At 43.3% G+C, this 220,560-nt stretch overlaps 3 protein-coding genes across 4 annotated transcripts; 1 reads left to right on the top strand and 2 right to left on the bottom strand.

The window, feature by feature from the left end:
• Nucleotides 1-2,167: 2,167 nt before the first annotated feature.
• TMEM120A (transmembrane protein 120A) lies at nt 2,168-56,615 on the bottom strand. The gene is made up of 12 exons (XM_068265365.1): nt 56,348-56,615; nt 33,692-33,810; nt 31,480-31,593; nt 23,160-23,219; nt 22,942-23,037; nt 20,354-20,443; nt 19,201-19,266; nt 7,093-7,154; nt 6,913-7,005; nt 5,455-5,519; nt 5,259-5,327; nt 2,168-2,786 (listed from the first exon to the last, which is right to left on the bottom strand). Exons 1-12 carry the CDS (start codon nt 56,417-56,419, stop codon nt 2,673-2,675), a joined length of 1,020 nt encoding a protein of 339 aa, XP_068121466.1. The 5' UTR covers nt 56,420-56,615; the 3' UTR covers nt 2,168-2,672.
• A 2,202-nt stretch (nt 56,616-58,817) lies between these two features.
• Nucleotides 58,818-106,382, bottom strand: STYXL1 (serine/threonine/tyrosine interacting like 1). Of its 2 annotated transcripts, XM_068268665.1 has the most exons (10): nt 106,365-106,382; nt 105,949-106,018; nt 96,565-96,671; nt 96,414-96,475; nt 83,351-83,447; nt 81,626-81,759; nt 76,716-76,861; nt 72,714-72,799; nt 65,943-66,055; nt 58,818-60,207 (listed from the first exon to the last, which is right to left on the bottom strand). In XM_068268665.1, exons 3-10 carry the CDS (start codon nt 96,665-96,667, stop codon nt 60,076-60,078), a joined length of 873 nt encoding a protein of 290 aa, XP_068124766.1. In that variant the 5' UTR covers nt 96,668-96,671; nt 105,949-106,018; nt 106,365-106,382; the 3' UTR covers nt 58,818-60,075. The 2 variants fall into 2 exon arrangements, with proteins under 2 accessions (XP_068124766.1, XP_068124767.1); XM_068268666.1 differs by lacking the exons at nt 105,949-106,018; nt 106,365-106,382 and adding an exon at nt 96,764-96,816.
• A 96-nt stretch (nt 106,383-106,478) lies between these two features.
• On the top strand, nt 106,479-158,116 carry MDH2 (malate dehydrogenase 2). Its single transcript, XM_068268667.1, has 9 exons — nt 106,479-106,626; nt 127,305-127,473; nt 140,725-140,808; nt 140,959-141,068; nt 148,664-148,789; nt 150,259-150,336; nt 150,694-150,793; nt 154,892-155,043; nt 157,711-158,116. Exons 1-9 carry the CDS (start codon nt 106,561-106,563, stop codon nt 157,840-157,842), a joined length of 1,017 nt encoding a protein of 338 aa, XP_068124768.1. The 5' UTR covers nt 106,479-106,560; the 3' UTR covers nt 157,843-158,116.
• Nucleotides 158,117-220,560: the final 62,444 nt, after the last annotated feature.

The following is a 220,560-nucleotide window of genomic DNA, read 5'->3' on the forward strand; positions in this document are numbered from 1 at the left end:
GATTATCACCATGAAAATCAAATTTCAACAGCAACTGGTCTGAGTGTACTGTATTAAGTGATAAAGATGCTAATCCCGTATTCAAAACTTTTTCTGCTGTTATGATTTGGATTTATCACATACTTAAGGAGCACTGGCCCTTTAGTAGTCAGTGCCAAACAGTTGCATGTTGGGGGTCCTTTTTACCTATAATATATTCCTCCTCTTCCATTTATTTCCCTGCCTAGCTGTTTATCTGAAACACGATCCCCTGCTCACTTGCGTTTACAAGCAAGGCTGAGGTGACTCAGCGATTGGAGGAGAAAAGAAAAAAAGTAAAGGGCAGAAATGACATCAGGATTTAGCCTAAACTGTGGGCAAAAGACATGGTTCCCACCAGGAACAGAATTCTCTTAATTTACTATATAAAATGCACTGATCTCAAAATGTGGACAGTACAATACATGTGTTATGTAAGTAGATCAAGTATTTATCTTATACATGTGTTTTTTCCCTAGCATAGTATGGCTAATCCTACTGCTTTAAGTGGGTTCATTGTCATTGTATCCACTGCAGCACACTGCTTCGTACATTTTTCAGACAGCATTTGTTATAATGCATCTTCTGGGCTTAAGACTGAGAATGGCCTTGTTGCAGCTCCGAACCTTAATCTTATAACTGTGGATATGTGGAACAGACCATGTCTCTGTTTTATTGGGGTAATATGTGTATTTTCTGACTCCATGTAAGTTTGAGTAGAGGTTCCTTTAACATTTTTCTGTGCATTTTCCCTGCCTCTTGAGCTCCTCACATGTCATTATTATTAGCTTGATTGAATTAACTACTTCTCTGTTTCCTTCAAAGGGAACATGAGAGTGATATGGAGGTTGCCATAATAATTTCCTTTTAATCATTGGAAGTTGCCTGGCTGTCCCCCTGATCCTGTGTCCCTAATACTTTAACCATAGACTCTGAACAAGCATGCAGATCAGAAGTTTCTGACTGAAGTATTACGAAATTAGCCACATGCTTGTTTCAGGGTTGTGATTCAGACATTACTTCAGCCAAAGAGATCATCAGGACTTGAAAGAAAATATGGTGATAAAGAATTTGAAAAAAATAATAAATAAATATGGCGGCCTCACTATCCTGCTCACCTCAGGTTCACTTTAACCACTTTGCATCCAGACCTTATTCCCACTTATGAACCAGAGCAGTTTTGACAGTTTAGCTATATCCTTATTTAACTACTTGCCAACTGCTCCATGCCAATTGGCGTGAGCAGTGCGGCCGCCCCAAGACCGCTCCACGCCGATTGGCGTGAACGGCCGTCAATGGGGTTAGCAGGAGATCGCGCGAAGGAGCTCCGCCTTCAGTCTCCGAGCAGGACAATCGCCGCTCGGGAGACGGCATAACCGCCGTCTAATTACTTTGTACAGCGCTGCAATCTGTAGCAGCGCTGTACTGGGGACAGCCGTGTGACACGGCTGTCCCCTCTGTCAGTGCAGAAGTGGTCTGCTGTCATAGGCTGAAGCCAATGACAGCCGATCACGCTGATTGGCTGTTGGGGGAAGGGAGGGAGCAGGGATAAAATTATTAACAAAAAACAAAACATTTTATTTAAAAATAAGATAAAGATAGGCTTTCAGTGTATGCCATTTTTCCTTCTATTTTGTTTTCTATGAATTTTAATAGCAAAACAAGGGGAAAAAAAGCTGGAAAAAAAACACATTTCTCAGTTTTACCAAATTCAGTTTAAAAATAAAAAGTGCTACTGTAGATAAAGAACACAAATTTTGTTTGGCTTTTTTTTTTTTACTGCAAAACTTAGATTATGTTCCTGTCACAATTTATGGTGAAGATATTTGATGCTGAAATAATGCCACAGTGTATTTTTCACTATGAACTGAGAAAATACTAGTATTTTTAATGGTAAAAATCAATCTCATTAGCTCAGGAAACATATATTCCCGTTCATCAATTAGTGCTGCATCAGAGCAAGCCCAATCCTGCACAGCACTGCTTCTGCTACAAAACATATATCTACTGACTTGTGGCTTAGATGAAGTCACAGAGGACGTAGATATACTGTAGTGGTGGATAAAGTGGTTAAGCATTGTTGCAACTATTTATTTATTATGCTTTTTTTCATGTTACATTTTAGAGTGGTAAACACAGACACAGCACATAGCTTTTGGGAAAACTTTTATTGTACAATGTCTTTGTACAATTACGATGAGATTTTTTTCACACAGGGACAGTAATTGGGCAGGTGGAACAGGAGTGTATACAAATCCCACAATGATCATAATCTATATTCAAAGAAATGCACCTTTTAAAACCAGACACTATTTACATACAGATGCAATGTAGTATTCAAGTCATTGGTCATGGTCTGTGATGAACATAAATACAATTCCCTTGAAGAACACTTGGATAGGACACTGCTAAATGTGCATATAACACAATCTTACCACAAGACGTGTTTACAAAGGCTGCTGAAATGTATAAGACAATCATGAAGTGCAGTTACACAGCTGATGCTGTACTGACATTCTGAACAGATGTGTCCTCCAGGAAGTCTTGTATGCCATTTTCCCTTATGTGTAAAATGTAAATGGAGTGCTAAATAAGCATAATCCAACTTGTAGCAAGACAGTATAGCAGGAATACACTGCATGTAGTATCACAAGTCATTTGTCTTTATGCTCCTCAGTTTGTTTCTGGAATTTCTGGTGGACGACTCGCAGAGTAGTGAAGAAATTCCCCATAAAGTGTACAAGAAAAGGAAGGCTGCACATAATTACCTACAAATAAAAGTGAGACAATGAGAGACAGTTTTCATTTGTAAAACAGAAAAAAACAAAACAAAACTAGCTACAAGGTATCCATGGATGGCAACAGACCACCAAACAACAGCGTTTACAACTCCTCGCATGTCTGTGTTTTATACACAGGTGTGTTTACCCAAAATCAATTTATCATATCCATCTGAGCTCGGACCCAGCCACAGATTTGCCTCAATGTGACCACTGCTCGTGTCTAAGGCTAGCACGTGCTCAGTGGCGTAGCTAAGGAGCTGTGGGCCCCGATGCAAGTTTTACAATGGGGCCCCCCAAGCACTCTATACATAACAATTGATACAGCACACCAAAATCTGCCAATGGCAACTACAGTGTCAGAGGTGCAAGAAGGGGATGGGGAGCACTTTGTTAATGATTACCACTATTCAAAGTATGTATAGAAGTGATTATTATGAGCACAGGACCAATAGAGAGCTAATACTGTAGTTGAGGAAGGGCCCTTCGGGGCCCCTCTGGCCCAAGGGCCCCGATGCGGTCGCTACCTCTGCAACCCCTATTGCTACGCCCCTGCACGTGCTGGCTACATGTCCCAAGTTACTTTGACTAACACGTGTGTGTGTGTGTGTGTGTCTTAGTGTGTGTGTGTGTGTGTGTGTGTCTTAGTGTGTGTGTGTGTGTCTTAAAATTAACATGAGAATGCAAAAAAATAAATAAAAAGCCTGCATAAAAATAAAAGGTTGTTGGGAAAACAAGAACTTCATTATACAGGTATGGTCCCTGACTTACGAATGACCCGCCGATACGAGCAGCCTGAAAATGAGAAATTTGATTCCGTGGAAGCAAGTCAAAACATTTTTGTACTTTTTTGTTTGTTTTTTTTTTTTTTTTTAAAAAGACCTTTACAAAAAAATCCTTTTTAAACTTGGTATACTACACTATATAGCAAATTCTGGGGGGAGGGGGGGGGGCCTTCTGGGGGAGGAGGGTTGCAGAAATGGCAGGAGAGGGGTCACATAAGAAAAAAAAAAAAAAAGCACCTGGAAAAAAAAGGGCGCAGGGAATGACCATTAGTAAAATACCGCTTAGCGATAATTTGATAATAAAAAATTATCATTAAGATTTACCGATGTTTTACTATGACTAACCTAACCCTGTTCTCATACAGAATCCTTTCCTGGTGGTGCCTAACCCTACGACCCCCCCCCCCCCCCGAACCTAACCCTAAGACCCCCTTGCCCCTGGTGGTGCCTAACCCTAAATCCCCCTCCTAAAGCTGACCCACTTTCTTATATAAAGCTGTGACATGCGACTAAATTTTGGTGCCCGATTAGCGGCAAAAGGGGGCAATCTCTGCAGAGAAGCTTGCGGGGGAAGAAAAGTTGGCTTGTAGATAACTTTTTCTTATGCATAAGCCAATTTTTTTCTCCCACAAGCCTGTCTGTTGGAATTGTCCCTTCTTGCCGCTAATCGGGCGCCTCTTGGTGCTGAAATTTGCCTTCATAGCCGTATATTGCAGCGATTTGCGGCAAAGAGGTAAGATTCGGCGCCCGCTAGCAAACCCTGCCTTGCACCCAAATTTCCCTATTATGCCACAAACTGTGGCTTTTTTATAGGTGCCCATGGCGGCGCTGTTTTTACTGAAAGGGCTCCTGCGCCCTTTTTACCTGCTTCGCACTGAAGGCGCAAGGGAACATAGAGGACACAGAGGGGGACCCTGGAGACAGAGGGGGTACAGGGGACAGAGATGGCACAGTGTTATGACTTAAAAAACGGATTTAGGTTAAAAATGAACCCACATTCCCCATCTCGTTCATTAACCAGGGACTACCTGTAATACTATATACTGCAAGGACAAGAATGAGGTTTCTTACACCTTGAAAAGTATTAAAGGACCACTATCGCAACATTTCTAAAAAAATAAAACTAAAAAAAAGATTTATTCTGGAATGAGTGATAGTAGAAGGGATAGTGAAGAGTTAGTTAAACAATAAATCACCCTGCTGTTTACACATTCACCACAGCCTGAATGTGAGAGCTCTTCTGATGGGACAGCTCCTATCTGCCTGGCTAAGATTATTAGACTGTACTGTGGGCTGCTAATGACATTTCAAGCAGTAAAACGGTCTCCTCCTGTGATTTTAGCCAGGTAGATACTGGTAGGAGCTGTCCTTCGGAAGAGCCGTCTCATTCATGCTGCTGTGATTGTGTAAACAGCAGGGGGATTTAGTTTTTAATTAATTTTTAACCCTTCACTATCCCATCTAGCATTCTTTCCAGAATAAATCGGTTTTAGAAAATGTGCAATAGTGGTCCTTTAAATGTATACATGTCTAGCATACATGTAGAGCATACATGTATAGCATACATACAGGTCTAGCAGTAACTGAGTAAACTGATAGAGAACAGTTGGAGGAAAGGCAGTAAGATGCTAACGGAAAGCTTTAGAATGAAGATGAAGCAGTAAAAGAACATTACCTGCCACTCCTTGCACTCTGGATGCCTTGCTAATTGGAACAGTGTGATAGCATTATAGAGCTGCCAAAACTGAAACACAAAGCATTACACTTTTACAACAGCCCCCCAAAAAAGAGCACTGTCACAAACATAGAACAGTTTAGCTTTTTCTTAATTACTTCCATTCAGAAAAAAAATACCCCATTGCTAATCGTACCTGACCAAAGAAAAGGAACGGCAGAAGGAAAGTCAAACCTCTCCACATCCAGGACTGGAAGCCCTCTGTGAAAACACAAATATCAGCATGACAGTGCACTTAAAGGAGACCACAAACGTTAGGACAACAGTACTTACAATTTTGAAGGGAAAAAGAGGTGAACCAAATATATGGATTGCCCTTTACTTCCTTTCAGAAATGTATTTAAAGTGGTACTCCACTTCTACTGAGACATATGCAATCCCTTCTGTCCAGCTGTTCAGATTGCCATAATTAATGGCAAAAACAATTTTGACTTTCTTCTCTACTCTTTAGTGCATTTAAAATACAGCCACTTCACATTGAGCCTAACAGAAAATAGGAATTGATAGTATTGCCATCACTCAGTTAATGCAAGTGTAGAAAATAGGTAACATACAATACTGTGCAAAAAATTTAGGCTGGTGTAAAAAAATACTGTAAAGTATGAATGCTTTTCGAACAACACTGCTTAACCACTTGAGGACCCACCCTTTACCCCCCCCTTAAGGACCAGCGTTATTTTTTGTGATCTGTGCTGGGTGGGCTCTGCAGCCCCCAGCACAGATCAGCTGGCACACAGAGCGATCAGATCGCCCCCCCTTTTTGCCCCCTATGGGGATGATGTGCAGGGGGGGGTCTGATCGCTCCTCCTGTCTGGCATGTTGCGGGGGGGGGGCACCTCAAAGCCCCCCTCCGCGGCCAAATTCCCCCCTCCCTCTCCTATCTGCTCATCCCCGGTGATCGGGGCTGCACAGGACGCTATCCGTCCTGTGCAGCCAGTGACAGGCTGTCCCCTGTCACATGGCGGCGATGCCCGGCCGCTGATTGGCCGGGGATCGCCGATCTGCCTTACGGCGCTGCTGCGCAGCAGCGCCGTACAATGTAAACAAAGTGGATTATTTCCGCTTGTGTTTACATTTAGCCTGCGAGCCGCGATCGGCGGCCCGCAGGGTATTCACGGAGCCCCCCGCCGTGAATTGACAGGAAGCAGCCGCTCGCGCGAGCGGCTGCTTCCTGATTAATCAGCCTGCAGCTGCCACTTTGCCAACGCGCGGTATGAGTGCGCGGTCGGCAAGTGGTTAAGGGGTCAGAGACCGCTGGTATTGAAGAGGAAATCAGTTTGTTCACCACAAGGCTGGAAAGTGTTACAATACAAATGCAAATGCAAAAATGCAGAATGGTGGCGGTTCCTTCATAGTTTGGGGCTGGGAATTTGGCTAGGTCTAGCTGAGAAACAAACAGTTACGGTACATATACGCTATGTAGGAAGCCAGAAGTGTGCCCCCCCCCCGAAATTTTTGGGGGTGGCAGGAAAGTAGTGAAAGCAACAGAGATATTTTATGTACATTAAATGTGTGTTACATAATTCCAGTGCACTTTTCATTCCATTATTTTCAGAAAAAATGTAGTAGTGAATGAAGAGTTTCTGCTACATACCTACAGTCAAGTCCATGTTATGTCTCTCCCCAAGAGCTCGCAATCTATACAGACAGCCGCTTTGGTAATAGTATTGTAAAAACTGTACAAAACCTGCAGGAGCAAAAACAAGGCATAATATGCTACCATAAACTCAGGAAATGAACACAAAAAAGGGTCTGTTGAGGATGTCCCACTTACTTTGGTACATGGAAAATGAAAGAAATTGGTTTCTGAACATGTGGTACATTAATCCATCTGGCCTGAAAAATAAAAATCCCATTATAGTATGGCAATAGGTTTTCTTTGTATAAAAAGTATATTTAACTAGGTAACGAGAAAAAACAAAAATTGTATTAAAAAGACTCAAACGTAAACCTAAATATCTATAAGCTAATCCCAGATCAGCCCCATAGATACCTCAATCAACTGCTTACTTTAGTAATTCCTCTAGGATAGGGGCAGCTATAGTAGATTTTCTCCTACTGCTTGAGCCAACATTTCTCCCTATAATATGCACTGTGGCTATGCTTAGCACCCCATGCAGTACCCACGCTTCCCATACTACAGATGACGTCACTCTCCCACAGTGCGTGAGGCACAACTTGAAAGTTCCAGGGAAGGTTATGGATGCAGAGCTTCAAATGTAGCCGTTGCCCCTAGTCATGCCTTGCACCTATTACGGTATCTGTAATACGTCTTCTAGGAAGAAGGGAAGAGCATTCTTTCGGCTTAAAGGACGACTATAGCAAAAAGAAAAAGCAAGCAGTTAAAATCTGACAGAACCGATAGGTTTTGGACTAGTGCATCTCCTCATGGGGGATTCACAGGGTTTTCTTTGTTTTCAAAAGCATTCCCTGTACAGCTGTTGCCAAGCCTAACTGCCATTCAGGGAATGCCTTTAAAAACAAAGAACACCCTGAGAATCCCCCATGAGGAGATGGACTAGTCCAAAACCTGTCAGTTCTGTCAGATTTTAACTGCTTAGTTTTTTTTCATTGTAGTGGTCCTTTAACTACTGGAACTTCCATGAGGCACATGAAAGCACTGTTTAGGGCCCAATAAGGAGGTCCTCATTCTACACCTACAGCTAGTGGCTAGAGTCTCCTTTAAATTTTCATTGCTTTCCTGCATTCCCATATAGAAGACATTTATTTAATTCCTGCCCAAAGGGAAAGGGGGAAATCTCTCCAAGAAAAATCTCTCTAATTCTCCAAAGTGGAGACACAAATAAAACAGTTGTGTTTTAACGCCTACATTGGGTGGACTGACTTGCTCACATTACTGATTCCACTGCTTACCCCCCCCCCCCCCCCCCCCCTACAATAGCCATATTTGTGAATTTGCGTTGTTAAGCAGCGATATGCTGTTATACAGAGGAAGAATAGTTCAGGAGAAACAAAAATGTAGGCCACAGTAAGAAATATGGCAAGCTTGTATCTTGCAGCCCAGCTCACAGCACTGAAAAATCAATGTGCTGTGCACAGGGCACATGTTCCGTTAGAGCAGGCTTTCTCAACCAGGGTTCCCTGGAACCCCAGGGTTCCTTGAGTACTCTGCAGGGGTTCCTTGGCATTTTTCCTTATCATAGGGGAAGTGTAATAGAGCACACAATAATAGGTGGTACTGAAACAAGAAGCACTATATTGGGGACTCAGGAGACAGTATAATGAGTCGCAGTGTAATAAGGGGTAGTGAATTAAACAGCCACACATACTTTTAAAGAATATGCCTCCTGCAAAATAAATGCAGGGGTTCCTCGAGATAAAAAAAATTGTTTGGAGGGGTTCCTTGAGATCCAAAAGTTATTTGCAGGGTTCCTACAGGGAGAAAGATTGAGAAAAGCTACTGCATAAGTCCGCTATTGTTCCTAGCCACGTGGCTAATTAATATTCACTGCACAGTAGTGTTGTCCGGATCATGAACCATTAGGATCTTTGATGATCTTTGTGAGTCGAATCATCAGGAAGCATGGTAAGGGAGGATATTACATCACAATTGGCTTCATACAAGACAGACAAACATGGAACCTGCCATGAGCTGTTAGGAGCATCAATCTCTGCAAATGCTATATAAAAATTCTGTGAAATCCAAACGTGGACAGTGAAATGCATATGTAATGTAAGTACAGCCAATGTTTAGCTACTGATATATGTGTTTTTTTTGTCTGAGACCCTATACCTAACAGCTCCTCTTTAATGGTAGGAAGATAAGTGACAAGCACACAAGTAACAGGCAGTAATTAGGTACATAAGGGTCAAGCAGATGTAATTGCCAGAGGGCTTCAAGACTGGAGGAGATGCACTCTATGGCGTCAATTCACCAGAGAGGATTTACTAAGAGAAAAAAGGTAGGTAGTTTATCTCATGAGGTATTTTAACACTCTGGAGTCAATTCACCAGTGTGAGAGGACAGAGAGAAAAATGTTTGATAGCAGGGGATAATGGAGAGATATGCATGAGGAAAGTGTGAGAAAGCAGAGAGTTAGGTCATCGGTATTAATGATTTACATGAGATACTTTTCCTCTCTGTAAGCTTGAAAGTGAAGCATTGTGGGTAGGAGGCGGAGTTTTACCACTACGTGACCAGAGTATTCCCGCCTTTTACTGCCGGATCATATCATAAATCATATCACGAGTGAGTCTGAACTTCTTCACCACCTCTGTCTCAGTAAAATTATCAAGAACTGTTCTCTCACGAAAAATACGAGGGGCGATTAAACAGACCCTCCTCCTGCGCCTTCGTCTCCTCATAATAGAAGCAAGCTCTAAGGCCTAGTGCACACTAGAGCGGTTTGGCTGCGTTTTGTGATCCGCTTGCGGCTGCGGATACGCTTGGGTAATGTATTTCAATGGGCTGGTGCACACCAGAGCGGGAGGCGTTTTGCAGAAACGCATACCATCTGGATTGCGGAGGCGTTTCTGCCTCAATGTTAAGTATAGGAAAAACGCAAACCGCTCTGAAAAACGGCACTTCAGAGCGGTTTGCCAGGCGGTTTTTGTTACAGTAGCTGTTCAGTAACAGCTTTACTGTAACAATACATGAAATCTACTACACCAATAACGCTTCACAAAACTGCAAAATGCTAGCTGAAACGCTACAGAAAAATAAGAAAAAGCGTATCAAAATGTGCTAGCATTTTGCGGATCTGCTAGCGGGTTTTGGTGTGCACCAGGCCTAACAGAGTAAGCTCAAAAGGCTCCATCTTCCACAGCAGCAGCTACTGTGTGAAAACCACGATATCTCCAGGTTCATTCAGGGGATAAAGAGATGAAAAAATAACGAATGGCCACACCCCCTTTCTTCCCTGGTGAATTGTGATTTGGAGAAAAACTAACTACTAACTATCACTTATTTATCTCATACTTATCTCACATTTATCTCTTGCATTTCTCTCTGTCGATATTTTCCCCTATACTTCTGGAGAATTGCTATTTGGAGATATCATAGGAGGTAAATTACCTCCCAAAAGATAAATAGGTTGGTAACCTCTGGTGAATTGACGCCTATGACTCCTACCCTGTAAATTGTGCCCTTTTCTCTGTAGTTAGTATGCCCCCTGTGGGCCCCCTTAATGTCACACTATGTATAGGGCTACCCCAATTGACCCTCCCCTTAATGTACCTCTTGTCCGTTTTCAACTAGTTCTCCTCCTTTATATTTAGTGTCCTTGTGCCTGTTGTTGGCACCACCACTGTGCAATATCCCCATTGTGACCCCCTCTTCTGTATTAAGGGTCTTCATTGTGACTCCCTCCTCCCCTGTACTGTGTATCCACTGTAGCCCCTTCCCCTTTAGTTACTGGCACCACAGCTGCTTTCTGTGGCAGTGTTGTCCCTGTAATTACCCCATTCCTGTGCCCTTTCCCCTCTACTGTCCCTTCTGTGATCCCTCTCCAGTGTCCCAACTATTGGCTCCTTCCACTTTATTATCCCCACTCGGACCTTGTTCTAATCCCTCCTCCCTATATTTATGCTTTATGTTTCCATAGGCCCATGTCCACCCCTGTGCTTCACACTCTGTGCATTTTCATATATTAGCAAACCTCTAAGAGCTGTAATACTTTTAGCCGCAGCAATCTGAAGCAGGGCTGTGTCGGTACTAAAATTATCTGATTCCAACTCCTCAGGTTTATGAAACCACCGACTAACTCCAGGTACCCAAAATTGCTCCATTTCAACTCCACAGCCCTGATCTGAAGTACAGTATACGGACCTGACTTAGTGCTCATCTGAGAACATAATGGATCCTGTAAACATGGCCTGGATTTATTTAAAATGATAAACTATTTTATGGTAAAAGTCAGTCACCTTAGTCATACTGGATTACATCAAAACCCAATTAATGATCAATTCCAGTTTCATTAAAAATGTGTTATAAATGTGTCATTGCTGTTGTAAGTTTTCTAAATTAAAGTTGTTAATCCATCCATTTAAATTTGCAGCCAGCTACAAGTTTATAAAACGAATTAAGCACGTACTTTTTTGGCTTAGAATCTGTACTCTGCTTGCTCCCATAAAAAGGAGGAAAATATCAGTGGTCTATACTGCAATTGTTACTTATTTTCCACAAATGTACAGAGTGACTTGCAGCAACTTTAATAATCCCAATCTCACAGTCTTTGTTGGGATTGTTTCTGGAGTGGCTAAGTGTTTGAATGTAAAGAACTTTAACTTACCTGGGGCCCCCTGGACTTGTACTGTGCCCACAGCATCCTCCTAATCCCCTCTGGCCAGCAGCGACGACCCCCACAAAGCTGGCCTGTTGCCGCCAGTCAGCGGCTACTGCGCATGAGCGGAGCCGGGACCCCCCTGAACCCAGGGTGTGCATGGCTCGGGGCTGCACATGCTACCAACTCCAGAAAGCAGAATTTCCTTTTAAAGCGGACCCAAACCAAACATTTTTTTAATTCAAAATATTTAGTTGCACCACTCTGACACATACAAAGATAAATAAACGCTCCTTCAAGCCTATGAGCATTTCAGTGCATGCTTTTCACCCTTCTCTTTTCAAAACTAGGGTTATACAGGTGGCAGCCATTAGCAATTCCTCCTTTGCTGGACACCACCTACTCCACCAGTTTGCCGGATTCTGTCCCGGCAATATGAAAGGAAGGGAGGGGTTCCCCCAATAAATGTAAAATATTTTATATTTGTCATCATGCAGCAGAAAAAAGGCTGTTATTTATTATTATAATTTAGAAAATAGATTTTTATTTCTGAAATCTTGTATTTTTAATTTGGGTCCACTTTAACCACTTGAGGACCTAGGGCTTTCTACCCCTTAAGGACTGGCCACTTTTTTTCCATTCAGACCACTGCAGCTTTCACGGTTTATTGCTCGCTCATACAACCTACCACCTAAATGAATTTTGGCTCCTTTTCTTGTCACTAATAAAGCTTTCTTTTGGTGCTATTTGATTTCTCCAGCGATTTTTACTTATTATATTCATCAAAAAAGACATGAATTTTGGCAAAAAAATGATTTTTTTTAACTTTCTGTGCTGACATTTTTCAAATAAAGTAAAATTTCTGTATACATGCAGCGCGAAAAATGTGGACAAACATGTTTTTGATAAAAAAAAAACCCCATTCAGTGTATATTTATTGGTTTGGGTAAAAGTTATAGCGTTTACAAACTATGGTGCAAAAAGTGAATTTTCCCATTTTCAAGCATCTATGACTTTTCTGACCCCCTGTCATGTTTCATGAGGGGCTAGAATGCCAGGATAGTATAAATACCCCCCAAATGACCCAATTTTGGAAAGAAGACACCCCAAGGTATTCCGTTAGGTGTATGGTGAGTTCATAGAAGATTTTATTTTTTGTCACAAGTAAGCGGAAAATGACACTTTGTGACAAAAAAAAAAAAAAAAAGTTTCCATTTCTTCTAACTTGCGACAAAAAAAAAATGAAATCTGCCACGGACTCACCATGCCCCTCTCTGAATACCTTGAAGGGTCTACTTTCCAAAATGGGGTCATTTGTGGGGTGTGTTTACTGTCCTGACATTTTGGGGGTGCTAAATTGTAAGCACCCCTGTAAAGCCTAAAGGTGCTCATTGGACTTTGGACCCCTTAGCGCAGTTAGGCTGCAAAAAAAGTGCCACACATGTGGTATTGCCGTACTCAGGAGAAGTAGTATAATGTGTTTTGGGGTGTATTTTTACACATACCCATGCTGGGTGGGAGAAATATCTCTGTAAATGACAATTTGTTAATTTTTTTTACACACAATTGTCCATTTACAGAGATCTTTCTCCCACTCAGCATGGGTATGTGTAAAAATACACCCCAAAACACATTATACTACTTCTCCTGAGTACGGCGATACCACATGTGTGGCACTTTTTTGCACCCTAACTGCGCTAAAGGGCCCAAAGTCCAATGAGTACCTTTAGGATTTCACAGGTCATTTTGAGAAATTTCGTTTCAAGACTACTCCTCACGGTTTAGGGCCCCTAAAATGCCAGGACAGTATAGGAACCCCACAAATGACCCCATTTTAGAAAGAAGACACCCCAAGGTATTCCGTTAGGTGTATGGTGAGTTCATAGAAGATTTTATTTTTTGTCACAAGTCTTGAAACGAAATTTCTCAAAATGACCTGTGAAATCCTAAAGGTACTCATTGGACTTTGGGCCCTTTAGCGCAGTTAGGGTGCAAAAAAGTGCCACACATGTGGTATCGCCGTACTCAGGAGAAGTAGTATAATGTGTTTTGGGGTGTATTTTTACACATACCCATGCTGAGTGGGAGAAAGATCTCTGTAAATGGACAATTGTGTGTAAAAAAAGTTAACAAATTGTCATTTACAGAGATATTTCTCCCACCCAGCATGGGTATGTGTAAAAATACACCCCAAAACACATTATACTACTTCTCCTGAGTACGGCGATACCACATGTGTGGCACTTTTTTGCACCCTAACTGCGCTAAAGGGCCCAAAGTCCAATGAGTACCTTTAGGATTTCACAGGTCATTTTGAGAAATTTCGTTTCAAGACTACTCCTCACGGTTTAGGGCCCCTAAAATGCCAGGACAGTATAGGACCCCACAAATGACCCCATTTTAGAAAGAAGACACCCCAAGGTATTCCGTTAGGTGTATGGTGAGTTCATAGAAGATTTTATTTTTTGTCACAAGTTAGCGGAAAATGACACTTAGCGGAAATTGATTTTAATTGTGTTTTTTCACAAAGTGTCATTTTCCGCTAACTTGTGACAAAAAATAAAATCTTCTATGAACTCGCCATACTACTAACGGAATACCTTGGGGTGTCTTCTTTCTAAAATGGGGTCATTTGTGGGGTTCCTATACTGCCCTGGCATTTTAGGGGCCCTAAACCGTGAGTAGTCTTGAAACGAAATTTCTCAAAATGACCTGTGAAATCCTAAAGGTACTCATTGGACTTTGGGCCCTTTAGCGCAGTTAGGGTGCAAAAAAGTGCCACACATGTGGTATCGCCGTACTCGGGAGAAGTAGTACAATATGTTTTGGGGTGTATTTTTACACATACCCATGCTGGGTGGGAGAAACACCTCTGTAAATGACAATCTTTTGATTTTTTTTTTTACACACAATTGTTCATTTACAGCGGTATTTCTCCCACCCAGCATGGGTATGTGTAAAAATACACCCCAAAACACATTGTACTACTTCTCCCGAGTACGGCGATACCACATGTGTGGCACTTTTTTGCACCCTAACTGCGCTAAAGGGCCCAAAGTCCAATGAGTACCTTTAGGATTTCACAGGTCATATTTGTTTCAAGACTACTCCTCACGGCTTAGGGCCCCTAAAATGCCAGGGCAGTATAGGAACCCCACAAGTGACCCCATTTTAGAAAGAAGACACCCCAAGGTATTCCGTTAGGTGTATGGCGAGTTCATAGAAGATTTTATTTTTTTGTCACAAGTTAGTGAAAAATGAAACTTTGTGAAAAAAAAACAAAAATCAATTTCCGCTTTTGACAAAAAATAAAATCTTCTATGAACTCGTCATACACCTAACAGAATACATTGGGGTGTCTTTTTTCTAAAATGGAGTCCGTTTCTGGGGTTCCTATACCGCCCTGGCATTTTACGGGCCCAAAACCGTGAGTAGTCTGGAAACCAAATGTCTCAAAATGACTGTTCAGGGGTATAAGCATCTGCAAATTTTGATGACAGGTGGTCTATGAGGGGGCGAATTTTGTGGAACCGGTCATATGCAGGGTGGCCTTTTAGATGACAGGTTGTATTGGGCCTGATCTGATGGATAGGAGTGCTAGGGGGGTGACAGGAGGTGATTGATGGGTGTCTCAGGGGATGGTTAGAGGGGAAAATAGATGCAATAAATGCACTGGGTAGGTGATCGGAAGGGGGTCTGAGGGGGATCTGAGGGTTTGGCCGAGTGATCAGGAGCCCACACGGGGCAAATTAGGGCCTGATCTGATGGGTAGGTATGCTAGGGGGTGACAGAAGGTGATTGATGGGTGTCTCAAGGTGTGATTAGAGGGGGGAATAGATGCAAGCAATGCACTGGCGAGGTGATCAGGGCTGGGGCCTGAGGGCATTCTGAGGGTGTGGGCGGGTGATTGAGTGCCCTAGGGGCAGATAGGGGTCTAATCTGATAGGTAGCAGTGACAGGGGGTGATTGATGGGTAATTAGTGGGTGTTTAGGGTAGAGAACAGATATAAACACTGCCCTTGGGAGGTGATCTGACGTCGGATCTGCGGGCAAACTATTGGTGTGGGTGATCAGATTGCCCACAAGGGGCAGGTTAGGGGCTGATTGATGAGTGGCAGTGACAGGGGGTGATTGATGGGTGGCAGTGCCAGGGGGTGATTGATGGGTGGCAGTGCCAGGGGGTGATTGATGGGTGATTGACAGGTGATCAGAGGGTTATTACAGGGAAGAACAGATGTAACTAATGCACTGGCGAATTGATAAGGGGGGGTCTGAGGGCAATCTGAGCGTGTAGGCGGGTGATTGGGTGCCCACAAGGGGCAGATTAGGGTCTGATCTGATGGGTAACAGTGACAGGTGGTGATAGGGGGTGATTGATGGGTAATTAGTGGGTGTTTAGAGGAGAGAATAGGTGTAAACACTGCGTTTGGGTGGTGATCTGATGTCGGATCTGCGGGCGATCTATTGGTGTGGGTGGGTGATCAGGTTGCCCGCAAGGGGCAGGTTAGGGGCTGATTGATGGGTAGCAGTGACAGGGGGTGATTGACGGGTGATTGACAGGTGATCAGGGGGGATAGATGCATACAGTACACAGGGGGGGGGGGGGGGGTCTGGGGAGAATCTGAGGGGTGGGGGGGTGATCAGGAGGGGGCAGTGGGCAGGGGGGGGGGGGGGGAGATAAAAAAAAAATAGCGTTGACAGATAGTGACAGGGAGTGATTGATGGGTGATTAGCGGGGTGATTGGGTGCAAACAGGGGTCTGGGGGGTGGGCAGGGGGGGGGGGTCTGAGGGGTGCTGTGGGCGATCTGGGGCAGGGGGGAGGGGAGAAATCAGTGTGCTTGGGTGCAGACTAGGGTGGCTGCAGCCTGCCCTGGTGGTCCCTCGGACACTGGGACCACCAGGGCAGGAGGCAGCCTGTATAATACACTTTGTAAACATTACAAAGTGTATTATACACTTTGTATGCGGCGATCGCGGGGTTAACATCCCGCCGGCGCTTCCGTATAGCCGGCGGGATGTTGCGGTGGGCGAGCGGTGACAGGCGCCGGCGGAGGATCGCGTCACGGATGACGCGATCGCTCCGCCCATGCCCTTAAATGGACCGCCGCCTCTGTGGGTGAGCCGGTCCTTAAGGGCTCCACTTCCCGGCCGCCTCTGTGCGTTAGGTGGTCGGGAAGTGGTTAAAGGCTATTGAATTAGCAGTTATATACTTGCATGCATTAAGTAACTCTAGCCTGCGACCAGCTAACGCTGATAGGCGGCGCCTGGTCGTTAGTGGTATAGCATGGAAACGGCTGCTCGTACGAGCAGCCTTTCCATGCCAGTTCACGGAGGGCGCCTCCGTGAACAGTGTGCAAGCCGCCGATCGCGGCTCGCACGCGTAAACAAGCGGGGAAGAAATCCCCGCTGTTTACATCATATGGCGCTGCTGCGCAGCAGCCGTATATGGGATGCACTCACCAGAAGCGCGTCTTGGACAATAGCATATCACATACAGTGATATGGAGAGACGGTGCGGTGACGTGCGGGTCTGTTATATCCGCGGTAGGCTCGTATGCACTGCCTGTCAACCTGCTTATATGTGGCAATAAACTTGGAACCTGTTTTTTACATATGGAGATCCTCCTTGGCTGACGTCTATACTGTATGTGATATGCCATTGTCCAAGACGCGCTTCTGGTGAGTGCATTCACATTGGGAGAGAGACTAGTATCCCATATACGGTGGAGGCACTACCCCCAGGAGTGCATGCACGGGGTGCAGAGTGTGATTTTTTTAAAGCAATACTTGGCCCTATGTGCATGTTTTAAATTGTTTCAGGGTTGGAAAGCGCAGTGAATCATTGTCAATTGTGGAGCAAGGTGGAGTGAAACCTTTTTTTGCTGCGATCCCCTGAATGTTTGGTTACTATTGGAGCGCAGTATAATCGTTGTAAATTGCTAATGGTCTCTACTGATCTCCAATCTGGGAGAACTAAGCAAAATGAGGACCTATAAGCGACTGATGCGCTGGAGTTTTATCACACCCAGGTATCCAATTACATTTAGTGAACATAGGCCAGGCCCAAGCTTAGATATGACTGTATCAGTGTTATTAAAGTGACCTTCTCATAAGTGATAGAGCTGAGCTGCCTTTGAGAAGTTGCTAGGTGACTACTGAATGAGTCACTGGACCAAATGAAGCAAAGCGTGTAGTGTGAAATGGTACCTCTTGCCTACATACTGTTGAGAAGCACCACATTCAGCAATATGAATCATTTATCAGCAGATGAACTCCAGTGACTTCTTATGACTCACCAAGCACTGCAGGCAAGTCTGCATCACACAGAACAATTATTTAGACTTCAACTGGTGCTAGAAATGAGTCATCAATACACAAATCAAAGTGAAGTAAAATACCATTGGGCAGGTTGTCATTTTTAAAATCTGAAGTAAAATATCCTTAAAGTGTGCCTGCAGAGGAATGTAAACTGGTACATTAACTATACCCTGGAAAGCTTATGAAGGGCTAACCTAAGTCACCTTGATTTTACCTCTGTATGTATTTATGCTCTGACACAAGCCTTTTATAAAAATACCCAGTCAACCCCACTTTCAGGCAGGAATTTTAACTTTGCACCAGAAGCCAAATGCTTCCCCATCTATCCTCGTCCATACTCTAATGCAGCTCCACCACCCATTTTACCCAGAAGAAAATGGGAAGGTGGCCTGAGAGCCATATTGCTGTATGGGCAATGATGAAAGGGGTAGGGTTCAGATTCCGGGAAAGAAACAACCTTCCTGCCCATTGGATAGAATGCCTGGTTGTTTTTTACACTGGGCTCCTGAATCCAGATAAAAGTAAAGCACTTTAGGAGAGCTTTCTGGGACATAATTAATTCACAAGTTTAAAACACACTTTACATTTACTTTAAAGCCCCTGTTTGGGCACAGATCAAAATGATCATGGAATGGCTGATAAGATCTAAAAATCTCATTTTATAGGGTAAAAATCATAGTGCTCAGGTGTTATTTATTCCATGTAAAATGTGGCTTTGCAGTAAAAAAAAAAAAAAAAATCCTGTCTAAACATTTTGATTAGCTGTAGATGAACTGAGAAAGCTCAATTCAGACTTTGTGACTGCCACCTTAACTGCATCATTACTATTCTTCAGAGTGCAAGTGGGAAAGCACAGAAATAATCTGTGTGAGAAAATTGCAAACTTCAGCATAGACAGTCTGCCATGCAAGAGGTGATCAGTTTCTGGGCTCTTGATCAGCTATTTCACAGGTGATCTATTAGACACTAGCTAATCAAGGAGCTTATAGACCAGGGATGTCCAACTCCACTTCTCAAGGATCGAGGTCCTCACATATTTTTTTTTCGGAACTGCTCAATTTAATTAAAAATTAATGGGACTGAACCAGGAAAGGTGTGCTATATCAAGTAGAACACATTTCATGGTTTTTGTGTCCATCCTAAACACTGACATGGATATGGACTTTTAGGACTAGAGTTGGACATCTCTGTGATAGACAAATAGAAAACAAGCTCTACAACAACTGAGTGCCTACATAGATCTAGGTACTGCACTTAATGAAATTTGACTTTTAAGATTAGATCCATTTAGAAAAAGTGGATGCTGTATATATGAACTCACCAGGTTAGCATCACACCTGAAAGAAAGGTGGACACATAATGGTTCAGGACCCACCAGCCTTTAATTCTGTGAACAGAGAAAACAAGCCAAGCAAAAGTCTAGTCAATGATAGTGTGCAGGTACAGTATTTGTCAAGCTACAAGTTCTTCAATACAGCTAGCCCTTGACACTGTAATTCAATGATTCATTTGCTCAATTGCGCAAACAAAGAAAGACATGTGAAACTGTGCTTGTGAAGGGATCTCGGTGAAATTTGTCTGTAAAAGTGCTACTCAGTAAACTGAAAATGAATAATGTATGTATACGGATACTGTTGGTGAGAAGAAAAAAAAAACAGCTATAAATAGCTTACATTACAAAACTTTTTTTTCTAAAACCACTTAATACAGAACAATGTTCTCTCTCTTGCGCTTAGCCTTGGGTCAGCAGGTCCATTCTATTTCCTGCACTTCTGCTGTAACAATGCTCATTACATTGGTTGTCCATTTTGCCTTGACAGATTCTCTTCTATCAGCAGGGCTGCTGATGGGGAGAGGGATTCCCCCTCCTCACGTCATCTCTTTCAACTAATAAAAGTCCTAATTGTCACTGCTTCACTGACACGTGCAGCTGTGTGCAGACAAGAAAGCACTGCAAATAGGCTTGTAAGGTGGCAGAGACCAAGATAAGAGGGGGATCCGTTCCAAGCAGTAGCCCTGTTGCCTGAGAAAACATGATGAAATACTGATGTTACATTTGTGATGTTTACATTTAATCAAAGAAGCTCAAAGATTCTATTTTGCTACTTTTACAGTAATGAATACAGGGGTAGCAGAATAGAAAAATGTTAGTTACGCTGGTGTTCAAACTAACTGATCATTTTCCATTTCTGTTCAAACTTCATCTACTGGATGATAAGAATCTAGTGACTGTGAATCTTTGAGAAGTTTTAACAGACAACTTAATTCTTATAATTGTATCTAAGAGATACATAAGACTGAAAAAAGTAACATCCAGTGTCCTGGTGATTTATGTGCCTGTCACCACTGGGAACAATGCCCATTATTGCAGAATCACTGCAGAGTGACACAACTGATTCTCTTAAAACCAATGTGTCCATATGCAGGAAACATAATCCTCAGTATACTGACAAGGCAATGAGTGTTTTACTTACCTGGAACCATTGTTTATTAAAATGCTTTCACGGATTGTCAGAGTGCAATAATACCAAACCAGTAAGAAGTTAAAGACCGCGTCACCCACCCTGGAAGATAAAATATATACATGCAGGTTACAATAGGGATAAGTGATTTATGTTCTTATCATACATTCTATGTGCATACTACAGAAATCATACTGACACGTAGGGTTGCAACGGTATGAAATTCCACGGTATGATAACCATCAACAAAAATACCACGGTATGAAGGTATTACGGTATTTAACAATTATTTGGAACTGGGCCCCACCCCCTTACATTAAATAATGTGCCCCCACCCGCCAGTAATAGGTGGCTGCAGCTTAGGTATAGCCAGTGGTAGGTGGCCGCAGCATAGGTATCCAGGGATAGGTGTAGCCAGTGATAGGTGGCCGCAGCATTGGTAGCCAGGGATAGGTGTAGCCAGTGATAGGTGGCCGCAGCATAGGTAGCCAGGGATAGGTGTAGCCAGTAGTAGGTGCTTGCAGCATAGGTAGCCAGGGATAGGTGTAGCCAGTGATAGGTGGCTGCAGAATAGGTATCCAGGGATAGGTGTAGCCAGTGATAGGTGGCCGCAGCATAGGTAGCTAGGGATAGGTGTAGCCAGTGATAGGTGGCCGCAGCATAGGTATCCAGGGATAGGTGGCCGCAGCATAGGTATCCAGGGATAGGTGTAGCCAGTGATAGGTGGCCGCAGCATAGGTATCCAGGGATAGGTGTAGCCAGTGATAGGTGGCCGCAGCATAAGTAGCCAATGATAGGTGGCTGCAGCATAGGTAGCCAGGGATAGGTGTAGCCAGTAGTAGGTGCTTGCAGCATAGGTAGCCAGGGATAGGTATAGCCAGTGATAGGTGGCTGCAGCATAGGTATCCAGGGATAGGAGTAGCCAGTGATAGGTGGCCGCAGCATAGGTAGCCAGGGATAGGTGTAGCCAGTGGTAGGTTGTCGCAGCATAGGTAGCCAGGGATAGGTGTATCCAGAAGTAGGTGGTCGCAGCATAGGTAGCCAGGGATAGGTGTAGCCAGTGGTAGGTGGCCGCAGCATAGGTAGCCAGGGATAGGTGTAGCCAGTAGTAGGTGCTTGCAGCATAGGTAGCCAGGGATAGGTATAGCCAGTGGTAGGTGGTCGCACCATAGGTAGCCAGGGATAGGTGTAGCCAGTGGTAGGTGGCCTCAGCATAGGTAGCCAGGGATAGGTGTAGCCAGTAGTAGGTGCTTGCAGCATAGGTAGCCAGGGATAGGTATAGCCAGTGGTAGGTGGTCGCAGCATAGGTAGCCAGGGATAGGTGTATCCAGAAGTAGGTGGTCGCAGCATAGGTAGCCAGGGATAGGTGTAGCCAGTGGTAGGTGGCCTCAGCATAGGTAGCCAGGGATAGATGTAGCCAGAAGTAGGTGCTTGCAGCATAGGTAGCCAGGGATAGGTATAGCCAGTGGTAGGTGGTCGCAGCATAGGTAGCCAGGGATAGGTATAGCCAGTGGTAGGTGGTCGCAGCATAGGTAGCCAGGGATAGGTGTAGCCAGTGGTAGGTGGCTGCAGCATAGGTAGCCAGGGATAGGTGTAGCCAGAAGTAGGTGGTCGCAGCATAGGTAGCCAGCGATAGGTGTAGCCAGTAGGAGGTGGTCGCAGCATAGGTAGCTAGGAATAGGTGTAGGCAGTAGTAGGTGCTCGCAGCATAGGTAGCCAGGGATAGGTGTAGCCAGTAGTAGGAGAGCGCAGCATAGGTAGCCAGGGATAGGTGTAGCCAGTAGTAGGTGCTTGCAGCATAGGTAGCCAGGGATAGGTGTAGCTAGAATTAGGTGGCCAGCACAAAGAGCCGGAGGGAGGGAGAGGGGACAAATACTCACTTGTCAGCAACCAAGTCCTCACGTGTGTACTGTGCTTCATTCTACTTCCTGTTTGTGCTTGCATCATCTCCTTGTAATAGCACCCAGGGGGCGCTGTTTCAGGGAAATGTGATGAAAGAACAATGAAGCCCAGTACAGCGTGGAAGACGGACCTGGCTGCAAATGAGTATTGCCGCAAGTGAGCGTTTATCCCCACCGCTGTTCGTGTGCCGCCGCTACGTCGCTCTGCCCCCCGGTAGCCCCGCCCACTGAAACGAGATTGTCCACGGTACGATTACCGTGCACAATCATACCGTGGTATATCGTCATACCGGTATACCGCGGCAACCCTACTGACATGTAATGTCCATCTCTACAGGTCACAAGATAACTCTTAAAAAGCTATAAGAATAGAAAGGTAGAAAATAATAGGAAAAAGGGAAGTATAGAAACTATATTGTAAACAGACACCCACTTTGTAATGACGGATTCCTAATAAGGTCCAAGAAAGCATTATTCTAGCTAACTCCATTCCATTTCCACTAATGAGCTTGGACCATATTTTCTAGTACTTTTCATGACCAAACCCATTGGCATTTGGCAAATACTGGAATAAAGGAAGATATACTCTTCAAATAATCTAATATTCATTAAATAAACTTTATCCTGTCTGGCATTACAGTTTACCTTGGATTGAACATCACTGTTGAGATAGATAGATAGATATCAATTATCACTCACCTGGAATTCATAACAAAGCGGCATATGAATGACAGGACCATAAGGATCATGGTGAGGTACAGTTTGAATTTTTCATACTCATCTTTGTAAGCAAACCTTATAAAATAAAGAAAAATGCCACATGAAGCCAGTCACTGCAGGCAATGATATTTCTTGATGGTGATTTAAAAAAAGCAAAGAAATACTGGCAAAGTAAAAACAAAAGGTAGTTTACTCACTTGGCTTGCTTGCTCAAGAGGGTCACATTGACATTTCCCAGCACCAGACTCAGGTATAATCTAGAAGTGAACAATTCAGTTCTGTTATGTGGGCACATGAAATGGCAGAGAGTTCACATTGCTAAAAGTATGGACGGTGTGCTTGTTCCATTACCACAGTTATTACGTGGCCCACAGGCGAAAAATGTTTTAATAATTACCAATACAGTATAATCTCATTATAATAGACTGGTATAGTAAACTCCAGGTCCTTGCCAGTCTCCAATACAACTGTATGGGAGCAGTACCTGGTATAGTAAACATAGAGCTATAGAAATAATAATAATAATAATAATAATAATAATATAGGTTGCAATGATTACCTATCAACCCATGCCAAGTCCCGCCTGTGAACATATCAGAGTCACTCACATTGCAGGAACGATAAAGCTTATCATGATTGGACACATGCCGCCCGCTGGAAGCGAGTGGCTACCTCTCCTCAGTGACTGCTGCAATTTTTAAGGAACCCTGGACACCTGCAATTTGTCCAGCCTGGGATTAAGTGTTACCTGGCTATGCAGCCCCAAATGTAAAAGTGCTTGTACCTCCAATAGGAGGACCAAGTTGCCCGTCAGCCAAAACTCTGTACTGTAGAGGCACATTATGGATGAATAACTGGCTTCTTTGCAGCAGAGAATGTAAAACAGTACATACGGTACTGTTAAATACAACCTGAGACGGGGATAATGCCAGCATTTGTACTTACCTGGGGCTTCCCTCAGCCCCATGAGGTCCGTGGGCTACTTCGCTTTCCTCTCTGGAGACTCTGTTCAATTATAATAGCTCTCGGTATTCTGGCCAGTCGTCGTGCCCCCGCCACGCTCTCCTGCCTGGGAGTGTTCTACGTCTGTTCAGTACTACTGTGCAGGTGCAGAACACTCCCGGGCACGGGAGCATGATGGAAGGTGCGTGCGCAGCTGGGGGCGCCCATGCGCAGAAGAGTGCGGCCGGCCAGAATACCAGGAGCTATTACAATTGAATGGAGTTGCCAGGCAAGACAGTGAGGGAGCCCATGGACCTCATGGGGCTGGAGGAAGTCCCAGGTAAGTACAAATACTATATCAAAATATTGAAGGTATAGGGAGCACAGAGCTGGTGTATAAATGTATGAAATTTAATGGTATCAAAATTCTAGATCACAAATTCAAAAAGCCCAAATAGCTCACGAACAGACAACAATCAAACAACATATACCCTCCCATAAAACCAACTGGAACTACTCACTGTCGGCAACAGCATAGAACCTGGAGTGCACTCCTTTTAAGTCCTAGCATGCATGCAATGCCTATTGCAATGCCCACAGTAAGCTTGTTTCCAGAAAAACGACCAGCAGCAACCAGGCAGGAATAACAGATGTAATGGCATCAACCCGTGTGTATATTTGCAAATATACGCCTCTATATCAAAGTATATACGCTTCTCATTACTGACACTCATGTAGTGTCAAACCTCAACCCCCATTTGACCGCCAGCATGGCCGCTCGTTTTGCCCTTGGGATTGTATGGCGGCGGCCAGGTGAATACAAGCAAAGATGGACCTTTCTCACCACTCCACGACCGTCATGGCGGAACCGTACATCACCTCTACTTTCGTTGCGTGCAGCGTTGCAGAAGGGGGGGGGGGGGGAGGAAGAGATGCGGAGGCACGGGTGAGCCGACCGTAGTCCACTTCCGGGTTGTGTAGGCGTATTACGTTACTCCAAGAGAAGAGACCCAGCACCGTCTTCAAGTGTATTATAAGCTCTTTTATTTATTTAAGGCATCAAAAAGACAAAAAGGGCAAGTCTGTGCGACGTTTCGAGAGGCGACTCCTCTCTTTCTCAAGCTGACAAGCCCTCTGAATACATAAGACACAATCAGCCTTAAATAGTCCTTGCTCCACTAGGGAGCCAATCAAAATGGTCTGGACGCCCTGTCATCAACCAATTAGGTTAAGTTCCTGCTTGCAGGCCCTCCCATCTGGTGGAGGACCTGATGGGGAACTACATCTATTTATACACTCCAATCATTTTAAAATGGCCGCTAGAGGGCCGACCAATGGGGGTAGAGCATGTTCTAAATGGAAAAAACGTCATTCAACCGTCATGCGGAAATCCGCATGTGGTTGCGTTCAATGCGTATGCGTAAAAACGTACGCGTAAAAACCATATTCCAATACTATGACCACGCGGAAATCCGCATTGGATATCCGCATATGGTTAAAATTAATGCGTATGCGTAAAAACGTACAACACGAGAAGTCCACAGCACCACGTCAGTAATGTATAGCTCTTTTATTAAAAGAAATACAAAGAGATAGCCATAACAGCGACAGACGCTGTTTCGGACAAGGTCCTTCCTCAAGCTGTATCAGGCTCTCTCTCTCTTATTTCAGAGAGAGCCTGATACAGCTTGAGGAAGGACCTTGTCCGAAACAGCGTCTGTCGCTGTTATGGCTATCTCTTTGTATTTCTTTTAATAAAAGAGCTATACATTACTGACGTGGTGCTGTGGACTTCTCGTGTTGGAAAAAATGACAAAACTCACGCTAGGTGTCTGGCGGCCACCCACAGCGGTGGCCAGACACCGAACGTCACAATAAAAATAAATATAAACCACATCTCACCCTCCCAGACTGGCGTCCGTCTTAATCGCGGCGGCCAGTCTGGGCTAGCGAGAACAAAATTACCAATTCTGTCCCGACTGGCGTCCATCCCTGGCGGCCACTCGGGAAAGAAACAGGCAAAAAAATCAAAAAATATATGCTTTGAAGGCCAGCCCGGACTGGCGGCCACATATCAGCGGCGGCCAGTCCAGGAGAGCCAACAAATCAACATAGTCAATAAATATATATATTTTTTTCAAAACAAATAATAAATTATGCTATAAACTCCTCTCTTACGTTACGCATTTCGTCACGACACACGTGACTTCGTCTGACAACGCTGCACGCAACGAAAGTAGAGGTGATGTACGGTTCCGCCATGACGGTCGTGGAGTGGTGAGAAAGATCCATCTTTGCTTGTATTCACCTGGCCGCCGCCATACAATCCCAAGGGCAAAACGAGCGGCCATGCTGGTGGTCAAATGGGGGTTGAGGTTTGACATTACATGAGTGTCAGTAATGAGAAGCGTATATACATTGATATAGAGGCGTGTATTTGCAAATATACACACGGGTTGATGCCATTACATCTGTTATTCCTGCCTGGTTGCTGCTGGTCGTTTTTCTGGAAACAAGCTTACTGTGGGCCTAAAGATTAGGCATTGCATGCATGCTAGGACTTAAAAGGAGTGCACTCCAGGTTCTATGCTGTTGCCGACAGTCAGTAGTTCCAGTTGGTTTTATGGGAGGGTATATGTTTGATTGTTGTCTGTTCGTGAGCTATTTGGGCTTTTTGAATTTGTAATCTAGAATTTTGATACCATTAAATTTCATACATTTATACACCAGCTCTGCGCTCCCTATACCTTCAATATTTTGATATCCTTAATTTTATGGGTGAGACGTGCCTATTTGGGTTGATATCCCGTACCCTTTCGTTAATCAATAAGTACAAATACTGCCATTATCTTCATCTCAGGTTCTCTTTCTAAGTGTTCATTTTTGCTATTGAAAAGAAAGTTGTTAAAACAGTTGCTTTAGGTTTGCATTTTCAATAAAATTCAATTAGAAAAGAAAAAAAAAAAATCAAAAAAAGAGACTCCCAATTTATGACCGAATTAAATTCCGTAATACAGTATGCTTTATGTGTTTGAGAATAACATTTTCTTATATACTAAACCACTTTTCCTGGTCCCTTAGAGTTTATTATAAAGCAATTCTACTGTAATATTAATTTAAACAATCATGTAGCCATCAAACACAACCATATACAGACATAGGAATTCAACCACAAGTCATCAGAAACACTGCTGTTCAACATACGATATGTATATATAGTTTTATATATATAAAAAAAAAAAAAAAAATCATTCAGTTACTGGACAACTGTAGCAAGAGGGATATGGAGATTCCATATTGCCTGGCTGTCCTGCTGATCCTCTGCTTTTAACAACCTTTAGCCATAGACCCTAAACAAGCATGGAGCAGATCAGGTGTTTCTGACAGTGTCAGATCTGATCAAGATTAGCTAAATGCTTGTTTCTGGTGTTATTACTACCGAAGTGTAATTTATCAGCAGGGCTGCCAGGACACTGATATTGTTTAAAAGGGGAAAAAATATGGCAGCCTCCATAATCTTCTCACTTCAGTTGTCCTTTAATTAGTTAAACAGAAATCATTCAGTCAATTTGACCAAATTACAGAGTAGAAAAGTGAACATTCTGATTGTTCTGCGTTTATCATAAGCTGCAAAAAGGGACAGCAAAGGCATAAACAAAAGTTGGTAAATAACGTTGAAATCACCCTGCCCAGGCATCAGAACCTGTCACTACCAAACATGACACTATAGGGACCGAATGACAGTGAGCACCAAGAGTAATGCTGTGTTCCCATTTGTGCCGGACCACAAGCGGCCAGCGGGAGCTGATGGTCCGTCATGGTCTGGCTGTAGCCGGGGGCAGATGCGCTCCCCCATATGCTATATGGGGGAACACATGCGCTTGCCTAGATTATTGTGGACTACACAGAAGAGTGGTCCGCTTACATCTGCGGGATGCAGATCCGTTGCAGAGTGACAAGTGTGAGCGTCTCCTGTTTATAAAATAGGAACTGTTCACTGTGGAGCAGCAAACGGACAAGAAATGTCCATTTTTCCGCTCAAGAGGAAACAGAGCCGAATCAGTACCTGAAATACAAAGTAGAAACCGACTAGACTTAAAGAGAACCCGAGGTGGGTTTGAATAATATTATCTGCAAACAGAGGCTGGATCTGCCTATACAGCCCAGCCTCTGTTGCTATCCCAACCCCCCCTAAGGTCCTCCTGCACTCTGCAATCCCTCATAAATCACAGCCATGCTGCTGACAAACAGCTTGTCAGAGCTGGCTGTGTTTATCTCTATAGTGTCAGTCTGCTGCTCTCCCCGCCTCCTGCAGAACTCCGGTCCCCGCCTGCATCCCTTCCCTCCCTGCTGATTGGAGGGAAGGGACGGGGGCAGGAATCGGAGCTATGCAGGAGGCGGTGGAGCAGCTGAGACTGACACTACAGATGTAAACACAGCCTGACAGCACGGCTGTGATTTATGAGGGATTGCAGAGTGCAGGGGGACCTTAGTGGGGTTTGGGATAGCAACAGAGGCTGGGCTGTATAGGCAGATCCATCCTCTATATGCAGACAACATTCTTTAAACACACCTCGGGTTCTCTTTAAGTTTATTCTAATAGTATCAAGTATAACAAGTACTATGAATTGCAAATATATGCCTTTTATTGCTATAAATATTAGCTCATGAATAAATACACGATTTCCCCATTATATCTTCCTCTTTTTCTTGTGTAATAATATATACACACACATATATATATACATACATACATACATATATATACGTACACATACATACACACACACACACACACACACACACACATACATACATACATATACATACATACATACATACATACATACATACATACATATTGGGCCTGGCTGAATTGTAGATATGCCGCCTTTATTATGTGCTCGGTTTGGTCACATCGTCTCATTGCTATTAATATGGCTACTATTTATGGTATTTACTGCTGCTGTATTTAATGGTTATTTTTCAATGAACGGTTTGTATATGCCTATTTTTTTTAAAGGCTGATTTAACAGGGAAAAGAAAAAGAAAAAAAAAAAGAAAAAAATGGTTTCCTCATAAATTGGAGCCAAAGGTGCTACCCATTTAAAACCATATATGCAAGCCACTGCTTTACCACATGCAATCTTTCAATTAGGGAATGCCCATAGGGGTCAATCTAAAACCTAATGCATAAATCATTAAACTGCATCCTGGGAAGTTAAGCCACTATACAGGCTAACCCTGTGGATGTTTGTAAAAGTGCACGTATGTAATAAATACTGATCAGATAGTCCTTAAAGCCATAGCTAAAACTCCATATACTGTAGTTCTTATCTTCCTATATTATCTTGTATCTACAGCACTTTGACTCCCTGATATGTTGCTTGGTACACTTAAAAAAAAAAGTCTTCCATAAGTTCCCAGCAGATGCACTCGTTGGATTGTAAAGCTTTAGATATGCATATGCACTTGTTCCCAGTTTATGCAATAGTCCAGTACTGTCCCTTTATTCATAGGCTGTGTGCAGTGAACTCACATGTTCCTTAAAGGGAACCTAAACTGAGAGGTATATGGATGTTCCCTTTTAAACATTGCCCGTTGCCTGTTGCCTGGCAGTCCTGCTGATCTCTTTGGTTGCAATAGTGGCTGAATCACAAACCTGAAACAAGCATGCAGCTAAACCAGACTTCAGTCAGAGCACCTGATCTGCATGCTTGTTCAGGGGCTGTGGCTGAAAGTATTAGAGACACAGGATCAGCAGGAGAGTCAGACAACTGGTATTATTTTAAAAGGAAAAAACAACATCCTTCTCAGATTAGGTTCCCTTTAATGGGAATCCAGATCCTTGCTGCCACGTCACTAACCCGCCCGCTGGCCATGCGTGGGGCCGCTTGTTCTCCTTTCACCGTTCTCCTGATATTCATGCTGCTCTCTGCTGGCTTATCACTGACCAGGACACGCATTCATAGTACTTGTTAGGGTTGGAGTGTGCGAGAGCACACAATTAAAACATTTTTTTTTAGATTATTCTAATAGTACTTCAAGGCAAAATCAAATGAAGCATACGTGTGGTTGCTATAGGCAGCAATTATTCCACAAGTGTAGTAAATACTGACAATTAAACTCCAGAAGGAAGGAAAAGGAAACCTTCTATATTCTAGTGCAGAAGAAAACTGCAGTCTACAGTAGCCAATCACAATATGTTCAAAATAAGAACAGAAATGCAAGCAGCTCACACTAAACAGACTGACTTATTAAGGGTAAAAGGGTAAGCATACTCAACTATTTATATAGCCACACTGAAATTGTTCACAAGCACAATCATCGCAGGAACCAGAATGCAAATTCCAATAAACAAAAAATAAACACTGGTTCACTAGCAAATAAGTTTTCAACAAGCATACCGCTTGTCTATATATAAGGAAGTGAGTGAGGAAACTCTGCTCAAATCATTCTGGTCCCTTCTATAGATTGTGCTGGAGTGCAGTTACATGAGAAAGAAAAATGCAACTCAGCAGTGTGAAAGATCTCTAACACTTCTAAAATAAAGGCCATCTTTCAAGTCTTCACCCATAAAATAGTAAACAATTAAGTGCTTAACCTATTTTGGTTCCTAGACGTAGAAACTACGTCCAGGAACCATGCGCGCTACCGCGGCCGATCGCGCGCGTGCGTGCACGAGCACTCCCGGCCGCGGATTCGGTAGCCACGGAATCATTGTATTGGGCTATGGTGCCCGATCACTGATTCCTCTCCCCCGCTGAAAAAGCGACAGCTTCTCTCGGAAGCTGTGCTTTTTCTGGCTGTTCCCTCCCCGATGCGTCACTCTAAGCGTGTGTTATGCTTAAAGTGACGTCATAAACAAACTCATGGCCACCATCTTGTGGCCAAAAAGTAATACTACAACTGAAAGTTAAAAAAAATAAAAATTAACACATTTACATTATAAATCTATTGTTGACCTCCCACCCTCCCAAAACTACCCAAATAAAATGTTTACTATAAATAAAAAAAAAAAATAAAAAAAAAACACGTTAGGGTCTAAACTTTTTAAATATCAATGTAAAGATGAAATATTTCTATATTTTTTTTATTTTAAACTTGTAAATAGTGATAGATGCAAAATGGAAAAAATGCACCTTTATTTCCAAATAAAATATTGTCGCCATACATTGTGATAGGGACATAATTTTAACGGTGTAATAACCAGGACATATGGGCAAATGCAATACTTGAGTTTTAATTATGGAGGCATGTATTATTTTAAAACTAGAATGGCTGAAAACTGAGAAATAATGAATGTTTCTATTTTTTTTTTCTTATTCTTCCTGTTAAAATGCATTTACATTAAAGTGGCTCTTAGCAAAATGTACCCCTCAAAGAAAGCCTAATTGGTGGCGGAAAAAACAAGATATAGATCAGTTCATTGTGATAAGTAGTGATAAAGTAAAGTTATAGGCTAATGAATGAGAGGTGAACATTTCTCACGTGAAAACGACGGAACGCGAATGGGTTAAGATATTGAAATACTATTCTGCAAAGCAGGGTGTAGAGATCAGACCATGGTCTTACCCGTTTTTCTTGGGCAGAAAAGACTCCATCTCAAAGAATGTTTTCTCTCGTAGCTTAATGTTTTCTTGCATGTCTCTTACTTGGTGTTCCTCATTTTCTTGGTTGACTTTAACCCTGGATATATTAAAAATTACGTTGAGATACACACGCAATCATATTTAAGTTGCCGACAGCCTTATAGCTAGACATCTCTACTCAACTCCGTCAGAGGAAAGATCAGCTGGGCTGGATTTTGTAGTGGCTTTATTTCCCCAGAGACCTGTCTTGCTCCTCTATGTCCCTCCCCGTCCATAGGAAATGCTATACCTGCCAGGATGAGCAAGCGTTTGCATACAAAGCTCAATTCCTATATTGATTCAGGCAATAACTTTAAACTTTGAAGTTTCTTCTTCAGGCATGTGTCAGGCCAGGTTCACACTGTACAGAAAATGTTCAATTTAGCAGGATTGTTGGATTGACACAGATGCAAACCGATCCATGCAAAAATAGAATACGCTCACATTAGTCCGTTCAAATCAGCCAGACAAAACAGATGCTGATGGCATCAATAGAAACCTAGGCTGGTCACCACATACGTTTTGCCAATTACTCACCTGCCACTGTTTATTAGGTTCCTCTGCCACTGCTGGATCCGCCATTCTGGTTCTCTGCATGCAAAAAGTTCCGGTATATAGAGCCAAGCCCCATCAGATTCCCATTGGTTTGAAACAAACCAATAGGAATCCTCCCTCTCCAGGGAAGATTCTCATTGGTTCACTGAGTAGAGGACCAATAAGAATCCTCCCTGGTGGTTAGGAAAGATTTCCATTGCTCTGTTGCAATCCAATGGGAGCATGATGCTTCTGATGGTGTTCAAATTTGTGTACCGGTGGTTCTTCTGTGCAGAGGACCTGAGTGACAGTACCCACAGTGGTGGAGGACCCAAATGGACAGCAGTAGGTAAAGCGGATGGGTGGTGATGCGAGGGGAACAGAATAAACAATAGAAAGTATGTTAACGACTTGCAGTGCAGCGTATCCGCTGTTACTGCTGTGTTGTGCATCCAGACAGTGTGAACTTGGGCTCAGTAACAGAATGTGGCAATTTATACCAGGTTTGTCCAGAATGTAAAGATAGCCATAAATCTATTGACTTTGTGGCCGATCAGCCACCAGATTCGATAACCAGATTCGCCACTGTCCCCAATGTCAAATGTACCACCCCAGTGCTCGATGCACTATCCTTTACCTGTCCGTGTCTACCGCTTGCCCCAGGCTTCGTCCTCCGTTTGCGACACGTGGTTTCCGGCGTACACATGAACGCATGTATGGACGGAGGATAGAGCCACAGGCAGGTGAAGTATAGTGCACCAGGCACTAGGGGGACAAATTTGACATTAGGGGACAGCGTCGGGCTGGTGAGCCAGCGGATGCGGCATCACAAGGCCAATTTATGATCAATATCAGCATGAAATTGATCAGGAATCGGCCTGCGTGTATGGGCAGCATCTCTAATCAGAGAGAGATTTGTCCCTTGGTCAAATCTGCCAATCATCGCTACCTTATAGTTAATTTTCACTTAATCAGTTAAGGAATCATTTTATTTTAGACGCACTGTATCTTGTGATTGTTTCGCCACATAATCGCCTCCTTTATTTAAGCATTTGTCATATCTTTTTACAAGGATTTTTAGTCTGTTTGTTGTAGTAGCATAACACTCCTCACTTATGGGTTGGCAAAATGGGGGGGGGGGGGCGCTTTGTGTTAATGGTGCTGAACAAACAGTTAACGGTGTTCTGCGGCCATGTGACAAGCAGCAAGAGAAGAAAAGCGATGAGCCTGACAGATGCAAGTTAAATTACACTTAAAGAATACCTTGCATGGCAAATAAAAGCATATGGATGTAAATTTCTGGATGACCCTCGTAAATTATGTGAACACTATACTTAAGTAAGAAAAAGTACAAAGAAAACAGCAAATTCTGAAACTGAGAAACTTGGGACAGGCGGACATTTACCATTGTGTAGCATCACCATTGTAGACATCTGGGAACTGAGGGGACTGATTGCTGCAATTCTGAAAGTGAAATAACATCCCATTCTTGTCTGATAGTTAGAACTATATATACTCACGTGGTACTGCCATGGCTGTTTCTTTTATATATTCACAAATAATAAGCAGGTGCAGACAGCGCCTGCTACTTAGTTTCCAACAGACAAAAAGGTATGACATACTTCTTTAATTCAAATGTAAGGTCTTTTAGCTTCTTCTTCTGTCGTGTAATGGAACCGGAACAGCGTGTCTGCAGCTTGGTTAATTCCTCCAGTTGCTGCCTGTATGATCGATGGGTCTCCTGGCAGATGAAACAAAATTATAAAAAAAAAAAAACACAAAAACACAACAACAACAAAAAAAAAACACAACTTTAACCACTTGAGGACCTAGGGCTTTCTACCCCTTAAAGAGAACCCGAGGTGGGAATTACTTTTACTATTGGGGCACAGAGGCTGGTTGTGCGCACTAAGACCAGCCTCTGTTGCCCCATCGTGTGTCTCCATGTCCCCCCTGCTCGCCGCTATACCCCCCGCATTGCTGGCGACACGCAGCGTGTCGCCAGCTCAATGTTTACCTTGCGCTGTCAGTCAGCGCTGCTCCCCCGCATCGGCGCACCCGCCCGTGTCCCTTCCCTCCCGCTGATAGGAGGGAAGTGACGCGGCGGGTGGCGCCGATGCGGAGGAGGCGGGGGAGCAGCGCTGACTGACAGCGCAAGGTAAACATTGAGCTGGCGACACAGCCAGCAATGCGGGGGGTATAGTGGCGAGCAGGGGGGACATGGAGGCACACGATGGGGCAACAGAGGCTGGTCTTAGTGCGCACAACCAGCCTCTGTGCCCCAATAGTAAAAGTAATTCCCACCTCGGGTTCTCTTTAAGGACCGGCCACTTTTTTTCCATTCAGACCACTGCAGCTTTCACGGTTTATTGCTCGCTCATACAACCTACCACCTAAATGAATTTTGGCTCCTTTTCTTGTCACTAATAAAGCTTTCTTTTGGTGCTATTTGATTGCTCCTGCGATTTTTACTTTTTATTATATTCATCAAAAAAGACATGAATTTTGGCAAAAAAAAGATTTTTTTAACTTTCTGTGCTGACATTTTTCAAATAAAGTAAAATTTCTGTATACATGCAGCGCGAAAAATGTGGACAAACATGTTTTTGATTAAAAAAAACCCATTCAGTGTATATTTATTGGTTTGGGTAAAAGTTATAGCGTTTACAAACTATGGTGCAAAAAGTGAATTTTCTCATTTTCAAGCATCTATGACTTTTCTGACCCCCTGTCATGTTTCATGAGGGGCTAGAATTCCAGGATAGTACAAATACCCCCCAAATTACCCCATTTTGGAAAGAAGACATCCCAAAGTATTCACTGAGAGGCATAGTGAGTTCATAGAAGATACTATTTTTTGTCACAAGTAAGCGGAAAATGACACTTTGTGAGAGAAAAAAAAAAAAAAAAAAAAAAAAAAAGTTTCCATTTCTTCTAACTTGCGACAAAAAAAAAAAATGAAATCTGCCACGGACTCACCATGCCCCTCTCTGAATACCTTGAAGGGTCTACTTTCCAAAATGGGGTCATTTGTGGGGTGTGTTTACTGTCCTGACATTTTGGGGGGTGCTAAATTGTAAGCACCCCTGTAAAGCCTAAAGGTGCTCATTGGACTTTGGACCCCTTAGCGCAGTTAGGCTGCAAAAAAGTGCCACACATGTGGTATTGCCGTACTCAGGAGAAGTAGTATAATGTGTTTTGGGGTGTATTTTTACACATACCCATGCTGGGTGGGAGAAATATCTCTGTAAATGACAATTTGTTAATTTTTTTTTTTTACACACAATTGTCCATTTACAGAGATCTTTCTCCCACTCAGCATGGGTATGTGTAAAAATACACCACAAAACACATTATACTACTTCTCCTGAGTACGGCGATACCACATGTGTGGCACTTTTTTGCACCCTAACTGCGCTAAAGGGCCCAAAGTCCAATGAGTACCTTTAGGATTTCACAGGTCATTTTGAGAAATTTCGTTTCAAGACTACTCCTCACGGTTTAAGGCCCCTAAAATGCCAGGGCAGTATAGGAACCCCACAAATGACCCCATTTTAGAAAGAAGACACCCCAAGGTATTCCGTTAGGAGTATGGTGAGTTCATAGAAGATTTTATTTTTTGTCAAAAGTTAGCGGAAAATGACACTTTGTGAAAAAACACAATTAAAATCAATTTCCGCTAACTTGTGACAAAAAATAAAATCTTCTATGAACTCGCCATACTGTGGCAGTGACAGGGGGTGATTGACGGGTGATTGACAGGTGATGGACAGGTGATCAGGGGGGATAGATGCATACAGTACATGGGGGGGGGTGATCAGGAGGGAGCGGGGGGCAGGGGGGGGGGGATAAAAAAAAAACAGCGTTGACAGATAGTGACAGGGAGTGATTGATGGGTGATTAGGGGGGTGATTGGGTGCAAACAGGGGTCTGGGGGGTGGTCTGATGGGTGCTGTGGGCGATCTGGGGCAGGGGGGGGGGGGGGAAATCAGTGTGCTTGGTGCAGACTAGGGTGGCTGCAGCCTGCCCTGGTGGTCCCTCGGACATTGGGACCACCAGGGCAGGAGGCAGCCTGTATAATACACTTTGTAAACATTACAAAGTGTATTATACACTTTGTATGCGGCGATCGTCGGGTTAACATCCCGCCGGCGCTTCCGTATGGCCGGCGGGATGTTGCGGCGGGTGAGCGGCGCCAGGCGGAGGATCGCGTCACGGATGACGCGATCGCTCCGCCCATGCCCATACAAGGACCGCCGCCAATTGTCAATACGGCGGTCCTTGCGGCGTCCACTTCCCGGCCGCCAATTGTATATACAGCGGTCGGGAAGTGGTTAATGTGAACCATATAGCTGTGTGGGCTGACACGTATGCAATAGTCAATGAACTCAGTTTATACAGCCAGACAGTATTTGAAAGAAACTACTGAGTTAAAGCCCCACTCCAAACACAAATGTAAGTCTACACAGCATGTGCTGCTGTCTCTGTGCAAGCTTCCGGACTGAACTGATCACTGATGATCTGATCAGGCCCCTTCATGCACCACAGACACTACTCCTATGGGCTGGAATTGTCTTCATATGATGTGAATGATGTGATGTGTTGACAGGCAATACAGCAACAAGCGTAGACTTCACAGACACATTGTTTAATAATCATTCATAGCTCTGTACACACTGCTGACTGTGAACGATTACCTGCTGATGTGATGCAATTTTGGCTGTTGTCCAAAATCATGGCGGTCTTCCAAAATGCACAAGAATCGTTAATTACATGTTTTTTTTACCCCGTGTGTATGAGCCTTAAGGTGCATACACACATCAGACCACAGTCTTTGGAAAATGAAAGATCACAGACCAATCTTACCACCCTTCATGTAGTATGAGAGCCATACTCTACACAGTCTTTTCTATGGAGCTGAACTCCACATCAGAAAAAAATCTTTGCAAGATGCTGCACACACAGATGCTGTACAGACACAAAAGATCAGTATCTGCAAAAGATCTGTTCCTGCCAAAAATCCATTCCTGCAAATTGCAATGAAAGTCTATGAGATCTGCAGATCATCATACACACATGATTTAACTGACATTCATCTGCAGATCAAGCAGTCATCTGCAGATCTGAAAATCCATCCTGGTAGATCTGATCTGCAGATGAATGTCAGTTAAATCATGTGTGTATGATGATGTGTGTATGTGGCCTTAGAGCTACAAGAGGACATACTCTGAGTTGGACCTGGAGCTGGGCTTTAAAGGACAACTGTAGTGAGAGGTATGTGGAGGCTGCCATATTTATTTCCTTTTAAACAATACAAATTGTCTGGCAGCCCTGCTGATCTACAGTATATGGCTGCAGTAGTGTCTGAATCACACCAGAAGTAAGCATGCAGCCCATCTTGTCAGATCAGACAATAATGTCAGAAACGACGGCTCTGCATATGCTTGTTTAGGGTCTATGGCTGAAAGTATTGGAGGCAGAGGAGCAGCAAGGCTGCCAGGGAACTGGTATTGCTTAAAAAGAAAATAAATATGGCAGCCTCCATATCCCTCTTCCTACAGTTGTCCTTTAAGTGGTGTTCATCTTATGTTTATGGACATCTTAAAGCCACTCACAGACAGAAGGAAGCAACCTGTCTGCCCTCAGCAGGCATGAAAAAGTATAGTATGCGGGAAATACTTTAGTAATAACAAAAAATATTTTATCTGTGTAACTAGCCACAGAATATTAATGTACACCTGAAGTTAGAGAGATATGCAGGCTGCCATATTTATTTCCTTTTAAAAGGGTACCTAAAGTAAATGTGCCCAATTTAACTTACCTGGGGTTTCTTCTAGACCTCTGCAGTCCTCCTATCCACTCGCTGTTGTCCTGCTCGTCTAACTTTAGCAGATGTGCCCCTCCTTAAGCTGGCCGGTTGAGCCAGTCATGGGCTTCTGTGCATGCACAGCCCCACGCTTTCTAGAGTGCACTCCTGTTTTCATGAATGTTTGGCAGATGCACAGTTGCAATTTTTTTTTTTTTTTTTTACAAACTATGCAGTGTTCTCCCCCCCCAAAAACATTTTTTCCAGCCGGGTGGCATGAAAAAGTAGCCAGGTTGGGCGGAACTGGGGGAATGCAGGGCGGGCGCAACTCTGCTTACAGCATAGGAGAAGGATGAGTAGGCGAGCCAATGACAGCCGAGTGCACCCCAAAATTCGCCAGGTGGAGCACCCAGCTAAAAGAGCCTGGGGAGAACACTGCTACGCATGCAAAAAAATGCTGCCCATCCACGGGGACTCCATGAGGATACTGTGCATGCAGCTTTCAGGAATATATTTTGCCATTGTGTGGGTCAGAAATCTTTCCCCAGCTCTGAGCCAGGCCCTCTGGAAGTTAACAAGGTCTAGTGACTCACCCTTGAGCAGAGTGTATGCCCATGAGAGAACATACCTTTTAGTACCTGACTCCAGGCATTTCTAATCAAATGTGGTAAGAGTATAGATAGGCGATTTACGTGTGATTTTTTTGTGGTCAAAAAGTGCCTAATTTATGTCCAGTAAGGAATCGGGCCCTCTCTAAATCTATCCTTGAATGTGGGATAGTGTGCAAGCAGCTTTCAGAGGAGCACAGCGGCTTAAAGAAGAACAGTGGAACGAATGCAAGGGGCTTGAAGAAACCCCATGCAAGTTAAACTGGCCACCTTTATTTTACTTTAGGTTCCTTTTAAACAATACCAGTTTCCTGGCTGTCCTGCTGATCTCCTGCCTCTAATACTTTTAGTCATAGACCATGAAAAAGCATGCAGATCAGATGTTTCTGACTGGAAATGTATGCTTGTTTCAGGTGTGTGATTCAGATCCTACTGCAGTCAGAGATAAGCAAGACTGCCAGACAACTGGTATTGTTTAAAAGTAAATAAATATGGCAGCCTCCATGTCCCTCTCAGTTCAGTTTCACCTCCCCCAGCACGAATATCTACGTCCCTGCTTTACCTTGCAGGGTCGTAGATACTCCTCCCTTGCTGCCGTACGCTCCTCGGGGCCCCCTGTACGTGCTCCCGCACTTGTTACCGCTGCCGATCGCTAGACAAGAGTTCAATTAATGGGAACACAGTTCCCATTAATTAGATCAATGAAAACAGTTCCCATTCATTGATCTAAGTCCCAGTGTGAATGACCGCGGCCATCTATGAGATGGCACAGTCAATCACAAGAACTGATACCTACACGTCCAAGCATTATTTCCTGTTTGCACTGTAATGCTACGCATAGGGAAGTTATACACGAGGACATCTTGTGGCCAAATAGTAAAATTATATCTACAAACCTTTTTTTTTTTTTTTTTTATTATTATTAAAAAGACTTTTTTTTTTAACATTTGAAATTAACCCTTACCTCCCACACTCCACAATAGTTAACCCCCCAAAAAATGTTGTAAAAAAAAAAATACATAGTTACCGTACTTTAGGGACTGAACTTTTTTAATATCTATGTCAAGAAGGTATACTACTGTTCATTTTCAAACTATGGTAAATAGTTTGTAAATAGTGACGGACGCAAAACTAAAAAAAAAATAAAAAATAAAAAAAAAAAATTGCACCTTTTATTTCCAAATGAAATACTGGCGCCATACATTGTACTAGGGAAATTTTTAAATGTTGCAATAACTGGGACAAACGAGAAAATAAAATACATGGGTTTTAATTACAGCAGCATGTATTATTTTAAAACTATAATGGCCGAACACAGAGAAAATGATTTTTTTTTTCTTATTTTTCCTGTTAAAGGCGCAGTTAGATTAAAATAAGCAAATAGTACCCCTCAAAGAAAGCCTAAATGGTGGCAAAACAAAATATAGATTGCCATTGTGATAAGTAGTAATAAAGTTATAGGCGAATGAATGGAAGAAGCGCTATTGATCTGGTGTTTAAGGGGACAGAAACCTTGGAGGTGAAGTGGTTAAGTGACTACTTCCCCCTGTGTGTGTAGTGATAGCATCCCTCCCTACTTTGAAACGAAGTAAACCAGCAAGGCTTTAGAAGTGAAAGAGATTTAGGAAATTTTTACTTCCTGCTTTGTGCAAAATATTGAACAGTAAAACAAAGACGAAATCTGTAATACCAATCCCCAGGAGTTACACCAGTTGTGGCTATACGTACTAGAGGCAGAGGATCAGCAGGACAGCCAGGCAATGTGCATTACCATATATACTCAAGTATAGGCCGAATTTTTGGGACAGAAAAAAAAAAAAGTCACAAAAGTGGGGGTCTCGGCCTATACTCGAACCACCCATCTCCCACCCCCACCAGAGTGACGCAGCATGGCAAATCTACTTATCCGCGGCTGAGGATTTGCAGAAAATCAAGTGGTACCTGTGAGCTGTGTCCCTCCTCCCGAGCCGCGGATTTGCGCCAAAACAAAGTGGTAAGTGATGGCAGTGGGCTGTGTCCCCCTCCACCAGAGCCGCGCAGCGTTGCGTGTCATATTTACCGTTGCTGATACATGTGATCCGTCACATGCCACCCGCCGATTGTCCCCGCTGGCATATGAAGAGTGATGCCTGCTTCTTACACTCGCTGGCGGCGCTGCCAGGAATCCGCTTTAACTGGTCTGTCGGAGTCTCATTTCAGTGACGCCACTAGATGGCGTCATAACATATGAGACCCTGACAGACCAGTTAAAGTGGACCCAAACTAAAAATACAAGATTTCAGAAATAAAATCTATTTTCTAAATTATAATAATAAATAGACTTTTTTTCAGCTGCAGGATGACAAATATAAAATATTTTACATTTAATGGAGAAACCCCTCCCTTCCTTTCATTTTTCCGGGACAGAAACCGGCAAACTGGTGAGTAGCAGGTGTCTGGCAATGGAGGAATTGCTAATGGCTGCCACCTGTATAATCCTAGTTATAAAAGAGAAGGGTGAAAAGCAGTCACTGAAATGCTCATAGGCTCGGAGGAGTGTTTATTTATCTTTTTATGTGTCAGAGTGGTGCAACTACATATTTTAACTTAAAAAAAAATGTTTGGTTTGGGTCCGCTTTAAAGAGGATTGCTGGCAGCACGTGTAAGAAGCAGACATCGCTCTTCATATGCCAGCGGGGACAATCGGCGGGTGGCATGTGACGGATCACAAGTATCAGCAACGGTAAATATTACACGCAACACTGCGCAGCTCTGGTAGAGGTGGGGAGGGGGGGGGGGGGGGGGGGGGGAGAAACACAGCCCACTGCCATCACTTACCACTTTGTTTTGGCACAAATCCGTGGCTCGGGGTATGACACAGCTCACAGGTACCACTTTGTTTTTCTGCAAATCCTCAGCTGCTGTCAGTAAATTTGAACTGGCACTGTGAGCCAGTACAGTATAAATAGAATTGGAGTGGCAACTTTGTGGTTACATATGTGTAGCCACACACCACTTAAGCTCTTGCTCACAGACCTAGGATATGTTGGACTGCTTATTTTGTGTCTGTGAATTGTTCTGTCATGTGTGCCTGTGTCTGACATAGTGCTAATTACATTTATTGGACCTATGTTTCTCTGCGAGTCACCTCAATATTGTGCTTTAATGGAGGACACAATGATAACACTTGAATGTCCAGTGAAGGTGATTTTTTTTCCAAGTAAAATACAATAGGTCCTGGGTCCCATCTTAATGTTTTGTATTCAGCCACCCAAAATAGTGAGAACACGTCGCATAAAGTCCAGGCAGTGGAGGTTTGGCACAGGCATGGTACCCCATTTCCACAACTCTGGTGCATTTCCACAACTCTGTTGATTTTTGGGGTGACCACACTTGCACTAATATCCTATAGTTGGTTCTGCATCTTCTACTCTCGGCTTATACTCGGGTCAATCGTTTAATCTTTCTTTAAGTGTGTGTGTGTGTGTGTGTGTGGGGGGGGGGGGGGGGGGGGGGGGGGGTCGGCTTATACTCGAGTACATGCAGTAATTAAGAAAATAAACTCTGTAACACAACCCAGCCTGCAATCCTGTATTAATCTGAGACACAGCTATTCGCTTTGAGTCCTATGGGAGAAAAGCGCTTTACAAATGTTATTGTATTGTATTGTATTGTATTGTATTGTATGGTCAACCTCCATATGTTTCTCACTTCAGCCATTTAAGGCAGTTTTCCATGTGAAACATGAAGAACTACAAAGCAGTGGCCTCAGACACATAAAAATGAACACCACAAGGACTGCATAATAAAATCTTGTTAAAATACTTAAATATATCGAGATGATTTGATAATAAGATTTTTTAAAAGGAAAGTGAAAATAAACTTAAGGTGCCATATCTAGTTCTAGTATATAAGCAGAAAAAAAATGCATGTTCTAGTCAGATTTTGCCCAGTATTATGTTTGTTCCTCTATCATCTAAGCCGTTTGATTGTTGGGGGAAAGCAGTGCACATGCTGCCCTGCAAAGTGACATTTGAACAGATTCATCTCTGCCTAAATACTACTGTGCTATATAAAGGCGAGGTGTAAGATGAGACCCATCAGTAGAACAGCACACACAGCCACTAGCTGTGCTACCAGTCCACTGTCAGCTGTACAGCTCTGACTCTAGTGCCCTTTGTGAAGACATTGGGACATATGACAAGTCTTTGCTCAACTAAATGAGAGCTTTATTGAGGGTAAAGGGCACTTATAGAAGAAATAATCTATGCACCAAGTATCCAAAGGTTCCTCCTAATGACTTTTTTTTTCCAAGCACAAAATGAGTCAGCAGTTTCATGATTGAGGAAGTTCTTGCTTCACCCTCTTTGTCCAGGTTGTTAAAGATCAGAAACACCCAGCGATAAAGTCCATGCACAGAGTGCAAAGGTTAGAGCCCAGTTATTAGAACACCACTGAGTTTGGTTTATATAATGAAAGATAAAACAGGAAGGTGTGGGATAATTCATTTATAAAGACTCCATCACACTCTAAGGCTGGACACACATTCAGGGCCCATTCACACTTGAGCGTTTTTCCGGCGATTTCGGCAAAACGCTGAACCGCTAGCGCTTAGGTTAGCGCTAGGGTAATAAAAGTCTATGGACCCATTCTCATTTGGGCAATTTGCGCTGATCGCAGCAAATCGCCCAAAAATGCTAAATGCAAAAGCGTAGCCTGCACCATTTTCAGGTGATTTCCCGGCAATTGCGTTTTAGTGCTATAGAAGCGCAAAAAACGCAATCGCAGAGGAAGGGGGAAAAAAAATTTCGCCAAAAGTGCCAGAGCAAAACGCTAGCTAAATCGCTAGCGTTTTGCAATCAGCAAGCAAGTGTGAATGGGCCCTCAAATATATTTATAGAATGCAAGGGGGGGGGGGGGGGGAGAGGTGTAAGACAGTTTATGAGCCATCACAAAGCCACAAAGATTTTGGTTGTGGCAGGTTATTATGTAATGTAGAAATGGGGGGGGGAGGAAAGAAAAAAAAAAAAAGACACAGAACATTTATATTGGGATTTTCTCCTGGTGGACTCAGAGCGCCAGAGCTGCAGCCACTAGGACACCCTCTATAGGCAGTAGCAGTGTTAGGGAGTCTTGCCCAAGGTCTCCTACTGAATAGGTACTGGCATTGAACAGGAAGAGCGGAGATTCGAACCCAGGTCTCCCACATTTCTGAGTTCGAACCCAGGTCTCTAGAGCCCTAAACCAGTACACGATGCACATTTTCAGCTAATCTAATCATGTTTTTCTGACAGCCTCATCTATTTATGGTGACGGATTAGATATGAAAAATCCGAGGTAGGCCTGGAACACACCAGAGCAGTTTTTCTAAACGTTTTGAGTTTTTAAATCTGTTGCTAATGTTATCCTATGTGTCTGTGCACACTGGAGCAATGAGGGTTTGTAAAAAACCCCATAGCATTACATTGGGAAGAGCTTTTGAAACCTTTCAAAAGCTCTTCCCAATGTAATGCTATGGGTTTTTTTTCACAAAACCTCATTGCTCCAGTGTGCACAGACACATAGGATAACATTAGCAACAGATTTAAAAACTCAAAACGCTCAGAAAAACTCCTTTGGTGTGCACCAGGCCGTAGGCCTCTTTCACATGGGAGGCTGAAGGCAAAGAATTCACCACTTATCAGCTGTTCACAATGCATCACTCGCTTATACGTGACATTATTGTACTTTTTTTTGTACACATAGGCCCAGTGCACACCGAGCGGGTTTTTGGAGCGATCCGCCGGCCGCATCCGCCTGAAAAATGCTTGGCTAATGTATTGCAATGGGATGGCGCACACCGGCGGTTTGAGGTTTTTGCCAAGCCGCAAACGCGCCTCCTGCTGCGCGTTTGCGGTTTGCTAAAAAACATCAAACCGCCGGTGTGCACCACACATTAAAATACAATAGCCAAGCGTTTTCACTGGCTGATGCGGCTGGTGGATCGCATACAAAATCCGCTTGGTGTGCACCCGGCCAAATATCTGCTCTCTGCTCCCAAAACCGCTAGCGTTTTGACGATCTGCTAGCGGTTTTGGTGTGCACTGGGCCATAAACACTGACATATGTGAGGTTACAAACACTGCCATTTGGCTAAAGTTAAAACTGCAGCATAATGCTGCTGTTCGATCCTCCGCTCAATCGTTTTTGATGCTCGATTCTCTTATCTTCCGCTCGCTTTTATCTTTTTCCATTCACTTCTATCAGAAATCGAGCAGAAAAAACGATCGAACGCGAGATCGGATATGTCGGAAATTATCTATCGAACCCGTCTATTTGCTGCAAAAGCGCATTGTGTATTCCCAGCATAAAAGTGCTTGGTGGCAAACAGACTAAAGGCTCAATGGCCCAACAAGCATGCAATTCAGTCTCCTGCTAGGAAGAGGCCTAGGTCTGGAGGAGGGCCAGCTCACTGACCAGCAGAACTTGGAGGAGATAAAGGATTTGTTGGACTACAACACACTCTCTAAATAATATTTTAATATGTTAAAAATGACTTACTGCTTCTTAAAATACCTTACACACTAAAGACATAACCTCTGTAGCTTGGCTAAATGGGTGTTAAAAGGAGCCCAGAGTGACAGTGATATGGAGGCTGTCATTTATTTCCTTGTAAGCAATGCTAGTGGCCTGGCAGTCCTGTTGATCTTCTGGCATACCTAGTGTCTGAGTCAAAACCCTGGAACAAGCATATGGCTAATCCAGTAAAAGGTGAGTCAGCGTACCTGATCTGCATGTGGTTGTTTAGGGTCTATGGCTAAAACGATTAGAGACACAGGTTCAGGAGGCCTGTCAGGCAATGGACATTGTTTAAAAAGGAAAGATGGTAGCCTCCACATACCTCTCACCTCAGATTCCCTTTTCACTATAAAACCACAGTTTAAAGTAAACGTCCAAAAAATTACTAAGTAGATTCTTTTGCGTGACTTCTGGTGTCCATTTGTTCTTCTTGAAGCCAAATACATTGGGTAAACATATACATTATCCCCAAAATATCCACACTATAGAGGAAGCATTCATTCCATACGCCTAAGTGTACATATTGCAATTCATCACTACAAAATGTAGAATTAACATCCCCAGGATGTACCAGGACCACTTGATACCTAGAGCTGTTTTCCACTTACGCTGACCGTTTGTCTCCAATACGCCCATGATGCATCCGAATCCCTGTAGCCGCACCACGTATGGCTATGGGGATATGGACACAATTTTTCACAGACACGAATTGTGAAGCAGCCTATTGATTTCAACAGGCTGGGATTTCGGATCCGTATTTGAGAGAAATCTAGCACGTTCAGCCCTAATGGTAACATTGAGTTGCATTGCTGCTTGTGTTCAGAATAGAGTAAGCTGACAAATTATTGGAGTAAAATAAAATTCTCTAAAATCTGATTGCTTCTTAAAAAAAGAAAGGTAAAACATAAGCGTCCAACCCTGTTTTGCTTTACAAGAGACCACAGCTTTATTGTCCATGTAGATTTTAACTTATTTCCCCCCTAAAGGGTGAAAAGATGTCCTCAAGGTTAAAACAGCAGCTTGATGCTTAGTAATGTGAATGATATGGGCAAGGTATACGACCTCTCCTGGTCTCTCCTTTATCATGTAATGATCCTTCTGACCTAGCAGATTTATACGTGAAAATGAAGCATGATCCTCTCTCCAAGGTTCAAGAGACCTGTTCCAGATGGCTTTACCAGGTAAAGCTCATACTGACTTGTAAGTCTCCATGATTCCACTGGGAAGTTAATCCAGAGAGCTTGTCTGTGCTAACTTGTTCCTTGCCCAGACAGAATGCCTAAAAGCTTCATACAACATACAATAAGAGGCAATCAGAAAGTGAGGGAAAGCAGAGGTGGAAGAACTTCATCACCCCTGAAAATTCTAGAACAATAAAAAGGAAAAAAAAATGTGCCCATCAGGAACAACTTGTAAACTAGGAACACATCACAGGAAATGAGCATCCGTGCCTGCAATCTCAGCCTAAGAAAATGAGATGGTGGTACTAGAGGCTTGGTAGGTGATGTCCGTGAACAAGCCAGTCATAGCAAGTTAACTTTTCTGCACCTAATGTAAACCTCTACTGCCCACCCCCAAGGAAAAGGCAGAAGTATAAAGAACGGTATGTGTGTCCAGTTTTACATGAGACACTTTATGCCAGCATCATGTAATGTGTAAGCAGGAGGGTTTCCTATATTAGGCTTCTGTATAGGCCATGAATACTTAAAATAAGAGATAGCCAAGGAAAGCACCTTAAGGCCTCATTCACACCTAAAAAACGAAAACGCAAAGGTTTTGCGTTCTTTTTTCTCCCCTCCCCACGCTCCATTGTGCACTGTTTTTTTGAAAAAGCACTTTTCTAAGCGCTTTTCCAGAGCGGTTTTGAGATTCACTCACTGACGCACAACAGGAAGTGAACTCTTTGACAAATACAATGTATTTTTTCCTAAAAAACGTGAACACTATCGCTGTATAAAACGGTTTTGTGAGAGTTTAGCACACTTCCTATACCTTCCATTATAGCAAAAACACTTCAAAAATGGTACAGGCACCACTTTGCTGAACGCACAGCACATGAACCGCACTGATATGAACCTTCTCATAGAGATTCATTGCACAAGCGTTTTGTGGGAGATTTTAAAAATCACCTGCGCTTGAAAAAAAAAAAAAGTCTGAAAACACCTCTAGTGTGAACGAGCCCTCAAAATGTCAACAACTTCATGACTGAAGGACTCATACACCCTCAGAATAGAGACACAGGACCTACAAATACTGGAGGGCAGTGGAGGGCCCGTGTGATCCAACTAACATGGACTGGACTCCTTTAACAATGGTCAGATGCCAAAAGATTACAACCCTTACGTGTGTCATATCAGATCATCGATTGCTAAATGGTTAGTGAAGGAGCAATCATGCAATTGTCACCTGTAGCAACTGTATTTCATTTTTTTTTTTAATATTATATCTAGGGAGTCTTGGATTTTTTACAAAAATGTCTTCTCAACGCATGTTCAAAGTTATTGCTATGAAAGTGCAAAAAAAAAAAAACAGCAGTCCAATATTAAAGTGTACTTGTAGGGAAGGGAATGCGGCCATGAACTTTCAGAGGGTCCGGGCAGCAGCAGTGAACCGAAGGAGGATGTTAGAAGCCTCTGGAGGATCCAGAGTCTTCCCTCCACTAAGGCAAGCATCCGACGACTTCTCACAGGTTTAAGATGACGTTTAATCCATTACAGAAAAAAACTAGTGTCAGGGCTGATGTGCGTGATCAGCAGGAGCTCAGCTTTAGCATTTACAAACATAAATGCAGGGTGGAGCATCTTCCTTTAGATTTAGGGAACAAAAAGGAAACTTTCTTTTGAGCTCAAAACCAGGTCTGTCGACACCTGTGCTGCTCACGCACATCAGCCACAACAGCTATCATGAAGCTTTTGTGAAGGTAGTGAACAGATGACATACTACACAGTGAGCAGGACAGCACATATAGACATGAGGACATTTATTGGTAGCCTTACAACCAGGGCTGTATAGTCGGTACAAAAATCTTCCGACTCCAACTCCGACTCCTCAGTTTCTGAAACCACGACTCCGACTCCAACTCCGGGTGCCCAAAATTGCCCCGGCTCCGACTCCTCGACTCCATAGCCCTGCTTACAACTCACTGAAAAAATGCTTAGGGATTGATTCACTAAACCGTGATAACTCATATCACAGCCGTTTTCACACGCATTTTGCATTTGCACACGATCGCGAATTTGCGCACACAATTGCAAATTTTTGTGCAAAAACATAGTTTTGAGCTCAAAAGAATTTGATTTAGATTTTTTTGCGTGAAAACAATATCATTTTCGTGCAAACATTTGCAATTGCACGCGCAAACGCGAAAATGCGTGTGAAAACAGCCATGATATGAGTTATCACGGTTTAGTGAATCAAGCCCTTAGGCCTAATGCACACCAGAGCGGTTCTGCTGCGGTTTGCGATCCGTTTGCGGGTGCGGATCCGCTAGGGTAATGTATTTCAATGGTGTCACAGGAGCCCTTAGTGGTCTGACCGCACTTAGCCTTCTAAACGGTGCCAGCGCACAGATCGTGCGAACTCTGGTCGCAGTCAATGCGCCGGAACCGTTAAGAGATAGTCGCAGACAAACCACGAGGGCGCCTGTGAGATACGGGTGATTACAACTTCACACACTGGTTCAGGGTAGATCTGCCACCACCGCGGTTACCATGGGACCGAGGAGCCCACTGACTGACTAATCCTGCGAATAAAACGGGTAAACACACGATATTCTGTCTAGCCAACAACAAACAAACAGTAGCGTATCTTCAGAGACCCGGGATCAGTTCTGTGTGTGCTGATAAGCAGGGTAGCGGACAGTGAATGACTTGGATAAAGTAGTTTATTCACGCAATATAAATAATTAATATATACAGACAATTATTAAAATCACAATTATTAAGACAGTAATAGCCAGTATGAAATAAAAAGGGAGAAAATACTTATGGTTTGTGGAAATATGTCCTTTTGTGGGAAAATCATAAAGTTCAAGCAAAACGGTTTCAAGTTCTTAAAGCTCTTGGTTTCAATCAAAGTTCAGCAGAATTCTTTGTTCCAGGTTACAGAAGATGCCAATCAAGATGGCCGCTAGCACATGTGTCCTTTGTTTCAGATGGGTCAGCAAAATGGCCACCAGTCCTATGTCCTCTGGCTGGCCGCAGGATGTTCTCAGATGGATGGAATGGGAGGACTCGCAGCCCGCCTGCTGGCCAGGTGCTTTTGATGAAGCTGGTTTGGGGGTGTGGCAATGCCGGCCCCTCTGAGTCACCAACCAATGCCAGTCCATTCCCTCAGAGATTTGAGGGCTAAACTTATGAAATGCTGTAACTCCTGAACCATACACGTTATATTTAGGGGGGGGGGGGGGGGTAACAGCTTCATACTTGGTGGAAAATACAGATTAATATGATATCCGACATGGCTAGTGCAGCAGATCAGGGTCCTGGGTAGATTCATACCTGGGTTGTAGGGGCCCCGGGCCCCTCTCGACTGGTATCAAGAGATCCAGCATGACCCTACGGATCCAATGATACCGCTCTCATAACCACCCTATTTATTGTATTCTGTAAATGGGCAAAAGATTATATAGTACATTCATTTCTTCCTGCTAAGGCTGGAGTCAGCCTGACTGGAGTCCAGCTGTGTCTGCTTCTTGGGATCTCCCTCTATGAAAGGCCCTGTTGGCTCCTTCAATTAACATCTGAATGTGAGATCAGCTTAGACAAACTTTGAGTTTACACCTCTGGCTTAATCAGCAGTCACAGGGCCAGTCTTCCTGCCAGCTGCTAACAGGGGGAAAAAAACTGCCTATTTAAAAAAACAGGAATGTCAGTCTCTAAATCGCTGGCCTGACTACACTCACGGGCAATCGGCGCAATAAACCGATTGCGTTCTCGTTTCTCACGGCTGTTCCGTGACAAATGGGCTGGTGCACACCAGAGCGGGAGGCGTTTTGCAGAAACGCATACTCCCGGGCTGCTGCAGATTTTGGATTGCGGATGCGTTTCTGCCTCAATGTTAAGTATAGGAAAAATGCAAACCGCTCTGAAAAACGGCACTTTAGGAGCGGTTTGCCAGGCGTTTTTTGTTACAGTAGCTGTTCAGTAACAGCTTTACTGTAACAATACAAGAAATCTTTACTTCAGAAATAAGTGATACATCAATCGAATTTCTCGATTTATGTATAATTGTAAAAGATAATAAGTTATGTACTAGGGGATATAGAAAAAGCACGGCCACTAATTCTTTACTACATGCTGACAGCTTCCATTCCAAGAGTGTAACAGAAGCCATACCATATGGCCAGTACCTAAGATTGAAACGTAACAATACCTCTGAGGATGATTTTCAGAAACAAGCTAATGAGCTGACTGATAGATTCAAGAAAAGGGGGTATAATGGAGAACTCTTGAAAAAGGCCAAGGAACGAGCAAACTCACAGGATCGTTGCACGTTGATATCACGCAGTAACAAGGTTAAAACCAGAGATAATAAAATGTCGCTACTCTTTGATTTCTCACCAATGGCCGACCGAGTTAGGAAATCTATCTATAAAAACTGGTCGATCCTTAAACAAGACCAATCTCTGGCCCCATGTATAGGAGATTTGCCGAGAGTCGCTTTTAGAAGGGCACCCACATTGGGAAATATATTGACGAGTAGCGAATTCGTGTCCCCAAGATCTACCACCTGGTTAGATAGAACACTGCCTAAAGGAAATTATCGCTGTGGTCACTGCAGATTCTGCAGACAATTGTTAACACAGAAAATTATTCAAGTTGGAAGAGAGAGAATCAATGTAAAAGATTTTATTACTTGTCAATCAGAGTATGTAGTGTATGTGATGTTTTGCCAGTGTGGAAAATACTACATTGGCCAAACGACTAGACCTATGAAAATCAGGGTACGTGAACACATCGCATCTATCAAAACTGGAAAGGGCTGCACTCGATTTATCAATCACATGAGAGAATTCCACGCCTCAAAGGGCAAAGGAATAAAATTTGCTGGACTAGCTAAAGTAGAGAATCCACGCAGAGGAGGAGATCGCGACAGGTTGCTTTTAAGAAAAGAGACAAAATTAATCTTAAGAACTGAAGCAATGGGCCCCTTGGGGCTGAATGATAAAATAGAAATGGCCAGTACGCTGGATCCATAATATAAACATGCTGTAAATTTAGATGTTGTATCTTAGGATATTAGCTATATAGTGGTGGTACTTTTTCTAGTGTTTTCAGGTGACGGTGGTGTGAATCAATCCCTCTTGGATGTGGCTCTATGCCGTGATGGGTGATGTCGTCCTGTCCTCGCGGTCATAGCGGCGCAATATCCCCTCTCTGAATAAATTCGAGAGGGGTTCTCTTAATTAATAAATTGGACTGCGCCCTGTTGTGCTGCGACCTCGGGCTTGGCATTATACATCTTGGCATTAGCCTGGTTTATAGATTAAGCCCCGCCCCTATTTACGGTTTACACTGCCTAGGTCCATTTATTAGCTTTATGTGTATGTATTTACATACAAGCTTGTATCCCTTAAAGTAATTCTTGCCAGTTTCTGTCCAGGACAGCCACTGAGTTTCCCTATTGGTTTTAACAATTCTTTTTAAATAAGTTCACTATTAACAGTCACTGTCACTTTAAATACAGAATTGAGTTGACACATCCTAATTACTGAAGACTTGGGCGAATGGGACGGTATAGAGAATAATGTCGCTCCACATCTTCTACGACATGTGATACCTACTTTAGGACTATGAGACACATCAAATATACGTCTCTTGTCCTTTTTATGAGGTTTTGATTCATTTCTAACTCCTCATATGTTACATTGGCAACTATTACCCTTATATATGATGCAAGCCCAAATACTGGCTTAGCATCATGGGTAATGTAGTTTTGCCCTGCATGTCCATAGAGACTATCCGGTAGGCGGATGACGTAGCAGCCTTATAACAGGCTGAGAATTATGGGAAATGTAGTCCCTGAGGTGTGCGTCCTATTGGACAATTCGTAGACATTATGTATCTCCGCCCACCCCATTTCGCTGGGTCTGAAGCTCCAATCACAGAGGATACGGCTTTCCGGAAGAGGCGGGGCTTAACCCCGACTTCAACCCGGATCCAGCCGCCCTCTGGTCTTAGGTGGTACGCAGCGTGACCAAGTGTCTGTGTGACACGAAACGGCCGTCGCTCTCCGCCATCCTCACCCGCCACCCACCTCCTCCACCACCATTGCCTATGCAGGGGTCACGTAATCAGAGGCTTTATGCAAGATACCCGGTATGATGGAATGCTTTTGCTGCAAATAAACACACTTATCCAAGGACGGAAGGTGCACGGTTTTTCTTCTCTACCTATCCAACAATACAAGAAATCTACTACATCAAAAACGCTTCACAAAACCGCAAAATGCTAGCTGAAACGCTACAGAAAAATAAGAAAAAGCGTTTCAAAATCTGCTAGCATTTTGCGGATCTGCTAGCAGTTTTTGGTGTGCACCAGGCCTTAGTGTCTCTTGAAAGTTGATGAAAATGAAAAGCAGTGGTCCTGAAAATGAAAAGCAGTGGTCTGCGTATACCTGCATGCAGGCAAAGCAAGTGTGAAAAGAAATAACAGGCTTCATTTTCTAAAGCCTCATACACAGGCTAGACGGTTCTCCGCCAAAGCAGCCAAGTCTGCCATGAATTTAGCATGTGTATGGTGGTCCACAATCATCCCCGATACGTTGGCTAAAAAAAAATGCATGGCGCTGGATCATCTTGGCCAAGAACAATGTTCTCCTCCTTAAGTGACACAAGTGATTTAACAACTTTTGACCCAAGTATAAAATAAATAAATAATAATTTTGCTGCTGGTATATAAAGGATTACAACTCTCATCTGTTTTACTTACACAAGTTTGCTGGAAGGTTAGAAAGTTAACAGTTGTGCAATTTGTTTTTCTATAAATTAGTGTTGGTGCAGCATCTATAGCAAGTGTCTCTGAAAAAAAATAAATCAAAGACAACAGAAGGGGGGTGAGGCCTCCCTAACCTTTCAATAATCCCCACTGTCAGTACAACATGTGAGGGTCACAATATTCTATCACCTAGCAGATTTTTTTTTTTATTTTTTTTTTTGTAATCAAGCCCAGGTTTGCTGATTCACTTGTGATATCCCTGCTGTAAATGCATGGAGCCAGCTTTGTAAACAGGAGATGCCTTAGTATCTGTTTCAAAGTATTGCTTATTCTGCAAGAATCTTTCTCAATGGCCTGCACAATTTTCGGTACCCTGTAATTAGATTACAGTGTTTACTCAAACTATCTGTTTTCTTTAATAAAGTGTTACACATGCCATAGTGCAATAAGCCATTCAGCGTATTTAAAAATGGGAAAATGTCACATGCTGAACACAGACTAGAAAGACAGCAAGAGAGCGTTGTATGACTGCATCACAAAGATAATTATAGACAAGCATGTTAACAGCATAGGTTATAAAATCATCTCCAAGCTTCTTGATGTTCCTGTGACAGCATTTGCAAATATAAAGACGTTTAAAGGTCCATAGGACTGAAGCTAGCCTCCCTGGGTGCTCCCACAAAAAGAACAGAGCAGAAAGATTGGGAAGGGGAGACAGAAAACCAAGGACAACTTCCAAAGACATACAAGCTAAACTCCAAGGTCAACTTTCGCATTATCACACAGTTGCTTTTTGAGTGACAGTGGGCTCGATGGAAGAAGACCCAGGAGGACTCCACTGTTGAAGGAAAACCATGAAAAGCTAGAACATAATTTACTCAAATGCATATAAGCCACAAAGCTTATGTGGCCAAAGGAGACAAAACTGAGTACATGCTTGTTCAGGGTCTACAGCAAAAAGAGGCAGAGGAGCAGCAGGACAACCAGGCAACTGGTATTGTTCTTGCCTTGATCACAGTAGTGTGTTATGTTCCCTGTGACAGCAGAAACGCAATGCAATGGATTGGGAAGCAGAACCACATGTTATGCTAGTGTTGCGTTGGGTACAGTGAAGCATACTGTCAAAAAGTATGCTTCACTTTTACTGTTGGCCCGCAAGATTAGTGGTAATGCACTGCATGCAATGTGTTATGATGCTGTAACCCATTATACAGCAGCGTTCTCTCCGCATTGTGAACATCACATTGCAGTGAGCCATGTTACAAAGCCGCCATTACACCTCACCACAACGCTGTGCTTGTGGCCAAGGAAAGCCAATGTGAAACCCCAGTGCACCATTATGAACAAAAAAAAATATAATAATTTCTGATTACTGTATGCTCTTTTGCTGGTTTGAACAGGCACACGATATCTACTTGTGATCTTAGCACCTGTCTGTGCATAGCCTTAGTTTTGGTAAGATAGTTTTATGTACTTTCGCTTCTGGAATGTTACCTCTTTTGGACGATAGCATTTCATGACTTGCAATTGTATTACTTTTTTGTGGATGCTATTAGAATTGACTTTATATTTTGAGTTTGTAATCTTGAAAACTAGAAGGTTTGATACCTTCTGTTATTTTAAAGTAATGCTGTGCACAAATGACATGTTTAGTTCTGTAAATATTGTATTGTAAGATCTGTGGGTGCAAAAGTACACACTTAAGGCTTGTGCATACTGACATGCAAATATTTGGGAGATGGGAAAACATGCAGCACTATGTTGTGCACTACAGCAGAACAAGTGAGAGAGGACCCATTTAAAACACCAGGTCCATTCTACACTGTCCTCTGCAGCGACTGAGCAAATACAGCCTGAAAGTGGACCTGAACTATTGCACTGGACAGAAGGAAAACATACAGAAATGCACAGTGTATTTACTTAGAGAGTTTTTAGCCTGTCTATTCCCCGTCATCTGTGACAAAGCACAAGTTGTACAGTAATTTGATCACTTAGCTGATTTCAGATCCGTTTGAAATGAATCAGAATCATCTTTATTATCGCCAAGCACACCAAGTGGTGTACCCGGAATTGCTTGTGGTTCACATGGCAAGAGTGAGTCAGGAACATATAACACGTTTGCAAACATAGCGAAGGCAAGCAGGACATACATACATTTAGGCATATTAGTTTCAATTCAGTTAGAGTCCTGGGGGGAGGGGGGGGGGGGGGTCAGGGATTGCTGCTGTGGGAGTCCATGTTTCAGTCAGAGTCTACAGCTGAAAGGGGGGATGCCTGGGGCTAGAGTGTCCCCGGGATGTAGGCCGGGGGTGGGGGGGAGGGGGGGGGGGAAGTTTTGAGTTCAACAAGAGGACTGCTTGGGGGAAGAAGGTGTTCATGCGCCTGGTCTTGGCAGGGATGGATCTGAGACGGCGTCCCAGTGGAAGGGTCTCAAAGTATCGTCTGCCCGGGTGGGAGGGGTAGAGTAAGATTTTGGAGGCTCTTGTCTTCATTCTCATGGAGTAGAGGAGATCTAGCGAGGGCAGTTGGGCGCCAATGATCTTTTCTGCTGTTTTTATCACTCTGTGGTCCATATACTTAATAAAGCATCAGTCCAGAAGCAGCTTGGTGGCTAGAGTCCCTGCAGATCAGGGATACTTGGAATTGGGTTAGGGCCGGCGGGAACTAGCCATCTATGCAGCCCTGGTGCCTTTGGGCATGTGCCTACTGATAAATCTATACCTGGATACTAATACTTCTTGTTGTCCTTTAGGCCCCTGGGATCTGCATAGCACTGGAGGACAGTGGAATTAACATGGTGACAGACAAAACGTATTCAAGAGAATCTTAAGTAAGAGGGATATGGAGGTTGACATGTTTCCCTTTAAACAATACAGATTGCCTGGTTGTCCTGCTGATCCTCTGCTTCTTATACTTCTAACAATAGACAATGAACAAGCACACAAATCAGATTTTCTGACCCAATAGGCAGCATGCTTATTCCAGGTGAGTTATTCAGACACTGCTGCAGCCAAAGAGATCAGCAGGATGCCAGGGAACTGGTATTGCTTAAAAGGAAATAAATAGGGCAGCCTCCATATCTTTTTCACTTCAGATTCAGATTCCATCTAATAAGTATTATCAGAAATCAAGACCCTGTTGCTTGCTCGCTCATACATACGCACGCATTTCATATAGTACGTAATTACACTGTAGTAAAGCCACGTTGCATTACATCCGAATCTTCCCGACCATCACGCTATAAACCCCTGCAATGTTGCTATAGTAACCTACTCCTCTCGCCATATGGAAGAGTCAGACATGGCAGCTCCGCCTATCACTAAGAGCGGGGGCGGAGTCTATGTCACACAGCACACTGTAAAGAAGCTGCACTCACAAACCATGGCTCACCTGGATTTCATTGTAGTGTTGCTGCAGCTCTTCCCATTCCCGCAAGCAGTCGCGGAGACCGGAGGAGGTCATGTTGCCCCGGCTGGGACCGCTCGCTTGTGTTTGTGTGCAGCCCCGCCACACTTCCTGATTGTTTCCCCCGCCAATTGCCTCAGCCTGCCTGACACGCCCACTCTCTGTCAGCTAATCGCTGCGCCCGCAGAGCCTCCCGGAGGGATCACGTGGTGTGGAGACACTGGAGAGTCTCTCCTTGGCTGTCACTTCTGCATTGTGTAGGCGGGCTTACTGGTGCTAAACTGTACGGCAAAGTGGGCGGTGTCTGCTTCGCACACTGCCTTCTGTGCTATCACGTGTTCTATTATTGTTTTCGTGTACTGTGTAATAATATATTGAACGCAAATGCATCAGAGACAGCAGATAACTCGGCTGGTGTGCTGCCTCATTGCCATGTACAGTATGTTTCTTATAGTTCATGAATACCCGCAATAATACGAAAATTAGAAAGCAATAGGGTATTGTATGTTAGTCAATAAATGGTAACATCTTGATTCAAAACTTCTTGGAAATTAGTAACATATAGTTGAGATGAATAGAGTAATCAACGTTATACTAAATCCGTTATTAAAAGTATTACGACAAATAAACTACAATTTAAAATATATAGGTACATGCAAACAAGATCATTTGTAATAAACTCTCAATGATCTTTTCCCCTTATATTGCTGTCAGCTATTTTAATATGGCAGTTTTTTTTGACGGGTTATGGCATACCTCCCAACTTCTTAAAATCAGAAAGAAGAAAACTTAAGCCACAGCCATGCCACACCTCTAACCACACCTCTGACACACTAGTCAGGCATACTATGAAGATTTCATAAGAAAAAAATGTTGTTTTATATATCAAACCAGTTGTGTAGCAATATGGGGTGCAGAGATTGCGACTGCATCGGGGCTCTTGGGCCCGTTTATACGCGCGCTACGGGGCTAATTTCCCACGTAGCATGCACCGCATTACATTTAAAGCAGGCTGTGGAATTATCCTATTTCCTTTAGTGAATCAAGTCCATATAGTAAAGCATACAGTATCATAGTCTTAGATTCAAGGTAGAAGAGTGCGGCACCCAAATTATATGAGAAAGTTGGAATGATCTCACCATGGTGGAGGTGTATGTCCGAGCTGTTGGGTCCAAGCGGTGTGCTCCAGCTGTGTAAGCGAAGGAAGTGATGAGATACAGTTCATGAAAGACTAGAATCGGGCACCATCCGTTTACTTAACATGTTTATTGTAATTCCAACAGGTTCTTTACAGTCAGACTTGTGTGTATGGCTGGTGACCAAGCGTCCGGAGAAATGTGAAATGGCCATTGCTGAACAGCTTTGTGCCCACTACCCACTTCCTTTCCCATGACTGTGGCACAGTGATGCCAGTGAGTTTGGATAGCCACACACACATCTGAGGCTAGGTTCACAGTAGGACGTTGTGGTGCTGCGTTATAAAATGTATTAATGCAATGAAAAGTGTATGCGACATTCACAGTGCAACGTTAGCTTTGCATTGTAACGTTTAGCGTTATGGTAACGCACTTCTGCAGTGTGTTACCTCTAGGCTGCTTTCACAGTGCGACGTTAAAGTCGCACGTTAGAAAAAGTAATAACGCAGACTAACGCACAGCAACACAAAGTATGTGTGACATTCACAGTGCTCACGTTGCGTTGTGTGTAACGTGTAGCAATATTTAGAAAGTGCTGCATGCTGTGCGTTAGAAGCATTATTAGCTGCGTTGGATTGTTTGCACATGCTCAGTAATGTTTTTTGTTTTTTTTAGAAATTGTGACGCATTTCGTTCCATCAGTATGTGACGAAAACGGCGCACCGCGATACACATAACGTACTTTAAAACAACGTCCAACTTCAAAACCCACATGCGTTGCGTTAGGGGCACGTTGTGCGACCATAACATCGCATCAAACGCAACGTCCAAGTGTGAAAGAGCCCTAAATGCACACGTTGCCAGGTACAGTAAAGCATACTTTTCATTGCCTGTATGCTTTACTGTACCTATTGTATGCGACGGTAACGCAGCGTAAACTGCGTTACCAATTTTTTAGTTGTGTTGCATTGTAATGTTGTGTTGCAACCTTACAATGCAACGTCCTACTGTGAACCTAGCCTGTAATGAGCTTGTTAGAATTACAATAAACACGTTTCCTGCAATCGGATGGTACCCGCTTCTTGTTCTTCATGAACAGTACATAGAAACATGCTTTGCTGTAACTGTAATCATGTGCGTCCTCCAGTAAGCGCATAGCATGTTGCTTGTCATTCTGTCAGAATCCACCACACCGCCCCTCTGACATGCAGATGTGAATGTACTATTACAAAATAATTGCATAGGATAAAGTGTGAAAGTGCCCCCCAAATTTTGTTACTTGCTTAAAAAATATTGTAAAGCTAGAATGCTTTCAAAAATAATTTCATGAATCATTTTTATTTATTGCTCTGGAAACTTCACATACAGTGCAGTAAACAGTACTCAGTATTCAAAAGTAAATGAAATTAGTTTTTAGCGGCTTTTAATGGAGAAGCAACTCCCCAAGGTACAATTGAACACAACTGTTCCATGAAGGCCAGTTCTTATAACATTTCTGTCCTATCGATGTGTGTAGAAGGCTTTCTGCCAGGTTATGAGTGGATATTGGTGCTAAACATCTTTCAATCTGGTCTGCCGAATTTCTACTCCATTGCGCCCAGTTTTTGTGGCTGGCCATTGCGTTTCCCAGGCCTCCATCTTGCCGGTTTGTTTGTGCTTCTGCAGAAGATCCGGGACAGCATGTCTGGAAACACCTGTCTGCTGTGAGTCTGTGACAATTCTGTTTGGTAGAGACCTGGCTGATGCAGAATGGCTGTCTTGTTATGATTTCTTTCCATATGGCATAAGGTGTGGAGCTTCCTCCTACCAACCCGTGGTATCACTCTTTCAACATGAATGTCTCTCGACAGTTTTTATTCCCGCTACACTGCTGTTCTGTCTCAGAAAATTGGGTAGATTCAACATATACATTTGAATCGATCTGTTTCACTAAGACATTTCCATGGAACTCCAAGCATTTGTAGAAGGCATAGCACAAATGGATTACCTAAAATTGCATGCTGATAACCCTTGCTTGGGTTATATCGAATTACTTTTTTCTTGTTGCTATGTATATTGTAATAGAGTAGCATGCGCTGCTCCACTTGTGTTATGCTGGGAATACACCATGAGATTTTTTTTGGCAGATAGATGGAAGATAATTTCTGACATGTCCGATCTGATTTTCGATCATTTTTCTGATCGATTTCTCATAGAAGTGAACGGAAATCTATCAGAAAAAAAAACGATTGGAAGAACGATTGGACAGTAAATCTGCTGAAAAATCTCATTGTTTATTCCCAGCATTAGAGCTTTGTGGGCACAGCAATTTTATCTCTGCTTCATGCATCAAGGCAAGTCTGTGTGGAAATAGTAGCTAGGTGTGTATGCACATGACTATGAACTTTGAGTGTGCTGTTCACCAAATGATATAGCATTGGAGTTTTTAAATCATTTGGCGTGACTAGGAAACCATACCTGTCTGTAGAGTTTAATGGGAAGATAATATTTACTAGCATTAAAATACAAAAAAGGCCATTTATCAATGACACACATCATGTCATTTTGAAATAAAATGTTAGCTACCCTTTAAGGCCATCAATACTTGGGATCTGATATATCTGTCATTTGATCTCCCAAAACTGTCTTTTCCCATAGTGATAGCTGTTGCACAAATCCCCTGTTTGGTCTCATGTTGTTTTTGCACTTCAGAACATGGTTCCACGCATCCTGAAAACAGGAAGACATGAAGTCAAAGTCAGGACATGGTCAACTTAAGAAAATACATTTTATATTTGAAAACAATAGTATGTGAATTTTACATTGTAGTATAAAATATTTAAAAGATAAGGACTTTAAGATCTCCTGGGCATACATGGCGGCGGAACGCTGAGACCCGGGCTGCGGCTCATGTTTCCGGGTCTCGGCAGGCCGCTGACATCACTGGAGCGCAGCATGGCGCTCAACCCTCATTGGACAAGCGGAGGACGCGCCGATGTAAACATTAGCCACGTGTGTATTGCATGTCAGCTGAATTGCTGACACCCTGAGATGTTATTGGTTACTTTCAATTCTGTTTGATTTCTAATGGGTTAGTCCTTGTATTTAAGTCAGGTGAGCACCCCCAGTGATCGCCCGTGATAGCATTAGCTTTTGGCTTGTTGCTGGGTATACGCTCACAATCCGTTCTGATTCCTGTTGCCTAGATTGATTCCTGTTGCCGACTCTGTATCCCGACCACGCCTGATTGATTCCTGTTGCCGACCACTGTCTGTATCCTGACTACGCTATTTAATGGATTACCCGTAGCCTGACCTATAGTCACTGACCAGACAAGCCTGACAAGGGCACTTTTAAAGTTTCTGTATACAAAGTTTGAAACGAGCCTGAAGATTAAAAACCATGAGCACAACAATAGTCCCCCCCCATGGTCTCATGATGATTGGCTGGCTGCACAACACTTGCAAAGTGAATAGGAATTGGAGGGGACCTGTATCGCGTCAAGAGCAGGTAAAGTAATGCTCCACTGCTGCTAGCGCTTACCTATGAAAGCACCGCATGTAGAAATGATCAAAATAACGGCTATAGAATATCGGTAATTTTACCGATATTCTATTATCCGCTGTAGTAGAATATCAGTAATTTTACAAATATTTTACTATGTCCTAACCTAACTTATTCTCTCACAGAACCTGCTGGGCGGTGTGGACAAGCTCAGCTCGTCCATCACCGCCGGAGGCTGCCGCTCAGGCCCTGCTGGGCCGATTTTAATGAAATAAAAAGGAGCACACGCAGCCGGCACTTTGCCAGCCGAGTGTGCTACCTGATCGCCGCCACCGTGCAGCGGCGAAAGAGGGTCCCCCCAGCCGCCCGAGCCCAGTGCAGCAGTTCCGGCCAGCGCTAAGGGCTGGATCGGAGGCGGCTGACGTCAGGACGTCGGATGACGTCACTCCGCTCGTCGCCATGGCGACGAGGAAAGCATAACAAGAAGGGCCGCTTATCGCGGCCTTTCTTGTTACTTCTGATCGCCGGAGGCGATCAGAAGTACGTATTCGGAGCGCCCTCTAGTGGGCTTTCATGCAGCCAACTTTCAGTTGGCTGCATGCAATAGTTTTTTTTTTTTTATTAAAAAAAAAACGTCCGGTCGCCAGCCTGGCGATCTTAATAGAACGCCAGGCTGGTTAAAGCCCAAGGCCGGCTTCACACTGTATATTGGCGTCAGCGGTGCGGTGTGGTGACTGCACCGCCAAAAGCAGGCCTTCGGGGAATATTGCGTTATTATGTGGTATTCCGTCTGGCATCCGTCCAAGCAGGATGCCAGCTTGCGGTCACTATGTAATAAATGTTAATAAATGTTATTAACATTTATTGTTATTTTAGGCAGAGTGGTGGACAGAGACGGTGGAAAAATGATTCATTTTCCTAACCCTTAACTCCACTTCGATGCTTAACCTTTAAGACCCCACCATACACCTATCCTTTAACCCTTAAAGAGAACCCGAGGTGTGTTTAAAGAATGTTATCTGCATACAGAGGCTGGATCTGCCTATACAGCCTAGCCTCTGTTGCTATCCCAAACCCCACTAAGGTCCCCCTGCACTCTGCAATCCCTCATAAATCACAGCTGTGCTGTGAGGCTGTATTTACATCTGTAGTGTCAGTCTCAGATGCTCCCCCGCCTCCTGCATAGCTCCGGTCCCTGCCCCCGTCCCTTCCCTCCAATCAGTAGGGAGGGAAGGGATGCAGGCGGGGACTGGAGTTCTGCAGGAGGCGGGGAGAGCAGCAGACTGACACTATAGAGATAAACACAGCTAGCTCTGACAAGCTGTTTGTCAGCAGCGTGGCTGTGATTTATGAGGGATTGCAGAGTGCAGGGGGACCTTAGGGGGGTTTGGGATAGCAACAGAGGCTAGGCTGTATAGGCAGATCCAGCCTCTGTATGCAGATAATATTCTTCAAATCCACCTCGGGTTCTCTTTAAGACCCCTCCCCCACACCTAACCCTTAAGATTCCCCCTACTCCTAACCCTTAGACCCCCTCCCCAGTCTTACCCTTATGGGGCACCCAAATGCCCCCTCAATGCCGATATTTTTATGGGCCCTGCACCGATTAAAATATCAACATTGAGGGTAAATGATTGAGGGTAAACTTGTGATGCCCAGTAAAGCCCTGCGCCCATTGCCACTAATGTAATTTATGTGCTATATAAATCTATCCGCCCATTACCGATTCACTGTGTTCAAATTTAACAGTATGCACCAGCATTGTCCTTATAGCAGATAAATTACATTAGCGGCATACCGGCGCCCAAAAATGCAGCTTGATTGGCCTAACCACCCCTTAGTTTTCCGATTAATAACACAGGTGTATTAGTTGCCTGACGATCCCTACACCCAAATGACCTGATCCGCCCTGTAGAGGATCTTTTTTAAAAGGATTTGTTTCCTACAAGGATTGAGCCTTGGCAAGACAAGTGTCAGTAATGGATTTCTCCTGTAGCATGTTCTGTCAGTTGCAGTGAAACTGCAATTGGGCAGTTCTGACTTATCTGCTTGCATTCGGTTGCGCATTCGCAATAAGTCTCATTGCCATTTGCAATCACTCTGCAGTTCAGAGCAGTTCAGGATGCTGTCATGATTCCTCCTATTGCTTGCTGAAGTTGAACTGCAGCCAGATAGTCCTGGATTTCCTACATGCATGTTGTTGCATAATATTGCATGTATTTGTTATGAGAGTCCTTTTTCACAGTCAGCTAGCAGCTTGTAATCAAGCTAGCTCAGGATTGAGTAATTACCATTCAGCTGTCTGGGAATTTGCATGCCTGCATCCATTGGCTGATGTCCACATAAAAGTCTGCCTCCCATTTCCGATTCCGCCCGACATAGTGTACAACTACTATGTTTGTCGTTGGGTCCATGCTGTGAAAGTTGTTATTGTAAAATTGTATATTGCCTTGCTCTGTATTTTCCTGCCTGCTGGACGTTTGCTGCCCACGCGGGGGTCAGTAAAGTCCACTATTCTGATAGCTTGGATTCTGCCATCACCATGTTGGTGACTGGTAGTATTCCTGCTAGTCTTGTTTCTGGGGACATAACTATAGGCTGCGGTTGCTATTAGTTACGCTTCTTCCTGTTTGTCTTGTTCGTGCCAGTGTGGATGCTTGCTGGGGCAGCGATTAGTCTTGCAAGCATTCTGTCTGCCTTTCTGTTGCCTGTCTTGTTACTTAGCCAGAGGCTCAGGCGGCAGCCGCCCTGGGCAACAGTCAGTCAGTCTGTCTGTCCGTTGATGCAACATGAAGGTCAACAAATTGATTTTGTGCCACCATTTTACGCAATCTGTGAATCAAGTCAATCAAATCAAGGTAAGTAAAAAATAACCAGTTACTGTGATTTTCTGCTTGTAGAATTTGCAAGCCTATGTATGACAGAGGACAACAATCTCATCACCTCATTTTGTCACATTTTTATAATATTACATTCTACTATCCTGGCAAATAATATAATAAACACATGTTTATTTTAAAGAATACAATTTTTCTGATCTTCAAGATGTCATTTTTTTGACTCTTTGAGTTGTCCAGTTAGCAATACAGTATCATACTGGCAATTGGGAAACACACATGCTCTGTATTACACTCTGATAGTAACAGCCTTTATGCCAACATCAAACCACCAATGTTGATTCAGGTAATACCACCATGTGGCCATATTTGGAAAGAGTATCCCAATTGTCTATTAGCTGATGCTTCGTAAAAGCTGTTAGAACATATTAGGTATGGTCTGGTCTTAGTTGTGGTGCAGATATACCAACTCAAACCAACAAACTTTGATTCAGGTAATAACGTTAATGACAACTGCACATAGTTTTCTAGCAAGCTTTCCAAACTTTTCTTTTGATCTAGTACTGTATAATGCCTCAAGAAGAAATGTAGTTTCTCTTTTCAAATATGTCCACAAGGTGGCAGCACACTGCAGAAGTGAATAAATGGTGCTCAAGGAGTCTAACTGTACACGCTGCTTATTGAATATGGCCAATGAGATGCTAAGTATTCCAACTTCTAAATTTGGTAGAAATCTTAATCTCAATTTAGAATAAGTGTTTTATTAACTGAAGTCTGAACTGCATACTCTCGTTGACAATCTCTGCCGCATTCCCATTTAGAATTATTGTAACCCAAAATGAATATTCCTAATCGTTTCAGGTGACTGTTCCTTGTACAGACAGGCTGCTCAGCTATGTTTTGCCTTTTTTAAGAAAAGAAAGTAAGGGATACTCTCCACACCAGGGACACAGACAGCAATAAGAACACTGGGCCTTATTCAATTTTCTTTTTTTCCTAAGTTTTCTCCTAGGTCATATTTTCACATCTTATCAATAAAATGCCTTTTAAGCCGGCAGCAAGCAAGAAAACTACTCTGAATAGATTTGCCAATACGTTTTCACCTACTTTTGTTTGGTACTTTTTCAGTTGCAGAGTTTTCATTTTAAATAGAACATGAAAAATTATCTCCTAGGAGAAAACTTAGGAGAAAAAGTGAATTGAATAAGGGTCACTATTTTTTTTCTATAGCTGGAAAGAATTTCAGCCCATGTGAAGCTCTCATTGATTTCCTTTTCCCTGCTGGGATAATGTCAATTACTTCCTGTCCCTCTTATAGATACCATAAAAGACAGGAAGCAACAAGAAATAAACTGAGGGTAAAAAGACAGCAGTAGCAAATTGAGAGTAGTTATAACCCTTTCCCAGTATAAAACTACCAAATAAGCTATGAGTGGAAGTTTTATGTAATGCAATACTTTGCTGTGGCCAAGGGGACTGAATATCAAGAGACTATTGTGTATTTGGCCCCTTAAAGCCAGTGGGTACCGTTTTAAAAATCAAAGTCAGATACTCACCTAAGGAGAGGGAAGGCTCGGTCCTAATGAGCCTTCCCTCTCCTCTCCCGGTGCCCTCGGTGCTGCGCTGGCTCCCCCGTTCGCGTCCGCCGCCGCAGGGACTTCGGAGGTCTTTGGGAGCACTCGGGCTTCCGAAGACGGGCCGCTCCATACTACGCACGTGCGAGTGCGTCATAAAGGGCGCTCGCGCATGCGTAGTATGGAGCGGCCCATCTTCAGGAGCCCGAGTGCTCCCGAAGGCTTCCGAAACATCCCTTCGGCTGCGGAAGTGGCAGTATTTGACCGAACTGGTCGAATAATGCCACGGGGGATCCTGCGCGGGACCGGGAGAGGAGAGGGAAGGCTCATTAGGACCGAGTCTTCCCTCTCCTTAGGTGAGTATCTGACTTTTTTTTTTTTTTTAAACGGTAAACATTCACTTTAAGGCCCTATTTACACTTAAAGCGTTATGTTGAGTTGCGCCGCTTTGCAATCCATTTGCCAAATGGGATGCAAAACGACGCAAATCAACACAAAGCATTAAGAATAAATAAGGCTAAGTCAGACTTGCCAGCCATCTCCAAATTACCTGTAGTGTACATTTTCTATGATGTATGAGATATGCTAAGACCACGGTACTGCTGCGACTGATTCCCAACTCAGACGAAATGAGAACCGTACAAGCTGGAAGCATGTGACTATCTAAAAGAGAAGGAAACAGCACACATCATTCATTATTGTACCACCTATTCATGATATACATAGACATATAGCCTGATTTAAAGAGACTCTGTAACAACAAAAACCTCCCCTGGGGGGTACTCACCTCGGGTGGGGGAAGCCTCCGGATCCTAATGAGGCTTCCCACGCCGTCCTCTGTCCCACGGGGGTCTCGCCACAGCCCTCCGAACAGCCGGCGACTGTGCCGACTGTCAGTTCAATATTTACCTTTGCTGGCTCCAGCGGGGGCGCTGTGGCGACTTTCGGCACGGAAATAGACGGAAATACCCAATCTCCGTCGGGTCCGCTCTACTGCGCAGGCGCCGGAAACTTGCGCCTGCGCAGTAGAGCAGACCCGACGGCGATCGGGTATTTCCGCCTACTTCGGCGCCGAGAGGCATCAGAGCGCCTGCGCAGGAGCCAGGAAGGTAAATATTGCGTCACGGCTGTACGGAGGGCTACAGCGAGACCCCCGAGGGACGCAGGACGGCGTGGGAAGCCTCATTAGGATCCTGAGGCTTCCCCCACCCGAGGTGAGTACCCCCCAGGGGCCGTTTTGTCGTTACAGTTCCTCTTTAAGGAATTTAAGAAATCAAAGGGGCAGCTATCATTATTGTGAATATGTGCACAGAACAGCAGCTACACAACTTCCAATGCCTAAGGGCCCTTTTCCACCAGCGCGTTTGCGCTGGCTGAATCGCAAAAAAGCAAACCGCTAGCGATTTTACAATCGCTACGGTTTGCTTTTTAACATAGGAATCGCGGTAGGTCATTTCCACTACCGCGATTTGTTTTTGCCAGGAACGCGAACGCGCGGCGGAGCGATATTTGCCGCGATTTTGCTATGCAGTGCATAGCATAGCAAAATCGCGGCCGCGAACGTCGGGGAATCGCCGGTAATTGCGATTCAGCAATCGCTAGCGTTCAGCGTGAACGCTAGCGATTGCTAGTGGAAAAGGGCCCTTAATCATTTTTTTTAGATTTTGCTTTGGTCCAAAAAAAGAAAAACAAAACAAACAAACAAACAAAAAAAACACTGCAAATGTAGGGCGGTGATCCCCTATCCCTTAAAGTGACTTTGTTTCCAAATACTGAGAAGTGAGGCAAACACTCTATAAAAACATTATGCATGTTGTGGTTCCTGTACTGTAGAAAAGCCCCTCATATTGTAACAAGTGGCAACTGCCTGTTTAGATAAACATGGAAAAGACAACTACCAACCCAGTGTGTGGCGTACATACAAAATGGGTGCCGTGCAAATAACCGCTAGTAGAAAATATGTAAAATTACTGATATTCTATTATCGCAAAGTGGTAATTTCAATAGTATAAAATATGTATATTTTACCAATACTTTACTATCACTAAACGAAACCCTACTCTCACACTTACCCTCCCTCTACTGATGCCTAACTCTAACCGAGCCTCCCCCTCCCCCCGATGCCTAACCCTAACCAATATTCCCTCCAATGTCTAACATTGCCTGATGCCCCCACCAATCCCTAACCCTAACCGCACCCCCACCAATGTCTAAACTTACTCCCCACCCCACTGATGCCTAACTCTAACCATCCCCCCACAGTAAACACGCCGTTAACCACATGATGTACACACACAGCAGAAGTTCGGGTGCCCCATAGGAGTATGCTATTTATAGCAGTAGTTTGAATAGTGGGCAGCGCAGGGGATAAAAATCTTCATTAATTGATGATATTAACATGGGCCACTATGGGGGGCCCAAACATCTGCTGCAACTCCAGTGCCACATTTGACCCTATGAACTGCCAGTGTGGAAGAGCCCTAATGCTCCATCATGTCCCTTGAAACTTGCACCTCCAATCTTGGTAAAGATAGTAGGTGATTTAACAATGCCCCGTGGTGTTTGCCATAGTACTAGGTCTTTCTCCCCTGTCATAATGGCCAAGGACTGCTTATATTTGGACTCTGCTGTCGGTGAGCAATCTGTCTAAAAAAAGGTACAATTACATCATGCTGTTTAAATCCCATACAGGATCCTACTGGAAACCATCTCTCTCGGGTGGAGCTGTGTTACAGACAGTGGTGTCTTCTTACTTATGTAAAGACCAACATAAAATAACATCCTTTTTGAAATACTCCTCCACTGTGTGGACCTGTCTAGACAAGGCAAGACACAGAACATTGATATTGCGCTTTTCTCCTAGCAGATTTAAAGCACCAGATCTGCAGCCACTTGCGCTCCATGGGCAACCAGGATCATTAGGGAGCTAGCTGGAGTGCTTATGTTTTGTACTTTGAGTAGCAGGGATACAATACTTCCATGTACTTATAGGATTCTACTATGGGGTTTACCACTTATGAACTACAGGCTGCTATGCATCATGCAGTTAGATATGGACATAAGATGATTATGCTATATACACAATTACTGGCCATACTCTTAATTATAAAAATATTATTATATATTATTATATTTATTATATCATAAAAATAAGTCTCTGCACTCTACTCCATACAAAATCTTAGATAACACTGTTTATTTATCACTAGCTGATATCAATGCCACACAGTTGTAAATGAATGACAGCAACACTCCCTCCTCCCAGGGAATTCAATGGCAGGGTTTATTAGTAAACAAGTTTAAACTAAAAAATTCAGGAGCAGACAGATGTAACAAGAGAGTAGGATATATACATTGTGTTACTAATAAATATTAAAACAAATGAACTGTTTAAAAACAAGAGAGATAGACAAATAAAATGTGTGGGTTTAATGTACAATAGAGCTGTTTACAATAAAGCTATAATGTATGAACATGGATAAATTGTGCATTTTTTCACTTTTTCCCTTATTTTCTTTTTAAAATGCACAGAAAATAAGGTCATTACTTAAAAAAAAAATCAGCCACAAAAAAAGCCCAATTTGTCTTGAAAAAAAACAATGCATAGTTCATTTAGTTGTGATAATTATTGATAAAGTTATTGCCAAAGTAATCAGAGCTGAGCTGAACTGTGAAAATGAACAGGGTAGGGAAGTGGTTAAAGAGTCTGAGTGATTATTAAGGAATGATCAGAAGCTCTTGTGTATAGATACTTTTACAGTACTTTTATCAGAGCCTGAGTGATTATTAACCATTTCTGCCGCCCGGACGTGAAGCTCACGTCCGGGCGGCTGCTCTGCTGCGCTTCGGCACACTCCCGCGCCCCTCGTGTCCCCGTGGTGTCCCCCGGTAGCCCTGGGGTCAGTGAACGGGAACATGGTTCCCGATCACCGATCTCTGTCCGCCGCAGAAAAAACAAAGTGCTCTCACAGGAGGCTTCAGTTCTTCTGCCTGGAAAAATTTCGCATCCCCCTTGTACTTCCGCTTAGCGAGACGTACAAGGAGGGAAAACAAAAATGAAGGTGGCCATCTTGTGGCCAAATAGTAAAACTACATCTACATATTTTTTAGTTACATTACAATTTACACATATAACAACATTAAAAATTAACTGTTTATGTCCCACACCAAAATATTACCCAAATACAATTTTTAATGGAAAAAAAAATTACAAGAAAAAAAAAAAGACATAAATAGTTACCTAAGGGTCTGAACTTTTTAAATATGCATTTGAAGAGGGTATACTACGAACATGTTTTAAATTATAAGCTTGTAAATAGTGATGGACGCAAAATGGAAACAATGCACCTTTATTTCCAAATAAAATATTGGCGCCATACATTGTGATAGGGACAAAATGTAAATGGTATAATAACCGAGACAAATGGGCAAATAAAATACATAGGTTTTAATTATGGTAGCGTGGATTATTTTAAGCTATAATGGCCGAAAACTGAGAAATAATTAATTTTTTCAATTTTTTCTTATTAATCCTGTTAAAATGCATTTATAAATAAATAATTCTTAGCAAAATGTACCACACAAAGAAAGCCTAATTAGTGGCGGAAAAAACAAGATATAGTTCAATACATTGTGATAAGTAGGGATAAAGTTATTAGCGAATGAATGGGAGGTGAAAATTGCTCTGCACAAGGTGAACTATCCTCGTGAGCTGAAATTGTTAAGGAACGATCAGAAGCTCTTGTGTATAGATACTTTTACAGTACTTTTATCAGAGCCTAAGGCCCGGTTCACATTAGCGGTTGTTTGCCAAACGGACCGGATGACCTGACCGGATCCGGACCGGATCCGGATCGGAACCGTACGGTTCTGATCCGGATCCGATCCGGATCCGGTCAGGTTGCATCAGGTGTCCATCAGGATGCGATCCGGATCCGTTTAGCAAAAGTTACGTTAAAAACAAAAAAAATGTTGGGGTCTGGGAGGTCAGCAGAAGGGGGACCTGTGGAATCAGGCCCTCTGCTGTTTAGCACTCACCTCCACCTCCGACATGCTGCCAACATCTCCGGATCCGGATCCAGCTGTGCTGCTCCACTCCAAAATGCTTGCCCATGTGTCCCCATCCAATATCGCCGCAACAATCCCCATAGGAAGTGGGGTAGAACATCCGGATTTCTCAGCCAGTGTGTTGTGCGCTCTCCGGTTCCCATTGGTTTGTATTGGCCGGATGGTGCAGTCCGGCTCCGCCCCGGATACGGCTGCCGGAGGAGCCGGATGAAAAAATAGCGCATGTTGGAACGGAGGCCGGAGTCCGGATCCGGTCCGGCTCCGGTTCGGCAGAACGGACGCATGTGAACGGACGCATAGGCTTTCATTGCTATGCCGTGCGTCCGTTCTGTCCGTTCTGCAAGCGGTGCGGCTCCGGCACGGCGATTCCGGAGGGCCACCGCAAGTGTGAACCGGGCCTTAGTTCCATGGCCAGTTTATGTGTTTCAGATAACTTCATACATGCACAAATAATCCTAGCCATTCTAGCAACATGATTTAAATACTGTACGAGTATAAATTTGGGGGATTTAAACTAGGTTTGGTAAAAAGCTGCTTTAAAATGAATCTCCAAGTTCATTATAAAGCCAGCAGTCCTTCCCCACAATACCAAAACATTCAAGTTTTGCAATACTTCAGAAAAAATAATAATAATATATATATATATATATTTATATATATATATATATATATACATTTTGCTAAGAGCCACTTTACTGTAAATGTATTTTAACAGGAAGAATAAGAAGAAAAACGGAAAAAATTCATTATTTCTCAGTTTTCAGCCATTATACTTTTAAAATAATACATGCCTCCATAATTAAAACTCACGTATTGTATTTGCCCATATGTCCCGGTTATTACACCGTTAAAATTATGTCCCTATCACAATGTATGGCGACAATATTTTATTTGGAAACAAAGGTGCATTTTTTCCGTTTTGCATCTATCACTATTTACAAGTTTAAAATAAAAAAAAAATATAGAAGTATTTCATCTTTACATTGATATTTAAAAAGTTTAGACCCTTAGGTAAATATTTACATGTTTTTTTTTTTTATTGTAATGTTTTTTGTTTTTTTATATTAAACATTTTATTTGGGTAGTTTTGGGAGGGTGGGATGTAAACAAGTGATTTATAATGTAAATGTGTGTTTGAATTTTAGTTTTTTTACTTTTAGTTGTAGTTTTACTTTTTGGCCACAAGATGACGGCCATGGCGGCCATGAGTTTGTTTACATGACGTCACTCTAAGCGTAACACACGCTTAGAGCGACGCATGGGGTACGTTACAGCCAGAAAAAGCGAAGCTTCCGAGAGAAGCTGTCGCTTTTTCAGCGGGGGAGAGGAATCAGTGATCGGGCACCATAGCCCAATTCACTGATTGCCTGGCTAAAGAACCGCGGGCCGGGAGCGCGCGTGTATGCGCGAGATCGGCCGCGGGAGCGCGCGGTAGCGCGCATGGCTCCTGGACGTAGTTTCTACGCCCAGGAACCAAAATAGGATATATATATATATATATATATATATATATATATATATTAAAATCCATAACTTCAGTCTTTGCACTGTGGTAATGCGATAATGACCTGTTTTACCTCTTAAAAGTAGACTCATGGGCTCTGTTCTTTACTACTAGAGAACCATAATAATGGTAGTCCTCCTATTGAGCTCTAGAAACAGGAGGGTGAGTAGAAATCTAGGGGGCAGTAGGAGGAAGAGCCAGTAACATCACTATTTTTTAAATACTGTAATTCCACTTAAGCATATATATCCTGATTAGCTGAAACTGTTTTGTGCACATTTTCATGAAATACAGTTTAAAGGATACCCGAAGTGACATGTGACATGATGAGATAGACATGGGTATGTACAGTGCCTAGCACACAAATAACTATGCTGTGTTCCTTTTTTTCAGTCCTGACTCAGACAGGAAGTGACTACAGTGTAACCCTCACTGATAAGAAATTCCAACTATAAAACACTTTCCTAGCAAATGGCTTCCGAGAGCAGGAAAGAGATAAAAAGGGTCAATAGTTCATAGATTTTAGCTCTGGCATAGTTCAGTTCAATGAATGTGTCATTGAGCAAAAACAATAAAACAGTTAAAAGTTAAAAAGTAGATATAAACATAAAATAAAACTGTGGAATATCTTAAAAAGTCATTTGTAGGAGAAGGAAGATAGTTACAATGGTTTATTTCAATAGTTTATTTTCACTTCGGGTGTCCTTTAAGATCTGCTACAGATAATTATTGTAATGTGGTTGTACTTACCTATAAATGTGCATACACTTGGAAAGAACTGTAGGAGATCTGACTCGCATGTATCTGGTAACGCAATGTGCAACGTTGGCCCAGAACTAAGGATTAAAATATGTCATATTCAAAAATTATTTATATCCAAAGGGTGTAATACATGGTAAAAAAGATTTCTAAGCTTTGGCAATTCGATGTTGCTGTTTTACTCTGACATTACTAGTAAATATCACATGAAATAATTAAAATATTTTTATTTTCTGTAACACCTTTTAGCTTAGGCCTGGGCACACTATTGCACTGTAAAATAACTGGGTCCAACCCAGTACGACCTGACAACCCAGACAGGACTGAGCAACCCACACACAGAACCAGGGTCGTAACAATAGACCCTTCAAGGAATGCAGCCGCAGGGGGGCCCAGAATCATCAGGGGGCCCTGTGGAGGGAGAAGTATATTTTCCTTGTCCTGAGAGACTGACAACTAAGGGCACAGAGAGAAAAAACGTTCTGGTCTCTGTATAATTGTTCTAATGACTGCATCTGCTCAGCCACTGATAACGAATCATACAAAGTTTTGCAAACAAAGATTTGTAGACAGTCCCTATTCAGTGTGCAGTAGGGTCTTGAGTACAGCACCCAGCCCCTAAACTCTCTGCCCCTCCCCAAGTGCTGTTAACTGTAGTGATGCTAGGGAAGTCTGCAGAGCCAGTTTTGCTCTATCAGAGATGGACAGAGTGAGTGTAATAAGCTAAGGCCGGAGAACACTTGTCTGTCGGTTCTCTGTGTTTGTTTTCTGCACACTATGGGCTTGATTCACAAAGCGGTGCTAACTGTTAGCACGCCTGTGAAAACCCCCTTAGCACGTCTAAACAAGCTTTTCGCGCATAAAACTTTACGCGCGCAAAACTTTATGCGCGTAAAACTTTACGCGCGTACTGCACACAGTGCAGGGCGCTCCGCGCGAAGTGCCCATTAAAGCCTATGGAACTTAGCGCGCGTAAAACTCTGCGCGCGTAAAACTTTGCGCGCGCAAAGTTAGCGCGCAATCTGATTGAGAAATCCGGTGCTAACCTACTTAGCACCCTGGTTAGCGCGTCTAAAGACTTTAGACGTGCTAAGTAGGTTAGCACCGCTTTGTGAATCAAGCCCCATGTGTGTCTGTATGTGTGAAAACATGCATGTTTTATCACAGAAACTAATGTAATTGATAGAGAAAATGCTTGGAGTGCTTCACTGCTGTCTGTTTTTATCTGCATGGGGAAAACACATTCAAGTGTGCACTAGCCAATTGAATAACATCAGTTCTCAGTTTACCTGTGTAGAAAGCAAGGAGGGGAAGTGGAGGGGGCCCCATCCAAAGTTTTGCAGGGGGGCCCAGTGATTTCTAGTTGAGCACCCCACACTTCCATCCTTACGACCTCAACCAACCAACCACTGGGTCCAACCCAGACGGTACTGAGCACCCTACACACAGGACACTTCCATCCTTACGACCTCAACAAACTGACCACTGGGTCCAACCCAGACAGGACTGAGCACCCCACACACAGGACACTTCCATCCTTACGACCTCCAACTGACCACTGGGTCCAACCCGGACAGGACTGTAAACCCCTCCCCCACACACACACACACAACACACATCCTTACGACCTCAACCAACTGACCACTGGGTCCAACCCAGACGGGGCTGAGCACCCCACACACAGGACACTTCCATCCTTACGACCTCAACCAACCGACCACTGGGTCCAACCCAGATGGGACTGAGCACCCCACACACAGGACACTTCCATCCTTACGACCTCAACCAACCGACCACTGGGTCCAACCCAGATGGGACTGAGCACCCCACACTCACACTCTCACACACATTGTACTGTACTAGCTTGAAACTTTGTCTTGCAGTCTTGGGAATTTAACCCATACCCTTATGGGAGCAAAACCAGCTCATTGCACCATTTTGGAACTTTATCTTGCAGTCTTGAGAATCAAACCCATGGCCTTATGGTAACAAGACCTGCTTATCAGTCCTATGAGCCACACACTGCTATGCAAGCTGCATTTTTTGTAACACTGAAGGCTTGTTCAAACTGGGCGCTTTGGTAGCGTTTTGCTGATTGCTGGCGATCACCAAAAAACTGTTTTTTCACTGTTCAGGAAAGCGATTTAGGAGTGATTGCGTTTTGTGATTTTACAACATTTAAATGCAATCGAGCCAAAAATGCTGCATGCACCATCAGCAAATCGCTATCATAATCATATGATAATCACTGGCGATCGCTACAGTGTGAACACTATCATTGACTTACATTAGCAGCAGCATTTTGCTAATCGCCAGTGCAAAACGCTGAAAAATCGCCCAGTGTGAATTAGCCCTTAGGCTTGAGATGTTTAGTGTGTAAGGTAACAGACTCTCAAGCATAAGATCCAGAGTTCAAACTTGCACAATGTCAATAACATTATCACAATGTAAGAATTAGGGATTGACCAGGGAGGATTAGGGATAGGAAGCAATAGACCGGTACAGTTCTACAGGTAGGCAACCTGTGTATAAAGGAACTGATGTTAATATCTGATATATATATATATATATATATATATATATATATATATATATATATATATATATATATAGCAAACGGAGGAATTTATCTGTTGCATAGGTTTGTCGGAGAGGTTTGAAAGACTGATCTTTCTAAAGATTCTGTACACATGCAAAAGATCAGTTCCTAAAAAAAGATCAGTTCCTGGAAAGTGCTTTCGTAGTCTACAATATCTGGAAATCTCATACCTTGTTTATCCCCTTAAGGACCACAGGCTTTAAGCCCCCCATTCCCAGTGACTAGGCTATTTTTTTCAAATTAGGGCTCTGCAGCTTTAATGGCTTGCTGCAGAGCCACACATCCATCCACACAAATTAATCTCCCCCCCCCCTTTTTTGCCCACCAACAGAGTAATTCTTCGCATTCCCGCCCAGAATAGCGCCCTCTATGTTGCTATAACATATAGCAACAAAGAGGGCGCTATTGTGGCCGGGAATGCGAAGAATCACTCGCGTTCCCGGCCTGTCAGCTCCTGTCGCCGAAACCGGAAGTGGCTGCCAGGAGCATCTGATGGAGTCGGCGTGGGCACGATACAGCTGCAGGGGGCTGCTGGAAGCCCCAGGTGGGTAAAACTTCTTTTTTTACATTGACTTAAAGTGGACCCAAATTAAAAATACAGGATTTCAGGAATAAAATCTGTTTTCTAAATTATAATAATAAATAAAAGTCTTTTTTTAGCTGCATGATGACAAATATAAAATATTTTACATTTATTGGAGAAACCCCTTCCTTCCTTTCATATTGCCAGGACAGAATCTGGCAAAATGCTGGAGTAGGTGGTGTCCAGCAAATGAGGAATTGCTAATGGCTGCCACCTGTATAGCTTTAGGTATGAAAAGGGAAGGGTGAAAAGGGTGAAAGGTATTAGGGCGGGGCTAATACCCATTGTGCTGCCAAGGATGCATCAGGAAAGGAAAATTAATGTTAGGTAAGTATACAATTTTTCCTTATCCTGTCTATTTTAAGTACTAAGCTCTTGAACAAAATCCAAAGACTATGAGAACCTGTCAGTGACTCACCTCTGATTCTTGAAACCTTCAAGTTCCCGGATCTGCAAATGCCTTCTGGCTCTCGATGAAACCTCTGGGCTTCAAGAGCTGCATATGCATTCTAATCCCAACCCCCCCAGTTAAAAAAAATGTGAGTTTCAAAGCCTGCATAAACCTTTGGTATTGAGATTTGCGTAAGAACACAGACTCGCATGTCAATACATTTCAAGTACACTGTGCATCTTGAGTGCATAGGAAGACTAGTCTGCACATAACCAGGAAGAGGTTTGTCATGTACAAACATTTTCAGGCTCCCAGTACAGCGATACAGGAATGGGGTAAATATCTGTCCCAGGCTGTATCTTGTATTTTAAGAATTAAGAACTTAAGTAATCGTTCTAGTTCAAGATCACTTTAACTTACAAATGCGTAGGCTCTAGCGAAATATTAACTTGAGATTTAATTTTAAGATCCTTCTGAATGTGTCGATCATTGGCTTGGCGACAATCTCCCAAGTACAATAAGCTAGGAATAATTTCAATAGGATGTGGCTGAAAGTCGTCTATTTCCTATAACAATAGAAGGAATAAAAAGAATCTGCAGATTATGCTTTATATGCAGCTACATCGTATTACCAATGGTTACAGTGATACAAACAGTAAATTACAGTAACACTCTAAACAGTACCGATAAATTAGAAATTACCTATGGTGTATGTGGGTGACCGAAACTAAGCATATGATGAAAACAAATATAATCAGGTTACATCTTGATAATATTCAATTATAAAATGATCACTAGTTCCTGAGATGAAGATTAATGAAGTTGAGGTGAAAGTGAAGGTATGGTGAGCTTCACTATTCACTATTGGTCAATGAAACCATCAGTCACAACACAGGATGAACAGGGAGACAGAGAAATTAAAAAATTCACATTACTTAGGCAACCTGCATCCCTGTAACCACTAATCATTTTGTCTTGTAGTTTTCGCTAAATATTGTATTTATGTTCAGGGGCGCCTTTACCGGCTGGCACTACAAGCGGGTGCCTGAAGCGGCATGAAGAAAGGGGGGCGCGCTGCTGCAGGGGGTTAGACTGCGTGCGTGCGGCTGATCGCCGCTATTAAAATCACCTGCAGCTGCGCTTGTCGGCGAACGTGGTTTATTTACACCACGTGGTGCTCTGCCTCTTCTATGCACGCCCCCCCCCGCTGGCCCAGCCAATAGACTTGGTGGAAAGTCCCGCCCACTCCACCTCCTCCAAATCGCCTTGCCGGCCGGCCGGCCGGGCTTGCCCGCTCACCGCCCCTCTCCCTAGCAGCAGCCGCAGTTTGTTTTCTGCGTGGTGCGGCGCTGCCTCTAACTCCGCCCCCCGCCTGAAGGCAGCGTGTAGTGATGGGAATTCCGGCTCTTCCGACCCATCACTAGCAGCGTGACTCTAGTGGCTGGCGCGACGGCGCCGCATGCCTGAGGCTGGGGACAGGGAGATTGCACTATTGTGTGTCGTCTGTGACCCCTGCTGAGCCCCCCCTTGGCCGGCCTTGCATGTGTTCCGCGCTCTATCCCCCTCCCCTCCCCCATCCAAACAAGTGGCTGCATTAGGAGTGCAGTGCTGCTGAGGCAAGTAAGGTAAGCCCATACTAGGCTAAAGTTGTGAACATTGCGGGCCCCCCACCCGGATAGCTACCCACCCACCCACCCGGCTACCTACCTACCTACCCACCCGGCTACCTAACCACTCACCTGGCTACCTACCCACCCGGCTACCTACCCACCCACCAGGCTACCTACCTACCCACCCACCCGGCTACCTACCTACCTACCCACCCGGCTACCTACCTAACCACCCACCCAGCTACCTACCTAACCACCCACCCACCCGGCTACCTACCTATCGGGCTAGTTACCTACCCACCCACCCACCAGGCTACCTACCCACCCGGCTACCCAGCCACCCACCAGGCTACCTACCCACCCGGCTAAACCCACCCACCAGGCTGCCTACCGACCCACCCACCAGGCTACCTACCGGGCTAGTTACCAACCCACCCACCAGGCTACCTAACCACCCACCCACCAGGCTACCTAAGCTACCTACCCACCTGGCTACCTACCCACCAGGCCACCCACCCACCAGGCTACCTACCCACCCACCCACCCGGCTACCTACCCACCCACTAGGCTACCCACCCACCCGGCTACCTACCCACCCAGCTACCCAGCCACCCACCCGGCTACCTACCCACCCGGCTAAGGGCTACCTACCCACCCACCAGGCTGCCTACCTACACACCGACCAGGCTACCTACCTACCCACCAGGCTACCTATCCACCCAACCACCCATGGGAGCTGCGCGCCGGATGGAGGCTGGGACAGGAGGTCTGCTGCTGCAGGTGAGTAAATGGTTTTTTTTTATTTATATTAGCAGGTGTATGTTCTGGGCAGGTCTGCCACATGATTGCATGTATTTTCTGGGCAAATCTGCTACATGATTGCATGTATTTTCTGGGCAAATCTGCCGATATGATTGCATGAATTTTCTGGGCATTTCTGCCGACATGATTGCACGTATTTTCTGGGCAAATCTGCCGATATGATTGCATGAATTTTCTGGGCATATCTGCCGACATGATTGCACGTATTTTCTGGGCATATCTGCCGACATGATTGCACGTATTTTCTGGGCATATCTGCCGACATGATTGCACGTATTTTCTGGGCATATCTGCCGACATGATTGCACGTATTTTCTGGGCATATCTGCCGACATGATTGAATGTATTTTCTGGGCATATCTGCCGACATTATGTGTATTTTCTTGAGAAAACCTGCACAATTATGTGAATTTACTGGGGAAAGGGTCACCAAAACTTGGGCCCACTGTCTTTGCGTTGCATTTTTCAAGGGAACCTGAGGTGAAAATAATATTGAGGCTGCCATATTTCTCTCCTTTTAAGTAATACCAGTTGCCTGGCTGCCGTGCTGGTCCTCTGCCTCTTATTCTTTCAACCATAGACCCTGTACAAGCATGCAGCAGGTCAGGGGTTTCTGACAATATTGTCAGAACTGAGAAGATTAGCTGCATGCTTGTTGCTGGTGTAATTCAGTTTATTACTGCAGCCAAATAGATCAGCAGGACCGCCAGGCAACTAGTATTGTTTAAAAGGAAATAAATATGGCAGCCTCCATATCACTCTCACCCCGGGTTCACTTTAAATTACAGTTAGCTCCGCCCTCATCCGGTCATTGCCATGCCCATTTTTTGCTGCGGCGCTACGCGCTGCAGGTTCTGTCCACACCCATTTTTTGCCACAGCGCGCTTTGCGCGCTGCAGGTCACAAGGGCCCACAATTGCAATTTTGCACAGGGGCCCACTTCTGGCTGTGTCCGCCACTGAATAGTGCTACCCAGTATGCCTCTATTCTGCTCATATCTATCTGCTCATGCATGTCATCAATTCTGACCCTCTACCACCCTTCCTCCCTCCATTCTACTTCTCTTATCTTGTCTCACTTACACTACAAACACACTGTGCTTATTTCCAGAATGGGTTATGAATTGCTAAACTATTATACCATCTGACTATGTCAAACCTTTAATGTCATGATGTACCCACTCCAGTACTATCCTAACAGGCGGTAACATATCTCATAATGTTTGTGAAAAAGTATGCTGGAATCAGGGGCACCTGATCCACAAGGCCATACAGGCGGTCACTTGGAGCGATGTGCGGGGGGCTGGGCCACCCCCCAGCCGGTAAACTGGCTTGTGCCGTCTGATAGACGCAGCACCAGTTCACCAACCGCAGCCCGCAGCTCACCTTCAGCCTGTGGAGTCTTTGGCAGGCAGAACAGGGCAGGCAGCCGCATCACATTTATTTTCATGAGGAGGCACCACAGGGGCGGTGGGGAGCATGTCGGGGTGCCACAGGAAGGGGGGTGGGGGGCACCACAGGTTTTCTCGCCTGGAGTGACAAGATGGCTAGAGGCGCCCCTGTTTATGTTCGAGTGTCATTTTATATTGCCAGGTTTGTAGCAGTTTAATCTGATGCTAGATTTAAGACCAGTACATGCGGCTGATTAAGGTGGCCAATAACAACCACCTCAGACGTTAGCCAGGTCCCTCCGCCAACCCGCACAGCAACAGAGCGCGTCGTCAGCTATATAGCTGACACGCGTCTGTACAGGCTGGTCAGCATTGTCACCCAAGGGGATCAGGTCCTGATCTCGACGTGCAACAGAATAGTATGGACCCTTAACTGCTTGCTGACCAATCCAAGCCGATTGGCGTGAATACGGCGGCAGCCCCAGGATCACTCCACGTTAATTGGCGTGAAGTGCTAGGGGCGGAGATGCGCGCGCATCCCTGCTGCAATGACTGAGCTCCACTCTGTCATCAGCCTCCCAGCTGCGATCACCGCTAGGAGACTGTTAGACGGCGAAACAGCGATCTACGGCAGCACTGTACTGGATCACTGGCCACTGGTGTCACACGGCTGTCCCCCTGAGACACGCAGGATCTGAAGCCTATGACAGCCGATAGCTGTGATTGGCTAGCGGGGGAGGGAGGGCTGGGTTAAAATAAAATAATTTAAAAAATGGGAATATTTATAAAATATATTTATTTATATATATATATATATATATATATATATATATATATATATATATATATATATATATACATACATACATAATAAATAAATAAACATGCTGGCAGGGATCAGAGCCCACCAACAGAAAGCTCTGTTGGAGGGCAGAAAAGGGGGGGGGGGGGCAATCACTTTTGTGCTGAGTTGTACAGCCCTGCAGCAAGGCCTTACAGCTGCAGTGGCCCTATTAGTAAAAAATGGCCTGGTCACTAGGGGGTTTAAGACCACGGTCCACAAGTGATTATGCTGGGTACACACAATGCAATTTCCCGCCAGATCGATGGGTCGATCAATTATTTCCGACATGTCCGATCAGCTCCCGATCGATAAAGCAAATAATTTTGCACACTTAGGAATAGAAAATCGATTGGATTATCGATCGGGAGCCGATTGGACATGCTGGGAAATTGAACCGTGTACCCAGCATTACACATAGAGATTAACAACAATCAGTTCTTGACTAACTCCTTCCTACAGAGAATAAATGCACATTACCATGAACACTCAGCTAGGTTAAGCATTAATGAAAATGTCTGCAGAAAGTGGAAGGGGGGGGGGGGGAATAGAAAGTGAGCATCAGATACTTCCTGCACTGCTTATCTTGGAGAAGCGAAACAGTAATTAGGCTAATGTCTATGGTAGAAAAAAATCTACCATTTATCATTTATTTTGATAAGTTTACCTGAGGCATCCAAAAGACCTTCTGAGACCTAAAGAAATGGTAGTATCCAGAAAATTCCTCATAGCCTCCCTTGAGCACCAGTACAGGGTTATGGCATATCTGCATAATCACTTTCGCACATTCTATGGCTGGTCCTGTGAAGAGGTTTGATTAGCTTGATGGCAAATTATTACAGCCTGAATATAACTAGTGCTATTTTAAACCTCATATTTCTGCCACTGAGTTAACATTAGTGGGAAAAAATAGTTTTGATACCTTCCGTTGAAATGTCCAACTCTATGGGATGGGCCCTTTATGTAGCTATCTGCCCAGATATCAAAGGTAAATATTCACAATGATGATGTTCATGCTGAATGCAGAATGATCACAGGCATGTGAGACTGGTGTTTTTTGGGCTGCCTGCTGCACCCTAAACTATTTTATGAGGCCCTCTGCCTGAGGGTGATCAGGACACAGGACACTTGGAACTGTGTCTCATGCTCCCTGTCAACTTCTTTCAACCAAAAAGATGTCTGCCCTTATGAAATCACAAACCTTTGCCTGTTCTTTTAAAACAGGGTTGGTAAGAGATTATATTACCTATCTATTTTAATTAACATAAATAATGTAACTTAATGACAGTATGTTTGTTTAGGCTGAAGGTCCTCTTTAAGCCTGTCTAATTCTCCCTTTATCTTTGTCTAATCACAAATTGTAATTTCATTTCTCCCCTGTGTCAGGTGACTGCCACGGCAGATGAGCTAATTTGAAAGCACAGGATGTTAACAATAAGTCTGCTTCCATGAAAGTGGGAAGTAAAAACTCTACAAATCTGTTGTAGGATTTGTATCAACTGTTACAAAGAAATGTTTTTCTTTCAAGTTTATTATGCTGTTGCACATCTTCAGATACGTTTCAGTTCAGATACGCAGTAATCCAGATAGTGCCGGACTTGGAATTAATTTATCTGCCGCATGTGAATGTGTTTTGTTTTTTTTGGGGAAGGGTTTTGGTAACATTGGGGGACATTTATGAAGTGTCTGAGACAAAATATTGGTACGTTTTTAGAAATCCATGCAGAACTGTCTCAGGCATAGATATGGATCAATTAATTGTGATAATTAGTGATAAAGTTATTGGCGAATGAATGGGAGGTGAAAATTGCTCTGATGCATAAGGTGAAAAATACCCGCGAGCTGAAATGGTTAAGCACTTCTTAATCTGCGGCAGTTTAGGAATGGATTTGCACTTTTCTTAAAGGAGTTATCAGGCAAAAAGTAATAAAACAAGAGCTACTTACCCGGGGCTTCCTCCAGCCCCAAGCTCCCAGCATGTCCCTCGCCGCAGCTCTCCCCGCAGCCGTTCGCCGCAGCTCCGTCCCGGTCCCCAGCAATGACGTCAGGCCGACCACGTGGAACGGAGCGGACTGCGCAGGCACAGAAATACTGTGCGGGGACCGGGACGGAGCTCCGGCAAACGGCTGCGGGGACAGCTGCGGTGAGGGACATGCTGGGAGCTTGGGGCTGGAGGAAGCCCCGGGTAAGTAGCGCTTATTTTATTACTTTTTGCCTGATAACGCCTTTAACTGTAGTGCAGCTCTAGAAAATCATGCTGAACTACCGCTATTAGTTACGTAGGATTTAAGAAGTTTGTTATTATCAGGCAGAAAAGTTCCCCTGCTTGTTAGAACTGTTTAGAAGAAAAAACTGTCGGTAATGCTTTGATAAATCTGGCCCATTATCTTGCCTTCTCCAAATAAAGAATTGGTGTGGCTGTCATAGACCACACAATACTTCATGCAATCCAACTCTACAGACTCTGGTAATAAAAAGCTGTCTTCATCCTGTGAAAAGTCAGAAAACCAAAACAGTATTACTTAGAACCGTTTTCAGTATTAGAATAATAAATTACAATCTGTGAAGCGGATAAACTATTTTTATTATTATTGTTAGCAGTGGAAGTAGTAGTAATAGGAAATTACATTTTTTATTTGCTTTGATTAAAACATTTAGTGCTGAACTACAGAAGACATCAGGAAAACACCACAGGAATCAAAGGTATGCTAATGTAATGAAGCTTGTTTAGCGTTTATAGAGATATACTGGTTGATGCTCTAACATTACAGTAATACAGCAGGCAGTGCATGGCAATATTATCAATACTACCGCCAGTAGTATACCGCAGCTATGCAATTAACCTGGCCGGCGGCACAAAAATAACACAGGCTTCACTTATTGCACACACCGCAGTACACTACTGGCAGCAGTACCGGTAATGTTGCCATGTGCTGCCTGTGAATGGCAATATTACCATACATAGGCAAATGCAGGGGGGATTACAGCTGCCCAGAATTCCCCCTCAGACCAGGGCCAGTGCAGTGTCTGGGGACAGGCACAAGTTGAGACACCAGAATATCTGCAGGTATCCTGCAGCTCACAGCACTGCCCCCTTTCTCTACCTGCTACAATTGACTTTGGATGGAGCAGTAGCGATGTGTATAAAGCATGGAGCAGCAGTGTGTGTACAGAGCATGGAGCAGCAGCGTGTGTACAGAGCAGGGAGCAGCAGCATGTATACAGAGCATGGAGCAGCAGCGTGTGTACAGAGCATGGAGCAGCAGCGTGTGTACAGAGCATGGAGCAACAGCGTGTGTATAAAGCATGGAGCAGCAGCGTGTGTACAGAGCATGGAGCAGCAGCGTGTGTACAGAGCATGGAGCAGCAGTGTGTGTACAGAGCATGGAGCAACAGCGTGCGTATAGAGCATGGAGCAGCAGTGTGTGTACAGAGCATGGAGCAACAGCGTACGTATAGAGCATGGAGCAGCAGCGTGTGTACAGAGCATGGAGCAGCAGCGTGTGTACAGAGCATCGAGCAGCTCTGGGGAACTTAACAGAACCAGATATGAGCACACGTTAAAGAAAAGTCTAGTGCGCTCTATAGCTTGTAACAATGAGAGTTCAGTTCACATAAGTCACCATCCAGCAGCTTGAATCCATCCAGCTGAATATCCCAAGGATTTCAATCACTTAATCTCCTCATTGGTCAGCCAACACGTCATAGAGAAATAGAAAGAGAAAACATATAGCGTAATCCAGTTGCTACAAAAATCTGCCCTTCACCATTCCAGAGTGAACACACACCACCTTGTGCTGGGACACACTCCCCCCAATGTGCCCGCACTCACTTTAAAAAATAGGATTTCTCCAAGTTGTGTAGACCCCCCAGAGCGGAAACAAATAACAGGATGGCAAACATCTGGATTTTTTCCATGTAGGGGTTGCAAATGTTGTAGAGAAGCTCTTGCTCATTGTTACAAGCTATAGAGCGCACTAGACTTTTCTTTAACGTGTGTTTGAACAATTTACAGTATTGTTTATCCAGCGCGCTCCACGTGCCGATTTTTGTGTTACCCCTTTTTTCCATTAGCGCAGCTTTCTGTATATTCTAATCTTGGTGTATTTTCTGTAAAAACTGCTTGCAGCTATGGATTTGTTTGAAAGTAGAAACAGAAGATTGCATGATATAGATGAGCTGTTTAAAGATACAGCGCCAGGTGTAATTGATTTAGATAGTGATTTTAAATCGCTTCAGAACGTAATGGTAAAAGAACAGCAAACGTGGTGGGATATTGCAACACTTAAAAAATATCACAGGGAAGGAATCATCCCCCAAAAAATCAGGTGGGATATTACCCCTGATGATGGGGAAGATACAGAGGAAAACACTAAAGAATGGGAGGAATATTTCGACAAAAGTGGATTGGGTTTAATTGAACTTCTAATTAAAAGGAAAACAGGAAGAATAGAAAGGCTAGGGACAGAAATTGAGAATATTAGAATTAAAACTGAACCGTATAAGAATACTGAACAATATGTTGCACGAACTAAGAAAATCCAAGAAATTCTGGCAGTTAGTGAAAAGAATATCATAGCGGATAAGCAAAGAAAGTTTGCAAGGGATAGTGATGCCCATAAGAAGAAAATGGCTTACAAGTGGCAACCGATTGTACAAAAAAGGTTGGCTGATAAAGCAAGAAAAAATGGGGATCAGCAAGTGGAGAATATAGTAGGGGCCCCGCCCACCACTACAATACCCAAGGCACCAGTGCAAACAATACAACCTAAAGGGAAGACATCCAGACCTCATGAACAGTTGGTGGGGAGTGGGGATCGAATTAATCCTGGACCATACAGGGGGAGGGGAGGCGGGTTTCAGAATAACGGGTTTTCAATGGAATAGAAGACAAGATCCGCAACCCTACCAACAATACCCCGTCCATACTCAGAATAGATATTCACCACTAACTGATGATAGGAACTTTGGACAACCCCATTTTTTAGCCCCGCGCCCCCGGTATTGGAGAGAAGGATGGGAGGAGGGAGAATACCTGGGGGGGCAACCAAGTACACCAAGAAAAAGAGGTGCAGAAGGGGGAGGAGAGCAGGTAGAAGGGAACAAAAGAAGAAGGCAGTAATAGGAACTGGCATCTTTAATTTGAGTGGGGTTCCCCTGGAGAAACATGAAATAAAATTGTTAGACCGTGGGTTAAAATATGCGCCTAGAAATCATCTGAATAAATTCAATGCCTTTATTGATGTTCACCGCTACACGCGGAAGTTGAACATCAAGAAGTATTTTGTGCAGAATGAGGGTCCCACGAATAGAGCCAATAATATTGGAATTACCCCTAGTGTAACGTTTAGGAATGCATCCACTTTTAACCCACAAGATACATCAGCTTTGAACGCAGTGGAAAACTTTAAGGATCGGGTAATTAATGATCTAAAAAAACTGAATATTAAATCAAAAAAGTCGGATGAACAAGCCATTAATAGCATACTTAAAGAAAAAAGTTTAGTTGTGCGGTCTGCAGACAAAGGGGGGGGGGAGTAGTAGTACTACGTAAAGATCAATATTTTGAGGAGTTGGATAAGCTTATTTTTGATGAAGGAACATATGAGAGATTGTCGGGGGACCCCACTTTAAAATATAAAAGAGAATTGGCCCTTATGTTGGATGAGGGATTGATGATGGGTCTACTTGATAAGAAGACCTGTGACTTTTTGGTGCCATCAGCTCCAAGAATACCTATCATGTACCAACTCCCAAAGGTCCATAAGAACCCCAATAACCCCCCTGGAAGACCTATCCTGAGTGGGGTAGGCTCTATTACCCATAGGGTAGGCCAATTTATAGACAGCCACCTCCAGCCTTTAGTGCCCCAATTGCCTCATGTGCTATTGGATACCAAGCATACCGTGCAACTGTTGGAAGAACTGAGGATTGAGGGTAATATTTTTTTGGCGACCGCAGACGTAGGGTCGTTGTATACTAATATACCTCACGATGATGGTATTGAAGCGGTAAGAGTGTTTTTACAGCGTCTTGGCGATATGCGCGGAGTTCAGATGGAGTTTGTTTTGTCTTTATTGGATTTTTCTCTAAAGCGGAATTATTTTTGGCACAAGCATCAGTTCTTCAGACAGATATACGGCTGTGCGATGGGGGCATCTTATGCTCCTAGCCTAGCAAATATTTATATGGCTCTATGGGAAGAGGAAGCGATTAGGAGAGGGGGGTCTAGGCTGGTGTTTTGGAAAAGGTACATTGATGACCTGCTGATTTTTTGGAGAGGAGATGAGGTGAGTTTTAGAGCCTTTATTGATGAGGTTAATAGCATGAAGGAGAACATCCAACTTACAGCAGAATGTAGTACAGAATCCATACATTTTCTAGATCTTGTGATCATGAGAGAGGGAGAAGGTTTCTCCACCAAATGCTTCTTTAAATCTACAGATCGCAATGCTTATATTGATGTAACAAGCTGCCATCATCCACAATGGCTTGGGGGTGTCCCTAAAGGACAATTTACAAGAATCCGTAGGAATTGTTCAAGCTTGCAAGATTATTATGAGCAGTCAGATGGTCTGAAAACCAAGTTTGTAGAGAAGGGCTATAATGAATCTTGGTTGGAAGAAATCCAAAAAGATGTTGGAGAGAAGGACAGAACTAGTCTACTCCAACCAAAAGGGGAGGAGTTTAGAAATGATAATAAGGCCCTCTCCTTTCTTAGTGATTTTTCGGCTGACTATAAATCAGTCGAAAGAATCTTCCAAAGACACTGGAATATATTGCAGAGTGACTATGTATTGAAAAGTATTTTACCTGATAGACCCAATTTTATTTACCGTCGAGCTCCCACTTTAAAAAATAGGATTTCTCCAAGTTGTGTAGACCCCCCAGAGCGGAAACAAATAACAGGATGGCAAACATCTGGATTTTTTCCATGTAGGGGTTGCAAATGTTGTAGAGAAGCTCTTGCTCATAAAACCAATGAAATTATTTCAACAGCAAGTGGTGGTGTGTTTAAGATCAGGCAGTTTATTAGCTGCGCTACAGCGTTTGTGGTATATGTGATCTGGTGTTATTGCGGCCTACAATACGTGGGCCGCACCACCAGGTCACTAAAGGAAAGAATTAGTGAGCACATTCAAAATATAAAAAAGGGGTTTGAGCAACATAGTGTGTCTCTCCATTTTAAACTTAAACATCAGTGCAATCCAAAGGCAATGCATTTTTGTGCGGTAGAAAAACTAATACCTAACTGGAGGGGGTGCAATAGAGTTAGAGAGCTGTCAAAGAAAGAGACTAGGTGGATTTTTAATTTGGATACGTTTAGTCCAATCGGACTTAATGTTGATTTGGATATTAATTGTTTTATTTCTAATAGCTGATTTGATTATGTGTTGTTGATAATAGTTGAATTTACCATGGATTCCCATCCGACCGAATCATGTGAAACTAAATCAATACTGTTTTTCTGATTGGCGTGACTGCCGTGGCGTTTTGCTGGCGGCCTTTCCGCGGTTTTCTTGCGGTTTTTCCGTAAAGGGAAAAAGGGGGGTTATATGTTTATATGTTTCTAACTGCGGTTTTTATCGTTTCATGCGTGGTGTCCAGCCTATATGGTTGGGTGCTGCACAATCTTTCATTGGTGATTTCTGCCGGATGAGATCCATGCGGAGTTTTGTAATATGACGTTTATTGCTGTGGTTTTTATGGAATTAGAAGTGTATATTTTAATGTTGTATTATATTGATATTGTAGCAGTCCTACTGTCGTTTTTCCATGTCCCCCACGGGTAAGCGCTAACACAGATGGCTGCAGAGGATCTAATTTTAATAATAGGCGGGTTTCAATTAAAAGGGGAGGGTAATTTAGAAGTGAATATAACCTACGGTCTACCTTTGTGACATATGCCCCTGATGAGTCATTTTACATGACGAAATGCATAGGGCGGAGCTATGTCACATGACCGTAAGATCCAGGAAATCACAGGACGCGAGGGTCTGAAGCGGAGCGTGTGTGTGAGCGGCTGCCCGGGACTGCGGTGTACACATGATACAATGCGCTTGTGACCATCTACGCTTGTGAGTGTAACTGGTTTTTTAAACCTTTTTTATTAAATGATTTTACACTATATGGCGCATCTTTGAGTTTTTAGATTGCCTGCATACTGGAGTGATCCCTGCCTTCCCCCATACACGCTATATCCATACCTCCGGATTGATTGGAGGCTAATAGGGTGAGTGCGGGCACATTGGGGGGAGTGTGTCCCAGCACAAGGTGGTGTGTGTTCACTCTGGAATGGTGAAGGGCAGATTTTTGTAGCAACTGGATTACGCTATATGTTTTCTCTTTCTATTTCTCTATGACGTGTTGGCTGACCAATGAGGAGATTAAGTGATTGAAATCCTTGGGATATTCAGCTGGATGGATTTAAGCTGCTGGATGGTGACTTATGTGAACTGAACTCTCATTGTTACAAGCTATAGAGCGCACTAGACTTTTCTTTAACGTGTGTTTGAACAATTTACAGTATTGTTTATCCAGCGCGCTCCACGTGCCGATTTTTGTGTTACCCCTTTTTTCCATTAGCGCAGCTTTCTGTATATTCTAATCTCAGATATGAGCACACCCCTGTGCCCTGCTGTGTGAATGCTTCACTTTCCCCTTTATTAGCAATCTCGGCTTTGCTCATTATTATTTGTATCCAAACTGCTCCTAATCAATCCCACTGTCAGTCGGTCTGACGGGAAATTGCATTATGTGTACCCAGCATGACGTCCTACCATATTATTATACTGTATTGTGCGTGGCTGAGTGAGACCTTTCAGGAATCCCCCCCTTGGAAATCCTGGGTTTGCCCCTGCAGGTTAGTGCATCAACCCCATTGTGATGATTAGAATAGGCAGTGGAAGCAACTTTGAGAGAGATAAAGGAATGAGCACAGCTTACAACTCAGACCTTTACTGTCAATTCATAAACAGACACAGGCTCACTTTAAGCAGTGTTAGTTTACATAGTTACATAGTTACATAGTTATTTTGGTTGAAAAAAGACATACGTCCATCGAGTTCAACCAGTACAAAGTACAACTCCAGCCTGCTCCCTCACATATCCCTGTTGATCCAGAGGAAGGCGAAAAACCCTTACAAGGCATGGTCCAATTAGCCCCAAAAGGGAAAAATTCCTTCCCGACTCCAGATGGCAATCAGATAAAATCCCTGGATCAACATCATTAGGCATAACCTAGTAATTGTAGCCATGGATGTCTTTCAACGCAAGGAAAGCATATAAGCCCCCTTTAAATGCAGGTATAGAGTTTGCCATAACGACTTCCTGTGGCAATGCATTCCACATCTTAATCACTCTTACTGTAAAGAACCCTTTCCTAAATAAATGGCTAAAACGTTTTTCCTCCATGCGCAGATCATGTCCTCTAGTCCTTTGAGAAGGCCTAGGCACAAAAAGCTCATCCACCAAGCTATTATATTGCCCTCTGATGTATTTATACATGTTAATTAGATCTCCTCTAATGCGTCTTTTCTCCACACTAAATAAACCCAGTTTATCTAACCTTTCTTGGTAAGTGAGACCTTCCATCCCACGTATCAATTTTGTTGCTCGTCTCTGCACCTGCTCTAAAACTGCAATATCTTTTTTGTAATGTGGTGCCCAGAACTGAATTCCATATTCCAGATGTGGCCTTACTAGAGAGTTAAACAGGGGCAATATTATGCTAGCATCTCGAGTTTTTATTTCCCTTTTAATGCATCCCAAAATTTTGTTAGCTTTAGCTGCAGCGGCTTGGCATTGAGTACGATTATTTAACTTGTTGTCGATGAGTACTCCTAAGTCCTTCTCCAAGTTTGATGTCCCCAACTGTATCCCATTTATTTTGTATGGTGCTAGACCATTGGTACGACCAAAATGCATGACTTTACATTTTTCAACATTAATTTTTCATCTGCCATGTATGTGCCCATATAGCCATCCTATCCAGATCATGTTGCAATATGACACTATCTTCCTGAGAGTTGATGATTCTGCACAATTTTGTATCATCTGCAAAATAGCAACATTGCTCACTACTGCATCTACTAGGTCATTAATAAATAAATTGAAGAGCACTGGACCCAGTACAGACCCCTGTGGGACCCCACTGCTAACAGTCTCCCATTTTGAGTACGATCCATTGACCACAACTCTTTGTTTTCTGTCCATTAGCCAGTTCCCTATCCATGCACACAGACTCTTCCCCAGTCCTTGCATCCTCAACTTTTGCACCAGACTTTTGTGGGGAACAGTGTCGAAGGCCTTTGCAAAGTCCAAGTATATCACATCTACAGCATTCCCAATATCCATATTAGTGTTCACTACCTCATAAAATCTGAGCATGTTAGTCAAACAGGACCTGTCTTTAGTAAACCCATGTTGATGCTGAGAAATAAGATTATTTTCTACTATGAAGTCATGTATAGTATCTCTTAGTAACCCCTCAAATAGTTTGCATACAACTGATGTTAAGCTTACAGGTCTATAATTTCCTGGATCTGATTTTTGCCCTTCTTAAATAATGGGAAAACGTGGGCTGTACGCCAATCCACTGGGACTCTGCCAGTTGAAAGAGAGTCACAAAAGATAAGATAAAGGTTTATCTATAACTGAACTTAATCCCCTTAGGACCCGAGGATGCATGCCATCCGGGCCAGGTGCCTTGTCTATTTTTAATTTATTTAGTCTTGCCTTCACTTCTTCCTGTGTTAAGTATTTAATATTACAGTTAGAAGATTGGGACTCTTCTGCCTCTGTAATTTGCAACAGTGCTGTTTCCTTTGTGAAGACAGAAGCAAAGAAAGCATTTAATAACTCTACCTTACCTTGGTCATCCACCATTGAGTTCCCACCCTCATCCTTTAGGAGTCCTATACAGTCAACCTTTCTTTTTTTAGAGTTGATGTACTTGTAAAACTTTTTCGGGTTAGATTTGATATCCCTAGCGATTTGATTTTCTTTTTTACAATTTTTATTGCACTCCTTATAATTTCTTAGTGCAGCCTCGGTCCCCTCCTGTTTTAGGACCTTATAGGCATTCTTTTTCCTCTTCATTTTACCCCTAACCTTTCTATTCATCCATAGAGATCTTTTTTTATTCCTAGACATTTTGTTTCCATATGGGATATACATACTACAATATTGATTGAGAATAAGTTTAAAAGCTTGCCATTTCCCTTCAGTGTCCTCCCCTTGTAGTACATTATCCCAGTTCACCAAACTTAGTGCCTGCCTAATTTGATTGAACTTTGCTTTTCTAAAATTCATAGTTTTAGTGGTCCCGCTGCCCCGTGGCCTATCAGTCACCAGATCAAACGTTATCATGTTGTGATCACTATTTCCCAAATGTTCTTGAACCTGCACATTTGATACATTATCTGGTCTATTAGAAATGATCAGATCCAGTAACGCATTCCCCCTGGTTGGTTCCCCGAGTTTAGATATGCTACATATCCTGACATTTTTTTAGGACATTGTTTATTTAATTTGTTTATTGCATAACATGCAAGACGTCGGGTATTTGAGAGGAGTAAGATGATGAAAGGAATAATCTGGAATGCTACTGAGCTGGAATAGTAACAGAGTATTGACCGGTTATTACTGGCTAAATGCTTTACATTTGTCCTTCAGATGTACATTGCTTCAGAAATAGACACTGCACTCACACTATACAGAACTACCAGTATTTGTTCTCTTCCTGACTTTACATATTTCATTTGATTTTAAATATCGGTAACACAAATTTCAATGTTTTTCTACATTAGAATACAACCTAGCCTCTCAACACATGGTACATGTACCCCTGGGGGTACTTGAGATGAGTTTAGGGGGTCCTTGAATTTGCAATAATCAATCTGTTTACAGTACATTTGAGGATTAACGAAATAACTCACACATAACCAGTACACATATTTTAGTTAATTAAAAACAGAGGAATGTTTAAAAAGTATTTATTCACAACTACTTTACTATGAAATAAACAGATGTCAAGGAGTACTTTCAGTTTTATTCACAATAAGGGGCACTCATCCCCCTATTGTGTCCCAAGTGCTTTTAAAGACGTGTGTATCCGTATTGCGCGAGTGCGGACTTGCACATGTACAGTAGGGATCCATTTGTCTTCAGAAGTTCTCGGGCACACAAGTACTTCAGAAGGCTGACCGAGGAGGGCTGGAGACGTATTCAACCTGCAGGCCGAACCAAAGTATGGATCTTTTTTTTTATAAACAAAAGCAATGAGGCTTAATTGAATATAAAATGTATCATGCTACAGTAATTGATTGTTAAAAAAGTAAAGGTGGCCATACATCTATAGATTTCATGATTTGATTATTATTGAAATGGATGAAAATTGGTGCCGCCAAAAGCATGTCCGATTGACGATGCTACCAATTTTCGGGCCAAAATTGGTCCCATGTAATAATCAGACATGCTGGAAAATCTCGGGCTGATATGCTCAATCAGGTGTGCGATGGTAACGGCAAGCGAAAATGGCGAACAATGCATGCAATGGAAACACCCGGCCACTGTCCCCCCTATTGTACATGTAGCCCCTGGTGCCCCTGCATTAATACTTTACCTGTCCGATGTCCGCACTCCTCTTTTTGATTCGCACCCCACTTGGTTGCCAGCATATTGCACTCAGGGCGCACATGCAGTACATGTTACGGGTACACTGACCCTTCCTCGGGTCACCTGAGGAAGGACCAATGTACCCGTCACATCTAGTGTGTGTTCTCAATAAATCACAAACACACGTTTGAAGCCTGTGGAATGCCTTTTTCCTACCGATTGAAGTAAACTGTTTTGCAGGAGTGGTGTACCTGCAGGAACAGAGCACCGGCTATTGCTACCTAACCCAGGTATAGCACGTTATTGAGGTCCAAGGTGGAGTTTGAGTTGCACATGCAGTACACTGGCAACCATGTGGATCGCTAAACTGGAAGAGGAGACCGGACACAGAGGCGGACACCAGACAGGTAAAGAATACATGCAGGGGCACTAGGAGGGTTCAGATACATTAGGAGGGACAGCGGCCATAAAGCGACGAGGCAGCATCACGAGGCCGATTGACAAAAGATTTCATGCTAAAATCGATCAGCGGTTTGCGGCGGCCAACAAATCTCTCTCTGAGCAGATTCGATCAGATAAAGATCAGTCTAATAGTTGATAAGCCACCAAAATCACTTGATGTATGTACCTTTAACCATTTCAGCCCACGGGTATTTGTCACCTTATGGACGCTACTCCTATTCATTCCCCAATAACTTGATCACTACTTATCACAGTGAAATGATCTATACCTTGTTTTTTCTGCCACCAATTAGGCTTTCTTTGGGTGGTAAATTATGCTAAGAATTATTTTATTCTAAATGCATTATAATGGGAATAATAAGAAAAAAAATGAAAAAAATTCATTATTTTTCAGTTTTCAGCCATTACAGTTTTTAAAATAATTTATGCTACCATAATTAAAATCCACACATTTTATTTGGCCATTTGTCCCGGTTATTGCAACGTTAAAATTATACCCCTAGTGTAATGTATGGTGACAATATTTTAATTGGAAATAAAGGTGCATTCTTTCAGTTTTACATCCATCACTAATTTTTAGCCCATTATTTATTAATTATATTCCCTCTTGACATAGATAATAATGTATTTTTATTACCCAAAGTCAGTAGGTATGTTTTACTACCGGCGGAAATCAGCGGCGACTCCATTTACAGAATAAACACTGTTTTTGAACAAAAACAGTGTTTATTCTCAGCGGACATGCTCGGATTGGCACAGGGTCCCCTGCAGCCAATCCCCCCTGCTAGCAGCAGCGCGATCGCGGGCATTTGCCCGCACGATCACCTGCAGACCCCCCAAACTGCAGGGACATGACTAGCGCGTCCCTGCTGCTCTAGCTGCTGCCGCTGTGGACGTGAAGCTCACGTCGGCGCGGCTGAAATGGTTAAGATGTCCATAGATCAGACAATGTATGGGCAGATAGACGAAGAGACAGATCTCTCTCTGATCAAATATGATCGAAGAGAGATCTGTTGCCTGCCCATACACTGCAAGCCGATTCCCAATCGATTACAGCATGAAACCTCTCAGGAATTGGCCTTGTGACACCGCATCTGCCATCCCTGACGCTGTACCAACTAATGTAACGTCTGCCCCATGTAGTATACTTTACCTGTCGGTGTCTGCCACTGGTTCCATGCTCCGTCCTCTGTGGGTGGGTGACGTCACACACCCGCCCACCTATACGTCGGCAACCACTTGGGCTGACCAGACTCCCTAGGCCAGTGATGGCTAACCTTGGCACTCCAGCTGTGTCAAAACTACAAATCCCATCATACCTCTGCCTCCCTGAGTTATGCTTAGAGCTGTCAGAGTATTGCAATCCCTCAAGGGACTTGTATTTCCACCACAGCTGGAGTGCCAAGGTTAGCCATCACTGCCCTAGGCGGACTTATTAGTTGGTGATGGAATTCTTGTGTATAGGGGGGGGGGGGGGGGGGTTGGTGGGATGGGCACTATTCACCTACCTACATGTAGCAGGTTTAAAAAGGGCAAAATGTGACTTTCTTTTGACTGCCAATAAAAAGGATGTCTGAAAAATAAATATATGAACAAGCATCTTGGCTTACATTGATTGTGAGTTTTAATGAAAATCTTTCGAATTTAACAAGTCCCAGCCTAAATGACTAACCTTTCAGCAATGTTCACTATGGTCTAATATGAATTAGATGTGTGATGGATACTTTTGCCACCTAACATCATATCAGCAGGGATGGTCAATGAGAAGTGAATAGTTCTGAGATGATGCAGGATTATACCAATTTTGCACACACCTTGAAAATGGACCAATTAAATCCCACCTTGGCATGATTCAATTGGTCCAAGCTACATAAATAATTTGCATAATCATATATCAACTAGGAATTGTTTGCATTGCATTGACCATCCCTACAGATGAGTTTAATTTAATGACTGTAGGAATGGACCACACCGTGGCATGACAGATGAGCCTTTAACACTGCACATGGACAAGGGGGGTGATACATACATGGGGGGTGATACATACATGGGGGGGGGGGGGGGGGTAGACAACGGCCGGTGGCCTGTCTGTTGTCATGGAATTGAATACTGCCATTGCCCGATTGAAATTTTCCACCATGCCGATTCATACATTAGACTAATTTCAGCTGGAAATCGATCCCTGGAAAAGCTGGAAATCGATCGCAAGATTCATGGGGTGACCATGTTACAGCACGTTTGGCTTCAACGATTGGCTGATTGGCCCACAAAAATCGACGAATGTATGGGCACCCTTAGGCTGTGTTGGATCTGTTGTAGAAAGTTTGCAGTGCAAGCATTAGAATGCTTAGTAAATAACTTTGTTTTTTAAATACCTGCTTCACACTTCTTGCAGTTACAATGTGACTTTCATTATACTCTCGTTTAGAACGGGCATCTACAAGAAATAATGCACAATAATATGTACAGTTAATGTACATCATATCCAGAGGTGATCGCCTCAGTGTAATGTTGTCACATACGTACCCAAAAGACACAGGTAATTTGGTTCAGCAAGTCTAGATAACTTGGCTGATTGGTTCAAGATGTTGTATAATTCAGTTGATGAGCACAGCACCAATTCACTCATGTTCCTGGAACAAAAATTAAAGTGTTAAAGGGAACCTGAATCAAGTAAAATTATTTAAAATAAAGACATACCTGCAAATTAATATTAAATACTTACCTCATTGTAAGTTAATCTTAGAAGCTCGCAATTTTCTTCTAACGTGTCCTTACAATTCCGATTGGATCTAGTGAGAAGTGGAAGCCTTAGGCCTTGTTCCATTATATCAGTTGCTGTCAGTTATACATAGGACAACTACCGGTATAGGATAGGACAACTGATGTGTAAGGTAATATCCATGTTTCCCTATGTCCTAAGTGAGCGATATTACAGCTTAATGGAGTGCTGACCCGTAAGCTTTTACGGGGTCATCACCATTTTAAAATGGAGGACGGAGAATTCCATCAATCACAGTGAACAAACAGGATGCAGGAGAGGAGAAAGAGGTTGATGAGTAGACTACATAGGAGGTAAGTATAACATGTGTATGTTTATTTTGACAGTTCAGCTTAGCTTTAAGTGGTGTCAGTATTACATTAGGTAAACTGCCTGAATGAACAGAGACAGGACAAGAAACATAAAGTTTAGTACATGTCTACAAAGATTAGTGCCATATTAGCCAGCAGGGTATTAGCTGAATTTCTTATTTTATTTTAGGATTTATTCAGCCCCACTTGCAAATGTCATTTGGAGTTGTATTAGCTGTATACATATGTGTATCAGCGCCAAGGAAACAAAGTGGCCGCTGCTGAGAGAAGAACGATGTCCAGAGTTCACAAACAGATAAATTATATATGCTCAGCGCAGAGTCCAAAAACAAAAGACGAGTCTTCAGCAAAGGATAAAAGCAGTCAAATCTCCACCACAATAAATATTGGGTTCACGGCACAGCTCTGCAATCATGGATACCCAAAAAAGGAAAGAGGCTTACCAGCTGGTGACAACCCACATTATAAGGTTGTATCAACGCTTTGGTAGGACATCAGGAAGCAACAGTCTGTCCAGGATCCACCAATTCAGCAATGATTCCTCTCACGAATGGATATCAGTAAACATCATAAAAAACAAACAAACGGCAACTCTAAGTGTAAACCGTTTAATATAGAGTTTTCATAGTAAAAACAGCTTAAAAATAGCTGGGAAGGAGACAGGCGGCACCTTCATACTGTCCTTTACCGCTGACCCATACACGCGTGCAACTTTCTCGGGGTTCCCATTGCATGGGCCCCATATGTAAGTTTTGTTTTTATGCTATTTTTATGCTATTTTTAAGCTGTTTTTACTATGAAAACTCTATATTAAACGGTTTACACTTAGAGTTGCCGTTTGTTTGTTTTTTATGATGTTTACTGATATCCATTCGTGAGAGGAATCATTGCTGAATTGGTGGATCCTGGACAGACTGTTGCTTCCTGATGTCCTACCAAAGCGTTGATACAACCTTATAATGTGGGTTGTCACCAGCTGGTAAGCCTCTTTCCTTTTTTGGGTATCCATGATTGCAGAGCTGTGCCGTGAACCCAATATTTATTGTGGTGGAGATTTGCCTGCTTTTATCCTTTGCTGAAGACTCGTCTTTTGTTTTTGGACTCTGCGCTGAGCATATATAATTTATCTGTATTAGCTGTATAGCTAAAGACTAGACTGAAATGTTCAACTAATATTTTATTGTTATCTTAAAGAATTTTTTTTAATGGTCAACTTCAATAAAATGAATGTGAAGGTATGAAATGGTTTGGTGTGAAATGACCATAACAGCACAATCGACTGAAAATTACTCTCTGTTCAGGTATAGTCAAACTGGGATTTTATTCATGTACTTTAAAGCTACTGGGCACACATTATGAATGTGTTTAACACAAGTACAGTGGTGTGAAAAACTATTTGCCCCCTTCCTGATTTCTTATTCTTTTGCATGTTTGTCACACTTAAATGTTTCTGCTCATCAAAAACCGTTAACTATTAGTCAAAGATAACATAATTGAACACAAAATGCAGTTTTAAATGATGGTTTTTATTATTTATTGAGGAAAAAAAACTCAAAACCTACATGGCCCTGTGTGAAAAAGTGATTGCCCCCCTTGTTAAAAAATAACCTAACTGTGGTTTATCACACCTGAGTTCAATTTCTGTAGTCACCCCCAGGCCTGATTACTGCCACACCTGTTTCAATCAAGAAATCACTTAAATAGGAGCTGACACAGAGAAGTAGACCAAAAGCACCTCAAAAGCTAGACATCATGCCAAAATCCAAAGAAATTCAGGAACAAATGAGAACAAAAGTACTGTAATTGAGATCTATCAGTCTGGTAAAGGTTATAAAGTCATTTCTAAAGCTTTGGGACTCCAGCGAACCACAGTGAGAGCCATTATCCACAAATGGCAAAAACATGGAACAGTGATGAACCTTCCCAAGAGTGGCTGGCCGACCAAAATTACCCCAAGAGCGCAGAGAAAACTCATCCGAGAGGCCACAAAAGACCCCAGGACAACATCTAAAGAACTGCAGGCCTCACTTGCCTCAATTAAGGTCAGTGTTCACAACTCCACCATAAGAAAGAGACTGGGCAAAAACGGCCTGCATGGCAGATATCCAAGGCGCAAACCACTTTTAAGCAAAAAGAACCTTAACCTGCTGAGCGGTCTGGACGAGCTCAGCTCGTCCAACACCGCCAGAGGCTGCCGCTCAGGCCCTGCTGGGCCGATTTTCACCAAATAAAGTGCAGCACACGCAGCCGGCACTTTGCCAGCCGCGTGTGCTGCCTGATCGCCGCTGCAGCGCGGCGATCCGCCGCGTGCAGCGGCGAAAGAGGGTCCCCCCAGCCGCCCGAGCCCAGCGTAGCCGGAACAAACAGTTCCGGCCAGCGCTAAGGGCTGGATCGGAGGCGGCAGACGTCAGGACGTCGGCTGACGTCCATGACGTCACTCCGCTCGTCGCCATGGCGACGAGGGAAGCGAAACACGGAGGGCCGCTCATTGCGGCCTTCCGTGTTATTTCTTGCCGCCGGAGGCGATCAGAAGATCGCCTCCGGAGCGCCCTCTAGTGGGCTTTCATGCAGCCAACTTTCAGTTGGCTGCATGAAATAGTTTTTTTTTTATTAAAAAAAAACCCTCCCGCAGCCACCCTGGCGATTTAATCAGAACGCCAGGGTGGTTAAAGGACTTACGAGGCGAATTTTAGAAAAAATGTTAGTTACCTTATTGCAATATCAGACCTCAGGGCAGACGATCAGTGCTTCCCCTGTCAGTTTCAGGCACTCTGTTATCTAAATCCAGGATTCATTACAGGCCCCGACCCTCTGCAGGGTCGCCTGAACTGATGAGATAAGAATTGCCGCTTTAAACAGCAATGTGAGTTACACTCGTGGCCGCCACATAGCGGCTCCCTCCCCCGCTGTGAGCCGCTGCTAGGAGGGAGCCGCTGCTATAGTAGGCAGCCCTGCTGGTATCATCCATTCACACGCCGCAGCCTCCCTTCCCCGACCCGCCGAGCAGCCAGCACATCTACCCCCTTTTGCGGAGGAATTCTGGACATGCAGTCACTGAAGAAGAGCCGCTGGCTCATATTGAGCAGAGAGTCACTGAGGAGCCGCTGGTGAGCCGGCTCACGTACGAGCGGAGTGCGGATAACAAAGAACCGCTGGTGAATCAGATTCACCAGCGGTTCTTTGTTATCCGCACTCCGCTCGTACGTGAGCCGGCTCACCAGCGGCTCCTCAGTGACTCTCTGCTCAATATGAGCCAGCGGCTCTTCTTCAGTGACCGCATGTCCAGAATTCCTCCGCAAAAGGGGGTAGATGTGCTGGCGGCTCGGCAGGTCGGGGAAGGGAGGCTGCGGCGTGTGAATGGATGATACCGGCAGGGCTGCCTACTATAGCAGCGGCTCCCTCCTAGCAGCGGCTCCCTCCTAGCAGCGGCTCACAGCGGGGGAGGGAGCCGCTATGTGGCGGCCACGAGTGTAACTCACATTGCTGTTTAAAGCGGCAATTCTTATCTCATCAGTTCAGGCGACCCTGCAGAGGGTCGGGGCCTGTAATGAATCCTGGATTTAGATAACAGAGCGCCTGAAACTGACAGGGGAAGCACTGATCGTCTGCCCTGAGGTCTGATATTGCAATAAGGTAACTAACATTTTTTCTAAAATTCGCCTCGTAAGTCCTTTAAGGCTCGTCTCAATTTTGCTAAAAAACATATCAATGATTGCCAAGACTTGTGGGAAAATGCCTTGTGGACCGCCGAGACAAAAGTTGAACTTTTTGGAAGGTGCGTGTCCTGTTAAATCTGCCGTAGAAGTAACACAGCATTTCAGCAAAAGAACATCATACCAACAGTAAAATATGGTGGTGGTAGTGTGATGGTCTGGGGTTGTTTTGCTGCTTCAGGACCTGGAAGGCTTGCTGTGATAGATGGAACCATGAATTCTACTGTCTACCAAAAAATCCTGAAGGAGAATGTCCGGCCATCTGTTCGTCAACTCAAGCTGAAGCGATCTTGGGTGCTGCAGCAGGACAATGACCCAAAAGACACCAGCAAATCCACCTCTGAATGGCTGAAGAAAAACAAAATGAAGACTTTGGAGTGGCCTAGTCAAAGTCCTGACCTGAATCCTATTGAGATGTTGTGGCATGACCTTAAAAAGGCAGTTCATGCTAGAAAACCCTCAAATAAAGCTGAATTACAACAATTCTGCAAAGATGAGTGGGCCAAAATTCCTCCAGAGCGCTGTAAAAGACTTGTTGCAAGTTATCGCAAACGCTTGATTGCAGTTATTGCTGCTAAGGGTGGCCCAACCAGTTATTAGGTTCAGGGGGCAATTTCTTTTTCACACAGGGCCATGTAGGTTTTGAGTTTTATTTCTCACTAAATAATAAAAACCATCAAAGATTTGTATTCCATTTGACAAGCGCAGCCTGTTTGTTTATGCTCTTATACATTTTGAGGAAGTGGGATCCCTTTACAGTTACTGCTGCTGTCTGAATAGGCGCAACATTATATTGATTCCATGTAGGTTTTGAGTTTTTTTTTCTCACTAAATAATAAAAATCATCATTTAAAACTGCATTTTGTGTTCAATTATGTTATCTTTAACTAATGGTTAACGGTTTTTGATGAGCAGAAACATTTAAGTGTGACAAACATGCAAAAGAATAAGAAATCAGGAAGGGGGCAAATAGTTTTTCACACCACTGTATATTACCTAAAAACATCATTTTAGATGTATTTATCACCAAACAAAGCTCATACTGTACACACCAGTGACAGACTTTGCATCCTAGTATGACCTACAATGTCTGTTCGGGAATTCACTGTTTCCTACACATCATTTTGCTGCTAGTAATGGCTGAAGTGATCATCTGTTAAACAGGGGCCTTGCCTGATTGTTAAAGCGGACCCAAACCAAACATTTTTTTAATTCATAATATTTAGTTGCACCACTCTGACACATACAAATATAAATAAACACTCCTTCAAGCCTATGAGCATTTCAGTGCATGCTTTTCACCCTTCTTTTTGCATAACTAGGGTTATACAGGTGGCAGCCATTAGCAATTCCTCCTTTGCTGGACACCATCTACTCCAGCATTTTGCCAGATTCTGTCCCGGCAATTTGAAAGGAAGGGAGGGGTTTCTCCAATAAATGTAAAATATTTTATATTTGTCATCATGCAGCTGAAAAAAGGCTGCTATTTATTATTATAATTTAGAAAATAGGTTTCATTTCTGAAATCTTGTATTTTTAATTTGGGTCCACTTTAAGGTGAAATGTTCGACTCTAGAACAGCGCTGGGCAAACTATGGCCTGCGGGCTAGATACGGCAGCCGTGTGCTGTTACCCCGGCCCACCGACAGGCGGCTGGATTCCTCTCCTTCCCCCCTCCCTCCCTGCAGAGTTGCAAACGGGCAACGGGGGTTGAAACTCACCTCACTCACTGATTCCCGTGTAGTGTCTCCATGGCAACAGGATGTAACATGTTGTAACATCGGATTGTGACAGAGTACTACTCGCTGCCAGCCAGCGTATAATGCGCTGGCACGGTCCCGACGTTACGTCATATGACATTCTGTTGCCATCGAAACGCAACACGGGAATCGCAACTCTGCAGGGAGGGAGGGGTTTGGAATTTAAGGAATGCAGCCAGCGGTCCACAGCATGCGTACCAGGCCGCATAAAGTTTGCCCAGCCCTGGTCTAGATTGTATAGAATGGTTAGTCTTTTATTTAATACATCTATCAGCCCATGTCCAGTTAACACGCTTCTTAATGCGAAAATTGATACATTATCCCAAATGGAAAATAAATTACTTTATAAGTTTGCCTCAGCAGTTACCCATAGGAGCCAAATGGATTTCTAAAAAACTAGTTTGGAACCAAATTGTAGCCAAAATTAACTACATTTGCCAAAATGAATATCCGAGTTGTATCCAGGACAACTTTATTACCTCTTCTAAAATATGGGAACCTTGGCTCATTTCTATGTATAAACACTACAGCAGAGAATTGTATGTGTGCATTAAACACCAAGTTAAAACCTGACAAATCTGGCTTTGCAAATTTAGCCTAATTGGCTAATCAGGAGACATTGCTAACGCAAACATGCATTTGCTTTCGCATACCAAAATGTGCAGGGTCTAAAACGAATACCGCAATGCGGTTGCCCTGCGGGGATTACTTCGTGCTGCATTAGCATTTAGCACTATCCAGGAGTAGAGATGCGAGCGAACCGTTCGCCAGCGAATCTCTATGGGCCTGTTGCCAGCGAATCTCTATGGGCCTGCGCTACTTCCGGGTCGCTATGACCCGGAGTAGTAAGGCTGCGCTGGGCCGGCGGTGCGCGTCTTTGATCGGGTGCCTGTTGCTGGGCACATGAGCGTGACATCACTCATGACGTCACGCACATGCGCAGAAAGTGCCCGGCAACAGGCGCGCGATCAAGGATGCGCAGCGCCGGCCCAGCGCAGCCGTACTACTCCGGGTCATAGCGACCCGGAAGTAGTACAGGGTGAGGGGTTCGCCGACATCTCTATCCAGGAGCGCCACGTGAAGGCTCCCCAATGCCTCCAGTCATTTCTACGTATGGCTTTCATTTACTCCTACGTATCCAGATTTGACACTCTCTGTTTTTTTTTTTTTTTTCCTTTTGGATGCAAAATTTTTTAGAGAATTTGTATGTTCGTGACCTCGTCTATACTTTTCTATCTTCCTGGTTATTTTGTATAATTTTAGGATTGTATTTTCTATATATACTTGCGTATAAGCCTAATTTTTCAGTACAAAAAATGTGCTGAAAAGTTACCCCCTCGACTTATATGCGAATCAGTGGAGCGAATCGGAGTGGCTTATACACGGGTCAGCTTATATGCAAATATATACGGTACTTTGCATATCCTATCATTTACTCAATTGATATTTACTCTTCACTTCAGTACCCCACTGTTATGACTGAAGTGAAGCTTCAACCAGTATGTACTGTTTATCTTCACTTTCAATAAAGATGTTTGATAGGAAATTTAAATATATTATGAAGGGGGTGCCTGATCAGTCCTGAGGTTGGATGTGACAAGGATGGACAGGGGATGGTGGGCTGCAGTCTAGATAAAAAGTACAAAGTAGAATATTAAAGACACAAGAATTAAAAAAGGTTAAACGGAGAAGAAAGATGTGTACAGATGAATATATATTCCAAGTATTTGTATTACACAGACATAGCTGTGTTTAGGCTGGAGGTTTCCTATGACACTGCTCTGTAGGTCTGTCAAAATATCTGCAGATGTGCGATATCCATCCAGTCTGTGGAATGAGGCTCTATTTCCACTTAAGCGGAGAACAGACTTTTTTTTCCGTTCTCTGTTCATTACTAAGTGGCGAGTGAACAGCTCTTATGTTATGCATAGGAGCCATTCACACTTGTCACGCGGGTTCCGTGGCAGTAAGCGGACCGCACTTCTGTGCAGTCCTTAATAATCCCAAGCCAGGGGGATGCGTTCCCCCATAAAGCCTATGGGGAAGAGCATCTGCCCTGGGCTCCAGCCGCATCACTGCATACCATCAGAGTGGACATTATACTGTTCGCTCCCGCTAGCTGCTAGCTGATGTTGTAATTCCTAACACTGCTTTGATAAATAGGTCACGGTGGCTTTGAAACCTCAGCTTCTTAGGGCTTGTTCATACTACAAATTGCAAAAGGCAATCGCAAAAACTCAGCAATTGCAGTTTTCTGGCGTTTTCACTGAGAAATGTGTTAGTGATTTTATGTCCCTCCCTCTACTTTTGACACAACCACAATTGCTCAAAAAATCTGCATGCAAATATGTGTATTTGTGCTTTGGTTGAATCATTTCAGCTCGTGTACACTTTAAAGTGGTATTAAACTCTAAAAAAAACCACTATATTGTGTTAATGAAAGTAATATCTATAAGAACATGCTTTACAATCACTTTTTTCAGTTGTTCAAGTGTAAAACACACTATACTGTACATTTTACACTGGTAATTTTTCCTCTTTTGCAGAAGAGACTGTTATTGTTTGGCATCTGCTGCCACTCTGATGGCCTGTCTGTACTGCAACCATGTGCCTCCCTGACTGTTTAAAGAGCTAGGCACTTTGTTGACAAGTCCACCTAGGTATCCCGCTGACTAGCATGCAACTGACCACTGTGGACTAAACTGCCCTGTGATTCCTCTAGATGGGCCATCCACAGTTCTAGATGCTGTTACAACAAGTGCCTGCTTTTAAGAGAAGATGCAATGGAAGGTGATCAAATACCTTGCCTATGTGCTATCTATACTAGTTTGTATCTTACAACTAACCTGCACTACTTAGCTTAGCTGCAACTGCAATTTGTGTGAGCCAACAATTTCTTGCTTGTTTATTCTGGCTGCTTATGGGCAGTGGAACGTTTGCTGCAGAATATGACATTGCCCCTTTGAGGAGTTGAGTTTCAGTCCATCTCTGTACTTTTGCATCTTTGGAGCTTTTTCCATGTCTGATGTAACCGGTCACTGTCAGGCTAGGGCAGGCAGTGTATGTTTATGTGCGGGATGTGTGGCGGGTTGGCCATCCCTTGTGGTTTTTAATGATGTGTCTGGTTTACTATGTTTTGCATTATTGAAATAAAGCTGTATTTTGTATATAAGAGCTTTTCTGGTAATTGAATACAGTCCTTATACTCCATAATTAGCTCCTTTCACAACCACTGTGTATTCACATCATATTTCAAATGTTACTGATCAGTGCAGATGACCTAGAGTTATAGGTTATGAGCAGACGACCAGGAGGAGGCCAGGTATTATCGTTGTTATTATTACCTGCAGTCCTCGCAGCACACCGAGGGGCTCTGCAGACCGTCCTGAGTTGCTATGGACGCTCTGCTGGTAACTAGGAAAGACGGAGATTGTCCTGTTACTCCTCCTTCTAGCCTTAGCGGACACTGATTGCTGCAGACATATTAGAATGCTAAGTACCACAGACCGCTGTATCCAATAACATTTGCTGTAGTTTTCATCAATACGGTACATTCATTTCGCATTTATTATACAATACAAACATAATAGATATTTTAGAACCGAATCAAGGCATGATTAGGAAACCCATGCGGCCATTTTATCCCGGGCTTCGCCTGCCGGAAAGGTCTAACAAAACGATAAAACCACTACTGTAAACATAATGCTTTATAAGTTCAATAACAATATATGTGGCACATATGCATTATGATAATTCTAACTATCTTCCAAAGCGTCATCGTAGCTCATCGCGCATGTGCAATATTCTCATTTATCTTTCACACGCCAGAGAAAGGTCACGGGTGACGTCAGACGTTGGTATAGACTCCGCCCCTTCGTTCTGTCTGTCTCTGCTGCTGCTGCTGGAGGTCGTTGGAGTCACTGCTGGTCTGTGTGTGCTCGTGCTGCTCCGCTGTCATGTTCTCCCGTCTGGCCAGACCTGCCGCCTCCGGCCTCCTCCGGGGCTTCTCCACCAGTGCCCAGGTACCGCCACAATGCCTGCCTGTGTGCCCGATCTGCCCTATGCATTATCACGCCCTGGTGCCTAGACTTGCTACATTTCTACTTAGGGCCAATAGGAGTGATGCATTTTGAACACGCTGCTCATGTTCTCTGTTATTGCAGCCTGATCAATTTATATCGGTATTGGCAAAGGCAGGGCAGCAGCTAACGTTTGGAGCTAGTCTTATTGTAGGTATAGAATTACGCAAGAACTGGAAGTTGACACTTGCTTAGCAGTGCACAACTAGGTGTACTGAGTTCTACACGTAGAGTTCCTCTCTGTAATGACAAGAACAGGCTGACCTCTAGGCCATCTGCTAAAAAAAAAAAAAAAAAAAAAAAAGAATCTCAGGAGGGTTTATACCCTGTATCACAACGTTAAGGAATGTGGGGATAAGTCAACAGTACTTTTGTTTTGCTTTCTATGTTAACTTCCTTGTAGAGATGCGAAGTTCGGATCTTTTCAATGATCCGGATGATTCGAATCGGATCATTGAAAAGATCCGGATCTTAGATCCGAATTTCGGATCATTTTACTATGGAAGCATTCGGGGGTGAAATGACTAGCAGGACAGGACTTTCCATGCGGTGGACAGAGAAGGGGAGGGGGGTGGACACAGAGAAGGGGAGAAGATGGACAGAGGGCAGGGAGTGGACAGAGAAGGGAAGAGGGACGGGCAGAGAGCAGAAATGTTTCTTTGCACACAATACCCACATGCTGAAATCATATGCTTTACAATTTACATATATTTCACCTATATGTTCATCTGTATACTTTCAATGCAAACGTTGCACAGTGAAAGAAAGCATTCCTCAAAGTATTCCCAGAAGTGAAGTGCAGCTGTTTAGAGCAGTGCAGGAGGATCATATTGTACAGCAATCACAGTGCCTGCCCTGTCTTAGCCCAGCACACTGGCTGCAAAGTTACTGAGCTGTGCCAAAAGTTTCCAATTTGTTCACTGCACAACTACGGAACAGACAGCCTATAATGAGCAGCACATTATAGCCAGTACGTGTGCTCTACACATATCTGGCAGTGGCACCCATGTCCCCTCTCTCTGATCTACCTGTCCCTGCAAGGCTGGCTCCCCTCCAACAGAGCGATCCATCTCTGCTCTGCTTCCAGGACCCCGCTGCCCGCTGAGAGGGGGGTGTGCTGCTCCTGGCCCCACCCCCTTTGCGATCCGAATCACTCATTTTGATGATTTGGATGATTCGACTCACAAAAGAGATTCGGATCAAAGATCCGAATCGTTCATGATCCGGACAACACTACTTCCTTGAGCCCCAGAGGTTTATAACCCCTAGTGAAGTGCGGAATTTTTTACAATTCCGCACTTCACAACTTATTTTTATTTATTGCTTGGCCATACAACTTGGCACCCAAATGACTCTTACCAAATTTCCTTTTTTCAAATAGAGCATTCTTTTGGTGGTATTTGCTGCTGCTATTTTAGTTGTGTTTTTTTTTGTTTTTTTGTTTTTAAATAATACTGACATTTCAGCAAAAAGTTTTTTTTTTTTTGTTTTGTTTGTTTTTTGACTCTTCTCCCCCCCCCCCCCATTTGGCACTACACTATGATACATACGCTACATTATACATACATAGACATGCCTATGGTAGGTATAAGATTGTGTGCCCCTCCAAGAGACGGTTAAGTGAAAAGACTATGTACAGCGTTGCGTAAGATATCAGCACTATATAAACACTTTGTTTTAATTGCAAAAAAAAAAAAAGCCTGCCGGGGCTGATCAGCAGCTGCCTCTATCGTTTGTCAGTGCTTGCTGTGCTACTTTGCTCTACTGGCACTAGCCTTCTTTAGGGCACCAAGCAGGAAACCTCATAGGGAAATTCTGCTAACATGATTGGGCAGACAGCACCCTCTCAAACCTCTAGGTTTCAGATAGGTTGTAGCAAACTATTCGTCCAATCACAACGCTTTGTGCTGGGATAGAAGAACTGTTCCCTATAAGGTTTCCTGCTGGGCCCCCTAAAGTTGACTAGTACTTATTGACCTGGGTCAGTGAAAGTGCAGATTAACAAAGCAAGTGTTCAGGATCTGTTAGACCCAGTTTGTTCACAGCGTGATGCATGAGATGGCATCACGCACATGTGGTGGGGAGTGAGGAGATGCTGGGCATCTAGAGGATCTCTGCGAGGACTGGTGCACACAAACGGTTCTGAAGCGTTTTTTAAAACGCTTGCAGGGGGAAAACCGCTTGGCTAATGAAAGTGAATGGGATGGTGCACACCAGAGCGGGTCGTTTTTTCCACAAACGCAAACTCGGGGGCTGCAGCATTTTTTAGATTTCTGAGGCGTTTCTGCCTCAATGTTAAAGTGTTAAAGTATAGGAAAGTGGAAAATAGGTCTAAAAAAGCTAGATCAGAGCGGTTTTCCAGGTGTTTTTGTTACAGAAGCTGTTCAGTAACAGCTGTACTGTAACAATATTTGTAATCTGCTACACAAAATGCTCCAAAAAAAGGCTAGGCATGTTTAGAAAACCTCTCTAAACATGCCTAGAATCGCTCTGAAATCTGCTTCAAAAACCTCTAGCGTTTTGCGGATCTGCTAGAGGTTTTTTGTGTGCACTGGGCCTTAGACTGGTCCAGCCTTGCTGAAGAGGGGACAAAATTTGTTGCAGTTCATCCCCCACTTTCAATTGGAATTCCATATCGTTGAATAATCCACCTAGGCCTACATGTGTATATCTTACAAGGAGATCTTTCCATATCTAATTGTATGATTTAGTACAGCATAAAATGAATGCTTAGTATAGATACCGTACTGAGGTGGTAAGAAATATGACAGAACCAGCATCCATTTAACTGGGCATATGAAACCTCATGCTCCATGGTCTTGCTATAAGGCTAAAAACAAAGACAGTAGCTCTAAATAAGATACACTTTAAATATTTCAAGGTACAGGAAGCAAGACTGTATGAATATTGGGAGCTAGTATGGTTTGTAATACAGCAAGAAAGTTTCATAGGGAGCAGTTAACAGTTCTCCAATCACCCTCTACAACTTGGAGCGTTCTATTGGGCTGAATAGTGGGGGTGAAAGTATTACTATTCCCTATGTGAAATCTAGAAATCATAGAGGGTGGTGTCTGCACAAGCACATTACTGTACTGCACTTATCTGCAACCATTTGCCTCTCTGTTTGAAGAGCTGGACACTTTGACAAGTCCTCCTAGGTCTCCCGCTGACTAGCACGCGGCTGACCACTTTGGAGAAAACTGTGCCATGATTCCCCTGTATGGGCCATCCACATTACTTGATCCTGTTACAGCAAGTAATTGTGTCAGTGCAGTTTCTTGATGCTGGTGCATCTTATTAGGCGTTGGAAGTGATTTTAATGAAACATTGGTGTTTTTAACCATAAGATTACTTCTTTTGAGTTTTTTCAACTGGGACTTGAAAATCAATCGGCCATGTGACCAGCTTGCTTGATAAGGCGAAAAATTGATTAACCACTTCAGGATTCTGCGTACGCTTAACCAGGGCTGTGGAGTCGGAGTCGGGCAATTTTGGGTGCCTGGAGTCGTAGTCGGGAAAAAATGCACCGACTCCGACTCCTAATGAATTTGTAACTGTAATTAAAATAGAAAATATGATAAAATGTTCTTTCTCAGATAATAGTCATTAAAAATAATGTGTATATATACAGTATATATACAGTAATAGCTGTGCTTAGTCCACAAAAATGAAATAAACCAGTCAAAATTAGTTACTTGTGCTGCTTCAATAAAGCAGTCCCCGTATTTTTAAGGTCAGATATACATATCTGATTGTGACTGTATATATGATGTGTACACAGGAATCTCTTATATATACTAAATAACATCTATGCTGTAAGAATAAAGCCTGATGTGTAGCTGTGTCACTAATAGAGATGGTCAACGAGATGGAAATAATTCTGCATTGATGCTGATTTATGCAAATGTATGCACTCCCTTTGCTGATGAAATCAAATAATGTGATATGTTATTAAAATTTGGTTTGGTGACTACAAATTAAAGGGTAACTGAAACGGATGAAAAGTAAAGTTTTATACATACCTGGGGCTTCCTCCAACCCCCTTCAGGCTAATCAGTCCCTCGCTGTCCTCCACCACCCGGATCTTCTGCTATGAGTCCTGGTAATTCAGCCAGTCAGCGCTGTCCGGCCGCATGCCGCTCCCACAGCCAGGAACATTCTGCACCTGCGCAATAGTGCTGCACAGGTGTAGTATGCTCCTGGCGGCGGAGTGTGTGCATGCGCACTACGCCTGACTGGCTCAAGTACCTGGACTCATAGCAGAAGATCCAGGTGGTGGAGGAGGACATACAGGGACTGATTATCCTGAAGGCGGCTGGAGGAAGCCCCAGGTATGTATAAAACTTTAATTTCATCTGTCTCAGGTTTACTTTGTTACACAGTAGTACTATACTCTACATATGCACTTCCCACAGAGCTGCAGGAATCCACTGAGAATGCTGTCCACATTGAACACAGAGGTGTTGTCTGTTTACAATCTCCTCATTCCCCTGCAGAGTACCTGCACATCATTCTTACATGTACCCACACTTACATTGCCTAGGGCCTGATAGATGTTCTTTGTTCCGGTTTGTACCTTTTACAAGTACTCTTACCAAGGACTAGTTTTAGTCTAAAGGGAATAAATATAGTAGTCTACATATCCTTCTCACTTCAGTTGTCTTGTAAAATTCCTAAGCGTTGGCAGTTAAGAGACGAATTTCATGTTACATACTTTTAATCAACAAAATTGTAATATGCAAATTGTCGGAGTCGGTGGAATCCTAAACTGAGGAGTCGGAGTCGGTGGATTTTTGGACCGACTCCACAGCCCTGCGCTTAACTACGCCCCTGAATCCTGAAGTGGATTGCATGGAAACGGCCGCTCGAATGAGCGGCCGTTCCATGTCAGTTCCCGGAGGGTGTCTCCGTGAACACCCTGCGAGCCGCCGATCGCGGCTCGCAGGGTAAATGTAAACACGCGGGGAAGATCTTCCGCGGTGTTTACATATATACGGCGCTGCTGCGCAGCAGCGCCGTAGAGGAGGTCGGCGATCCCCAGCCTCTGATTGGCCGGGGATCGTGGGCATCTGATAGGCTAAAGCCTATCCTATCCGGCGCAGGACGGCTTTCCGTCCTGCGCCGCACACGGGACGAGAGAGGGAGGGAAGGAGGCAGAGGGAGGACTAGTGCTGCGGAGGGGGGCTTTGAGGAGCCCCCCCCCCCCGCCGCTAGGCACAGCAGCGCGGCGGCGATCAGACCCCCCCCAGCAGGACATCCCCCCCCCCCCCCCCCAGTGGGGAAAAAAGGGGGGGAAGTCTGATCGCCCTGCCTGATTTCTGATCTGTGCTGCGGGCTGAAGAGCCCCCGCAGCACAGATCAGCCAAACCACCCGGAATCCGGAAGTGGTTAAAATAGAGACCAAAGGTTGTTGTGGCTTTTTATTTATTTTTTTATTTCAGTGACTCCTGAAATGTCACGTAGGAAATGGTTGGACTTCTACTAAACAGGTTTTTACAGTGGGCTACAGCAGATAGGGCTGTGGAGTTGGAGTCGAGGAGTTGGAGCAATTTTTGGGTACCTGGAGTTGGGGAAAAAATGCACTGGCTCCGACTCCTAATGAATTTGTAACTGTAATTAAAATAGAAAATATGATAAAATGTTCTATTTCTCAGATAATAGTCATAAATTATATATACAGTAATAGCTGTGCTTAGCCCACAAAAATGAAATAAACCAATCAAAAATAGTTACTTGTGCTGCTTCAATAAAGCAGTCCCCGTAATTTTAAAGTCAGATATACATATCTGATTGTGACTGTACAGTATATATGATGTGTACACAGGAATCTTTATATATACTAAATAACATCTATGCTGTAAGAATAAAGCCTGATGTATAGCTGTGTCACTAATAGAGATGGTCAATGAGATGCAAATAATTCTGCGTTGATGCTGATTTATGCACTCCTTTTGCTCATGAAATCAAATAATTTGATATGTTAACATTTGGTTTGGTGACTTAAGGGTACCTAAGACACATGAAAAGAAAAATTTTATACATACCTGGGGCTTCTTCCAGCCCCCTTCAGGCCAATCAGTCCCTCGCTGTCCTCCACCACCACCTGGATCTTCTACTATGAGTCCCGGTAATTCAACCAGTCAGCGCTGTCTGGCCGTGTGCCGAATCCACAGCCAGAAGCGTTCTGCATCTGCGCAATAGTGCAGCGCAGGTGTAAGTACGTTCCTGGCAGCGAAGTGTGTGCATTCGCACTACGCCCGACTGGCTCAAGTACCTGGACCCATAAAAGAGCCAGGTGGCGGAGGACGACAGCAAGGGACTGATTAGACTGAAGGGGGCTGGAGGAAGCCCCATGTATGTATGTATGTATAAAACTTTCATCTGTCACAGGTCTACTTGAAGTTACACGGTAGTACTATACTCTACATATGCACTCCCCACAGAGCTGCAGGGAATCCACTGAGATTGTTGTGCACATTGAACACCGAGGTGTTGTCTATCACCCATAAACCTGGTTCAGATTGTACATGAAGTGTAATGGAGGAAGAATCCCCTCATTCGCCTGCAGAGTACCTGCACATCACTCTAACATGTACCCACAGCTACATTGCCTAGGGCCTGATAGATGTTTTGTTCTTCTCTGTACCTTCTACAAGTACTCTTACCAAGGACTGGTTTTAGGCCTCGTTCACATCTATGCAACGCAGATGGCCGTGTCATTGGAATGCAACGCGTATGATCGCACGCCATCTGCGCTGTTACCCGCCGCACTGCTGATCCCATCCATTGACTGAATGGGTCAGCTCTGTGCTTGCGGACAGAATGCATGCAACATCATAGTACATCGTATCGCATCGCATTTGATGTGAACGGCAGAAGGGCTGTCTGCCCTTCTGCCATTCTTGCATGTTACCACGTCATATGTGCTTCCAAATGCGCACGGAAGCCCGTATCTCTGGCTGCAATCTCTGCACTGACATAGCGCAGGGGAAATGGTGGCTGCGCTTAAAGAGACTCTGAAGCGAGAATAAATCTCGCTTCAGAGCTCATAGTTAGCAGGGGCATGTGTGCCCCTGCTAAAACGCTGCTATCCCGCGGCTAAACGGGGGTCCCTTCACCCCCAAATTCCCCCCCCCCCTGCAAAATCCACGACCAACTTGGTTGTGGATTTTGCTCCTCCTGGAGGCAGGGCTAACGGCCGCAGCCCTGCCTCCAGTCGCGTCTATCAGCGGCGCATTGCCGCCTCTCCCCGCCCCTCTCAGTGAAGGAAGACAGAGGGGCGGGGGAGAGGCGCGGAGGTACGCGTCTGATAGACGCGCGTGAGGCAGGGCTGCGGCGGTTAGCCCTGCCTCAATGCGGAAGAGATCCCCGCTGCACGGAGGGGATTTGGGGGTGAAGGGACCCCCGTTAAGCCGCGGGATAGCGGCGTTTTAGCATGGGCACACATGCCCCTGCTATCTAAGGTCTGAAGCGAGATTTATTCTCGCTTCACTCTCTTTAAAAGGTGGCCATACACTGGTCGATTTTTTTTTTTTTTTTTGCCATCAGATCGACCAACTGATAGATCCCTCTCTGATCGAATCTGATCAGAGAGGGATCGTATGGCTGCCTTTACTGCAAACAGATTGTGAATAGATTTCACAATCTGTGGAGCTGCTATGAAATTTTGAGCCAGTAATAGGTGGCTGCAGCATAGGTAGCCAGGGATGGATTTAGCCAGTAGTAGATGGCCACAGCATAGGTAGCCAGGCATAAGTGTAGCCAGTAGTAGTTGGCCGCAGCATAGGTAGCCCGGGATGGGTTTAGCCAGTAGTAGGTAGCCGCAGCATAGGTAGCCAGGGATAGGTGTAGCGAGTAGTAGGTGGCCGCAGCATAGGTAGCCAGGGATAGGTGTAGGCAGGATAGGTGGCCGCAGCATAAGTAGCTAGGGATAGGTGTAGCCAGGATAGGTTCCTGCAGCATAGGTAGCCAGGGATAAGTGTAGGCCGGTTAGGTGCCCACAGTATAGAGGGGGTGGGATTGCAGCGGTGGGATACAAATACTCTCTTGCCGGCAGGTCCTGCACGCTGTAGTGGCTTCATTCTTCTTTTTCTTGCGTTTTTATCTCCTTGTAACAGCACCCAGGGGGTGCTGTTTTAGGGAAATGGGACGCAAGAAGAACAGGAAGGACGATGAAGCCAGTACATGTGTGCAGGACCCGCCGGCAAGTGTGTATTTATTTATCCCTGCCGCTGTTCGTGCCCCCGTCGCTACATTGCCCCGCCCCCTGAAAACTGGTAAACCAAGAATTGTTCATGTTATCATACCACCCTGGACTCCGCACTCTCCTTCACTTCCCACATCCAAAACCTCACTAAGGGCCCTTTTCCACTAGCGCGTTTGCGCTAGCTGAATCGCAAAACCGCAAACCGCTAGCGATTTTACAATCGCTACGGTTTGCTTTTTAACATAGGAATCGCGGTAGGTCATTTCCACTACCGCGATTCGTTTTTTACTTGATCGCGATCGCGCCGCGGAGCGACTTTTGCCGCGATTTTGCTATGCAGTGCATAGCATAGCAAAATCGCGGCCGCAAACGTCGGGAAAACGGCGGAATTGCGATTCAGCAATCGCTAGCGTTCAGCGCGAACGCTAGCGACTGCTAGTGGAAAAGGGCCCTAAGTCCTGCAACTTCCACCTTCGTAACATCTGTAAGATTCACCCTTTCCTGACCTCTGCCACCACCAAACTCCTCATCCATGCCCTCATAATTTCCCGCCTTGACTACTGCAATGCCCTGCTGTCTGGTCTCCCTATGACCCGAACAGCCCCACTGCAGTCCATCATGAATGCGGCAGCCAGAATTATCCACTGCTCCCATCGCTCCACCACGGCGGATCCCCTCCTAGAATCCCTCCACTGGCTTCCTATCCAGTCCAGAATCAGATTCAAGATACTGTGTCTGACCTACAAATCTGTCCACAAAACCTGTCCAACCTACATTTCCGATCTTACTCAGAGGTACACACCTAGCCGCTCACTCCGCTCTTCCAATGAACTTCGCCTAACTGCCCCCCGAATCACCCAGTCCCATGCACGCCTCCAGGACTTCTCAAGAGCTGCTCCAACACTATGGAACTCCCTACCTCCACCCATTAGGGCAGCCCCCTCCTTCAACATCTTCAAGAAAGCCCTCAAATCTCACCTTTTCACTCTGGCCTACCACCCCTCACAAGTGCTCTAAACCTACAGCTGAACTCTGGTCCCCTACCATTCGTGTCCTTACCTCTCCCTCTAGATCAGGGGTAGGGAACCTTGGCTCTCCAGCTGTTAAGGGACTACAAGTCCCACAATGCATTGCAGGAGTCTGACAGCCAAAGTCATGATTAATAAAGGCAAATGCATGCTGGGATTTGTAGTTTTATCACAGCTGGAGAGCCAAGGTTCCCTACCCCTGCTCTAGATTGTAAGCCTTTGGGCAGGGTCCTCCTCCTTTTGTGTCCTACCTGATCTTGCACCTCCATTACTGTGCACCCATGCTATGCATCTGAGTAAACCTAACTTGCCTAATCTCCATGCTCCATCCAGTGACTGACTAAGCATTACCTGGTACTCATGCTATGGTGTGTGATCTGGTTTTCTTGTATTCCTGTATTGTCATATTGCTGTATGTCACCCCTAAATATTGTCTGTAACCTAAATTAATGTTCAGCGCTGCGTAATATGTTGGCGCTTTATAAATACAATAAATAATAAATAATAATACCATGCACAATCAAACCGCGGGATCTGCAGCCCTAGCGGGCACATCCCCGCCATTTGCGGTGACCATATGAAAGCAGCAAGTGTGGCGCTGTACAAGTGTGGTAGAAGACAATCCACTCACCAGGATTCATGGAAAGTAGTGACTTAACACGGTCCACATACTCGCCCAGAGAGTTCACCTCCTATGTCCTTGCGGGTGTGTACATCCCTCCTGATGCTGACGTTAAAAATACTCAGCGCGACCTCAGCGACACCATCACGCAGTGGGAGACTTCCTTTCCAGAGTCCCTGTTCATCATTCTGGGCGACTTCAACAAAGCAAGCCTACGTCAAGACTTGCCACGCTACCACCAGCACATAACCTGCCCCACCAGGAATGCAAACATACACGCCCTTAATGGATGCCTACAAGTCCACCTCATGGGCAGTTCTGGGTTCCTCTGATCACTGCAGGGCTGTGGAGTCGGTCCAAAAATCCACCGACTCCGACTCCTCAGTTTAGGATTCCACCGACTCCGACTCCGACTCCACGACTCCGACTCCTCTAATTTGCATATTACAATTTTGTTGATTAAAAGTATGTAACATGAAATTCGTCTCATAACTGCCAACGCTTAGGAATTTTACAAGACAACTGAAGTGAGAAGGATATGTAGACTACTATATTTATTCCCTTTAGACTAAAACTAGTCCTTGGTAAGAGTACTTGTAAAAGGTACAAACCGGAACAAAGAACATCTATCAGGCCCTAGGCAATGTAAGTGTGGGTACATGTAAGAATGATGTGCAGGTACTCTGCAGGGGAATGAGGAGATTGTAAACAGACAACACCTCTGTGTTCAATGTGCACAGCATTTTCAGTGGATTCCCTGCAGCTCTGTGGGGAGTGCATATGTAGAGTATAGTACTACTGTGTAACAAAGTAAACCTGAGACAGATGAAATTAAAGTTTTATACATACCTGGGGTAACCTCCAGCCCCCTTCAGGCTAATCAGTCCCTCGTTGTCCTCCTCCACCACCTGGATCTTCTGCTAGGAGTCCAGGTACTTGAGCCAGTCAGGCGTAGTGCGCATGCACACACTCCGCCGCCAGGAGCATATTACACCTGTGCAGCACTATTGCGCAGGTGCAGAATGTTCCTGGCTGTGGGAGCCGCTGACTGACTGAATTACCGGGACTCATAGCAGAAGATCCGGGTGGTGGAGGACAGTGAGGGACTGATTAGCCTGAAGGGGGCTGAAGGAAGCCCCAGGTATGTATAAAACTTTACTTTTCATCCGTCTCAGTTACCCTTTAATTTGTAGTCACCAAACCAAATTTTAATAACATATCAAATTATTTTATTTCATCAGCAAAGGGAGTGCATACATTTGCATAAATCAGCATCAATGCAGAATTATTTCCATCTTGTTGACCATCTCTATTAGTGACATAGCTACACATCAGGCTTTATTCTTACAGCATAGATGTTATTTAGTATATATAAGAGATTCCTGTGTACACATCATATATACAGTCACAATCAGATATGTATATCTGACCTTAAAAATACGTGGACTGCTTTATTGAAGCAGCACAAGTAACTAATTTTGATTGGTTTATTTCATTTTTGTATACTAAGCACAGCTATTACTGTATATATACTGTATATATACATTATTTTTAATGACTATTATCTGAGAAATAGAACATTTTATCATATTTTCTATTTTAATTAGTTACAAATTCATTAGGAGTCGGAGTCGGTGCATTTTTTCCCGACTCCGACTCCAGGCACCCAAAATTGCCCGACTCCACGACTCCGACTCCGACTCCACAGCCCTGGATCACTGCCTCATCCATCTGGTGCCAACCTATAGAAGGCACCTGGAATCTGCGAAACCAGTCGTGAGGTCTACTAAAGTGTGGTCAAATGAGGCCAAGCTCAATCTCCAGGCCTGTTTTGACTGCACAGACTGGAAGGCCCTGGAAGCACCAGACTTGGATAAGTGGGAGGATGTTGTCTCTTCCTACATCAGCTGCTGTGAGGATTTATCCAACACCTCCCGCCCTCCCCACCTCCGCCTTTGTAAGTACTTAAGCTCATGCTCAGGCCCACTGGGAGTAACCGAGGCCGACACTTAGTATCTGTTGTCTACCCTAAACACGAGGAAGGCCTCTGGCCCTGAGCGTGTCGCCAGCTTGTCTGAAGTCCTGCTCACGTCAGCTATCCCCCATCCTCACCTCTGTCTTTGCCAGGTCTCTCAGTGAAGGGAAGGTCCCTACTTGCTTCAAGAGATCCACCATCCCTGTACTGAAAAAGCAAGGAGGGTCCGACCTGAACAATTTCCGGCCTGTGGCCCTAACATCCATGGTCATGAAGACCTTTGAAAGACTGGTCCTGTCCCTCCTCAAACACACCACACTGGACCGACTGGATCCACTCCAGTTTGCGTACAGAACTAACAGGTCCACCGATGATTCCATCAATATACGCCTAGGGTTTATCACTGATCACCTGGACAGGCTGGACTCGTCTGCCAGAGTCCTCCTGAACTTCAGTTCAGCCTTCAATACAATCTGCCCCCGCGTCCTGCATGACAGTCTCATGGAGCTCAATGTCCACCCAACTCTCCGTCGCTGGATCACAGACTTTCTCTCGAACAGGTCCCAGGTCGTCAAGCTGGGCGATATCTTCTCCAGTCCCAGAGTGACCAACATATGAGCCCCCCAAGGCTGTGTCCTGTCACCATTCCTGTTCTCTCTTTACACCAATAACTGCACATCCACTGTTAACTCCGTCAAAGTCATCAAATTTGCGGACGACACCACGATTGTTGGCCTTTGTCAGTAAGGGCGACGGGCAGGCCTACCAACAGGAGGTAGAAAGAGTTTGCAATTGGTGCAGAGGGAATAGGCTAGTCCTAAACGCAGCCAAAACCGTTGAGCTGGTCATTGACTTCAGAAAGCATGCCACAAACCCACCCCCAATCTATATAGACGGAACTGAAGTCACAAGGGTATCTAGCGTTCGCCTCCTGGGCACAACCATCTCTAATGACTTGGAGGGCAAACACTATCTCAACTCAAAAGAAGGCGCAGCAAAGACTTTTCTTTGTACTCCAACTAAAGAAGTTTGGTATGGCTCAGGAACTTCTGAGATCCTTCTACTCTGCCACCACTGAGTCAGTTCTTTGCTCGTCCATCCTGATCTGGTACGCTAGCTCCTCTGCTAGCGACAGATACAAAATTCAGAGAGTCATCAACTCAGCGGAGAAAATAATTGGGAAACCTCTCCCCCCCCTTAGACCTCATCCACAACACTAGACTACTATGGCCGGAGGTTCCGGTCCATCCTGTCCAAGACCACAAGACGCAGAAACACTTTTTTCCCACGGCCATTAGACTCTTGAACTCTTCCCCCTGTAGCCGTCTACTGACTGTTATCTGACCATGTTTGTTGTTGCCCTTATCACTGTTCTTTGCTAGAGTGTGTAATAGTACTACTGTTTTTTAAGTTCTGTAATGTGTTGCTGACTAGACATGGCCCACACCTCCGATTTTAGGTTTGTGAACCTCCCGTGAAAGTTCGGTTCGCGCAAACTTTCGCAAGCGCAATAGACTTCAAGGGGTAGGCGAACTTTGAAAACTAGAAAAATGTATGCTGGCCACAAAAGTGGTGGAAAAGATGTTTCAAGGGGTCTAACACCTGGAGGGGGGCACGGCGGAGTGGGATACACGCCAAAAGTCCCGGGGAAAAATCCGGATTGGATGCAAAGCAGCATTTTAAGGGCAGAAATCGCATTGGATGCTAAATTGCAGGCCTAAAGTGCTTTAAAACATCTTGCATGTGTATACATCAATCAGGGAGTGTGATTAGAGTACTGCTTCAGAATGACACACCAAACTCACTGTGTAACGCACCACAAACAGCTGTTTGTGTAGTGACAGCTGTGCTGGACTGGTGCTTATTATTATTATTATTATTATTATTATTATTATTATTATTATTATTATTGATTTATAAAGCACCAACATATTCCGTGGCGCTGTACAAAGTAAGAAACAAACATGGGGTACATGATACGGACAATGGTGTATCTTAATATACAAGATACATAATTGGTGACAAAATACAAAAAATGATACAGCATACAGAATACAAAATACAGAAGTGGTAATGACAGTGATTAAAAGTAACATGAGAAAAATGTATAATGATTTCCAAGACACAAAAGGGGGAGAGAGCCCTGCCCTTGCGAGCTTACAATCTAAAGGAAATGGAGGGGAAACCAGAGGGGTAGTATACGATAAAATATATAAAGGCAGTGTGTTTTAGGATACCTAGTAGGAGTGCAATTTGGTCTTAGGACAAAGGGAAGTGGCTTAAGGTAGCGCATATGCTTGTTGGAACAAATTCATTTTTAGAGAGTGTTTAAAAGTAACAAAGGTTGGCTGGTGACGGATGTGTTGTGGGAGGGCATTCCAGAGAAGGGGTGAAGCACGTGCAAAATCTTGTAAGTGTGAATGTGAGGAGGTGATTCTAGAGGACAACAGAATATTGTGTGCAGATCTGAGATTGCGATTGGGTTTGTATCTGGAAATTAGTGAGGATATGTATCGGGGAGAGAGATTGTGGAGAGCTTTGTAGGTTAGGGTTAGGAGTTTGAACTGGATCCTCTGGTTAATTGGCAGCCAGTGAAGACCTTGACAGACAGGGTCAGTAGAGGAAGATCGAGAAGAAAGATGAATGAGACGAGCAGCTGAGTTCAGTACCGACTGGAGCGGGGCCAGTTTGTTAGAAGGTAATCCACAAAGTAGTATGTTGCAGTAGTCCAGACGAGAAATTATAAGAGCATGTATTAACATTTTGGTTGTGTCTTGAGTGAGAAAGGGAGGGATGTGAGATATATTTTTGAGTTGGAGATGGCAGGAGCTGGTTATGGAGTTAAGATGAGGAATAAAAGAGAGTCGAATATTGCCCCCAAGCACCATGCTTTGGGAACTGAAGTTATGGGAGTGTTGTTAACATTTATAGTTACTTCAGGCAGAGAGGTGGCCAGAGACGGTGGAAAAATGTATTAGTTCTGTTTTACTCATTAAGTTTTAGGAATTGAGAGGACATGAAGGAGGATATAGCAGACAAGCAGTCAAGAACACGTTTGAGGAGGGAGTTAAGGTCTGGGGCAGAGAGGTACAGTTGTGTATTGTCTGCATACAGGTGGTATTGAAACCCGAATGAGTTGATTAAGTCCCCATGACCGTGCATGTAGATGGAAAAGAGGGGACCAAGGACCGAGCCTTGAGGACCCCCGACAGACAAAGCATTAGGAAAAGAGATCTGATCTGACTAGGAGACTGAAGGACCTTCCAGAGAGGTAGGAAGATAACCATGTGAGAGCGAGGCCCTTTATTCCTACATTTGAAAGCATTTGTAAGAGTAAGGTGTGGTCGACCGTATCGAATGCTGATGACAGATCAAAAAGGGTGCGTATGGAAAATTGACCTTTGGATTTAGCTGTAAGCAGGTCATTGGCCACTTTGGTAAGGGCCGTTTCCGTGGAGTGGTTAGAGCGGAAGCCAGACTGGAACTGATCAAGTAGGGAGTTGGCTGATGATTAATGGCTTAATTCTGCATGAATATGGTGTTCAATTAGTTTGGATGCAAATGGGAGAAGTGAGACTGGGCAGTAGTTGGCGAGTGTGGTAGGATCTAGAGATGGTTTTTTAAGTAGTGGTGTCACAACAGCCTTTTTGAGTGGCGACGGAAAGATGCCAGTGGAGAGGGACAGGTTAAATAGCGATGTTGGTGCAGGCATGAGAGATAAGGATACCTGCAGAATGAAATGGGAGGGAATAGGATCCAAAGAACAAGTGGTTAGATTAGCTTTGGATATTATAGAGCGAGAATGTTCAGAGAGTGGAGAGAAGGCAGTTAGAGAGCAGTCAATGAGAGGTGTGGAGGTGGGATTTGAGGGCTGCGTGGATAATTCACTTCTGATTTCAGGGCTGTGGAGTCGGTACAAAAATCTTCCGACTCCTCAGTTTCTGAAACTCCGACTCCGGGTGCCCAAAATTGCCCCGACTCCAACTCCGACTCCACAGCCCTATCTGATTGTGTCAATTTTATCAGTGAAGTATGTTGCAAATTCTTCAGCTGATAAGCAAGATGGAGGGGTATGGAGAACTGAGTTGAAGGTGCTGAACAAGCATTTTGGATTGTGTAAATGGGCAGATATTAGGGAGGAAAAATGGGACTGTTTTGCCACAGCGAGTGCGTTTCTAAAGTTGTTCAAGGCTATTTTATATGAGATGAAGTCCTCACTTGTGTTACTTTTCCTCCAACGCCTTTCCGCTGCTCTAGAGCATCTTTTTAACTGTTTAGAGTGCAGACCATGGCGGGTTTCAAGCCCATATGGTTGCCGGGCTGTGGTAGCTCAATGATAGAACAGTGACTGTCCAGCTGATCAAATTTGGTCTGTCCACAATGAAGCAACGACCTTATTATCTTTGGTGTGCCACCCACCCCCCCCCCCCCCCGAGACACTCGTATAGCTGGCGGTCATTGCTTAATTGTGATGCGCAAGCCCCTTCAATGCGGCAAGGTAATGCTCACGAAGGGGAATGGGCCTTCTGTTTTGTTGTTGCAGCTGCTGTGCAGCCAGAAAAATTAGGCAGGCATGTACACGCAAAAGAAAAAATTATAGCGGCCGCTGCTAAATTCAGGAATCCGCCTGGAGTCCTGGACCCTGTTGGTGGTGGCGGAGAAGGCAGTCAAGCGGCCTGCAGGCAGAGATGCTGTGTGGGGAGCGACTTAGTCTTGGGGCAGGCAGCCAGTCACACGGTGTGCAGGCAGAGATGCTGTGTGTGAGGACTGGCTTAGTCTTCGGGCAATAGCCCTCCGGGATCCATGCCTCATTCATTTTGATAATGGTGAGGTACTGAACACTTTTATGACTTAGGTGACTTCTCTTCTCGGTGACAATGCCTCCCAGCTGTGCTGAAGGTCCCTTTTTGACAGGACACTTGAGGCAGGGCAAGACAGAAGTTGGATGGCAAATTGGGACAGCTCTGGCAACCGGTCAAGCCTGCGCACCCAGTAGTCCAAGGGTTCATCGCTGCTCAGTGTCTACATCCACACTTAAGGCCAGGTATTCGGCTACCTGCTGGTCCAGGCGTTGGTGGAGGGTGGATCCGGAAGCACTAAGGTGAGACGTTGAACTAAAGAATGTCCGCTTGTCCGACATCGCCATGAGATCGCTAGAGCGTCCAGTCCTTGCCTGCGTGGACATGGGAGAAGGATTACTGGCAGGTGGTACCTTTATTGTATTGTGCTGTGACATCACCCTTAAACTCATTGTAAAGCATAGCTGCCAGCTTGTTCTGCATGTGCTGCATCCTTTCTGCCTTCTGGTGAGTTGGTAACATGTCTGCCACTTTGTGCCTATACCGAGGGTCTAGTAGCATGGCCACCCAGTACAGCTCATTCCCCTTGAGTTTTTTTTATACGGGGTCCCTTAACAGGCTGGACAGCATGAAAGACGCCATCTGCACAAAGCTTCTTCTGAGCACTGTACTTCGGGCCAGGGCCGCACGAAATCACATCAACTCGACCTCACACAGACCTGCTGGGTGGCCTTCCTCTGGGTCTGCCTCTACCTCTGCCTGTCTTTTCCGTTGTGTCCGTATCGGGGGGGGGGGTGAAGTGAAAGGTATCCACTGACTGACTAATACAATGTGCAATTAACAGGTATGCACGGAATGGTATATCACTGTATGTACTGTGAACAGGTAGGTAGGTACAGTGGAGGAAATAATTATTTGACCCCCTCACTGATTTTGTAAGTTTGTCCAATGACAAAAATAAAAAAGTCTCAGAACAGTATCATTTCAATGGTAGGTTTATTTTAACAGTGGCAGATAGCACATCAAAAGGAAAATCGAAAAAATAACCTTAAATAAAAGATAGCAACTGATTTGCATTTCATTGAGTGAAATAAGTTTTTGAACCCCTACCAACCATTAAGAGTTCTGGCTCCCACAGAGTGGTTAGACACTTCTACTCAATTAGTCACCCTCATTAAGGACACCCGTCATAACTAGTCACCTGTATAAAAGACACCTGTCCACAGAATCAATCAAGCAGACTCCAAACTCTCCAACATGGAAAAGACCAAAGAGCTGTCCAAGGATGTCAGAGACAAAATTGTAGACCTGCACAAGGCTGGAATGGGCTACAAAACCATTAGCAAGAAGCTGGGAGAGAAGGTGACAACTGTTGGTGCGATTGTTCGAAAATGGAAGGAGCACAAAATTACCATCAATCGACCTCGCTCTGGGGCTCCACGCAAGATCTCACCTCGTGGGGTGTCAATGGTTCTGAGAAAGGTGAAAAAGCATCCTGGAGTTAGTGAATGACCTCAAATTAGCAGAGACCACAGTCACCAAGAAAACCATTGGAAACACATTACACCGCAATGGATTAAAATCCTGCAGGGCTCGCAAGGTCCTCCTGCTCAAGAAGGCACATGTGCAGGCCCGTCTGAAGTTCGTCAATAAACACCTGAATGATTCTGTGAGTGACTGGGAGAAGGTGCTGTGGTCTGAGACCAAAATAGAGCTCTTTGGCAATAACTCAACTCGCTGTGTTTGGAGGAAGAAAAATGCTGCCTATGACCCCCAAAACACCGTCCCCACCGTCAAGCATGGGGGTGGAAACATTTTGCTTTGGGGGTGTTTTTCTGCTAAGGGCACAGGACAACTTAATCGCATTAACGGGAAAATGGACGGAGCCATGTATCGTGAAATCCTGAATGACAACCTCCTTCCCTCTGCCAGGAAACCGAAAATGGGTCGTGGATGGGTGTTCCAGCACGACAATGACCCAAAACATACAGCAAAGGCAACAAAGGAGTGGCTCAAGAAGAAGCACATTAAGGTCATGGATTGGCCTAGTCAGTCTCCGGACCTTAATCCAATAGAAAACCTATGGAGGGAGCTCAAGCTCAGAGTTGCACAGAGACAGCCCCGAAAACTTAGGGATTTAGAGATGATCTGCAAAGAGGAGTGGACCAACATTCCTCCTAAAATGTGTGCAAACTTGGTCATCAATTACAAGAAACGTTTGACCTCTGTGCTTGCAAACAAGGGTTTTTCCACTAAGTATTAAGTCTTTTATTGTTAGAGGGTTCAAAAACTTATTTCACTCAATGAAATGCAAATCAGTTGCTATCTTTTATTTAAGGTTATTTTTTCGAATTTTTTTTTTTTTTTATCTGCCACTGTTAAAATAAACCTACCATTGCAATGATACTGTTCTGAGACTTTTCATTTCTTTGTCATTGGACAAACTTACAAAATCAGTGAGTGGTCAAATAATTATTTCCTCCACTGTATATGCAGTAAAGGGTGTTACAATGTGCACCTGTCACACACACACAGGTATCGGACAGGCACAGTGACACTGCGTGCTCTCAACTAGCGTAGGTAGGTGGATGCACTGCGAACAGGTAGGTAGGTATATGCAGTACTGGGTATTACAATGTGCACCTGTCACACACACAGGTAGTCACTGAATGTGCTGGGTGAAAGAGGCGTGTTTGCGCTACCCCTCTGATAGTCTTTGAGACAGGGATAGCTAAACAATCCAAGCAAGCTTTGTATACAACAACCAGTCAATGCTGGTAAGATACATCGCTTGTTATGATTGGCTGGCTGTTGTGCAGGATCTTCTCAAAAAATTAGCATATTGTGATAAAGTTCATTATTTTGTGTAATGTACTGATAAGCATTAGACTTTCATATTTTTTAGATTCTTTACACACAACTGAAGTAGTTCAAGCCTTTTTATTATTTTAATATTGATGATTTTGGCATACAGCTCATGAAAACCCAAATGTCCGATCTCAAAAAATTAGCATATTTCATCCGACCAAATAAAAAAAGTGTTTTTTTTTTTTTTTTAAAGTCAACTTTCAAATAATATTTAGTTATGCACTCAATACTTGGTCGGGAATCCTTTTGCAGAAATGACTGCTTCAATGTGGCGTGGCATGGAGGCAATCAGCCTGTGGCACTGCTCAGGTGTTATGGAGGCCCAGGATGCTTCTATAGCGGCCTTAAGCTCTTCCAGAGTGTTGGATCTTGCGTCTCAACTTTCTCTTCACAATATCCTACAGAGTCTCTATGGTATTCAGGTCAGGAGAGCTGGCAGGCCAATTGAGCACAGTAATACCATGGTAAGTAAAGCAATAATAAAAAGGCTTGAACTACTTCAGTTGTGTGTAAAGAATCTAAAAAATATGAAAGTCTAATGTTTATCAGTACATTACACCAAAATAATGAACTTTATCACAATATGCTAATTTTTTGAGAAGATCCTGTATACTGGGTACCACATGCAGTACAGCACCAGTATCTGTACCTGTTTATACAGTATAGCACCGGCACATACAGTACAGTATACAGTTGTCCAACAGTCAAGTGGGGGGGGGGGGGGGGGGGGTAGTCTTATACGGCGAGTATATCCCTTCAAAACCCTTTAACTTGGCAACTGAGCATTACTGACACGAGACCTGGTGTAATAGCAAGCCAGAAGCTTTTCAAAAAGCTTTTTCAAAATTGTAAAAAAAAATTAGTGGGTTTATAGATAATGACATTTGATGCTGTCTTCCGCATCTGCCAGTAGTGAAGATTACCTACAGGCTCATTGTGGAGTAGTATCCATCAGTCTTCGAAATGTTCACATGGTTCACAATTTCTGCTATTGAAATGTGAAATTGACTGGGCATAAAGTAATCATTTTATTTTACAAACCTTTGTACTAGTCTTTTTCAGTACATGGTCTTCTAGTTCCAATGACCAGCTAAATGTAACCATTAGGTTTTTATTTCCTCAGAAAAATGCCAATGTGGCAGTGCTGGGAGCGGCTGGCGGTATTGGGCAACCTCTTTCTCTCCTTCTGAAGAACAGCCCTTTAATCAGCAACCTTTCCCTGTATGATATTGCTCACACACCCGGCGTAGCTGCAGATCTGAGCCACATTGAGACCAGAGCCAAAGTTACAGGTAAGAAAACTACATGGTAAACGTTTTAACTTTTTTTTAAGGTATTGGTCATTTTTCTTTTTCTGTCAACCAGTGTTCAGTTTTTATCTGTAGTTTATGGTTACAGCCCATTTGTTCTGCTATCTTTTACACTTATACTTTTTGTTTTAAAGCCAAGGGCATAGTTTTGCAACGTAACATGTTTGCAGGTAATGCACTTCAGGAGATTAGCAGTGAAGTTCATGTGTTCGCTTCAGACAATCAATCGCGCACAAAAGCTACTTCTATGCCTATACGCAAAGTGGAACACCCCTGCTTTTCTATGCAGTTTTCCATTACAATAAGGCTCAGTTCCCATTTGGGTTGGACCATCGGAGCGCACCATGTAATGTCCGCTCTAATCTTCCGGCTGTAACCCAGGGCAGATGTGTTACGAAGAGAGGCTGGCTAAAATTTTTGTATGTTTTTTTTTCTCCAAGTGTTTGTCTTTGTAAAGAATTACTGAAATACCAAGAATCCCCCATGTGAGATGTATTGGTCCAAAACCTTGGATGATCTTTTGCGGAGAGGTAGTTTGGAGGTTCCCCTGAAAATGTGGGATGTATAGGAGGTATAAATGCGGAGATACTGGAGGTGATTCTTTAAAGTTCATACTGAGCATGTGTGTTGCTCAGTGAGTCAGGGCTGTGCGACACTGCCGAGCATTTTTTCTACCGGTTTTCTTTTAAAAGACAAAAATGGATCAAGAAGCTTTCAGCGGTGTGCCGCTGCCCTAAGGAAGCCATAGGGCAGCACAATCAGACATTAGACTAGCACAGATCACTGCTGTCTACAGAGCCATTTTCTTTGGCTCCTGATCACTGTGAGCCAATCAGTTATCGGGAAGTGGAAAAAGGGCTCTGGTCCTTAAAGGGAACACAAGGTGTGAGGCTGCCAAATTTATTTTCTTTTGAACAATACCAGTTGCCTGGCAGTCCTACTGATCCTATGTCTCTAGGAGCCTGTACACACTGCTGTGCCTCATCCTGAACAAGCATGCAGCAGATAGGTACGCTGACTTAGCTGACTTGGGTTTTACTGGATTGGGCATATGCTTGTTTCAGGGTTTTGGCTTAGACACTACTTATGCCAGAAGATCAACAGGGCTGCCAGGCAACTGGCATTGTTTACAAGAAAATAAATCTGGCAGCCTCCATATCCCTTTTTGGTTATTTAGCAATGGTATTCTATATCTCAACATGCCACAACAGTTTCTTGCAATATAGTAAATCCTCAAATCTTTATTTGCACAAAATACTAAAATCGTTACTCTTTGAAAAGGTTAAAACAATTCAGTCGATCAGTAAATCATGAAAATTGCAATAATAGTATAAAGAACATATTTAGTGAAATCTTTGAGGTCAATCAAAGAATTAACTCAGAGTAGATGAGCCAATACTTTTCTAGGAAACTACACTAGTTCATTTTGGGTCATAGCCCTTCATCAGGCCTTGGTATTAAAAAGATATTAATCTTTCCTTAAAGTGAACCTCCGGACTAAAATTCTACTCAGCAGAACTGAAAAGGCTTGGGGTTTAACAGTTTTACAGCATCCGAGCTTTGTTTTTCTTACCAAAGCCTCATTTTTAGCTAAGCTCCACCAATCAAAGAAAACTGCCTGGGCTTTTTCCACCTGATGCTGTGCAAAGCATGATGGGATTTATGATCACGTTGCCTAGCAACTGGGAGGGGTGATCAGCACACAGGACAGTTGGAACTGTCTCATGCTCCCTGTCGCCTCCTTTCAACCAAAAAGATGGATGCCCTCATAAAATCAAACATTTGCCTGTTCTTTTAAAACAGGGTGGGTAAGAGATTATATTACCTATCTATTTTAATTAACATAACTAATGTAACCTAATGACAGTATGTTTGTTTAGGCTGAAGTTCCTCTTTAAAGGAAACCAAAGATTGTGTAAAGTGTGTTTTTTTTTTATTTATTTATTAATTTTTTATACATATACATACCTGGGGGTTCCTCCAGCCCCATCTGTACGGATCGCTCCCACGTCACCATCCTCAGTCTTCTCCCTCTTCGGTACCGGGTTCCGTAACTTCCTCCAGTCGCGGCCAGTCTGATGCAAGTGAAGTGCACTATTTACATATCTCTCCAGTAGCCACTGGAGTGATACGTAGAGGGTGCACTTCTCTTGTACCGAAGAGGGAGATTGCTTCAGTACCAGGAGGACGGCAGCATGGGAGCAATCCATGCGAATGGGGCTGGAGGATGCCCCAGATATGTATGAAACTTTTAGTTTAAGTCAGCTCTGGTACACTTTAAACAGACAAAAAAAATATATAAATATCCTCCCAAAGAAAAAAAAAAAGCAAAAAGGTAAAAATAACAATGGAAAATCTGAACCAACCAAACGTAATCCAATACCATCAGTGAGGCACAACAGGAAGCAATGATGCGTCCAGCGTAGGGAGCGTCCACATCCCTCGCTCCCCGGGTTCCTTTTGAAGGGACCAGAGCCTGTGGTCCAGAATCGGTTATGGTTTGCTGGGAGAAGAGCCTGTGTTCAGAATCGGTTCAGGTTTGTTTGCTGGGAGGAAATGTTTGTAGGCCTTGCCAGGATCTTAAAGAGGAACTGTCACGAAAATCTTAACACTTAAAACACATAAATAAGAAGTACATTTCTCCCAGAGTAAAATGAGCCATAAATGACTTTTCTCCTATTTTTTTTTTTTTTTTTAACAATTTTCAAAAAAAGAGAAAAAGCAACAAAACATACGAAACACCACATTTCTCTCAATCACACACAGGTGTGAGACAGAAGTTCGTACACACTGGATACAACAATCCTGCCCCCCCATGCAGATCAAAGCAAGTATACATAGTGGGATAACATAGTGAAATGCAACAGGTATATTAGGTTTCCAAATCTGTTATACATTCAGTAACTATGAAAGAACAGAATTTTTAGGTATACAATTTTATACATCTCCTATAGGAAATAGACAGCACTAGTGGGATATATAGTATATTAAGTGGTTTCTTTTAGATTTGACCCAATCATTCCAAATCTTTTCAAATGTTGCACTACACCCTCTAGCTATGTAAGGAGCCTTATACAAGTGAACTGAACTATTGACTAGTTTTTTCCAATATTGTAAACCAGGTAGTTCAGTATTTTTCCATTGCAGAACAATAGCTTTCCGATAGTAAAATGGGAGTATGCCTATCAGGGCTGTTTGATGTCTGGTCCTGGCCAATCCCTCTTTGAGACCAAGTACACACCAGGTAGGATGTGGAGAGATCTTAATTTTGGTTATTGTAGTGATTAAGTCACAAACTAGCTGCCACATTGGGAGCAGTTAGGGCAGTGCTAAAAAATATGATCGAAATTTGCCGGGGGGGGGGGGATTATTGCATCCCCAGCACAAATTAGTTTTAGAGGGATCCATCTTGGCCAACCTAACTGGTGTGAAATAGGCTTTGTGCATAATCTTAAATTGGATTTATCACGCGTTGAAATAAGATGCACAAATGGCTTAATCCACATATTCTACCAATCCTCATCGTCTAGTTCTGGAAGGAGATCAAGCCACTTATTTTTAAAAACTGTTCCGTGTGGTTCCGTGACCAGGATGATATCTTGGTATATAGCAAAGAGAGCTTTGACCAAGTCATCTTTATTCAGAATATTTCAGAGGATATTATTCTGGCCGGATCCTTCCCAAATTGCGTATTGAATGCATGTCGTAATTGAAGGTATCTAAAGAAATAATGGTTGGGTAACGGGAGATTTTCTTTAAGGTAATCAAAAGTAACCAGGGAACCTGCTTGAACTATATGGGTAATGTTCGTGATACCCTTAGAGATCCATATAATTGGGTCTGGTATAGTGTAAAATTCGTTAAGTATTGGGTTGTTTCAGAGAGTGGTATGTGCTGATAGTTTGTTTTGGGCAGGGGAATTCCAGTTTTGCACGGTTTCCCGGGTCATAATGACAACCTTCATTGAGATAGTTAATGGATACGGGGCTTTACCTCCTCTGTACAATAACTGGGATAGTGCCTCAAACGAGCTAAGATGTGCCACTTCTAACACCATAGCAGCATTAGAATTACCCTGTCTCAGCCACCAATAGGCTGTGACCAGTTGACTTGCTAGGGAATATTTCAATAAATGTGGAAAGGCTAGCCCACCTTCTGTCCATGGTCTTTGCAGTGTTTTAATATTAAGTCTCTGTGTTTTATTATACCATACAAAGCTTACTAGTATATAATTTAATTGTATAAACGTTTATGGACCCATATCGGACAGTTCCTGAAAATATATAAATACTTGGGAAGCAGTTTCATCTTAACTAGATTGATACGCCCAGCAAGTGAGAGAGGTAGGTTCTCTTTTTTTTTCTCCTAGGTTTGTCACAGAAGGTAGTAGAAATCTGACATTACCGACAGGTTTTGGGCTAGTTCATCTCTCCATTGGGAATTCTCAGCATAGCCTTTATTCTTTGCAAAGACATTCCCTGAAAAAGATTTATACAGAGATGCTGGCCAGACTCCCTGCTCGCTGCACACTATTTTGCCAGTTGGACGGAGCAACTGCCATTCACTAAGTGCTTTTAAAAATAAAGAAAACCCTGAGAACCCCCCTATGTGAAGATGAGCTAGTCCAAAATCTGTCAGTAATGGCAATTTCTACTACTTACTGTAAGTGACAGCAACATAGGAGCAAAGTAATTTATGGCTCATTTTACACTGGGAGATATGTACTTCTTATTTGTATGTGTGTTTTGTTTTTTTTTGGTTTTTTTTAAGATTTACATGACCGTTGCTCTTTAACTGAGTGAAGGCTTTTGTAATTTAGCTAAATGGTGGCGTACAGCCACAAGTACTTGAAATTAGAACTTCTTCTAACTTTTGAAATCTTTTCTGTTCTGTGTAATGAAGGAACCTTAAGTGAGAGGAATGTGGGGGCTGTCACCTTTATCTTGTGTGTTTTTTTTTTTTTTTTTTGCCACATCCAGCTTCTTAAAATGTACCGGAGATAAATGAGTGCAAAACATTAATACTTACATGGGGCTTTCTTCAGGCTGTGGGCTCCCTTGCTGTCTCTCTGGGGCTCCCTGGTCGTCCGCTAGCCATCCTAGTACTTGATCAGTTGCACTTTGTCGTGCATGCATGGCCCTGAGCATTCTGCACCTGTGCAGTAGTACTGCACTGGTGCAGAACGCTCCTGGCTATGAGAGCACGACAATGAACAATGGATTGCAACTGACCCGAAGTACTTGGACAACTAGAGCGGCCCGGAGAGACTGCGAGGCAGCCCACTGCCTGAAGGGGGCTTGTGGGAGCACAAGGGAAGTATAAATGTTTTGCATCAATTTGTCTCAGGTTTCCTTTAACGAAAGATAAATTGTGTGTTTATTGATAGGTTCCAATATCTCATCAGAAAAATTATTTTAGCTCAACCTCTCATTTTTATCAAATTTTATTTTTTTATGATTCTTTTTGCTGGGGTGTCATGCAGAGTTACTTGGCTTTTAATATGTCGGCTAGCACTGTGCAGTGGAAACTGGCGTCAGGTAACAGGGGCCAGCGGAGCTGCGGCGTGGGACATAGCGGCTGCCAGGGACTGGAGAAAGCCCCAGGTAAGTAGTACTATGGGTAGCAGGAGTTGTTTGACGACTCCTTTAGGCTAGTCTGATCAGGTCCCAGCAGAAACTGTCACTTGTATACCTTATGCTGGGAATACACGGGTCGATTCTGGTGCTCGATTCTGTGCCCGATCGTTTTGGCAGCTCGATTCTCTTATCTGCCGCTCGTTTTTCTTTCTTTTTTTATGTACAGTATTTTAATTAGGTTTTAAAACAGTACAACAATGCATTGAAAAAGCTTGTGGGAGTAGATATAGTTTGAGAAAAACAATCAAAATGCAAGGCGAGGAGAATCGAAAAAAAAATGAGCCTTGAGTAATTTGAGGATTATTCCCAACCAGTTTAACCACTTGCCGACTGCCCACAGCCGATCGGCGGCAAGGGCTGGGCCCAAACGACCGCAATACGCCCATTAGCGGCGGCGGGCGTGGTTATGCGGCGATTGCGTCATTCGTGACACGATCAGCCGCTGGCGACAGGCTCCGCCCCCTTGCGCTGTAACCCGCCGGCCGTTCTGAAGCGCCGGCGGGTTAGTAGCTCCCAGATCGCCGCACAGCAAGCATATAATATGCTTTGTAATGTATACAAATCGTATTATACAGGCTGCCTCCTGCCCTGGTGGTCCCAGTGATCGAGGTACCACTAGGGCAGGCTGCAGCCACCCTAGTCTGCACCCAAGCTCACTGATCTCCCCCCCCCCCCTTACTTCTGATCGCCCACAGCACCCCTCAGACCCCCCCCCCTTGCCCACCCCTCAGACCCCTGTTTGCACCCAATCACCCCCCTATCACCCATCAATCACTCCCTGTCACTATCTGTCAGCGCTGTTTTTTTTTTTTTAAGTTAGTCCCTAAACTGCCCCCTGGGGGCTCCTGATCACCCCCCCCCCCACACTCTCAGATCCTCCCAAGACCCCCCCCCCCCTGTGTACTGTATACATGTATCCTCCCCTGTAATCACCTGTCATTCACCCATCAATCACCCCGTCACTGCTACCAATCAGATCAGACCCCTGCCCCTAGGGCACCCAATCACCCGCCCACACCCTCAGAACGCCCTCAGACCCCAGCCCTGATCACCTCACCAGTGCATTGCTTGCATCTATTCCCCCCTCTAATCACACCTTGAGACGCCCATCAATCACCACCTGTCACCGCCTAGCACACCTACCTATCAGATCAGGCCCTAACTTGCCCCGTGTGGGCTCCTGATCACTCGGCTAAACCCTCAGACCCCCATTAATCACCTCCTGTCATCCCCCCCCCCAGCACTCCTATCCATCAGATCAGGCCCAATACAACCTGTCATCTAAGAGGCCACCCTACTTATAACCGGTTCCACAAAATTCGCCCCCTCATAGACCACCTGTCATCAAAATTTGTACAACAACAAATCATAACATTTGTAAAGCGCTTTTCTCCCGTGGGACTCAAAGCGCATAAGCATGGCTCAGACCACCGTGGTACAGAGGAAGACATTTTTATAAATCTGGAAATGCCAGGCTAAACAGGTGGCTTTTCAGTCTGGATTTGAATAGCTCCAGGGATGGTGCTGTCTTTACTGGGTGTGGTAGGGAGTTCCAGAGAGTAGGGGCAGCATGGCAGAAGGCTCTATCTCCAGATTTTTTGAGGTGCACTCTGGGAGTGACCAAGTTTACAGAACTTGCTGATCTGAGGTTGTGAGAGGTGTGGTGCAGCTTCAGCAAGTCCTTCATGTATCCAGGGCCTAGACTGTGCACGGATTTGAATGTCAGCAGTCCAATCTTGAAGAGTATTCTCCATTCTACTGGTAGCCAGTGCAGTGAGCGAAGGATCGGTGTAATATGACAGTGGCGAGGCTGGTTTGTTAGCAATCTGGCAGCAGAATTCTGCACTAATTGCAGGCGACGCAGGTCCTTTTTGGGGAGGCCAACATGAAGGGCATTGCAGTAGTCCAGACGTGATGTGATGAAGGCGTGGACTAGGGTTGGAAGATCCTCTTGTAGATGCTTGTACCCCTGAACAGTCATTTTGAGGCATTTGGTTTCCAAACTACTCACGGTTTTGGGCCCCTAAAATGCCAAGGCAGTATAGGAACCCCACAAGTGACCCCATTTTAGAGAGAAGACACACCAAAGTATTCCGTTAGGTGTATAACTAGTTCATAGATTTTATTTTTTGTCACAAGTTAGCGAAAATTGATTTTTATTTTTTATTTTGTTCACAAAGTGTCAATTTCTGCTAACTTGTGACAAAAAAAATAAAATCTGAGCTCACCATACACCTAACGGAGTACCTTGGTGTGTCTTCTTCCTAAAATGGGGTTCCTATACTGCCCTGGCATTTTAGGGGCCCTAAACCGTGAGGAGTAGTCTAGAAACCAAATGCCTCAAAATGACCTGTGAATAGGACGTTAGGCCCCTTAGCGCACCTAGGCTGCAAATAAGTGTCACACGTGGTATCACCATACTCAGGAGAAGTAGTATAATGTGTTTTGGGGTGTATTTTTTACACATACCCGTACACACACACACATACGTGTGTGTGTGTGTGTGTGTGTGTGTGTGTGTGTGTGTGTGTGTGTGTGTGTAAGTGTGTGTAAAAAAAAAAAAAAAAAAAAAAATCAAAAAAAAATAATTGTCATTTACAGAGATATTTCTCCCACCCAGCATGGGTATATGTAAAAATACACCCCAAAACACATTTATACTACTTCTCCTGAGTACGGCGGTACCACGTGTGGCACTCCCCCCCCCCCCCCCCCCCCCCCCCCCAGTGCGCTAAGGGGCTCAAGTCCAATAAGTACCTTTTTAGGATTTCACGCGTCATTTTGAGACATTTGGTTTCAAGACACCTCCTCACGGTTTAGGGCCCCTAAAATGCCAGAGCAGTATAGGAACCCCACAAATGACCCCATTTTAGAAAGAAGACACCCCAAGGTACTCCGTTAGGAGTATGGTGAGTTCATAGAAGATTTTATTTTTTGTCACAAGTTAGCAGAAAATGACACTTTGTGAAAAAAACACACAAAATCAATTTCCGCTAACTTATGACATATAATATCTTCTATGAACTCACCATACTCCTAACGGAGTACCTTGGGGTGTCTTTCTAAAATGGGGTCATTTGTGGGGTTCCTATACCACACTGGCATTTTAGGGGCCCTAAACGGTGAGGAGTAGTCTTGAAACCAAATCTCTCAATGACGTGCGAAATCCTAAAGGTACTCATTGGACTTTAGGCACCTTAGCACAGTTAGGGTGCAAAAAAGTGCCACACACGTGGTATCGCCGTACTCAGGAGAAGTAGTATAATGTGTTTTGCGGTGTATCTTTACACATATCCATGCTGAGTGGGAGAAATATCTCTGTAAATGGACAATTGTGTGTGTAAAAAAATAAATAAAAAAAAAAGTTGTCATTTACAGAGCTATTTCTCCCACCCAACATGGGTATGTGTAAAAATACACCCCAAAACGCATTATCCTACTTCTCCTGAGTACGGTAATACCACGTGTGGCACTTTTTTGCAGCCCAACTGCGCTAAGGGGTTCAAAATCCAATGAGCACCTTTAGGCTTTACAGGGGTGCTTACAATTGGGCACCCCCAAAATGCCAGGACAGTAAAAACACCCCACAAATGACCCCATTTTGAAAAGTAGACAATTCAAGGTATTCAGAGAGGAGCATAGTGAGTCCGTGGCAGATTTCATTTTTTTTTTGTCGCAAGTTAGAAGAAATGGAAACTTTTTTTTTTTTTTTCCTGTCACAAAGTGTCATTTTCCGCTAACTTGTGACAAAAAATAAAATCTTCAATGAACTCACCATGCCTCTCACTGAATACTTTGGGATGTCTTCTTTCCAAAATGGGGTCATTTGGGGGGTATTTGTACTATCCTGGAATTTTAGCACCTCATGAAACATGACAGGTGCTCAGAAAAGTCAGAGAAAAAATGGGAAAATTCACTTTTGGCACCATAGTTTGTAAACGCTATAACTTTTACCCAATCCAATAAATATACACTGAATGTTTTTGGTTTTTTTTTTTGTTTTTATCAGACATGTAGCACAATAAATTTGGACAAAAATGTATAAAGAAATGTTACTTTATTTGAAAAATATCAGCACAAAGTAAAAAACACTCCTTTTTTTGACAAAATTCATGTCTTTTTTTTGATGAATATAATAAAAACACAAACTCGCAGCAGCAATCAAATAGCACCAAGTGAAAGCTGTATTAGTGACAAGCAAAGGAGGTAAATTCATTTAGATAGTAGGTTGTATGACTGAGCAATAAACCATGAAAGCTGCAGTGGTCTGAATGGAGAAAAAGGCTCTGGTCCTTAAGGGGCGAAAAGACTGTGGTCCTTAAGTGGTTAATATGGTAATTGGTCTGTATTGAGAATGACGGAGAAGAGGGCACACTAATGCTGGTTAGAGAGGAAAGAGGTGACCAGTCTGTCATTCCCATAATTGTGATGTGATTGTAGAGGGGGTTGAGAATTAATAGTTGCAGGGGCAAAGCAATCTGCCTACGACTTAATTTAGAGGGAGGAGGGGGAGATTTGAGAATTCAGATATCTCAGTGTGCTTCCTTGATGGGCATAAACCTGCATTTAATGGGTTTAATAATAAAACTGGTTGGGGAATCCTGAGTTTACTATTGGTATACAAGGGAACTAGAACCAAGTATACAACTCTAAAAGATTAAAGCATTTATGCACTATAAATGAGTAACAAGTAATTGCCTCTTTTTTTTTTTCCTTTTTTTTTTTTTTCACTTCAATGGTGAATAGAGCTGCAAAACGATTGAACGGTGATCAGACATGTCGGAAATTATCTATCGAGCCATCAGAATCGAGCCGTGTATTTCAAGCATAATTATTTCAAGCAGAAGAAAAAGCATAGTTTTGTGTGCTGCTTGGCACAGTACCTACACGGCTATCTCATGTCACCTCAGTATTCTTTTAATTTGTAATGGCGCTTTGCATACACAGAAAAGTATTTGGAGAAAAGCAAAAATGGTTTAGAATTGTCCAAAATACAGTTAAAGGACCAGTAGTATGCTTGATTGAACTTGGCTCAATGGCTCAATCCTGGACCAGGAGAGCTGGTGCCGGTGCTACTCCTCCAAGCAGGTACTCCACCCCTGCTCCACACAGTGATACTTGAATATAATAGGAGGCACTCCACAGGCTGGAACTTGCGTTCAGTTTATTGCATGTCGATACACACTACATGTTTCGGGCTCCGCCCTTCATCAGGTGTAACTGGCTACCACCTCCACCTACAATTTATACTGCTGACCCCTCCTCTTAAGGGTGGGTCAGACTCACCACGTGAATATACTAGTTTCAAGTATATACTATTAACATTCAATAATTCCCTGTTGCTTCACAGGTTCTAAACAGTCACAATACATATGGGATTAATGCTATACAGTGTTCTCCCCAGAAATTTTTTCCAGCCGGGTGGCATGAAAAAGTAGCCGGGTGGGGCGCAACAGGGCGAATGCAGGGCCGTGTAAGCTCTGCTGACAGCATAGGAGGAGGAAACGAGCCGATATCAGCCGGGTGCTTACCAAAATTAGCCGGATAGAGGCCTGGGGAAAACACTGAGCCTCCATATGACTCTTGCTTTAATGCTAGGTACAGAGATGCTAGGTGAGATTTTCTGCCCGATTTACTGTCAGAACGATTATTTCCAACATGTCCGATCTGCTTTCTGATCAAATGCCGAGCATTTTCTGATCGATTTCCGTTCACTTCAATAGGAAATCGATCGGAAAATGCTCGAAAATCGATCAGAAAGCAGATTGATCATGTTGGAAATAATGGATCTGACAGTAAATCAGCCAGAAAATCTCATAGTGTGTACACAGCATTAGATATGCACCATCTGTCTTAAAGTGAACCTGCCAAGTCAAAACCAGGAAAACCGGCTGTTTGGTTGTTTTTAATGTGCTATTACAGTGCTTTTTGTTTGCGTTTGAAAAAAACTGAACAAAAATAGGCTTGATTTGCAGTACACAAATCCGGTTCACAGTGCAGGTGAAACAGACATCATATTGTTATACGTATTGGGCATTATTAATGGTTCCGATCAACCACTATTGTTCCGTCAATGTTTTTGGGGTTGGTTCCTCTACCAATCATCTGCTTGGTAAGGTTTTCATTTGTGGACCCCATTGTTGTGGAACCACAAGGCTCAGCATGTCCTACAGATTTAACTGAGAAGCTGCAAATTCACACATAGGTATGAACTGTTTTTTTTTTTTTTTTTAGAAAATGCAAAGCTCAGCATGGTCTGAAAGGACATGCTGGCCCCTTGAGATTCCAGAGATTAGTGTATCCTAAGGGTTAAAAAAGAGGGGGTGGGAATACACTTCAGGACAGAGCTTTATGTGTGCAAGCTGACCTAAGGTCACAGCTTTTTTTTGCCTGTACCTATCAGATCAGACTGCTTTTTTTCCCCTTCAGCGCTGCTGTCTGTGTGCTCTGTTCTCTGGGCAGCCAGGACATCCCGCTCTCTGCAGCTAGTGGAGATCTGCTCCGTGCGTCTGACACCCGGGGAGGAAGTGAGTGATTACCTGCACTCCCCTCTTCAAGTGGTGTAATTCAGAGATAGGAAAGTTAGTACTGCACGTAAATGTACAACAATTGTACGGTGGGGAGGGAGAGAGACAAGTGACACAGCCGTGAGGGGGAAAGGAGTCACTAAATACCCGGATTACAAAGCCAGATGGGCTGTAGTTTGCCCAGCTCTGCTTTAGTCACAGGCTCCAGCATCCCTTCACGATCGTGCAGGCAGAGACTGCTTGTTCCTGGAGGAGGAGCACTATGCAGTCAGCAGCATGGTCCCGCCTATTGCCATGCTGAGGCAAGGAGTGTACGAGCCCGCCAGAAAGCGCGAGATCTCGTACGTAGAGGAGCTGTGCTTGCTGGGCAATCTGCTACAGAGGAGTCAGCGCTGAGTGCAGAGAACAGCGCTGGCTTTTGTAATATGCAAAATAGCAGCCGGGCGGGGCCTTAATTCACCCGGGCGGCGCGCCCACTTAATTGATCCTGGGGAGAACACTGCTATATGAGAAAAGTACTGCATGAAAAATAATAAAAAAAAGTCAAACAGAACAGTCTCTTGCACAGGACACTACCCTTCAGGGTCTACCCTGGATAATCTGATGAAAAGCTGCGCTCGCAGCATGTCAATTCAATTGTTACCATAAATATGATGTATTTTACATACAGTTACTTGTCAATTTCATGAAGTACGACCGCACAGATCATTTCCTGCAGGGAAAAAAAAATCATAAAAAGCATTTGAAGTTCACCTGTTCATTCAGGCCTCTCGGAGACAGTCTAATAATTTGATCCATCTAATTTCCTTTTGGAGCAATAGTCGTTCCCTACAGTTAAAGGACCACTATCCTTACAAATTGCAAAATGTAAAATACTAGTGTATGCATCCTGTCTCCGTCACTAAGTTGTTGTTTTTTGTAGTAAAAACTGACAAGCTGTGGACTGGTTTATCCTTGAATTTGATAAAGTGCTGCTGCTGCCACCTGCAGCCCTGCCCTGTTGCCGGTTTCAGTTATTATATTATCTAGACACCGTCACTTGCTACTAAATCGTTTTTCACTTTCCACAGGATGGATCGGCCCCGAGCAGCTACCAGAAGCCTTGAGAGGAGCTCAGGTTGTAGTTATCCCTGCTGGTGTTCCAAGAAAACCTGGTATGTTCTGTGCTGTTTTTGTATTGTAATTTCTAATAGTTACCTTATCTGAAAAGTATAATCCATATTTTGTCTGCATTTATGTTTGTGTTGTTTCATTGGATTGGTGGCCTAATACCTTTTTATTCTTTTTACCCACATTGATACAAGGAATGACCCGTGATGATCTGTTTAATACAAATGCATCTATTGTTGCCACACTGACTGAAGCCTGCGCAAAACACTGCCCAGAAGCCATGATCTGCATTATTGCTAATCCAGTGAGTACATTATTAAATTGCCATAGTGTGCCCTGTAAGGCTGGCCATACACTTGCAGCTGTTTGTTAGATCAGGAAAACTATTTATCTTCTTGTCTTTATTGTCCATTTACCTGTCCTATCACTTGCACCATTAACATTGATATGTCCTTATGTTTTAAAGAGTTTCCATATATTTAATGTTTATACCGAATCTAACCTATTAAAACATTGTATAGTGTATGGCCACCTTTTTGACTGTTATCTCATTATTTTATGTATTCATTGCAGTAAAGCTGGTAAGATATCCAGATTCAAGTAGAAATTTGCAAATTTGCTGTGACGTTTACTGAGCTATGTAGGGGTGTCACAGAAAATGGTATGCCTAGGAAAGATTTAAGATATTTTCCCGAACAATGGCTGAACAAAGAAGGGGGAAAAACAGTCATATATGTTGTGGTTTTCTGTCTTCTTATTGATAATATGCTTACATTCTGTCCTGTCCAGATGATTGGGAACGACATTTACAAGACCAAGGTGGTATTTGTCTTCATTAAAGCGGATCCGAGATGAAAAACTAACTAACAAGTAGCTTGTCTATATATCTTATCTAAAATTTAGATAACCGCTTCAACAGTTAATTTCTTCCTGTGATACAAAGAGGGCAGACATGTTTTGCTTGTCTCATTACACAGGCAAGCTGATAGCATCTCCAACCCTCAGGTCAGCCTGTGATAAATTCACTCCCCCTCCTCCCTCCTCCCCTCTGCCTCTGAAATCTCTGGCTAGTGACTTCCTCCTCCTGCCAAGACTGAGCTCACATAAGCCCTTGCTACATGGCTCTAAGAGTGCCAAGGCACAAAAGGAGCTGTGGGCGAGGCTTGTTTAGTTTATAGGGAATTGGAGTATTAAAACAAAGTATTTGGTTTGAGGAATGCCCTATAAACTATATGAAAGGAACCAGTCTATGCAATGTGTAAAAGTTTTTATCTCGGATGCACTTTAAACCCATATACAACTTAAAAAACAAGGTGGTAGAGGTTTCATTTTGTTCAGGATAAAATTGCTGTCCATGACTTGTTGAACCCCTGCAACTCCCAGATAAAGGATTAGACTTTTATATTTAGTGCAGTGTTCTCATTATGCAATTATGCCAATTGCCAAACGATGCCATGCGGTTGCATTTACTTGTGGCCATCAGCCTGGTGGCTGAACGTGCATAAATGTGCATTAGATGTGAATGCAAATTAATCCAGTTTATGGTTGTTGAAATGTAGGTAAAGGAGCACCTAATGCATCCCAGTAATGAACAGTGTGTGCCTAGACCTGCACCCTGGTACTAAGGGGGTCACAGTCCAGCAAATTCTACAAAGGGTCAGCATCACATTTATAGTACAGATGTCTCTCCTACTTTGTTAAAGCACCTCATGGTCCTGGCTGTCATGCATTTATGACACTATTTATGTGGTGCTGACACTTAGTTGTCCTTTAACCACTTGCCGACCGCCTACTTCATATTGGCGGCGGCAAAGTGGCAGCCCCAGGACCATGTAACGCAGATTGGCGTCAGGTCCTGGGGCACTCTCTGGCCGGGGATCGCGCGCTGGGATGCGCGCGCATCCGCCGGCAATAGGCTCCGCCCACCCGCGACGTCAACCCGCCGGCCAATCGGAAGCGCCGGCGGGTTGTTAACCCGACGATCGCCGGATAGGAAGCGTATAATACGCTTTGTAATGTTTACAAAGTGTATTATACAGGCTGCCTCCTGCCCTGGTGGTCCCAGTGTCCGAGGGACCACCAGGGCAGGCTGCAGCCACCCTAGTCTGCACCCAAACACACTGATCTGCCCCCCCCTGCCCCCTGATCGCCCACAGTACCCCTCAGACCCCCCCCCTGCCCACCTCCCAGACCACCGTTTGCACACAATCACCCCCCTAATCACCCATCAATCACTCCCTGTCACTATCTGTCAACGCTATTTTTTTTTTTTTTTAGTCCCTAAACTGCCCCCTGCTCCCTCCTGATCACCCCCCCCCCCCACCCCTCAGATTCTCCCCAGACCCCCCCCCCCCCCTGTGTACTGTATGCATCTATCCCCCCTGATCACCTGTCAATCACCCGTCAATCACCCCCTGTCACTGCCACCCATCAATCAGCCCCTAACCTGCCCCTTGCGGGCAATCTGATCACCCACCCACACCAATAGATCGCCCGCAGATCCGACATCAGATCACCTCCCAAATCCATTGTTTACATCTATTCTCTCCTCTAAACACCCACTAATTACCCATCAATCACCCATCAATCACCCCCTATCACCACCTGTCACTGTTACCCATCAGATTAGACCCTTGCGGGCACCCAATCACCCGCCCACACGCTCAGATTGCCCTCAGACCCCCGCCTTATCAATTCGCCAGTGCAATATTTACATCTGTTATTCCCTGTAATAACCCACTGATCACCTGTCAATCACCCCCTGTCATTGCCACCCATCAATCACCCCCTGTCACTGCCACCCATCAATCAGCCCCTAACCTGCCCCTTGCGGGCAATCTGATCACCCACCCACACCAATAGATCGCCCGCAGATCCGACATCAGATCACCTCCCAAGTGCAGTGTTTACATCTCTTCTCTCCTCTAAACACCCACTAATTACCCATCAATCACCCCCTATCACCACCTGTCACTGTTACCCATCAGATTAGACCCTAATCTGCCCCTTGCGGGCACCCAATCACCCGCCCACACCTCAGAACGCCCTCAGACCCCAGCCCTGATCACCTCGCTAGTGCATTGCTTGCATCTTTTTCCCCCCTCTAATCACACCTTGAGACACCCATAAATCACCTCCTGTCACCCCCTAGCACACCTACCCATCAGATCAGGCCCTAATTTGCCCCGTGTGGGCTCCTGATCACTCGGCCAAACCCTCAGATCCCCCTCAGACCCCCTTCCGATCACCTCCCCAGTGCATTGATTGCATCTATTTTCCCCTCTAACCGCCCCCTGAGACACCCATCAATCACCTCCTGTCACCCCCCTAGCACTCCTATCCATCAGATCAGGCCCAATACATCCTGTCATCTAAGAGGCCACCCTGCTTATGACCGTTTCCACAAAATTTGCCCCCTCATAGACCACCTGTCATCAAAATTTGCAGATGCTTATACCCCTGAACAGTCATTTTGAGAAATTTGGTTTCCAGACTACTCACAGTTTTGGGCCCATAAAATGCCAGGGCAGTATTGGAACCCCACAAATGACCCCATTCTAGAAAGATGACACCCCAAGGTATTCTGTTAGGTGTATGATGAGTTCATAGAAGATTTTATTTTTTGTCAAAAGTTAGCGGAAATTGGATTTTTATTTTTTTCACAAAGTGTCATTTTTCACTAACTTGTGACAAAAAATAAAATCTTCTATGAACTCACCATACCCCTAACGGAATACCTTGGGGTGTCTTCTTTCTAAAATGGGGTCACTTGTGGGGTTCCTATACTGCCCTGGCATTTTAGGGGCCCTAAACCGTGGGGAGTAGTCTAGAAAACAAATGCCTCAAAATGACCTGTGAATAGGACGTTGGGCCCCTTAGCGCACCTAGGCTGCAAAAAAGTGTCACACATGTAGGATCGCCATACTCAGGAGAAGTAGTATAATGTGTTTTGTGGTGTATTTTTACACATACCCATGCTGGGTGGGAGAAATCTCTCTGTAAATGGACAATTGTGTGTAAAAAAAAAAAATAAAAAATGTCATTTACAGAGATATTTCTCCCACCCAGCATGGTTATATGTAAAAATACACCACAAAACACATTATACTACTACTTCTGAGTACAGCGATACCACATGTGTGACACTTTTTTGCAGCCTAACTGTGCTAAGGGGCCCAAAGTCCAATGAGTACCTTTAGGATTTCACAGGTCATTTTGAGACATTTGGGTTCAAGACTACTCCTCACGGTTTAGGGCCCCTAAAATGCCAGGGCAGTATTGGAACCCCACAAATGACCCCATTCTAGAAAGATGACACCCCAAGGTATTCTGTTAGGTGTATGATGAGTTCATAGAAGATTTAATTTTTTGTCAAAAGTTAGCGGAAATTGGATTTTTATAGTTTTTTTTCACAAAGTGTCATTTTTCACTAACTTGTGACAAAAAATAAAATCTTCTATGAACTCACCATACCCCTAACGGAATACCTTGGGGTGTCTTCTTTCTAAAATGGGGTCACTTGTGGGGTTCCTATACTGCCCTGGCATTTTAGGGGCCCTAAACCGTGCGGAGTAGTCTAGAATCCAAATGCCTTAAAATGACCTGTGAATAGGACGTTAGGCCCCTTAGTAGGCCTGAACGATTTATCGTTTTTGTATCGAAATCGCGATCACGGAAGTGACGATTCCGTGATCGCCAAAGTGTCGATTTTTGCCGATATTTGCTGCACTGCGCCCCCTTGCTGTACAGTAGCAGCAGCGCAGCATGTACAAATGTCTGTGTACAAAAAGCGGCGGCTCTCACTCTCCGCGGCAGCTCAGTATCTCTATACTTCTACGTAGTTAGTGCCACCTTCTTCTCTTCCTCCTCCTGTCATCAGCAGACACAGCAGCGGCAGGCTCTTGCTCTCTGTCACTCCTCCTAGCTTCATCGTCAGCTCAGCTGGGCGGGCGGCAGACTCCGCCCACAGTCTCTCGCTCGCTCCTTCTGTGAAGCTGATATAGGCACTCAAACTATTTGCTACACTGATTGTTTAAAGGTGTGCAGACCACAGCGAGACAAAAGCTATTGTCTGGGCTGACTTTTCCTCCGCATTACAAAGCAGCTCAGCGTGTAGCAGAGAAGGAATTCCCTCCCTCCCCCTCCCCTTTTCAGAAGTTGTCAGGAAGCACAGGAGAGAGCACGTGGATCTATCTGCACAGCGTGGGGAGATGGAGCTGTAGGCAAGACTGAAGTGCGTGACTGTTTGTGTCTTTCAGTCAGTGTGTGTGGATAAGTATGTGTGTGCATTTCAATGTGTGCTGCTGTGTGTGTGTATCAGTGAGTGGTGCAAGATGAAGTTTGTGTATTAGTGAGTGTGGATAACTGTGTATCATTGAGTGCTGCAAGATGAAGTGTGTGTGTATCAGTGAGTGCTGCGAGATGAAGTGTGTGTGTATCAGTGAGTGCTGCAAGATGAAGCGTGTGTATTAGTGAGTGTGGATAACTGTGTATCAGTGAGTGCTCTGAGATGGAGAATTAAATGTGTGTGTTTGTATCAGCGTAACACCCCTCCCACCCCCACTGCTTACCTTTACCATACCTACCCCATACCTAATATTAATTGTCCCCACCGCCTCTGTGACATGACTCATACCCCCCCATAATAAGTGCTGCAAGGGGAAACAAGGGATAGGCGACATGATAATCTCCCCGCCGCCCCTCGTTGACTCTCGCCTTGGTCTGGTTGGGCTAAAGCTTGATTTGAATAAAATCGTGAATCGAATCGAAATCGCAATTTCTGACAGAAATCGTGCAATTCAATCTTTTCCTAAAATCGTTCAGGCCTACCCCTTAGCGCACCTAGGTTGCAAAAAAGTGTCACACGTGGTATCGCCGTACTCAGAAGAAGTAGTATAATGTGTTTTGAGGTGTATTTTTATACATACCCATGCTGGGTGGGAGAAATCTCTCTGGAAATGGACAATTGTGTGTAAAAAAAAAATCAAATGTCATTTACAGAGATATTTCTCCCACCTAGCATCTGTATGTGTAAAAATACACCCCAAAACACATTATACTACTTCTCCTGAGTACGGCGGTACCACATGTGTGGCACTTTTTTGCACCCTAAGTGCGCTAAGGGGCCCAAAGTCCAATGAGTACCTTTAGGATTTCACAGGTCATTTTGCGACATTTGGTTTCAAGACTACTCCTCACGGTTTAGGGCCCCTAAAATGCCAGGGCAGTATAGGAACCCCACAAATGACCCCATTTTAGAAAGAAGACACCCCAAGGTATTCCGTTAGGAGTATGGAGTTCATAGAAGATTTTATTTTTGTCATAAGTTAGCGGAAAATGACACTTAGCGGAAAAGGATTTTAATTGTTTTTTTTCACAAACTTGTGACAAAAAAAAAAAATCTTCTATGAACTCACCATACTCCTAATGGAATACCTTGGGGTGTCTTCTTTCTAAAATGGGGTAATTTGTGGGATTCCTATACTGTCCTGGCATTTTAGGGGCCCTAAACCGTGAGGAGCAGTCTTGAAACGAAATTTCTCAAAATGACCTGTGAAATCCTAAAGGTACTCATTGGACTTTGGGCCCCTTAGCGCAGTTAGGGTGCAAAAAAGTGCCACACATGTGGTATCGCCGTACTCAGGAGAAGTAGTATAATGTGTTTTGGGGTGTATTTTTCCACATACCCATGCTGAGTGGGAGAAATATCTCTATAAATTGACAATTGTGTGTAAAAAAAAAAATAAAAAAATTGTCATTTACGGTGATATTTCTCCCACCCAGCATGGGTATGTGTAAAAATACACCCCAAAACACATTATACTACTTCTCCTGAGTACGGCAATACCACATGTGTGGCACTTTTTTGCAGCCTAACTGCGCTAAGGGGTCCAAAGTCCAATGAGCATCTTTAGGCTTTACAGGGGTGCTTACAATTAGGCACCCCTCAAAATGCCAGGACAGTGAACACACCCCACAATCGACCCCATTTTGGAAAGTAGACACTTCAAGGTATTCAGAGAGGAGCATAGTGAGTCCGTGGCAGATTTCATTTTTTTTTTGTCGCAAGTTAGAAGAAATGGAAACTTTTTTTTTTTTTTTTTTTTTTCCTGTCACAAAGTGTCATTTTCCGCTAACTTGTGACAAAAAATAAAATCTTCAATGAACTCACCATGCCTCTCACTGAATACTTTGGGATGTCTTCTTTCCAAAATGGGGTCATTTGGGGGGTATTTGTACTATCCTGGAATTTTAGTCCCTCATGAAACCTGACAGGTGCGCAGAAAAGTCAGAGATGCTTGAAAATGGGAAAATTCACTTTTTGCACCATAGTTTGTAAACGCTATAACTTTTACCCAATCCAATAAATATACACTGAATGGGTTTTTTTTATCAAAGACATGTAGCAGAATAACTTTCGCGCTCAAATGTATAGGAAATTTTACTTTATTTGAAAAATGTCAGCACAGAAAGTTAAAGTCATTTTTTTGACAAAATTCATGTCTTTTTTGATGAAAATAATAAAAAGTAAAACTCGCAGCAGCAATCAAATAGCACCAAAAGAAAGCTGTATTAGTGACGAGAAAAGGAGGTAAAATTCATTTAGGTGGTAGGTTGTATGACTGAGCAATAAACCGTGAAAGCTGCAGTGGTCCGAATGGAAAAAAAGGCTCTGGTCCTTAAGGGGTTTTATGACTGCAGTCCTTAAGTGGTTAAGGGAAATTTTTTTTTTTATTTTTTTTTTTTTTTTTTTAGCATAAACCTGACAAAAAGCAGTAATCTCCAAGAATAGTTGTTCCATAACTGCAGTGTTATGTACTGTAAACCGAATGGGTTTAGCAAATGTTTAATTTTTCCAGTTTGAAAAATGGAAATCTTAAGTGTCTTATCTCTTAACAGGTAAATTCAACTATTCCAATCACTTCTGAAATTTTTAAGAAACATGGTGTTTACAACCCTAACCGCATTTTTGGTGTTACTACCTTGGACATTGTACGAGCCAACACATTTGTAGCAGAGCTGAAGGTAAGTGCAGACCATGATATACTCTTTAGGTTAAACAATACGCCTGTGAAGTCTTAAACCTCATACACACGCATGACTAAAGTCAGCTGAGGTGGCCAATAATGACCGCCTCAACCAAGTCAGACGTGTACAATAGCCACTGACCGCCACTCCCCCACCCGTCGCGTGACGTCACACGCCTCCCCATCATCACTCCACAGTCCTCCCGCCCTGCATAGCTATGAACGTGTTGCCAGCTACACAGGCTGCCCAGCGATGTCGCCCAGGGGCCCTGTTCCTCAACAGGCAACATTAGTCAAAGGTGTGTACGTACCTTTAGGTGCTTTACAGAAGAAACACCTTAGTAAAAACAGACCTGAATAACTCAGTTGTGTAATTTTTTTTGTGATGCCCTTTTTTAAAGCTGTATAGTTCAGAAAACACGAACAATAGCAGCAAACCCCAAGTTCAACCACAGAGATTTTCTGTCACCAGGGAGTAAACCAGCATACACCTGGATCCACCAAGGGTGTAAAACAGTCATACAGCAAAGAAAGGATAGCTGGGTCTCCACCTGGATTTGTGCAAATGGCTTATGTGTTTATTTCCACAATAGCAATGAAACACCTTGTTGTTTAGTTCAGAAAACACACCTTGAAGACTGCAAACCTTGTGCACCATTAAACCTTTGTCTGCAATGCCCAGTGTGAGGGACCAGCTTCAAGTGGGGCTCAGACTGTGTTACAGACTTGCTCAGGCACAATATCTCGCAAATGGTGCTTTGTGACAAAAAGGGGAAAAAACAAAACAGTGCAGCAAAACAAAATGGTCCTTACTTGGAGATGGCAACCAGTGTAGCACACAGTGCACAGAAACGTTCTCCAGAATACTGCTAGCGTTCCTAGCTCCAGAAAGTTCCAATCAGCAGACTGCTCCTCCTGACCCACTGTCAGTCTGTCTCCTCTCTCTCCATCTGCACGCTAGTCTGCTGACTATTTAACTGTTTTAACACCCCAAAACGTCACCCCTTCTTAGTGGTCTAATTTTTTTTTTTTTTTCTTCAGGCATTATACAGAACTGGATCAGAACTGTATTGTTCTGACCCAGTTCTGTAACATGCCTGAAGAAACATTTCAAAAGCTTGCAATAAACAATGTACAGTTAGCCATTAAAGGTATCACCAGAATAATTTGTTGGTGATGTCTGCATTTCTGCTCCTCAACTAACACCAAGCCATACTTCACTTGCAGCACTGTAGGGTTGCAATATTATTATTACAACCGCTGTGCAAGGCAGGTGTAGACTTCCTCAATGTAAATAGATGCCTAAATAGAACAATTTTATTATATTTGCCCATAACTGATTCTGTGTAAACTCCCTTCACTTGTTTGCAAGTTGGCTTGCAAGTTTTTCCCTCTGTTTGTAATACTAGATGTATGAGAAGTTTGCATCAAACTGCTACTCAGTATAGTCTTCCGCTTTATTTTTAGGCTCTTGATCCAGCTCGTGTGAATATTCCTGTGGTTGGAGGACATGCTGGCAAAACTATCATACCATTGATTTCTCAGGTACTTAAATTACTTAACTTAACATTCTCTCACCACTAAGGTTTGTGCAGTTTACCCTTTCTTTAGAATACCTGCTACTTGCTGGTCTCTCGCTTGCCTGCAGGGAAATATTGCATGAGACTGCCAGGCATGAGGAGACCTAGGGCAAGACTCCCTAACACTGCTACTGCGTACAGAGCCAGTCCTAGTAGCCGCAGCTCTGCCGCCAGGAGAAAAGCGCAATATAAATGTTCTGGGTCTACTGTACAGTTGGACTCGCTGTGAACATGATGGCTGAAAGTTTTGTGCAAGTGGAACTTGTGTTCTGTGCAGTTTAGACATGAAGTATACATTTTTAAAACAGAACTTTCTTTTCAGAGCACCCCAAAAGTAGAATTCCCTCAAGACCATCTTGAAGCCCTTACTGTCAGAATTCAAGACGCTGGGACAGAAGTGGTTAAAGCTAAAGCAGGAGCTGGTAAGTATTATATCCTGGTATAAACTGGACTGATCAGCCAGTACATTTAAAACCACCTACCTAACCTTGCCTAGGTCTCCCTTTTGTGCCATTCAGACATGGACCCAGCAAGTACTCTGAAGGTGTCCTGTGGTATCTGACACTATCTTTTAGCAGCTGATCCTTTAGACCAGCCTTTCTCAACCTTGTTACCCTGGAGGAACCCTGGAAATAACCTTTGGATCTCGAACCCCTGCAAACAATTTTTTGATCCCGAGGAACCCCTGCATATATTTTTTTAGGAGGCATGGTCTTTAAAAGGCATGGCTGTTTATCTTTCTACCCCCTATTACACTGCCACTCATACTCTCTACTTATCCTAGTGCTTTTTATTCATGTGCTCATTATTATTCTGACCCTTATTAGTACCCCCTAATATAATGTGCTTCATTATACTCCCCCCCCCCCCCCCCCCCTCCCCCCCACAAAGGGGAGAAAATGCCAAGGAACCCCTGCAGAGTACTCAAGGAGCCCTGGGGTTCCAGGGAACACTGGTTGAGTTTCTTTGCATTAGCTTATTTATATATGGGTTTTGTATGTTTGCAGTTGGTTTTTTCCATGCATTTTTTTTCTGCTTTTTAATCTGCTTGTTTAAGAAAAATACATTACTAGATCCATTTTTGCGAAAGCACGTCTTTGCGGCTCCATAGGATAAAATGCATAATGGAAAAGGGAAATTGCTGTTTTTTGTTTTGCACATGAAATAGTTTTGCAAATTGCACACAAATGTGATTTTTGTGCAGCCCATAGACTTACATTATATGCAGTTTTGCATGCGCTTCTAATAAGTACGCAGCCCAGGGCCGGCTCTAGCGTGGGGCGAGAGGGGACGAGGCCTCCTCAAATGTCCTGCCCCCTCAACTGGCACAGCCCAGTCCGTTCTTTTGCCCTCATAAATCAGCTGTCCATTTTTTCTGCCTGTATTTAGAGGATGCTGTCCATCCAAACAGCATGTCCTCCCTCCCTTCCCCACTCCTCCAGGGCTCCAATCAGATTAAAAGATCGTCCGGCGAGTCCTCCCTTTCAGTTTTCCCACCTCCCTTCCTCAGGTATCCTCCAATCAAAGATCGCCTGGCACCTCTCTCCTGGAAATAAGAGGCAGCTGGGCCAACCTGCTATGTCGTGAACACCACATGGGGAGAGAGATTGAGAAAAAGCAGAAAAGGGGTCATGCATGGTGCAGCCAGCCAGAATTCCCCCTGTGATTCCTGGACCTAGCGTCCAGTGTCCTCTTTCCTCCGTACATTTAATGAGTGCGCCTCACTCCAGTCACTCCGAGAGTCATCCCAAGCAGCTCTGTCCGCATCACTGACAGTCAGGAATTAGTGTTCTGGCCCCAGCAGCTGTGACCTGGTTCTATAACCTAAATCTCCCAGGCATTGGCACGGCAGCACATGTCCCGCAGAGAGATGCTGGGAAGACTGCTCTGCAGGAGGGGAGACCACACACAGTGTACACAGGCAGCAGAAGCCAGCAAGTGAGTCACGCTGTCACGGAGTTTAATGTCACAGAGAATCTCCAGCACTTAGAAATGTTAAATGTGTAGGGACTCTGGGAAAACAAGTCATATACTTTCATATGTAGAAGAAATGCTCTCCCATAGAACCTTCCCTGTCCTCTCTCAGTGGAATTGTTCGTGCTGTACCTTATTCAAATTTGCCACCTCTGGAAACCCTCCTGACCACAAATGCTTCCGAAGACGGGCGTTACAATTCTTTTCTTGTGCAAGATTGCCACATTACGATTGTTTTATGGTGAATCATTACTGTTACGATTTATATTATGGGGAAAGATTGCCGCATTATGATTATTTTGTGGTGAAACACTGCTGCACTGCTTGCATTTCATGTGTCAGAGGTAATGATTCTTGCATTTCATGTGAACAACCAAGAACAGAATCTGGCCCTGCAAAAACCGCACCACCAAATATGTAGGAAAATTCAAAAAGCCTTTATTACTCCATATGAGCAAATAAAACCATAAAAACATAGCACAATGAAATGGCCCTCAGTGAACAGTCTCAATGGTGTAATACATATATGTAAAAATACATGGGTCAAAAAAAATAATGGCACAGACCATGAGCTGGTAAGAGGAGAAAAGTGAAGGGTGGAAAAGAAATGGCAGAATAAGGAGACGTGCACATGGACACCCTGTAGAATTGGTCAGCTAACAGGGTGAAGTAGGTGTACCTGGCAAGGAGCCCTGTGCAGAGAGTGATATGTGTGCACAATGAAGAGGTGGATGGGACGGTGAAAGCCCAAAGTAAGGAACACCGTGCAGTGAAAATGGGTGAGAGGAGCTTACCAGCGCAGGACTGGACGGGAGGGCGTCCGTGCAACAAGCCATACATGGCTCATTGCACGGACGCCCTCCCATTATTATTTTTGACCCATGTATTTTTACATGTATGTATTACACCATTGAGACTGTTCATTGAGGGCCATTTCATTGTGCTATGTTTTTATGGTTTTATTTGCGTATATGGAGTAATAAAGGCTTTTTGTATTTTCCTACATATTTGGTTTTTGCAGGGCCAGATTCTGTTCTTGGTTGTTCACATATATTTTGTTTGGCCTTTCTGCACACCTCAGTGATAATACTACATTAGTGATCCTATTTATATTCATTATTATCTCTGCTGATGGTGCTTGTCCAATTGTTGCGAGGTTCTAGCATTTCATGTGTCGGAGATAACGGTTGTTGCATTTTATGTGTTGGAGGTAAAGGTTCTTGCATTGCCGCCCCACTTTTATGCGTTACATTAGTTAGCCCCACCCGCATGATGGCATGACCACACCCATTTTTCATTGCGATTACTACAAAAAAAATGTGCTCGAACATGATGCCCCCTTCACATTTCTGCCCCTTTATATGTGCCTTTCTAGAACAGGCCTTGACTCGGCCTTAATGCAATCTTTTAGTAACACACTACCTAAACTAAGCACAGTAACATATAGCACTCTTGCTGTGCATAGTCCGTGCTGCCTCTTTGCTGAGCTCTTGACTTAGTTTTAAAGGTGACCATTGACTTGGTTATCAGAGCTTGACCTGGATGTAGTGGACTTCTCTGTCCACACTGTCACTTTTGCCTACTTTCCCTTTATCAGCCTGTTCAGGCTGAGTGGATACTGCACTGTATACTAATGTTTCAGCAAATGTAGTTAAGTTTATAATTTGCTGACAGTCACTGTACAGTCGTAACACTTGCCGTGAACGGACTGGTGTGGGGAGAGTGGGCAGAGAGGGTCACTAAATCCATAAGAGCTGAGATTTTAGTGATGCGACACAATCCTTCATAATTTAGTTAATGTTCTGCTTAACAGAACCTGTCAGTAATTCATGTTCATGTGAGTAGCATATTCTGTCCTATGGACAGGGTAAGGTTGTGGAAGAAGAGGCCTATGGAGGACTACAAAGCAATCAGTCATCAGAAGAAAATAAACATAGCTGGCTGCTGCAGATCTCGCTTAACATTTAAAAAAAAAAAAAAAAAGTTAAGGTCTAAAAGCTCATGAAAATATTGTACTGCTTTTAGACACTAAAATCCCACAAAAATACCGCCAGAGAAGTTTAGGCCAAGTTCAGTGGCAGAAAAAAAATGGTCCTTTCTCGGATCCTAATGGAACGTATCTGTTATCCTATACATCCGTTCAGTGGTTTATTAGGACGTATCTGTTCCTCATGATCTGCTGAACGGACCGCAAATTTTGTTCAGCAATTTTTCTGGACCGCTGAGCGCTGCGGAATGGAAACGGAAACACTACATTGGGGGCAATGAGAAGCCAGAATGTTTATTCACACTAGTGAAGATACGGACCGTTCTATCCAGCAAAATTCACTTTGGTGATGGGGTCTGGGGGGACGTGGGGAGATGGAAGCAGCTGAACAACGGAGTGAAAACTGATCCGATTGACCGGTAATCTGATCAGGTTTCACGATGCGTTTGCCCCTTAATTGCCAGTGTGAATCGGGCCTAATGCATAATAAAACTATTCAGCTCCAGGGACTGTTGTCAAACTGCATATGGGAATTTATCTCTGCTGTGTTTCTTTGCAGGTTCTGCAACGTTGTCTATGGCCTATGCTGGAGCACGTTTTGTCTTCTCTCTGCTGGATGCTATGAATGGCAAGGAGGGTGTCATTGAATGTTCCTTTGTCAGGTCTGAAGAGACAGACTGCACATACTTTTCAACTCCTCTTCTGCTGGGGGTATGTTGATCCTAAAGTGATATTCCAGTGCTGTAGAGCACTTTACTTACTAAATCTGTTTAGCATCCACTCAAGTTTTTCAAAGTGGTAATGGCAAAAATTATGCACTTGTAATATCTCTAATTGGGGCCTTAAAAATGCCAGTTTTGGGCGTCTGAAAGTTGCTGTCTAATTTTTGAAAAATTCTGGTTATACCCTGGCCAGATGGACTGAGCCGAACGGTCATCTCTTTCCGCAACAGAAGCCTTGTGTAACTAGCAGTACATAATGATACATGCAGCTGTGTTGCATTTAGGACTAATGCAACCATTTTGTGAGGCAGCTAAACTAACAATTTTACTTGCAAGACAGTGATATTTATGCTAATGCTGCAGTTCCAACTTCTACCTTTAGAGTCTCATTTACATAATTTCAACTGCTTAGGTGCCATGGTGTCCTTTTTTATTTTAATTTTTTTTTTTTTTGTTTAAGTGAGACTTTTTACTAATAGTGAAATTTTACTTTAAATGTTTGCAAGACTTCTTATTTTACACTTCATGCATTGCAAGGATCAAAGGGACCCTGAACAGTAAATTAAAATGAAGTCGGTACTTACCTGGTGCTTCCTCCAGCCCACTGTAGGCCGTGAGGTCCCCCGGCGTCCTCCTGGCTCCTCTCCTGGTCCCGCCTGCGACTTCATTACCGGCGACACCCTAGCCGAGTGTTGGCCCAACACTTCCTGAACAGTGACACTCCACTTCATCACGGCGGCTGGCATGACAATTCTGTGCATGCACGGTTCAGAGTTAGAAACCGGGCATGTGCAGGACTTTCACCCCAGGCACTGTGATAACGCGCAGCATCACCGTTCAGGAAGTGTTGGGCCGACACTCTGCTCTGGTGTCGCCGGTAATGAAGTCGCAGGCGAGACCAGGAGAGGAGCCAGGAGGACGCTGGGGGACCTCGCGGCCTACAGTGGGCTGGAGGAAGCACCAGGAAAGTACCGACTTCATTTTTATCTACTGCTCAGGGTCCCTTTTAAAGAGACTCTGAAGCGAGAATAAATCTCGCTTCAGAGCTCATAGTTAGCAGGGGCACGTGTGCCCCTGCTAAACCGCCGCAATAGTGCCGCTAAACAGGGGTCCCTTGACCCCCAAACCCCCCACTGCGACACTTGGTCGCAGACTTGGTCGCTCCTGGAGGCAGGGCTAACGGCTGCAGCCCTGCCTCCAGTCGCGTCTGTCAGCGGCGCATCGCCGCCTCTCCCAGTGAAGGAAGACTGGGAGGGGCGGAGGTACGCGCTGACAGACGCGCGTGGGGCAGGGCTGCGGCGGTTAGCCCTGCCCCAACCAGGAAGCGCTCCCCCGCATTACGGAGGGGATTTGGGGGATCAGGGACCCCCGTTAAGCCGCAGGATAGCGGCGGTTTAGCAGGGGCACACATGCCCCTGCTAACTCTGAGGTCTGAAGCGAGATTTATTCTCGCTTCAGACTCTCTTTAATGGCAAATGTTCTTTAATATTCGTTTTTAAAGTCTACCTGGGGTGACGTGGTGAGATACATGTGTATGTATTGTTTCTGCCTGAAAGAGTTAACATTTCAGTATTCAACTGACAGTTGGGACCAGTCAACATAAAACTGGGATATCTCAAGTCATTGAGGGTAGATAGGATTGTTTATCTCATCAGTTTTTTTTCACCTCTGGCTCTCATTAAACATAGCCATTCAAAAGCTCTGTACACATGGTAGCTGAAACTCGACTGAGGTGGTTGAAAACTACCCCGTCGAATCTAGCACATGTACGGCAGCACCGACTCTGCTCGATCAGCAATCCATCCTGGCAGATCCCTTCTGCCAAGAGCATTGGCTCCCCCCTATAGAACAGAACATGGTTGCTCGCTCGCAAGCATTAGTCTCAGCCCAAACACCCCCCCCCCCCCCCCTTTGAATTGAACACGCGGGGCATGTCTGCACAGCCTTGATTGTATGTACGGCCTGTACATACAATCAAGGCTGTGCAGATATGCCCCGCATGACATGCCCGCATTAAACAGTAAGGGTACATACACACATGCAGTTTTACCATTTCCATATAATGTGACACTTGCTTACCCAAGCTATTCATAGTATTCAAATCTGGCCTACATGCAAATGGAAAAATTGTCCAGAGATTGGCTAATCAAAATTGGATGTGTACGCACTCTTATGCTTAGTACACACAACGAAATTTTTCTTTAGATTGATGGTCAAATCTAATTATTTTTGACAGGTCGGATCTGATTCCTGATCACTTCTATAATCCTTCAATCAGAAAAACTATCAGGAATCAGATTGAATCTGTCAGAAATAATTGATTCAACTTCCAATGTGACGGAAAATTGCATTGTGCGTACTAAGCATTAGCTGCCAGTCTCTGAATTGGTGCCAGTGCTAAATATGAGTAACAACCAGTCAGATAATTTACTCATGCCGAAAGATGGGTAGTAGTGGATGGGCCTTTTATCTTCTGGTAGATTTTTTTTTTTTTTTAGATAGATATATAGTTCTCTATCTATCAAATAAAGCACATTTTCATGTTGATATCAGCAATGATTTTTCTCTTACAGAATCTATTGAAACAAATGGAATGAATTAGGATTGTGCCACAGAAATGATCCTTTTTTTACTCATTTTTTTTTTCCCCTAACAGAAAAATGGTATTGAAAAGAACCTTGGTTTGGGGAAACTGTCTCCGTTTGAAGAGAAACTGGTAGCAGAGGCTATGAATGAGCTCAAGGGTTCTATTAAGAAGGGAGAGGAATTTGCAAAGAACTTCAAGTGAATGTATTGTCCAAACCAGAAGTTGACGTCCTTAACTTATTGAAGACCAGTGACACTTTAAAAAAAGAGTTCCACGTCATATGCTGTGAAGAGGTCTGTCATGCAAGTGTTGGCAGTCTCTCCTAAATATCTGCAGTAGCAAAGACATCCTCATGGCATATACAGTGGAAGTTCAAGAACGGCACTTACATCTAACACTTGAACCAGCAAAAAGCAGATACTGTGTATTCGATACTGTCGACTTGAAAATTAAACCAATGGCTTTTCTTTCTAAAGTGTCTGACTATTTTTTTTGTTCTGTTCATGCTTTTAGAATAAGAGTTGATGCTATTGTGTCCGTTTCATTACAAATATTAATCTGTGTCAGAGTTCTGTTCAGAAAAAAACCTGGACATTGCATTTAGTCACTGCAATGGACACCAGGCAGAATGGACATATCTGAATACACCGACATGTCTGTTCCAGCAAGCTCATGGTGAACCAGAACTCCTAGGAGTGTGTAAGGTGCTAAAAAGGACCAAAAAGCCCTCTTACTGAAATGCTACAGTATGTAAAACAGAATTTTGCCGCCTTGAAACTGAAGGCATTCGTTCTGAACTGGGATATACAAGAGAAAAGAGAGCTGATGGCGGTCTGGATATTAAATGAGCTACAATTCACACATACATAGTGCAAAAAATTATCAATTTTATTCATGGATGAATTCCAGTGAGATAAAAATATATAAAAACAATGATTAAAATCTCCCTTGAAGAACTGAATGTAATCAGTAACCTCCGCTTCAGAAATGTACATCAAATGTCAAAGCAAAATGCATAATAACACTTCCAGGTAAGGCTGCAGAAATCAAAATAAATAACAGCTCTGTGCAGTATTGTTACATAAGACGTACTTTAGATCGCAAAAAATACAAAGTGGGAATATTCAAAAAATCTCAAACAATTCAAAAAGTTTCAAGTGCAATAAGGTGTGTGCATATGCACTCCTGTATATAATCACATGGGAATGCATATACACACACTATCAGATGTGCAAAATTGCATAAGAAATAGTCCCATGAAGTGGTAGTGTGAACGAGGAATAAGATGTTGAGCTGACTTACCGGGGTAGAGCGAAGCAACAACACCACTGGGATTTTTGGTCCTTGTTAGCCCTTTACACACTGCTCAGCAAGCTCATGGTGAACCAGAACTTCTAGGAATCTGTTAAGTGTTTCAAGTCCTACCCCATAGAGCCATATTAATCCATTCCATACACTGATGAGGATCAATCCGAAACTGTATCCATGTTGAGTTATTGTGGCTCTGTAATAAGCTGGCACATCATTGCATGCCAGCAGTTCTGGAGGGGAGTTCAGCTATCAAGGACAGCAAAGGGATGGTTTGCATATTCAGCAGAGATGCACCGTGGGACACCTCATTTGCTCACTCCAACCTGATAAATTCCAAATACCTTCAGTTTTTAAAGAGTAACTGTTATTAATAAATGGAAATGGTGAATTGATTTTGGATTTTATGCCTAACTAAAAAGGCTGCTAATTGGGCAGTTAAAAAGTCCATAATCAATCTTACCTTTTTTTTTTTTTTTTTTTTGCCTAGATGGGGATTGATATCCATGTCCCCCAGCTCTTACTTCGTACATCAGCCACAGAGGGGAGTTGCAGTGCATGCCAGGGTTGTTTTCTTTTCCTCTCTGATTGGCCACATTCGTGTGCATCACCCTCCTCCCCACAGGATGAAGCTAATCCTGATGTAATTTCCTCCCGTGCTTCCCTATAGCATCCCCCCTCCTCCCCGCAGAATTACAGAGCACAGAGGAGAGAGATAAAGGCAATGCACACGGATTCACCAACGTATATATTTGACAGAGTTGGTAACCGAACCCTAGAAAGCACACATGGGAGTCTGGTACCTTAAAGAGAATCTGTATTGTTAAAATAGCACAAAAGTAAACATACCAGTGCGTTAGGGGACATCTCCTATTACCCTCTGTCACAATTTCGCCACTCCCCGCCGCATTAAAAGTAGTCAAACAGTTTTAAAAAGTTTGTTTATAAACAAACAAAATGGCCACCAAAACGGGAAGTAGATTGATGTACAATATGTCCACACATAGAAAATACATCCATACACAAGCAGGCTGTATACAGCTTTCCTTTTGAATCTCAAAAGATCATTTGTGTGTTTACCTTCTGTCCCCTTCTTCTCTCATGCACTGAGCATTACAGGCTTCCTGCAGACAGCTCTGCCTGTGCCTGTGTTTGTAATTCCTCAGTATGTGTCAGCCAGCTACTTTCACAGCCTAAAGGTGCCCATACACTCGTCAGATTGGCAGCAGACAGATAAGAAATGCATCTGATGATCTATCTGATGCGTTTTTAGAACATTTTTTACCAGGATAGAATTCCAACAGATTTCAGTTTGAAATCTGTTGAAATTCGATCTGATGGCATTTTTTTGCCATCAGATTTCCATTAAGGCCAATGCAAACTGATAAGCAATCTCATCAGATCGACCTAAATTTTCCACCCTGCTAGTTCGATGGAAATCCATCGAAATCGATCGAAATCGGCCGTCGATCGGTCGATCGGCCAACCGATTTGCGATCGATCGATCGATCGATCGACCGCGATCGATCGATCGTCCAGAAAATCGGCTGAGTGTATGGGCTGCTTAACAGAGGAAGGTTTTTATCCAGCTCTCTTCTATCAATGATAAGATAGCAGAGAAGCTGCTGGCTTATGTAAATAAAACACACACTGGAGTGTGCATAGAGGAACAGACCAGCACGGAAGAGTTGGCAGCCTTCCAGACACAGGCCGACAAGTCTGACGGGAAAGATACATTGATTTATTACAGAGACCGTGATAGTACAAAGTGCTGCAGTGAGCCAGAACAGATTAGAATAGGTTTAGGAACTTGTAGGATGGTAGAAAAAAATGTTGTAACTTTTGTTACAGAGTCACTTTAAGCGTTGAGCCACTTTCAAGACCAACGTATATACTCTCTGCACTACCACTGGCGGTAGTGCAAAGTATAGATAGGAACTCCATGATGAGGTGAGTCTGTGTGCGCTGCCTTTATGATTCTCCACTGCACTCTATAATGCTGCGGGGAGGAGGGGGCATGCCAAAGGGGAGTAAGGGAGGAAATGACATCAGGATTGGCTTCATCCTGTGGTAGCCAAGATAGCCACTGCCTAGGAACAGAATTCTCTTATTTACTATATAAATTTCACAGAAATCAAAACATGGACAATACAATAAATCTGTTATGGTATAGTATGGCTATCAGTTGTAAAAAGGCTAAATTCTGTTTTACAAAGGATGGGAGATGTGACCATATGCCTTACTGCAAGTTAACATTTATTTGCCAAAATTATTCAATCTGTTATGGTGCCCATACATGGTACAATAAAAATGTTTGATTTCCCTTTTTATTTGACCAAAACTATCAAATAAAAAAAAAGATTTTCGACTTTCTTTTCCAATAAAAATCTGATTCGACATGTTGAGAAAAAACTTTAGTTTTTTTTTATTAGATAATTTTGTTTGATTCAATTAAAGAAAAAATTGTACCATGTGTGGGCACCGTTGGGCTGTATGTATGTATATATGTATGCATGCATGCCAGTTGTATGACATGTGCCTTCAGGGTAAGTCTGATGCTAATGCTTATTTATAGGGATTATCGATGATGGGCAAATACTACTGTTTCTTTAAATATTTATGCAAATACATGCAGCTTAAGAATAGACCAATCAAATTAAACCTGGCTGGGACTTAATTGGTCCATTTTCAAGCTGCATAGATCTGAATGAAAATGTACATTTGCATAAACCCAGGAGTATTTACATGTCATTTATCATCTCTACCTATTTATGAAAGTTCATAACTGTACCAGGAATCTTACTAGGCATTTTTCAAGTGCAATGAATTGTTGATAGTTCACACTGCACGCTTTTCCAGCCGCGTTTTGGGAACGTGTGCAGGAGGCTGACATGCACGACATCAGACACTGCATAGAGTGCACTGTCTGATGTTCACATTGCATGCGTTCCGGAACAGTGCGGTCCGGGAACGCATGCTGCACGCAATTTTCCAAAAACACGCGGCTGTCCCATTCAATGAATGGGATCAGCCACGCAATGCATACAAACGCAGATGGCGTGCGTTCGTAGGCGTTGTGTTCTGAATGCACACCTGTCTGCGTTTAATGTGAACGGGACCTTAGTCTTGATACAGTACACAGACTCGGTACTAATAATCAGTGCAGGTATCTCCAAGGCCATTTAAATCTTGTCGCACTCAAAGCTCTTGGGAGGCAGCCACTAGATGGCACTCAGTAGGCAATAGCAGTGTTGGGGAGGACTCTTTACTGAATAGCTGCTGACTAAGGGGTGGTGCACACCAGAGCGGTTCTGAAGCGTTGCAGGGGGGAGACCGCTTGGCTAATGAAAGTGAATGGGATGGTGCACACCAGAGCGGGTCGTTTTATCCACAAATGCAAACTTGGGGGCTGCAGCATTTTTCAGACTTCTCAGGCGTTTCTGCCTGCCTCAATGTTAAAGTATAGAAAAGTGGAAAACCGCTCTGAAAAACGCTATATCAGAGCGGTTTTCCAGGAGGAGAAAACTGGTAAAGTGTTTTCTTTGAGCTTTCAGGGCTGCTTTACCCAGTTCTCACATGTTCCGCATCTATGGAGGAAATATTCTGGAAAACATCTTGCATACAAAAAACATGCAGTACAGTACAATTTCCAAAACAAAAGCTAAAATGCCAAACTTGCAGCTATAGAGAAACAATTTAACATTCAATTACAAACTTTTGCAACCTGCTGAGTAAAAATCAGGGGCATATTTAAAATTATTTAAATATACCCCTAAGCTTTACATATGGCCTCCACCTCCCCTACAGCCAAAACCTCTTCTCTCCAAATTGGTACTAAGAAATGTAAAGTGTACCAAAGCTGATAGACATGCTTATGGAGCTGGAGGAAGTCCCTGGGTAGATCTTTATTCTTTCTATTCTGAGTCCCTCGCTGTTGTCCCGCGGTCTGCCTTTCATCCTCAATCAGCACCGGTAACTGGTTCAGTCGGGATCTTCTGCCCCGGGTAAGTATCAATTCTTTTTTTCTAACAGCTCTGGTTTTCTAGTTGTCAATCGTTTAGGAGACGAAGTAGCTCAGGAGGAGCACCACCCAAAGTGAAATCTGTGTGCCACGGTCTGCGTCCCCGTGTCCCTTGGACACGGGGCCTTTTAACCTTTCTCAAAGAAAAGTTCCCCTCAACCCCAAAATTGTATACACTCCCTAAAATACATAAATGTTTGTTAAATCCTCTCGGTCGACCGATTGTGGCCGGAGTAGGTTCTGTTCTAGTGCCCCTGGCCAAATTCCTTGATTCCATATTACAACCTTTAGTTCAGTCTATTCCATCTTATCTAAAAGACACCTCCATGTTCTTGAGCAAGTTGCAAGAGATTAGGTTACCTATGGAGGAGATCTTCTTGGTTACTTTGGATGTTGAGAGTATCTACATCTCCATCCCACATGATGGGGGTGTAGAGGCAGTGGATTGGTTCCTCATGACGAGGACTGATTTGTTTAGTACTCGGACCTTTTGCTTGTCCCTCCTACAGATTGTATTGAAATGCAACTATTTTGAATTCAAGGGTCAGTTTTACATACAGCGCTGTGGGACGGCGATGGGTTCTAACGTGGCCCCCTCCTATGCTAACTTGTACATGGGCCTCTATGAAGAGGCCTTTGTTTACAACAATGCTCTATTCCACCGGCACGCTTTGTGCTGGTGGCGTTTTATTGATGATAAATTTTGCATATGGAGGGGGCCACGGGAGACCCTTTTGGAGTTCATTGCACAGTTGCATGGTTGTTGTCCATACATACGGCTGACTTCTCACTGTGATAGTAAAACTATATCCTTCTTAGACACCCAGGTCATTAGGGGGGAAGGGGGGACTCTCATATCTGATTTGTATAGTAAGGAAACAGATAGTAATTCAGTGTTACACTATGGGAGCTTTCATTCTGTGAAAACCAAAGAGAGTATTCCCCTGAGTCAGTTTGAAAGGATAGACAGAATAGTGAGTAACGAATCTGACCGAGTATTGAGGAGAGAAGAGATGTCTGAGAGGTTTCGGAGAAGGGGTTATCCACCCCATGCCTTGTTGCCCCGTGTGAGTAGAAGGAAAAAGAGTCCGATTGGCCCTCGCATGCCGTTCGTGTCGACCTTCAGTGCCTGCAGTGATATTGTATCACGGATGATCCGCAGGCACTGGCGGGTCCTCACGGATGGCTTTCCGCATGTTCCGGAATTTTGCCATCCACCTATGATGGCCTTCAAAACGGCCCCAACCATACGTGACAAGGTGACACCGAAGAGGCGGCCACGTCCTGATGGTGGACGGGTGGGCATGTTTCCCTGTTTAGGGTGTCACGTGTGGTATGGTGATGAAGGGTAACAAGTTTACCCACCCTTCGCGTGGTAATTCATTCAATCTTGATCGTCTATATACATGCGACTCGAGTTTTGTGGTCTACATGCTCAAGTGCCCATGTGGCCTTGCGTATGTAGGGATGACAACACAACGCCTTAAAGATCAGATTTCGTCGCATAAGTCGGCGATACGACATAAAACACAGGGCCTGTCGGTCTCCGAACACTTTTTAGCTCTCCGACACTCTGTATCTCAATTAAAGGTTATGGTCATTGACTCAGTCCCGCCGGATTGGAGGGGTGGAAATAGAGAGACAGAGTTATGTAGAAAGGAGGCGTCCTGGATCAGGCGGCTCGGTACTCTTGAACCGGGAGGCCTGAACTGGGAATATGACCTGGGGTTTTGTATCCATTTACGCTGACTGCTTGTCCTAGGACCAGTGTCCCCTTTTTTGCCCACTACTTTTTTATCTTACCCTGTATATGTATGATATATTTTGTATTGGATGAAAAGCCTAATTGCTTTTTATTACTGTTGTTTTTAGATTTCCCTGGACGGAGGTTCGACTGACCTGTATTGGGTGAAGTATAAGGCCATCTGTCTGTCTCTATGTTTATTTTTCAGGCTGGATGTTCCCTGTTTAATGTGAGTGTGGCCGCAGGGAGGATAGCAATATTTTGTTGCACATTTATTTCTATTTTTTTTTTGCTTAATATCACTGCTAGTTGCATGTGCGACTCATGCTTATGTTTGGATTTGCTTGCCTCCCTGTGTCTACACGTATACAGTATAGGGATACATTACAGCAGTTTCAGCGTGTTTCACCGTTTATTTGGTTGCTAGGGCGACTTATGGAGTTTCGCGACGTCACTTCCGGTTTGCCGACAGGAAGTCGGCTGTTGGAACACAAGTGGTTACGGGGCAGGATGCCTCTTTGCACACTGCAGTTCCATTGGTCCATCTGGATGGATGGAGGAGGAATTGGCATGCGCATTTGACGTCACTAGGACGCATGGGAACGGCGCACAGCAGAGATGTTTGTTCATAGAGACGGCATACAGGTAAATGGTTTTATACTTACAAGTTTATACCTTTACTTGTTCCCCATCAGGTCCGCCGGTAACCCCGCCCATTAGAACACCGATTGGTGTTTTTACTGGGGGAGGGATATTTAAGGACTGAGCACGGGTGTGTGTGTTATGGCTATTGCAATTTGATAAAGGGCTAGGTCCGAAACCGCGTCTGTCATTGTGTTGCCACTTTGCTATATGCAATAAAAGAGCTTGAATACTGATTCACTTGAGTGGTGCCGGTCTCTGTGGAGAAATCGTTTAGTAGAAACACTTTTTTACCATCGATATGTCTGTTACATAAATGCATTGACAATATATAAGTACTTCCAGACACACCAACAAAGAAACATTTCAACTAACTGGCAAGATATGACAGTAGTACAGTAACATAGTGTCATGATCGGTGTCAGCACGCAGAGAGAATCTGATTATTGGCGATCTGCAGTATCACCGATAGTCCAATATATTGCTAACCTCTGGACACCAGCAAAAGAACACAGTAAAGACAATAATATATCAGAAAGTGTGTAAATGTCCACCACACGGCAATTCCTCAGAGGTGTGGTTACCTCTGAATGGGAACCCCGTGAGTGAGATCCTCTAACCAGGCAGAGTGAGGAATCTCGACCCCCAGCAGTAAGCGTCTGCTTGGGGCAGGCATCTCGGAGAGGCAAGCCTCAGAGATAACCCTCCCGTGGGAGACGTTCCACTGAAGGGAGAAAGGTCAGACAGGCGAGCGTTCGGCAACAGAGATGACTGCGGCAGTACAGGAGCGGAAGGCAGAAGAGTAATCGGTAAACAGGCAGAGGTTGGCAACAAGGATCAGATAGGCAAAGGTTACAAGATCAGCAAGAGATAGAGTAGTCAGGGATAGCAAAAGTCAAAACACAGATCAATATACAACAATATTCCTAAGCTAAGATGTGAAATCCTTAGTATCAACACCAGGGAACTGCACTAAGGTCTGAGCGCTAACACAGAATGTATTCACGACAGCAGACAGTGAGCAAATGACATCTGTGGGCTTAAATGCAGAAGCCCTGTTCCACTAGCCCGCCCAGGGGGCTGGAACCAAGGTCAGCCTGTGATTGGTTGGCTGAGGTCAGCTGATCACCGGATCAGCTGACCCGTCTACGGAGAAGGTAAATGTCCTGCCGCCTCGCGCGCATAACCCTCTGCCTCTGCACATCAGTGAGGCCAGGTCCCCGGTCAGCGCACGCTCGCGCACGGAAGTCCGCCGGCTGGATTGCGGAGCCCGCCGCCATATCGTCAAGCGCGGCGGCGACTGCCCTGCTCTGTGCCGGCAGCTCCGTATGCGAGTCGGAAGCCGCCAGCTGGGAAGCGGAGGCCGCCGACATGCTGCCCTGCGCGGCGGCGGCCCCGCTATTCCTCACACATAGCACACATAGCATACACAGTTCTAGACTTGGGATCCCATGTCTCTGTTCTTCACCAAGAGACCCTCATTCCTAATCCGCTATATCCAGTGGTATTATCCTTTCTTTTGTAACCCTTGCATTTTTGCAGTTCTGTCATCACATTTTCCAGAGGGTTTTTTAAAATGTTCACCTATTGAAATTCTCACATGTTCCGCATCTATGGAGGAAATATTCTGGAAAACATCTTGCATACAAAAAACAGCATGCAGTACACTACAATTTCCAAAACAAAAACTAAAATGCTAAACTTGCAGCTATAGAGAAACAATCAGGGGCATATTTAAAATTATTTAAATATAGCCCTAAGCTTTACATATGGCCTCCACCTCCCCCACAGGCAAAACCTCGTCTCTCCAAATTGGTACTAAGAAATGTAAAGTGTACCAAAGCTGTTAGAATACAAAGAATAAAGATCTACCCAGGGGCTTCCATAACCACGTCTGAGTCCCTCGCTGTCATTGTGCCGTCTGCCTTTCATCCTCAATCAGCACCGGTAACTGGTTCAGTCGGGATCTTCTGCCCTGGGTAAGTATCAATTCTTTTTTTCTAACAGCTCTGGTTTTCTAGTTGTCAATCATTTAGGAGAAACACTTTTTACCATTGATATGTCTGTTACATAAATGCAATACAACAAAGAAACATTTCAACTAACTGGCAAGATATGACAATAGTACAGTAACATAGCATTTAAACATCTAAACATTAGTCTAGAATGCTTCCAATATCTGTATTAACAAAAAAAAAAAAGGTTACTCACATATTGGGCCAATTATCCATCCCAAATTGAGTCCATACATGATATATAGCTTTAGACTTTGGATCCCATGCCTCTGTTCTTCACCAAGAGATCCTCATTCCTTATCCGCTATATCCAGTGGTATTATCCTTTCTTTTGTAACCCTTGCATTTTTGCAGTTCTGTCATCACATTTTCCAGAGGGTTTTTTAAAATGTTCACCTATTGAAATTCTCACATCTTCCGCATCTATGGAGGAAATATTCTGGAAAACATCTTGCATACAAAAAAACAACATGCAGTACATTACAATTTCCAAAACAAAAGCTAAAATGCTAAACTTGCAGCTATAGAGAAACAATTTAACATTCAATTACAAACGGTTGCAACCTGCAGAGTAAATATCAGGGGCATATTTAAAATTATTTAAATATACCCCTAAGCCTTACATATGGCCTCCACCTCCCCTACAGCCAAAACCTCGTCTCTCCAAATTGGTACTAAGAAATGTAAAGTGTACCAAAGCTGTTAGAATACAAAGAATAAAGATCTACCCAGGGGCTTCCTCCAGCTCCATAAGCATGTCTGAGTCCCTCGCTGTCGTCCTGCGGTCTGCCTTTCATCCTCAATCAGCACCGCTAACTGGTTCAGTCGGGATCTTCTGCCCCGGGTAAGTATCAATTCTTTTTTTTCTAACAGCTCTGGTTTTCTAGTTGTCAATCGTTTAGGAGAAACACTTTTTACCATTGATATGTCTGTTACATAAATGCATTGACAATATATAAGTACCTCCAGACACACCAACAAAGAAACATTTCAACTAACTGGCAAGATATGACAGTAGTACAGTAACATAACATTTAAACATCTAAACATTAGTCAAGAATGCTTCCAATATCTGTATTAACAAAAAAAAAAAGGTTACTCACATATTGGGCCAATTATCCATCCCAAATTGACTCTATACATGATACATAGCTCTAGACTTGGGATCCCATGTCTCTGTTCTTCACCGAGAGATCCTCATTCCTAATCCGCTATATCCAGTGGTATTATCCTTTCTTTTGTAACACTTGCATTTTTGCAGTGCTGTCATCAAATTTTCCAGAAGGGTTTTTTAAAATGTTCACCTATTGAAATTCTCACATCTTCCGCATCTATGGAGGAAATATTCTGGAAAACATCTTGCATACAAAAAAACAACACGCAGTACACTACAATTTCCAAAACAAAAGCTAAAATGCTAAACTTGCAGCTATAGAGAAACAATTTAACATTCAATTACAAACGGTTGCAACCTGCAGAGTAAATATCAGGGGCATATTTAAAATTATTTAACTATACCCCTAAGCCTTACATATGGCCTCCACCTCCCCTACAGCCAAAACCTCGTCTCTCCAAATTGGTACTAAGAAATGTAAAGTGTACCAAAGCTGTTAGAATACAAAGAATAAAGATCTACCCAGGGGCTTCCTCCAGCTCCATAAGCATGTCTGAGTCCCTCGCTGTCGTCCTGCGGTCTGCCTTTCATCCTCAATCAGCACCGGTAACTAGTTCAGTCGGGATTTTCTGCCCCGGGTAAGTATCAATTCTTTTTTTCTAACAGCTCTGGTTTTCTAGTTGTCAATCGTTTAGGAGAAACACTTTTTACCATTGATATGTCTGTTACATAAATGCATTGACAATATATAAGTACCTCCAGACACACCAACAAAGAAACATTTCAACTAACTGGCAAGATATGACAGTAGTACAGTAACATAACATTTAAACATCTAAACATTAGTCAAGAATGCTCCCAATATCTGTATTAACAAAAAAAAGGTTACTCACATATTGGACCAATTATACATCCCAAATTGACTCCGTACATGATACATAGCTCTAGACTTGGGATCCCATGTCCCTGTTCTTCACCGAGAGATCCTCATTTCATATCCGCTATATCCAGTGGTATTATCCTTTCTTTTGTAACCCTTGCATTTTTGCAGTGCTGTCATCACATTTTCCAGAAGGGTTTTTTAAAATGTTCACATGTTCCGCATCTATGGAGGAAATATTCTGGAAAACATCTTGCATACAAAAAACAACATGCAGTACACTACAATTTCCAAAACAAAAGCTAATATGCTAAACTTGCAGCTATAGAGAAAAAATGTAACATTCAATTACAAACGGTTGCAACCTGCAGAGTAAAAATCAGGGGCATATTTAAAATTATTTAAATATACCCCTAAGCTTTACATATGGCCTCCACCTCCCCTACAGCCAAAACCTCTTCTCTCCAAATTGGTACTAAGAAATGTAAAGTGTACCAAAGCTGTTAGAATACAAAGAATAAAGATCTACCCAGGGGCTTCCTCCAGCTCCATAAGCATGTCTGAGTCCCTCGCTGTCGTCCCGCGGTCTGCCTTTCATCCTCAATCTGCACCGCTAACTGGTTCAGTCGGGATCTTCTGCCCCGGGTAAGTATCAATTCTTTTTTTCTAATAGCTCTGGTTTTCTAGTTGTCAATCGTTTAGGAGAAACACTTTTTACCATTGATATGTCTGTTACATAAATGCATTGACAATATATAAGTACCTCCAGACACACCAACAAAGAAACATTTCAACTAACTGGCAAGATATGACAGTAGTACAGTAACATAGCATTTAAACATCTAAACATTAGTCTAGAATGCTTCCAATATCTGTATTAAAAAAAAAAAAAAAAGGTTACTCACACATTGGGCCAATTATCCATCCCAAATTGACTCCGTACATGATACATAGCTCTAGACTTGGGATCCCATGTCTCTGTTCTTCACCGAGAGATCCTCATTCCTAATCCGCTATATCCAGTGGTATTATCCTTTCTTTTGAAACACTTGCATTTTTGCAGTGCTGTCATCACATTTTCCAGAAGGGTTTTTTAAAATGTTCACCTATTGAAATTCTCACATCTTCCGCATCTATGGAGGAAATAATCTGGAAAACATCTTGCATACAAAAAACAACATGCAGTACACTACAATTTCCAAAACAAAAGCTAAAATGCTAAACTTGCAGCTATAGAGAAAAAGATGTAACATTCAATTACAAACGGTTGCAACCTGCAGAGTAAAAATCGGGGGCATTTTTTAAATGATTTAAATATACCCCTAAGCCTTACATATGGCCTCCACCTCCCCTACAGCCAAAACCCCGTCTCTCCAAATTGGTACTAAGAAATGTAAAGTGTACCAAAGCTGTTAGAATACAAAGAATAAAGATCTACCCAGGGGCTTCCTGCTGCTCCATAAGCACGTCTGAGTCCCTCGCTGTCGTCCCGCAGTGTGCCTTTCATCCTCATTCAGCACCAGTAACTGGTTCAGTCGGGATTTTCTGTCCCCGGGTAAGTATCAATTCTTTTTTTTTTCTAACAGCTCTGGTTTTCTGGTTGTCAACCGTTTAGGAGAAACACTTTTTGCTATCGATATGTCTGTTACATAAATGCATTGACAATATATAAGTACTTCCAGACACACCAACAAAGAAATATTTCAACTAACTGGCAAGATATGACAGTAGTACAGTAACATAGCATTTTAAACATCTAAACATTAGTCTAGAATGCGTCCAATATCTGTATTAACAAAAAAAAAAAGGTTACTCACATATTGGGCCAATTATCCATCCCAAATTGACTCTATACATGATACATAGCTCTAGACTTGGGATCCCATGTCTCTGTTCTTCACCGAGAGATCCTCATTCCTAATCCGCTATATCCAGTGGTATTATCCTTTCTTTTGTAACACTTGCATTTTTGCAGTGCTGTCATCAAATTTTCCAGAAGGGTTTTTTAAAATGTTCACCTATTGAAATTCTCACATCTTCCGCATCTATGGAGGAAATATTCTGGAAAACATCTTGCATACAAAAAAACAACATGCAGTACACTACAATTTCCAAAACAAAAGCTAAAATGCTAAACTTGCAGCTATAGAGAAACAATTTAACATTCAATTACAAACGGATGCAACCTGCAGAGTAAATATCAGGGGCATATTTAAAATTATTTAAATATACCCCTAAGCCTTACATATGGCCTCCACCTCCCCTACAGCCAAAACCTCGTCTCTCCAAATTGGTACTAAGAAATGTAAAGTGTACCAAAGCTGTTAGAATACAAAGAATAAAGATCTACCCAGGGGCTTCCTCCAGCTCCATAAGCATGTCTGAGTCCCTCGCTGTTGTCCCGCAGTCTGCCTATCATCCTCAATCAGCACCAGTAACTGGTTCAGTCAGGATTTTCTGCCCCGGGTAAGTATCAATTCTTTTTTTTTCTAACAGCTCTGGTTTTCTGGTTGTCAACCGTTTAGGAGAAACACTTTTTACTATCGATATGTCTGTTACATAAATGCATTGACAATATATAAGTACTTCCAGACACACCAACAAAGAAATATTTCAACTAACTGGCAAGATATGACAGTAGTACAGTAACATAGCATTTTAAACATCTAAACATTAGTCTAGAATGCTTCCAATATCTGTATTAACAAAAAAAAAAAGGTTACTCACATATTAAGCCAATTATCCATCCCAAATTGACTCCGTACATGATATATAGCTCTAGACTTGGGATCACATGTCTCTGTTCTTCACCGAGAGATCCTCATTCCTAATCTGCTATATCCAGTGGTATTATCCTTTCTGTTGTAACACTTGCATTTTTGCAGTGCTGTCATCACATTTTCCAGAAGGGTTTTTTAAAATGTTCACATGTTCCGCATCTATGGAGGAAATATTCTGGAAAACATCTTGCATACAAAAAACAACATGCAGTACACTACAATTTCCAAAACAAAAGCTAATATGCTAAACTTGCAGCTATAGAGAAAAAATGTAACATTCAATTACAAACGGTTGCAACCTGCAGAGTAAAAATCAGGGGCATATTTCAAATTATTTAAATATACCCCTAAGCTTTACATATGGCCTCCACCTCCCCTACAGCCAAAACCTCTTCGCTCCAAATTGGTACTAAGAAATGTAAAGTGTACCAAAGCTGTTAGAATACAAAGAATAAAGATCTACCCAGGGGCTTCCTCCAGCTCCATAAGCATGTCTGAGTCCCTCGCTGTCATCCCGCGGTCTGCCTTTCATCCTCAATCAGCACCGCTAACTGGTTCAGTCGGGATCTTCTGCCCCGGGTAAGTATCAATTCTTTTTTTCTAACAGCTCTGGTTTTCTAGTTGTCAATCGTTTAGGAGAAACACTTTTTACCATTGATATGTCTGTTACATAAATGCATTGACAATATATAAGTACCTCCAGACACACCAACAAAGAAACATTTCAACTAACTGGCAAGATATGACAGTAGTACAGTAACATAGCATTTAAACATCTAAACATTAGTCTAGAATGCTTCCAATATCTGTATTAAAAAAAAAAAAAAAAGGTTACTCACACATTGGGCCAATTATCCATCCCAAATTGACTCCGTACATGATACATAGCTCTAGACTTGGGATCCCATGTCTCTGTTCTTCACCGAGAGATCCTCATTCCTAATCCGCTATATCCAGTGGTATTATCCTTTCTTTTGAAACACTTGCATTTTTGCAGTGCTGTCATCACATTTTCCAGAAGGGTTTTTTAAAATGTTCACCTATTGAAATTCTCACATCTTCCGCATCTATGGAGGAAATAATCTGGAAAACATCTTGCATACAAAAAACAACATGCAGTACACTACAATTTCCAAAACAAAAGCTAAAATGCTAAACTTGCAGCTATAGAGAAAAAGATGTAACATTCAATTACAAACGGTTGCAACCTGCAGAGTAAAAATCGGGGGCATATTTTAAATGATTTAAATATACCCCTAAGCCTTACATATGGCCTCCACCTCCCCTACAGCCAAAACCCCGTCTCTCCAAATTGGTACTAAGAAATGTAAAGTGTACCAAAGCTGTTAGAATACAAAGAATAAAGATCTACCCAGGGGCTTCCTGCTGCTCCATAAGCACGTCTGAGTCCCTCGCTGTCGTCCCGCAGTGTGCCTTTCATCCTCATTCAGCACCAGTAACTGGTTCAGTCGGGATTTTCTGTCCCCGGGTAAGTATCAATTCTTTTTTTTTTCTAACAGCTCTGGTTTTCTGGTTGTCAACCGTTTAGGAGAAACACTTTTTGCTATCGATATGTCTGTTACATAAATGCATTGACAATATATAAGTACTTCCAGACACACCAACAAAGAAATATTTCAACTAACTGGCAAGATATGACAGTAGTACAGTAACATAGCATTTTAAACATCTAAACATTAGTCTAGAATGCGTCCAATATCTGTATTAACAAAAAAAAAAAGGTTACTCACATATTGGGCCAATTATCCATCCCAAATTGACTCTATACATGATACATAGCTCTAGACTTGGGATCCCATGTCTCTGTTCTTCACCGAGAGATCCTCATTCCTAATCCGCTATATCCAGTGGTATTATCCTTTCTTTTGTAACACTTGCATTTTTGCAGTGCTGTCATCAAATTTTCCAGAAGGGTTTTTTAAAATGTTCACCTATTGAAATTCTCACATCTTCCGCATCTATGGAGGAAATATTCTGGAAAACATCTTGCATACAAAAAAACAACATGCAGTACACTACAATTTCCAAAACAAAAGCTAAAATGCTAAACTTGCAGCTATAGAGAAACAATTTAACATTCAATTACAAACGGATGCAACCTGCAGAGTAAATATCAGGGGCATATTTAAAATTATTTAAATATACCCCTAAGCCTTACATATGGCCTCCACCTCCCCTACAGCCAAAACCTCGTCTCTCCAAATTGGTACTAAGAAATGTAAAGTGTACCAAAGCTGTTAGAATACAAAGAATAAAGATCTACCCAGGGGCTTCCTCCAGCTCCATAAGCATGTCTGAGTCCCTCGCTGTTGTCCCGCAGTCTGCCTATCATCCTCAATCAGCACCAGTAACTGGTTCAGTCAGGATTTTCTGCCCCGGGTAAGTATCAATTCTTTTTTTTTCTAACAGCTCTGGTTTTCTGGTTGTCAACCGTTTAGGAGAAACACTTTTTACTATCGATATGTCTGTTACATAAATGCATTGACAATATATAAGTACTTCCAGACACACCAACAAAGAAATATTTCAACTAACTGGCAAGATATGACAGTAGTACAGTAACATAGCATTTTAAACATCTAAACATTAGTCTAGAATGCTTCCAATATCTGTATTAACAAAAAAAAAAAGGTTACTCACATATTAAGCCAATTATCCATCCCAAATTGACTCCGTACATGATATATAGCTCTAGACTTGGGATCACATGTCTCTGTTCTTCACCGAGAGATCCTCATTCCTAATCTGCTATATCCAGTGGTATTATCCTTTCTGTTGTAACACTTGCATTTTTGCAGTGCTGTCATCACATTTTCCAGAAGGGTTTTTTAAAATGTTCACATGTTCCGCATCTATGGAGGAAATATTCTGGAAAACATCTTGCATACAAAAAACAACATGCAGTACACTACAATTTCCAAAACAAAAGCTAATATGCTAAACTTGCAGCTATAGAGAAAAAATGTAACATTCAATTACAAACGGTTGCAACCTGCAGAGTAAAAATCAGGGGCATATTTCAAATTATTTAAATATACCCCTAAGCTTTACATATGGCCTCCACCTCCCCTACAGCCAAAACCTCTTCGCTCCAAATTGGTACTAAGAAATGTAAAGTGTACCAAAGCTGTTAGAATACAAAGAATAAAGATCTACCCAGGGGCTTCCTCCAGCTCCATAAGCATGTCTGAGTCCCTCGCTGTCATCCCGCGGTCTGCCTTTCATCCTCAATCAGCACCGCTAACTGGTTCAGTCGGGATCTTCTGCCCCGGGTAAGTATCAATTCTTTTTTTCTAACAGCTCTGGTTTTCTAGTTGTCAATCGTTTAGGAGAAACACTTTTTACCATTGATATGTCTGTTACATAAATGCATTGACAATATATAAGTACCTCCAGACACACCAACAAAGAAACATTTCAACTAACTGGCAAGATATGACAGTAGTACAGTAACATAGCATTTAAACATCTAAACATTAGTCTAGAATGCTTCCAATATCTGTATTAAAAAAAAAAAAAGATTACTCACACATTGGGCCAATTATCCATCCCAAATTGACTCCGTACATGATACATAGCTCTAGACTTGGGATCCCATGTCTCTGTTCTTCACCGAGAGATCCTCATTCCTAATCCGCTATATCCAGTGGTATTATCCTTTCTTTTGAAACACTTGCATTTTTGCAGTGCTGTCATCACATTTTCCAGAAGGGTTTTTTAAAATGTTCACCTATTGAAATTCTCACATCTTCCGCATCTATGGAGGAAATAATCTGGAAAACATCTTGCATACAAAAAACAACATGCAGTACACTACAATTTCCAAAACAAAAGCTAAAATGCTAAACTTGCAGCTATAGAGAAAAAGATGTAACATTCAATTACAAACGGTTGCAACCTGCAGAGTAAAAATCGGGGGCATTTTTTAAATGATTTAAATATACCCCTAAGCCTTACATATGGCCTCCACCTCCCCTACAGCCAAAACCCCGTCTCTCCAAATTGGTACTAAGAAATGTAAAGTGTACCAAAGCTGTTAGAGTACAAAGAATAAAGATCTACCCAGGGGCTTCCTGCTGCTCCATAAGCACGTCTGAGTCCCTCGCTGTCGTCCCGCAGTGTGCCTTTCATCCTCATTCAGCACCAGTAACTGGTTCAGTCGGGATTTTCTGTCCCCGGGTAAGTATCAATTCTTTTTTTTTTCTAACAGCTCTGGTTTTCTGGTTGTCAACCGTTTAGGAGAAACACTTTTTGCTATCGATATGTCTGTTACATAAATGCATTGACAATATATAAGTACTTCCAGACACACCAACAGAGAAATATTTCAACTAACTGGCAAGATATGACAGTAGTACAGTAACATAGCATTTTAAACATCTAAACATTAGTCTAGAATGCGTCCAATATCTGTATTAACAAAAAAAAAAGGTTACTCACATATTGGGCCAATTATCCATCCCAAATTGACTCTATACATGATACATAGCTCTAGACTTGGGATCCCATGTCTCTGTTCTTCACCGAGAGATCCTCATTCCTAATCCGCTATATCCAGTGGTATTATCCTTTCTTTTGTAACACTTGCATTTTTGCAGTGCTGTCATCAAATTTTCCAGAAGGGTTTTTTAAAATGTTCACCTATTGAAATTCTCACATGTTCCGCATCTATGGAGGAAATATTCTGGAAAACATCTTGCATACAAAAAAACAACATGCAGTACACTTCAATTTCCAAATCAAAAGCTAAAATGCTAAACTTGCAGCTATAGAGAAACAATTTAACATTCAAATACAAACGGTTGCAACCTGCAGAGTAAATATCAGGGGCATATTTAAAATTATTTAAATATACCCCTAAGCTTTACATATGGCCTCCACCTCCCCTACAGCCAAAACCTCTTCTCTCCAAATTGGTACTAAGAAATGTAAAGTGTACCAAAGCTATTAGAATACAAAGAATAGATATCTACCCAGGGGCTTCCTCCAGCTCCATAAGCATGTCTGAGTCCCTCGCTGTCATCCCGCGGTCTGCCTTTCATCCTCAATCAGCACCGGTAACTGGTTCAGTCGGGATCTTCTGCCCCGGGAAAGTATCAATTCTTTTTTTTTCTAACAGCACTGGTTTTCTGGTTGTCAACCGTTTATGAGAAACAATTTTTACTATCGATATGTCTGTTACATAAATGCATTCACACAAGATAAGTACTTCCAGACACACCAACAAAGAAATATTTCAACTAACTGGCAAGATATGACAGTAGTACAGTAACATAGCATTTTAAACATCTAAACATTAGTCTAGAATGTTTCCAATATCTGTATTAACAAAAACAAGGTTACTTACATATTGGGCCAATAATCCATCCCAAATGGACTCCATACATGATAGATAGCTCTAGACTTGGGATCCCATGTCTCTGTTCTTCACCAAGAGATCCTCATTCCTAATCCGCTATATCCAGTGGTATTATCCTTTCTTTTCTAACACTTGCATTTTTGCAGTGCTGTCATCACATTTTCCAGAAGGGTTTTTTCAAAATGTTCACCTATTGAAATTCTCACATGTTCCGCATCTATGGAGGAAATATTCTGGAAAACATCTTGCATACAAAAAACAACATGCAGTACACTACAATTTCCAAAACTAAAGCTAAAATGCTAAACTTGCAGCTATAGAGAAACAATTTAACATTCAATTACAAACGGTTGCAACCTGCAGAGTAAATATCAGGGGCATATTTAAAATTATTTAAATATACCCCTAAGCCTTACATATGGCCTCCACCTCCCCTACAGCCAAAACCTCTTCTCTCCAAATTGGTACTAAGAAATGTAAAGTGTACCAAAGCTGTTAGAATACAAAGAATAGATATCTACCCAGGGGCTTCCTCCAGCTCCATAAGTACGTCTGAGTCCCTCGCTGTCGTCCCGCAGTCTGCCTTTCATCCTCAATCAGCACCAGTAACTGGTTCAGTCGGGATTTTCTGCCCCGGGTAAGTATCAATTCTTTTTTTTTCTAACAGCTCTGGTTTTCTGGTTGTCAACCGTTTAGGAGAAACACTTTTTACTATCGATATGTCTGTTACATAAATGCATTACAATATATAAGTACTTCCAGACACACCAACAAAGAAATATTTCAACTAACTGGCAAGATATGACAGTAGTACAGTAACATAGCATTTTAAACATCTAAACATTAGTCTAGAATGCTTCCAATATCTGTATTAACAAAAAAAAAAGGTTACTCACATATTGGGCCAATTATCCATCCCAAATTGACTCCGTACATGATATATAGCTCTAGACTTGGGATCACATGTCTCTGTTCTTCACCGAGAGATCCTCATTCCTAATCTGCTATATCCAGTGGTATTATCCTTTCTGTTGTAACACTTGCATTTTTGCAGTGCTGTCATCACATTTTCCAGAAGGGTTTTTTAAAATGTTCACATGTTCCGCATCTATGGAGGAAAAATTCTGGAAAACATCTTGCATACAAAAAACAACATGCACTACACTACAATTTCCAAAACAAAAGCTAATATGCTAAACTTGCAGCTATAGAGAAAAAATGTAACATTCAATTACAAACGGTTGCAACCTATAGAGTAAAAATCAGGGGCATATTTAAAATTATTTAAATATACCCCTAAGCTTTACATATGGCCTCCACCTCCCCTACAGCCAAAACCTCTTCTCTCCAAATTGGTACTAAGAAATGTAAAGTGTACCAAAGCTGTTAGAATACAAAGAATAAAGATCTACCCAGGGGCTTCCTCCAGCTCCATAAGCATGTCTGAGTCCCTCGCTGTCATCCCGCGGTCTGCTTTTCATCCTCAATCAGCACCGCTAACTGGTTCAGTCGGGATCTTCTGCCCCGGGTAAGTATCAATTCTTTTTTTCTAACAGCTCTGGTTTTCTAGTTGTCAATCGTTTAGGAGAAACACTTTTTACCATTGATATGTCTGTTACATAAATGCATTGACAATATATAAGTACCTCCAGACACACCAACAAAGAAACATTTCAACTAACTGGCAAGATATGACAGTAGTACAGTAACATAACATTTAAACATCTAAACATTAGTCAAGAATGCTTCCAATATCTGTATTAACAAAAAAAAGGTTACTCACATATTGGACCAATTATACATCCCAAATTGACTCCGTACATGATACATAGCTCTAGACTTGGGATCCCATGTCCCTGTTCTTCACCAAGAGATCCTCATTTCATATCCGCTATATCCAGTGGTATTATCCTTTTTTTTGTAACCCTTGCATTTTTGCAGTGCTGTCATCACATTTTCCAGAAGGGTTTTTTAAAATGTTCACATGTTCCGCATCTATGGAGGAAATATTCTAGAAAACATCTTGCATACAAAAAACAACATGCAGTACACTACAATTTCCAAAACAAAAGCTAAAATGCTAAACTTGCAGCTATAGAGACAAAAATATAACATTCAATTACAAACGGTTGCAACCTGCAGAGAAAAAATCAGGGGCATATTTAAAATTATTTAAATATACCCCTAAGCTTTACATATGGCCTCCACCTCCCCTACAGCCAAAACCTCTTCTCTCCAAATTGGTACTAAGAAATGTAAAGTGTACCAAAGCTGTTAGAATGCAAAGAATAGATATCTACCCAGGGGCTTCCTCCAGCTCCATAAGCACGTCTGAGTCCCTCGCTGTCGTCCCGCAGTCTGCTTTTCATCCTCAATCAGCACCAGTAACTGGTTCAGTCGGGATCTTCTGCCCCGGGTAAGTATCAATTCTTTTTTTTCTAACAGCTCTGGTTTTCTAGTTGTCAATCGTTTAGGAGAAACACTTTTTACCATTGATATGTCTGTTACATAAATGCATTGACAATATATAAGTACCTCCAGACACACCAACAAAGAAACATTTCAACTAACTGGCAAGATATGACAGTAGTACAGTAACATAGCATTTAAACATCTAAACATTAGTCTAGAATGCTTCCAATATCTGTATTAAAAAAAAAAAAAAAGGTTACTCACACATTGGGCCAATTATCCATCCCAAATTGACTCCGTACATGATACATAGCTCTAGACTTGGGATCCCATGTCTCTGTTCTTCACCGAGAGATCCTCATTCCTAATCCGCTATATCCAGTGGTATTATCCTTTCTTTTGAAACACTTGCATTTTTGCAGTGCTGTCATCACATTTTCCAGAAGGGTTTTTTAAAATGTTCACCTATTGAAATTCTCACATCTTCCGCGTCTATGGAGGAAATAATCTGGAAAACATCTTGCATACAAAAAACAACATGCAGTACACTACAATTTCCAAAACAAAAGCTAAAATGCTAAACTTGCAGCTATAGAGAAAAAGATGTAACATTCAATTACAAACGGTTGCAACCTGCAGAGTAAAAATTGGGGGCATATTTTAAATGATTTAAATATACCCCTAAGCATTACATATGGCCTCCACCTCCCCTACAGCCAAAACCCCGTCTCTCCAAATTGGTGCTAAGAAATGTAAAGTGTACCAAAGCTGTTAGAATACAAAGAATAAAGATCTACCCAGGGGCTTCCTGCTGCTCCATAAGCACGTCTGAGTCCCTCGCTGTCGTCCCGCAGTGTGCCTTTCATCCTCATTCAGCACCAGTAACTGGTTCAGTCGGGATTTTCTGTCCCCGGGTAAGTATCAATTCTTTTTTTTTTCTAACAGCTCTGGTTTTCTGGTTGTCAACCGTTTAGGAGAAACACTTTTTGCTATCGATATGTCTGTTACATAAATGCATTGACAATATATAAGTACTTCCAGACACACCAACAAAGAAATATTTCAACTAACTGGCAAGATATGACAGTAGTACAGTAACATAGCATTTTAAACATCTAAACATTAGTCTAGAATGCGTCCAATATCTGTATTAACAAAAAAAAAAAAGGTTACTCACATATTGGGCCAATTATCCATCCCAAATTGACTCTATACATGATACATAGCTCTAGACTTGGGATCCCATGTCTCTGTTCTTCACCGAGAGATCCTCATTCCTAATCCGCTATATCCAGTGGTATTATCCTTTCTTTTGTAACACTTGCATTTTTGCAGTGCTGTCATCAAATTTTCCAGAAGGGTTTTTTAAAATGTTCACCTATTGAAATTCTCACATGTTCCGCATCTATGGAGGAAATATTCTGGAAAACATCTTGCATACAAAAAAACAACATGCAGTACACTTCAATTTCCAAATCAAAAGCTAAAATGCTAAACTTGCAGCTATAGAGAAACAATTTAACATTCAAATACAAACGGTTGCAACCTGCAGAGTAAATATCAGGGGCATATTTAAAATTATTTAAATATACCCCTAAGCTTTACATATGGCCTCCACCTCCCCTACAGCCAAAACCTCTTCTCTCCAAATTGGTACTAAGAAATGTAAAGTGTACCAAAGCTATTAGAATACAAAGAATAGATATCTACCCAGGGGCTTCCTCCAGCTCCATAAGCATGTCTGAGTCCCTCGCTGTCATCCTGCGGTCTGCCTTTCATCCTCAATCAGCACCGTTAACTGGTTCAGTCGGGATCTTCTGCCCCGGGAAAGTATCAATTCTTTTTTTTTCTAACAGCACTGGTTTTCTGGTTGTCAACCGTTTATGAGAAACAATTTTTACTATCGATATGTCTGTTACATAAATGCATTCACACAAGATAAGTACTTCCAGACACACCAACAAAGAAATATTTCAACTAACTGGCAAGATATGACAGTAGTACAGTAACATAGCATTTTAAACATCTAAACATTAGTCTAGAATGTTTCCAATATCTGTATTAACAAAAACAAGGTTACTTACATATTGGGCCAATAATCCATCCCAAATGGACTCCATACATGATAGATAGCTCTAGACTTGGGATCCCATGTCTCTGTTCTTCACCAAGAGATCCTCATTCCTAATCCGCTATATCCAGTGGTATTATCCTTTCTTTTCTAACACTTGCATTTTTGCAGTGCTGTCATCACATTTTCCAGAAGGGTTTTTTCAAAATGTTCACCTATTGAAATTCTCACATGTTCCGCATCTATGGAGGAAATATTCTGGAAAACATCTTGCATACAAAAAACAACATGCAGTACACTACAATTTCCAAAACTAAAGCTAAAATGCTAAACTTGCAGCTATAGAGAAACAATTTAACATTCAATTACAAACGGTTGCAACCTGCAGAGTAAATATCAGGGGCATATTTAAAATTATTTAAATATACCCCTAAGCCTTACATATGGCCTCCACCTCCCCTACAGCCAAAACCTCTTCTCTCCAAATTGGTACTAAGAAATGTAAAGTGTACCAAAGCTGTGAGAATACAAAGAATAGATATCTACCCAGGGGCTTCCTCCAGCTCCATAAGTACGTCTGAGTCCCTCGCTGTCGTCCCGCAGTCTGCCTTTCATCCTCAATCAGCACCAGTAACTGGTTCAGTCGGGATTTTCTGCCCCGGGTAAGTATCAATTCTTTTTTTTTCTAACAGCTCTGGTTTTCTGGTTGTCAACCGTTTAGGAGAAACACTTTTTACTATCGATATGTCTGTTACATAAATGCATTACAATATATAAGTACTTCCAGACACACCAACAAAGAAATATTTCAACTAACTGGCAAGATATGACAGTAGTACAGTAACATAGCATTTTAAACATCTAAACATTAGTCTAGAATGCTTCCAATATCTGTATTAACAAAAAAAAAAAGGTTACTCACATATTGGGCCAATTATCCATCCCAAATTGACTCCGTACATGATATATAGCTCTAGACTTGGGATAACATGTCTCTGTTCTTCACCGAGAGATCCTCATTCCTAATCTGCTATATCCAGTGGTATTATCCTTTCTGTTGTAACACTTGCATTTTTGCAGTGCTGTCATCACATTTTCCAGAAGGGTTTTTTAAAATGTTCACATGTTCCGCATCTATGGAGGAAATATTCTGGAAAACATCTTGCATACAAAAAACAACATGCAGTACACTACAATTTCCAAAACAAAAGCTAATATGCTAAACTTGCAGCTATAGAGAAAAAATGTAACATTCAATTACAAACGGTTGCAACCTGCAGAGTAAAAATCAGGGGCATATTTAAAATTATTTAAATATACCCCTAAGCTTTACATATGGCCTCCACCTCCCCTACAGCCAAAACCTCTTCTCTCCAAATTGGTACTAAGAAATGTAAAGTGTACCAAAGCTGTTAGAATACAAAGAATAAAGATCTACCCAGGGGCTTCCTCCAGCTCCATAAGCATGTCTGAGTCCCTCGCTGTCATCCCGCGGTCTGCCTTTCATCCTCAATCAGCACCGCTAACTGGTTCAGTCGGGATCTTCTGCCCCGGGTAAGTATCAATTCTTTTTTTCTAACAGCTCTGGTTTTCTAGTTGTCAATCGTTTAGGAGAAACACTTTTTACCATTGATATGTCTGTTACATAAATGCATTGACAATATATAAGTACCTCCAGACACACCAACAAAGAAACATTTCAACTAACTGGCAAGATATGACAGTAGTACAGTAACATAACATTTAAACATCTAAACATTAGTCAAGAATGCTTCCAATATCTGTATTAACAAAAAAAAGGTTACTCACATATTGGACCAATTATACATCCCAAATTGACTCCGTACATGATACATAGCTCTAGACTTGGGATCCCATGTCCCTGTTCTTCACCAAGAGATCCTCATTTCATATCCGCTATATCCAGTGGTATTATCCTTTTTTTTGTAACCCTTGCATTTTTGCAGTGCTGTCATCACATTTTCCAGAAGGGTTTTTTAAAATGTTCACATGTTCCGCATCTATGGAGGAAATATTCTAGAAAACATCTTGCATACAAAAAACAACATGCAGTACACTACAATTTCCAAAACAAAAGCTAAAATGCTAAACTTGCAGCTATAGAGACAAAAATGTAACATTCAATTACAAACGGTTGCAACCTACAGAGTAAAAATCAGGGGCATATTTAAAATTATTTAAATATACCCCTAAGCTTTACATATGGCCTCCACCTCCCCTACAGCCAAAACCTCTTCTCTCCAAATTGGTACTAAGAAATGTAAAGTGTACCAAAGCTGTTAGAATGCAAAGAATAGATATCTACCCAGGGGCTTCCTCCAGCTCCATAAGCACGTCTGAGTCCCTCGCTGTCGTCCCGCAGTCTGCTTTTCATCCTCAATCAGCACCAGTAACTGGTTCAGTCGGGATCTTCTGCCCCGGGTAAGTATCAATTCTTTTTTTCTAACAGCTCTGGTTTTCTAGTTGTCAATCGTTTAGGAGAAACACTTTTTACCATTGATATGTCTGTTAAATAAATGCATTGACAATATATAAGTACCTCCAGACACACCAACAAAGAAACATTTCAACTAACTGGCAAGATATGACAGTAGTACAGTAACATAGCATTTAAACATCTAAACATTAGTCTAGAATGCTTCCAATATCTGTATTAAAAAAAAAAAAAAAAGGTTACTCACACATTGGGCCAATTATCCATCCCAAATTGACTCCGTACATGATACATAGCTCTAGACTTGGGATCCCATGTCTCTGTTCTTCACCGAGAGATCCTCATTCCTAATCCGCTATATCCAGTGGTATTATCCTTTCTTTTGAAACACTTGCATTTTTGCAGTGCTGTCATCACATTTTCCAGAAGGGTTTTTTAAAATGTTCACCTATTATAATTCTCACATCTTCCGCATCTATGGAGGAAATAATCTGGAAAACATCTTGCATACAAAAAACAACATGCAGTACACTACAATTTCCAAAACAAAAGCTAAAATGCTAAACTTGCAGCTATAGAGAAAAAGATGTAACATTCAATTACAAACGGTTGCAACCTGCAGAGTAAAAATCGGGGGCATATTTTAAATGATTTAAATATACCCCTAAGCCTTACATATGGCCTCCACCTCCCCTACAGCCAAAACCCCGTCTCTCCAAATTGGTACTAAGAAATGTAAAGTGTACCAAAGCTGTTAGAATACAAAGAATAAAGATCTACCCAGGGGCTTCCTGCTGCTCCATAAGCACGTCTGAGTCCCTCGCTGTCGTCCCGCAGTGTGCCTTTCATCCTCATTCAGCACCAGTAACTGGTTCAGTCGGGATTTTCTGTCCCCGGGTAAGTATCAATTCTTTTTTTTTTCTAACAGCTCTGGTTTTCTGGTTGTCAACCGTTTAGGAGAAACACTTTTTGCTATCGATATGTCTGTTACATAAATGCATTGACAATATATAAGTACTTCCAGACACACCAACAAAGAAATATTTCAACTAACTGGCAAGATATGACAGTAGTACAGTAACATAGCATTTTAAACATCTAAACATTAGTCTAGAATGCGTCCAATATCTGTATTAACAAAAAAAAAAAGGTTACTCACATATTGGGCCAATTATCCATCCCAAATTGACTCTATACATGATACATAGCTCTAGACTTGGGATCCCATGTCTCTGTTCTTCACCGAGAGATCCTCATTCCTAATCCGCTATATCCAGTGGTATTATCCTTTCTTTTGTAACACTTGCATTTTTGCAGTGCTGTCATCAAATTTTCCAGAAGGGTTTTTTAAAATGTTCACCTATTAAAATTCTCACATGTTCCGCATCTATGGAGGAAATATTCTGGAAAACATCTTGCATACAAAAAGACAACATGCAGTACACTTCAATTTCCAAATCAAAAGCTAAAATGCTAAACTTGCAGCTATAGAGAAACAATTTAACATTCAAATACAAACGGTTGCAACCTGCAGAGTAAATATCAGGGGCATATTTAAAATTATTTAAATATACCCCTAAGCTTTACATATGGCCTCCACCTCCCCTACAGCCAAAACCTCTTCTCTCCAAATTGGTACTAAGAAATGTAAAGTGTACCAAAGCTATTAGAATACAAAGAATAGATATCTACCCAGGGGCTTCCTCCAGCTCCATAAGCATGTGTGAGTCCCTCGCTGTCATCCCGCGGTCTGCCTTTCATCCTCAATCAGCACCGGTAACTGGTTCAGTCGGGATCTTCTGCCCCGGGAAAGTATCAATTCTTTTTTTTTCTAACAGCACTGGTTTTCTGGTTGTCAACCGTTTATGAGAAACAATTTTTACTATCGATATGTCTGTTACATAAATGCATTCACACAAGATAAGTACTTCCAGACACACCAACAAAGAAATATTTCAACTAACTGGCAAGATATGACAGTAGTACAGTAACATAGCATTTTAAACATCTAAACATTAGTCTAGAATGTTTCCAATATCTGTATTAACAAAAACAAGGTTACTTACATATTGGGCCAATAATCCATCCCAAATGGACTCCATACATGATAGATAGCTCTAGACTTGGGATCCCATGTCTCTGTTCTTCACCAAGAGATCCTCATTCCTAATCCGCTATATCCAGTGGTATTATCCTTTCTTTTCTAACACTTGCATTTTTGCAGTGCTGTCATCACATTTTCCAGAAGGGTTTTTTCAAAATGTTCACCTATTGAAATTCTCACATGTTCCGCATCTATGGAGGAAATATTCTGGAAAACATCTTGCATACAAAAAACAACATGCAGTACACTACAATTTCCAAAACTAAAGCTAAAATGCTAAACTTGCAGCTATAGAGAATCAATTTAACATTCAATTACAAACGGTTGCAACCTGCAGAGTAAAAATCAGGGGCATATTTAAAATTATTTAAATATAGCCCTGAGCTTTACATATGGCCTCCATCTCCCCTACAGCCAAAACCTCTTCTCTCCAAATTGGTACTAAGAAATGTAAAGTGTACCAAAGCTGTTAGTATATAAAGAATAGATATCTACCCAGGGGCTTCCTCCAGCTCCATAAGCACACCTGAGTCCCTCGCTGACTTCCCGCAGTCTGCTTTTCATCCTCAATCAGCACCAGTAACTGGTTCAGTCGGGATCTTCTGCCCCGGGTAAGTATCAATTCTTTTTTTTTCTAACAGCTCTGGTTTTCTGGTTGTCAACCGTTTAGGAGAAACACTTTTTACCATCGACATGTCTGTTACATAAATGTATTGACAACATATAAGTACTTCCAGACATACCAACAAAGAAATATTTCAACTAACTGGCAAGATATGACAGTAGTACAGTAACATAGCATTTTAAACATCTAAACATTAGTCTACAATGCTTCCAATATCGGTATTAACAAAAAAAAAAAAGGTTGCTCACATATTGGGCCAATTATCCATCCCAAATTGACTCCGTTCATGATACATAGCACTAGACTTGGGATCCCATGTCTCTGTTCTTCACCAAGAGATCCTCATTTCAAATCCACTATATCCAGTAGTATTATCCTTTCTTTTGTAACACTTGCATTTTTGCAGTGCTGTCATCACATCTTCCAGAAGGGTTTTTTAAAATGTTCACCTATTGAAATTCTCACATCTTCCGCATCTATGGAGTAAATAATCTGGAAAACATCTTGCATACAAAAAACAACATGCAGTACACTGCAATTTCCAAAACAAAAGCTAAAATGCTAAACTTGCAGCTATAGAGAATCAATTTAACATTCAATTACAAACGGTTGCAACCTGCAGAGTAAAAATCAGGGGCATATTTAAAATTATTTAAATATAGCCCTAATCTTTACATATGGCCTCCACCTCCCCTACAGCCAAAACCACTTCTCTCCAAATTGGTACTAAGAAATGTAAAGTGTACCAAAGCTGTTAGAATACAAAGAATAAAGATCTACCCAGGAGCTTCCTCCAGCTCCATAAGCATGTCTGAGTCCCTCGCTGTCGTCCCGCGGTCTGCCTTTCATCCTCAATCAGCACCGGTAACTGGTTCAGTCGGGATCTTCTGCCCCGGGTAAGTATCAATTCTTTTTTTCTAACAGCTCTGGTTTTCTAGTTGTCAATCGTTTAGGAGAAACACTTTTTACCATTGATATGTCTGTTACATAAATGCATTGACAATATATAAGTACCTCCAGACACACCAACAAAGAAACATTTCAACTAACTGGCAAGATATGACAGTAGTACAGTAACATAGCATTTAAACATCTAAACATTAGTCTAGAATGCTTCCAATATCTGTATTAACAAAAAAAAGGTTACTCACATATTGGGCCAATTATCCATCCCAAATTGAGTCCATACATGATATATATCTCTAAACTTGGGATCCCATGCCTCTGTTCTTCACCAAGAGATCCTCATTCCTAATCCGCTATATCCAGTGGTATTAACCTTTCTTTTGTAACCCTTGCATTTTTGCAGTGCTGTCATCAAATTTTCCAGAGGGTTTTTTAAAATGTTCGCCTATTGAAATTCTCACATGTTCCGCATCTATGGAGGAAATATTCTGGAAAACATCTTGCATACAAAAAACAACATGCAGTACACTACAATTTCCAAAACAAAAGCTAAAATGCTAAACTTGCAGCTATAGAGAAACAATTTAACATTCAAATACAAACGGTTGCAACCTGCAGAGTAAATATCAGGGGCATATTTAAAATTATTTAAATATACCCCTACGCTTTACATATGGCCTCCACCTCCCCTACAGCCAAAACCTCTTCTCTTCAAATTGGTACTAAGAAATGTAAAGTGTACCAAAGCTGTTAGAATACAAAGAATAGATATCTACCCAGGGGCTTCCTCCAGCTCCATAAGCACGTCTGAGTCCCTCGCTGTCGTCCCACAGTCTGCTTTTTTTATCCTCAATTAGCACCAGTAACTGGTTCAGTCGGGATATTCTGCCCCGGGTAAGCATCAATTCTTTTTTTTTTCTAACAGCTCTGGTTTTCTAGTTGTCAATCGTTTAGGAGAAACACTTTTTACCATTGATATGTCTGTTACATAAATGCATTGACAATATATAAGTACCTCCAGACACACCAACAAAGAAACATTTCAACTAACTGGCAAGATATGACAGTAGTACAGTAACATAGCATTTAAACATCTAAACATTAGTCTAGAATGCTTCCAATATCTGTATTAAAAAAAAAAAAAAAGGTTACTCACACATTGGGCCAATTATCCATCCCAAATTGACTCCGTACATGATACATAGCTCTAGACTTGGGATCCCATGTCTCTGTTCTTCACCGAGAGATCCTCATTCCTAATCCGCTATATCCAGTGGTATTATCCTTTCTTTTGAAACACTTGCATTTTTGCAGTGCTGTCATCACATTTTCCAGAAGGGTTTTTTAAAATGTTCACCTATTGAAATTCTCACATCTTCCGCGTCTATGGAGGAAATAATCTGGAAAACATCTTGCATACAAAAAACAACATGCAGTACACTACAATTTCCAAAACAAAAGCTAAAATGCTAAACTTGCAGCTATAGAGAAAAAGATGTAACATTCAATTACAAACGGTTGCAACCTGCAGAGTAAAAATTGGGGGCATATTTTAAATGATTTAAATATACCCCTAAGCATTACATATGGCCTCCACCTCCCCTACAGCCAAAACCCCGTCTCTCCAAATTGGTGCTAAGAAATGTAAAGTGTACCAAAGCTGTTAGAATACAAAGAATAAAGATCTACCCAGGGGCTTCCTGCTGCTCCATAAGCACGTCTGAGTCCCTCGCTGTCGTCCCGCAGTGTGCCTTTCATCCTCATTCAGCACCAGTAACTGGTTCAGTCGGGATTTTCTGTCCCCGGGTAAGTATCAATTCTTTTTTTTTTCTAACAGCTCTGGTTTTCTGGTTGTCAACCGTTTAGGAGAAACACTTTTTGCTATCGATATGTCTGTTACATAAATGCATTGACAATATATAAGTACTTCCAGACACACCAACAAAGAAATATTTCAACTAACTGGCAAGATATGACAGTAGTACAGTAACATAGCATTTTAAACATCTAAACATTAGTCTAGAATGCGTCCAATATCTGTATTAACAAAAAAAAAAAAGGTTACTCACATATTGGGCCAATTATCCATCCCAAATTGACTCTATACATGATACATAGCTCTAGACTTGGGATCCCATGTCTCTGTTCTTCACCGAGAGATCCTCATTCCTAATCCGCTATATCCAGTGGTATTATCCTTTCTTTTGTAACACTTGCATTTTTGCAGTGCTGTCATCAAATTTTCCAGAAGGGTTTTTTAAAATGTTCACCTATTGAAATTCTCACATGTTCCGCATCTATGGAGGAAATATTCTGGAAAACATCTTGCATACAAAAAAACAACATGCAGTACACTTCAATTTCCAAATCAAAAGCTAAAATGCTAAACTTGCAGCTATAGAGAAACAATTTAACATTCAAATACAAACGGTTGCAACCTGCAGAGTAAATATCAGGGGCATATTTAAAATTATTTAAATATACCCCTAAGCTTTACATATGGCCTCCACCTCCCCTACAGCCAAAACCTCTTCTCTCCAAATTGGTACTAAGAAATGTAAAGTGTACCAAAGCTATTAGAATACAAAGAATAGATATCTACCCAGGGGCTTCCTCCAGCTCCATAAGCATGTCTGAGTCCCTCGCTGTCATCCTGCGGTCTGCCTTTCATCCTCAATCAGCACCGTTAACTGGTTCAGTCGGGATCTTCTGCCCCGGGAAAGTATCAATTCTTTTTTTTTCTAACAGCACTGGTTTTCTGGTTGTCAACCGTTTATGAGAAACAATTTTTACTATCGATATGTCTGTTACATAAATGCATTCACACAAGATAAGTACTTCCAGACACACCAACAAAGAAATATTTCAACTAACTGGCAAGATATGACAGTAGTACAGTAACATAGCATTTTAAACATCTAAACATTAGTCTAGAATGTTTCCAATATCTGTATTAACAAAAACAAGGTTACTTACATATTGGGCCAATAATCCATCCCAAATGGACTCCATACATGATAGATAGCTCTAGACTTGGGATCCCATGTCTCTGTTCTTCACCAAGAGATCCTCATTCCTAATCCGCTATATCCAGTGGTATTATCCTTTCTTTTCTAACACTTGCATTTTTGCAGTGCTGTCATCACATTTTCCAGAAGGGTTTTTTCAAAATGTTCACCTATTGAAATTCTCACATGTTCCGCATCTATGGAGGAAATATTCTGGAAAACATCTTGCATACAAAAAACAACATGCAGTACACTACAATTTCCAAAACTAAAGCTAAAATGCTAAACTTGCAGCTATAGAGAAACAATTTAACATTCAATTACAAACGGTTGCAACCTGCAGAGTAAATATCAGGGGCATATTTAAAATTATTTAAATATACCCCTAAGCCTTACATATGGCCTCCACCTCCCCTACAGCCAAAACCTCTTCTCTCCAAATTGGTACTAAGAAATGTAAAGTGTACCAAAGCTGTGAGAATACAAAGAATAGATATCTACCCAGGGGCTTCCTCCAGCTCCATAAGTACGTCTGAGTCCCTCGCTGTCGTCCCGCAGTCTGCCTTTCATCCTCAATCAGCACCAGTAACTGGTTCAGTCGGGATTTTCTGCCCCGGGTAAGTATCAATTCTTTTTTTTTCTAACAGCTCTGGTTTTCTGGTTGTCAACCGTTTAGGAGAAACACTTTTTACTATCGATATGTCTGTTACATAAATGCATTACAATATATAAGTACTTCCAGACACACCAACAAAGAAATATTTCAACTAACTGGCAAGATATGACAGTAGTACAGTAACATAGCATTTTAAACATCTAAACATTAGTCTAGAATGCTTCCAATATCTGTATTAACAAAAAAAAAAAGGTTACTCACATATTGGGCCAATTATCCATCCCAAATTGACTCCGTACATGATATATAGCTCTAGACTTGGGATAACATGTCTCTGTTCTTCACCGAGAGATCCTCATTCCTAATCTGCTATATCCAGTGGTATTATCCTTTCTGTTGTAACACTTGCATTTTTGCAGTGCTGTCATCACATTTTCCAGAAGGGTTTTTTAAAATGTTCACATGTTCCGCATCTATGGAGGAAATATTCTGGAAAACATCTTGCATACAAAAAACAACATGCAGTACACTACAATTTCCAAAACAAAAGCTAATATGCTAAACTTGCAGCTATAGAGAAAAAATGTAACATTCAATTACAAACGGTTGCAACCTGCAGAGTAAAAATCAGGGGCATATTTAAAATTATTTAAATATACCCCTAAGCTTTACATATGGCCTCCACCTCCCCTACAGCCAAAACCTCTTCTCTCCAAATTGGTACTAAGAAATGTAAAGTGTACCAAAGCTGTTAGAATACAAAGAATAAAGATCTACCCAGGGGCTTCCTCCAGCTCCATAAGCATGTCTGAGTCCCTCGCTGTCATCCCGCGGTCTGCCTTTCATCCTCAATCAGCACCGCTAACTGGTTCAGTCGGGATCTTCTGCCCCGGGTAAGTATCAATTCTTTTTTTCTAACAGCTCTGGTTTTCTAGTTGTCAATCGTTTAGGAGAAACACTTTTTACCATTGATATGTCTGTTACATAAATGCATTGACAATATATAAGTACCTCCAGACACACCAACAAAGAAACATTTCAACTAACTGGCAAGATATGACAGTAGTACAGTAACATAACATTTAAACATCTAAACATTAGTCAAGAATGCTTCCAATATCTGTATTAACAAAAAAAAGGTTACTCACATATTGGACCAATTATACATCCCAAATTGACTCCGTACATGATACATAGCTCTAGACTTGGGATCCCATGTCCCTGTTCTTCACCAAGAGATCCTCATTTCATATCCGCTATATCCAGTGGTATTATCCTTTTTTTTGTAACCCTTGCATTTTTGCAGTGCTGTCATCACATTTTCCAGAAGGGTTTTTTAAAATGTTCACATGTTCCGCATCTATGGAGGAAATATTCTAGAAAACATCTTGCATACAAAAAACAACATGCAGTACACTACAATTTCCAAAACAAAAGCTAAAATGCTAAACTTGCAGCTATAGAGACAAAAATGTAACATTCAATTACAAACGGTTGCAACCTACAGAGTAAAAATCAGGGGCATATTTAAAATTATTTAAATATACCCCTAAGCTTTACATATGGCCTCCACCTCCCCTACAGCCAAAACCTCTTCTCTCCAAATTGGTACTAAGAAATGTAAAGTGTACCAAAGCTGTTAGAATGCAAAGAATAGATATCTACCCAGGGGCTTCCTCCAGCTCCATAAGCACGTCTGAGTCCCTCGCTGTCGTCCCGCAGTCTGCTTTTCATCCTCAATCAGCACCAGTAACTGGTTCAGTCGGGATCTTCTGCCCCGGGTAAGTATCAATTCTTTTTTTCTAACAGCTCTGGTTTTCTAGTTGTCAATCGTTTAGGAGAAACACTTTTTACCATTGATATGTCTGTTAAATAAATGCATTGACAATATATAAGTACCTCCAGACACACCAACAAAGAAACATTTCAACTAACTGGCAAGATATGACAGTAGTACAGTAACATAGCATTTAAACATCTAAACATTAGTCTAGAATGCTTCCAATATCTGTATTAAAAAAAAAAAAAAAAGGTTACTCACACATTGGGCCAATTATCCATCCCAAATTGACTCCGTACATGATACATAGCTCTAGACTTGGGATCCCATGTCTCTGTTCTTCACCGAGAGATCCTCATTCCTAATCCGCTATATCCAGTGGTATTATCCTTTCTTTTGAAACACTTGCATTTTTGCAGTGCTGTCATCACATTTTCCAGAAGGGTTTTTTAAAATGTTCACCTATTATAATTCTCACATCTTCCGCATCTATGGAGGAAATAATCTGGAAAACATCTTGCATACAAAAAACAACATGCAGTACACTACAATTTCCAAAACAAAAGCTAAAATGCTAAACTTGCAGCTATAGAGAAAAAGATGTAACATTCAATTACAAACGGTTGCAACCTGCAGAGTAAAAATCGGGGGCATATTTTAAATGATTTAAATATACCCCTAAGCCTTACATATGGCCTCCACCTCCCCTACAGCCAAAACCCCGTCTCTCCAAATTGGTACTAAGAAATGTAAAGTGTACCAAAGCTGTTAGAATACAAAGAATAAAGATCTACCCAGGGGCTTCCTGCTGCTCCATAAGCACGTCTGAGTCCCTCGCTGTCGTCCCGCAGTGTGCCTTTCATCCTCATTCAGCACCAGTAACTGGTTCAGTCGGGATTTTCTGTCCCCGGGTAAGTATCAATTCTTTTTTTTTTCTAACAGCTCTGGTTTTCTGGTTGTCAACCGTTTAGGAGAAACACTTTTTGCTATCGATATGTCTGTTACATAAATGCATTGACAATATATAAGTACTTCCAGACACACCAACAAAGAAATATTTCAACTAACTGGCAAGATATGACAGTAGTACAGTAACATAGCATTTTAAACATCTAAACATTAGTCTAGAATGCGTCCAATATCTGTATTAACAAAAAAAAAAAGGTTACTCACATATTGGGCCAATTATCCATCCCAAATTGACTCTATACATGATACATAGCTCTAGACTTGGGATCCCATGTCTCTGTTCTTCACCGAGAGATCCTCATTCCTAATCCGCTATATCCAGTGGTATTATCCTTTCTTTTGTAACACTTGCATTTTTGCAGTGCTGTCATCAAATTTTCCAGAAGGGTTTTTTAAAATGTTCACCTATTAAAATTCTCACATGTTCCGCATCTATGGAGGAAATATTCTGGAAAACATCTTGCATACAAAAAGACAACATGCAGTACACTTCAATTTCCAAATCAAAAGCTAAAATGCTAAACTTGCAGCTATAGAGAAACAATTTAACATTCAAATACAAACGGTTGCAACCTGCAGAGTAAATATCAGGGGCATATTTAAAATTATTTAAATATACCCCTAAGCTTTACATATGGCCTCCACCTCCCCTACAGCCAAAACCTCTTCTCTCCAAATTGGTACTAAGAAATGTAAAGTGTACCAAAGCTATTAGAATACAAAGAATAGATATCTACCCAGGGGCTTCCTCCAGCTCCATAAGCATGTGTGAGTCCCTCGCTGTCATCCCGCGGTCTGCCTTTCATCCTCAATCAGCACCGGTAACTGGTTCAGTCGGGATCTTCTGCCCCGGGAAAGTATCAATTCTTTTTTTTTCTAACAGCACTGGTTTTCTGGTTGTCAACCGTTTATGAGAAACAATTTTTACTATCGATATGTCTGTTACATAAATGCATTCACACAAGATAAGTACTTCCAGACACACCAACAAAGAAATATTTCAACTAACTGGCAAGATATGACAGTAGTACAGTAACATAGCATTTTAAACATCTAAACATTAGTCTAGAATGTTTCCAATATCTGTATTAACAAAAACAAGGTTACTTACATATTGGGCCAATAATCCATCCCAAATGGACTCCATACATGATAGATAGCTCTAGACTTGGGATCCCATGTCTCTGTTCTTCACCAAGAGATCCTCATTCCTAATCCGCTATATCCAGTGGTATTATCCTTTCTTTTCTAACACTTGCATTTTTGCAGTGCTGTCATCACATTTTCCAGAAGGGTTTTTTCAAAATGTTCACCTATTGAAATTCTCACATGTTCCGCATCTATGGAGGAAATATTCTGGAAAACATCTTGCATACAAAAAACAACATGCAGTACACTACAATTTCCAAAACTAAAGCTAAAATGCTAAACTTGCAGCTATAGAGAATCAATTTAACATTCAATTACAAACGGTTGCAACCTGCAGAGTAAAAATCAGGGGCATATTTAAAATTATTTAAATATAGCCCTGAGCTTTACATATGGCCTCCATCTCCCCTACAGCCAAAACCTCTTCTCTCCAAATTGGTACTAAGAAATGTAAAGTGTACCAAAGCTGTTAGTATATAAAGAATAGATATCTACCCAGGGGCTTCCTCCAGCTCCATAAGCACACCTGAGTCCCTCGCTGACTTCCCGCAGTCTGCTTTTCATCCTCAATCAGCACCAGTAACTGGTTCAGTCGGGATCTTCTGCCCCGGGTAAGTATCAATTCTTTTTTTTTCTAACAGCTCTGGTTTTCTGGTTGTCAACCGTTTAGGAGAAACACTTTTTACCATCGACATGTCTGTTACATAAATGTATTGACAACATATAAGTACTTCCAGACATACCAACAAAGAAATATTTCAACTAACTGGCAAGATATGACAGTAGTACAGTAACATAGCATTTTAAACATCTAAACATTAGTCTACAATGCTTCCAATATCGGTATTAACAAAAAAAAAAAAGGTTGCTCACATATTGGGCCAATTATCCATCCCAAATTGACTCCGTTCATGATACATAGCACTAGACTTGGGATCCCATGTCTCTGTTCTTCACCAAGAGATCCTCATTTCAAATCCACTATATCCAGTAGTATTATCCTTTCTTTTGTAACACTTGCATTTTTGCAGTGCTGTCATCACATCTTCCAGAAGGGTTTTTTAAAATGTTCACCTATTGAAATTCTCACATCTTCCGCATCTATGGAGTAAATAATCTGGAAAACATCTTGCATACAAAAAACAACATGCAGTACACTGCAATTTCCAAAACAAAAGCTAAAATGCTAAACTTGCAGCTATAGAGAATCAATTTAACATTCAATTACAAACGGTTGCAACCTGCAGAGTAAAAATCAGGGGCATATTTAAAATTATTTAAATATAGCCCTAATCTTTACATATGGCCTCCACCTCCCCTACAGCCAAAACCACTTCTCTCCAAATTGGTACTAAGAAATGTAAAGTGTACCAAAGCTGTTAGAATACAAAGAATAAAGATCTACCCAGGAGCTTCCTCCAGCTCCATAAGCATGTCTGAGTCCCTCGCTGTCGTCCCGCGGTCTGCCTTTCATCCTCAATCAGCACCGGTAACTGGTTCAGTCGGGATCTTCTGCCCCGGGTAAGTATCAATTCTTTTTTTCTAACAGCTCTGGTTTTCTAGTTGTCAATCGTTTAGGAGAAACACTTTTTACCATTGATATGTCTGTTACATAAATGCATTGACAATATATAAGTACCTCCAGACACACCAACAAAGAAACATTTCAACTAACTGGCAAGATATGACAGTAGTACAGTAACATAGCATTTAAACATCTAAACATTAGTCTAGAATGCTTCCAATATCTGTATTAACAAAAAAAAGGTTACTCACATATTGGGCCAATTATCCATCCCAAATTGAGTCCATACATGATATATATCTCTAAACTTGGGATCCCATGCCTCTGTTCTTCACCAAGAGATCCTCATTCCTAATCCGCTATATCCAGTGGTATTAACCTTTCTTTTGTAACCCTTGCATTTTTGCAGTGCTGTCATCAAATTTTCCAGAGGGTTTTTTAAAATGTTCGCCTATTGAAATTCTCACATGTTCCGCATCTATGGAGGAAATATTCTGGAAAACATCTTGCATACAAAAAACAACATGCAGTACACTACAATTTCCAAAACAAAAGCTAAAATGCTAAACTTGCAGCTATAGAGAAACAATTTAACATTCAAATACAAACGGTTGCAACCTGCAGAGTAAATATCAGGGGCATATTTAAAATTATTTAAATATACCCCTACGCTTTACATATGGCCTCCACCTCCCCTACAGCCAAAACCTCTTCTCTTCAAATTGGTACTAAGAAATGTAAAGTGTACCAAAGCTGTTAGAATACAAAGAATAGATATCTACCCAGGGGCTTCCTCCAGCTCCATAAGCACGTCTGAGTCCCTCGCTGTCGTCCCACAGTCTGCTTTTTTTATCCTCAATTAGCACCAGTAACTGGTTCAGTCGGGATATTCTGCCCCGGGTAAGCATCAATTCTTTTTTTTTTCTAACAGCTCTGGTTTTCTAGTTGTCAATCGTTTAGGAGAAACACTTTTTACCATTGATATGTCTGTTACATAAATGCATTGACAATATATAAGTACTTCCAGACACACCAACAAAGAAATATTTCAACTAACTGGCAAGAAATGACAGTAGTACAGTTACATAGCATTTTACACATCTAAACATTAGTCTACAATGCTTCCAATATCGGTAGTAACAAAAAAAAAAGGTTACTCACATATTGGGCCAATAATCCATCCCAAATTGACTCCGTACATGATACTTAGCTCTAGACTTGGGATCCCATGTCTCTGTTCTTCACCAAGAGATCCTCATTTCTAATCCGCTATATCCAGTGGTATTATCCTTTCTTTTGTAACCCTTGCATTTTTGCAGTGCTGTCATCACATTTTCCAGAAGGGTTTTTTAAAATGTTCACCTATTGAAATTCTCACATCTTCCGCATCTATAGAGGAAATAATCTGGAAAACATCTTGCATACAAAAAACAACATGCAGTACACTACAATTTCCAAAACAAAAGCTAAAATTATTTAAATATACCCCTAAGCTTTAAATATGGCCTCCACCTCCCCTACAGCCAACACCTCTTCTCTCCAAATTGGTACTAAGAAATGTAAAGTGTACCAAAGCTGTTAGAATACAAAGAGTAAAGATCTACCCAGGGGCTTCCTCCAGCTCCATAAGCACGTCTGAGTCCCTCACTGTTGTACCGCAGTCTACCTTTCAGCCTCCTTCAGCACCGTTAACTGGTTCAGTTGGGATCTTCTGCCCTGGGTAAGTATCAATTCTTTTTTCTAACAGCTCTGGTTTTCTAGATGTCAATCGTTTAGGAGAAACACTTTTTACCATTGATATGTCTGTTACATAAATGCATTGACAATATATAAGTACCTCCAGACACACCAACAAGAAATATTTCAACTAACTGGCAAGATATGACAGTAGTACAGTAACATAGCATTTAAACATCTAAACATTAGTCTAGAATGCTTCCAATATCTGTATTAACAAAAAAAAGGTTACTCACATATTGGGCCAATTATCCATCCCAAATTGAGTCCATACATGATACATAGCTCTAGACTTGGGATCCCATGCCTCTGTTCTGCACCAAGAGATCCTCATTCCTAACCCACTATATCCAGTGGTATTATCCTTTCTTTTGTAACCGTTGCATTTTTGCAGTGCTGTCATTACATTTACCAGAAGGGTTTTTTAAAATGTTCACCTATTGAAATTCTCACATCTTCCGCATCTATGGAGGAAATATTCTGGAAAACATCTTGCATACAAAAAACATGCAGTACACTACAATTTCCAAAACAAAAGCTAAAATGCTAAACTGAGTCTGAGTCCCTCGCTGTCGTCCCGCAGTCTGCCTTTCATCCTCAATGAGCATCGGTTCAATCAGGATCTTTTGCTCCGGGTAAGTATAGATTCTTTTTTTTTAACAGCTCTGGTTTTCTGGTTGTCAACCGTTTGGGAGAAACACTTTTTACCATCGATATGTCTGTTACATAAATGCATTGACAATATATAAGTATTTCCAGACACACCAAGAAAAAATATTTCAACTATCTGGCAAGATTTGACAATAGTACAGTAAATTAGCATTTTAAACGTGTAAACATTAGCCTAAAATGATTCCAATATCTGTATTTAATAATAAAAAAGGGGTACTCGCATATTAGGCCAATTATCCATCCCAAATTGACCCCATTGGCTACCAAGTACTATTTTGGGGAAACCTTTTGGATACCCATTACTATTTGGGGGCACCTCTGACTACCTTATATTATTTTGGTTGGACTTCTGGCTGTCTAATACAGTATATTATATTGCTCTCTGGGAGACTCACAGGACTTTTTGATACTATTGACAAGGAGGATAGGTGCATATCTGGCTACCTAATACTGACATCTGCCTAATCCCCCAGGCCTTTTCCAAGCCCGTGCGGACAGTGCGACTGCCCTGAGTGCCCGGCGGAGTGACAGGTGCAGGGGCGCAGTGGGGAGGAGAGCGGGGATATCGCTACACTTATCTTCCTTGATCCCTGCATGCACGCAGCCTCTATCTCCCTCCTCCAAGGCGTGTGTTGCATTGGTAACTGTGATGAGGAAACCACATATCATCACAGGGGGTGCTGTTATCAACGTTGCCTGGGAGGAAGGAGATAGAGGCTGCATGCATGCAGGGATCAAGGATGGTGAGTTGTAGCGCTATGCCCACTTTCCCCCACTGCTGCCATGTTACTTACACTGGCAGCACCTATGCCTGGCTATACTGAGAGCACCCATGCCTGGCTATACTGACAGCACCTATGCCTGACTATACTGCGAGCACCTATGCCTGGCTATACTGGGAACACCTATGCCTGGCTATACTGGCAGCACCTAAGCCTGGCTATACTGGGAGCTTGCTTAGGGATTTGTAGGATGTCAAAAGCCAACTCACATACATTGGCCAGGAATCAAACCCTGGCCTACCGCTCTGTAGGCTGCTATGCTAACCATTATACCACCAACACAACACACTACAATGCTACATGCTGAAGCCAGCCTAGCATGTACCATTGTGATATATCCAAGAGAAAAATGAGCTTGCTTAGGGATTTGTAGGATGTCAAAAGCCAACTCACATATATTGGCCAGGAATCGAACCCAGGCCTACTACTCTGTAGGCTGCTATCCTAACCATTATACCACCAACACAACACACTACAATGCTACATGCTGAAGCCAGCCTAGCATGTACCATTGTGATATATCCAAGAGAAAAATTAGCTTGCTTAGGGATTTGTAGGATGTCAAAAGCCAACTCAAATACATTGGCCAGGAATCGAACCCTGGCCTACTGCTCTGTAGGCTGCTATGCTAACCATTATACCACCAACACAACACACTACAATGCTACATGCTGAAGCCAGCCTAGCATGTACCATTGTGATATATCCAAGAGAAAAATGAGCTTGCTTAGGGATTTGTAGGATGTCAAAAGCCAACTCACATACATTGGCCAGGAATCAAACCCAGTCCTACCGCTTGGTAGGCTACTGTCCTAACCATTATACCCCCAACACAGCACACTACAATGTTCCATGCCAGCCTAGCATGTACCATTGTGATATACCAAGAGAAAAATGAGTTCTCGCTCTCTCTCTCTCTCTCTCTCTCTCTAGGACTTGATGCCATTGAAGTAAATTTTCAGCTTAAAACCATCAACGGATACCGGCAGAATTTCACAGGCAATTTCGGAATTCCGCTGGATTGAAAAAGCAATTCTGTTCCGACCAAACGGAATAACCAATTTCCGTTCAAAATTGTGGAAAATACAATTCCGCGGATAGCGGTGACCATCCCTACGAGAGAGAGAGAGAGAGAGAGAGAGAGAGAGTCTTCGTACAACTGTTGAACACAAAAGGCAAGGACATGCCTGGGTGGGCTTGAACCACCAACCTTGCAGTTAACAGCCAAACGCGCTAACCATTTGTGCCACAGAGACTGTGTACCACAAAGACTGTGCTGTTGAATGATTTTATGGGTATGTATGTGTGTCTTTTGGAGGGAGGAAGTAAGTCTGCTCCAAGAAGTTTCAGCATGTAGTGTTGGTGGTACAATGGTTAGGATAGCAGCCTACAGAGCGGTAGGCCTGGGTTTGATCCCTGGCCAATGTATGTGAGTTGGCTTTTGACATCCTACAAATCCCTAAGCAAGCTCATTTTTCTCTTGGATATATCATAATGGTACATGCTAGACTGGCTTCAGCATGTAGTGTTGGTGGTGGTATAGTGGTGAGGAGAGCTGCCTACCAAGCACCAGACCTGGGTTTGATTCCCGGCCAATGTATGTAAGCTGGCTTTTGAAATCCTACAATTCCCTGGAAGACAAAACCTCCTCCCTCTGGGAGGAGGGAGGGAGGAGGAAAAGGACTAAGGGAACAGTCAATAGGTTCTATGGGCTACTATTTAGCATAAACAAGGTTCCATTTGTGATTACTATAATTTTTCCATCGGAATCCGGAATTCCACGGATTTTTACGAAATCCAATGGATTTTCATAGCGACGGTATTAAGCGCTGGCGGAATCCGCAAATTCCGGCAGAACGGAATTTGCTGTTTCCGATCATCCCTAAATGGGAGCACCTGTGGATGGCTATACTGGGAGCACCTATGCCTGGCTATACTGGCAGCACCTATGCCTGGCTTTACTGGGAGCACCTATGCCTCGCTTTAGTGGGGGAATCTATGCCTGGCTATACTGGGAGCAACTATGCCTGGCTATACTGGGAGCAACTATGCTTAGCTTTAATGGGAGCACCTATGCCTGGCTATGCTGGGAGCATCTATGCCTGGCTATACTGGGAGCACCTATGCCTGGCTATACTGGGAGCACCTATGCCTGGCTATACTGGCAGCACCTATGCCTGGCTTTAATGGGAGCACTTATGCCTGGCTATACTGGGAGCACTTATGCCTGGCTATACTGGGAGCACCTATGCCTGGCTATACTGGAAGTACCCATGTCTGGCTATACAGGGAACTCCTATGCCTGGCTATACTGGGAACTCCTATGCCTGGCTATACTTGGAGCACCTATGCCTGGCTTTTATGGGAGCACCTATACCTGGCTATACTGGGAGCACCTATACCTGGCTATACTGGGAGCACCTGTCCCTGGCTATACTGGCAGCACCGATGCCTGGCTTTACTGGGAGCACCTATGCCTGGCTTTAGCAGGAGAACCTATGCCTGGCTATACTGGCTGGCGTGAAGATGCATTGCGTCATTAACCAGAAAGAGCCGGCCCGACACCCGGCCCGTGTGTCACCGGTAAAGGGGGCCGGCAGAGGCTGCAGGAGGACGCCGCGGGACCTCGCCGCCTACGGTGAGCTGGAAGAAGCCCCAGGTAAGTGTATTCTTTTAAATTTGGGCACTCCTCAGAGCCCCTTTAATGGGAGCACTTATGCCTGGCTACACTGCGAGCATCTATGCCTGGCTTTAATGGGAGCTCCTATGCCTGGCTTTAATGGGAGCACCTATGCCTGACTATACTGGGAGTACCTATGTCTGGCTATAGAGGGAACTCCTATGCCTGGCTAGACTGGGAACTCCTATTCTTGGATATACTGGGAGTACCCATGTCTGGCTATACTGGGAACACTTTCCTGGCTATACTGGGAGCTCCTATACCTGGCTATACTGGGAGCTCCTATGTCTGGCTATACTGAGAGCTCCTATGCCTGGCTATACTGAGAGCTCCTATGCCTGGCTATACTGGGAGCACCAATGCCTGGCTATACTGGGAGCACCAATGCCTGGCTATACTGGGAGGACCTATTCCTGGCTATACTTGGAGCACGTATGACTGGCTGTACTGGGAGCACCTGCCTGGCTATACTGAGAGCACCCATGCCTGGCTATACTGGCAGCATATATACCTGGCTATACTGGGGGCACCCATGCCTGTACTTAATGGGAGCACCTATGCCTGGCTTTAATGAGAGCACCTACTGTATGTCTGGCTATACTGGGAGCACCTATGCCTGGCTACATTGACAGCACATATGCCTGGCTATGCTGGGAGCACCGATACTTGACTTTAATGGGAGCACCTATGCCTTCATGGTGTCGGAAGTTTCTGATCAGCCACCGACCCGCCGCAAAGTCAAGAGTGCATTACTATCAGACTTTTGCTACGACCAAGCGGCGACGGAATACATTAAAGTCAGTGAGTGGCACAGAAGTTTTAAATTTGTTTCATAGCTTAAGTGTTGTCCCATGAAAAGATATAATAAAATATTTACAAAAATGTGAGGGGTGTACTCACTTCTGTGAGATACTGTATGTCATTACATGCACATAATGCAAGATTGAATATGTAGGATGGACTAGCTACCATTTAAAAGATAGAGCAAGGGAGCATATTAATGATGTCCAGAATAAAAGAAACACTAATGTGTCCTGACATGTCTTAGATCTGCACGGGGGCATTCTGAAGACTTTCACCAAACAGGCTACTGAGTAGGTTCCTATCAGAGAAAGGGATGCATTTTAACAGTTAAAAGGTACCTTAGCGCTAACTTTAAAGGAGTCATCAGGGAAAATGTAATAAAATAAGCTCCCAGCATGTCCCTCGCCGCAGCTCTTCCCGCAGCCGTTCGCCGAAGCTCCGTCCCGGTCCCCGGCAATGACGTCAGGGCGACCTACGGGTCAGCCTGTACTGTGCCTGCGCAAGCGGCGCTGTCAATCACCACCACGTGGGCCGGAGCGGACTGCACCGGCGCAGTAGTTCTGCACCTGCTCACTCCACTCCGGCCTACGTGGTGGTGATTGACAGTGCCTCTCGCGCAGGCACAGTACAGGCCGACCTGGAGGTCGGCCTGACATCATCACCGGGAGCGAGCTGCGGCGAACAACTGCAGGGAGAGCTGCGGCAAGGGACATGCTGGGAGCTTGGGGCTGGAGGAAGCCCCTGGTAAGAAGCACTTATTTTATTACATTTTCCCTGACGACCCCTTTAAGGACAACTGAAGAGAAAAGACTATGGAGGCTGCCATATTAATTCCTTTTTAAGCAATACCAGTTGCCTGCCAGCCCTGCTGATCAATTTGGCTGCAGTAGTGTCTGAATCATACCAGAAACAAGCATGCAGTTAATCTTGTCAGATCTGCCAATAATGTCAGAAACCCCTGATATGCCTATGCTTGTTCAGGGTCTATGGGTAAAAGTGTCAGAGGAAGAGAAGCGACAGGGCTGCCAGGCAACTAGTATTGCTTAAAAGGAAATAAATATGGCAGCGTCCCTATAACTCTCACTTCAGCTGTCTTTTAGATTCAAAAAGGACGCCTAATGTATGCATGGTGAGCTGGGCGGATCCTTTCTGTACCACCCGTGCCCCGGCGTCTCCCTCTGTTCACCGGTAATAATCCAATTCTTCCTCTTCCTCCTCAGCGCGGTCGATGACCTCTGACCGGGACATACGGTGCTATGCATGTGCAGTATATGCGCTAGGGCATCTTGCGACCACTTGAATGCATTTACGTCATATGGCGTTGCTGTTGGGTGTGGTAACAAAGCGCCCTGGCAGACCTACTGCGCTTGCACAGCGCAGTATGTTCGGGTCGGAGGTCAATGACCGCGCTGAACAGGAAGAGGAGAATTTGGATTATTACCGGAGAACGGAGGGAGACGCCAGGGCACAGGATAAAAGAAACACTAATGTGTCCTGACATGTCTTAGATCTGCACGGGGGCATTCTGAAGACTTTCACCATACAGGCTACTGAGTAGGTTCCTATCAGAGAAAGGGATGGATTTTAACAGTTAAAAGGTACCTTAGCGCTAACTTTGGTCGCAAGATGCCCTAGCGCATATACTGCACATGCATAGCACCGTATGACCCGGTCAGAGGTCACCGACCGCGCTGAGGAGGAAGAGGAAGAATTGGATTATTACCGGAGAACAGAGGGAGACGCCGGGGCACGGGTGGTACAGAAAGGATCCGCCCAGCTCACCATGCATACATTAGGCGTCCTTTTTGAATGTAAAAGACAGCTGAAGTGAGAGTTATAGGGACGCACAGCTCCCCATGCACACATTGAGCTTCCTTTTTGAATTGAAGTTAGCTCGGAAGTATCCTTTAAGGTGCCCATACATCTAGCCATGTTTGAGCAGATTTACAAAGGGACAGATCTCTCTCTGATCGAATCTGCTTGGAAAAAGATCTGTCAGCTGCCCATACACCGCAGGTCGATTCACGATCAATTTCAAGATGAAATCTTTCAGGGATTGGCCTTGTGATGCCGCCCTTCACCACCTGGCTGCTGTCCCCCCAGATGTAAATGCCCCCCCCAGTCCCTATGCATTGTAATCTCACCTGCTCCTGCTGCTGCGACCGTCCAGCTTCTCCTGGTCTTGTCTGCTGCATCCTCTGGTCTTCAACATGTGTGCTAGAAAACCTAAGGGATTGAATAGTGAATGGCATCTGTCAATTTTTTTTATGAATGAGTTGTTAATATAGTTGTATTCTATTGTTTATATGCGATCAGCACCACAAAAAAAATGCATTTACGGAGTACATAAAGGTGGTCGTAAAATTGGTCAATGATTGGCCAATCATAATGGAGGCCTGAAAACCACTAGCAGTAAGTTACTAAGCCATTTCCAAGCACTTGTGATTTGAAAAGCTCTTGCTAATGTAATGCTATGGGTGTGATCCCACTTGAGGAATGTGATTTTATAAAAATACCCCATAGCATATCATTAGCAAGAGCTTTATAACTCACTAGCGCTTAGAAAAGGCTACTAGTGGGTTTGAGTCCTAAAAGTGTGTACCAAGAGTTAAAGGTTAAAGAGAACCCGAGGTGGATGTTCACACTGCAGACGGGACACAGAAGCATGTTCTCTGCCTCCTGACACGCCTCTGTGTCCCCACACTGCCGGTCTCTGCCTCACCAACGCCACACTATAGCCCCTGAGATTAGCGACAATATTTGTATCGGAGGTAAACAGTGAGGAGAGCAATTCCCTGTTTAAAATGCCCACCAGGGGTGTTCCTACAGGGTTTACAGAGCCGCCATTGGGCAGCACTCTCTCCTTGGCCGTGCCCCCTGCCGCTCCCCCGCCTCCCTGCACGCTATGAATGACACATAGGGCTCGACTCACAAAAGGGTGCTAATTCAATTAGCACGCCTAAAAGCTTTTATTGATCGCGCGCAAAGTTTAGCGCTGCCCGTAACGCACGAAATGGCGCACCGCGTGCGATGAAAACGTTGTACCGGGTGCGCCTAAACCGCCTCACCGGGTGCGCCAGAAACATCGTACTGTGCACCGTGTCGGGCACACCCGGTGCAACGTTTTAGGCGCACCTGGTGCAACGTTTTGCATGCTACGGGCAGCGCTAAACTTTGGCTTTAGGCATGCTAAGAATCTTTTAGGTGTGCTAACTAAGTTAGCACCCTTTTGTGAATGTAGTCCATAGTCTCTCAGTGCAGCATCGTGACCTACAGGTCAGGCAAGTGATAGTGGGTCATTGTGGCCGACATGAGCGGCGTTTTTTGCAGCTACCTGATCCACTCAGCCCTGTGGATCAGGTAGGCTACTTTTTTTTTGGAGCCCACCTTGGGCTCTCTTTAAAGGATACCTGATTCCTAAATAAATCCACAAAATGATGCCTTGTGTGTTGTGTGGGGAGGTGTGCATAGGCTTACCGTGCCTCCCGAGGCCCGGCATCTGCCTCTGCCTCCCTATCACTCCCGTTGTATGAGTCCTAGTCATCGCCCTCTGACTTGGACGTACTACACTGCGCATGTGCAGTATGTCCACTTGGGTGCCTTGTGGCTGCGCTCGCTGGTGACCCCAGGTGCTCTACAGACATGCTGCGCATGCCCAGTGTAGTATGTCTGGGTCAGAGGGTGCCAACCAATACCTATACAACGTGAGCGATAGCGGGGAAATGGAAGAAGACGCTGGGCCACTCGAGGTTCGTAAGCCTATCCACACCTACCCTCCCCCCAACACACACACACGCACACAGGGCGTAAATTTGTGCATTTATTAAGGAGTAATGTATCCTTTAAAGGGATACTGTAGGGGGGTCGGGGGAAAATGAGCTGAACTTACCCGGGGCTTCTAATGGTCCCCCGCAGACATCCTGTGTTGGCACAGCCACTCCCCAATGCTCTGGCCCCGCCTCCGGTTCACTTCTGGAATTTCTGACTTTAAAGTCAGAAAACCACTGCGCCTGCGTTGCCGTGTCCTCGCTCCCGCTGATGTCACCAGGAGTGTACTGCGCAGACACAGACCATACTGGACCTGCGCTGTGCGCTCTTGATGACATCAGCGGGATCGAGGACACGGCAACGCAGGCGCAGTGGTTTTCTGACTTTAAAGTCAGAAATTCCAGAAGTGAACCGGAGGCGGGGCCGGAGCATCAGTGAGCGGCTGCGCGGGCACAGGATGTCTGCGGGGGACCATTAGAAGCCCAGGGTAAGTTCAGCTCATTTTCCCCCGACCCCCCTACAGTATCCCTTTAAGATCTGCATGGGGACACTCTGGAGACTTTTACCATACAGGCTATTGAGTAGGTTGTTGATCCTATCAGAGGAAGGGTAGATTTAAAGCACAACTGAAGAGAGAAGAATATGGATGCTGCCATATTGTTGCCATATACTGTTAAACAATACCAGTTGCCTGGCTGTCCTGCTGATCTATTTGGCTGCGGTAGTGCTTGAATAACATCAGAAACAAGCAGGTGGCTACTCTTGTCAGATCTGATAATAGTATAAGAAACATCTGATTTACATGCTTGTTCAGGGTCAATGGCTAAAAGTATTATACAGAGGATCAAGAAGGGCAGCCAGGCAACATTTAAAGCAGACCTGAACTCATAACTTCATCTCTTCCCTAAAAGATAAGCAAAGATAAGCAACAACATAATAACCTTTAAACAAAAAAAGTCTTTGTTATAGCCGATACAAATCTTAAAAGACACCTGAGGCGAAAATAAACTAATGAAATAAACAACCGTATCAATCCTCCTTCTCCTAAAAACGACTTTTTAAGATATTCCAGTTTTATTTTATATTTAAATCTACTTTTTACGTTTTTAGAGTTTTATTGTTTTTGCTCAATAACACATTCATTGAAGGATACCAGAGCTACAATCTATGAACTATTGAGCCTTTTTATCTCCTTCCTGCTCCCAGAAGCCATTTTCTGCTAGAAAAGTGTTTTATAGTTGTAATTTCTTATCAGTGAGGGTCAGACTACTGCCACTTACATACCTGATGTTTAACTCTTTCAGGCAGAAAGGAACACAGCATAGTTATTTGTGTGCTATGTCTATCTCATCATGTCACATGTCACCTCAGGTATCCTTATAAATCGGCACTGTTTCCACTTCCTATTTCATGGAAGCAGACATATTGTAAACAGCCTGTGCTTTCAAATGAGCTTATCTGCCATCTCTACTGTGTCAGTCATGTGACACGGATATATAAAATTACAACTTGTGATTAGACACAAATGAGGGAGAATTAAACTCTCTAAATACATACAGGGTACATTTCTCTATTTTTCCCTCTGTTCTGTGCAAGAGTTCAGGTCCACTTATGGCAGCCTCCATATCCCTTTTGCTACAGTTGTTCCCATTTCAGCCCGCAGGGATTTTTCACCTTATGCATCAGAGCAATTTTCACCTCCCATTCATTCGCTAATAACTGTATCACTACTTATCACAATTTATTGATCTATATCTTGTTTTTTCCACCACTAATTAGGCTTTCTTTGGGTTTCCGTTTTGCGTCCATCACTATTTACAAGCTTATAATTTAAAAAATGTTCGTAGTATACCCCTTTTAAATGCATATTTAAAAAGTTCAGATTTCCGGGCAGAAATACTGAAGCCTCTTGTAGGAGCGCTTCGGTTTCTCTGCTGGGGAAATGGGTCGGTGGGAACCATGTTCCCGTTCACTGATCCCAGGGCTACCGGGGGACACCACGGGTGCACGGGGGGGGGGGGGGGGGTGTGCGCCGTAATCGTGCGCAGGAGCGCGCCACTGCAGCAGAGCAGCCGCCCGGACGTGAGCTTCACATCCGGGCGGCAGAAATAGTTAAATAGATGTAGACAGGAGGTATATTGGATCCTCCACATGTGTACTAGAAAACACAATGCCTAGTGCACACAAGGCATTTTTCCATCAGATTGACAGTCAAATTGATTATTTCTGATCGATTTTGTATGGAAGTGATTGGAAAATCAATCAGAAAAACGATCGGAAATCAGATTGTGTTCAACTTTACCTGCATTGCTTTTAACTTTATGGTACGCATATGATCTGCATCTGCATCTTATATCTGTCTTCATGCAATTTTTCTCTGCAATCAAACAAATCTTGCTTATGTTCAACTTTACCTGCATTGCTTTTAACTTTATGGTACGCATACATAATTGTGACCATTTCCTGGTGCCAGGCCTTATGCTGCAATGTGTACCTAATTAATTAGTCATAATTTGCATGTCTGTAGACTGATCCAGCCTCCCACAGCCCATGCCTGGCCATGCACACCTGATCCTCATTCCAGCACACACCTCCATCCCTTCTGCTGTCTATTTAATCTAGTCTCTAAGTCAGCTATGACTTTAGTCAGATGTGCATTAATTTTAAGTGCATGATTTGAAGTGCACAGCAAAAGACCCAAATTAGACCAGAATTGAACCAGAAGGGAACAGAAGGAACTGCCAGGAGACTCGGCACTTTGATCACATGGTTTGCTACTTAACTGTTTTTTTATCTGTTTCGCCATATGCTTGCTTGTTTCTGCAATTCCTGTATCTAAACACACTCCATCCTCCTGCTGTCAGCTATCAATCTCCCTGTAGACCCCTTCAGAATGTTTACAATGTTTTTCTCAACCGCTTCTTTTTGCCTTCTGTTCCTGAAAATCCACATGTCACTTCATCCTCCCACTGTCAGCAACACCATACACATTGCTCCCTCTCTGCTATCGTCTCCCCTTTTCTCTAGCCACGAACTATTCCTATTTCTGTGCTCACACTACCCCTCCTCTGCTCTCACTAAACCTAACTTGCATACACACAAGTCCCACCCCCACATCTCTCTGCTCTGCCTACTACTCCTCCTGGCTTCTGGGGACATATCACCGAACCCAGGGCCCACTCCTAGACCTCACACTGCTCAGACTACAACTCATTCCACCAATGACAAACCTCACCACCTCCCCTCCCAGAACACCTACAATCTTATTGACATCCCCCTTCTTCCCAGCTCTCCCCTCCCTATATCTGGGGCTCTATGGAACTCCCGCTCCGTTTGTAATAAACTGGCCTTTATTCATGACATGTTTATCTCCAACACTTTCACCTTCCTGGGGCTCACTGAAACATGGATAACTCCATCAGACACGGTGTCTCCAGCTGCTCTATCATATGGTGGTCTAAAATTTAGTCATGCCCCTAGACCTGGCCACAAACATGGAGGGGGGGTGGGGATCCTCCTCTCTGAACACTGTTCATTTAAGCCACTCACACCACTGCCCGCACTCTCATCCTTTGAAGTTCATGCTGTCCGTCTCTACTCTCCATACCACATTCAGATTGCTGTTATCTACCGCCCGCCCGGTCCAGCCTCTACTTTCATTGATCACTTTTCAGCATGGCTTCTCCAGTTTCTCTCCAATGATATACCCTCTATCATCATTGGAGATTTTAATATACCCATCGATACTAATTGCCCTACTGCCACCAAACTGCTCTCTCTCACCTCCTCGTTTGACCTCGCCCAATGGTCCTCCACTTCCACCCACAAAGACGGCCACACTCTTGACCTTGTCTTTACCCGCCTCTGTTCTATTTCAAGCTTTCATAACACTCCGCTTCCCCTCTCAGACCACAACCTTCTTACCTTCTCAATCAATTCTTCTCTACCGTCAACTCCTCCAACACTACACCATACAGTCACGCGCAGGAATTATCGCAACCTGGATGTGAATTCCCTGACTGAGGCCTTGCAACCTCTAAGTACCCTGTCTTCCTACACTGACCCTGAGGCAGCATCCAGTTACTTATTTAATGTAGTCTCCTCTGCCATGAATTCAGCCGTTCCACTCACCACCACCCGCCCCCGCCAAACTAACAGGCAGCCCTGGCTCACTGAACAATTCAAACAGCTGAAAAGGCACTCCAGGGTGGCAGAAAGATGCTGGAGAAAAAGCACTGCTGTAGACTTCAATCACTATAAACAAACTTTGCAGGAGCTCAGGGATGCCCTCACCTCTGCTAAGCAGTCTTATTTCTCCTCGCTCATTTCCTCACAGTCCCACAACCCAAAACAATTGTTCAACACCTTTAACTCCCTACTTCGTCCCCCACCTCCTCCCCCTACCACATGTCTGTCAGCCGACAACTTTGCATCATACTTTACAAGCAAGATTGATGCAATACGTAATAGCTTCAACACGCAACCATTTTTACCAGCACAGCCGTCACCTATAAATTCCTTCTGTCCGCCTGCACCCTCACCCACCACTAACTGCCTTCCCCCCGCTCCACAAGACCAGTCTCCCACTCTAACATCTTTCACCACACTAACTGAACAGTGTCTTTCCTCACTAATCTCCAAAGCGCATCTCACTACCTGTGCCCTGGACCCCATTCCCTCTCATCTAATCCCCCAGCTTTCCTCCTCCTTTAATCCCGCTCTAACAACTCTATTCAACCTTTCTATCTCCACTGGCACTTTTCCTTCCTTATTCAAACAAGCTATCATCACACCACTAATCAAAAAACCCTCTCTTGATCCAACTTCTCTATCCAACTACCGTCCTGTCTCGCTCCTCCCTTTTGCTTCTAAACTGCTGGAACGTCACATCCATTCAGAATTGTCTGCCTTTCTCTCTACCAACTCCTTACTTGACCCCTTTCAATCTGGATTCCGCACACACCATTCCACTGAAACTGTCCTCACGAAAGTTGCTAATGACCTACTGGTAGCTAAATCCAAAGGCCAGTTCTCCATTCTAATACTCCTTGACCTTTCCTCTGCCTTTGACACGGTTGATCATGCTCTGCTTCTGCAGACACTGTCATCTTTAGGAATCAAGGGACAAGCACATTCCTGGATCTCCTCTTATCTCTCTGGACGCTCTTACACTGTCTCCTTCTCTAACACCAAGTCCTCTCCACACCCACTGTCTGTTGGTGTACCTCAAGGCTCTGTTCTTGGGCCACTTCTTTTCTCAATCTACACCCGTGGCCTGGGACAACTAATTAACTCTTTTGGCTTCCAGTATCACCTCTATGCGGATGACACCCAAATCTATCTCTCAGCTCCTGACCTGTCCTCACTACTATCCAAAGTCCCCGACTGTCTACGTGCCATTTCTGCATTCATGTCCTCCCGCTTCCTCAAACTCAACATGACTAAAACGGAAATTGTGATTTTTCCACCATTGCTATCTACACCCCCACCAATTGCAACCATAACGGTAGACAACACCCCAATAACCTCAACCACTAAGGCCCGCTGCTTGGGGGTTATACTTGACTCAGAGCTCTCCTTTAAACCTCACATTGCCTCATTATCCACCACCTGCTATTTCCAGCTCAAAAATATATTCCGTATCCGTCCCTTCCTCACACAAGAGGCCACCAAAATGCTTGTTCATGCCTTAATCATCTCCCGCCTAGACTACTGCAACACCCTGCTCTGTGGCCTACCAAAAAACAGGCTAGCTCCTCTCCAATCCCTTCTAAATTCAGCGGCCCGCCTCATTCACCTTTCCACACGCTCTTCCGATGCAGCCCCACTGTGCCATTCTCTCCACTGGTTACCCATCACCCAGAGGATCCAGTTCAAACTCCTGACTCTAACATACAAAGCCCTCCACGAGTTGTCTCCTCCATACATCTCCTCACTAATCTCAAGATATTGTCCCTCCCGCAACCTTCGCTCCTCCCAAGAAATTCTCCTGGCATCTAAGCTGATCACCTCCTCTCATGCTCGCATCCAGGACTTTACACGAGCATCAGCCCTTATCTGGAACTCTCTTCCACAGCCTGTACGTCATGCTCCAAACCTGGACATCTTCAAACGCACTCTTAAAACACACCTTTTCAGACAAGCTTATAACATTCTATAGCCCTTATTTACTTGTCTGTCACAATGTAATCAGAGGCAAAGAATCCCTGCCTCATCCATCGTCCACCCCTTACCTAGTGTGTCCCCCACCACCCATTAGATTGTAAGCTCGCAAGGGCAGGGTCATCCTCCTAATGTTTACTGTTCTTGTAACAATATTTGTGCTGCTTGGAACTCTGTTGTACATTTGTTAGTTGTATCTATGTTCCCCTTGTCGTCTTATTGTGCTTTGTAAAGCGCTGCGGAATATGTTGGCGCTATATAAATAAAAAATAATAATAATAATAATAATAATTGGACCTGTTGGAAATAATCAATTTGACCATCAATCTGACGGAAAATTGCATCGTGTGTACTAGGCATTAGAGATTGGTATCTGCCATTTTGTAACGAATAAGTGTTTTTAAAATAATTGGATTTCATCCATTTTCATGGTTGCACCACGTGTGTATACGATTAGTTTAACAAAATATGCATTTATAGACTATAAATATTTAATGTCACATGTCTATTGATTAATGACTACAATCTTTTTGTGTAATATATGTGCTCATTATAACCTGCCAGATGTTTTGAGGAACCTCTGGAAGGATCATCTAACTGGCAACCTAGGCAGGTGCCTGGGATCTAATGGGTGCCAGGGGGCCCAAATACCACTTTTCCAGACCACTCTTCTACTAAAGTTCCTATCTTGACTAGGGCCCCATTTCATCTTAATACGTGAGGGTACATTTCCACTAGATGCATGCGACTCTCAAATCATTTTTTGGAGACATCACTGTTCTTTAAGGATTCATGCACTTTATGCATTGTAAAATGTGTACAAAATGCACAGCTTTGAGAACAGTGTAGCAGCGGCAGTGCTCAAGGATGGATCACAATGAAATGTGGCCATAAGCAAGGTAGTAGTTTTGCCCCCTCCTCCCATGGTCCTTTTAAAATGAGAGGGTCAAAGTGGCAGTTGGGTCCCCTGACAGAGTTTCACTTACCTGGTCTGCCAGCCCCCTGCAGCCGTCCAGTGCCCACGCTATGACATACCGATCCTTCTTCCCCCGCCACGGCTCACTTTTGTTCTCGTGGTGGAAGCCGACTTCTAAGTCAATGTCCACTGCACCCTGACCACGCGTATCCTTGTACGCGTTCCTGTGGCCAGGAGTGTTCTGCACAGGTGTAGTATGAAAAAATCTCTACTGCGCCTGAACGAGGATGCGCGCAGGCACAGTGGACATCACCTGCAAGAATTAAAAGTGAGCCATGGCAGGGAAGCTGAAGATCGTTATGTCAAGTCATGGGCACAGGTCGGCTGCAGGGGGCTGGCTGAAGCCCTAGGTAAGTAAAACTCTTATTGTTTTAGGGCCTTTTCGTTCCGTTTTAATTGGAGAAATGCACACATTGTCATGGGAAAAACGTGTATAGTGTGCATAAAATCTAGCATACCAGCTGGGGAAGGGCCACCAGGAGGGGCGGGGAGACTGCGCTTCTCCCCCTCATCCTTCTACATGGTCCATCTCAGCTTATGGGCACTACACTGTATGTAGGTGTGAATCAGGGACCGCCCTCTGCCCCTCCTGCTATCATCCGCTTCTTCCCTCCCTTCAATGCAGAAGCCGACAGGGAGCGGCCTGATCCTAGATGATCCCGCCCTTTATTTGTGAATTCCACCAACAAGCGGCTAGTAGGGGGACAAGGCATGGTTCTGTTCTGAAAAATGGCTGCACCGCCCCCTTACTTACTTGCAGCACCGCCCATGTCTTCCTCCCCTTCAGCTGCATTTATCTGCGTTACTGAACAAGAGGAGAGGGTCGAGACTCGAGCTAAGCTCCACCCATAACTGTCAGTCATGTGCAGACCATTGTCAGGCCCCGCCCCAACGTTCTAGGCCCCGCCCCAACATTCTAAGCCACGCCTCTGACATAAGAAGGGAGCGAGAGTCGAGGCGGGGAAACTGCGTTCCCCCCCCCCCCCCTCATCCTTCTACACCAGAGGTGCCCACACTTTTTCAGCTTGTCAGCTACTTTTAAAAATTAGCAAGTCAAAATTATCTACCCATGTACAATTTTACGAGCACATTTGTATATACAGAATGGAAACTGTAGTGGGGTCAGGATCTACCATGAAGTCCTTTGCAATCTATCGATAGATCACGATCTACCTTAATGGGCACCCCTGCCAATGTCTACATGTGTGACTCAGGTACTGCCCCATGCCCCGCCTGCCCTCCCTTCAGTGCAGAAGCCGACAGGGAGGGGTCTCATCCTGGATTGTCCAGCCCCTTTATATGTGATTTCAGGCAACAAGTGGCTACTAAGGGACAGACATACAGTGATGTGAAAAACTATTTGCCCCCTTCCTGATTTCTTATTCTTTTAGATGTTTGTCACACTTAAATGTTTCTGCTCATCAAAAACCGTTAACTATTAGTGAACGATAACATAATTGAACACAAAATGCAGTTTTAAATGATGGTTTTTATTATTTAGCGAGAAAAATCTGACACAGAGAAGTAGACCAAAAGCACCTCAAAAGCTAGACATCATGCCAAGATCCAAAGACATTTAGGAACAAATGAGAACAAAAGTAATTGAAATCTATCAGTCTGGTAAAGGTTATAAAGCCATTTCTAAAGCTTTGGGACTCCAGCGAACCACAGTGAGAGCTGTTATCCACAAATGGCAAAAACATGGAACAGTGATGAACCTTCCCAGGAGTGGCCGGCCGACCGACCAAAATGACCCCAAGAGCGCATAGAAAACTCATCCGAGAGGCCACAAAAGACCCCAGGACAACATCTAAAGAACTGCAGGCCTCACTTGCCCCAATTAAGGTCAGTGTTCACGACTCCACCATAAGAAAGAGACTGGGCAAAAACGGACTGCATGGCAGATATCCAGGGCGCAAACCACTTTTAAGCAAAAAGAACATTAAGGCTCATCTCAATTTTGCTAAAAAACATCTCAATGATTGCCCCTTTTGGGAAAATACCTTGTTGCCCGACGAGACAAAAGTTGAACTTTGTGGAAAGTGCATGTCCCGTTACATCTGGCGTAGAAGTAGCACAGCATTTCAGCAAAAGAACATCATACCAACAGTAAAATCTGGTGGTGGTAGTGTGATGGTCTGGGGTTGTTTTGCTGCTTCAGGACCTGGAAGGCTTGCTGTGATAGATGGAACCATGAATTCTACTGTCTACCAAAAAATCCTGAAGGAGAATGTCCGGCCATCTGTTCGTCAACTCAAGCTGAAGCGATCTTGGGTGCTGCAGCAGGACAATGACCCAAAACACACCAGCAAATTCACCTCTGAATGGCTGAAGAAAAATAAAATGAAGACTTTGGAGTGGCCTAGTCAAAGTCCTGACCTGGATCCTATTGAGATGTTGTGGCATGACCTTAAAAAGGCGGTTCATGCTAGAAAACCCTCAAATAAAGCTGAATTACAACAATTCTGCAAAGATGAGTGGGCCAAAATTCCTCCAGAGCGCTGTAAAAGACTTGTTGCAAGTTATCGCAAACGCTTGATTGCAGTTATTGCTGCTAAGGGTGGCCCAACCAGTTATTAGGTTCAGGGGGCAATTTCTTTTTCACACGAGGCCATGTAGGTTTTGAGTTTTTTTTCTCACTATATAATAAAAACCATCATCTAAAACTGCATTTTGTGTTCAATTATGTTATCTTTGACTAATAGTTAACGGTTTTTGATGAGCAGAAACATTTAAGTGTGACAAACATGCAAAATAATAAGAAATCAGGAAGAAATCAGCCTAGCGCTAGCTAGATAGGATTCCCCCCTCCCTGCGGGCCTCCCTCCCACCCCTCCGATCGCCGCCAGCGATCAAGCCCATCCGGAAATCCCGTTCGAAACGGGATTTCCTTCAGGGCTTCCCCCGTCGCCATGGCGACGAACGGAGTGACGTCATCGACGTCACAGGGAGTCCCGATCCACCCCATAGCGCAGCCTGGCAGCGATTGGCCAGGCTGCGCAGGGGGTATGCGGGGGAGGGGGGGCCTGTATCGCGGCGGGTAGCAGCGCATCGACGACGATCGACCTGAACATGCAGCAAGCAAAGTGCTTGCTGCGTGTTCTAAAAAAAAATATGAAAATCGGCCCAGCAGGGCCTAAGAAATTCTCCGCGGCGGCTTACCCCAAGATGAGCTCGGGGTTACCGCCAAGAGGGTTAAAATAATAATCCTGGGTGGCTTTTTCCACTGCTGCGTTCCGATTTTTGTAAAAAGACGTAAACGCATACCTGTGCGATTATAACGTGCTATGCGTTTCAATGTAAAGTAAAGGAACGCTTGAAAAATGCTTTGCGTTTTGTATTGATGTAATCACTAGTATCTATTTTCAAAAATCAAAACAACACTTGCCAAACAAAAATGCAAACTCATAAAAAAAAGTGCTTCAAAATTGATCAAAATTGCAAACGCATAAAAAACGCACATCAAAATTAGTTAGTTTTGCAGTGGAAAAGGACTCTGTGCAGCTGAAGTTCCTGTCTCATCCTGTGTGATGAATCTGAACACTCAACTCACAGAAAAGAACCGGCTCAAATGAACCAATCACTCATGAATGAACATCACTACATCCTTCTACATGGCCGCATCTCAGTTTATAGGCACTGCACTGTCTACAGGTGTGATTCAGGGACCGCCCCCTGCCCCTCCTGCTACCATCCGCCACTACCTTCTCTTCAGTGCAGAAACTGATAGGGAGGGGTCTAATCCTGGATGGTCCTGTGGTGAAATTTTTTGCAACTTTATCAGATTTTGCAACCGGTTGCACTTATTTATAGGTATAGCTATCAGAAAGTGCAACCTAACCATTGACTTTAACCTATTTGTATCTGAAAATGCAACCCAACCAAACCCTATTCTCACACAGAACCCTCCCCTCTTGCTCAACTAATAACCCCCCCTGGAGGGAACAATCCCCCCTCTTGCTCAACTAATAACCCCCCCCCCCCCAGGGAACAATCCCCCCTCTTGCTCAACTAATAACCCCCCCTGGAGGGAACAATCCCCCTTCTAGCTCAATGGGATCTGTGGTTGCAAAAAATTACAGGCGTGTTAACAGAGAGGAGCCACGCCTACACAGTCATACACTGTCCTCTATGGCAAGTTGCAAAATATGATGGGTAGCAAAATTTTTCACTACAGGTCCCACCCCTTAATTGCGATTCCCACCAACAAGCGGCTATTAGGGGACACAGCCTGGTACTCTTACTGCACCGCCCACGTCTTCCTCCTCTGCCGCTGTGCTGCATCCATGTCCGAACAAGAGGAGAGGCTCGATCTAAGCTCCGCCCTTGTCAGTCAAAGCTTGGGACCAGGCCCCGCCCCCAACAAGCTAATCCACGTTCAAAGCTTGGACCAGGCCCCGCCCCCAACAATCCAATCCACGTTCAAAGCTTGGACCAGGCCCCGCCCCAACGTTCTAAGCCACGCCTCTGAGAAGGGAACGTGAGCTGTGGCTCGCTCTTTAGATCCTTCCCGGTATATATATGTACATGTTACACATGATTAATTTAAGTAATGCACAAATGAAAATGGGCAAAAACGTGAATAGTGTGCATAAACCCAAGATTCCAGCAGGGAAACGGGATTCCAGCAAGGAAACGGCCACCAGGAGCGCTCCTCCACCTCATCCTTCTACATGGCCGCATCTCAGCTCATAGGCACTGCACTGTCTACAGGTGTGATTCAGGGACCGCCCCCTGCCCCTCCTGCTACCATCCGCCACTACCTTCTCTTCAGTGCAGAAGCTGACAGGGAGGGGTCTGATCCTGGATGGTCCCCCGCCCCTTTATATGTGATTCCCACTAACAAGCCGCTACTAGCGGACACGGCATGGTACTGTTCTGTTCAATGGTTGCACCGCCCCCTTACTTACTGCACCGCCCACGTCTTCCTCCTCTGCCGCTGTGCTGCATCCATGTCCGAACAAGAGGAGAGGCTCGAGCTAAGCTCGGCCCTGTCAGTCAAAGCTCGGGACCAGGCCCCGCCCCCAGCATTCTAATCCACGTTCAAAGCTCGGGACCAGGCCCCGCCCCCAGCATTCTAATCCACGTTCAAAGCTCGGGACCAGGCCCCGCCGCCAGCATTCTAATCCACGGTCAAAGCTCGGAACCAGGCCCCGCCCCCAATGTTTTAAGACACGCCTCTACCGGCATAAGAAGGAGCGTGAGCTGTAGCTCGCTCTATAGACCATCCTCGGTATATATGTACATGTTACACATGATTAATTAAAAAAAAATGCACAAATGAAAATGGGCAAAAACGTCAATAGTGTGCATAAGCCCAAGATTCCAGCCGGGGAAGGGCCACCAGGAGGGGCGGGGAGACTGCTCTCCACCCCCTCATCCTTCTACATGGCCGCATCTCATCTTATAGGCACTGCACTGTCTACATGTGTGATTCAGCGACCGCCCCCTGCTACCACCCGCCGCTACCTTCTCTTCAGTGCAAATGCTGTCAGGGAGGGGCCTATTTCTGGATCGTCCCGCCCCTTTATATGTGATTTCCACTAGCAAGCCGCTACTAGGGGACACGGCATGGTACTGTTCTGTTCAATGGTTGCACCACCCCCTTACTTACTGCACCGCCCACGTCTTCCTCCTCTGCCGCTGTGCTGCATCCATGTCCGAACAAGAGGCGAGGCTCGAGCTAAGTTCCGCCCCCGTCAGTCAAAGCTCGGGAATAGGCTCCGCCCTAATGGCTAAGCCACGCCCCACAGTCATAGGAACTAGGAAGGGAGCAGAGCGTGAGTCTGGGCTCGCTCTTAGTCTCTCCCCGTGTAGATACAGCATATATTATA

Source organism: Hyperolius riggenbachi, chromosome 2, assembly GCF_040937935.1.
Source record: "Hyperolius riggenbachi isolate aHypRig1 chromosome 2, aHypRig1.pri, whole genome shotgun sequence".
Lineage (NCBI taxonomy): Eukaryota > Metazoa > Chordata > Amphibia > Anura > Hyperoliidae > Hyperolius > Hyperolius riggenbachi.

Coding starts and splice junctions, on each gene's coding strand:
- TMEM120A (XM_068265365.1), bottom strand. CDS start 56,419: ATGACCTCCTCCGGTCTCCGCGACTGCTTGCGGGAATGGGAAGAGCTG. Junction 31,594..33,691: donor CTTACATTTGAATTAAAGAA/GTATGTCATACC, acceptor TAATATATCCAG/GGTTAAAGTCAACCAAGAAA. Junction 23,038..23,159: donor CTCTTGAGCAAGCAAGCCAA/GTGAGTAAACTA, acceptor TTATTTTATAAG/GTTTGCTTACAAAGATGAGT.
- STYXL1 (XM_068268666.1), bottom strand. Junction 83,448..96,413: donor CTGCAAGAAGTGTGAAGCAG/GTATTTAAAAAA, acceptor GACTTTTCACAG/GATGAAGACAGCTTTTTATT. Junction 76,862..81,625: donor AGGTCTTTTGGATGCCTCAG/GTAAACTTATCA, acceptor CTATTGTTATAG/GAAATAGACGACTTTCAGCC.
- MDH2 (XM_068268667.1), top strand. CDS start 106,561: ATGTTCTCCCGTCTGGCCAGACCTGCCGCCTCCGGCCTCCTCCGGGGC. Junction 140,809..140,958: donor TGGTGTTCCAAGAAAACCTG/GTATGTTCTGTG, acceptor CATTGATACAAG/GAATGACCCGTGATGATCTG. Junction 148,790..150,258: donor CATTTGTAGCAGAGCTGAAG/GTAAGTGCAGAC, acceptor CTTTATTTTTAG/GCTCTTGATCCAGCTCGTGT.